The 288,358-nt window shown below is 41.4% G+C and overlaps 2 protein-coding genes across 36 annotated transcripts; both read left to right on the top strand.

The window, feature by feature from the left end:
• The first annotated feature begins 67,352 nt into the window (after positions 1–67,352).
• Positions 67,353–250,332, top strand: Sgip1 (SH3GL interacting endocytic adaptor 1). 34 transcript variants are annotated; one of them, XM_021228436.2, is made up of 28 exons: positions 67,353–67,676; positions 68,552–68,674; positions 154,235–154,298; positions 159,437–159,461; positions 160,517–160,600; positions 162,374–162,445; positions 166,114–166,170; positions 168,209–168,263; positions 169,117–169,292; positions 185,688–185,699; positions 190,325–190,336; positions 193,886–193,910; positions 194,823–194,874; positions 196,638–196,723; positions 200,231–200,323; positions 204,130–204,204; positions 206,200–206,697; positions 213,042–213,169; positions 214,203–214,329; positions 219,222–219,287; positions 220,204–220,263; positions 236,733–236,844; positions 241,560–241,715; positions 243,778–243,910; positions 244,792–244,994; positions 245,468–245,532; positions 246,060–246,224; positions 247,690–250,332. In XM_021228436.2, the coding sequence occupies exons 2-28, from the start codon at positions 68,665–68,667 to the stop codon at positions 247,710–247,712; spliced, it is 2,634 nt and encodes an 877-aa protein (XP_021084095.1). In that variant the 5' UTR covers positions 67,353–67,676; positions 68,552–68,664; the 3' UTR covers positions 247,713–250,332. The 34 variants fall into 34 exon arrangements, with proteins under 34 accessions (XP_021084095.1, XP_021084096.1, XP_040613017.1 ...); XM_021228437.2 differs by lacking the exon at positions 67,353–67,676 and adding an exon at positions 68,222–68,240; XM_040757083.1 differs by lacking the exon at positions 67,353–67,676 and having other exon boundaries at positions 68,318–68,674; positions 160,520–160,600.
• Positions 250,333–256,047: 5,715 nt separating this feature from the next.
• Dynlt5 (dynein light chain Tctex-type family member 5) lies at positions 256,048–280,116 on the top strand. Of its 2 annotated transcripts, none has more exons than XM_013114887.3 (5): positions 256,048–256,379; positions 257,742–257,865; positions 269,937–270,028; positions 276,957–277,081; positions 278,645–280,116. In XM_013114887.3, exons 2-5 carry the CDS (start codon positions 257,753–257,755, stop codon positions 278,846–278,848), a joined length of 534 nt encoding a protein of 177 aa, XP_012970341.2. In that variant the 5' UTR covers positions 256,048–256,379; positions 257,742–257,752; the 3' UTR covers positions 278,849–280,116. The 2 variants fall into 2 exon arrangements, with proteins under 2 accessions (XP_012970341.2, XP_040613015.1); XM_040757081.1 differs by lacking the exons at positions 256,048–256,379; positions 257,742–257,865 and adding exons at positions 263,505–263,728; positions 265,895–266,012.
• The last annotated feature ends 8,242 nt before the right edge of the window (positions 280,117–288,358 follow it).

Here is a 288,358-nt window from a genome sequence, read left to right as displayed (position 1 = left end):
TAGAAACAAAACCAGAAGGGTCAGAGCCACTCTGGCAACAAGTTTGGCTACCATAATAGTGTAATGGATTGAGACAAACACTAGGGATTAATAACCCTGTATGTGTGTTATTTACTCAAAAAAAATGAGTGGAGACACAGCAGCCCTAAAAAACAAAGGCAAATCCTATGTAGTGTAATTGTGTTTTCTAGACACTAAGGATCTTAGCTAGCCATTCATTCAAGGACAGCAGTTAATCAGCACCCAAGGGTATCTTCTTGTCTCCATGGTAACCCAATACCCTGTTCCTTTGTTGTTTTCAGTCCAGAGCCCTCACCTTTCCAACCTTCCTTTTTTCTCTCCATGAAACTGCTTCCACTGCTGGATCCAGCTTCTCCCGGCTCTGTCTTTGACGTAGGTTGTTCTTGCTTCCAAATTGCCCATCGCCCCTACTGCTCATGTTTCGATGCAGAGATTAGATATCATGTCCACTGGTAACCTGGGTATTTTCAATCATACCCTTCTTATAGCCAAATGCAACAAAGACCAGATAAAATTGCTTGACTCTTAAGGGGTCTCTGAGGGCCTGTGAAGGCAGGAACTAGAGCCCACTCATCATTACATCCACATCGCTAATTGCTTGCCGTGTCTTGAGTGGTGATCAAAACACTGTGAGAGAACGGGCAAATACCCTCCTTCATATGAAGGTTACACTTGGTAGTCGCTCCGATCAATGTTTCCCTTTCAGCAGAAATCATGGGGCAGACTGTAGTTGCAGAGTTGCTCAGAACTTTTTAGAGCCCTAAACACTGTGTCACCATGAACAAGTTACTTAACCTCTTTGGAAATGAGTTCTTTTGTGTAGACCAGTGGTTCTCAACCTTTCTAATGCTGCAACCCTTTAATACATGTTGTAGTGACCCTGAAGCATAAAGCTAGTTTTGTTGCTACTTCATAACTATAATTCAGATACTGTTATGGCCATATTGTAAATAGTTTTGTAGATAGAGGGTTGCCAAAGGGGTCACGATCCATAGGTTGAGAGCCACAGATATAAAAGATGATGACAATAACAGCTACATTTCATGTTAAGTATGTATAATGAGAAAACATGCTATTTGTATAAATCATTTGCTCTATATATAATGTAAAAAAATTCAACTAGAAAGTAAACAACTTAAACATTAAAAGAGTAAAAGAGAATGAGAGCATTTTAAGCGGTTTCTGTAAACAATAAATAGAAGTGGCTAAGACAAGAGTTGGAAAAGACACTTTAAAGGCTTCTCAATGTCAGGCAGTGGTGGTGCACACCTTTAATCTCAGATCTCAGAAGGCAGAGGCAGGTGGATCTGAGTTAGATGCCAGCCTGGTCTACAGAGCAAGTTCCAGGACAGCAAGGGCTACACAGAGAAACCCTGTCTTGAAAAGCCAAAATAAAATAAAATTAAAAAGACTTTCAGAAAAGAGCCAGCATCTTCCTCATGAATGAATTGAACAACTTGAATTACTGTTGAACATGCATCTTAATATAGAAGGATAATAGAACCTTTGTTACTCTGAGGTTACAAAGCACAATTCGTATTTGAAATTCAGTGTAGAATTTTCAAAGGCTCGTCCCTCTCATATCTCTCTCTTCCTTTGCTATCACTGAGTCATCTCTCCTTTCCAGTCTATTTCTCCCTGCCAGTTTTTCATGGGGGTAACACTGCTGTAGCAAACCCACTGATGTTTATAGCTCTCTAGCAAGTACCAGATGAAAATGATACTCAGAATGTGACAAGCAAACCAACTACTGACCTCATACCCAAGGAGCAAAAAAGGATCCCACAAATCCTTCAAAGCCTTATTTCCCATCACCTAAAATTCTCCCCCACAGGGCCTCCTAACAGTGCCACCCAGGGGAATGAGCCTAAAAGGACACAGGGTCTCAAAACTATATCAGAGGACACCTTCTCAGAGCACTATTAAAGCCAGCTACCATGTAGGTGTCAGAGGGCGACAGTACCACCAAGCACAGCCTTTTCCATTCTTTGAAGCCTGCCCCTGCTTTCTTCTAATTGCAAATGCGGCTGTGTTCTCTCTAAATAAAGAGGGCAATGGCTTGACTGTGTGTCATGGATCTGCTATTTGGGAAGCTGCACAGAAGATGGTGCTTGTAAGACAGAAGGGGAAGTCCTAAAAGCAGAGACACGGCCGCTACTGGATGGTTGCCACACACTTTGCTTGGGCTGCCAGACTGACATGACTGGGAGCTGGTGGAAGTTTTGAAAGGTAAAGACTTTGTGGGAGGTTCTGAGGTCGTTAGAGCCATGAGTCCAACATGACTGTAACGCCCAGTACTTCCCTTTTCCCTCTGGGGCTTCCTGGTAATGATGTAAAGTTCGCTTCACCAGCTTCCCCGGTCAATGCTCACCCACACCAATCACTTAAAAGCAAGTTTCTCTCAGACTTGGAGCTCAAATTGTGGCCTCAAACAAACTTTTTGTCTTGTAAACGAATTATTTGATATATATTTTGCCACAACAGATATCAAACATTCCCCATTCCCAGCAAGCAACAAGCAATTAATGCAGTTTATCTACAATATGGTCCTTCTGTTTCCTTCACAAGAAATCAGTTATTAGTGGTATGTTATGCAATTCTGGCCAGTGGACTGAGCAGCAGTTTGCTTCTCCACTTCCTGATTTGAATGGGGTAAGAGTCTTTGTTCCCTTTGCTTCTCTGTGAGGCTGTGTGAGACTTAAGGCTACTTCAAACAGGAGGAAGGATGCCTAAAGAAGAGGATCCCCGAGCCCTTTAGTAGGGCGGGATCTCACTGGTTGTCAAACCAGGCAAGCCCCTACCTTCACGTGCCTGGCTAAATAATGGACCCATTATTATTTAAGCTACATCTAACTGTTATTTTTCTTCCCTACGAAATATCTTGGAAATGACAGCAATCTGTTGATTAATGGAGTTATCTGAGAAACGAAAAATCTTCAAAACCACATCTTCCTCTTTAGCTTGAAAGAATACTGGCAATGACATTCCCCAAATTTTCATTGAAAAAAAAATTTGAGACAGAGATTCACTAGTGCTGGCTGGCATGGAGCTCACTATACAAGCCAGGCTGGCCCGGAAGGCGCATGGATCCACCTGCCTCTGCCTCCTGAGTGCTTGAACTAAAGGTGTGTGCCACTTTGCCAGGAGCCAGTAACATTTTGATAAACACAAGAATAGGTGCACACTTTAATATTATAAGGATCTATCAGACTTTCCAAAGAATTTCTAAAATATAGAGAAGACCTTAAAATATAAAAGATGATATGAATGCCCATAGGAAAATCTATTGACACCAAATGCAAGATTTTTTTATTTTTATTTTTATTTTTTGGTTTTTTGAGACAGGGTTTCTCTGTATTGTTTTGGAGGCTGTCCTGGAACTTGCTCTGTAGACCAGGCTGGCCTCGAACTCACAGAGATCTGCCTGCCTCTGCCTCCCGAGTGCTGGGATTAAAATCATGTGCCACCAAGCCCCAGCTCAAATGCAAGATTTTATAGACTTAGTCATGTAAAAATTTAAATTCCTAACCATGAAAAACAATTCCATAAACAAATAAAGTAACTAATTAAAAACACAAGCATTATGTGTGTGTATATATATGTAAGGTGTTATTTTAAATTTTATTTAACAAGACAGTATCTTATAAGCTGGTAAGAAAAACACACTACAAGTGACTGAGAGCATGTTTATCCAATAGGTATAAAATTTTAAATACTGTGTACAGTGGAAATAAAGAAACAAGAGACTTCTGTCTTAGTATGTCAATTTATCAAGATTTCTATTGTTGGTGGAAAAGTAGAGAAGATTGTCTTCTAAACTAATAGAATTGTGTAACTAAAATTTGGCAAACAATACCAGAACTCAGAATCTTTAACACCCTCTAACTTGATTATCTTGGTTTGCAGTATTTGTCTTTTAAAAGTTATTAGAACTGTATACAATAACATATCCATAAGAGCACTCATGTCTGATTGTACATACCCACACACTCTTTTACCACACAGTGTCAGTTTGATCACAAAAGCCTGATTATGATTCCAGTCCCTTAAGACCACAATGGAGCTGGGAAATTACACATCACCTAGTGACACTGTAGCCATGACAACATCATTGCCCAACATCTTATTCATATACTTATGATGATATTGCTGTAAACAAACCTCCTGCACCGTCCTTCAGAAAAAAGCATAGCACACACACCAATATGTAATACATAGTACTTGATAATGTTAATAATTGACTAAGTTCTTATCTTTTGCATTCATTATGCTATAATTTTGTTTATTAGCATTTACTTTTATTTATGAAAATGCTTACTATTCTTGATGTCAGTCAAAAGGCAGAGAAGCAGTGGGTAATGTTTAGCATAAAGATAGAAATCTGTGTTGCTCGGGCAGCAGCTTCTCCTATCTCCTGTTTATTTCATCCCTTGATTATGTCAAGACGACACCACATACATGATGAATCACACCTCAGTCTAGGATGTTCCTACAACCATGAAATCTAGGTTTGTATAAACACACTTTATGATGTTCACACAATGAAAAGTCACCAAAGAATTCACAATGTGCTCTGACCATAAATTGGGTGCATAGGTTAGCACAAACTAAGAAATTATTTAAAAATTAGTGCTTCCACCAAAAAAACTTCCTCAGCAACAATTTAAAACCATTCTCCATAAATGGCATGAAAAGTCTTATGATCTGAAAACAGCTAAAAGGTCTGTTTCCATATTCTATAAGGTAATATGATCTCAACGTTCAAATGTTCTTAACACACCTTATACCCAAGCCATTGCGAAAGGAAGTTTCTCTGATGAAGTCCATGAATGGCAATAATAAGTGGGTATAATGAACATATTTTGAATGTTTACAAGCCTTATTTAAGAAAAATACCTGGCAAATTAAAAAAAAGGTCTCCTGGTAATTTAGTTCTTAGTTTTGATAAACCTTCACACTGATTTCCATAGTAGCTGTACCAGTTTATACTCCCACCAGTAGTGAATAAGTGTGTCCACGTTTCCCCACATCCTCTCCAATATTAGTTGTAACTAGTTTTCTTCACAATAGCCATTCTGACTGAGGTGAGATAGGATCTCGAAGTAGTTTTAGTTTGCATTACCCTGATGACTAAGGATTTTGAACAATTTAAAAAATACTTATTACCTACTTGTCTTTCTTAAGGACACTACTCAATTCTCTAGCCCAGTATTAAGTATTAGATTCAATAAAAGATATTTGATCACTGGAGAAGCAAAACAAGTTCATAACCATCCAAAAGAAAATGAATTCTTCATATATATCTATTTATCAATAGATATTGGCCCTCAGTAACTAAATATTCATGTAAAAAGTTAAGAAAATGTAAAGTGACACTTGAAGGGGAAAGTTAAGCCATAATCAAAATTTTATTCTTAATTCATTCTTAGTTAACCTTAAGAGATGATATTATTGACATCATCACAAAATAATAACTATGCAATCATATTTTTAAAATACTGTTTCGCAGGTCTCATCAGTGGCCCAGTGATCTGATCAAAGAGGAAACAAGGTGATGGGAGACACACATGGGAGGGGCTGGACTAAGGAAGGTGACTGGAAGCTTAAGCCCGTAGAGCAGTGGTCACCTAACTCAGTCACACCAGTCCAGCCATTTAAAAAATTGAGTTGTTTGTTTTCTTGTTGCTTAGTTCTGTTGTTGTTTCTTGTGTTTTATTTCTTTGTGTGTTCCTGATATTAATTCTCAGTCAGATATAAAGCTAGGGAAGTTTTTCTCCTGTTCTATAAGCCAAATAGTGTTTTCTTCATTTGTTTTGGGCTCTGCCTTCAAACTCCTCCCTCTTCAGACTCTAGAACATAAATTATAGACATAGCTACTGAACCCAGTTTTACCAGAATTACTTTTACTTAAATAAACATATGTAGACATTTGTATTTTACCAGTATTTACTTCTGGAAAGATTGTAGAATTTTATTTCTTTTTATTGTATGTCTCATTTAAAATATTTCTACAATAAATATAAAATATTTAAAGTAACCAAAAACTTTGTATGGTGACACACATATACCTTTAGGTTGCAGCAAAGGCTGGTGTAATCTCTATGGGTTCAAGTCCAACCTGGTCTACATAGAGTTCCAGGCCAGACAAAGATATATATGTTTAAATACATATATACATATATATGTATATAGTGTGTGTGTGTATAATAACCAAGATATTTTTCTAATGATCTTCTTCTCCCTCTTCTTCTTGGTTTTTGGTTTTTCTAGACAAGGTTTCTCTGTGTAGCTTTGGTTGTACTGGCCCAAGCTTTGGTTGTACTGGCCCAGGCTGGTCTCAAAAACAGAGATCCGTCTGCCTCTGCTTCCTGAGTGCTGGGATTAAAGGCACATGCCCCCATTCCTGGCTTCTAATGATTTTCAATTCTTACTTTTAAAAGGCTGAACCACAAATGTAACTGACTATTTCATGAGTTCGTGAGTTAGAATCAATTGCTGCATATGTTGCAGTCATGATCAGTAGGAAAAGTTAACTTTTTATTGCAAAATACTGGAAATATGAAAGGAGATTGATTTTTAGATAATATCAAAGACTAGAAACTACCTCCTTGGGACCTGGGTTAAGAAAAAGTAGTATAAGAAATATTAGAATATTCCAAAGAGAAAAGGGGAAATAGCTTTAGGAACTCATGAGGGCTGTGAAAGAACACCTGGAAAGTGATAAGAAGGCAACCCTGGAAAACCATGGCTGAGCACAGCTCCAGCTGCTCAGCTCCCTTGGAGGCCAAGTAAAAGCCCCTTTCAAAACATAAGCTCATAAGCTGTGTGGCCCAAGAGAGATATCAGGACAATCCTTAAATCTACCCCCAGGTTTTCTTGAGACAGCATCCTTCCAGCAGATGGGCCAACATTTTGTCAGTTTGATTCTGGGGGCAGTGGCACTGTCTAGAGAGAGTCCTTTTTAAAACTCAGCCACCATGGGGACTTCTGGATAAGGAATAACCACAGTCTGGAAGTGTGACTTTAACCTGTGAGCTCCCCCATAACTAGACAGCAATGAGAGGCAGCTCTGGAGGAGATTGGGCATGCTGAGACACTGACAAGTGGAAAGTGCCAGTGCATGAGACTGACTTTACAGGGTGATGAACAAAACACTGCCCTCAGTGGTTGGGACCAGATCTCATCAACTGAAGGTTTGCATCTGCAGGGAGCCCAACCTTCAGAGCCCCCTGTCTACCACCCACTGTTGTACAGCCCCACATTGAGATACATGCTCCCAGCAGGTTGGTTAACACATAGATGTTGAAAGTGCAAAGAGAAGCAAAGACAAGTGTTCCACCTCTATTGATCTCAGTGCTGTGGTTGCTCCCTATGCCCCGCAACACACTTGAGAGATCCCCAGGTATAGCACTGACCATACCAGGAGCTCCATCATGGGAGTCTCAGGAGGGTGAGAAACCTGTGCAGATCATAGACTTCAAATTTAATAGTGGCTAACAATGGCCTCTGGTACATAAAGAAGTAAAGATAGCTGTGGTGGACATTAGACATTTGTCCAGTATCTGCCAAACACCAGCATAAATCATAAGACAGACAAGGGCCTTCAGACTAGCAGACCCTTCCTCCCTGAATATAACTGGAAGTTTCCAAGGTTTAAGAACCTGAAAAGAAACTGTTCTGATACTTCATCTTTTCCTCCATGTGTATGTGTGTGTGTGTGTGTGTGTGTGTGTGTGTATGTTTTTCTATGTGTGGACATGTAGACATATTGCATACAGGTATGTATGCACTTGTGTGTGTATATGTGCTAAGGCCAGAAGCCAATACACATAACTAAAAATAAAATAGATCTACTATATATAATGAAACAAAATATGTTATTATATAGAGAGGAGGAGATTGTAAAATTGGTTTACATGACAGGGACTGAGTCGTTCAATAATGCATGTCTGCAAGTAAGACATCCGACAACTGAGTAATTGTTCAATCCAAGAAGCTGGATGCCTGAGAGGTATTGATTTTCACTAAAGACCTGGAATTTCCTTGAGGACCATTGGCATTTGGACCATGTTGAAAGACCATGGAGGCTGGCACGGGCATCTAAGAACAATGGCAACAATGATGGGTATACTTGCTCAGGAAAGAGAAGGGACTTCCTTTTTAGTGAGTCCTTCCTCCTCCTTCAATCTCTTTCTACCCCAGTTCCCCTTCTTAGGTCAGATGTTCCCTATGCCAGTCTTCTCAGGGACATGATCTACAGACACACAGAACTGTTTTCACCAGTCCTAGGCATCTGTTAATCCAGTCTAGTAGACACCATGACCAGTCAATCATCATCCTTAGTGACCATGGCTACGTCACTAAAACTGAGCCTAAGATTCTTCACTATGAAATAGACACGCCTGCCCAGTGATGTTATTATGGGAATTAAAGGTAATTTATGTAAATAATTATAAGATATATGTGTATACTTCGTGACTCCAATATCAAACATGTCCCCCACTTTAAACTCTAATATAAATATTGAAGCAGATATTTAACATTGGACAAGTGACTTAACTTTTTTGTACTTCAGTTTTCTTATCTGTAAGAAAAATGCCATTTCTTACTTTCTTCCAAATTTCTCTGCAGAAGGGAAGTTTTGTCACCATCGTCGTCATCTACATTAAGTACTTTACCCTTCTTATGCTGTCTAGCCTACTTCCTGATTTGGGGTAGATAAAACACTGTTAAGTGTGACTGTCATTTGGCACTTCCTTGTGGATTCACATCATCTGGGAAGGCCCCTTTGAGCCCCTTGTGAATACTGTCAATCATTTCTGAGAATCTCACAGACTCACTGACAATCTGGGTCCAATCTTTCTCTGGGTCTGGGATTCTATGGTAATTGTTCAAGTCATCTCATTACTGAAACTCCTGAACACTTATGGCCCAAACTATTAAATTCCATCTATGCAAATGTGTGAATGTGAAGATGACACTGTTCCCTCATGAATGGGTGATGTGATGCTGTAAGGACTCAGTTTAGGCAAGGTTCAAGTAGCTCTCCAGGTAACAGTATTGGGACATCCAAATTGTCCTTGTTAATACTCAGCCCTTCAGTCCTGACTCAACAGCCATCTAATCATTCTATAGTTATTTTCTCTCTTCCAGTGAGGATATTTCTAAATTTCTATATTAAGGAAGGAAGCAAATATACCAGAGAAATATCCTCTGACAACTACATAAAATGATAGTGGCATATTTTAAGGGAAAAATGAATAAGCAGGGTGGTAACTCAAAAGGAAATAGGAGCCAGAGAATGATACCACAAAGGAGAATAATAAAAAGAGTGACCCAATTCTAATTCTGTGGGGAATAAAAGTCAATACCCCACTCCATCGAATTGTTGGCTACAAGGCTTTTATTTAAGACTTGGAATTGTACATAATTGTTCTAATCAAAGATTCAAGTCAGCTCACAATAGGTGGTATGGAAACAGCTGCTTAATGAAATGAGCCATAAAAATGATATAAATGCTTCTAACATCTACTCTAAAAGTAGCTGCTTCCTTGTTTTGCCTTTCTATACAGCAATGAGAACTGGAGAGTATGTGATAAATATAAATAAAATAGGAATGTAACTAGGGCAAAGTCCATAACATAACTGTAGGCCATGGAAGGGCAACGACATCATATGAGTGTACAATTCATAGATGACAGATGCAGTGTGAAGCCCACTTTCTTATTTCATGTATGAACACCAAAGATCTTAGTTATAGTGTATATACGTCCTAACTATTTAATAGCTTTGACGGTTTACTGAGGTTTATTTTCTTTTTCGCTTAAACAGAATACAGAAAAGGTAAAGAAAAATCCATTAAACAACAACAACAATCCAAGAACACTGTATTAACTACCACTGGCTTCTTTGTGTATTTAATTCTAAGGGTTTTGCTCTCTATATGTACAGCTATTGAATCTATTGTGAAATAGAAGAGAATCTCTTGGTCTTTACTGTTATTTTAAACGTAAGTTAACAACTTTGCTTGTCTAAAATACTCATGGCATTTTCCTAATGGAAAATTGGAAGAGAGACTTGAGGTCTGTTAAAAGAAAATGAGCTCTCAACTGTAAGATGAATATCTAAGTATAGTCAATTAAAAAAGATAGCTGGGCAAAGAAAATTTGAAAAATTTCATTAGTGCAATGATCCTCAACCATCCTAATGCTGCCACCCTTTAATACAATTACTCATGTTTGGTGACCACCCAACCATAAGATTATTTTTGTTACTATTAATTGTAATTTTGCTACTGTTATGAATCATAAAATAACTATTTTGGGAGATGGAGGTCTGCCAAAGAGGCCATGACCCACCGGCTAAGAACTCAACAATAACAACAAAAAGTACAATTCAACCTTTGTATAAAGTATTAAATCATTCTTAAGGGATTAAAAGAATCCCTTAAAGGCACCTCCAGTGGACCCTTTCTATTTTCAGGTGTGTTTGTATTTGTTAGGACAGCCAGTGTCCGTAACAGACAATTTGTTAATGTAAAATGTCCCGCATAGGCTAAGACATTCCAACACTTGGTCCTCAACTCAGAACAGAGTTTGGGAAAGTTCTAGAAGCATTAGGAAGTAAAGCTTCATTGGAAGAAACGGGTTGTCGGTGCAGGCCTGGTGGTTTTATAGCTTGCCTTCATTTCTTGCTTGCTTTCTACTTCCTGGTTGCAAATGCAGCTCATGGCCAGCTGGCCTTCTGTTCCTTCTGCCTTGCCATCCCCACCCGGATGGGATGCTTCAAGTTCTAAGCCAGAGGAAAACTCTTCTTTCTTTTGGAACTGGTTCCTGGGAGGAATGAAGAAATACTGTCATTGTAAGGTTTCTTTAGTTCTCAGCTGCAATTTTTTTTCACATTCCTCTCACAAATCAGTTCCGGAGGCCTATGAATGGTGGAGGTGGATCACTGATGGGCTACAGCTCAGCTCCATTTCCTGTTCACTCTCTGCTTCCCGACTGTGGATGACATGTGACCAGCCATCCCTTCTCCTTCTCCCATGTCTTGCCTGACCTGATGGAATGCATCCCCTTGAATAAAGCAGAGTAAACTCTTCCTTCCTTAGATGGCTTCTTGTTTAATATTTGGTCAGAGAATGAGAAAAACAACTAATTACTATCAAATAAATCTAGTCAGATAATGGTTCTCTGCTAAGTACTGAACGAGGACGTAAGCTATTTCTGTGTTTGGCAGGTAGCTTCCAAGGCTACCACTACCATCAGTACAATATGGAGAGAAAGGATTACAAACAAAATGGCGATGGCCCAGACCTAAAAGCAATAAATATCATACTCCATTACTCAGAACTCAATCATCCAGACTGCCTGGGAAAGAAGGCGATATTTTTAAACTATATGTCACTAATAAGGAGACATGAGCGTGGTAAATGGCAAACTAGTCTCTGGAACACTTCTACCCATCAGAGAGCTCATAATGAACTGGATCCGACAGAGATGGCTTCTGATCTGCTCCCAGAACAAAATAGGCTTCACCCTTCCTCTCAAGAAAACCCTTCAAATGTATAAAAAAGATCTTATTTTCCCCAAATGGCATATGTTCTTTAATCTCAATATCCAATTTGCTTTCATTTCTTCTTGTGATGTCATTGAAATGCAGTCACTTGAAAGCATTTGCTATTGAAATAAACAAATTCACACATTTTACTCTTCTCAAAAACATTAATTCACTAGGTATATCATATCTGATAAGCATAACAAAACTCTCAATGCATCTGTAAGTTATTTAAGCTAAGAACAATAAACTTAATACATATTTAAAATGCATGTCATACATGGTATGGTAGTTTGAATTTAATTGGCCCCATAATCTTACATGAAGTGGCACTATTACTAGGTGTAGCTTTTTCGAAATGGAGGTGTCTTTATTCGAGTAAGTGTGCCACTGTGGGGGTGGGCTTTGAGGTTTCCTCTGCTCAGGATACTGCCCAGTGTCAACTTCTTGTTGCCTGCAAGTTGAAGAACTCTCAGCTACTACTCCAGCACTATGTCTGCCTGCATGCTGCCATGCTCCCCTTCATGATAATGGACTGAAACTCTGAAACTGCAAGCAAGCCACCCAATTAAATGTGTACTTTATAAGTGTTGTCATGGACATAGTTTTCACAATAGCTAAAAACCTTAACTCAGACAAATGGGATATAAGAATGGGGATTGTTTGTCTTATCTTATATCAACTAAAATACCTATACTACATACATCAAGATACCAAACTGAGCCTGAGACAGTTTGACATCTTCTGGGGCTCCTACTGTACCAGTTTAATTTATTTTTTAACAGATGACCCTAAGAAACTAGTACAGACATCTTAAACCCTCAACCAGATTAATGACTTAAAACAAGATGAAGTAGAAAAATGGAGCAGGAAAGGTACTTGAGGGACACATTGTCTTCGTATAGGTCTATGCACCCACCCCAAATGTTGGAGCAAAGAAGAGTTATCTTCTCACTTCAAGTTTCTTGAGAAGATCTTCAAGAGCACCTCTCAGAGCAGATTTACGCATACTCTGAAGTAGGGCGTTGTCACAAAGGTTAGCATCTATGGAAGCCAAAGAGAAATGAGAGCTGAGGCCTCAGAACAGGAACAGAAAGAAGTCAGCTAATTAGAGGTCCAGAATCAGAAGAGTACTAGAGCACTGGGGTAGACCTCCATTCTAGAGAAACAAATGGTAGGAGATCTTTCCTACAGCCCATCTGTGGGTCACAGCGGAAGGCATCAGTATGGAGTTTTCTGAGTCCTACATGACAAAACCACTTGGTTGAACAAGAGAACATCTGGAAGCTAAAAATAAAAAAATTACAAATCTTACCACAATGAAAAAAGATGCATCTTCACTGGTCAGCAGAAATGGAAGAGAGTAAAGTTAGTACCTCTGGAGAGCCCACAAAAACATGCCAAGAAAGTGCTAGCTTTGATTATCTAATAAGTTCATCCAGCTGTGCCAATTACATCACTGACAGTATGCCTACAAGGCATAAAGCAACACAAACAAATAAACATTGCCATACCATTTCTCCGTCTCCCATACACACATACTTCATTCATACCAGGGTTAGAGTGCAAAGACTGAATGAGCAGGGATGGAGGAACACCAGTTAAAGCAGGATCCATGCCTTCTCAACACTGCCACCACCAAGAAGCATAGGAAACTAGAAGTGAGAATGAGCTGAGTTTAAAACTTTGGTTAAAGTCTTAGAGCAGGTAATCCATATGCTGAATAGAGATGTGTTTTCAAATTAATCACAATATTGTGCATTTCCAAGGCTGAGCAAACTTCCCAAGTGCCATCAGATTATAATGGAGGGGTGACCACAGGGATGCTTGTTCGATGGGGAAATTGAAAGTTCACTAGTGTGGGGTTCCTCCTTTCCAGATGATTCCAGGGAAAAAGAACTTAGTGTGGCCACAAGCTATGCACAAAATGAAATGGCCAAATAGAAACAGCCAGTATTAGAATGGGATTGGCTATGTTTTGGCAATGAATAGCCACAAAATCTTACAACATAAATTTATTTCTCATTCACTGAATCTCCTTTGGGCTAAACAGCTGTCCATTTTCTTCTATGGACTGAACATTTACCTGAATTCCTATGTTGACAGCCTACCCTCCGATGCAGGCATTTAGAAGTAGAATTGTGAGATAGTCAGGTGATGAAGGTAAGGCTCCCATGAATGAGATTACAAAAGACGTGAAAAAACAAGGAGTCAAAAGTCTGCAACCTTGAAGATGGTCTTCACTAGAACTTGGCTCTGGTGTTGCTTTAGTCTTGAACTGTGAACCCCAGAACTATGAAACACAAATATCTGTCTGTCATGAGCCACCCAGTCTATTAGTCTATTGTAGTAGCCTTACTGAACTAAGACTCCTCCCATGTGGGGATCCAGGTTCCTTCCACTTGAGGGCTATGCTCCAAGCAGATGGTTCCCAAACTCACTAAAGACGGATCCCGCAGAACTCACACCTACCCTAAATGCTGTTGCTGCTATGCAGAAATAGCCAGTGTTTAGTTTGCTACTCACTCACCAAACCTAAACATGTGTCTTCCCCAGATTTAGGGGATATACCCAGGACTGAAAAAAGAAACAAGTGTGTCCATCAAAGCCTCCTCAGATGCAACAACACGGGGAGGAGAAGGACTTTGGCCTCACAGACTAGGAAGCTGGTAATGCTCATGTCTTTCCCCAGCTGTGCATCCAAACCTCAGCTGATCACATCTAGACAAGAAGTCCCCAAAGCCAAGTTGCTACCACTTTTTGTAACCTTCCTCTAGACACAGAGCCACACTTGTGTTGCAGGCCACTATTGTATTCTGTGTCTATGCAAGCAATGTTTCCCCTGGACCTGGAGGCTACCATAGCCTCATTACATAGAGTTCAAAGGTGTCTTGGCTTCACCCAACTGTAGCCAAGGCTTTGAGGATCACTCTTCTTGCCAAAAATCCTTGCTGCAACTGAAAATAATTCCATAGCTCGAGTTACCCATTGAAAAAGGTGGCAAGTCTCTCATTCCATTAATCTGATTTTGATGGCACTCATACACTTCTCCAGAAAAAAAATGTTTGTGAATCTCCATAATCTGGGTTGCCTAAAAACATCAGGGATCTGAATATTATGGAGGATTAGGACAGACAACAAGACTTCTAGCAGCTGTGTTTTGTTTTCTCAGCCTTGCATATAACAGGGTAGGTAATTATTTAAATTGTGCTCTGTATGTTATCACTTAAACAGGACCTATCTTTCTGACTCCTTTTTCACCTTTGAATGTATAAAGAGGTGTTCAGTTTGCAGCCAAAGGTAAAGTTTGTAGAGTAATAATGCCGATACTCTATTTTCAATGAACCCAGAAAAAAGGAGAACCTTAAAATAGTCAAAAGTCTAAGCCACATCCCTGCATTCTCCTCATGTTTACCAGATAATTCCATGTTTGTTGACATGAGGAAAATATTATACATAAAGAACTTGGAGAAAAGACATCATCTCTTGATTATCAGAAAGACAGGAAAGACACCAAGAGATAACAGAATCTACATGAAAATGTTGACTGAGTTCACTGTGTGTGGTCCTGTATTGGATGCTTAGTGAAGAAGCCCGAGACTTAAGTTCCATCTTTGAAAAACTCTAACTTAAAACTCATAGGAGCTACCAGTAATAAACATTGGTGAAGCTAAATACTGAATGTACACAATGAATACCAATGTACAATTCCAAAAGAGGAGATGGTATCAATGTCAAGGTATAGGATAGAAGAAATGAACTGTAAACAAGTAAGTACAAAAGGGGGATGGCCAGAGGCTGATTTCATTTGAGGTTCCAGAAATCAGACAGATATGACTTTAAAAGGATCTGGTGTTTACATAAAGTGTGGTCTCAATATTTGCCATAGCCCAGTTAATCACAATGATTTGTATATAAGAGATGATTTATTTTACCTCTTTCAAAAACATACACTGCTCTAGAAAATAACAAATGCATCATGCTTTGACAGTTTCCATTTGAGTGGAGATTACTACAGATCTAAAACAGAAAAATCAGTAACAACAAAAAAAAACCTCTTGATGTAATTTCTCATATGCTACTTTTAGTTTTACACCTTGTAACAACATTGAGGTCAATGCCAGTGATTTAGAGATATTTTATCACCTGGCCATCTCATTTTATGTAAGCAAACTCTGTGATGTTCTCATGACAATGTCATTTAAGGACACGTTTCTCAGAATGTATCCCTGTTACTAAACAACGTGTGACTGTATCTTCCATCCATCATTCCCTGTGGTTCTTTTCATACAGGGCCTGGTATCTGAGCGAATCTAAAACACCAAGTAAGTACTCTGTGATAACCTGTGGTTCAGAGTCTCCACAACATTTAGAAGTGCTTCCCCACCCTGCTTCCTTCTGTGGTTCATACTTATTCTGTTGTGTTTCTTTAGTCTCTGGTGGCAATCCCTCCATTTTATATTCTGTCTATTGAGCATTGTCTTCTCCAATTAAATACCTTCCCCAAACTCTGATGTGAACAAACCACTGCTTTATTGTGTTTTCAGTGATTCCTCATTGTATATTGCATATAGCAACAGTATTGGAAGTATGTGCACCCCTGTATGTACACAACAAAAACTTTCTGAAGAACCTGGCTTGTGATGGAGCACACTTAATCCCAGCACTAGGGAGGCATAGGCAGGCAGATCTCTGTGAAGTCGCCATCAGCCTGGTCTACAGAAGGAGTTCCAGGTTATCCAGGGCTGTTATACAGAGAAACCGTGTCTGGAAAGAACAAAACCAAACAAAACTAAATTCTGAGGAGAACTCAAGCAATGGCCACTTTAAAACGAACTGATTTCCAGATACCCTACCTCTATTTGCACTTGTTCCTAAAGTCAGTGTCCTGAGAGGTTACACGTGCTCAAAGGAATTCCTGTAATTGCTCTTTGTCTGCTAAAAAACAAACAAGCAAAAAGTAAACATCACATTATTTCATATGGCCATGGGAAATATGGTCATGGGATGCCATAGAAGTCATTTTATCACTATAGGTGTGGCGAAAGGGAACACTTCCCACAAGGGCATGTGGCAAGAGTGATGGAGTCTGTGTGCCATGTTTTCACAGATTAAAGCAGACATTATGGAGCCTCTAGTGGTGGGTATCATATTAGTTACTTTACTTTTCCTGTGACTGAATGTAAAGCAATGTAAGGAAGGTTTACTTTAGCTGACAGTTTGAGGGCGCAGTCCATTGTGATAGACAGCATGTTGGCAGGACTGTGAAGCAGCTGGTCACATTGTGTCTGCAGTCAGGAAGCAGAAAAGAGGTTGGCGCTTGCTTTTCCCTTTCTGAGGTATCCGGACCCCAGCCTATGGAAATAGTACCACCCACATTAGGGTGAGTCTTCCTGTCTCAACTAACCACACCTAGAAAGTCTCTTACAGACTTACCCAGAGGCTTCTCTACTAGGTGATTCTAGGTCTTCTCAAGCTAGGAATCAATATAAACCATCACAGTCACTGAACAGTTTGATAATGGACCATACACCATCTAGGCTACAACTCACATACACAAGAACCACTGGATACTGGTACAACAGGATTCCTTCCATGTCCATCTAATTATTCACATGAAAGGCTTCTTAGAACCTTGTGGTAGTTTGAGTGAGAATCTCCCTTCTCTCCCCCATATGCTCATATGTTTGAATGCTTGGTCCCAAGTTATGAAGCTGTTTAGGAAGGATTAGGAGGTGTGGCCTTGGAGGAGGAGTGCCACTGGGAACAGGCTTTGAGGTTTCTCCATGCTATCCCCAGTTAGCTAGCTCTCTTCCTGCCTCACAGTGGTTGTTGTCTGAAGATATAAGCCCTCCACCAAGTGGTAGTGGTGTAGGCCTTTAATACTAGCAGTAGGGAGGCAGAGACAGGTGGATCTCTGTGAGTTCAAGGCCAACCTGGTCTACAGACTGAGTTTCAGGACACCCGGGGCCATACAAACAAAACTTAGTCTTAAAAAAAAAGATATAAGTCTCAGCTACTGCTCCAGCACAATGCCTCCCTACCTATAGCTTCACAAATTTTAAAATGGCATCAGGGCTTGGGGGAGGCTAGAGAGATGTCTCATTTGTTAAAGAGGACCTAGGTTTAAGTCCCAGCACCTACATGGTAGGTCACAAACATCTATAATTCCAGTTCTAGGGGAGCCAGTGCCGTCTTCTAGACTTTCCAAGCACTGCATGCATGTGATGCACCTACAAAAGCACATCAAATGAAATTTAATTTTAGACAGGCCCACCTGAGTGAGTAGGTACCACTGTGATAAACCGGTATGTGGTGGAGAAATGGGAGAAAAGGAGAAGCAGAGTGATTTGTGCACTGTGGAGAGAAACCGAATGGAAGGTGAAAAGGCCGTGAGGAACAGGTTTTTCTGAGTACTCTACCCTGCCACCTGGGCCGTGTGATAACCAGACCTGTGCTGTCACAGAGGGTCATGCTTGGGTTGGTGGCCCTACTGCAGCTGGGGATTCTGCTGATGTCAGTGACTCATGTTACCAGCTTAATCTGTTAAGGATGCCCAGGGTCTAGGCCACCACCTGAGTCCATGTTAGTGTCCACCGGCCACACTGCCACTGGGGCACACCGATCTGAGTGGCCTGTGCTGTCACCTAGGGCCATGGTGACCTCCAGGCCGAAGACTGTGTCTGGATCTGTGGTTCTATTGCAGCCAGGTTCCGTGTTGATGTCCATGACACAGGGGAGGGGAGGAGAGAGAGTGGGAGAACTGGCTCTAGTAGCCTGGGCACCAGAAAACTGATCTGACCCCTAGCTGGCCACCTCAGCAGGAAAACTGCCCCACCCCTACTCCTGGAGAACTGGTCCCAACAGCATGGGCATGGGAGAGCTGGCCTTGGGAGAACTACCCTACCCACTGGCTGTAGCAAAATGAGAACTGGCCCTGCACTAGGGAGAGTTAGTCCCACCCCTCACCACGTGTATATGAGAGCTGGCCCTTATGGTTTGGGCTTGGGAGATCTGGCCCTGACTCTTATCTGAGGGGTCAGTCCTGGTGGAGGTCCAGACTGACCGTCTCAGCGCCCAGGCCCACATCCAAGCCTTCTAGTTGGCCCATTCCAACATCTATCCTATCTATGACCTGATGGAGCCTGTGAATGGACTGGTCCCACAGAACCATAGCTACAGAACCATAATTCAAGCCAACAGTAGGATATAGGAAAGAAGTTTCCGTGATGGTCCAATATTGCTGATGTACCAAGAGTCAAAGGTCTCAAACCAGACCAACAACACATAACACAATGACATATGTCCATAACAGTTGTATGGGCAAAAGGGTTTACTGCTTGGCACACCGAAGCTCCCAAGGCCACTACAACAAATGAATATGTGATGGAGAAGTGGAAAAAATGGAGAAGCAAAATGTTCTTATTATTTTTAAATTTTCTTTTTGTGGGGAGGCTACAAGGTTGGAAAGCAAATGGAAGGGCTGAGAAATGAATGGAACTGGGTGGGATGCATGATGGGAAATTTCCAAAGAATCAATAAAAATACATTAAAGTAATTTTTTAAATTAAAAAATGTAATAGAATTGGTGCAGATGCTTGCATCATTTTAATGGGATTTAACATTCATCTGTGGATTTTTACATTAACTTTTGAAAAGAAAATAGGCTTCATTCTAAGAGATTCACTGGCAATACAATGTTAGTGTTTATATCTAACATTTATCAAAATGTATAACATATTTATGAGTTTTTCAGACTAGATGTGTTCTATATCAATCTGGACAGGTTTACCAGACAGCTATGTTAATAAATAATTCAGAAAACTGCTTTCATCTTTTAAGTTTTCCCATTTATTATTGAATTTCAGGTATATTGACAAGGAACTAAGAAATAACTCTATGCTGCTAATAAAATAACTGTAAACATAATGCCATCAAGAATACAATTAAAGAAAGACAAGTTTCCAGAAAATACTTGAGTGAAAGGTCAGAGGGTGGGGGATGGTGAGGGACGAGAGTAGTGGGGACTGAAAGAGATAGACCGTGCCTCAACAAACTAGATCATGCATGAAAATGCCATAGGGAAATCCATTGCTGTGTCTCCTACTATAAAATTGCGTTTTGGTAAGTGAAAGTAATTAAAAAGGTAAATTCCGTGTGAGAGAGTAGCTGTTTCTAGAATGACTTTCTGCAAGTCGCTGTCATCAGTTTGGTGGCAAGAACAAGGGTGACAGCCTTAGAACTGTTTGGAGAACATCTTTGTCTTGATGACTGAGATTTTTTTTAGTTCTGGCTGGCAGCTGCCTGGGACCTGAGACATGGGAAAGTTGAAGATAATGAGGGTATTTCTAATAGTTCTGGGATTGTCAGAGAGGACAGAACCGTTTATGGCCAGGAAGGAACAAATGTGGAACTGAGCAGGGACGCAGCTTAGAAAGAGAGCCCACCCTCAGATGTGTGACTGTAATCTGGAAGAGTAGCTATAGTTAGTGACAAACGTTGCTCTCCACTGTCACTCCTGTCAGCACTGACAGGCCACTCCTTTAGCATGTGTGACCTTGTAAAATAAGAGTTCAATGTCAAATAAGCAGATGACCAGAGAACCAGTGAGAGATGAGAGATGTCATACAGCAGCCATCTTTGTTTCAAAATACCCTTTCAATGGTTTTAAAGAACACCAGCACAACCTCCCCCAGATTCTAGTTCCTTCCAATACAAAAGCACAACTTGTAACTGCTTAAGTCTGCATAAAGGAAATGGTATCAGATATTCTAGACAAGCAGCTTCACCCCTTCCTGGGAGATGTGTCTTTTGGATTTTTATGTCTTCAGATGCAAAATACAGATAGTAGTGTCTCTTTCATAGGTTTTTTTGGTGGAAACTGAAAGGAGAAAAAATGTGTAAAATACCAAAAACAATACCTGGAGTCCTAGAATATAGTGAATGTTCGCTAGTCACCGAAATCACCATTTACTGTAGGATCAATGCCTCACAACTCACAGACTCCTGGCAGGAATCCTTTCCGAGCAGCTTCACAGTCCTCACGTGAGGAAATGTGAAGTCTTGCTGGAACATTGCTTTAGATATGGCAAGTGTGACTTAGAGAGCTGTGGGCTGCACAAGCTCCCTGGGCCACCAGCATTTGCCTCTTTCTCTGATACGGCTTTTATCCAGAGATAATTTTTATAGAGAATTGTATATTCCAAGATTTATGATTGCTTGTGAACGAAAAAGTTTACCTCACAAACCAAATCAGTAAATTTATGCATTGGGTTTAGAAGACAGCAGAAGCATTTTAAATGTACACTTCAGAAGCAACTGAGGTGTTAGCTCAGACACCTAAAATTACACTGAGATTTTTATAGCTGCACAGGGTGAGATGCTTACCCTGAGACGGGGAAAAAAATACATAGGTTCAGGAGTAGAGTGTACTGCATGCCCGCAAGCATATAGAGTGTACTTTACACCCATGCACATACATGCATACATACATACATACATACATACATACATACACACACTAAATTATGCATAAATGAGAAATGTATATGCATGTATTCCAAAAGTATTATTTGCATATAGACACATTAAAATAAACAAACTAAAAATGAAATCTATCCAGATACGTGCAAGATTTTTATGAGAAAATATGGACTTCAGTTGAAAGGCTTTAAAGATCTAAGTAAATGTTCACAGATTTCAAGGCAGGACAACAGATCCCTTTCAGTTCCTCTACTCAAATAAGATGAATAGTAAAATCCCACCCAAGGTTTCCACATAAATTGATGGGCTATGTCCTAGCTAGGGTTATCATTTCTGTGATGGAACACCATGACCAAAGCAGCTTGTGAGGGGAAACGGTTTGTTTGGCTTATGCTTCCATATCACTTTTTATCACTGTTGGAAGTCAGGGCAGAAACCCAAACAGGGAAGGAATCTGAAGACAGAAGCTGATGCAGAGGCTATGGAGGGGTGCTGCTTACTGGCTTGCTTATTATGGCTTGCTTAACCTGCTTATATATTTATATATATAACACATGGCCACCCGCCCAATGATAGTACCACCCACGAGGGGCTGGGCCCTACCCCCATCAATCATTAACTAGGAAAATGCCTTACAGGCATGCCTATAACCTGATCTTATAGAAACATTTTCTCAACTGAGCTTTCCTCTTCTCAGATGGCTTGTTCTGGTGTCCACTTGACACAAAACACTCCAGCACATGCTGTATTAGGCTATATGGTATTTCTCTTAAGATTCTACATTGAATTCTAACACCTGCACATTGGAATACTAGTGCTTTTGGAGAAAGGGTCAGTGGAGAGGTGAAATGAGATCATCTATGCAAGACCTGATCCAACATGACTAGTGTTTCTAGTAAGTGTGGATCAATGTCTTAAGTACCTCTGCAGAGATAGCTAGGTTCTTGTATCCTGGATCAATGAATTGGACCAGGGATACAGGGATGGTGATACTCTCAAGGGTAGATCTGAGCAGGAAACACAAACTCAAGAGCCCCAGATCACTTGGGTCCTGATCTATGTTTGCATATAACCACCTTCTCAAGGAGATCTCTTCTTGTGCTTGCTGATTGCTGCCTGTAGTTTTGGTGGAGAAGGAATTCTCATTTTACTGTCAACTTGATCCATTCGTAAGGTAATCGTGATTCCTCTATTCTCTGTGTCACTACTCTCCTACCAAAGTACCTTCATAACAAAGGACGGTTTGAAAATAAGGATAAAGAAAAGATGACATGAAGACACTTTGGGGAGAAGATGGTCATTTTTTTCCATTTTTAAATTTAAATTAGAAATAAGATGCCAATCCCAGTTCCCTCTCCCTCCTCTCCTCCCCTGCCCCCCACTGACTCCCTATCCCATCCCCTTTCTGCTCCCCAGGGAGGGTGAAGCTGCTTCGAATGATATGACAGACTTTAAAGATCCCCTCATGGAAGATGGTCATTTTTAAGCCAAGAGCATCTGAAGCAGATAGGTTCCTCATGGCATCAAAGGGGAACAAGCCTGCAAAATGCTTCATTCCGGACTTCCAGCCTCTGGAGCTGTGTGAACATAAATTTCTGTTGCTTGAGCCACTGAATATGCGGTGCTTGTTATCACTCTATATCAAAGAGCAAAGGATCGTGAACACACAAGACAACTTTTAAAAAAGAAACAAGAGAGGTGTTAGTCTATTATTTTAAGTTATGTTGACTGAAGCAGGATAGCTTGTGAGGGGATTGTGTTTAGTTTTGCATCACTGATACAAAATATCTGAACTAACTAATTTACATGAGTAAAAGGCTTACATAGTACACAAGTTTTGAGAGTCTAGTCTAGGACTGAGTGATTCCATGGTTTGGGACCTCTGCCAGGCATGTTGGATGTCAAAAGTAGATCATGTGACAGAGGAAAATGGCTGACATTGCAACCAGAAACCAGGGTCTCACAGCCTCCTTTGCTGGCATGCCCAGCAACCTCTGGACGTCTCCTTATGACTCACCTCCTAATGATTCCAATACCTCCATAGAACCACCCTGAAAGTCAAGAAGTTAGCATAGGAACATTTGAGAACATTTCTCCAAAGAATAGCAGCGATGTAGACTACTAGAATCAAATAGAAATGACAGAGACAGTGCCTTGTTTCAGTAAAGTTGAAAGATGACAGACAGAAAAGGACACTGTGAAGGTGTTGGGACAAGGTGAATTGCCTGGGAAAAGTGAAATGCAATTCTTACCTCTTATGAACATAAAACAGTCACTGCCAGTAGATGGCGCTTAATGCAGATTCCCACAGCCGGTTTAACAACACACTAAGAGACCATGGAGTGAGCTGTGTAAATTAGACATCTGTGGCACACACATCCTCCCTTCAAGGTTCAGGGACCATTGGGAAAGATGTGACTGGAAGATTATAAGAGTTGCTGGGGACTGCTGCAAGACAGTGCTTTCTGGACATGATAGTCCCATTGCACACATGAACTCACAGTGACTGTGGCTACATGTACAAGACCTACATCACATCAAGCCAGTAAAAATTCCAACATGGACTGGAACATTCACGAAGCTCCACCCCTAGCTGAGGAGCTGGTGGCAGTTGATGGTTGTCAAGGAAGGAGTGTTAATTTCCTTCTGGGATGCAGCTGGGTACTTGCCCGAGATACAATGAATGGTCTTATTCCGATGACACATACTCACAGCACCAATTGGACTTGGTGGTTAAAAAGAGAACATACACAAAGTTGGGAGGAAAGTTTCAGGGAGTATATTGGAGCAGCTGGAGGAAAGGGACTGATGGTGAATTAAATCAAAACACATTGTGAACATGTATGGCAGTCACAAAGAATAATTGTAATATTCTTAGTTGTAAATAAATCTCTACCAAATAGAACAAACCCTGAAACCTAGGAAGATCACATTTAGCCTCTAGAATATAGGATACTACCATGTGCTGGGGCAGGAGAGAGCCAATAAATGAGACACACACACACACACACACACACACACACACAAATCAGCGTAAAGGAAAGCATGGGAATAGCTCAACTACAATAAAATTGAACATGTATGTTCATGAAAGACAACAGGAAATATAGGTGAAAGACACATTTACACCAGTGCAAATATTTATAGCAAGTATAAGTGAAAATTCATTAATGAATATTACAGTTCAGTACGAAAAACAAAATAACTGTATTGACTAAAGGGCAAAATATACTCACAGCCCTTTGCAAAGTGAGAACACAAAGAGAGGCTCAATGCAAATTACATAGGCAAATGTTTAAAAAAAGTCTAATACTAATGAGTGCTAGGAAGAGAGTGGGCATGGAAGAGCATATATGTGCCTCTTATGGGAGAGGAAATGAATGGGACTGTTTCTGAGAACTGGTTAGCAATAGTTGATAAAGTTTAAAAGAAACATGCACTTAATTCACCAATTCAGCTCTTCACTCTCGTGTGTGTGTGTGTGTGTAAAAGAACATGTGTATGTTTACAAATGTACTTTCAATAGAAAATTATTGAAGAAGCCTTCTACAGGTGAATGGGCCCATGATTGCTTTTTAGCAGTGTAAGTTAATGAATATGAACACCACAATAAATATGCTTGATTTTCACAACCTAAATAATTACTTTTAAGTGGAAAAATGCACATTAGTATATATCAATGACTTATTTGCCTCTATATAACTATATGACTGTATAAACTTATCAATTGATATACCATTGGTATCAAGACTAAAATAAAACCATTGTTAATAGTACCATACACCTAGTTTTAAAAATATATTTCCTATATATTCCAATTCCTAAAAGAATTGGGTTCCCTGAGCATGGAAATGATTTAGTCAGTAAAGTGCCCACCAACCAACCAATCATGAGAATCTGAGTTCAGATCCCAGGATCCACATAAAAACTGGACTTGAATGGGCATCTCTGTAACCCTAGAACAGAGTGGCTGATGAGTTTTGGGTTCAATGAGAGGTTCTGTCTCAAAAGCTAAGGAGAAGAGTGATGAAGGAAAACAGCTGATGTCAACCTCTGGCCTAAGCATACATCCATCCATACATACATACATACATACATACATATACACATAAACACATAAACACACACACACACACACACAAACACACACTGGGGGGAAGAGGAAAAAAAACCTGGAACCACCAGTTCAAATTTGAGACATTCTTTTTATTAGGTAATAACAGTGTAGCACTGGGCCCACTGCATAGATGTCACCTATTTTAGTAAGGATTTGTTTCTTACACTTATTATACCAAATTTATGCCTGTTACAAGGATTAAAGCTTTAGTATATTAAGGGACAATATACAATAGTATATTAAGGGACAATTTATTGTAGGTTCTGTTACATTTCAGTTATTACAAGTAACATTCATTAGCAGTCATTATTTCCTCCTCAAACCATGATTTATCTTTTCCCATAATTACTATCATTATTTCTTAGAAGTATGATTTTCATTGATAAGAAATCAGAAACCAGCATAATCCATTAACCAGTCAAGACACGTTTGACGCTGAGCATGATGGCGGATGCTTAGAATCCCAGCACTTGGGCTGAAGTAGTAGAGTTGTGAGTTTTAGGCTAGCTTGGACTATGTGGTGAAATCCTGTCTCAAAACAAAACAAAATAATAAACCAACATTTGAGAGACAGAGACACAGCAAACAATCGTAAGCAATGAATGTGGAAGCTGATGCCTGAAGGACAACTTCTCTGAACAGCCTACATTTAGTTGCTCATATAACTAAAGGTGTACGTGAATCCGTTACTCGGGTGAGCTTTCTTCTTAACTCTCACAAGCCCTTGATTTGAAAAAAAAAAGGATTTATGTGCCCAGGTGACAGTTTTTCTTCCAGAGAGCTACTTCGCAGATGTTCATCTCTGACAGATATGTTGAGTAGCACAGAGGACAACTCCTAAAATATAGCACTAAAAATGGCTTGATAAAAATGTTTGCGAGGTAACTGAGTTTGAGCAAAATAAACCAGGAGAGAAGAGGGTATGGGTTTGATCCCAGCAAGAAATAGGAGCCCTTGATTAGAATGTGGGAGATGACTCGATCTGAAAGACCGGAAGCCATTCTTGGAATATGACTATAGAGGTATCTGGAAATGACATTTTAGATTTGGAATCCCAGACATATATCTATAGGGGATGCAAGTACCCTAGAGAGGAAGAAATAGAGGAATTTGCCTTTTCAAAACTGACCATGAGTGGAAAGATCAAAAGAGAGCAGATCTCAGAGCATTCTCAAACACAAGCCCAGGGCACATGACATAGGACAAGAAGTCACCCATTTAGCCAGTGAGCTTTAACGTAAATATATAAATGTGTCCTAAATATAACACTAGTAGCACAGACAATGAGAGCAACAATCAATAAATGGGACCTCCTGAAACTGAGAAGCTTCTGTAGGGGCAAAGGACACTGTCAATAAGACAAAGCAACAGCCTACAGAATGGGTAAAGATCTTCACCAACCACACATCTGACAGAGGGCTCAAGAAACTAGACATTAAAATACAAAATAACCCTATTGAAAAATGAGATACAGAGCTAAACAGAGAATTCTCAACAGAAGACTCTCAAATGTCCAAAAGACATTCAAAGAAGTCCTCAACAACCCTAATCATCAAGGAAATACAAATCAAAATCACTCTGAGATACTACTTTACACCTGTCAGAATGTCTAAGATGAAAAATACCGAGGACAGCTTATGCTGGAGAGGATGTGGAGTCAGGGAAACACTCCTCCACTGCTGTTGGAAGTGAAAACATGTACAGCCAATTTGGAAATCAGTATGGTGGTTTCTAATAAAATTAGGAATCAAGACCCAGTTATAGCACTCTTGGGCATATACCTAAAGAACACTCAATCATACCACAAGGACACTTGCTCAACAATGTTCATAGCAGCGTTGTTTGTCATAGCCAGAATCTGGTCCCTCAACTGAAGAATGGATACAGAAAATGTGGTAAGTTTACACTATGGAGTATGACTCAGCCTTAAAATAAAATGATGACCTTGTGAAATTTGCAGGCAAATGGATGGTTACCTGAGTGAGGTAACCCAGACTCAGAAAGACACAGTATGTATTCACTCATAAGTGGATATTAGATGTATGCAAAGGATAACCAGCCTACAATCCACAGCTCCAGAAAAGCTAGGTAACAAGGAGGACCAAAAGAGGGACACCTGGATCGCCCTAAGAAGGGAAATTAGATGAGATATACTGGGTAAACTGAGGATAGAGAGTGGTAAGGAAAAGGAGGGGGGGCATGAGAACATGAAGGAATAGGATGGCGGGGGGGGGGGTAGGGATGCAGTAGAAGAGCAATGAAAGGGTATCTTAATAGGGAAGCCACTAAGAGGTTAGGGAGAAACCTGGTGCTAGGGTAATTCCCAAGAATCCACAAGGATAACACCAGCTAAGACTCCTAGCAGTAGTGAAGAGGATGCCTAAACTGGCCTTCCCCTGTAATCAGATTGGTGAACACCCCAACTATCATCATAGAGCCTTCATCCAGTAAGCGATGGAACCAGATGAGAGATCCACAGCCAAGAATCAGGCCCATGTCTGGAAATCCAGTAGAGAGGGATGAAGGAATATATGAGCAAGGGCAGTCAAAATTATAATGGAGAAATGTACAGAGACAGCTACACCAAGCTCTCGGAAAATCATGACTCTAGACCAACCGTTGTGGAAACTCCAGGGGACTGAACTAGGCCCTCCATATGTGGGAAACAATTGTGGAGCTTGGACTATCTGAGGGGGTCCTGGCAGCAGGACCATGATACAAACCCGGTACATGAGCTAGCACGTTGGAGCCCATTCCCTATGGTGGGATGCCTTGCTCAGTCTTAATTCAGGGGGGAGGGGCTTGGCCCTGCCTCAACCTATTGTGCCAGACTTTGTTGACTTCTCATGGGAGCCTTTACCCATGAGGAGGAGTGGACTATGGGTGGTCTTCAGGGGTTATGAGGGGGAGGCGAGGAGGTGGGATGGAGGACTGTGATTGGAATGTAAAATGAAATTTAAAAGAATAAATTATAAAAAGATATAAATGTAGCCCCATATTGGTACTTTGACAGACAAAGAGAGAACAAATAGACCCCTTATGTAAGAAAACATGTTAGAATCAGTTTCCTAAAATACACATATGTTTCCAGCCAAATGAATTCAATCAGAAATCCTCAAGATCAAGACTGAGCAGAAATAATAATCTTCAATCTGAAGAGTTAAATAGAAATTAATTTGTAGGTTAAAATTAATTAATAATATAATTTTAAAATATTGTTTAGTATACTTTAAAAACCTATAAGAGCCCAGGATGAACTGGGCAGTGGTGGCACACGCCTTTAGTCCCACCTTTGGGAAGGAGATGCAGGAGGATCTCTGTGAGTTCCAGGTCAACCTGGTCTACAGAGAGAATTCTAGGACATCCAGGACTACACAGAGAAACCCTGTCTTGGAAAAAAAAAAGCCTAGGATGGGATTACAGGTCTATGGTCCCTCGCTTCTAAAAAGTGTTTTCTGAATGGGTGTCAGATTTCATAGGCTGCATTTTATACCAATGATAAATATTTAACTCTTCTACCAACAGTTGGATATACAAGGGTACTTCAGAGGCATGTGTGACTTAACACTCTCAAAATGCTGTCCATAAAGTTGTTTGCTCGCGATTCAAGTTGGAATATATCAGTTTAAATGTATATCTCCCTTTCAGTGACTGTGTTCTAAAATCCCAAAGTCAAAGCTCATTTGCATGAAATATGAAGTGCAAAAGAAAACATGAAAAGAAACTGGGACAGCATGCTGGAAATCTAGATGCTTCTGGAAAACTTGAGATGCTTGTTTATTGGAAATTGATAGCAATTCAGGGACCTTGCATCTGCTTGATAATGATGAGTTCACAAGGAACATGACAAACCTGCAATGTCTTCCTTGGGTCCATGGAGAGACATGACTTGACACATGGGCAGATACCTAAAATTCATTTTTACACAGTTGCTTTTTTGTGTGTGTGTGTGTGTGGTTACATTTATCTAAAAGCCAATGTTGCACAGCTCATTACCACAGTGTTTTGTTATGTGGGTTATATTAGCTTCAGTTAACAATTGTTGGAGAAGTTAACACCCAGGGTTATTAAAGCAATTCCTGTTATAGTACATGTGGCAAATTAACTTTCACTTCTTTTTTTTTTAATTTTATTTTCCAGTTTAAATTTAGATAAGAATCAAGGTTGCTTCACAAGTCAGTTCCAGGTCCCTCTCCCATTCCCTCCCTTCCTCCTGTGCCCTCCCCACCCCCGTTATCCCCTCATTTCTCCAGGGAGGGTGAGGCCCTCCATGGGGGTGTCCATAGTGTGTCATTTCATATAGGGCAGGGCCTAGACCCTTTCCCAAGAGTTCAGGGTGAGAGTGCACCTCACATTGTTCTATTGGAGTCCAAAGTCCGTGTGTATACTTGGGATAGGTACTGATCTGCTGCCCAAGGCTCAATAGAATCCCTAGGCCTCTTCACTGACACCCAGATTCAGGGGGTCTTGATCAGTCCCATGCTGGCTTCCCAGGCTAATGCCTGGGATTCAAGAGTTAACCTTTGTCTGGTCAGCTGTTTCTGGGGGTTAGACCAGCCCAGTCTTAATCCCTTTGATCATCAGGCCTCCCTCTCTGTTACTGGCTTTCTTGAGTTCAGCTCAGTACTTAACCAAGGGAGTCTGCCTCTTCTTCGATCAGCCACTAAATAAAGTTTCTGTTTCCCAGACTCTCTGGCCATAGGATTGTAGGCTGGCACTCCCCAGATCTATGTCTAAAACCCATATATGAGAGAGTACATGCCATGTTTCTCTTTTTGTGACTGGGTTACCTCACTCAGGATGGTTTCTTCTAGTGTCATCCATTTGCCTGCGAATCTCATGATTCCATTATTTTTTCTGCTGAATAGTACTCCATTGTGTAGATGTACCACATTTTCTCTAACCACTCTTCAGGTGAGGGACATCTAGGTTGCTTCCACGTTCTGGCAATTACAAATAAAGCTGCTATGAACATAGTGGAACAGACATCTTTGTTGTATGAATGGGCATCTTTTGGATATATGCCTAAGAGTGGAGTTGCTGGGTCTTGTGGTAGGTTTATTCCCATTTTTCTGAGGAATCTCCACACTGATTTCCAAAGTGGCTGAACCAGTTGGCACTCCCACCAGCAATGGAGGAGTGTCCCCCTTTCACCACATCCTCTCCAGCATAAATTGTCATTGGTGTTTTTGATTTTAGCCATTCTGACAGGGGTGAGATGGTATCTGAGAGTTGTTTTGATTTGCATTTCCCGGATGGCTAAGGATGTTGAGCACTTTCTCAAGTGCCTCTCAGCCATTTTAGACTCCTCTATTGAAAACTCTCTATTTAGTTCTGCAGCCCACTTTTTAATAGGGTCCTTTGGTGTTTTGGAGACTTGCTTCTTGAGTTCTTTGTAAATTTTGGAGATCAACCCTCTGTCAGATGTGGGATTAGTGAATATTTTTTCCCATTCTGTGGGCTGCCTTTTTGTCTTGCTGACTGTGTCCTTTGCCTTACAGAAGCTTCTCAGTTTCAGTAGGTCCCATTTATTAATTGTTGTTCTTACTGCCTGTGCTACTGGTGTTATGTTCAGGAAGCTGTCTCCTGTACCAATTCGTTCAAGGGTACCACCCACTTTCTCTTCTAAGAGGTTCAGTGTGGCTGGATTTATGTTGAGGTCTTTGATCCATTTGGACTTAAGATTTGTGCATGGCGATAGACATGGATCGATCTGCATTCTTCTACATGCCAGTCTCCAATTATGCCAGCACCATTTGTTGAAGATGCTTTCTTTATTCCATTGTATATTTTTAGCTTCTTTGTCAAAGATCAGATGTTCGTACGTGTGTGGGTTAATACCCGGGTTTTCAATTCAATTCCATTGGTCTACCTGTCTATTTTTGTGCCAATACCACGCTGTTTTCAGGACTATAGCTCTATAATAGAGCTTGAGGTCAGGGATGGTGATGCCTCCGGACGTTGCCTTGTTGAACAGGGTTGTTTTGGCTATCCTGGGTCTTTTGTTTTTCCATACAAAATTGATTATTGTTCTTTCAAGGTCTGTGAAGAACTGTGCTGGGATTTTAATGGGGATTGCATTGAATCTGTAGATTGCTTTTGGCAGGATTGCCATTTTTACTACATTGATCCTACCTATCCAAGAGCATGGGAGATCTTTCCATTTTCTGAGGGCTTCTTTAATAGCTTTCTTTAAAGATTCAAAGTTCTTATGATACAGGTCTTTCACTTGTTTGGTTAGCGTTACCCCAAGGTATTTTATGTTGTTGTGGCAATTGTAAAGGGTGATGTTTCTCTGATTTCTCTTTCAGCCCTTTTATCATCTGTATATAGTAGGGCTACTGATTTTCTTGAGTTGATCTTGTAGCCTGCCACTTTGCTGAAGGTGTTAATCAGCTGTAAGAGTTCCCTGGTAGAGTTCTTTGGGTCATTGATGTAAACTATCATATCGTCTGCAAACAGTGAAAGTTTGACCTCTTCCTTCCCAATTTGTATCCCCTTGATCCCCCTTTGTTGTCGTATGGCAATAGCTAGAACTTCAAGTACCATGTTGAAAAGGTATGGAGAGAGTGGACAGCCTTGTTTTGTTCCTGATTTTAGAGGAATTGCGTTGAGTTTCTGTCCATTTAGTTTGATGTTGGCTGTTGGTTTACTGTATATAGCTTTTATTATGTTTAAGTATGTCCCTGTTATCCCAGATCTCTCCAAGACCTTTATCATGAAGGGGTGTTGGATTTTGTCAAAGGCTTTTTCAGCATCTAGTGAGATGATCATGTGATTTTTGTTTTTCAGCTTGTTTATATGGTGGATTACGTTGATGGATTTTCGTATGTTGAACCATCCCTGCATTCCTGGGATGAAACCTACTTGATCGTGGTGAATGATTGTTTTGATGTGTTCTTGGATCCGATTTGCCAGTATTTTATTGAGTATTTTTGCATCAATGTTCATGAGGGATATTGGTCTGAAGTTCTCTTTCTTAGTTGTATCTTTGTGTGGCTTGGGGATCAAGGTTATTGAAGCCTCATAGAAAGAGTTTGGCAAAGACCCTTCTGCTTCTATTGTGTGGAACACTTTGAGAAGAATTGGTGTAAGCTGTTCTTTGAATTTCTGGTAGAATTCTGCACTGAGGCCATCTGGACCTGGGCTTTTTTTGGTTGGGAGACTTTTGATGACAGCTTCTATTTCCATAGGGGTTATAGGTCTATTTAAATTGCTTATCTGTTCTTGATTTAGTTTTGGCAATTGATAGCTGTCCAGGAAGTCATCCATTTCCTTTAAATTTTCGAATTTTGTGGAGTACAGGTTTTCAAAGTATGACCTAATGATTCTCTGGATTTCCTCAGAGTCTGTTGTTATGTCCCCCTTTTCATTTCTAATTTTGTTAATTTGCGTGTTCACTCTCTGCTGTTTGGTAAGTTTGGACAAAGGTTTGTCTATCTTGTTGATTTTCTCAAAGAACCAACTCTTCGTTGCGTTGATTCTTTGTATTGTTTTCCTGGTTTCTACTTTATTAATTTCAGCCCTCAATTTGATTATTTCCTGGCGTCTACTCCTCCTGGGGGAGTGTGCTTCTTTGTGTTCTAGAGCTTTCAGCTGTGATGTTAATTCTCTGGTATAACTGTTCTCCTGTTTCTTCATGTGAGCATTTAGCGCTATGAACTTCCCCGTAGCACTGCTTTCAAAGTGTCCCATAGGTTTGGGTATGTTGTGTCTTCATTCTCATTGAATTCGAGGAAGTCTTTAATTTCTTTTTTTATTTCCTCTTTGACCCAGGGATGGTGCAGTTGAGCATTATTCAATTTCCATGAGTTTGTAGGTTTTCTGCAATTTGTGTTGTTGTTGAATTCTAATTTTAAAGCATGGTGGTCTGATAAGATGCATGGAGTTATTCCAATTTTTTTGTAGCTGCTGAGGTTTGATATGTTGCCAAGTATGTGGTCGATTTTTGAGAAGGTTCCATGTGGTGGTGAGAAGAAGGTATATTCTTTTTTATGTGGATGAAATGTTCTATAGATATCTGTTAATCCCAGTTGGGTCATTACTTCTATTAGCCCTTTTGCTTCTTTGTTGAGTTTCTGTTTGGTATTCCTGTCTAGTGGTGAGAGTGGTGTGTTGAAATCTCCCACTATAACTGTGTGGGGCTTTAGATGAGATTTAAGTTCTAATAATGTTTCTTTAACGAATGTGGAAGCCTTTGTATTTGGGGCATAGATGTTCAGAATAGACACTTCCTCTTGGTGGGTTTCACCTGTGATGAGTATGTAATGACCTCCTTCATCTCTTTTGATTGATTTTATTTTAAAGTCTAGTTTGTTAGATATTAGGATTGCTACCCGGCTTGTTTCTTGGGTCCATTCGATTGAAAAATTTTTTCCCAACCTTTAATTCTCAGGTAATGTCTGTCTTTAAGGGTGAGGTGTGTTTCCTGTATGCAGCAGAAGGAAGGGTTCTGTCTTCGAATCCAATCTGCTAGTCTGTGTCTTTTTATGGGTGAGTTAAGGCCATTAATATTGAGGGACATTAATGACCAATGATTGCTCATCCTTCTTCGATTTGCGATGGTTGTTGTTGGTGGAATTATGTGTGGAATTTCACCCCTTTGTTCTTTTGGCTGTTGGTAGAGAGAGATTCTCTAATGCTTATGTTTTTCTGGTTGTAGTTAGCTTCCTTGGGTTGGAGTTTTCCTTCCAAAATTTTCTGTAGGGCTGGGTTAGTGGACACATATTGCTTGAATCTAGTTTTGTCATGGAATATCTTGTTTTCTCCGTCTATAGTGATTGAGAGCTTGCCGGGTACAGTAGTCTGGGCTGGCATCCGTGGTCTCTTAGTGTAGGTAGAATATCTATCCAGGACCTTCTGGCTTTCAGTGTTTCCATGGAGAAATCAGGTGTAATTCTGATAGGTCTGCCTTTATATGTTACTTGACCTTTTTCCTTAGCTGCTCTTAATATTCTTTCTTTATTCTGTATGTTTGGGGTCTTGATTATTATGTGGCGAGGGGATTTTTTTGTGGTCCACTCTATTTGGTGTTCTGTAGGCTTCTTGTACCTTCATTGGCATGTCTTTCTTAAGGTTGGGAAAGTTTTCTTCTATGATTTTGTTGAATATGCCTTCTGCCCCTTTGAGCTGGATTTCTTCTCCTTCTTCTATACCTATTATTCTTAGGTTTGGTCTTTTCATGGTGTCCCATATTTCCTGGATGTTTTGTGTTAAGGATTTGTTGGATTTAAGGTTTTCTTTGGTTGATAAATCCATTTCTCCTAGCGTATCTTCAACACTTGAGATTCTCTCTTCCATCTCTTCTATTCTGTTGGTAATGCTTGTATTGGTAGTGCCTGTCTGTTTGTCCAGCTTTTCTATTTTCTGCCTTTCTTCAGATTGTGGTTTTTTTAATGACTCTATTTCAGTTTTCAACCCTTGCAGTGTTTGCATTGCTTCTTGCAATTTTCTGTTTATCTGTTCGTCCGTTTGTTGCCTTTTATGAATTTTTTGGTTTGTTCTTTCTTCCATTTCTTGCATTTTTTGGTTTGTTTTTTGTTCCATTTCTCGCATTTTGTGCTTTGTTTCTTCTTCCATTTCCTGCCTTTTTTGGTTTGTTTCTTCTTCCATTTTTTTCATTTTTTGCTTTGTTTTTTCTACCATTTCTTGCATTTTTTGCTTTGTTTCTTCTTCCATTTCCTGCCTTTTTTGGTATGATTCTTCTTCCAATTCTTGCATTTTTTGCTTTGTTTTTTCTTCCATTTCTTGCATTTTTTGCTTCATTTCTTCTTCCATTTTCTGCCTTTTTTGGTTTGTTTTTTCTTCCAATTCTTGCATTTTTTGGTTTGTTTTTTCTTCCATTTCTTTGAGGGATTTTCCAATATCCTCTTTTAGGGCCTCTATCATTTTCATGAAAGTGCTTTTAAGGTCGTTCTCTTCTGCTTCGTCCGCATTGGAATGTTGGGGTCTTGCTGGTGTGGAGTCTCTAGAATCTGGCGGTGTCATATTTGTTTTTCTGTTGCTGACTGTGTTTTTGTATTGTCTCTTTCCCATCTCTTCTTCTAGTGGGTGCAGAAAGAGCCCCTTACTGGTCTGGGGACCAGAGTTCCCTTTGGTGGGTGCTAGCAAGTCCAATAATCTGGTGGTTCTTCTATTCCTTGTCCGAATGCTGGTCCCGTGGGTAGAGAAGAAGAACAGGAATCTGGGGCGCTTATCCTCTTACCTGGTCCCCTGGACCCTATGCTGGGTCCTGTTGTACTTGATCCAGAACAGCTACTCCCCTGGTCTCCCTGGGTCCTCTGGTTTCCTGGTCTCGTTGGTGGGAGAGAAGACCTGGGGTCTGGGTGCTTGGCTCCCGCCGGGATTGGGAGCTCTGTGCAGGTCCCAGGCGATCTGCAGTCAATGGAGCACAGGCCGGGAAGCCGGCCTGTTTACCTGATGCTGCTGGAAGACTACACAGTTGCTTTTGCACTGCTTTCTCTAGAACTTTTTTCTTAGATTCCAGACAAACTCCCATTTGTGGTCTCTGAAGACAAACACAATTTAGTTCAAATTCTAATTCAACCTCTTAGTAGTTGTTTCTCTTATAATTAAGCTTTAAGGTTCTCACTTTGCCTATAAAATGGGGATGACCCATGTCTGTGGTTAGGTATTTTATCTGTAAAAGAAATTCTGACACTCCTTAGCAGAGCACCTGTCAGTACTTCTATGTCCGTTTTCTTTTAGAAATAGCTAGCCTATAAAAAGCCTACTTTTTATCTCTGCATTGAGAAATACCTACTGACAATATTTATATTGAGTATTAAAAGCAGACAAGTGCCCCCCTCTGAGAACAAAGAATGTTTGACAGTCATTGTCTACTAAGGCTGCCACCTGCAGGCCAGAACCAGCTGCATTACTGGCAAGAGAAGAGCAGAATAAAGATGCATGCCCTTGTTCAGAATTCCAGCACACACATGCAGAGAATTTAACCAACCATGGGGGCACATGAGCTGTGTAGCTTAGTGTGACTGCAGGATCCCAGCACACAAAGCTAGTCCTACATAGAAGCACTTCTCTCCATTTTTACTCTTAGGAAAACATGATTCCGTTCTTACTGATGAAACCATTATCTTGACTCCGTTCAGCTTGGTTTCAGTGTGGGTGTCCACTGGAAAGAACACATTTAGGACATGTTCCTTTCTTCCCTGGGCAATTGGGGTCTGCAAATGAACTTTTTTTGCATTTAACTTTAAACATTAAAGGTCCACGTATGTTAATAAGAACCAAAACTCACCCAAAAAATGTAATTGTTTCACAATTCATTTCCTTTTAAACAGACTCCTACAGAAGTTCTTGAAAAAATACCAACTTGTCATGATAATTATCCCTAGGGAAGAGAGCAGTGGTGAAACTGGGGAGCATTCTGAGAAGAGGCATTTCAACTCTATAATATTCCATTCTCATCTCTAAATATGTACTTAAAGTCAACTCAACACATTAACATATTAAACTCTCTAAGATTCTCTATTTAAAATGTTTCCTAACAAAAGTACCCTGAAAGGTTTTTAACTAAGGCAACCATGGTCATTAAATTAGGTCTTGTTAGGAATTTGGCTCCCAGGCCAGGAGGTGGTGGTGCACACCTTTAATCCCAGTACTCAGGAGAAAGAGGCAAAAGGATCTTTGAGTTTGAGGCCAGCCTGACATAAAAAGTGAGTTCCAAGACAGCCATGGCTACACAGACAAACCCTGTCTCAAGTCCCCTCACCTCCAAAAATAAAATAAAATAAAAATAAATTTAAAAAGTTGCTGCTGAACATGGCAGCACACACCTTTAAGGGGTTGCTCAGTGGTAAAACACTTGCCTAAAAAGCCCAAGGCCCTGGGTTGGGTCCTCAGCTTGGGGGAGGAGTGGGGTGGACTGTACACAGAATAACAAAAAAGAATTGGGTTCCGCTCAACTCTGCTTCAGTACTGTTGTGAGCTCAGGGTAAGCTCACTTTCACTCTGTAACTCTTCTTGTACAAAGTGCAAGAGTGAATGTATGTTCACCAAGATCCTTCAGGGCGAATGTCCCACTTTTGGGAAATAATTTATATAGAATATAATTTGAGGTTCATTAACTACAGAATACTAATTCAGCGTATCTAACACTGGATAAAATTCCAGAGAAATGGGGCACAATGCTAATTATGCTAAAGGGCACCCAAGATGATGTGCAGGTACTTCTACAGACTTCACATGTTAGAGAAACCAGCTGCAAGAGTGAAACAAACAAGCCCATATTGCACATCTGCAATCTCGGCACTCCACAAACCAAAAGTCGAGAGCTCAAGGTTGGCATGGGCCAGCGCTTGACACATGTGACACTTCCCAAACCCAAACTAAAAGAAAGCAAAACGCCCCAAACTCCCTAAATCACCTTTAGACCTTATTAATTGCAGCCCAGCTATGATTACCAGTTATTCTCCATACCTTGTGTGTCAGTTTCGTTTGGAATTCGTTCTTCTTTCCTCACAGCACTTACAATCAGTGAGCCACTCCTGCCTTTTCACCACTTACGTTACTGAGTGTTTCTGCTGATGTGATGGGAGTCCCATGCCTAAGCCATCTTGGGAAGGGTTTGTTTCACCTGACACTTCCACATCACAGCTCATCAGCAAAGGAAGTCAGGGCAGCAACTAAAGCATGAGGCAGGACAGGAACCTGGAGCTAAAGCAGAAGCCATGGAGGGGCGCTGCTTACTGGCTTATTCCTCGTGGCTTGCTCAACCTGCTTTCTTATAGAACCCAGAACAACCAGGCCAGGTACCACCCACAATGTGATGAGCTCCTCCCCCTCCCAACATTTATTAATTAGGAAAATGCCTGGCCTCCAGGTCCATATTATGGAGATGTCTTCTCAATTGAGGTTCCCTCCTCTCAAATGACTCTAGATTGTGTCAAGTTGACATAAAATTAGCCACCACACTACCCTTCCATGCTACAATATCTTTTTTTTATTTCTTTTCTGCTTAAAAATCACAGTCAGTATTCATAACCCCTTGCGTGTACATACTTCATTCCTTGCCCATCTTTTTCTCTCCCTGTTTAAACTCATACACTCAGTATTCCATCTCAATGGAGAGTATTACCTTAAATTATTGAACAAGAACTCCAGACAGGAGCTGGAGAGACAGCCCTGTGGCTAAGAGCTCGGGCTGCTCTCTCAGAGGACCTGGACTCTGTTCCCAGTACCCACATGGTGGCTTAACACCTTTTGTAACTCCAAGCACTGGATATCCGATGCCCTTTTCTGGCCTTCATGAGCACCAAATGCTCATGGGGTACAGACATGCATGCAAACAAAAAATCCATACACATAAATTAAAAATAAGTAAATGAATGAGTGAAAATGCAAGAACTTCAAACATCTCTTTAGGGCTCCCAGAAGACCATGCTGTTTTCCTGGTTACCCAAGGCAGCACACACTGCTAAGAGTAAAAGATGACTGTGCAGTAGAGAAAGACATCATGTTAGACATCAGCCAGTGATGAGAGGACTGTCAACACTGCAAAGGATTCTGGGGTGTGGATGGGGGGGGGCTAAATTATGTCATACATAAGTGCACTGCCTCCACCAGATATGAGGACATGGATGAAGAAGATAGATAAGCTTCTGTATATGCAGACAGAAGCAATACAATACAAGCATAAGTACGCAGAGAGAAGGCAACTCTTATATACTGTTGACAGGAATGTAAATTAGTATAGCCAACATTGAAAAACTTACACATATTCAACAAAAAAAGCTACAGACTACCTACAATTCTGCTACAAGAGATGTATCTAAGGGAAATGAAATCACATTTATTATAGCGGTGTTCCTAGCTAAAATATGTGATCATCTAAGATGTCTTCCAGGAATGCGTGGATAGAGAGAATGGGTAAATTTATACAATGGAATATTGTTCAACCATGGAAAGAATGAAGACTTGTCATTTGCAGCCACATGGGTAGAAATGGGAGTCATTATGTTATGTGAAATAAGCCAGGCACACAAAGAAAAATACCATATGCTCTCACTTGTGTGTGTGGAAATAAGACTTGTAAAATAATGGAGTGGAATGCTGCTCACTAAAGACTAGCAAGGGCAGGGTTGAGGGACGGTAAGAAGTTTAATAAGGGAGCCAATGCATAAGAGGGAGTAATTACCTCCAGTTATTCTGTAACACAATAGGATAATTACTGTGGGATGTCTTTCTGTAATCTGTTAACATGTGTTGCTCTCATTGGTTGATAAATAAAGCTGTTTTGGCCTATGGCAAGGCAGGATAGAGCCAGGCAGGAAATTGAAGCAAAGATACAGGAGAAGGGTGGAGTCTGTGAGACACCATCCAGTCACGCAAGGAACAACATGCCAGCAGACCAGTAATGCCACGGCCACATGGCAATATTTAGATTAATTGAAATGGCTAATTTAAATGTAAGAGATAGTTAATAATAAGCCTGAGTCATTGGCCAAGCATTTGTAAGTAATAAAGGTGACTATTTGAAAACAGCTGCGGGATGGGACAGGCCAGAAAAGCCTCTGTTTACAGACAATTATTAGGTAAAATTATCTGATATGTTTCAAAATGCTTAAAAATTTCCTACATGCAAATCTAAATAATAGTTAAGGAGATAATAATGCTTACTGTTCACATGTGTGTAACATGAAAAATGTAAACTCAGAGACTGATATTGGGGGGTTCAAGCTTCAAGTTGAAGATCAGAAAAGCAAAGCAGTCACTAGCTCTACCTTTACCTCAGGCTGAAAGGAATGTCCTTTCCTCAGAGTGGCCAGAGAATAAATATCTTTTGGTTCTTCCTGTTATACCTCCCTGGTTCTGGGATTAAAGGCGTGTGATCCCAAATTCTGAGATTACCTTTGTGTGAGCTGTTTCTCTTTAGGAATGGATGAATTTCATGGAGCTCAGTTTGGCCTTGAACTAACAGATTCATCTGCTTGTCTCTTGAGTCCTGGGATTAAAGGTGTGTGCCACCATTGCCTGGCTCTATGGCTAGCTAGTATGGCTGCTGGGATTAAAGGTGTGTATCATCACTGGTGGGCTCTATGGGTTGTGGCTAGCTTTGCTTTCTGTACACTCAGGCAAGTTTTAATGAGTCATAAATATTATATCACCACACTCATGTGTGTTTTGAGTGACCATAATGGATCCCAAAACATGTACAAACATCACATTATACATAATATACAAATAACCAAAATACACTATTGATAGTGATATTACATGACATTGCTAGACCCTTGGGTACATATCAGAAAATACCCTAAAATATACATACTTCATAAATCACAGAAATCTTTAAAAGTTTTCCTTAAAATATTTTCAAGTTCATGTGTGTGGATTGAAAAATGGGGCTAGGAGTGTTTTGGGGAGGGTTATTTTGTTTTGTTTTTAGGTACTTAAGTTGTCTAGTTAACTGAAAACACCATTTCAATATATCTGATACTATAAAATGTTGTGAGTTGTAGTCAGTGCTTTCCAAGATGGAACACTATCCTCTACCCCCTACTCTTGAACTTAAAAATCTTTTAAAGAAATACCAAGAAAGATGCCCAGTGTCATTAACACCCCTGTTAGACTCTGTGAACTGGTTATGCCTCTGTGTGCCTACTGGATAATTGGCTCTCCTTAACTGGATGATCCTGTTTTATAATTTATCATTTACCCCTTTCTCAGGATAGACCTAGGTAAGATAAACCAAGGATCTACACAGAACGGAGAAGCAGGTGCTAAAACTGCATGAACTTCAGCAACTTTCTCTCTCTCTCTCTCTCTCTCTCTCTCTCTCTCTCTCTCTCTCTCTCTCTCTCACACACACACACACACACACACAATTTTCCTGTTGTCTCAGATTCTTCATTTTAAACCCAAATCAGTTTATTCTATCACTAAGAGTTTCAAATTTACATAGATAATCTAGTTTTATTCCTCACATAATCCTATAGGAAAATTATTTCCACTCCTGTCTTGTAGAAGAGGAATATGAAACTGACAAAGGTTATTTCATCAAGATCAAGTAACCAGCAAGCACAAACTCAGGATTAAAAATATAACTATATGTACAGAATTTCTGAACTGAGGCCTTTGGCACCATAGTAGCTTGGAGGGAGGAAAAATGGAGGCTAGTGCCTAAGACTGGCCACATGGATAAAATAATGAAGACTTTGCTAACCTTGAATTCAAAAAATTCCCACTCCACCCTATTGACTTTGGTTGCTATTGCTTAAATAAAAATGCCAGCCACCAAAGTTAAAGTCAAATGCACAATATTTAACCACACAGAGAAATCACACTAAGAACCTTGAAGGGCATTCTTTGGGGTACAACTGTTTCATGTGGCCTGCCTATGGTCATCTAGCAGGACCGTCTCTGGAGTGGCATTGGAACAGAACTGTCCTGCTGGTGTATGTCATGCTTTCCGGCGTATCCCGCTCTCTGCTCTGTTATCAAGTGACACCTGCATCAAATATTTACCGAGCACCTATTGTGTGTCAGATACTGTGATGTAACGATAAACAAAAGGATGTAGTGATAAACAAAAACAGCAGTCTCTCCTGAAGCTTACAGCTCAGCAGGATTTCGGGACTTGAAAGGATCAAGTAAATATATGATGATTCACCATAGCGGGCAGTATCAAAACTGCACAGTGTTGTTCTGAGAACATAGTCAAACCTAATTCAGTAGTGGATAGGCATTCCCCTTTTCCTTTGCCCTCACTGGTATTCATTCTCATTTGCTTCCTTAATGATAGCTGTCCCATTTGAGAGGAAATGGAATGTTTTAATTTGCATTTTCTTGATGGCTTGGAATGTTGAATTCATTTATTATTGTTTGCTATTTATGTCAATGGATGTGTATGAGGGGGGGGAGAGAGAGACAGAGACAGACAGAGAGCTAGAAATTCAGAAAAAAAACATCAGATCCACCAGACCTAAATTTTCTTTCCATTTTATTTATTTATTTATGTTCTCATATATAACACCCTGACCACAGTTTCCCCTCCCTCCTCTTATAGCCCCTCCTCTTACCCGTGCTTTCCCCCAAATCTACTCCTCCTCCATTTCCCTTCAGTAAAGAGCAGGCCTCCCAGGGATGTCAACCAAACACAGCACAACAAGATACAATAAGACTAGGCACCTACTCTCATATCAGGGCTGCAAGAGGCAACCAAGTAGGTAGAAAAGGGTCCCCAAATTAGAAAAGCATATTTGGAGACAGCCCCAACCCCCACTGTTAGGAGTCTGATAAAAACACCAACCTACACAGCCATAACATATACAGCAAGGTTTCCTGATTGTTTGGTTCAGTATCTGGGAGCACTTATGAGCCCTGCTTAGTTGATTCTGTGGGTGGTGTTCTTTTGGTATCCTTGATCCCGCTGGCTCTTACAGTCCTTCCTCTCCTTCTTCTCCAGGGTGCCCCAAACTCTGCCTAATCTTTGACTGTGGATCTCTGCTCCCATCAGTTGCTGGATGAAGCCTCTCTCGTGATGATTATGCTAGGCTTTGGCCCATGGGTATATCAGAATGTCATTAGGAATCATGTCACTTACTTTTTTGCCAGTCCTGTTTGGTTCTACTCTAGGTCTCTGAGTTATCCAGCCTCTGGTTTCTGAATGCCCAGGCCGTTTCAGGGGTAGACTCCTTCTCATGGCATGGGTCTCAAGTTGTTGGATCAGTTGATCACTCCCACAATTTCTGTGCCCCTTCACACCAGCACATCTTGTAGACAGGACAAATTATAGGTCAGAGGTCTGGTGGCTGGGTTGGTGTCTCAGTACCTCTGCTGGAAACCTTGCCTGGTTATAGACGATGGTGGTTCAAGCTCAGTATCCCTTATTACTTATAGTCTTTTGTAGGTTCCAGGAAGTTCTCATTGTATTAGGTTTGGGGTGAAATATCAACAGAGAATTCTCAACAGAGGAATCTCAAATGGCCAAGAAGCACTTAAAAAAATGCTCAACATCCTTATCCATCAGGGAAATGCAAATCTTTGAGATTCCATCTTACATCTTTTGGAATGGCTTAGATCAAAAACACAAGTGACAAAACATACTGGAGGTGATGTGGAACAAGAGGAACACTCCTACATTGCTGGTGGGAGTGCAAACTTGTGCAACCACTTTGGAAATCAGTATGGTTGTTTCTCAGAAAATTGGGAATCCATTTACCTCAAGATCCAGCTGCTATATACCGAACAGACACTCCATCTAACCACATGATACTTGCTCAAATATGTTCACAGCAGCTTTATTCATAACAGCCAGGAACTGAAAACAACCTAGATGTTCCTCAACTGAAGAATGGATAAAGAAAATATGAAATATGGTACACACACACCGTAGAGTACTACTCAGCTGGTTTTTTTTAAGTCATCATGAAATTTGCAAGTAAATGGATGAGTCAGGTAACCCAGACCCAGAAAGGTAAGCATGGTATGTACTCACTTATAAGTGAATATTAACTGTTAAAGTAAAGGATAATCATGCTACAATCCACAGACCCAGAGAAGCTGAGTAATGAGGGTACAGGGTGGGCAAGCACACCTGGATATCCCTGGGAAGGGGAAATGGAATAGATTTCTCAGGTAAATTGGGGAGGGTGGCATGGGAACAAGATGGATTAGGGGGCTAGGGAGGGAGGGAGGGAGATATTACTGGTAGAAACAGCCTGAATTTTCATTGGGTGGTTTGTTTTCTTAGCATCCAGTTTTAAAGTTCCTTGTATATTCCAGATATTAATCATTTGCCAAATATAGTTTGGCAAAGATTTTCTACATCATCTCTCTTCAGCTAAATAATTGCTTCGTTTGCTGTGTAGTTTTTTTGTTTCACAATGTCCCATTTGTCACTTGTTGGCACTATTTCTGAGCAAGAGAAGTCCTGTTCAGGACATCCTTACCTGGGGTCTTATCATGAAGTGATTTCCATAATTTTCCTCTAAAGGTTTAATAACTTCAGGTCTTGGTGTTGAGATCTTCAGTCCACTTGAGGTTGTGTTTTGCACACAGGAAGGCATAAGGATCTAGTTTCATTCTTCTACACATAAACATCCAATGTTTTTAGCACCCTTTATTGTAGAAGCAGTCTTCTCCATATGTTTTTTTGCCATTTTGGGGTTTGGAGGTTCTTTAAAGGGGGGTGAGTATAGCTGAAGTCTTATATCTCAGCCCTCTATTCTATTCCATTGATCTATGTGTTTGTCTTTATACCAGTGCCATTCTCTTTTTACTACTATGTCTCTGTGATATAACTTGTAATTAGGCATAGTGGTCCCTCCAGTGTTACTCGTTTTGCTCAAGACTGCTGTAGCTACTTAGGATCTTTTGTGTTTTCACATGAATTTGGGGATTTTTTTTCCTTGTGAAGAATTACATTGGAATTTTGATTGAGATTGCATTTAGTAGAAAAGTCATTTTCACAATATTAATACCTTAGTCCAAGAGCAAGGGTTGTCTTGTCATATTCTGGCATCTTTCTTTCTTACTTTCATATTTTAAAACATTTATTGTATAAGTCTTTCACTCACTCTGTTGGGTTTATTCCAAGGTACTTTATTGAGGCTACTGTGAACAGAATTGTACCCCTGACTTATTTCTTGGGTTACTAGTCGCTATCATACAAAACAGCTTCTGAATTATGTGTATTATTTTAGCATCTTGCCACTGTGCTGAAATTATCAATTCTAGAAGTTTTCTGATGCAATTGTTAGGCTTGTTTACATACAGGAAAATCTCATCATCTACAAATACAGATGCTTTTAACTTCCTCCTTTCCTATTTGTATCCCCCTTTCCTCTTTTTATTGCTCTAAATAAGATTTCAAGTGCTCTATTCAATAGAAGTAGAGAGAATGGATAGTTATTTTATCATTGTTGTTCTTGATCTTTGTGGAAATGCTTTATATTTTTCTCCACTTATCGTAATGTTGGCTATAGGTTTATAGTACATAGTCTTTGTTAAGTTAAAAGATGTTCCTTTCATTCCCAATCTCTTTGGAAATTTTATCATGAAGTTATGCTGTGTTTGTCAAAAGCCTTTTCTGCATCTATTGAAACAAAAAGGTAATTACGTGCTAGAATCCATTTATGTGATTATTATATTTCTTAACTCATCTGTGTCAATTATTGTATTTATTGATTTATCTGTGTCAAATCATCCTAAATATCAGAAATAAAGCCAACATGATCATGACAAATAATCTTTTTGGTGTGTCTTAAATGTGATTTGCAAGCATTTTATTGAGAATTTTTCTTTTTTATTTAAATTAGAAACAAGCTTGTTTTGCATGTCAATCCCAGGTCCCTCTTCCTCCCCTCCTCCTCTGCCCCCCACCAGCCTCCTATCCCATCCCCTTTCTGCTCCCCAGTTAGGGTGAGGCCTTCCATGGGAGATCTTCAAAGTCTGTCATATCATTTGGAGCAGAGCCTAGACCCTCCCCCGTGTGTCTAGGCTGAGAGAGTATCCCTCTATGTGGAGTGGGCTCCCAAAGTCCATTTGTGTACTTGTGATAAATACTGATCCACTACCAGAGGCCCCACAGGTTAACCAGACCTCCAAACTGACATCCTGGTTCAGGGGATCTGGAACAGTCCTATGCTAGTTTCCCCGCTATCAGTCTGGGATCCATGAGCTCACTCTTGTTCAGGTCAGCTGTTTCTGTGACTCTCTCCAATCTGGCATTGACCCCTTTGCTCATCACTCCTTCCTCTCTGCAACTAGATTCCAGAAGTTCAGCTCAGTGTTTAGCTGTGGGTATCTGCTTCTGCTTCTATCACCTACTGAATGAAGGCTCTAGGATGGCATATAAGGTAATCATCAATCTCATTATTGGAGAAGGGCATTTAAAGTAGCCTCTCCACTACTGCTTAGATTGCTAGTTGGGTCATCCTTGTAGCTCTCTGGACATTTCCTAAGTGCCATATTTCTCTTCAAATCTATAATGGCTCCAGCTATTATGGTATCTTTTTTCTTGCTTTCCTCTATTCTTCCCCTGACTCCGTCTTCCTGCTCCCACATGTCGTCCTCTTCCCTCTTCTTCTCCCCTTATCTGTCTCCTAACTGCCTCTCCCCTCCCCACATGTTCCCAATTAGCTCAGGAGACCTTGTCCCTTTCCCCTTCTCCGGGGGACCATGTATGTCTCTCTTAGGCTCCTCCTTAATTCCTAGCTTCTCTGGTGGTTGGATTGTAGGCTAGTAATCCTTTGCTCTATGTCTAAAATCCATATATGAGAGAGTACATACCATGTTTGTCATTTTGTTACTGGGTTACCTCACTCAAGATGGTTTCTTCTAGTTCCTTCCATTTGCCTGTGAATTTCAAGATTCTATTGTTTTTTTTTCAACTGAGTAGTACTCTATTGTGTAAATGTACCACATTTTCTTTATCCACTCTTCAGTTGAGGGACATCTAGGTTGCTTCCAGGTTCTGTCTAAGTGCATCAAAGTAATAGCCTGATCTTTTTCTATTCTTCCTCCCAGCCTGGTCCCAGAGCCATATCAGTTACAACTGATACACACAGGAGGCTATATTAATTATGAAGCTGTTGGCCATTTCCTTGGTTTCTTATTGGGTAGTTCTGACTTAATTATTAATCCATAACTGCTAATCTGAATATTTCCACATGGTCTTCTCTTTCCAGAGAAAGGGTCTGGACTTTTTACTCCTCTGGTGCCCTTCATTGTGACTGACTGTGTCTCAGTTTCCCAGAATCCTCCTCGACTCCTTACGGTGTGGGTATTGTTTTTCATTTATTGATACAAATTCAAGGTCAATTTTGTGATGGGTATATTTCTCCTCTTGATTAAGTATTGTGCTTATACTGATCTTTTAAAACATAATGCATAATTGAATACAGACTATAGATAGTTACTTATAATAGAATTTATAGTTAGGTAAGTTAGGTTTTCTAGATATACAGAAATATATTTGAGATAGATAAACAGTCTTCAAACCTCTCAAAGACCTTCAGAAAATGGCATTTAAAATGGTTTAGGGTTTTTCTTGACAATGAGAAATGTCTGCTCCTGGCAGCACCAATTATGTCTGAGAGGAAGATGGGCATCGAAGAAACTCGTTATGGAGTTTGCTTTCAACATGGCAAGATTAGCCATTTGGGCAAGAAACTGCTCTTGCCTAGACTGTTTAACTGTTGCTGTATAAAGTGGACATGCAGGACCCACAGGAAAGTGACTGCTGAACTCAGTCTTACAGGGTTCCTGCTTCATGGAAGAGTCTACGAGACTTTCTGCAGGACAAAGAAAAATGATTGATGGACTGCCAATGAAGATGGACAGTTTGAAATTTCCTGCTTTGCTGAGAAATCTTCTGGACACATTGTAGCCTATGGGCTGAAGATGGATGCCCCAACGTTATAGAGAAACTTCGGGTCACTGTCCAGGCAGTAAGATGTCTCTGTCAATCCTAGTGTTTATATATTATCCTTCTGTGGTCTTTGATGGAGTTAAAGACAGATAGTTATAATTATAGTTTTCCTTAGTTATGATAAAAGATAAGCTACATATAGGACTTTGGACTCACAAGAATGAGATAGATAATATTTTCTTTAACTCTTACTAAATGTTGATAGACAAAATATTGTAACTATGTTCTTACTTGATAACTGTTCTTTTATATACAATTTGACTATGTTAAAGTTAAGACCTTTCTTTTTGTTTAAACAGAAAGGAGGAGATGTTGAGGAAGTCCTGTATCAATAAAGCACTGCTGGCCAATAGGAATCTAGATAGGTGGGACTAGGAGTCCAGGAGGACTCTGGGAAGGAGAAACACAGAGAGTCAAGATATAATGCCATGGGGTAGGAAGCCCGGAAACTTCTCCGGTAAGAGATATACTTAGATTAACAATTATGGGGTAATTACTTAAGTCAGAGCTAGCCAGTAAGAAACAAGCAAGACCAACAGCTTCATAATTAATATAGCCTCCTGTGTGTTTATTTGGGACTGATGCGGCTCTAGAACCAGTCTGGTGGGAAGGCTTCTCTCAAGGAAAAGGCTTCTCTTTACAACTCCTAGTCCTACCTATCTTGCTTCCCTATTGGGCAACAGTGCTTTATTTATACAAATCAAACAAACATATTCGTTTTCCATGCTGTTGTTTCTTGATCTGGTTTTGGTATCAGGGCAGTACTAGATTCACACACACAGACACACACACACACACACACACACACACACACATACACACACAAAATAGTTTGGAAGCATTCATTTCTTTTCCTTTATATAGAATAATTTAAGGAGGATTTGACGTTAATTCCTCTTTTAAAAGTCTTATAGTGAATTCTTCAGTGAATCTGTCTGGACCTGGACTTTTCTTCTTCCTCTCTTTCTTTCCTTTTCTCTTTTATCAGATTTTATTGAAGGGAGCAAGAATGCCTTGAGTGAGAGAAGTTCTGGGGAATGTGCATTGTTTGACATGGGCGTGGCTGTGTCAGGGACTGAGACTCACCAAGAATGTAAAGCTCAGCAGGTGGCAAAGCTTTCCTGGGATATGTGTGTCCAAGCTGATGGTGTGTACAGAAAATGGACAAAAGCAAAGACAAATACTTATTTTTCCAGCATGGCAGTTTCCCAGGGAAGACCAACCAGTTGTGTGGGGGAGTCACGATTTGTTCTTATCAGAACAAACATTTATGAATATATATATATATTTTTTTATTTTCTATTTGAGTGGTTCTACTAGAACCATAATCTGCAGTCATAGAACTCCCCATATTCTCAGTGTGATTGTTCCACACAGATATTATCTTTAATCAAGAAAACAAATTTACCGTGCATCAATGTCATGCTCTCAGAGTTTACTTGGCTTGCCATAGTTCCCATCATCCTTAAGTAGCTGCCCTGCTATCACCTTGTATAACCTTTTGACAACACAACGTTTACAGAAAACATCAACATTAGGAGGACACATGTTCTCTGAATCATCAATTAGTCTATTGTTATTGAGACATTATTTCACCCATAAACAGATGCACGAATTTGGGAACCTCAGTGTGAAAATGAAATAGCTAAGAATCCATTAAATGAAATAGCTGAGATCCATTAAAAACATTTGTACTAGGAGAAGCAGCCTTCTCCAGGGAAGAGTCTCACAGTAGACTACACAATCCCAAGTAATCAGTCATAAGACATATACATATGAGCAATACTAAATGGATTCAGCAGGCTATACTTATAAAAATGTGTGTGATAACTGAGAATAAGAAGTCATGAGCTTGAGGAGTTGAAGGACATAGAGGAATTGGAAGGGGAGAGGAGGAGTTGAAGTGATTAAATACAGTACCCATATATGACAAAAAAATAAGAGAAATACATTCTTTGAAATGTAATTCTCATTCTTACTCCTTTTTGTTTGTTTGCTGAGTAATGGCTGGCTAGGCTTCTGGTTGCCTGACTGTCTTTCTTGCTTGAAACAGAATCTTGCTGTCTTCGAGACCAGCCTCCAAGTTTTATCTTCCGGCCTCCCAACTATTGTGATTACACCCATGTGCCACCAAGCCTCGTCACCCCCATGAATTAACAGTAATTACTATGAATAAAATACTACATTGCCAGTTGACTGCTATGGGCAGCTCATGTCACCTAAGCAATTGTAAAATAAGGGGAGTCATTATGACTGTAGAAGGAAATCAGTTCTCTACTGAAAATTGGAATTAAGGAGTTTAGACTAGAACTTTAAATACTCCACTGAGTACCTTTTAATTTTCTGAATGGCAAAAGATGAGGGAAAGCTATAGAAATCTAATACAGGTGGGATTGCTGAGGACCAGGGTCCTCCAGGAAAGATATTTTCTAGGCAAAGAGCTCAGGCAAATGAGTGACTTTCTGATAACAAGCAAGCAAGAAAAGTATAAGAAAGATACAAATTCTATAAGCAAATCATCAGGTGTCAAAATAATGATTGTGCTCGTTTTCTTTATTGTTTTAGTTTGTATTTCCATACATTAGTGGATTATTCTTTTCTATTTCCTACCCCCAAACTCATGTCATCTAATACATTATAATTATATGTCACTCATATTTGGTATTTGTAGCAAAAGATTTCACTGGTATAAAGTATAACATAGCTAAAGAAGGATAGAGATTATCTAGACACCCTCAAAAAAAAAGTGTGAGACTTAGAGTCCCTTCCTTGGGAAAGGGATGTTTAAATCTCTTGTTAAAAGTCAGCTGCATTGTGTGAAAGAGAAGCATAATGTTATTTCTTTAATTATTATTCCTGAGTTAAATAGTTTCACAAGGAAATGGAGTAAATGCAAAAATTCCAAAGAGAGCTGGATTGCTGCTAATTTGACAGCAGCTTGATATTCACTCTTGGGCCAGGGAAATGTGTTCCTAGAATCTCTTTTCCTGCATGACCCTGGGTTAGAGTTTTCCAATATGAATTTCTCAAGTGAGATTTCGAAGACAGGAGTTAAATAAATGAGGTTTTGAAATGCCATTGTTGTCTCTTATGCTAAGAGATCCCATACTGTTTTACAAGCTCTTACCTAGCAGCCCCACTGGTTTGAAAACTTTCCCTTTAATGCATCATTCTTTCCTTGGCCCTGGGTTCCCTCACTGCAACGGTTTCCCGATTCTCTGGTCTCAGTCATCCAATATATCATTCTCCAGCTCTCTCCATATTTGCATGAGCTCCATTTTCTTTATAAAATCAAGACATGCCCTCTAATATATGTGGAACTTCTATTATCTTGAGCCAGTTCAGACTAATACAGTGAGTGGTCATCTGCTGCTGCTTTATTTGAGTCCCCACAACCTCCGTGGAAGTTATATCCAGTGATCCAAACCTATACACAGAAAATGGATATGGGAAACTGGTGAAAGTGTCTGGAAAGCAGGCTATGTGAAGATGTCAGTGAGACAACCAATGGAAGATCAAGTGTAGAGACCAGGATAAACAGAAGGCAAAGCTCTGGAATCCAGAGGCTCCCCTTCTGGTGCTCACTACAAATTTAATAACTACAGCTTTACCTGCTATTTGGAATGCACACATTCCCTAACATTCTTTACAGCACTCCTCAAGTTAGGTTCACTATTGGCATAGCTGAGGCATAGTTGCAGATGAAAGAGATCACAACTGTGGATTTAAGTGGAGATGCAAAATACACTCCCACCTACTGTACTCCAAAACTACAATGAGGGCAAAACTTACCACCAACATGAAATTAACACACTGAATTATAACCAGTAAATGCTGCAATGAAATTAGTAGCCACTGTGTTACTTTAGATCACAAAAAGAAATATTCATTTCTAGTCCATTCCTCCAGTTCAATGAGTGCATCCAATTGGAAGTGCAAAATTTCCCACTTGATAGGATTTACATCCCTGTCACTATTTTTCAAGCAGCCTTGAAAGGGAATTCATTTCTTCAGCAAGACTCTTCTCTTACTCCTGTTTACAGATGCAACAATTTGGTTTGATTGTCATCTACAGAAGTGGTAAGATTATAGAGCTTTGTGTTGTGTCTGTTTTGTGGTAAATCATTTCGCTCTTTTTGTGTACAAGTTTTGAGCCCTCCCAAACTTTAATTTTCAGTGACTAAGTTGCATGATTACTATTATTACATCATGGTTATACATTGATCCACTTCACCAACAACTGTCAAAAAATATGGTTCACATATTAATGGAGGTAGGTTCTGTGGTGAGTTGGACTGGATATCCCTGTTCTTCTGAGCCATGATTACACAATTTCTGATAAGCAGTTTCAGGGTTAATGTTTTTTGCTGCTGTTGTTGTTTGTTTCTGCACTCTGTTGTTTGCAAGGCTGCTCAGTTTCAGCTGATCAATGCATCTGCATGTACATGCATCATCCACACACAGTACTTGAGCAAGTGCATATGTGTGTCAGACTTAATTATAGCACACACTCTCAAGGCTCTTCCCATCTCTCTAATCCCAGCAGTGTCCCCTCTAATGGGATCTGTCCACAAGGCCCCTTCTGGTTGCTTGCTGACAGGAACAAGGAGCTTATGGCTTTTAAATGGAAAGGATTTACTAACTAAAGCTTCAACCCCAAGCCTTCACCCCTCCTTTCCAGAGGTCGGAGCACTGAAGTCCTTGGTAGCTATGGCGATCACAAGGTGAACTGATGAAACATTGACACGCTAGAGCTGACTGCCTGACACTGATCTGGTTAAACCCAGTTAGGAAATTAAGCTTATAAAATTATATTTTCAAAATGAAAATGCAGAATGAGAAAGCTTTTGCTTTGTTTTTTTTCCACAGCTAAGTAATTAGATATGGTATGTGCCTCCTAGGTCTATCATCACAGACGGATTATCTCCTAACCTAAACCCCAGCACACCATCCCAGTGACACTAAATTTGTCAAAAGCCATGGAACTTTTTCTTCTGGGGTTACTTCTGTGCAGCCTAAGTTCCTCAGCCAATATGACCAGGTCTGTGTTCAGCTGTCTTTATCCTTTTGAAATTTGTATTTCTTTTGAATCTAGAATATAATTTAAGTTTTAATGGTTGTTATTTTTAAAAATATTTGTGAAAAATTTTAAGGTGGGGTGTGCCTTTTCAGACCCAATTGCAAGAGGAATGCTTTTGTCTAATAAAATCCTGACTGTTGTGTTACCACTCATATCTATATTTTTAGGGGAGTGTTATTGTTGGTTGGTGGGGGTTTTTTGTTTGTTTGTTTCTTGGATTTTGTTTTACAGTTGCTGGTTAACAGGCTCAGAGTCATTGGAGACATGCTAAGAACTGTTTACCACTGAGCTGCACTGTCAACTCCCACCAGTGTCACTGAACTAAAATGACCCTTGATTCTCATTTTTGTTAGCAATCTTCAAAAAAGAGAGAACTTCAGCTTTAGTAGAACTCTTTCAGAATAAGTCATCTGGAATGGCTTCTGTCCCATTCTCACCCCCTGACCCACCTCTGCTTCTGTCTGACTCACATCTTCCTATTTTTGTCTTTGTCTCAGGTACTGCATTTTATTTGTTTCTTGAGTATGTTTCTAGGTCCCAGAGTTACTGAATTTTAGATTCCAGAACTTCCAGGGGTGGTCTGATTTATTTAGTATTCCTTTGAAAGTGACAGATGAACAGACTAAGTTTACTTGAGGAACATGAGAGAACACATTGTCACTTGGTACAGTTTCAATGTATATAGGCCTTCCAAAATCCATGTTAAGATTCAATTTTCTAGAGCAGTAGTATTGAGAAAGATTGTATCTTAAGACTCCTCCCTCATAAATAAGATTAAGTCCTCTAAAAGGGCTTCACAAAGAATTTGAAACATTTACCTTTCATTCTCTTCCATCCTATAATGGCCCTTTCTAAAGAAGCAGCAACAAGAGAGGCCATCTTAAAAACACAGTAGCCCGTGGCAGACACTGAGCCTGCCATTGGTCCTGGACTCCTCAGACTCCAACTGTGAGAAATAGATTTCTATTGTTATAAATTATGCCTGTGATATTTCATCACAACAGCACAAGTGGACTCCATTCCTCTAACCAAGAGCAATAGGGGAAATGGGCACCTGTCAGTAAAGCTGGCTGCTTCTCTCAATGACAGTTTCATTATCTCCTGAACACAGGCTTTGCCAAGCAGAGGACATTTAAGGAAGCTTCTGCTTGATTTCCCCAGAAAATCCCAGTAGGAATATAAATAATCCCACAAAATTGCCCCTTTCATTGAGTCTCAAAAGCCAGACCAAAATGGATGGGGCTGTTGCAGGAGGAAAGCAAGAACAAAATTCATAGAGTACCATGATAAACATGATTTAAAAAAGAAACTTTTACTGGATTTATATAACAAAATAAAGCCCAGCCTATCTATTTATAAAATAATTATTGATCACATAAATGTATGTAATATCTAGCATTATGTTGTTTGTATAGGAAATAACTACAAAATGGAATGTATGGTCCTTTCTTGTAGATATTTGTAGGGTTAAAAAGGGTCAGGGAAAAAACACCATTCACCCTGTCTTGATCCCAGGACCAGGGATTGAAATCCCACCAATCCCTGAGCATGAAATCCCAACAATTCCTGTGCTTACCCCAGAATCATGCCACAAAATTCCACCAATCTCAAGCCACCCTAGAAAGCTCTACCTTCATCCCCCAAGAAACTCTATGTAAGCTCTGTACCCTGTTCAGTTTGCTGCTGCTTTCCACCCTAGAGGCAGCCACCCTTCTGAATTCTTCCTTCCCAACAAATCTATTGAGTGATGTTTGTTGTATGGTGTGACACTTTTGTCAGAGCAAAACCTAACTATGATAAATTTTGCAGAAGCCAAAGCATAGCAGAGCTGTAACACTTTCCTGGGGAAACTTTCCCCTAGAAGAGCAGAGCTGTAACACTTCTTCTCTGGGGAAACACTTCCCTACCCGAGTAGAGGTGTAGGAAACCTCTCCCTAAAGCAGAGATGTTAGCTGCTATGCACACAGTAACAGTAACTCTGTGGTATTCCTTTGGCTCCTAACTGCCAGGATATCTTTCCGTATGAGTTGCAAAGCTTACAGATTTCTTTTTCATTACATACCTTCATAGAGAAACGGTTTCTGTCATGAAAGAGGCCCCCAGACCTTAGCACAACTGATGCCATGATGGAAGTTCCATTCAGGTCTTGGAACGCAGTGTGTAGGCAGCACCACCTGGCAAAATGAGAGCAGAGAATGAATTTGTCAAAGTCCATAGTTCTGGGGAAGCCTCTAAATGTACGAAGCTTGTATTTTGACTTTTGTAGTTCTGCTTCTGGATAAGTGTTCTTGCTAACTGGGGTGTGTCATCTCAGGGTGTGGTTTTCCTGCTTGACAGCTCACCCTGAGAAAGACTCTGGACTTCACATTGGTCCTGAACACTCAGTGGAGTCACTAGCCTAATAATAAAGACTTTTTATTGGAGTTAACCATGTTAGAATGGCCTTCTCTGGTGAACACTTGACAACAATCCTCTATCAATGCTGACTGTACCACTTTAGTCACTGTGACAGACCAAGAGAGAGTCGCCTAACCAAGATACAGTAATCCTTTGTATCCTGTGCCATGACCCAACCTAGCCAGTAAAAGAATTCTTCTTTGGCAATCAAGAAATTCAAGCTGGGCATAAGGACCCTTTCCCCTAGGGTACTCAGGTAAACAATGACTAACAGGCATGGACTAATCAAAAGATGACTTAGGCTGCATAATGGTTGATTTTCTGGGTCAACTTAACTAGGTTAAATTACACTCAGACAGTTGGTGAAACATTATTTCTGGGTATGTTAATGGTAGGAATGTTTCTAGAGGACACTGGCATTTGAATCAGAGTAAAAACAGATACATCCTCACACTGTGGGAAGGTGGCATTAAATTCCCTGAGGGCCTAAAGGCAGAAAGAGGGTTCAATTTTTCTCTTTACTCAAGTGAAACTTAAATACTCTGCTGCCATTGGACACTGACCTTCTTGTCTTTGAGCCTTAGGGTTTATATCAAAACCACAACACCAGATTTTGGGTCCTCTAAATTACATGTTGTAGGTCATTGGATTCTCTACCTGCAGAGTCATGCCCCATGTTTTATCTCCCTACATACATCTCTGTAGATCTATGTACCTACATCTCAGCCTATTTGGTTCTTTTTCTCTAAAAGCCACTAATACAGGATGTATATTTCACAACAAAAACTGATACAGTCAGTCCAATAAAACTTAGGAAAAGGTACATGTGTTTCCAACCAGGTTAAGCGAATGTTATGAGAAAATGACTATCAAAAAGTCTATTGAGCTCTTGAGGGAAAGGTTAAAGATAATTATATAAGAGGGAAATGCTGCTCCCTCTTACCTTACCACACATTTGTAACGATCAGCTTCTAAGACTAGGAGAGGGGAACTATAGGGAAAAACCTATGAGACACAAAGAAAATGACTCAAGAATCAAAATCTGTAGAAAAATTCTAAAATATGTTAACACTCAAGCATGGCTTGTGTGGACCAGAGAAGGGTTGGTGAACAAACTAGGAAAATACGTGGTGTGCAATGTTAAATAGGAACAAAGACAAGGTTCAAAAAAGGTGTTTATCCACTTGGTAGCTTGTAAGGTCATTGGCACTGAGAAAGCCAAGGAGCTGTATGGTAGATGTCCTGATTACAGAAGAGATACCTCAGTCATTGGTGAAAGGGGAGGTGGGGCAGTGGAGAGGACTGTGAGCTAGCTGCTGAGGTCACAGAGGGAAGTCTGAGTGGAAATGGGGAGAGACAGGGGGAAAAAAACCAGCACAGGAAAGCAGAAGGGCGGGCCTCAGGAATACTTTTGATTGGCAGCGAATGAATGGCGTGGAAGCTAAGGTGGGAAATAAAATGGCATCTGTCCCCTTTATTTGGCCAGCTGAGGGGGGACCAAAAGGGAGAGTTCAAAAATGACAAGTAACTACCAGTGGGCTAGGGGAAGGGAGCAAATCAAAGGAAAACCAGCATTGACATTAGGCAAGTGTGTGACGATGGGTGTGTTTTTTTTTTTTCTACATTCCACTGAACAGGTGCTCAAAGGGGTTCTTAGAGAAAAACGAGAATGAGAAAGGGAGTAGAGCTTGAGTAAGGACAGACCTAAAAGAGTTGAGCACGGGGGGGGGGTGCTCCTGCAATCCCAGACTCTTGAGGCTGAGGCAGTGGGAGGACCGCAAGTTGGAGGTCAATTTAGGCAACAGTTATGCTGTATCCAAAAATAAAAATAAGCCACTGTAAGAATATTTAAAGAGTATATGCATCCCTTGTGCTAGAAAGGGCGGCTCAAGCTTTAGTTCTGCCAGGAAGGCTGCTGTGTGTCCCTCCTTCATCCACTGAGATGCCTTAGCTTGGAACATCTGCAGTCGGTCCACCCTGCCAGTATTCCTTGCTCATTTGCCTCCTTATGCTGCAAGCTTCCTGAAAGCCCCCTCCCTTTTTTCCATCCTTGTGTTCACAAAACTATAAGCCACAGGCTTGCTGAGGTCATTCTTGTTTGCTTTCTATATCTATACCGTAGTTCCTAGCATTTTACTGCATTTTCTCCCTGTCTTTACATATCATTCATCTAGTGTTCCTTATCCCACAGTTTTAACTGTCTATTCACTATACAAAGCAATGGGTTTCATAATGATATATTTGTTCAAATGTATTGTGTACTTTGATTGTATTCACCACCCATCACCCTCTCCTGACCCATTTCCCTACTCTCACACATGTGTACACATAATAATAATAAATTTTAAAATAAATTAATATACTTTACTTAACCAAATGTAGGGAAACATTGCTATTTCTACATATGATAAGCATAACGTAATAAGATATTTTATATCCTCTTTGCTTTGTACGCTCGTCAAACCCAGAGTGAATTTTATATTTGCATCTCCTTGCAGATTAGGCACTTTCCATGCAGCCTAGAGACTGCCACATTGTACAGGGAACTTCTAGTCTAGAGTGAAGTTAGTCCTTGCTTGTCAGTGGCTTCTCACAAGAAGGCTCCAGTTTGCAACAACTTCCTCTAGCTCTGCTTAGAACATACATTGAATACATTAATGTGCAAAGGGTATGCTCATACCATGCAATAAAGAGCTCATGATAAGGACTAGGACCTTTATATAAGGGACTTGGAGATACTCAGTCCCTCCACAATGTGAAGACATGTGAAATGACACTATGTATTTACTCAACCTGTCCATAATTTGAGAACACGTGGAATGGCGCTATCTATGAGTGAAACAGAAAGCTCTCTCCAGGCACACTCCTGGCACTTTGATTTTGAAATTCTAGCCTTTCAAGCTGTAAATAAATCGGTTTATAAACTACTCAACATGTGGCATTTGACAATACCAATGACATGGACTACACATCAGGTGTGTACATGTAACATGGTTGCTACAGACAGTTACAGTGAACTCATAGCTCGCTCATGTTTGTAACCTAATGAAGACCAGGCAGGGCACTGTCCAAAGGTATGAGTTAACCTCCTGTGATCAAGAACAGGACACCTTTGCAAGTGGGAGGAAAATATGGAGGTTTTACAGGATATTTGTGACAGCCATGTCTGGAAAATTCTGCTGTCTGTGACTTAGTCACATTACTCAGTACACAGGCAGACACAGCCTTCCAATGCTCTTAGACAGAGAAAACAGTGAGAGGAGCAAATGCTGTCTCTAACAATATTTTATTTCTTTTTCTTCCCAGTTTTGGGGCTGGTATCCATAGAAGGGTGTCACATTTTAATTAATAATGAGAAAGGATATTTAAGTCTTATTCATGGCTTCCGTTATTGACAATGAAAACTTATTTTGTCTCCACTTGACAGACATAAGACATTTTTGGTAGAGATTTGTGTATCCTGGCATCCTCAGAAAAGTTCTAAATTTTTGTTGTTAACATTTTAGCATCTTTAATAAGTGTCATAGTAAAAACTTAGGTAATACCTTTGCAAAATCAGTGGAGATAATAGCATATGACTTTCTTTTTGGTAGCTTGATGGTTAGTTTTGTCAACTTGACACAGCCTAAATCACATGGGGAGGTAGTCTAATACTGATTTGGCCTGTGGATGTGTCTGTGGGGATTGTATTGACTGTTATTTGATATAGGAATACCAAGCCCACTATGGGCTACACTATTCTTTGGTGTGTGTGTGTGTGTGTGTGTGTGTGTGTGTTTATGGTATGTGATATATATTGTCATGCTGAGGATTCAAAATCAATATTAAATTCATTTCACAATATGTAGAAGAGAAAAGAAGGATTCTGGGGACAAACAAGAAAGTATCCATGGGTTTATCCTCGCTCTGCTCTGGACTGTGACTGTGAGACTTTAAGCCCCTGTTGATGTCCCCACAATAATAGACCATCACCTTAAATTGAAAGCCCAATAAACCATTTCTTCCCTAAGTTGTTTTTCATAGGGTTTTTTTATGACAGCAGCCGTAATGAAACCAGGACAAGTGGTTTAATATTGTTAATTGCACTAGTAGATAACACTGAGTTAGTTTTATTACTCATAGAATGGAATAGGATACATTGTGATACATGATGTCATGTTTTATGGATTATGTTACTTGTTAACTTATTTTTATTTACTAAATTTATTAAAAATTTTGCATCAGTATTCCTAAGCAAGTAAGGTTATTGTCTACCTTTATCAATTTTGTCATGGTTCATAATTTACAAAGTAAGTTTCTGAGATTTTTCTGTCCTCTAAATTCTTGAACTGTTAAAGTCACATCTGAGTCCATCATTCAGGGCAGTGGCAACCCTGAGTGTCATGGGAACCATGCTGCTGTGGGCCTATGCTCTAAGTAAACTGCCACTGTTGGTGTTCAGTCCTGGCAGGATATGTCAAGTCATTAATTATAGCTACGGTATTTAAAAGTGTTTGATAAGTACAGCAAACCACTTACATCAGTTCTTTTTGGATCTTGTTATGCTCATCGCAACACTCTGCTTTTGCTGTTTGTTCAGTTTTTTTACTTTTTCTAATACATTTTTTTACTCAATACATTCTGGTCACAGTTTCCCATTCCTCAACTCCTCCCAGATCTTTCCCACTTCCCCACATCTCCGTATACCCAAACCCATGTCTAGAGGACAGAAAAACAAAAACAAAATTTTAAAAGGAAAATCACTAGAAACATACCCACAAAGACAGGAAAACACAAAATCGGAAATCATAAAAAATTATATATATGCCCAACCAAAGCAATATGAGACAAAAATAAATAAATAAAACAACTATCGTCTACCTGCTGAGCATGGGATCTGCCCTTAAGTGAAGTTTGTTACTCAGGAAGGTCTCATTGGGAAAAAAAAAAATCTAATTTTCCTTTTTCCTTTGCAAGCAGTTTTCAGTTATAGAAGCTTTTTGTTTGTTTAGGGATAAGAGCTCAAGTCCACTTCCGCCTTTCAGCTTTGGGATAATATCTGACTTGGACCTATGCAGACTCTGTGTATGCTGCCACAGTCTCTGTGAGTTCGAATGTGCAACAGCCCTGTTGTGTCTGTGTTTCTTTGGTTGCATCTGTCCCCTCTGGCTTTTCTTTCTGTCATCTCTTCTGCAGTTTTCTGAGACCCAAGGGAAGGAGTTTGATGAAAAAAATTCCAGTTAGGACTGAGTGTTCCAAAGTCCCTTACTCTCTGCATATTATCCAGGGGTGGGTCTTGGTATTACTTCCCAGACACTGCAGGAGGAACCTCAGACTTAGACCTACCAGTATAGCAGAATTCATTGGGAGTCCTTTTATTGCTATGTTCTTTTAATCGTAACAATAGTATTTGGTTTTCCCCTATTCCCATGGCCTACCTAGTCTCAGATTCTTGGCCACCCTAACAGTGTCAGGCATATGGGTTCCATCTCACGGGGCGGCCATAAGTCCAAGCAAATGGTGGTGGTTTACTCACACAACGTTTGCAACACTATGGCACCAGTGTATCATGGAGGCAAATCACCATTGTAGATCACAGGGTTTCTAGCCGGCTTGTGGCTACCTTCCTCCTCTGGTAGCGTGCAGAGTACTTTTCAGAATCATGAAGTAGAGGTAAAGACGCCAGCTTGACTTCTCCATGTTTAATAAGATGTGTTTCTTCAGCAATAGGAACTTACCATCCGTTAGTGGAGAGCAATAAACAGCCTTGGAAATCCTGAGTTGTTTGAGAGTTTCCATGGGGCCCCTTTGGCCAGCAACTCAATTAGATATAACCCATTTCAGACACTGGAAGTCACTTGATAGTGAAAGACATCCAGCTGGGGCTTTGTCTCCCCTCTTATTTGGTGACTCCATTTAGATTTCTTTCATATGTGTATGCATTTTAAAGAATTTTCTACTGTAGTAGGTTTCCAAATGGCCCCTTAAATGTCGGTTCATGTTAGCTATCTCTCTTGCTCTATTCCCTCATTTATCCTCTTCGCCCTCCCTCTCCCCATTTAATCCATTCCATTCTCTCCTCTGCATCTCATCTCTGTAACAACACTCTGTTTCCTCTTCCTTGATGTCCCTCCCTTCCTCCCTAGTCCCTAACTCTACATCTAATCTCTGTGGTTATAGGGATTTGTCACCTATTGAAGGCTTAAAAATTAACATTCACATATAAAAGAATACATACTATTATTTGTCTTTTGGGGTCTGGGTTACCTTACTCAAGATTATTTTTTCTAGATCCATCCATTTACCTATGAATTTTATGATTTCATTTTTAACAATTGAATAATATTCCATTGTGCAAATATATCACATTTTCCTTATCCATTCACCTGTAGATGGATATTTAAGTTCTTTCCAAAATCTAGCTACTGTAAATACAGCAGTTACTGTGTTCTTGGAACTATATCAAATTTTATTTTATTTTTGTCGGGGGGGGAAGATTATTATCTGTAATTTTTATTGAATAATTTTTATTTATTTTTAAATTTAAATTAGAAATAAGGTTGCTTCACAAGTCAGTTCCAGGTCCCTCTCCCTTTCCCTCCCCTCCTCCCGTGTCCTTCCCCCAACCCCCCTAATATCCCCTCATTTCCCCAGGGAGGGTGAGGCCCTCCTTGGGGATGTCCATAGTCTGTCATTTCATCCAGGGCAGGGCCTAGACCCTCCCCCAAGAGTTGAGGGTGAGAGTTTATCTCACAATGTTGGATGGGAGTCCAAAGACCATTTGTAAACTCGGGATAAATAGTGATCTACTGCCCAAGGCTCAATAGATTACCTAGGCCTCCTCACTGACACCCCCATTCAGGGGGGTCTTGATCAGTCCCATGCTGGATTCCCAGGCTGATGCCTGGGATTCAAGAGTTAACCCTTGTCAGGTCAGCTGTTTCTGGGGGTTAAACCAGCCCAGTCTTAATCCCTTTGGTCATCAGTCCTCCCTCTCTGTCACTGGCTTTCTTGAGTTCAGCTCAGTGCCTAGCCGTGGGAGTCAATTTTAAAAATTGATTTTTATGAAATACCTTTCCAGTTTCCTTTGCTGTCAGGTCATTTCCTTTACTTTGGTATACCATAGTTGTTTACTTTCCTCCATTGAAACTGCTCATACTCAATGTATATTCATGTCTTTTTTCAAGTGTTATGTCCTTATTAAGCTATACAAGTAAGTATAAATTTATTGAGCACTCATATAGGTATATATTCCTGGCTCTCTGGACGGGGATGTTCCATTGAGCATGCCATGTCTTTAGACTAGGTGGCCAGCAAGTAGGAAGTGTACCCCCATGAATAGTTCATCTTTCTCTCTGCATGCAGAGTGTCAGTGTGCACATAGTTTCTCAAATCTTCTGTATGGGGTCAGTATGACATTCTGTGTGGCTCTGTGGCTGAGTCCTTTTGTATTTGATACACTGAGCAATGCCTGTGGGACAGATTGCTTTGTTACATAGATTTTCATTCACATCTCTTCTGGAAATAATGTCCATCCTTCCTTTGATACCTTATTTGGCACCCCTGTAATATGAGGGTTTCATGTTGTTCAGGATTGCTTGTCATCTAAACTTGCCTTATTCCACCTTCCCCAAGTTTAGTCTCAATATCGGACATATGAATAAGCTAAAGGTGGTGCTTTTCTTCCATAAATTCACCATGAGGTTTCATCAACATGACCCCACGGATTGGTTCAGAGAGTGAATAATGATTCCAGTCAAGTCGATGAGAGTCCTTCCCTGGATGGAAATATTGGGAGGTCAATAGATCATAGTTAGGCCCCTGATCACAAGGAGAAAAAGTACTACGAACAGAGGATATACTGGAAAGAGAGAGATGAAAGAGATATAGAGATCTGAGTCATTCCTTTACTGCTTCTGTTGTCTGAAAACTGTCAAAATTTAAAAATAGATACTTTTTAAAGATAAATTTGGTCCTTTAGTACTTGATTCTGGTAACAGTCATGACATGTCCTGATTCTACCTTCCCCTCAGCTGTTCTTCCTGTAGTTTGTAAGGTAGGCAGATAAATTCCTTTTGTCTGCTTCATTAATATTTCAAGTTGTAATTGTTTTATTTTCAACCGAGCATAGTATATGCATACATGTCTGTACACATACACAAGGAGGTGTTTTAAATATTTGTATGTGAGTATGGATCTGTTAAAAACAAACAAAACCCAGCAGGCTCTCCACAAAATTGTATCCACTTTGACCTCAACGTAGACAATAAGAATCTCTCACTGTGGTGACTCATAGAACTCAGTTCCTTCAGGCAAGACTGGGGACTCTGGTGCTTGGGTAACATTTCCCTTTTACCATCATTGACTGGCTCCAAGGAGAATGTAAGATGGAAAGAGCCAACTGTTCTGCCATGATGGCTGCCTTGGAGATATGTACATGTAGATATATACACAATTTAAAACTTTCTCCTTGGGTTAACATTCCTTCCTCATTCATGACTCAATTCTCATTCTTTGTTTCCCTTTTAAAATACTTTTCAAAACTATTTATTTCATTTCATTGATCTTTTGCCTCTATGTTTGTCTGGGTGAGGGTGTTGGATCCAGGTTACAGAAAATTGTGAGCTGCCATGTGGGTGTTAGGAATATGAACCTGGGTCCTCTGGAAGAGCACTCAGTGCTCTTAACTACAGAGCTATCTCTCCAACCCTCTGTCTTTCTTTTTCGTTCTTCCTTCCGTCCTTTAAGTGGGAACAGATAATCTCCTAAAACACTAAAAATTAAAAAGGAATAAAGAAGCCCAACTTTTCAGAATGTGATAGGTATCTGACTTCTCTTCTTTCATTCATTCATTCATTCATTTTGAGACGGGATCTTACTGTGTACCCCTGGCTGGCCTTGAACTTGCTATGTAGACAAGGTTGTCCCTGAACTCACAACTCCACCTTCCTCTGCCTCTGGAGTACTAGAATCAAAGGCATGGCTATCACTCCACCTGGAATCTGATTCGAAATCACAGACAACTAATGAAGCACCACCACAAAACAAACCTTATTTCAGAAACATAATGCAATGCTAGTGACATCAGCACCTAGGTTATTGGTATTGACTAGCTAAAACATATTCTATGAGTCTAGTGTGACATGGGTCTGTCTTTGTCATCCTGGATAGGGCTCCCAGGCAGTATTTGCAATGTTTGAGCTCTGATGCCAGTCAGCAATTGAGCCTGTCTTTCCCAAGATCTTTTGGCTGCAATTTCAGGCTTGTAAGAAACATCCCACAATTTCAGCAACAAGAAATTCTTCTTTAGGTCTTGTCATCAAAGAGAGAACTCACCCCCAAAATGAGAAAATTTGGGCATAATCTAAGATGCTGATTATGTTCTTGAGCAAAACCATGTTTCCCTAAAAAAATATATGGAGAGATAAAATCAAGGTATTTGATCTTTTCTGACAATGTATGTATTTGAGTACATTTTTAATGTGAAGCACAACTTTGTTTCTTGGATGTTCCTCTAATTGATACGAGGATTATCTTTTTAAAGGGCAAAAGGCAAGTGGCTGAGAAAGCTGTGGATAAGTGTATCTGGGCTCAGGACTGACCTAACCACTTTTTGCCACACACCTTTCTGTTGGTCCTTCTGGGGCCATTGTAACTACAATTCTGCTTTTCCTGTGAGCTTAACAGCTATTGATCAAAAGTTCTGAATCAACATCTATTAAAAGAAGCTATACAAATAACCAGAAAATATATGAAAGATGCTCAGTGCCGGTAATTACCATGGAAATACAAAGCCACTTAAAACTGTTTGTTAATAATGAGACAAGAACATGGCAGATGTTGATGATGTGCAGAGGAAGGAGAATTCTTGCACACTGTTAGTAGAAATGCAATTATAAAAACAATAGAGAGCTTGCACAACTTGGTAGAGGATTGCTGCATGACCTGGTAGTCGTGCTTCTGGGTATACATTCAAAAAGAAGGAAAGCAGTATGTTAAGGAGACATCTGCAACTACCTGTGCATTGCACTATTGTTTACAATAGCCAACATATGGAATCAGCCTAAGAGTCCAATCAACAAAATGAACAGATAAGGAAAATGTCATACATATAAACACAATGGATTATTCAGTTACTTACTGTAACATGAATGAGCTTGTGGGACATTAGATTAAGGGATATAAGTCAGGCAAGTACAGAAAGATAAACACCACATATTCTCATAAAATGTGGAAGCTAAACGTTTGCTTTGACTGATGTAGAGAGTAGAACAGTATTATTGGCAGCTGGTAACTGTAAGGGAATAAATGGGTGAAGGAGAGATGGTTAACAGGTGTGTGTGGGAAACAGCTGGATAAGCGTAACTTCTAACAGTCTATTGTGCAGTGGAGTCACTATGTTTGATCATAATTGTTTACTTCTAAGCAGCTAGTAGGACAGACTTTTAATGTCACACACACACACACACACACACAGATTTCTGGAGGCAGCAGACGTGTGAATCACCTTGATCTAATCATTAAACATACTACATAGGCACTTGTCTATCACATTGTGCCTCATAAATATTTACATAAATATTTATGTGTTAAAACTTTCAAATAGATTCCGAACAAGAATATTTGAGCTCACTTTCTTTCTAGCTTATTAGGCTTGCTACAATCCTAAAATCAAACCGGTGTGAACTGCAGGGAACGTGAGGGGTCCGCTCAGTTCACTAGAGCCAGGGCTGGGAGCAAAGGCTGGCAAACGTCCTCCATTACCTGCAGCTTCTCGCCACCTCCTGTGTGTCCTGCTTCTGCTCGGCTCCAGACTCCACCTTCCCCATTCCGGAGCTCCTTATCTCTTTTATAACTTCCAAGTTCATTCCATTTCTTTTCATGAACTACCCTAGCATTCCATCATTTTATTAATATTGCTTGCCTCTACTTTCTCTTCAGCAGCTTTCAAGCATCTCCAGCACACTGGCCCTCTGTCTCACCTAGTCTTTCACTGCTGTTCTCAGTACACGTGGCTGCCTGTGCCTGCAGCTCTCTGGCTGCAACCTTCTCTGATTCACCTGCCAGCCCTTTAGTGTTAATGATACTAATTCTGCAAAGCTAACATGGAGAACTTAACAAGGCAAGGTCCCAGACATAACACTAAGTAACTTTCTGGTGACCCCTAACCATAAAATCATTTTCATTGTTACTTCATAATTGTAATTTTGCTATTGTTATGAATCATAAATGTGAATATCTGTGTTTTCCAATGGCCTTAGCCTACTCCTGTGAAGGGATGCTCACCTGCAAAGGGGTCTCAACCCACAGATTGAGAATAGCAGACTTATAGGCTTGAGAACTTGGTATTATTGTTATCTCCATTTTACAGGTAAAAAACCAAAGCCCAGGGTTTCAAGATCTCAATGACTGCCTTAGGGTTTCAGATCTCAATGAAAAAGAGACACAATTCCCTATCATTCTGTTTGACACATTTTTATCATAATTAAAATAATTTGCTAATCACACACACACACTCCCTTTATGCAATAACTCACAGCAGCTTTTAGAGCAGATCAAGCTGTCCTTAAGACATGTTTTATTTATTTTGTAATCTTTTCGTTTTAAAACTCTACTTCCTCGTAGACATAGAGGGAAAGCCTCAAGCAAGAATATCTCTCCAGAGACTTTAATTTTGAAATGAAGAGGCCACTGAAACGTGTATCCTTGAGGGGAAACGATGAGGCTTTCTTTAATTAAGAAAATCTTGTAAGTTGCTAAGGAACTGACTTGCTTTTCGATTTTGACTAATCTGCTTCTTCCTTGGCCTCCTTCGCTGTGTTCTTTATTATTTCATGACCACCAGTATCTCATATTGCCTCTGGAAGAATCCGGAAATGTTGAGATCTGGATAATATTAAGTGAGGGTGTTATAAACGATCAGCACTGTTGTTAGACACTCAGACCGGATCTTCAATAAGAAATTTTTCATAGCCCCGAATCTGCTATTCTTCTCCGCTTTAAAGAGATGTTTCTCTAGCCTCCCATCTATCTTCATCATTTTCTCTCTCCCTTCTCCTAACCCTCCCCTACTGGGTTCCATACATTTGTGCTTGAATGTCTGGCCCAGGGCTGCAGGACAACGGGCCTGGGAGTCCCTTTGAAGGATTCCTAGGTCTCTTGAGAGCACTTAGGTGTCAGACCCTCAACTCAACCAGACCCTGTATCCGAACCTTTCCAGGGCAAGCAGATCTCAACCCAGCAAGTTGCCAAGCCCGGGCTCCGCCCATTCCTCCAGCGCAACCGTTCCAGGTTGCCTCCCGCAGGATTTCCCCCGGGTAAACGACTGGGCTCCGAGGCGACTCAAGATCGTAGGAGGCTCCTCTCTCGTAAAACGTGCCCTGCTGCAGGGGCTGCAGTTGGCGGCTGTAGCCAAGGCTGCAAAAGAGGCTCTCCACCTGGGTCAGGCGACGGCCCAACTAGGTGGGAGGACGCGGGGGCAGCGGGGGTGGCGGTAGGACTCGCTGCCCGTGGTCGCGGCTGCAGAGCCCGTGTGTGGGAGGAGACAGCGCGCACACGCCAGTGGCGGCCAGGGCTTAGGCTTCTGCCTCTCCCGCCTCTCGCCCCAGAAATGAGCTGGAGCATCGCCGGTTTGATTCCAGAGCCCGGATCGGGTGGGTTCTTTTGTTTCTTTGTTTTAATGACAGTTCCCAGCCCTTAGGCATGTCATGCGCAATTAATTTCCTGCCTCTTTTCAAGGCAGCTGGGGTGAATTTTTTTTCTGCATCATCCTTTGGGGGATGGTTGTTTATGATGTGACGTCAGCGAATTGATTTTTCTCTCGTGAATGAGAGGGAGAGACACATAGAGAGACAGAGAGATAGACAGAGAGACAGAGGGGGGAAGGGGTGCGGAGAAGGAGCTAGCTGCAGATCCACAGATGACAGATGTGCGCAGAAGCCAGGTGCTGACATTTGAAATTCCATCAGGTCAAAATGAGGTTGGAATGGAAATATAAAAATGTGTTGCCAAAACCTGGAATTACTGAGAAGGTTGTTTTTTTTTTCTTTAAAAATAAATAAAAGAGAAAAACGAAAATTCCCCTGGGCAGCTCAGCTTCCTGGGCTACTTTCTCGCTAGCGTCCCCAGTCACGGTGGCAGCTCAGATCATCGGGTGCCCGGGAGCCGCAATAGGCTTGCGAGGACCACGAGGAGGGGCGGGGGAAGTGCGTCACCAGGTGGGGAAGGGGCTATGTTTTTGGAGGGGAGCGGGGGGGGGGGAGCGAAGGGGGTTGCAAGGAATGGGGACGGGAAATGGGTTCCGTGCGCTCTCCGGGGGTATTGTGTCAGGAGATGCAGGCTGGCTACCATGTGACGCGGTCCAGAGCTGAAGGGATTGGCCGAGGCAGTGCAGGCGGTGCAGCTCGCCGGCTTGCTGTTCCTCTGCCTTTCTCTCTCAGCATCTTCCTGGGAGCTTGTAGGTGAAGCAACACCAGCAGCATCCATGGCCTGTCTTTCGGGTTAACACTTGTCTCCTTTGGCTTGGCAGCAAGCAGAGCAGACCTCAGCAGCGGCATTGTGAGGACTTAGCTGAGACCTGGAAGTGTATCCTCCTGTGTTTTTTCTGACTCCTTGGAAATTAAGGAATGCAATTCTGCCACCATGATGGAAGGTAGGATTCCCTCTGTTGTGGTTGGCTGGCTCCAGGAAAGATTTGGGTAGACCACTATGGACGAATGCATGCAGCTAGTGTGTGTGTCTAGAACCTGGCTGTCAGGGTTTTTGCAAGCAGATAAGGCAGCTGGCTCGAAACCGGCCAGGGCTTAGACTAATGGAATCAAACCACAGGGTTTCTGCCTAGCTCAGAACCTCCACAGCTCCCAGCCCCTTTGAAAGAGAAAAGCCTAAGTGTTTGCAGGAAACCGAGACAGCTAGAAAGAAGCTCGCAGACCAAACAAGTTAGGAGAAAAAAAAAATAAGGTTTTGTGTGTGTGTGTGCGTGTGTGTGTTAGATTCCTGAAAGCCCGATGGTTAAATCTTTGCAATGGGAACTTGTTTTCAGAAATTGACATGAGATGGGAGAGGTCATCGGCAGAGTTCTTCACAAGCTGTCGTTTTCAGTGAACTGTTTAAGTATCTTAGAAGACATTATTTGTCACTGGGGTTTGCATTATAATATTGGAGTGAGGAGTGAAACAAATTTGATTCGTAAACTGGAGTTTTATGGGGGCTGTCATTGCAGCAGAATGAGAGCTCTAAGAAAAATGCCTGGGCCTCTTGGCCCCTTAATCGGGATCATACCGGTTTAGAAAGGAAATGGCTCTTAGCTAAACAACAAATGCCTATTTGCCGATTATCTTACTGCACTTAACATTAAGTGTGAGAAGGGACTTTCCCTGGAAGATGCTATTTAAACTACACATTTTTCTACTAACTTGCCCTTTCCAATCTGAGATAGCAAGGGTCAACATTGCCTCAGAAAATGCAACAAATTGGTCAGAGAAGAAGCAGGGAGCTCTATGCTGGCTTTGATTTTCTGTTTTCACATTGCAGGATGGTGCAAAACTCCTGGCCTTCCCTAAGATGACAGGCAGAAATGTAGTACCTAGGTGGGATTTTATAATAAAGAATTCAGTGCACAATGGGTTTCAAATCAGCCATTGAAATGGCAGAGAGGCCACCTTTTAAGCCAAGTCTGTCCTACCAGTTGTCCATGGTCAATGGGCCTTAGAAATGTACCAAACCAGAATAAAAGGAAGATGGTAGACGGTTTCAACAAAACCTGCAATGTAGCCTGTACTCACTTGCCAGACTGAATTCTCTCTCTCTCTCTCTCTCTCTCTCTCTCTCTCTCTCTCTCTCTCTCTCTCTCTCTCTCTCTCTCTCTCTCTCTCTCTCTCCATGTCAAATGTGATTTGAGGGAGTGAGGAATTCTGGGGTAGAAGCTCACAGTTTTGGGGAAGTATCCTTAAAAGGAGGTAGGATATCATTCTTTTTAGAGCCTGATCTTGTTTTCAGAGAGCTAAGTGATATTGTTAAGACTAAGATTAAATCAGTTTTAGCTAATTCAAAATGAATTTAATTTTTGTATAATAAGGCAAGCCAAACAGAAAGAGTATAACTTATGTAGTTTTCAGTTCAAAGCCCATATTACTTATCTTCATCAGAAAAATATCTTGTCTATAGAAGTACTGTTTTTTCAGCTAAATTTTGTGTAGAGTCTGGTAAAAATGCATCTGTACACATATGGATTCGTTTCTAGCCTTCCATGGGAAATTTGAGGGCCTGCCCTTTTACTTCTTGCCTTGAAACTATCCCGTGAGTTCTCTGGAGCTGGTGGCATTTCCTGATGCTCATTAGCAGTTCTCCTGGTAATAAGGTCTGCTGTGCCATCCAGAAGGCCAGCCCAAAGCTTCGAGATAAGCTTATCTGTGCTGCCGAAACTGAAATGGGAACTCTAACAAAGACTGGTGTTGGTGTTGGAGCTGAAGTAGCACCATGGCTAGCTTGCTAAATTTATCGCATGGAGGTTGTTATCTTCACACTGGTAGTCATCAGAGGTGACACTACAGGTACAGTTGTTTCTATTGAACCTTTGGGGGCACAATTAGACAGGTGTGCCTGCCCCCTGCTTTCAAATTTCATGTGAAACTAATAAATGCTTTCTATCTGTAATTCCTATTTAAATGGTCACCTGTTAATTGTTCAGTGACCTTGGAAAAGCAGGTAGAAGCCTTAACCAGAAATCTATTTGCCTGTTGGTGGCCTTCCAACTATATCGCCAGTCTTTTTAGCAATGCCTTGGTAGATTTCTGATGCTGCATCCCAGGATCCTGCCTCTAAATTGCTCTTACTCTGAAGATGTGATGTGGCACTTATGTCCACTGAACTCGCCTCTAGATGAAGTCAGGCTGTTGCACATACCACAGTAACCTTGGAAAATTAAGGACTCCCCACCCCCCCAAAAAAAGGTGCCCAAAAAGCTGCCATGGCAGCTGTCTGCTGAAATGCCAGTGTGCACGGTGAGATTGCACCAGCAAGCATCCACATGGTCTTTTCTCAGCCAGTTCCTGTGTGCCACATGGGCATGGGCATGGCCTCACATGCGTGTGCAGTCATGCACATAAACACAGTTCTAGAGAGGAGAGGCAGAGGTCCGTACTTCTGTGTGCGCGTGCGTGCACATTGCTATATTGCTGCAGTGTTTCTTGTCTGCTGCTTTGAGAAAGCATGGAAGGGCAACTTTTCAGTCCCTCCACTGTTTTGTGGGAAACAATAATAAATACATATTTAGCTGAATAGCTCATGCTTCAGATTCAAGTCTATGTTTGTTTGGAACAGGATATAGGCCTTTGGAAGGCCTGGTCTTAGATGAGGAATGGTACCACCTCCTTCTTGTTCTAATACTGTGAGAGACAACATTGTAATTGCAGGATCCTTACACCGCTCAGCAACAATGTGTGGCTCGTGCAAGTATTATCTTTTAAGAGGCTTGATTTATTGCTTCCTGAATTCTTTATTTTTTGACAGTGGTTGGTACTGAGTTGCTTCTTTGTTGAGGAAAACTACATAATGATGCTCAGACGTAGTATGGGAATGAAGGAAGAGGTGGTTAGCAGAGGGGGCTATAGCCATGGGTGCGTGCATTGGTGATGCTAAGATGCGGTCATGTGGTTAGGGCCGCCAGTCAAGGGCTATTCTTTGATATGTTATTACTTAAATGGTATTTCTTAAGATCACTGAAAGTAAGCTAAGGTCCTGTAAAATCTTTTCATTTCTGAGGCTGACTGTTAAGTACATTTCTTGTCCCAGGCAGAACTAATTGGTGCTCTTAGCTGCTGCTGTATTCAAAATATCACTTTCTTCATTTTTGAAAAGGAAAAAGAATGGTTTTAATGATTTAGTTGCAATTTGAGGTGACTAATAAATTTTAATTTATTTTCTACTCATAGGCATGTCTGCATAAGTGCATACTTGATAGAATATTTTATAATACTTCTTCCAGATTTAAAAAAATAAAAATAATACATTGTGGCAGAAAAAATACACATGGTATAATGGAATTTGAATTCAAATTCATTTAACAAAACTCATGATTTTCAGCCTCTAAGAACTTTTTCTTTTTTACTTTGTAGCAGAACAGACATCTTAGCCACACTGAAAAAACAAGCCTTTGTTTCTATAGTTGCATATTCCATTTCTTTCTACTTAAAATATGAGTGCTGGCAGAACCCTGGCTTTTCATTCCTTACTAGTGCTTTTTATGCCTCACATGATTACTTATATCCAATTTTTGTCCAATTTGAGATTAGCTGAACATCTGTTGCAGCAATAAACCTGTAAACTCTAGAAATGAAATTTTCTATTTGGAAAAGTCTTTGATGTGATTTAAAAAAAAAGGAACAAAGCCTTTTGAACAAGAGTGCTCATTTTATAGTTAGCTCAGAGGTTTTGGAGAGAGTGCCTCAAATGCTACCAATTCCCTTCCCTTAAATGGTGAAGTTACTTTAATAACTGTAAGGATGCATCTGAGATTCTAATACACACTCCATCATTTATGTAATTTCTCTCCATCTTCAGGTGTAAGTTGAGAAGACACTGTTAGATGCTTTAGTGCTTATCCAATCCCAGTGGGCAACTTCAAATCATATACTTGTCCATCAACAGTGATTAGCCCAGCTTCAGACTGAGTACTAAATACTTGCCTTGATCACAGCACCTTTAACAGTGATGCAGCAGAAGAGAGTGGTGGCATTCAGTGTGCTTCTAATTTCAAGTATCGCCTTTGAATATTGCTGCTAGTCTTCCCACGTGGCTTATCTAAGTCAATTATTAACAAAGAAAACTTGATCAGAAGAAGATGGGGAGCTAGAGACAAAATTTGAAGGCATCGCCAGAAATTATTTTATTTAAAAAGCTTTAGAGACTCGTGATAATACTGTAGTTTTTCAGTTATGTTCAGTTTCACTTTTCAGTTCCATTCTTGTGGCTTACCTTTTCTTTTTTTTTTCTTTTGGTTTTTCGAGACACGGTTTCTCTGTGGCTTTGGAGGCTGTCCTGGAAGTAGCTCTTGTAGACCCAGCAGGTCTTGAACTCACAAAGATCCATCTGCCTTTGCCGCCCGAGTGCTGGGATTAAAGGCATGTGCTACCACCACCCGGCTAGCTTACCTTTTCTTAATTCCATTTTACTTTAGAAACCATAATCCAGTTGAAAAGTCATTATGTAAACTTACAAGTGGAATGAAGAAAGGGAGAAATTTTATGGAAATGACTAGAAAGGTGTTGGAGATAAGATTTAATGGGTTATGGTGCATTTTAGCTTCTGTCTTAGAACCCTGAGAAGGAATTGGCTGTGTGAAGAGGTGGTCATAGATAGGAATGAACAGGAAGTACAGTGAGGACAGGGTTACCTGGGAAGAAAGCCAGTGTGCGCAAAGGTATTGGGATGAACCTGTCTGTGCCCTGGCCAGTGGGTGCAGCATAGCTTACTCACCAATGGAACAGCTACTAGAGAAGTATTATAGCTGTGGGAGGGATCAGGCTCCAGTCTTGGGATCTGAACATTATTAGTTCATTGCCCCTGCAGAATATTAGAATCGGATCTTTCTATATTTAAATATACTTTAAATACCTTTATTAAATACACACATATTTATGTAATATACAAAATAACATTTATATTTAAATACCTTATGTCATGCTACTTCCTTGTTTTAAATTTGCATTCTTTCCATCTCTGTTTCTCTTTAAATTCAGTCTACATGAGCCTGCATGCTCTAGGCTGCTGTCTTCTTCAGGTTCAGCTAATGCTTCACTAAAATTGATAATCATACTACATGCTTCCTAGTACTTAGGATAGACCTTCTCCTCTATCCAAGCTCTTGGTTTGAAAAATCACTTTTCATAGCATGTGGAATCATTCTCTTATGAGTCCTGCAAAACCTCTACTCTTCAGAAGGATTTCCCTTCTGTTCTTGTTATCCCCAAATCCCAAACTCACACCTTGGGCCACTGAGTCCTCAAAGCTGAAGTTAGGGCTTGAAGACAGGCATCTGTTAACCTATGTAGCTTTCATACACAGTGGAGGCCTAATACATTCATTCATTGACCACGTGAGCAAAACTAATATAAATAAATAGCTCTTATAACTATATGCTGTGCATGGTACATGTAAAAAAAACAATGTTCAAATTTGTGTTCTCACTAGAGACACAAAACTTACAAACACAACACAATTAGGAAATAAGTTACAATTGTTACAAAGTGCTAAACAAGACAGTTTATTTAAGAATATGCACTGAGCTTAAATTATTTCTGTGATTCTCTCCAAGTAAATGAGTTCATAATAGAAAGACACATGTTGTACTACACCTATGCAGAGAAATTCGAATCAGTTTTATTAATACACTGATATCTCCTTGATATTTGTGACTTCCCTTCTCCCATTTTCCCTCCATCATTCCCTTCCTGTGTTCTTTTTCATTTTCTCTTCTTTAAGGTCAAGTCTGGATATTATAGAAACTAGTTTAAAAATAGACAGATGAATATCAATGAGTATACATCTATACATTGAGCAATGTGCTGGTGACTACAAGGATACCATCATAGAACGTGAGATTTTTTTTTTTTGGATGCCAGATTATTTCTCAATAGAGAATTTGTTGATCTTAGGAATTCAGTGTGGTCACTGAACTTTCGTAGTTTGGGCTTTTGTATAGAAGTAATACGTGAGTGTGAATCTAAGTTCTGGGACTGCTTGGCTGGATGCCTTGAGGAAATTGCTTTACATTCCAGGCTGTGTTTCCTCATGACAGAATGAGATGATTGATCTGTCCTATATCTAGAACTCCCAGTTTCTAAGAACCCATTGCCACTGCTGAATGAGTGGATTCTCCCACATTTTCTTCCTCCAAGGTTGAACTCTGAGGCTAGATTCTTCTTTCTCCAACCTCAACATGTATGCCTAGCACATAATTAACTCAAATACATTGCTATTCTCCTTTGTTGTTTTATACACTTCTGTTCTGTATGCATGTCATGGATTAGTTTTGCATCTTTGCTGTACTAGAAGACAAAAGAATCCATGTACCTGTCACCTATAGAACCTACTATAGAACTGTTTCTTTATCCATTAAGATTATATATAGATTTAGTAAAATACTGAGAATAAGTGTCTGGAGGATGGAGCCATAAATGAGACACCAACATCGCACCCTTACTTTCAAGGTTCAAGGAATGTCACAGAAGAGGAGACAAAAAAATTTGTAACAGCCAGAGGTTAGGGAGTACCAGAACACAACTGAGTCTTCTGGACGTAACAAGAGCAATACACTAATGGATTCACAGCAGCTATGGTTGCCTGTTGTGGTTTAAATAAAAGTGGCCCTTTATAGGCTCATGTATTTGAATGCTCAGTCACTAGGGAGTGGAACTATTTGAAAGGAATAGAAAGATTAGGAGGTGTGTCCTTGTTGGAAGTGTGTTACTGGGAGTGGGGCTTTGAGGTTTCAAAACCATGGCAGGCCCAGTCTTTCTCTCTCTCTGCTGGTGGACGATGAAGTAGCTCTCAGGTACTGCTGTAGTGCATGTGTGCTGCATTGCCCCCACCATGATGATAATGGACCAACCCTCTGAAACTACAAGCAAGCCCCCAGTTAAATGTTTTCTTTTATAACAATTGCCATCATCATAGTGTCTCTTCACAGCAGTAGAACACTGACTGTGATACCTGTATAAGACCTGCACAAAATCAGGCCAGTCATCATGTCCATACTCATGACAGTTGGATTCTTAGGAGGCTGAGCTCATCTGGTCAACACTGAAATTCTTCCTAGCCTTTTAAGCAAATGGATGTATGTCATGTCTTTGTCTTAGCTCATCATTCCAAACCTACAGAGCTGAGCCTTCAGCTATAATGCTAAGCTTGAACACATCCAACAAAGAGAAGTTATACTTTGATAAGGTTCTTTCAGAACCAGGATCGCTTGCCAAGTGATGAGGTCCCAGCTGTGTCTCAGAGGCCTTCACATAAGCGAAGAAGGTGAGACCACTAACCCTATCTGAGGACCTATTGAGAGTTCATAACTGCTAGGGGAAAGGGAGTCAATTTTCTTCAGGGGTGTGGTTCTTGATAGTCTACCATACTCCAGGAGATGGCCCCCACATCTATGTGTACATGCACAGAACAATTTGGAATCACTGAGTTATAAAAAGCATCTTTGTTTTTGTTTAAGAGGACATGGTGTTGTGAGGGGGTGGAGGGTTTGAGAATGGATGTAAAAGGAGTTAGGAAGAGCAGAGAGTGAATATGATCAAAGTGCATTGGGTGTATGAATGAAATTCTTGAAGAATTAATAAAAAATTATTTTTAAAGCAATTAATTTAAATGAGCATATGGTCTAAAAATTATATATTGGATGCATACTAGTTGCCAGGCAACTTGTTCAAGGTATGGTGCATTCAATGGTGAATGATACAACCCAAAATTTCTCCAGGTCCACTTGGAGCATTTCCTTTAGTCTCAAGTATTATACTTACACTGAAAATGATAGGGGAGAGGAGCCAGATACAGTGACTGTCTTAAGAAACCTGGAATCTGGCATGGTGCCTAGTGAGATACTACCTTCTCACACATTGCAATCCCACAGCCTCTCTGTGCTGGAAAAAAGAATAAGTGTTAACACCCTTATTTCAAACAGAAACTGGGGCTCGGTGAGATGAAACAGCTTGCTAAGTAGAACAGCGACAAGCATCCTTAGCTGGACTTGGACTCGCAGTCATAAGCTCTTTCTGTGTCCGATGGTGTGATTAGAAAGTCTGGGTCTCTGACATGCAAGCAGCAGGCTGTTGAGACTCAGTGTGGTATTTCTTCACAACTAAGAAATTTGGTTTCATCACCTAGCTCTGGTCCTTGCCTTCAGCCATCAGCTTGAAGAAGGCCCCTAACTTAGCAGTGTGCTGTTCTTCTCCTTTCAGTAGCACTCATTGTCTTGCCTGGATTTTATGGTGACAAGGGTCACACTGTGGTGTCACTCTTCCCAGGGACTCTAAACTTTCACAGCTTACATTCTACAAAACATTTTATAGAAAACCTTCTTCTCACCATGAACAAAAGCCCCTTTCTCCCTTACTGGGACAGCTCAATTTTCACTGGCATCTTGTGAAAGCTTGGGCTATTATCATGAACACATGATAGTGCACACCATCATTTGAAGGTTAACCAAACTGGTCCAGGCTCGTTTTATAGTTGAGGAAACCAACGCCAAATGCAACAACTTATCCATGGGTCTTTATTCTCTCTGGAAGATAAATGAAAGTTCATTTTAGTCATGATTCCAAAAATGTGGATAGACAAAGACAGGGAACCCTTGGTGTCTTTCTCGTTCAAAGGTGCTGAGTCTGGTTGGGTGACTGCCAAAAGACACACAAATGAATGTGTCCCCAGGGTCATCGTTCTACTGAGTGCACATACAATGTGACCATTTATAGCTCTTTCCTCTGTGAGCCTATGCACCTGCTGTCAGTGAGTGTGAAAAGAAGGACAGGCCTTGAACCCCCCACCAGCTGTGTGACCTTGAGTGAGTGCTGGAACTGCCTGGCCTCAGCTTCCCCGTGTATGAGGTAGGAGCAGAGCTGGTCCCTAACTCCCAGGGTCATTTTGCAAACAGGGTGAGATAATGAATACGAAAATATCTGAGAGAGGCTAGTACGTATGCACTGTTTTCTCTGGGCTCTACCCCTGTGATTTCTAGTTCATTTTCAGGGCTTAATGTTGCTTCTTGCCACTGTCATGGAGAAGGTTGCTGCACTGCCTCTGCAGACAAGCCTTGCATATTTTCCCTACCCACTTTTAATTTATTAGCATTCTCTATCATCCTTTATTCTCCATGTCCACACGATAGGCTGCTCCGTGGTTTGACTATGGCCGACATCGTTAATCAATCTCCACTGTCTTTTTCTCTGGCTTCAGCGACTATCTTGACATCTTATTCCAGGGCACTTGTGTGAATTGGTTGGAGCTGGCACATGGCTTATCACTTTGTGTTTCCTCCCATGGACGGTTTCCCAGAGTAAAAATAGAATGAATAATACCAGAATGCGGGTGGTCTAGCTGCACATTCCCACATCACAAATGCTCTCAGTGAGTTACTGAAAAGGAGATGAAAGATTGCCCCTAGCACTACATAGAACTAACTGTGGCAACAATGGCAAGAAATGGTCTAATCCTTCCAAGCCGGGGTGGATCCTGCTTTTGTGCTGTGACTTTAACCATCACATCTCAGGTCCCTAATGTGGGTGGCGCAGGTCCATACCAGGTAACTAAACTCATGAGAGTGTCAGGAGTCCTTCCTGAAACCTGTCCCCACCCTCTCATTCCCAATGAATGCTCAGAGTTGTACATCACCCCTCCAAAATTCTGGTCTCCCCCACTAACTCATCTAACCAGACGTAGCCAAGTCACCCCAGTGTAGCCTGTCATAGATGGTTACCTTCCTTTATTATTTCCCTTGCTTGTGAGATAAAATTTGCTGTGTGAAGATGCCCCACACAGACTGTCTTTCTCCCTCCCTGCTCTGCCTGCACAGTGCAAAACTCTGTTATTTTCTTTCTTTACCTCCACTGTTCTCCCCTTCCCTTTAGAGTAACAAATCCAAGTCAGTGCTGATCAGTCAAGGTCATGCCAAAGTGTCTTCTTTATATACAAGAGTCCCCTACTCCTTGCTGATAGAGAGATTCCTTTTCAGCTACCAAGGCCACAGAGCATGCTGTAGACTGCTGACTTTGGTCGGACTGACCTCTGTTAAACCTCAAGTCCATGACCTTGGGAAGAGAGTGGATCTGTTTCCTTATTACGAATATGAAATTCGTGGGTATAGCCATTTAACATGAAAAGTTTTAAGAATTAAGTCAAAAAGTATACTTTACTTGGAAAGACAATACCAAACCAATGGAAGGAAGGAGAAATGGAAGGAAAGAGTCAGGGTTTGGTTTCAGAAATTGCCATATATGGCTTGCAGGGACTGGCATGACAATTCTGGGTCAGGCAGGAGTCAATGCTGCTGCAGCCTCAGTGCCCAGTGTTGAGAGCCCAGCAAGTTTTAGATGCTGTTCTCTGTGGGCACAGCCTTGTCTTTTATATCAGTCCTGTTCTTCATATAAAAAGCTACCTCACTCATTTTGAGTCCCAGTGTGGGGTCTAGGTCAGCACCTAGGTAGCGCCCAGTGAATGAATGAGCTCTGGGAAGGGATTGCAGACTTTAGCAGAAGCAGTACCTAGCACATGGTTATTCTCAAAGGACTTGGCTTGTGCAAGGCATTTAGAAGATCCCTGTGTTCATAGCAAAGGCTTGGTACCCAAGACTTCTGGGCCTTCAGAGGCTCCTGTAGTGTTTTGAGATGTCAAGTCATGTCCTGGAGTGTGTCCTCTCTGCAGCCCTAACATGCCCTCTGCCATGGAGGACTCTTCAGGCTGAGGACCACACTCTGTGGTCCTAGCAGCATACAGGACTGTCTCACCAATGTCTGCCCAATGCTTCAAATAGTCTTCCTCTGGTTTTGAGTAATAAATTTTCACTGTTTGTAAATTTGAGCAAAGACAACATTGAAATCACCAAGAAAAAATATCACTGTTATAAAAATACAGCTTACTGCATGTGGAACATAGGCTCTGGAGACACACAACCTGAAATTCCTCAACTCTCAATGAGTATATCTGCAAAATGATAAAAATGAACCAACTGCATAAAAGTTTCGGGAAAATTGAATGAGATGCTAAGTAATTTGCATTCAGCACAGTACCTAGCAAGCTATTTACAGGCACAATAAAGTATAACTCTTAATTGCTTTCTGGACAAACTATATTTTGTGTCAAATTCTAAATATACATGTATGTGCATACCTACACATATGTGCATGCATATGACTTTTTCTCTATTAATTTGATTATAACCACTATTCTAGGTAATATCTACCTTTGTGAAGACCATGAGTTCTAGAAGTGACTTCTCAAATTCAAATTCTCACTTATCCACATTTATGTGAACATTTTCAAGTTATTTTGTGTGTGTGTGGAGTTTTATTGGGGGAAGAGAAGAGAGTAAGGGAAGGAAGAGAGGGGAGAGTTAAAAACTACTTTATCTTAGCATTGTTACTCATTAGCTATGACATGAGGCTGAGTCTGTCGATGTACCCTCTGCTACCTGTGCATCTTGGACATGTTGTCACATCTCTGTGTTCTCTTCTGTATCATGATGAATATTCTTGGCATCCCTAACTTTGCCACCTGGTCATTCAGCGCAAAGCACCAAATATACAGGAAGTATTTTGAAACATGAAATTTTGTAGAGATAAAATACAACTTTGGGATATTATTTTCTACCTTATCTTGGAAGCTTTGTTTTCCATTAAGGGCTTGGGTTTGGCATTAATAACTCTTAAGATGTAACGGGTTTTAAGGTCTCTAATGAGCCCTCACTATTGTCAACCTTTCCCCACATCCCCTGCCTCTCTGACCTACAGACAGACTTCATTTGTGGATACCAGGGAGTGTGCACCTTCCTATTGTGTTGAATTATTTATTAGATTGAGGGAAGCTATATCTAACATTGCTAAGCAGGATAAAGCTATTATTACTAATAATGGCTGTTTAGTGAGACAGTTTCAAATACAGTTGAAAGTGTGCTCAAATAAAATGTTCCTTGGCCTGGTTACAAAGTCCAATATAGTTCTGAATCCAGCTTCAGATTACAGGTAGAGAGGATTCAGTCTAATCTACTCATTCAGAATGCCAGATCCAATTATTCAAACTGGATTTCTTCTCCTGACTGGGCTCTTGCCTTCTCCTTCATGGAAGCACAGTTCAGTGTGGCTCACCGAAGAATGGAGCTCAATGGGGCTGGTGTGATAGTTTAGTCAGGACAGTGCTCACCACACAAATATGAGGACCAGGGCTCAATCCCCAGGACTCAGATATAAAAGACTGTGCTTTCACTCCCAGTGTGTAACATGCAAATCCCTGGACTCCAGCTTAACAGAAGAGTTGAGCACCAGGGCAGTGTGAGCACCTGTTCTCATAAATCAATGTGAATGGGGTATGAGAAGTGATACACAGGGTTGATCTCTGGCCTCCACACACATGCACACATAATACAGCCACACACATGAACCTACACATGCACACATACAAAATGGACCATTTCACACTCCTGATCAGCTTTTGACTTGGGTACACTGGAAGTATCTTGGTGGCAACGGATTGCTGTGAGGTCTAGATGAGAGGTATCTAGGACACATGGACACGCAAGATTGACAGGGAGACAGCTTAGCAAAAACAAGTAAATGAAAACTTGGCTTCAGATGATGCAAACAAAAATCCATAACACCCAAGGCAGAATTACACACTGGATAGTTGGAGGGACTCCTGGGCAGATGTGCCCCATGAGATGCCTCCATGTCATGACCCATGAAGATCCAGGAAGAGACTATTTTGGAACTGAGAACAGCAGACACGAGGGACCGGGGACTCAGGAAATCAATGAGCAGAAAAGGAAGTCAGTCAGGACAAGGAGAGGCAGGCTGGAAGATTGAGGTCAGGCCAGACTTGGCGAGCAGTGGGGATGGATCTGGAATTTATTCTGAGGCAATGGAAAGCCACTGGCAGAGCTTAAGGAGAAGGTCATGATCTCATTTGCATCTTTAAACAATTACTTTTGATGTAGGATGGACTTTAGCAGCTGCAGATGGCATCACGGTGTTCTCTCTCTCTCCTTTCTTTCTAGAGGGTTCGTCTTCGATTTATACTTGATAATAGATACCCCCATTATATTTAAATTTTATGTCTGTTTGTGGGAAAGCTGGTAGGCATTGTAAAGGACTATGGTATCCCTTCCCCAGCCACTCATTGGCACCATCAATGGCAAGGTCTGCAGGATGAAGTGAAGATTTAGTTCAGCCGTTGAATAAACTTTTTCTAGCTCAAATGTTTCTGGCACTGGGCATTTTCAAAGTTGCACTCACAGGTGAGAAAGAGATGAAGATAAGAGAGATTTCATATGCCACGAACTTTTCTTGTGTGCTCATTTTTTAATGGCTTTGAAGTCCTTCAATCCTTTGGCAGTCATTTTAATGGCGAATTGGTTAGGTCATGGCTTTTATCACTGCACCTCCATCCCTTGACCAGATCAGATAGTTGCTTAAGATTTCTTGCTGTCAACAGGGGCTAACTCCCTCCCTCCCATATTTCATTTTTCTCCACAGATGTTTCCATCAAAACCCCATGTGTCCTCCCATGGGCTGAGATTCCCGCTGTACTTTTAGCTGCCCTGTTCTACACCTCCTGTCTCCCTAGCTGTGTGCTGACCCATGCTGTCAAATGCATTTATATCCCACAGGAAATCGCACCAGTCTTTCTGCAGGCAGGAGTTGCTCCTTTACCAGCCTCCTTTATACTAACTTCTCCAGTTCTCTTCTTTGATCACTCACATGGTACAGCAGCTAAGGGCACAGTCTTGGAAATTAGACAGACCCTGGCTCTGTGATTTGCTGGCTATATACCTCCAGGCAAGTGGAAACCTGTACACACACACACAACACACACACACACACACACACACACACACACACACTGCTTCTTTTCTTAGTTTGCTAATCTGTCCCAAGCTCACAAGATTGCCAGCAGGTGTCTACTACAGTTCTAAACAGGGCTAGGTACTAGATCCTAGGTGTGTCTGACGAACAAGCATCGTGAGGCACACCTCGGGAGTTTGGTGTTTTTGTGACATGGACACTAGATTAGTGCAGACAACTCAATGACTGTGAGTGAGAGCTGGGAAGTTAGTAGTGGACTGGGTCCTTAGAGTCTTCTGAAATCCAGGACGTAACCTGGGATGTTGAGGGTGAGACAAGTTACTAAATGTCATTGCATGGGTAGAGCCGAGCATACCTCCTGCTCCATTGTGTTCATCGAGTCAGCTGTGATCATGACTGCTGTCACTCGTACTGCATAGGTATGTCCCTGTTCTGATTCTGGCAGCTTTTACTGAGCTCTCTCCCAGGTGCTGCCAGAACATGTACTTAGTAAACTCTTTCTTACTAGCTTAGTCCCACTGTGCCCGAGCTCCTGCCTCCTGCCACCTAAATTGTTTCTGGCTGAGTGTTTAAGCAGGCTCTGGGGTTGAGTCCCACATACTTGCAGAACCTTTTAGTTCCCATCCATACCCTAATTCTCCATTAAAAAGCTCTTGCTTTGATGGCCTGTCTCTCTAAACAAATGTCATCAGAATCTCAATGGGACAACTACCATGGACCTTTCAGGAAAGTTTTCAGAAGGAAGGGAGTGTTTGCCCCTCGGTTGAAAGCCATTTGAGGAGACCCTCATAGCAGTCACCCTACACCACAGGTGCCTCTGTGGCTGAGTGATAGACTCAGGGTATACTTCTTCCCACTGAGAATACCATCCTTGGTCACTACTGGCCTAGGGATGTAGGCTATTAACCAGAATACTTTACAATTCCTCTGTGTTAGTGCCCAAAGACTGTTTTCTTATAATTCAACATCCTTAGTGCATTTGTGTCAATTATGTCTGTGCGTGGTAGAGTTGATTTTCCTGTAGGATTGGTGAGAGGAATGGCTCTTTGTAGCTATGAGTCCTGCCAGCCAGGGCTGCTCATAACCACTGTGGGTCTTCCTCTGTTTCCCTACATTTTCTCTTTAGGTTTTATAAAAAGACAGCTGCCCTTAGTGGTAGTAAGGGAACTATCACCCAGGCTGCCTCTGTTCTTCAAGTCAGCTGAGTTCACAGTCTCTCAGATTTTTACCTTATAGGTTGTTATGGCATTGTGTGCAAGCATAAACTTTAACAAAGCATGGGAAGGGCTTCAGATAAATTTTGTGGTGTCTTTCTCTTCTCAGTATTTTCCACAATTCTCTAGTCATGAATTTAACAATTATTAGGAACATCTTCTTGCTTTGGTTGTAATAGAACTTTTACTTTATAGCATTTCATAAGAAATATAGTCAATAGTTGACCTTTATATAACATGAAAAATAAAGTCATTTTTACTGTGTGTTTGAAAAGTCTTATAGTTCCTGATGATATATCAATAGTTCTATTGTAGTTAAGGCTTAACTCCACTTTTCTTTTAAGATTTCTTTTTATTTTGGGGGCATGTGTGTTTTTTCTACATGTATGTGTACCATGCACGTGTTCCCTGGGAACTGGAGTTGTGATCTGCCTAGTGAGTGCAGGAACTAAACCTGGGGTACTCTGGCAGAGCAGCAAGAGCTCTTAACCACTGAGTCATCTCTCCAGTGCCTTAACCCCACTCTTGATATTAATATTCTTAACAGATGCTCCTTTCTCCACAACTACAGTAGAATGCACATTTTAGGAATGTGTAAATATATGCAGCTCTCTCCAACTTTATTTATAACAGCATTTATGCTGTTTATTTAGCAGTAAGTAAAAACACACTCGGAGTATTCCCTTTTACCTGTGTGCTATGTTTCTGGCTTGCCTCATGAATTCATTAGCTGAGCAAGAAAAAATGCAGTAGCATTGAACTCCACCTATAATGCCCATGTCCTTGAAGGGGGCCAATAAGTAGCCTCTCTGAGAGTGAAATTGCCTCGTCCAGAGATTACGCCCCACTCAAGGCTGGTAGTAATAGCTTTTGTCAGTGCACCAGGCCCCTTGTGAACATCTGCGCCCATGTGATTTACCCATTTCTCATTGTAGTTCTGTGAGGACTGTTTTTCATCTGCTTTGATAACTAAGAAAGTGGAGGCTTAAGGTTCCTTGCACAGCTAGGGAGTGGGATGTGACTGAACCCTAGCTCCTGCGATCTCTGACTTGTGTATCTGCCCTCCCATGTCAGTCTTGCTGTGGCTGTTGTCCCTTGTCATGATCCCTTGCTCACCATTCTGTCATGATCCCTTGCTCATGGATGCCCTCTCACCATTCATCACCTGCCTGAGTGCTTGAGCTTGCCTGTTTTGCCGTCTGTTTGGAGAGCCTTTGAGATGACAGCAATCTTTGGCAGCACCTTTTCCGGGGCTGTGTTAGCCTTGCCGACTCTACCCCACCCCTTCTTCTCCACTATGCTAAGATCCCCGTCTTTTCTCTCTTCTGGCTTTTCCTCTGTCCTCTGACCTGGTTTGTGTTGTGCAGCCACTCCCTGCCTGTGCTGCTGTTCTGTGGTCTCCACCCTTGCTGCCCTGTTTGGAGCCAGGATGCTTGGCTTTCAGTCTGATCCCACTTAATGTACTACCCAACCAGCTTAACTGTCTCCAGTGCTGCTACATGTTTTCTTGGTTTCAAAAGTCAACCTGGCAATACTCATGTCAGCTCAGAGAGTGTTTGTGGGAAAACAATGACTCAACTTGTGTGAAGAGCTTAACTTAGATGTCTGGCCCACAGTGATGCCCACAGTGATGTCTTTGCTTTTATGTTTTGATGTCATTTGCTTGGTGGCTAGTAATTGATATCAGAAAAAAGTCCACCGTTAGGTTGAGGCAACAATCCAACCACTGCAAAAAAAAAAAAAAAAAAAAACCTGTCTCCCAAGAAGAAAACGTAAATCCCCCTTCAAGGTACTTTCCATTTCTTAGTTTCCCATCATCCCTTGGCCACAGTGAAGTGAGTTGGCTGGCTACCACTAGGATCTTGGAGGTCAGCACATCAGCCAAATTTTGCTTAGCTCAGGCCCACATTCACAACACAGAGGTGTCACCCATGTGCTTGGCTCTGGTTGGCCCAAGTCTGTGGTCCTAGGAAGCCAGGTAGAGCCTGGGGGCGGGAGGTGCCCTTCACATAGTCTTCTTCCCATTCCTCACAGGCTTACATCTCCACCTGTAAGATGACAAGACTGTCTCTGATGCTGTTGAAGTTCACAGTCCTGGAATTTGGCAACTGAGCTCAGCAGCACTGTTGTTGGTTAGCCCCTGAGCATCCATCTTGGGCAAGGACAGGCTTCATTTACTCACTGCTGCTTGGTTTATGCCACAGCTTCCTGCAGCTCTGGCACAGAGTCACACTGCAGCTTATATTATCGCACTTACTTGTACCAAGAAAACATATTTTGTTCCATTACAACAAAGAAAATTCCCCCAAGGAATCCCATGGTGCTCCAAGAATCCTCTTCTGGAAGCCACTTAATGTGTGTGACCTTGTTCTGCATGTTAGCAAGAGTTCAGAAGAAAAGATGTCCCATGGGGCCCAAATAAGGCATAGTCCAGTAGGAGAGAGAGGAAACCTAAAAGCTATTGAACTCTGTACAGTTAAAAGGCTCCGAATCAGACCCTATGGCTTTTGTGAAGAGTTAATGGCTGAGTGCGTGTGTATACCCTATGGTGACAGTTGCAAGCTTGCTACTCATCTTCAAGGTGGCATTTTAAATAAAACCTTCTTCATCTTTGCTTATCTTTAAACTGAGGAAACCTAGAGAGTCTAGAGCTTTAATTAACTCAGCTAGTTAGGACACTAAAGAACATTTTCTTCCTCTCCCTCTGTGTGAAAAGTCACCAAGTACTATCCGTTCTCTCCTAAAAATGCATCTTCTATTTCTGTCATCCACACCATAGAACTGGACCCGATGACATTCCTGGGATCCTGAAAAGGATTATAAGCTGTCAGCATTCCCAGGCTCCTGTGTGTGCATGTGTCTGTCTGTCTATCCCCTTGTGTATTACGCATTTCTCACTCTTGTCTGAATCCACAGTCATCTCTAGGCTTCTGTCAACAAAAACTGTCTAGAGCAGTGGTTCTCAACCTGTGGGTCTCAACCCTTTTGAAGGTTGAGCAACCTTTTCACAGAGGTCATATATGAGATATCCTGCATATCAGATATTTATATTGTAAATATTAACAGTAGCAAAATTACAGTTATGAAGTAGTAATGAAATAATTTTAGGGTTGTGGTCACCATAACATGAGGAACTGCATTAAAGGATCACAGCACTAGGAAAGTTGAGAGTCAACTGTTCTAGAGTCAACTTTGTGTCTTCCCATGAGTGCTACACTCATATTACCTCTTTATCAAGATGTATGTTTGTGCAATTGTCTTCATCTAATTTTCACACCCTTCAAGGCCCAGCTAAAATGCATAAAAGAGCCCTGTGCCTCTTGTTTGCTGAATGCCAAGGCCCTGCCACAGTGCCCAGCTCACAGGAGTGCTATGTAACTATCTGACTGTGATGATGTCTTTCCATCCCAGCCTACATTCAGTATAAGATTGTAAGTGCCAGCATCGGGGCTGAGGTGTGAGTAGTCAGATGGTGGCTTTGTTTTCATCTTCTGAAGAAGCACTGATATCAAGGACACAGAAGAAATGTTCACCGGGGATGGATGCTAGCTGTGGCCACTTTACTCAGAGACAGGGCGAAAGAGCAGATATCTCAGACCCTTATCTAAACATCTCTTCACTACTTTACTCATTGACCTAGTAATTATGAGGTAGATGATGCTTTATCCCATTTTATTGATGTGAAAACTGAGACCCAGAGATACTAAGTTATTTGTTCAAAATATTAACACTACAACACAGCTTAAAACAGAAAAGCCAAAGATTCTGGCTACAGTGTGAGCAGTCATCAGTACTATGCTATGCAGCCTTTTAGAACACCTTAAAGCATAGGCAATTATCAAATATCCCAAGTCTGACAGCTTCTGCGACTGATGGAGCACAGTTTCGCCTTGTTCTGAATTCACAGCCCTTTAGATTCGTCTCCTGTTTGCTCAGTTTCTGGTGGTTGCTTAGCTGTCTATAGAAGAACATTAAGTGATGAGAGCTGTACTGTAGCTAGAGCTCCTGTCTTTCCTCAGAAGGGAACTGTCGATTCATGAGAAGCCACACGGCTAGGAGCAGAACCAGCCTTCTCTCAGGAAGTTCTGCTTCTAGGAGCTTCTCTGGCATGCCATCCCACGAAGCTCTTCACTTTGAGCCTCTGGTCAGCTGAATAAAAATGAAGTGGCCATTTGTGTCTCCCCACTGATTGAGTTGGCTAGACCTGATGTAGGTTCAAATTCACAAAAGCTTGGCCAGGCTTGCTTCCAGGCTTGCAATGGAGCTAGAGGCGGCAGGCTGTGTGCCGAGCTTCTTGCAAAGCATGGCCTTGGATCTGTGTCACTGGTACCCTTTAAAATAGAGGTGTCAGAACCTCCCACCCCCATACCAAATTGTGGGGTGATTTGTGCAGATGCCCTGCTTCTGATGCCAATTGGATCTTGTCCAAAGGAGTGTGTGGATCAGGACACACTTTTCGAAGCCTGAGTGTATCCGTCGTGAGTAAAATGCTTTGTAAAACAAGATGCCTCAACTGTCCCCTTCTTGGTTATTCAAGGTTAACATTTTCGCCTCATGAAACTGCTTTCTCAGAAGAGCCTAGATCTTGAACATGTGAATGTCATGTATTTAAGGGAATGTCAGGTTAAAGTAAGTCTGTGCTCCACTATTGTGTGGTAAACACTAAGTGTACTCCTTTCTTGATATTGACCAGTCAATGTGCAGATTCCCAGGGCTCTTCTAGTTCATGTTAGGTTCACATATCTCTCAGCAACACAGGGGTTCAAATAGAAGCAGAGCGTAGTGACATGTTGTCTCCATCCCGTCATGCTCTGCTGCCCTCTGGGGTAGTAATGATAATTGAGATTTCTCCTCTGACTGTCGAGAGTAACAACTACTTCTTCATCAGTGGCAAAGCTTTTCCGTCTTCCAACAAATGGTAGTGACAGGGGGCTTTAGGAATTGTTGAACTCCACATTCAGGGAAGACCTAGATAATCAATCAACTGCACTGCTCAAATGTAGCCTCACCAGAATCTTCTGCAAAGACAGTGGCTCACTGTTGCTCTGAAATGAGCTGCCTCTTTTTCATTTGAGACTGATAGTGAATGCAGGTTTACCCGTTCCCTCCCATGTAAGCTGGGTCTCTTAGACAGTACTCCCTAAGTATCCCCTAAAAACACTGGGAGAGTGGGCTGCTATGTTTTGTCTGCTTGCCTTCGGCAATGGAATGGAATTGGGTATTTTGAGAAAATTGGATGTAGAAAAGGAAGAGTAAGGGTCAAAATTCATCCAGGAGAAAATAGCTACATGACAAACAAATGTCCACATGGACAAAATAATGTCCAACTAGAAACTAGCTATTGGCAGCATAAATCAGACTGTATCCAGTTTTCATTTCTAAATTAGTAAAACTAAGACTAATTAGAAAAAATTATTAATGACCTGTGAAAGACAGATTTTTGTATCTAATAAGTAACACATTTGGATCTGTCTACCACAATCTTTGTCGCCCTTACACACCTACAGTGTTTGTTTGCCTATTAGAGCATGTTGAGCTGAAGATTCCTTTTGTTCTAATTTGCATCTTTAAAACTGTCAATCAACCTCACCTGTGGTAGAATTTGAATGAAAAAGTAAATGAATATTCAGTGTGAGGGCTTCACCACTGACTTTGACCATGCATCAATCTAAGACTTGGATCAATGATGACTTCTTTTTTGTTCTCAATATATGTTTTTATTTAAATTAGAAACATGCATGCTTCCCATGTCAATCCTGCTCCCTCTCCCACCCCTCCTCCCTTGTCCCTCCACCAGTCTCCCTACCCCCTACCCTATCCTCACGCCATTCCCCATGGAGAGTGAGGCCCTCCATGGAGGAATCTCCGGAGTCTGTCATTTCATCCAGGGAAGGAACTAGGCCCTTACCCCATGTGTCCAGGCTGAGAGAGCATCCATCCATGTGGAATGGACTCCCAAGGTTCATTCGTACACCATAGTAAACACTGATCTACTACCCAAGGCCCCAGAGATTGCCGAGGCCTCTGCACTGACACTACATTCAAGGAGTCTGGATCAGTCCCATGCTGGCCTCTCAGCCATCAATGATGACTTCTTTTAATAAGAAAAAGTTTTCTAAAACTAGAGACAATTATTATCCTTTTCTCCATTCTACCCTTTTACTTTAAGAGATGAGCTGACTGGGGGTCACATGAGCCTGATAAGTTATGAAAAAGCCCACACTTAGAGGAGCCCCATGTGTGGTTTAATACTCTACAATTATCTTCTTAAAAGTCTAAGTCAGGGCTGAGGATATGGATTAGTGGATAAAGCATATGACATGCACGAATGAGGACTGGAGTTTACACCCTCAGAGCCCAAGTACAAACAGGATGTGGCGTGGCACGTCCTGCCATCCAGGCATGCTTATAGCAAAATGGGAGCTAGAGAGACAGTAAACGCCGGAAGTTTGCTGGCCAGATACCCTGCTGAACAAGAAGATACCTGTCTAAACAAGGTAGAAAATGAAGACGACTGAGGTTTTCCTCTGACCTACAAATGCCACATGGTGCATATGCATTCCTACTCAGAGGCATTCATGGGCATAAACATAGACATCTACACATACACACTAGGCCCAGCATAGCACGTTTTAAGTTCTGTTTTTATTTTGTGTTGTGTGTGTGTGCATGTGCAGAGGTTTGTGTGAAAGGAGGGAGTGCCTTTGTGTGGGTGAAGACTGGAGCGCAACCTCTAGTGCTCCTCAGGTGCTGTCTACCTTGTTTTTAGAAGCAAAATCTCCCATTTGTCCTGGTGCTTGCAAAGTAGGTTAGTCTGGCTGACCACAGAGTCCAAGACCCAAGTCTCTGCCTCCCACCCCAAACACTGGGATTCCAAATACTTAAAAAATATACGCGTACATAATTCATTTTAAGTGAAGACTTGCTTTTCATTTTGCACCAAGCCTTACAAATTATGCATCCATCCCTGAAAGCCTACTATACACACACTATGCTAGACTAGCAGCCATGAGTCATGCTGTGTCTCCAGTCTGGCTTTTCTTCCCACATGTTGAACTCACAAATAATGACTGGATTTAGGATGTGAGGTTGCCTCTGCTTAATTAAAGTCCTTCACAGCTCTGTCTCATCAAGCATGAGAACTGAAGTTTAGACCTCTAGAGTCCAAGTACAAACAGGATGTGGCATGGTACATCCTGTAATCCTGCTTATGGCAAAATGGGAGATAAACAATCCCAGAAGCTTGTGGCCAGATACCCTGTCTACACAAGGTGGAAAATGAAGACACTTGGGCTTTGGGTGACTATTCTCTGATTGATACATGGTGTTAGAGTCAAAAGGAAAACAGCCAGAGTGTGCCAAGGGCTTTTAAGGCCCTCACACAAGAACTGAGGATGGTGAGAAGCAATCTGAGCAAAGTGGATCGAGCCCCAGGAGGTACCTGGGAACTTAATTGCTGAGCCCCTTGTCCTCATTGCACTGCCAGGGTCTAATTGTGCTAGGAAAATGCTTCTTCACTGTGTGCAAGATATGCATGCCAGCACTGTTAAGATGCAGTCTCGTGCCTTCAGCTAGAGAGAAGCTTCCAATTCTGCTCTACTAATAAGCTCACACCCAAGGCTGATGATGCTGATGCTTCCTGGTTCATGCTTTGAGTACTAAAGCAATAGGCTTGCTATGTCTCTGATGCTGGAGCAGATCCTGAATTCCTGCTTCATTTTGGTTTATGGCAGCACCACTACCTTTCCTAGAAGCAATTTGACCTCTGCTGTTTGCCTCGCATTTATACTGATGGATGGCTGCAAATGAGCATGAATCCATGTGTGTTATAACTTTGGATGTTCAGAACTGGCTTCAATCTGCTTTGAATAATGAGATCTATTATATAACATATCCAAAGGAGCATAGGGAGTCAGATAGAGGCCTCAAGAGCTGTTAAATACATGGCTCTGCAATGTCATCAAAAACATTGCTTTCTTTTTCTTCCTTCTCTGCTGCCCTTGGCACTGTCAAATGTCCAAGATCATCCTAGCTGTCACCTTCATGTTAAACACTGTCAGAGACACAAAGAGCTGTGTCTCTGGCTCCTGTTTAGGATCTAGATGCTCATCTTCATAGTTCATCATTTCTCAGAGCTCCATGCAAACAGCACAGGTCTGTTCTAGCCCATTCACTTCATCAGGCAGATGAGATGGCTGTAATTATCTCAGTTTGAAGATAGTCAGGGTATGTTTGCTGGAGTCAGAGAGGAGGTCAGTATCCCTTGGAGCACACTGATCTGCAGTGGAGTGGTTGCCAGAAAAAAATAAAGAGAAGAAATATGGCATGATGAGGGAAGTAAGAACGAACATGGGGTTGGAGCCCAGTAAGCACCTCCTCACTTAGACTACCCAGTGAAAAGCCTTGACTTCAGGAAAGGCAACAAGCCATTTTCCTGACCTTCTCTTAGCTTTTCCTGGATTTACCCTCTCCTGAAACAACAACATTTGGTTTGACTCTTCCAAACTAGCCCCTGCCCCTGCTTCTTATGTCAGCCAGTCATCAGTGCTTGGTTATAATGCAGGTGAAGAAGCTGTGATGAGATGGTAAAGTACCTGGTTGCTGCTGCCATGTTGCCTTGACTACGCTGGATTACTACACATTCTCAGGTCCACCCTCACAAGGCATCAGCTCACACTTGTACTTCAGATCTAAACAAATGAAGAAGACTGAACTCTGAGCCTTACCCCACGATCTTGTTCAAACCTCTCAACTTCTACCAACTCCTTGGTGCAGACACTGAATGAATTTCGTATTGAGCTATTAAAATACAACCAGCCTAAGTGCAGACTCACAGCTGCCCCAAATCCAGAGGATAAGTGACTGGAGTGCTCAAGTCCAAGCAAGCCATCTTTGTGGCCCACCACTACCACACCACCTCTCCTCGGGTCTCAGGAAACATTGCAGTAGGAGGAGATGGGAAGAATGTCAGAGCCACAGGTGGGGGAGGACACAATGAAACTGTCTTCTGAACATGGCATGGCTGTTGCCCTCATCAACTCACTGCAGCTATGGTTATCTGCATAAGAGAGGCATAGATTGAGGTCATGAACACGTCATCACAGAAAAGGGAAAGGCTCATTGGCTCCACCCCTCCCTGAAGGACTATTGAGAGTTAGTGGTGGAAAGATATTTTCTTCAGTGGTGCAACCACTGTTACATTGTCCATGGTCCAGTAAGTAACCTCTCATCTATGCTCAGTTAAGCAACCCCAATTAAACTCAGTGGATCTAACACACACACACACACACACACACACACTAACACACACTCATGCAATGCATACAGACTCACAACACACTCTCTCTCTCACACACGCACTCATATACATGCATGCAGACTCACAATACACTCTCTCTCTCACACACACACATGTCACGTCTGCTTCTCGGCCTGTGTCCGAGAACGTGCGGAGGGTGTCGGGGATTGACAACACAGAGACTCATTCAACGATGTAAAGAAAACTTTAAACAGGCTCCAAAAAGGTTCAAGAAAACTTCCTAAGAAAGGCTCCCACCAGAGAAGCTTCTGCTCTCTCCTCTCCCCTGGCTGGTTCTGCTCTGACACCAGAGGTGGATGTGTGTGGGTTTTGAAGGTGCGGTTAGTCTTTGGACAAGGTCGAGGTCAGGGCGGTTTCCGTGGGAAGGCCTTTTCCAGGAACTTATTGTATCGTTTTTAGTAAACATGTTTTTACTAAACATTGTCTTACAGCTGCCTACTCCCAGGCAGAAGGGGAAGTGGGTCTCTGCTCAAGGTCTGGTGTTCCCACACACACACACACTCACATACATGCATGCAGACTCACAGCACACACACACACCATAAAAGTAGGAGGGGGTCTTGTTGGGAAGAAGAAAGAAGGGTTTAGTAGAAGGAGGGGATGAGATAGGGTAAAGGGGATGAAAAGGACTAAAGTTCTTTATAAACATGTATGATAACTGTCAAAGAATATAAAATAATTTTAGAACCAGCCTTCTTGATAACTTTCCTGGGAGACCCAATTATCTGTCAATCCCCTAGTCTAAAAGGATGCTAAGAGTGCAGTGGTAGCACATGCCTTTAATCTCAGCACTCGAGGCAGAGACAGGCAGATATCTAAGTTTGAGGCATCCTGGTCCACAGAGTGAGTTCCAGGAGAGCCAGAGCTATATAGAGAAACCCTGTCTCAAAAACAAAAACAAAAACAAAAACAAAACAAACAAACCCCACCCCCACACACACAACACTGTGTTCACAATCTGAATCCCTAACCTGCATTGAATGATACTTCTATACTTGGTTATGAATGTCACCAAACATAGTGTGACATACAATAAAATATTAGACTTTGAAACCAAATTGCTTTCAAACTCTGTTGTTCCACTAACTAGCTGTGCAGTCCTAGGCAAGTTACTTAGTCTCTTTAAACATTTTTATATTGAATTTGCTCTAAAGTTTTTCAGTTGAATTTGCTTTTAACTGATGCATTAAGACTTAAAAGGTATGCATTCCTGGAGTGCTATGTGGCTTTTCTGTGTATATGTATGTATTATGGGTCTTTAAATTAGGTTAAATATATTTGCTTCTCCAAATTATTATTTCTTTATGATTTTTTAATCAAAATGTGGGGCTGGAGAATAGCTAGTGGGTAAAGTGCTTGTCACAGGATCATGGGGGACCAGAGTTCAGATTCCTAGCATTCAGGGAAAGTCAGGCATGGTGACCTATGCCTTTAACCCTGAGCCTAAAGAGGGAAGTGAACAGGCCTATCATGGGAATTCTGTGTTTCATCATTCTAGCCACAACAATGAGCTATAAATTTAGTAAGAGGCCTTATGTGAGGGTCTCAAAGAACAAATGTAAAATCATATTTAAAAATAATGTTGCAAGGCAGGGCATTGGTGGTGATGTCTTTGATCCCAGCACTCGGGAGGCAGAGGCAGGTGAATCTCTGTGAGTTCGAGGCCAGCCTGGCCTATAGAGCGAGTGCCAGGATAGGCTCCAAAGCTACAGAGAGAAACCCTGTCTGGAAAAAAACAGTAATAATGATGATGATGATGATGATGATGATGATGATGATGATGATGATGATGCTGCAAGCAAAAAGAGATACCCAGAGTCAACCTCTGGCCTCCACATGTGCATGCATGATACATGGGTGATCAAGTCCTCTCTCTCTATATATATATGTGTGTGTGTGTGTGTGTGTGTGTGTGTGTGTGTGTGTGTGTGTGTGTGTGTTTATATATATATCCCTCTCCTTTGGAAACGCCTGGTTCATCATGATGTGTGGTCATTACTCTTGTCCACCTGTGATCTCCTGAACACTGTTGATCCTTTCCTTACATGCCCTCTGCCCAGCCTCTGGAAGTCACCATTCTCTCTCAACTTCTGCCCAAGTCACTTCCTTAGATTCCAGTGAATGAGGGCATCTAGCACTTGTCTTTCTGTATCCAAATCATATTATTTAAGAGATCATCTCCCATTCTATCTATGTTGAGACAAATGACGGGATTTAATTCTTCTTTATTTTTTACCTGAATAGTATCCCATGGTATATATGGACCATATAGTCTGTCCATTTCAGTGGATGGACACAAGTGGTACTCATTGCCTAGCTACTGTGAATACGTAGGCTTGCATATTTCACTTCCTTTAAATACATATCCTGTAATAGGATTGCTGAATCACGGGATAGATCTGTTTTTAATGTCTTTCTTTTGAGGGACCTCCATATTGTTTCCTGTGACTACTGTGGTACTTTTTATTACCACCGTCCACTTGCAAGGGCTCATTTTCTTCACATCCCTTAGAGCACTTGCTATCTTATGTCTTTTGGTCACACCTGTTCTAACTGGGGTGGCTTGCTGTCCCACTGTGGTTTTGTATTTCTCTGGTAATTATCCTCTTTGTGCTTTGGTTTCCTTATATGTGAAATGAATATACGGAGAGTGGTACCATTGTTTGCTGTTGTGAATGTTGAAATGTGTAGATAAACAGGAGAGTGCTTAGCATATAGTAAGTGCTCAATGTTAACCCTATGTTTGTTTTATGTATCCCATGATTCAGAGACAATAATTACACAAATTTCCTGTAGTCCTCAAAATAATCATGAAATATTACACAGTATTGTAAGCTAATGGTCAATAATAGCTAAGAGTAATTGAACACTATGTTCTAATCATTGTTTTGGCTGCCTACAGGGACCATCTCATAGGAGCCACCCAATCAATCACTTAAATATGGTTCTTTCACTTCTACAGGTGAGGAAATGAAAGCACACAGAAGTCAATTAATTTATAATAACTTGTCAATAAAATTCAGAGAGGGACAGTCAGCTTCAGCTCTTGTCTCTTGAGTCATAGACTCAATCTTATACTGCCTTCAGTAGGAGAGTAGGCAGACTACCCTGTTACTCATTGGTTTGCTCCTGTATTCTCAACCTCCAGCTTGACCAACAAGCATTGCATTAAAATTTTGCCAGCAGGGCTGGGGAGATGGATCCTTGGTTAGGAGCACTGGCTACTCTTCCATATGACCAAGTTTTAATTCCCAGTACTCCCATTGTGGCTCACACTTAATTCCTGGGAATCCAACACCTTCTTCTGGCCTCCATGGGCATTAGGCATGTATGTAGTGAATGCACATACATGCAGGCAAAATAATCATATACATTAAATAAAAAGTAGTAAGTCTCAAAGAAAATCTAAACAAAACCCTCTGTCAGAATAGACTTGAGAATGTAGGAGTAAATGACCACTAAAGCACAGCAGAACCTCAGACAATAGGAAATCTGCTTTAAAGGATATTAATAATTGCAAGTAGGATTTAGAGTCTCTAAAGCACTTTCATTTTTAATTGAACAAAATTGAGACATTAATTGTCCTGCAAACGCATTAACTTTGTAGATGCTGGGTGAAAGGCTAACACCCCAATAAGATGCAAAGTCAGTGTCTAGGCTCACAATGAGATGGAGGTACTTAGTCCCATGAATCACCTCATCTTGCCCTTCTGTCCTAGTCTTTTGACATGTTAAAGCTTGACATAGCAGCGTCATTTTATTCAAATGGAATATCCTGGGGAGCCCACTGAATGAAACAGATACATATGTTTTGATTGCTCAGTTCTGCCTCCAGATTTACAGAAAACCTACCATGAACAAGACTGGTTAAAGTGCTTGGACTGTCTGGATCCCTCACCAGGTGGAGGTGTTGTCATGAGCCTGGGGATCTGAGATGATTTCCAGAACCCAAGTAGTGGAAGGAGAGAGCTGATGGTCACAGGGGTTCTCTAAGGTACACACAGATGTGGCATGCATTCTCTCTCTCTCTCTCTCTCTCCTCCCTCCGTCCGTCTGTCACCCCTCCACACACACAAATAAACAAAACATAGTGATAAAATTCTAAAGTTTGCTTCCAGCTTTTCGTTTGCCTTTGGCTGTCTGCTCCTGATAAAACCTTGAGTGTCTTCAGTATCAATTTGAGTAAGTGTGAGAGTTGTTTATGACCCAAGAAGTTCAGTCCTTCACTAGTTGATGTAGTGTTAGCACCAGCCTGTCCATGCTAAGCACTTAGCAGTACTGGCAGACATGAGGGACAAGATAGATAGGGTGTGACCAGGGCAACTTCCCACTTAGACTGCGCAAGTAACAGTTTGGGATTATCCACTACATTTTGCCAAGTGCAGTAGATATTGCTAGAAGTTTTAAGCAAGTATGTTGGCTACACAGGTGTTTCACAGGTATAGGATTCCTCTCCCTGAAATGGAGAAAAATCTTGAATAGAATTTCAGAAGGGATGGACAGCATGGGGTCAGGCACCCCAGCAGAAGGAATGTCTGAATAGTCATCATTGGTGACCTGAAGCTACAGTGAGCGTTCTAACCTTGGCAATGAGGAGGCCTGGGTAGGTTCCTGTCCACTTGCAACAGCAAGCCCCAGCTTGACATTTGTTTTATTGTTTTCCTTTAATTTGATAAAAGATATTTTAGGTCTTTTTAGATGTGGAAAGGCAGTGAGAAAAAAATGATTTATTTGCTTTAGAAAATGAAGGATTTGGGAATGTAGGACGTGATAGAGAGGAAGGAGCTTTTAAAAGAGCAGGGATCTGGAAGAGGGCAAGAGGCTGAGGGGTGAGGGCTGGCCAGCCATGGCTGTCTGTGGTCACCTGCAGTTTTCTAGAGTACTGCAGTTCCAGATCCAATCTCAGATTCTCTGCAGCCATTCCTTCACTGCCAAATGTTGTTTCTCCGAGTTTTGCTTCCATGTTTGGCATTTGTGGGAAACTGAAAGAGGGGAGGAGCGTTCCCTCTGAAACATCAGCATAATGTGGAAAAAAGAAAGATAAAATATCAGGATTTAGTATAAATAGACAGTCTAAACCAGAAAAAAAAATACTGGAACAAGGGGAAGGCAGTGGGGGAGACGGGGAGTGTAGGTCATCAGGCTGGACTTCACAGATGTATTTCAGCACTTCCTGTCAGGTAAGGACAGTGCCTGTGCTGTCCCTGGGGTCATTTAGGGGAATATACCTTGTTGTAGCAGAAGGGAACTTTAGTGAATCATCTCAAACCTTCTTTAGCATGTTGGGCAGCAAACCAGAGAGGGTGGGCAGCTGAAAGAACAAGTTAGGTCTGGTAGAAAAAGCCCTCACAGGTCCCTCCCTGTTTCTCAGCTGCCCTGTCTTTACCAGGGAGGAGCTGGCCTGCAGGGTGTTTGGGAAAATCCTAGTGATTTAGCGGTCTCCAGTGGGCCCACTGGCTGAACAGCTGGGAAACTGTGAATCACATTGGATGGAATGCTCTGTTTACTTCCTCTCCACGGGGCTAAAGGAGAGCAAAGTTTGTTCTCCCCCTGCCCGCTGGAAATGGTAAATAATACCCTCTAGTTTCAGAGAAAGGAGAGCATTTGAAATAGTGGATTTCTTTTCAGAAAAGGTGAGGAGAAGAAAGGTCACCTTTTCTCTGACTCTGGTATTAATTAACGCTTGCTCTCACTACATTACCACATGAGGTCCTTCTGGGGCAGCCAGAAAAGGAAGTGCAAGCAGAGATTGGGAACACAGACTAGAAACTGGGAACTCTGGCAGGAAGCTAACTTCCTGGAGCAGAAGCCCTGATTTAAATAAAATTAAAGTCAAAACCCATAAACAAAAAACTGATAAACCTGGAATTGCTCAGATTGATAACATCTTCACTGTTTCTTGTGGTCATAGTCATGTAATAATCTTGAGACAGGTCCCTAAGGACACCATTGGGAAACAAAAGCATTACATCTGACTGGCTCTAACAATGGGAACATTCACTTGCTAATAGAGGCCTGTCTGGGCTTGAACACAGGTCCCTTGACCTTTCTGTAGCTCACTGCCATAGTTAAATGCCCTGGGGACTAAATGCTCACCTGGAACTAAGATCTGCCATGGTCACTGTGTTGGGTAAGTAGGGAGGTTATTGAGGCTGAAGCCTGGAAAGCTGTGTCTGACTTGACTTTATCTAAAGAAATGCACTAGGAATGCAAGACAGGAACCCAGGACATCCATCATTCCCTAAAGTGAACGCATCCTGGGAAATGCATGTGTGATGATTCCACTGCTGTGTATGATAGTGTCCTGCACAAACCTAGATGGCATAAGCTATTGCACATGAGGGCTGAATGGCCAAAATGACACAAGACTAAAACAAGCACAGGGAAAAGGATGAAATCAAGAGACTCAGTAAACACTAGAAGCATGATGCTGTTGCCAAGGGGACACTGCATCCTGCCTGATACTAAACAGCAAAGCAGTGGTATCAAATGTAGTATGGTAAATGCAAAACCTAGCAGCACAGATATTTCTCAAGTGTAGCATCCTGTATGTAACTGCGTATGCGACATGTACATACTATCGGTAATACAATAGGTTTGTTTACCCCAGCATATCACAAACACGAGTGATGTGCTGTGTTATGATATTATAATGGCATGAAGTCACCAGGCAACAGTAATTTTCTGACTTCCTTACCACCTAACAGAACCCCCACCATATACTAAGTGTATAATTGTCAAAGCCTCATTCTCTGACTTAAGAGTATAATTCTTGTAATTCTACAATATTAATTTATCATCTGCCACTTTTTCTTACACTGGTGGCAGATATGGCCTTGGAATCCTAAAAAGAAAAAAAGAAAGCAGTGCAAGTGGGAAATCATGCTGTACCCATTAATTTCTTTTCATGGAAGAAAGCATCGGGCCAGCCATAGTAAGGGAATTAGCTTTGAAGGACTGCATGTCAGGTGTCATAGAATCTACTAGCTGTGGGACAGTGGCCAGAACTGAAGCTCCTCCTATTATGAAATGTAAAGTTCCCCAGAGGACAACAAGAGCTAAGCATGAAAACGATGAAGCAGTCAACACGTTTCCAAATGAGAGGAAAGTCTGAGGCAGCTCTAAAAGATTATTCTGGGAAGAATGCGCTGAGATTTGGATTTAGAATTCTGAGAACTAAAATATGTCACAGTGTAACCCCAAAGGTTAAAGAACTCCTGCTCTTCTTAATTGAAGGAATCATTTGATTGATTCAACACACTGCTGTCCCTCCACCCCGGATTCCCTGTAGGCTCTGTGCGGGTACCAGGAGGTGGATCTAGTATGCTTTAGCTTTGTCCTCACAGAGTGTGAAGTCTAGTCTGCCAGGAAAATCATATTTACTAATCCTGTCATATTGAGTTGACAGGAGGAAGCCAAGACTGAGAGGTGCTGAATGGCATCAAGCAGAACTTTAAGTAGCACTCTAGTCCTGTTTGCCAGTCCATTTAAGTAAAGGCAAAATTTATTCCAGGTGATTTATTCTAGACTGTTATAGCTTCAGTTAGGTTAAACCCAGACAGAAGCATTTTCACTAAGACAGACTCATGTTAATGTCCTCATTATAAAAAGAAAGTATTCAGGGAAAAAAAAAGGAAAGGAAAGGATATAAAAGAAAAAAATCTTGGAACAAAAGCCAACCTGGTGCCTCTAATCCCAACACTTGACAGGCTGAAGCAGGCCAGCCTGAGCTACATAGTAAGTTCCAGGTCAGCCTGGACTACAGAGTGAGAACCCATCTTAACATATCAACAAATCAAAATCAAAATGGTGAGGAAGCGAGGGGGGGGGGACGTTGAAGCAACCAGAAACAGTCTAATTTTTAGGATGGCAGTGAGGGCTTGGTCTGGCTGTGAGGGGCCCACCTCAGCACACTCTTGCCAGCTCCCTTGCTGTTTGGATCTTGGGATCTTTTCAAAAATCAATGTGAATAATGAGAAATCATTGTCCCTTGGGAGCCATCAGCTTTCTTAGATGATTTTCGTTGCACTTGTCATTTTGAATTGAGAGTCATCTGGGGGTAGCAACTGACGTATAGAAAAACAAAATGTTATAGAAATCAATTCCCTTGTTTCTGAGACAAGAATTCTTTTAGTTTTTGGAGCAAGAAGTGTCTGTGCCAGTCTAGAGCACACTCTAGCTAAATGAAATGACACAATTTAAGAAAAATAACACCATTTGGTCTGTTGTAGCCTTAACCACACCTGTGGGTGCCTTGGTTTTCATCTGTGAGATTGTGATAATAATGACAATATGATAACTCTAAAAATACTGTCTAAAAAAAGGGAGTGCTTTTATTGGTGTTTTGCCTTCTCAAGATGCATTTACCCCTTTTAAAACTGGGTATTTGAAATTCCCCCACAGAAACTAGCTGTATGTATAGCACATAGCATGTTTAACAAAACTGGCTAAGTAGAACAGTAAATGGTGCCTATATGAATAAATAGCCATAGCAATTGGCTCAGAAAAGCATGTGTTACTCAAACTGGCCTAATAAGAATGAATTTCTGAAGTTGTTTGGGAGCTATAGGGATGAGGTACCTGTTATTTTCATGAATGTACACCTGAAGGGTGTGAGCCTGAGACTATAATCTTCCTATAGGAGGCTTGAGCATGAAGACACTCAGAAACAGGTGATTCGATTTTTTATTTGTATACCTTTTATATTATTTTCATGTCTTATTACATTAGCAAATACTTCTAGTACAAAGTTCAAAGGGAAGGTGAGCAGAACCATTCTAGCCTTGTACCGGATCTTAGTGGAAGACTTGGAGTTTGTTACCATTAAACAAGATGGCTTGCTGACTTTGAGGTTTGTATATGTCCTTTATTGAGATAAGGAGACATCCTTTTGGCCCTGGTTTCCTGGAGTTTGTTTTGGTTTTGATATATGCTCTTTTCAAATATGTTAATATGATCCTGTGTTTTTCTGTAGGGTATTAGTATAATGGATTGTATTATCTCAGTTTCTTGCATACTTGATATAAATTTCACATGGAATTCTTTTTTGTAAAGGATCTGATTTTATCTGTTATATCACTGAGGATTTTTTAAACCTGTATTTGTGAGAAATATTGGCTTGTGGAGGTCTTTATTATAAGATCGTTTTAGGGGATATTTGGTTAATTATGGCCTTATAAATTAATTGAGAATCATTCACCTACACTATTTTGTGAAATAGATTGTAAAAAATTGATATGATTTCTTTCTTCAATGTTCAGTAGGTTTCACTAGTGAGTCTGTCTGGGCAATGATGTATTCCTCTTTTGAAAGTTAATAAATTTGGTTTAGAGTCTAGTCTTTAAAGGCTGAGCCATCCCTCCAGCCCAAACTCACTCTCATGGACCCTAGACCAACATCTTGGGAGCCTGATTGGGACTAACCTAGGCACTCTGCATGTGGGTGGCAGTTGTGTAGCTTGGTCTGTTTGTGGGGCCCCTGGCAGTAGGACCAGGATGTATCCCTCTGGTGCATGAACTGGCTTTTTGGAACCTATTCCCTAGGGTGGGATGCCTTTCTCAGCCTTGATACAGTGGGGAGGAGGTTGGTCCTGCCTCAACTTGATATGCCATATTTTGTTGATTCCCATGAGAGGCCTTACCCTTTCTGAGGAGTAGAAGGAGGGGATGTAGAAAGGAGATGAGGTAAGGAATGGGAGAAAAAGAGGAAACAGAAATTGTGGTTGGTATGTAAAATATTTTTTAAAAAGGAAGTTAATAATTGCCAGTTCAATTTCTTTAAAATGTATATACCTGTCCAGATTATCTTTATCTTCTTATTTGAGTGTTGACAGGTTATACTTCTCACAGGATCCATTTCATCTTGGATATCAGAATTTGGAGCACAGTTATTCATGGTGTTCCTTTATTACCCTTAAGTCTGCCCAAGATGATGTTCTGTCTTAAACTATGACTTTAGCAATTTATGTCATCATTCTTTTTGTTTCTCTTATTCTGGTCATGGAATTACTGTTTTATTTTTATTTTTTTAAAACACTAGCATTGGTTTTGTTGGTAGACTGTTTTTAATGTTCCTGACCTCACCATATGAAATGCTGCCATTTTAGTCAAGCATAGCTTTCTCTTGGAGATCCCCCCCAAAAAAATCAACTGTTTTGCAAATTTGATTCTTATACCCCTATAATCATAGTGCATCTCCAAAGGAATAAAGTTGGATTCATTTGTTTTTTTACTAGCCATTTTAAGCTGCACTGTTTAAGAAATTTATTCTAATGTTAATCATGGCCTAAGGTATTCATTGTTGATTATCATTAGGGGCAAACCAAATTTGATGAAAGGTCTGTGTTGTCTCCCCAGCTATTTGATCTCTAGTAACAATATGAACGGGAACACACAACTGGTTCTCTACCTTAGAATTCCAGGTATACCCAACTACTCAATCAAAAGTTAATATGTATATTTAACAAATATCTACTGAGTATGTACTCTATGTTAAGCCTTCTCTTAGGTGTTGGGGACTCAGAATCAAGCAAAAATGCCTAATTATCTGCTGCTGTGGAGCATGCATTGTAGTGTCATGACATGCTTACTCACCTTGATTCTTAGCACCCATGAAAACTTCTGGAAAAATTGCAATCTTTCAATAATCTCATTCCATAATTATTCCTATCTCTTATGCCTTTTTATAGGCTATTACAGTTAAAGTTTACATAATTATCCATTCATTATTCATCCAATGCTGGTGACTAAACTTAGGGCTTCATACTAGGCAAACACTCCACCACTGATCAACAATCTTAGGCACTCAGTATCATTTTGGGATCTGAATCCTCCATTTCCCTCACTTCTTTCCCATCCATGTCATCCCTCTTGCAATTCTGCGACATCTCCTTCCACTTCTGCCTAGCATTGCCATGGTTAATCATCACCAGGTACTAATGAGTTGTCTTCATGAAAACATGTCAGTATGGCATCACCATGGACAAGTCAGACAGATCACTAGGAGTGAGTCAGCAAGACTGGTGAATCAACTAGTCAACATCTCTCAATGGAATGCCATATAAAATATGCCATTTGAGAAGCAGTCTTATCTTTAAAAAAATTAACCCAAGGGCTGGAGAAGATGACTAAAATTAAGAGTGTTTGTTGCTCTTGCAAAGGACCGAGGTTTAGTTTACAGGACCCACACTGGACAGGTCATGACCACCTGGTCCAGCTCTCAGTTATTTGATGTTTTCCAGCCTCCTCAGTCACTAGGAACATATGTGGTACACATGCATCATGTAGGAAAAGCACTCATAAAATAAATAGATATTTTAAAAAATTTTAACTGAATTTATACTCTTGTCTTTTAGAGTAAGCTACTCATTTAAAGGAAATAGAGAAATGGAAGAAAAAATTAAATGACACCAACAAGGAAGGAAGCAGACAGACAAATGCAGGGTCTTACATAGTCCCTGCGGAATAAACCAGATTTTCTCAGCAAATAGGATGATAAATGAAGGTAAAGAAAGGGTACCCTAAATTAGGATTTTCAGGACTTGTTACAACCTAATACAACATGGATTGTAATGAAGTCCTGAGTTCAACAAATATATGATAAACTAGGTGTTTGTGAAATTCAGCACAGTTGAGAGCAGGTCAGCCTGGCTACGTGATGCCAATAAAGCAGTGTTAATTTTGCTGTGAAAATAGGTCATCTTATGCAATTACTTGTCTGTATGTGGAGGTACAGGATCATGTGAGATGAGCTGAGAGATTCTCTGTGAGGTACATTCACGCATGAAATGTTCCATGAACCCTATTGCCTTGCACAGTTATATAATCTAGTGAAAGGTTCAAGAGAAAGACAAAACAAGCAATCAAAGTGGGGAAATCCAACTCTTGGGCAGTTGATAAGTTTCATGCCCATTTTCTATTATTCCCTTTCACGGTATGTATTTTCATAATTATATTTTAAAAGTTATCTATGTATGTAATATTGTTTAAATTTCTTTCTGGTTTATAAGTTTAAATTAATTCATGAGCTCACCACACTGGTTGCTTTATAGGCTGATTCAGACTGCTTTTTCACCCTCCTGCCTTATCCATTTTTCTTCCTTATAAGAAAAACACTTCTCTAGATATGACCCACTCTATAAACCCATCATGTCCTTTGAGACCTCCAGTCTCCAGTGACTACTATTTCCTTAGACACCCATATGCTAGAAAAGCAACAGCAACTTGACTATGTCATTGAGATTTAATAATTTTCAGAACAGCTTGCATTTATCTTTAGAACAATATTGAGGGGTGACTCCTTTAATGAACATTTTCCCCTGGCTCAGCAATATTTAATTCCTACTTAATTCCTTTGTGTTTATATGTTGATATTAGATTTAATTCCTTGACTTCCTCCCCAAATGTGTTTTTACAGGTTCCTCCCAGGCTATTTGGTTACAGTGAATTAGCTTTTCCTTTACTCATGAATTAAAGATTTGAAACCATGTGTGAGATTTCTTTCCCCACCCTCGACTCCTGGAGACTGTGTATAGATCATTCTGACAGTGGTTTCAAGTTTTCTCAGTATTTTCAGTGGGGATAACTCTGATAAGATCTGGATAGCTGAAACCCCCAAACCTGGAGTGTGATTAGACCAGTAGACATTTAGCATGAGTGGAAAATAACAGCTTGGGTAGATGATACTGGGAACTGATGGATGCCAGGTGGTGGTGGCACATGTCTTTAATCCCAGAACTCGGGGGACAGTGTGACTGTGTCAAAGTATAAGATAGTTTACAGAAACTGAAGCCGATCATGAAAGGTTATCCATGAAATATTAAGTTATTACTGGACCAGTACAATGTGACATATACATAAGTGGAATCTTGTTCCTAACCCAAATGAAGGAAACAGTGACGTAGGCTGCATAATAACTTGAAAACATGTCGAGTGAAGGAAGCACCTTACATGAGCCCACATACTACATCATTTCATTACAGAAAATGTCCAGAACAGGCAAATCTATAAAGACAGAAAATAAGTTAGAGGTTGCTGGGAGGATTTGGGGAACATGGAGAGAGACTGTTAATGGTTTTCTTAGAGTGATAAGAATGTTCTGGATTTACTTACATAGAGGTGGTGGTGGTGCAGCTTAGTTAATATACTGGGAACCATTGGTTTACAAGCACTAACACTATATTTCAACAAAACTGGTTTATTTCTAAGCTTAGGCATATGTTTTTTAGAATAATGCTAGCTAATGTAAAAACAAAGCCCTACATCTTTCGGTGACTTTACCCTTAATTTGGTTGTTTCTCCCTTCGCATCAGGGCTCAGTACAGGTGTTGCTAGAGTTATGAGCCCTGTAGAGAGTCATCTAGAGACTCAAACCATTTCTGCTTTCCTCTAAAATCTCAGAGTGCTCTGTGTTTAGGATTCCTATGAGGTCTCTGCCTTCACTTGGAAGGTAGAGAGAGGAATCAAAAGAGACATCTTCATTTCTCTGCCTTGCCCAACTTGGGAGCAACCTGAATCACTTCTGCACTCAAGTGCCACCGTGCCGCATGGCACTTCTAATTGAAAGACATTTGGAAACGGAACTGGGTTGTATCAGGAAGAAGAGACTGTTTTAGACAGTCTCTGCCAGTCCCTGTCATTGTGCCCCCACCCCCAGTCTCCCCGCGCCCCCTCTTCCTGCCTCCTTTGTAGATGCTTATCTCCAGTGGTTTGTCTTACTCATCACCCAGTGGAGTCCTAGATTTTGTAATATAACTCTTTATATACAGCACACACACATATACACACATACACACATAAAAATGTACAATGTGTATATGTGGTGTCTGATTGTCCATTCCTGTACTTTTTAGTGATTATATTTTTCTGTTCTTTGGGGATGTGGCATTTTATTTTCTTTCATAAGCCATGGTGCTGGTCGTTTAGTGTTGAACTTCCTTATACTGCAAAATAGATGTACCTCTATACTTCCAAGTGTGGGCAGCCGTGAACTCCTGAGAGGCAGGAAGCTTTTAAGATGTCTTTGAGGAAATGGTTTACAGCGTTGCTACCCACAGAGCATTTGGAAAGCATGTAATCTCCATATTCGGATCATATAGTAGATACTTCAGGTTTTATCATGTAGTAGGTGGGAATGAGAATAAAGGGTTTCCAGAAATTCAGAAAGAGTTGCAAAGATGACAACAGAACTCACCCTGGGCCACATGTGAATTCCCCATGAGACTGCTACTTAAAAAATTAATAATAACAATAATAATAATAATAATAATAATAATAATAAGCCACTTTTCATTTGGCCAAGGTTTTTACTTTTACAATTACTTAACTTGACATTTGTACCCAGTTGGATCTTGCATTTACTTATATATACACCCCAGTTCCAACGTGGCCTACTATTTAGTTGTATATGTGCTCCCAGAGCCTATCTACTGGTTGTGTCTAGAAATGAGCCACGTGGGATTAGTGGTTGCTGGGGAGGGAAAAGTATTCACTGATAAGTCCCCATGCTCTTGTAAGTAACCCTAATTACACTCATTGGTACTCCAGACAAACAACGAATTATTTAGAATTAACAGCCAGACCTGGGCATGATGACACATGCCTGTGATTACTCAGGAGGCTGAGACAGGAGGATTGTCCATTTCCAGACTTATTGCACTACATGGCATATGCTATTTCAAAGCAAAACAAAAATGAATAAAAAAATCTCATAACTTTTAAAATTAGACTCCAATATGCCTAGCATAAATCAAACAGTAGTAATGTAAATACTATCAAACCCACATGCCCTGACATCCTTAACGTGGCTGTGTATTCTCCCGCAAGTCAGGTGAGCCAATGGGCTCAGTTTTCACAAATCAGTAAGAAAGGTTGGATCTGAGTCCTAAGGCCCCTTCATTCTTCACTCTGTGTGCACTAGATAGCCAGTGTCTGATGCCTGTGTACTTTATGACAATATCACATCTTGGGCTTTATTCTCTACCCATAGCTAGGCTCTGAAAAATTTCAAAGTAAATGAAAAACGCATCTATGTATAATGTAGCCATAAACCTCAAGTCATTTGAGTGCCTGGAAAGACAGTTTTGCCTTCATTATCAGTGACTCAAACCACAAGACCCAGGCTTCAGGGTCAGTTCCAACACTGACACTGCAAAGGAGCAATGTGCGTCTTGTTTAGTTTGCATGGCATTTCTTCCTAAGATCATGTCAGGTGTGGAGCTTGGAATGAAGGTACAGAGAGGCTACAGGGCCAATATTTCCTTACATTTTATATCAAAAGGTCTGAAAGTAAACATTTACAGTAACAATATGGAGATGGCACTTGGGATAGTCCTTCTAGAGCCATGAAGATGACATTGTTAACAATGACAATGTACTGTTTTCTTCTTGTAAAACCGATGCTAATACAGTAGTCATCAGGTTATAATCAGTGATGATGAGGAAGAATGGAAAAAACTTTCTCTATTGGGTGAAATGAAAGGATAACTGAGGCATTTCCTACTACTGAGCCCAGACAATTTTAATTCCAATATAATGTGGTTCTTCTGGTGTCATCACCCCAAGTTTAAAATCTGACTCCCCATTTAAAGGCTGTTAGGAAACTATTTTGTCTATGTCAACAAAGCCTCGGTGTCCTTTTCTGTAAAATAGAAATGATAGTGTGAGACTATAGTAAGAATTTAAAGAGAGAATCCAGTGGACAGCGTAAGCAACCCAGAATTGTAAGCATTCCGGAATTGATATTTATCCTCACTAGCCTGTAATATACAATCCTAGATATCCCTGCCTAACCTCTTCCACATTTACTGTTTTTGTCCCTAAAATCCCACTATGAAATAATTTTCAGTTGTGTTTCCTCCCCACTGGTTTTCTGGTCCTCTGTGTCACCATAGGTAAAGTGGCATGATGACCAAGGACACATTCTAGGAGTGCGCCTTCAGATTAACCATTTGGCATGTGAAGCTCAGGATCCACAGACCATTCCCCACTGATTGCAGAACAGACAAGGAGGGGATTGTCTTGCTCTGCCTCCCACCTCCTCCCCTGGCAGAACCGCTGCCTGCTGAGGGCTGCCTTGTCAGCTGTGTTGTGCCTGCTGCTGGAGAGTCCAGCTGTGGCGAGGAGAGCAGAACGATGCAGCTCCAAGTTTGTTGTTCGAGAAGCTTAGCTGCCAGTGGGCTAGGGCATGCTCTGGTATCTTGAAAGTACGAGCTACCTGTTACAGGCTGGGGTAGCTTTTCCCCAGATAAAGCTCAAGTTGCTACCCAGACCATATCCTCTTCCCATCTCCACTGATTAAATGATTTGCCTGTTCTTCAAGGTCTGTTTCAGCTATCAGTTCCTCACGCAGGCTTTCTTAGTCCCTCTTGGTCTCCCTCCCGCTCTAGGTTTATGGCATGTGCTAATAGGGGAAACATGTATCTTTGAGCCTCCATGAGTAATCTGGTGAAGTACCCAGGGCCTACTGTTTAGCTGAATCCAGGGCTTTGCCCATATCAGAGAGCACCTTGAGAACGCTGGTAGCCCCTCGTCTGAGCTCAAATAGTGTCTTCTGAACTACTGGTTTCTAGAGGTAATGACCATTCTCTGGTTTTAATTCAATATAATCTGATGCTTACATTGACCGATAATTTCATCCACCCGGCCTCTGATTCTGACCATAACCACATAGATCATGCATAAATGAAATACACAGAGGAAAGAAGCTGTAGGGCTATTTCAGCTGATGCTTATTACTTTCATTGATGTGTACTATTGTGAAAAACTGCTAATTCTTTGCCCTAAGTGAGAGTTCAGTGCCTTGTTTTGCCATGTGATCAGAGGATTAATAATTTGAATTTCATGAGCAAATTCACTTGGCAGTGTGGGAAAATAATACCAGTGCAGGTGTGTGTGTGTGTGTGTGTGTGTGTGTGTGTGTGTGTGTGTGTGTGTGTGTAATTGCATGCAGGCACACACATACACTCATGCATCCTCTGCATGTGTACCCCTAAGGGAAAAAAGGAGGAATAAGAGATGTAATGAAAACTGGCTCGTTCTTAGGTTATACTGTGAAACTTGCTTTATTTTTTTACTTTTTCTTTGTGGTGGTTTGAATTGCAATGGCCCCCCATAGACTCTTATATTTGAATGCTTGGTCTATAAGGAGTAGCACTATTAGAAGGTGTGTTCTTGCTGGAGTAGGTGTGGCCTTGTTGGAGGAAGTGTGTCACTGTGGGTATGGGCTTAGAGATTCCATATATATGCTCAAGCTAGGGCCAGTGGGACCCACAGTGGCTGCTGCTACCTGTGGGTCAAGATGTAGAACTCTTAGCTCCTTCTCCAGCACCATGTCTGTCTGCATGCCCACCGTGAATGTAATAAACTAAACCTCTGAAACTGTAAGCCAGCCCCAATTAAATGTTTTTCTTTGTAAGAGTTGCCCTGGTCATGGTGTCTCTTCACAGCAATAGAAACCCTAAGACACCCTTAATGAAGTCAGTATTCCAGTTGTTCATTTTAACTTTGAGATTGGGTTCTATGACTTATTACCCTTCTCAGACCCACTCTAACATGGCATACTGTCTGACATCTGTAATCCCAGCACTCAGTAGACTGAAGCAGGAGGATTACCATGAGTCACTCACTGCTTCAGAGTGAGACTGTCACCAGAAGAAAAGTAAGATAGAAGGCCTTGTCACCGTTTGGAAACCAGTGTGCCAGGTCTTGAGGCAGCCTTGGTTGTTTTACCACTGTTTGGTTATCACACACAAATTCCTTCCATCTATGGGTACCGAGATGGGGGAAATCCAGTGTGTGCGTGACTTGGCTGATCTCCCCAGTCACTCAGGAGCTAAGACCCCTGAAGCCAGCTTTAGAAGATTTTGAGTCTGGATAATCAGGATGTATTCCTTTAAAAAGCTTCTTCAGCAAGGCCAGTGTTCAACTGATGCAGAAACCAATGGGCTAAAAAGCTTTAGGGCTTTCCTGGTAGTAGTGGGCTAACTGCTCAGGAAAACCAGACTCTTCATCCTCAAGCTGTAGACTCTGAGATACCCGAATTCAGTTCTGTACCGGTTTTAAACCGTCTCCTAGCGTGCTCACATGCAGATTCCTCCCACAGGTAATGCACTGTTCTGCATTTTCCCCCTTCTTAAATTGGTACTGATGCAAAAGGCACACTTGCTTAGAAACTTCAAAGTCCTGAATGAGTCCAGCTACAAACCCTGAGCTCCACGCCATTAACTGTATAAAACAACTGAGTTAGTGTCCCCAGGTATTATGGTGAGGCATACCTTGAGCAGCAAGCAGAGACAACCAGGAGGGGATTTTGGGGGGAAGGATGAAGCCAATGGGTGAACACATCCGAGACAGGTGTTTCCTGTTTGTCTGGAGAAAAATCTAATGAATGAAAAAATGCAGGGAGCATGACTTCACTCATTTCTTTGTAGATTTAAGTTGTATGTTTCTTCTGACAGGATCAGCCAAGTTTTGTTGTTTAAGGTGTTTCTTTTCTTTAAGAAACAAAGTAAAAGGAAGGAACTGTTCTGTGCTCCATCCCAGTCCCCACAGTACTCCCCCCCAAGACACACAGTGCTCAGCATCACCCACTTTCCTCGGGGTACTGACATTAGTGCCTGGAGCACCAGGTACAGAGTGGCAGGCATTAGATGGTGAAAAAAGGGGTGCCTCAAACCGGGAGTTTCTAAGGTCACATAAGAGGATAGAAATAAGCATTTCACAGGACAGAAAGTGACATTTACGTCGGATTATAAAAGGAGATGCCTCCTATGAGCCTCGCCCAGACCATCCTTCCGGAAGTCTGTGTATGTGGCCAGGCTCTTGTAAATACCAAACTCTTTTGTACACATGAAAAGCTGTTCGGAACCACAACTCTGCTGAAGTCCAGAGCCACCATTGTTCTGACCTAGCTGGTCACTGGTGGTTCTCACATCATTCTTTCTTTTTAATCTGCCCCTGCCTTGGTTTACAGTACCCAAGCAGATGGAAATATTTTTAAAATCCTTATTACTTCCCCTAAATAAAGTTTTACTGACTCCTATGAATTTTTTCTATACTCTTCCCAAATGCAATTGTCCATTCTGTGCTTGTCCTCACTATATGAGGGTTTTGTTCCTGTAGTTTCTTTTTATTTGAGACATCTCAGAGTTCTCCAAGGCTCTTGTACTGCATCCAGTCAATCAACTATTCTATGACCTTGTGCGTCAGAGTATATCCCAAAGCACATACACACACACACACACACACACACACACACACACACACTCCCAAAGCTTCATCCTTTAAAAGCACAATCTTCTCCCTGCTGGTTTGCTAGCTTCTGAGTTTTCTTCTCGGTTCCCATTTGTAGCTCCACTCCTTACACTGGGGACAAATATGTGACCTTTGCTAGACGGATCAGCTTAAAACACAGGGCAGCCCATGTCCAGCTCACTAGCACATAGCTTTCCAGCTCACTGAAGAGGAGCTTCTGTGGCTTATACATCATGACCTGAAAACTACTGTCGCTGACTCCTTTTCAACCTGCTTAGAGGTCCAGGAAGCATCAGCAGCCCTTGTGTTCCTGCCCGGGATGGTCATAATTCTTGCTCATATTATGTGTGTGTGTCACCTCTCTTCTCATATACAGCAAAAAGTCAGCTTGCTACTATGTCTTTCATATTCAGTATAGCGCTGGCATAATTGGCTGGTGGAATAAAAATAACCAATGTTGCTATATACTCTAGTCACTTCTTTATATTCTTGTTTGTACTTAATTATATAGAGGTTCCATCTAGTCATTTTATTCCCAGTGCCTGGCATCAATTATGCACTCAGTAAATATTTAGATCATGTCTTAGTTAGGGATTCTATTGCTAAGATAAAACACCATGACCAAAAGCAACCTGGGGAGGAGAGGGTTCATTTCCACAGTTCCACATACAGTCAATTGATGAAGGAAGTCAGAGCAGGAACCTGGGTCCAGGAACTGAAGGAATGCCGTTTATTGACATGTCCCCCCCTGGCTGGCTCAGCCTGCCTTATCACATAGCCAGGACCACCAGTCCTGGGATGGCCCCACTGACAGCTAGCTGCCCTTCACCCACTGCCAATCATCAATGAAGAAAATGCCCTACAATACTTGCCCACAGGCCAGTCTGGTAGGGGCATTTTCTCAATTGGGTTCTCTTTTCCCAGATAATTCTGGTTTGTTTCAAATTGACATAAAACTACTCCTAACATATTGGTAGAAAACTACATGGTACAAAATGTTTGAAAATCTTTAGAAAATCATGTCTTTATGCATACAGGTTAAAATCACAGTGACAAGCAAATTCATAAAAAACGAATAACTAATGGTTGACTGTTTCTAAGTTTTACTTTACAATGTGGCTATTTCCTCATTTGTGAGGTTCTGTGAGTTCTGATCTGAGCTTTTAAATGGCAATATAAATATAAAAAGCACAAGAAAATGCATATGAAACTTGGTTTTCTATTTTAAAAAAACCTCACAAAGGGCTGTGTGTTCTCTCAAGCATAAAATGCTTTACCTGTCTTACCATCAGCACTGCCCAAGATGAGTTATTATGTATTCCTCATAAAAAAGTTCAAATTATAGGAATTATATTTTGTATTTCTTGAAAATTAATGAATGTCGTAGTGATGCATAATGTTAAATGTACATTTGGTATTGACTTACTTAACACTTGAAAAATACTGGAGATGTTTTATTTCTCGAAAAAGTGACTTAGGCTATCACTTGGAATTTACTTCACAAAGGATCACATGAACTGGGAACTGGCAAGTGAGCAGTATTGAAGCATTGCCTACAGTGTGTGTGTGTGTGTGTGTGTGTGTGTGTGTGTGTGTGTGTGTGTGCAGGAGGGTGGAAGGCCACAGCAGAAACACAGCAGGTGACTCACTGCTCTAGTACTCACTACTCTGGAGGAACACTGAACTGTGTCCCAGAGAGTATCATGACATTCTAAATCTCTTACATCACAAGAAGAAGGGATCACTAGCAGCTTAGTGTTGGCAACAGGGTCAGAATCCAGGTCTCCCAACCTCCACTGAATGCTCCTTCCAGTCTGCAGCTCCTTTAGCTGGTAAAGAGGTTGTGAGTTATGTGGAAACCTAGGTAAAGGTCATCTTGATTTTTAGAGGGGTTCATAAATGCTTAATGAGGACAGGCAGACTAGTCGAGGGATGGGGGTAATATGAAACACGTATTGTATAATGTTGTCTTTGGAAACGAACAGCTTTGCTGAAAGGTACTTTTGCTTGGGGGAATTTCCCAGATGAACATTTGAATGAAGATGGGACCGGACTGTTCTGCCTCCTTCCCAGGACACTTGGGATGAAAGGGTCAGGTCCCAGGCTGTGATATGAATGGAGAGCCATTGTTCTCTGGTGATCTGAAGAAAGGTATTCAGCTTCAAGTTTTTGATTAAGTTAAGGGAAGTACACTCCATAGGCCAGAGATGTAAAAGGTTTTGGCAGTTTATGTCTCTGTAAAAGCAATTAACTCTTTCCAGTCAAAGACTGGAAGGGATTAGAGACATCAGTTCATAGGTTTAACTTAAAATAACACCCATCTTCCATAATCTAAGTTTATGTTAATCAAATTTTAGTCACAAAATCACGTTCTTAAATCTTTTGATCCCTCTTAACTTTAACAGTGTTAGCAGTTGTACTGTGCTGGTAAAACCACATATATATATATTCTGTTTTCATGTCCAACAGGTCACACTCAACCACATGTAGCAGAGGACAGCCATGGAGACCAAAGGGCAACCTTGAGTGTCATTCCTCCTCATTGACTGTGTACCTTGTTTTTTGAAACAGTCTGAGGCTAAGGTGATTAGACTAGGCTAGCTGGCCAGCAAGCAGTGATCTGCCTGTGTCTGCTTCCCTGGTGCTGTAGTTTGCTCAGTACTACACCTGGCTTCTTAATGTTGGTTCTGGGCATTGAACTTGTGTCCTCATGCTTGTACAGCAAGCATTTTACCAAGTGGGCCATCTCCTCCAGCCTGCATCATGATTTGTGTAACTTAGTGCATTTTTCTCTATCATAAGATTGTAGATGATTGGACATACAAGAAAATATGATTTCAATTTTGATTTGTGAAAAATATAAATTGCATGATATTAGTTAATATTAACCATCAACATGATACAGCCTAGAATCACCTGAAAAAAAGGAGTCTTAACTGACATACTTTATTTATCAGGTTGGTCCATGGACATTCTATGATGGACTGTCTTGATTGCCCACTGTGGGCAGCACTGTACCTAGGCGGGTGGTTAGTCCTGGACTGTATAAGAAGGCTAGCTAAGCATGATTATATGTGTAAGCCATAGAGTGAGACAGTCAGAAGGCAGCATCCTCTATGGCTCCAGTTACACTTCTTCAGCTTCAGTGAGTTCCTTTGTCAGAAGTAATGCTGTGCAGGATAGCAAGCAATCCTGCCTTTAGGCTCCTGCTTGAGTTGCTGCTGTGTGACTCCTTCAGTGATGCACTGTGATCTGAAAGTATAAGATGGAATGAACCGTTTCCCTTAAGTTTCCTCTTACTGCTCTGGTCAGAGTGTCTTACCACAGCAACAGAAAGGAAACTAGACAACCACAATAATTTTATCTTACATATATTTGCACGTATCTTTAATACATCAAGTGTCTGATGCATTTGACTCCCAAACACCTGAATTACGCGTGCCCTCTTAGACCCTGCCTCAAAGTTGTTTATCAAAGACACAAGACTTCAGGATGCATGGCCCCTTAAAGAATGTAGCCAGCTGTGATCACATGCCAGAAAAAGTCCAAATGCTCTTGATAAAAATCAGAAGATGAATTTGCAAGTGATGAGCCACAGCTCTTTTTATAGTACAGAAAAGAAAGGCAGATGTGTCCAGAATCATCAGTCAAATTGTGATCCATTAACAGTTTGCACCAGGATTCTATAAAGAGATTATTTACACATTTAGACTAAGTCCTTCTTGCTGAGTCTTGGGGAAGAGGCCTCAGCAATCCCATGACATGGAGTTCCTTTAGTCTGTGGCTATGCCCACTCAGGTTTCTCAAACACTGTGGCTATTTGTTTCATTACTGACCTTTACTGTAAAGAAATTAACATTCCCGGGCTTTTTTTTCGTAAATGAAGACCAAAGTTTTTCAGTTCATATCTAACTATATTTAACCATAATTCTCTGAGCTCAAATAGATGAATTAAAGAAACTCCCTTGTGCTATGTCAACTGTGTTCCATGTTCTATCCTGCTTAAGCCAGTGGTTCTTAGCCTTCCTAATGCCGTGACCCTTTAATATAGTTCCTCATGTTGTGGTGACCCCAACCATAAAATTATTTTGTTGCTACTTTGTAATTATAATTTTGCTACTGTTATAAATCATAATGTAAATATCTTATATGAAGGCTATCTGATATGTGGACCCTGTGAAAGGGTCATTTGATTTAGGCCTTTTCCTTCCTGCTCTGTTCAATGTCTGCTAAATATTTCTCTGTTACACGTACTTACATTTATTTATATGACAGGTTTATATTGGGATATTATCAGTAAGAAGAGAAGAGATTTTCTTCAATTCTAAACCCCCTACTATGCTGATGAATAAATCTCCATCACGTGCCTTATCTCTAGTTAGAAATCTATTTTGGAAAAAAATGATTTGAAAGACCGAGTGGAGCCTTTTGTGGAAGAGGGGTCTAGGCCTTAGAGGGATCCAGAGAACTATATTTGATATAAACCAGTAAGTCGAATGGGTAGGGTCTAGTTTAGTTGTTGTTAGAGGATTTTCAGATTAAAGTGAAACTGTTAATTTGGCATCTGCTTCTACTTAGACTATAAGATTTCTGAATTTCTGAATTAGATGTATTTCCATTTCTTCAATGCCTAATATTTAGAGCAGATAATAAAAGGGAAGAAAGTTTGTTAGTATCAAACATCACCTTTGGAGCTAACATATGCTGAGCAGATTTGTTTGGCCCTCCCACTGCCCAGACAAATCAATTTAAGTGCCTTAAAGAAATGCACATCTCTGGATATCTGAGGTGGAAATGTTTCAGAAGGTAGCCACCATCTTCTAAGCATGCAACAATTTCTTCTGCAACCTCTGTTAAAATTATTTTAGCCCGTTATCTACCCAGACCCTATTAAACTCCCACAGTCCTAGGCAGCTTAGTGGCTTTAAAGGCAAAACAAGTATCTTTAAACTGCTCTACTGTCCACAAAATCCTTTTCAATGAGACAGAACCACTCAAGTCAATGCATTACCATGTAGCCTTCCCTGACCAGGTTGTTCTACAGGGTTTCCATACTGGAACATATCTAGCAATATCTGAAATGTGACAGTAAATTTTCAACAAGATATGGTATTAGATTTAACAGACAATAGTATCAGGACAGTGGAAAGGGATTGGTAATTATTTGACTTCCCAGAAGATGTGAACACTCTACAACACACCCCAGATACAATACAGGTAGCTTGGTGAACCAGTGAGTTTATTGGACTTACTTACAGGGTCATAGGATAGGACTCACTTCCAGGAACATTAGTGACTCATAAGCAGCTGCTTCACAATTGCCCACACAAGAGTGGGTAATGACTCAGAAGTCACATACCTAGACATCCCAACCAATTAGTAGCTCTGTGGCAAGGCTCTCCTCAAGCAATTGATGAATCGTGGGGAGGGGCCTCTTGATCTATGTGGGTTTCTTGAGCTTTCTAAGTCTCATGAGGTTCTCTTCCCTTTAGGATGGAATTGTTTAATGTGGAGAAAACAGTGATAAGAAATGAGGGTGTAGCTCGGTGGTAGAGCACTGGTCTACCATCCAGTAGGGCTCTGGATTCTATCCCCACAGACACACACACACACACAGACACACACACACACAGTCTTGAAAATAGGAGAGAGACTAGACTAGTTGGAATGACAGGATTCATTAGAAGGGGGGAGCAGGAGAAAGTAATAAAGAGTAATATGATCAAAATACATTGCATACATTTATGAAGTTTTACAAAGCATGCATGCATGTATGACACTATAAAAGTAACACAAAAACAAACAATAGCAGTAGGAAGGGACTTTCCTCCCTGAAGCCCAGTCTCCGTGCTCATGAGTATTTGAGAAAATCTGACAGATGATGGTATAGACTGGTGTCCTCCCTATGAAGTGGTTAGCCTTATTTTGTGCTCGTCTCCAATGTTTCACCTTACTGTTAGCTGATGAACAGACTTATTACTCTCCCATACAGGAATAACAAGTGCTGTGAATCCTTCCTCATCAGGCAGTATTATCAGGGAGCCTTCCCTGAACTACTTCAGTCACACCTGTGTTTTCTTCTATTCCCACAATTATTCACCTTTTCTGGACCCTGATTCTGGCCTTGAACTCTGATCACAGGATGATTGTATATTGTGCCTGCTAGCCTTTCCTCATCAATCATGCCATGTAAGTCTTGTCCTCTGTTGCTTCTTGCATTCTTGGCAGTGATTTTTTCCTTCTGCCTTGGTTCCCTTGACTGTCTACTGGAACCTTCCAGTAATTTCCAGGTGAACTCTGCATGAGTGAGACTCTGATGACCTAACTACCCCCAGCACAGCATCTTTTAGACTTTCCCTTGTGGAGCCTGAGACTTTACCTTTGTGATGTGAGTGGTCATAGCACTTCTGTTGTGTGGAATGGAACTAGAAAGTAATGTTATGTTGATTTGGACCTCTGGCCCAAATGTCCATCTGTTTCTACTTAAAGATTTTTGAATTTATGAATCAGATATTAGTATCTCCATTTCTTCATTACTTAACATTTAGTGCAGATAGTAAGAGGAAGTAAATACCCTTGTGTGTGATGCTGTTTCCAGAATAATTAGAAGGATCTTGAAGTTTCACATGGTTATCCAGGGAGTGCATATGCTGGAGAACTCTCAAACCTAGTAATGTACTGCAGAGTTCGACCAAGAAATATTGCTATTGTTGAGAGATGGCTTGTCCCTTCCTGTTTCTCAGTTTCATCAACATTTGCTTCACATATTTTGCAACTCTCCTGTGTATACACATTCTGGGTTGCTATTGCCCCTTTTTGATAGTAGTTTTCTCTGTACCCATAGTAATCACTTCTGCAGGTGCCAATGTTATCTCATAGCCACACAGTCACTCCTGTTCTCCTCTGCTTCACATTTGCATAATGTATTTTCCCATCTTTTCAGTTTAAGCCTGCACAATTATATCTGAAGTCCGTTTCTTATATGAAACATGCAAATTGGTGATATCTTTAACCACTTGGCCAATTTTCATTTTTATTACACATAGGTAGTCCACTTACAATTAATGAAGCTCTTGATGTGTTACAGTGTAATTATGGTGATTTTGGTTGATTTCTGTTTTCTTCTTCTCACCTTCCTGAGGGCTGTTTCTTGAATGTTTCTTACAATTCTATGTCATTAGGTATATCTCTTTATATAATTTTTCCAGGGGGTTCTTTAGCTATTATACTTTATTTTTATAACTTGCTATAGTATGCAGGTGCCATCATTTCACCACTTTGAAGGAAATGTGGAAAGTTTTCTTATATATTGCTTTATAACTGCATAAGACAGTGTTATAAGTTTGTTTATTATAAGCTTTATTAGTATATTTATATGTCATAATGTGCTATTATAAGCTGTATTGCTATATTATAAGAAGTAATTTATGAAACTTGTGAGAAGATGGAAAGCCTAGTGTATGTCTTAATATTTTTGCTTGTTGTGATTTTTATTCCCTCCTGAAGTTCCTTTTTTTCTCTTCTAGTATTCATGGGAAATGATTAGTTTTTCTTTGGGAAGTAAAGTGTTAAAGTCTCTGACTAGTAGCTTTCTTTCATCATGTAACAATTTAGTTCTCCTTTATGTCTGCGTGCCAGCCCTACATTCTGGGATGACAAGAGAGCTTTATTGTTGGTTATTTGGTTTCACCACTTAAAACATATTTTTGCCACTTTCCTCTGGTTTCCACAATGTCTGATGAGAGATGTGTGTAATGAGAACTGTTTTCCCACAAAAGCAAGATGTCATATGCCTCTAGCTTTATGGATTTACTTTTATATGCTCTTATAATTAGCTTTAGGAAATTCAGATATGACGTGTGGGTATTGTGGATTTGGCTTTGTAATTCTCTTGGCTTCTTGAATTGGTAGTTTAGTTCTCATCAGAGTTAGGAAATTACAATTATTTCTCTGGGTATTTTTCAAGCATACCTTCTATGTCTCCTCTTCTGAGACCCCAGTTACACCACGCTGGAGAGCTCTTTGGTTATAGCTGCACGAGTCCTTTACAGTTGTGTACATGTTTCTCCTCTGTCTCTTGGCTCTTTTGGAGATCCGGTTGTTTCTGTTCTTCCATTGCTTGGTTCACTGCTGCTTTGCTGCTGTGGAGCCGTCACTGAACTTTTTATTGGAGCTACTGTATCTTTAGATGAGAGCAGTCACACTCTTACCCATCCCCTGCCTTTTCTGTATCACTTCCTTTGCAGCTCTAGATAAGTTGAAAACTTCCACCCAAAACAGATCAGAATTAGCCCAACTGCCTCATTCTTGACTAGCTGGGTTCCTGCATTCCTTGTACTTATATGTATGTTCCAGAACACTCCTAACTCCAGTTGGATTTCATCTTCTCAGAGAGCCTCCTTCTGACAGTGAGACAACCACCCTGTGTAATTAACCACATTACATCTGCCTGAATAAGCCCGGTTCTTCCTCCTTTGTTTTTCCTCTTCAAAAAGTAAGGGAGGGAATAGTTAGGAGAGGGACGTGGAGGGAGAAAGCCCTGTATAATACTCATCCCTGAGTTTTCTCTCAATAAGGGTAAATAATTTACTTAACCTTTACCAAGAATCCCCAAAGCTCATACTTCTTAATTTTCAATCTGTTTTCTTAAAACAATTAACAACAAAACATTGAGACATCATTTCATCTGAATTATATATTAGCCTTGAACTCACAAATTAAATCTGCTGAAGTGTTTGTGGCAGTGTCATTCTCTATTTGTTATTTAGATCCTTTCTACTATGTTTACTTCCAAAAACCCTCATTTATTTTTTATTATAAAGTATGTTAGTTATTGTCAGTGAAAAACAGAAATACAGAGAGACATAGCTCTGTATCTTGTCTTCACTCTCCTCCATCATTTGTGGTTGCACAATGAGACCCTCTCTATCTCTGAACTGTTAAGGAAAGCTCCAAAAAGGGACAGGTAATAAACAATAGTTGTCAATATTTGAGTAATATTTGAGTATACATCCTCTAAGGTAGAGGTGTGTTCAGTCACCAGAGGAAAGTGGCAAAAAATATGTTTTAAGTGGTGAAACCAAATAACCAACAATAAAACTCTCTTGTCAGCCCAGAATGTAGGGCTGGCACGCAGACGTAAAGGAGAACTAAATTGTTGCATGATGAAAGTAGTTTGTTGTGATTTAATTTTTAGAGTAGAAGAACTAGTTAAGAGAGACAGTTTGTTTGTTTTTTTTGCTTTACATGGTAATCAGGTCTATGAGTCTGAACCCCCAAGTGCAGTTTATCTCCACAAGTTTTCATGTTTTTCTTTACTTTGACTACCACTAAAAATTTTCTATTCTTGCATAATTGTATACATGCATATGATGCATTTAGACTGTATTCACCTCCCATTTCCATTCTCCTTCCAACTGCCCCAGAGTTCCACATACATCTTTCTTCCAATTTTGTCTTCTAACACTTTCTTTTTTTTTTTTTTTTGGTTTTTATGAGACAGGGTTTCTCTGTATTGTTTTGGAGGCTGTCGGTCCAGCCTGGCCTCGAACTCACAGAGATCCACCTGCCTCTGCCTCCTGAGTGCTGGGATTAAAGGTGTGTGCCACCAACGCCCGGCTTCTGACACTTTCTTATAGCCCACTGAGTACCTACTATACACCATGCAGCTGAAGAAAATGGACACCCTTCCCCCAGCAGTCATGACCACCTGCCAAAAGTTTCATGGTTAGAAGTGGTATCTCATTGAATCTTCTCCTATCCGCATTAGAGTGTTAGCAGGCTTGATTTTTGTGTAGGTTTTATGTAGGCAACCATAGCTGCTGTGAGTTCATGGCTGTAATGGCCCTGTCATGTCCAGAAGACACATTTTCTGCTTCTTTGATTTCACATTTAGTTTGTACCTGATTCTTTGCAGACTTTGCATCAGATTCTTAGTTGAGTATTTTCAAAAATTGAACAAACATTTATTATAATTCCATGGGGATTTTAAATACAGGGGACATGCTGTCTTTTAGTTCTAGAATTCTATGAGTACAATTTGGTAGAGAAGGTATGGTAGTTTGAAAGAAAATGACCCCCAAAGAGAATGACATATTAGAGGTGTGACTTTGTTGGAGTATGGGACTGTGGAAGGAAGTATGTCATTGTGGAGGTAGGTTTTAAGGTTTCATGTATGCTCAAGCCATGCCCAGTATCTCAGTTCACTTCCTGTTGCTTGCTGATCAAGATGTAGGACTCTCAGCTCCAGCTGCCTGTATGCTGCCATGTCCCATCATGATGTTAATGAACTAAACCACTGAAACTGTAAGCCACGCCATTAAATGTTTTCCTTTATATGAGTTGCCATGGTCATGATGTTTCTTCACAGCAATTGAAGCCCTAACTAAGACAAAAGGTGATGGAAAGAGAGGGGAGGGATGAAGAGAAGAAAGGAAGGAAGGAAGGAGGCAAAGAAAGGAAAGAGAGAAAGAGAAAGAGAATCTTATGTCCAAACACAAGCAGCAGAAGTGGACCTACCTTCCTAACATCAAGTTTCTTCCACAGTGAAGCAGACTCCCTTGAGTGAACCTTGAATTATCTCTCATGCTCTCTCTACATGGAAGCATGCAGACATGCATTTTCTTCAGAGTCCTTGTAACTAGATGAGATCTTCTTGTTCAGAATCTGAGGCTCAAAGGATGTGAAGGGTTCAGGAATTTCTCATGACTGGAAGGAAGTGGGATGAATTAAGTTGAATGTTTGCTGCAGAGGTTAGGACCTGCCTATTTTAGACTTGTTTTTTTTTATTTTTATTTTTCTTATACCATTTGGGCACAGGCATCTCCTCTGTTCTTAACCCCAATTTCTCTTCTTTTCCTAAAGCCAAGAAAAACAAAGTATTTAAACCCTAGACAAGAATAGGCAAGAGTCCTTAATCAAATCCAAACTTTGAACCATTCTAAGTCATGAATTCTCAAAAGTTGGGGGTTCCTGCACTGGTGATGGGATTCTCCACTTTCTCAGCATCTAGATTCAGTACATACCTACGCAGAAACCCAAATCCCATGGCAAACACTCCCCTGACAAATGCTGCATCCATGTATGATGGCCGTCATTTCCCTGGGGCTCAGTAAACAACATTTGATGATATTCTTCAGTCATAATGTATAAACTAAGAGGTTTTTATTCACGTCTATGTGTCTATGTCTGTGTCTATATGATGTGTGTGCCAATGCCTAAGGAGGCCAAGGCTTTCAAGTCCCCTGGAGATAGAGTTACAAGATGCCTAAGTGAATGCTGGGAACAAAACTCAGGTTCTCTGGAGGAGCAGCAGGTGTTCTTATTAGAAAACTGTATCTCCAGCCCCAGCAAAGACTTTCTAACTGAATTGTCTTTGGAGGTCTGGCTACTTAAACCATGCCTGGATATAAATTCCCACTTCTCCCTCTGCATATCTATGTGATACTCAATCCTCTAGACTTGGCTTGAGCCTCCTAAACTAGACTAAGCTATCATCCAACATCTTATATAATTTCTACAGCATTTATAGACTGTGATGATGTGGATGTCCTTCTGTATGCTGTGAATATTTCTTGCTTTTATTGGCTGATGGATAAAGCAGATTTGGCCAATAACCAGGCATAATAGAGCCAGGATGAAAATCCAAACAGAGTTGAGAGAAAGAAGGTAGAGTCAAGGAGATGACACATAGTACCCAGTGAAGCAAGATGTGAGGTAACAAGCCACGAGCCTTGTGGAGATATACAGATTAGTAGATATGAGCTAATTTAATTTTGAGAGCTAGTCAGTAATAAGCCTGAGCCATTGGCCAAACAATTGGACTCCCATAGAACAATGTGAGGTGCACTCTCACCCTGAACTCTTGGGGAAGGGTCTAGGCCCTGCCCTATATGAAATGACAGACTATGGATACCCCCATGGAGGGCCTCACCCTCCCTGGGGGAATGAGGGGATAACGGGGGGGGGGGTTGGGGGAGGGCACGGGAGGAGGGGAGGGAAAGGGAGAGGGACTTGGAACTGACTTGTGAAGCAACCTTGTTTCTTATCTAAATTTAAACTGGAAAATAAAAAAAACAATTATACATAATATTAAGCCTCTGAGTGGTTATTGGAGAACTAGTGGGCAGGATGAGAAACCTCCATTTACACTATGATGTGCTGTTTACCATATGGCAGGATGCTCTGCATTCCATCTTTTATTCATCTGAGTGCATGTCACCTCCTCATCAAGATTTTGAGTTCCTTATGGGTGTGACTAGATTAAAACCTCAAGGGATCTTAAGCACCAAAAAGATCTTGGCATTCCCTGCCCCTGGAACATCTAATTTAGAATCTAGTACTGTTGTTGAGCCCAATAAGGATAAGAAATTCCAGCAAGATTTAAATTTTTCCATACTTGAAGCATCTTTATTTCTTTTTTAAAAATCTAACTTTAGGTACGGCAAGCAAGTGCTGAGATGGCTTACTAATAAACCCAAATGTGTTTTAAAGTAAAACTAAGCATCCATTCAAAGGGCCTGGTTTGGTGTCAGCTAGGAGCACTGGGCAGTCTATGGGGCCTCTGGCAGTGGAACCCAGGATGTATCCCTAGTGCACGAACAGAATTTGGGGGCCCATTTCCCATGGAGGGATACTCTCTTAGCCTAAATACACAGGGGAGGGCCTAGGCCCTGCCCCAAACGACTTGACAGATTTTTATGATTCCTCATGGAAGGCCTCACCCTCCCTGGGAAGTTGATGGGGGTTAGGGGAGTCAGTGGGGGGCTTGGGAGGATGGGAGGGAGAGGGAACTGGGATTGATAGATAAAATAAGATTTTTCTAATTAAAATAAAACATAAAATGAAGTATGAAATAAGTTTCATTGAACTTAAAATGAATCCCAGCTTCAATTAAAAAAAGGCATCCATATACATTCCAGGGGACAATTAGAATGTGCCCACATTTTTCTGATTGGTTAAAGGAATTCTATAGTCAATTTCTATAAGATTTGAGGACACATTGGAAATGACTCCATCTGAATTATTGGCTTTATAATGTGGGTGCTATATATCAGAACTCCTTGCAATTTGAAGTCTATTCTGTTTCTACAGTCAAAATGGCAGTAATCCAATTGTCTTGTTTTTGCAAATGCCACTACACAATGCTTCTAAATTAGGGAGACAGAGAAAAATAATGGTAAATGTTTTGGGAGGAAATTTTATGTATATTCATAGTAAAATCAAAATCTTATATATCTAATGACTTTCTCCCTAAAGTGGAGCTCAGATTCTACATTTCCAGGAGGGAGAAGATGGCCCTCCCCTCCATTCTGGAAGCTTCCTGTGTTCTAGACTCAGTGGGGTCCCTCCTCTCCATCCCAGAGCCTCCCTATGTTCTGGACTCAGTGAGGTTCCTCCCCTCCATCCTGGAGCCTCCCTGTGTTCTGGACTTGGTACCAGAGCCCTGAAGCATCTTACCAAGATCCTTTCCCAAGTATGTTAACTTTTTCCTTACAAGAAATCTTGGTTCAACTTGTTAACAAAATTTTCTCAGACAATTACACATTTAGGCTAAAAATACATATGACTCTTCAGGTCCAGATAAGCCTGCTAAAATGATAGGTAGTGGGCACAGATTACCTTCCATCTCATTCTAACAGTCACCACCTTTTGCTGTCTCTTTTTTTTTCTTTTTAATAGATTCTATATTCTAGAGTTTTGTTTCAGGGCAAAGTTAGTCAAAAAAGATACCTGTCTCTTGCCTCCTCTTCCTTTGCCCTTGAAACTTCTCCTATATCAAAGCCCTGAACGAGAGAGTAAGATTTGCTAGCTGGGATGAGCCTGTCTGACTTGTCATTACATCTGGCAGTCGATAATTTCCACTATGAGTTGCCAGTATCATGCGTTCTGTGGGTTTTGACAAATGTATGATGTTTGTCCATATTATGTCCATAGAATCATCTTTCTACCTGAAAATTGTAGCTTGTGCCCCTACCCGACCCCTTTATTCCTGGCAGTCATAATCCTTACACCTTCTCCATGGTTGGCCATTTCCAGGATGTTCTAAGACTGTAGTTGTGTGTAATGTAACCCTCTCAAACTGGCTTCCTTCACTTAGTTATGTGCACTGATGTTTATCTTTTCATGGCTTAATATCTCATTTGTTTTCTTTAACATTGTCTGATGTACCATGGTCTTGATCTGTTTACCTACATAAGAACATGGTTGTATTGTGACGACAGTTTGGGACAATATGAATAAAGCTGCTGTAACTATCCATGTGCATGTTGTATATGGATATAACGTTCAATTCAATGTGTAACATTATAATGTTAATAATATAGTATGTAAAATAATACCTTGCATCAAAGAATAGAACAGATACTCTGGTTTATATTATGGGATTCTTATTGCATCACTATGACATGAAATAGAATCATCTTATTTAATATGATTTTCTGGTCACAGGAATGTGTCTTTCTTTCCTCCGAGTGCAATGTGAATTCTTAAGTATGAAGTTGTTTTTTTAACCATAATATCTAGAAGTGAAGATTATCTGTGGGATTATTTAATGGAACAAACATCTGCGGGGAGGAGAATGGAAATTACACCCTTCTAGAACTCCTAAATCTTACTCCTTAGAATTATTTCCTTTTAGTCTTCACAGGCCCCGTGGGGAAACTTGTTCCAACCCATTAGACCTGTTGTGAATGTGGCTGCATTTCCTCACCTTGTTCATGTAGTAACACAGTGCAGGACTTCTTTCTCCGTATTTCTGGCTGGGGATGAGCCTGTGCGGTAGTTTCTTAGTGTAGCTGAGGAAAGTCAGATCACAGTTCAGAGGTGGCTTCAGAAAGCTCTCTGGGTCTCCACCTCCCAGTTCTAGCATTGAACCTTTAGGTTCTTGTCACTACCCAGAGATGAGTGGTATCTGGGAACAGGGAGCAACTGTGTACCCCAACTAGTCAGCTCGTGTGTAAGGCACTGTTGCTGCTTATCCCCTTGCAGTGAGAAAGGGAGATTCAGGGAGGAAAAAAAGATTATAGAGACAGTCAACAGGGATTTCCATTTACTAGCTTGGTGGGCTCCTGGATCTGTCTTAGGCCTCCGTTGTCATTTATAAACAGGCATAGAATGGGACCCTGCCTCAGAGGCAGCTGCAGAGGGTCGCATGAGCATCCATGAAGTGGTGTGTAAAGAAGCAGTAACACTGTTTCTTGCTCACTGAGCACTTGACTATTGAGGGTGGCGTTTGTCTCCTTCACCAGGACATTCTGAGTTCAGAAAACTAATATATGTCTATTCAGAATAGGAGTCCTTGGCTTGGGTCCTCCTGTCCCACGACCCAGATAATTTGAGTCCATGATTTTTCTGCTGGTTTACTGGAAGTTTCTTGCCTGAATAGAACTCAGGTACATCAGTCAGCCTGATTTTTTTTCTATATACCTTATTTTACTTTTGATTTGGCTTTTTCCCCACTCCATGCTAATCCTTAACTTTGCCCCTTGATATGGCCTTTCCTTAGCCCCGTCAACCCCACTAATGACAAACACCTGGCATGGATACTTGTGCGGGATCAACTAGTTTCTGATGCTGCTGGTCCTGAACTCACCCTCTGAATTCTCTCCATCACTGCCCTTGGGGCAGCCGCTGCCAGTCACTCTTAATCGGTACTGGAAGCAAGATGTATTTGCCATCCTGGGAACAGGCCAAGATGACATCATCATCCCCTACTTTTAGCTAAAAGCACATTATTTCTCATCATGCCGTGCTGCTTCACCAGCCTAAGGTATTTTAAGGATACCTTTCAAACCCTCCAGAGCATCACAGAATAGGAATGTCTAATGAGGAACATTCTATTTGCAAACTCCTGAATTCTGCATTCAGGGTTTGCGTGTATGGAGCTTGCGCATTGAGCGTTTCCACTTACTGACTTCCTTAACCTCCTCAGATGCTTTACAATAAGTATGACTGGATAAACAAGCACCATGCGGGAGAGTGCACAGTGATGGGGAGAGGGCTATGGGTCCAACCACCCTACACAGATCTCAGGGGAATGACACTGTGTTTTAAAAAGCCAATCTTGGGGTTACAGAGATGACCCTCTGAGTAAGAGCACTTGTTCTGTAAACATGAGGATGTCAGTTCAAATCCCAGCATCCTGATAAAGAAACTATGCACAAATAAGTGACCCCAGTGTTGTGGGGGTAGAGACTGGCAAATTCCCCAGGACCAAGCCTACCCAATCAAGAAGAGGCCCTGTCTCAAGGCAATGTGGAGATCAATAGAGGAAGACACTTGAAATTCTGCTCTGCCTCAAAGGCCAGTCTTAAAAGGTTAATAGTGAGTGGTTCTATTTGTGTATTTCTGAAATGCCAACACTTAGAGGTGGGAGGGGGATTAGTGGCTCCGAGGCCTTGGCATATGGGAAGCAGAAAGGTGCATGCAGTCATTGAAGAGTGCCCAAGAGGTTTTACAATGGAACTCTTGTATGACTTCATTCTTGGTGTTCATGAACAGTTGTCCAACTGTATTTTAAAAAGACAATCAGGCTGGAGGAATGACTGAGCAGTAAGGAGCAATTGCTGCTTTCGCAGAGCACTTGGGTCCACTTCACAGCTGTCTGTAACTCCAGTTCCGGGGATCTCATGTCCTCTTCTGGCTTCTGAGGGTAACAGATAACACCATATACAATTAAGAAAATCATCTCGGGCTGGAGAGATGGCTCAGCGGTTAAGAGCTCTGACTGTTCTTCCAAAGGTCCTGAGTTCAATTCCCGGCAACCACATGGTGGCCCACAACCACCTTGAACGAGCTCTGATGCCCTCTGCTGGCATGCAGGTGTAAGATTGTATACATAATAAATAGTGAAAATGAAAAAAAGAAAGAAAATCATCTCTACACAGAAAATTAAAGTTTTAAAATGATTTTTATCAAGCAAAAAATACAAGCATGTATTAAAATATGCAAAATGTGACTAGATGGGTAGATTGTGATGATGCCAAGATTTTGATTATGATTCTGTGTTACATCTATAATAAGTCACTATCACTGGATGTTACATCTACAGTAAGACAGTACCACTAGAATGGAGTTGGAAGGGTGGATAAGGTCCCTGATACTTTATTTTCTTTCTTTTTCCATGACATTTGTTTGTTAGACAGTTTCATGCATTTATATAATGAATTGAAGCATTTTATCCCGTTCTCTTTCCTCCCATCCCTCTCCCTCTCTACCAAGTCTCCCTCCTCCATTCATGCCTTCCATTTGTGTGAGGCCACTGGGTTTATTTATTGGAGTATTGGCAACTTTTCGGTGACTACACCACTATAGAGAAGGAACTCTCCCTTCCCCAAACATCAGCAACTGAAAATGGCCCTCGAGGAAGGGTAGAGCCTCATGGCCTCTTCTGCCATCCATGATGAAATACCCACAGGACCAATCCTGTGATCTTGTGTAGACAGCCACTGTTGGTGTTTAGCCATTTGTGCTGGCCTGCCGTTGGAGTTCTGACAGGATACACCCTCAGCTGCTGCCACTAAGAAGAGCACCACCTGTACCGGTTTACTATGATCCCCTTTAAAAGGGCCCTGTGCTCCTCCCACTCCCCCTTCTTCTACTGTGTGTTCCTCTCTCTGTGTCTCTGTCTCTCTGTCTCTGTCACCCTCTCCTCTCTGCCTCTCTCTTCTCTCTCCCACTGCTCCTATCCCCAGAGGCCATTCTCTCCCTTCCCTTTTCCACTATTTACCATCCCTTTCCCCTAATAAAAAAACCCTCTCCACTTGAACTCTGTCTTGAATGGTGCCTTTCACTCTCGAGCTGCTTTTCTAAAATTAAAACAGCCACAGTGAAGTTATGAGTGCATTAGCAGTGTCGTGTTCAGAGGATGTCTCATTGTCTTACACCTCAGAATCTTTGAATCTTCCATTCTTCCCGCCTCTGAGGTGTCCCTGAGCCTTGGAGGGGTGGTATGAACGTCTCATTAGGGATGAACACTCTACCATCACAAATTCTTGGCACTTTAGTTAGGTTATAGGTTTCTGTGTTAACTCTGACCCACTGAAATGACTAGCTCCTCTGGTGACTTTCGGACTGAGCACCAATCTAAGGGTACATACGTGAGTATTTAGAAGGCAGTTTGACAAGGTCTCTATGACTTCTAGCAACTATTCTAAATAATTATGAAAACTCTTCAGTGAGTGCCAAGAACCACAGCTGTACTTTACAGAAGTTGTGTCTCAAAGTTCCTTTAGGATACTTTGAGTTGTCACTCAGATCTTTTCTGCTTTGAAGTGGCTGTGTTCTTAAAGTTACCTGCATTTTTCTTTTATTCCCCAAAGACATATTTACCCCCCAATTGGCCCATGCCATCTATATACTTTAGCAAAATTCTGTTTTTCCAACATTCTGTTAGCCCAAGAACCTTATTTAAAGCATGAAAGAAAATCAGTTTCTAGTTGTTTCTTTTTCTATTTTTAAGATGAAATAAGTCAGTAACAACATGAGCTTTGGCTCTTTATTTTCCCTTTGGAGATTGGAAGAGAGGGTGTTGAGGAAATGCAGCAACCATGGGGCAACGGTACTGCCCATCAGTGTCCAGCCCCGTGCAGATGTCAGCTGTTGATCGTGGCATATGGTTTTCTGGAGAGCCTGGATGTTCCCTCAGAATATTTCTTACCACCCTCTGCAGGTCTGCAAGGTACCATTACCAGTAAGTTGCCACTGACACAGAATGGAGCCCTGAGCTCAGCATTTGTGTTGTGATTCTCCAGCCCCTCGTGTAGGGTTTTCTAGCATATTCCATCAGCTTCCCTTGACACAGAATTCTCATTCTTATTTTGCTTTTTCCTCCCCTGACCATGAACTCCAAGCTTGCGGAAATGCTTTTATCTTTCATAAACAAATAATCCCCAGTGTGGGATTGTTTTTCATTTAATTATATCATTCCTTAAAAGGGAAAAAGGAGTTCCAGATGTAGCTGGCAAATTGTGATGGAGTTTAAATTATATATAGATTGAGAAGCAAAAAAAAAAAAAGACTAGATCTGTAGCTTTGCAGCAGAGCACGTATCTAGCATGGATTAGGCCTAGGTGCAATGTCCAATACTACAAAAAAAAAAAAAAAAAGAAAAAGAAAAGGAGGAAGAAAGCAATACAAGGAAAGAAAGGGGAAAGCAGTTAGAAAAGAAACAAGAATAGCTCGTGTGGAGGAAAGCAAGCCCAGGCAAACTTCAGTTTACAGCTTTCTGATTTTCTCGAAGAGCCAGCATACACTGGCAACCTAAGAACAGAAGCCCAGCAGTTCCTTCCGACTCTGGTGGCTTTCAACTTGGGAGAAAAGATGGGTATTTGGTTTTTGGAGAAAAGGTCTCTCTGTATAGCTCTGGCTGTCCTGGAGCTTACTCTGTAGACCACGCTAGCCTCAAACTCACAAAGTTCCGCCTGCCTCTGCCTCCCGAGTGCTGGCATTAAAGGCGTGTGCCATCAAACCTGGCCAAGCATTATGTTTTTAGAACTGTTTTTCTTTGCTTGTACATCCAAAGAACTGTGAGAAAAAGTGGTAATAACTAGAAAAATAGAATGATTTATTTCCCTGAAAATAAGGACCTATTTCCTATTTCCTATCCTGACTATGGGCTGATCAAAAGCCAGACTTTCCAAACTATGGACAAGTTTAGATGACTGTGCTTGAAGTACCTATACTTTTAATCGTAGACCGTGCCATATTCCCTTAAATTATTTCATATCCTAGCAATCTGGGCTTTGAGTGGTCACTGAAATGAGAAGTACAAATACCACAGAAATCAACATGGAAGGGAAAATGCAGGAGGCAGAGTTCAGCAAGCAAGCGTGTCCTTCATTAAGTGTGCTTAGTCACAATTACAAAGGGTTATTTTCTTTCAGCTTAAGTGTGTCACTTTTTTTCAATCAATTACTCAGTTGTTAGGATTCTGAATATTCAAGTCACTTGGGCCTCAGTGTTCAGTAAACAGAAGGGGACAGTTAGACATTTCCATCTCCTGTAAATATCTCTTAGACCCAGGGCTATGAGGTAGCTAAGTCACCCAGGTTACCACCTGCATTTCTTAAGAAAAGCCCATAAGATGGGAATGAGCAATGTGCATGTGTGTTCATGTTGGCGTGCATGTGTGTGTACATGTGTATGGGAGCCAGAGGTCAATCTCAGGTGTTGCCCTCAGGAACCACCCACACTTTTTTATTTTTTTATAAACATGGGTATTTTGCCTGCAGGTATGCCATTGCACCATGTGCATGTACCATGATGGCCTCAGATCCTCTAGGACTGCAGTTACAGTTGCGAGCTGTCTTGTGGGTGCTGGGAATTGAACCCAGGAAGAGCAGTCAGTGCTCTTAACTGCTAAGGCATCTCTATACAGTATTTATTATTATTATTAGAGACAGTCTCCATAGGAAGCCTTGGCTGGCCTAGAACTTGATATGCTAACCAGGCTGACCTTGATCCCACAGAGATCCACTTGCCTCACATCCCAGGTGCTGAGGATTAAAGGCATGAGCCACCAGGTGCTGAGGATTAAAGGCATGAGCCACCACCACCTAGTTCTACCCTTTTTTTGAAGCAAGGTCTCTTGCCGGAACTTTGGGCTCTCAGGTAAGGCTCAGGGATCCTCTAGTGTCCCTTTCCCAGACATAGGCACAGTCTGCCATCCCTGACTTTTTGTGGGTGCTGGAGACTGTATTCATATCCTCATGCTTGCAAGCAAGCACTCTCGCTACTGAGTCATCCCAATCAGCCTAATTTTCCTCTTGCAGAGACAAGCTTAGGGGGTTTGGGTGACTAATCCAAGTCTCCACCCCAGGCATGTGACTGAGAATGCAGCAACTTGGCTGCAGGCTGCCTAGGAACTCACAGAGCACATGGAGTCTCTGCCTCTTGATGCCTCTCCCAGCACTCCTCCTGTGAAGCCATGTTTTCTCCAAATCATTTGTTTCCTTTCTGTCTGAATTCACAACAGGAAGAGGTAGGCTTCACTCTGCTCTGCATTCAGCCACAGGAGTATGCGGCTGGCTTCCGATCTGGCCCTCCAGATGCTGAGAATGTGAGTGTGAGGAGAAGGCACGGGGTGATATGGTGACAATGTGTGTTAGGCCTGAGTGGAACCAAAACCAGTATTAAGACACCTTCAGGCCCATAAGCAAGGAGATCCCAAGGCCTCACAGAAAACCTCTCCTCCAGTTTCCTGCAGCTAAATGGCTGAGCCTGCCTCTCGGGGAACTGGACACTTGGGATCTATTTTCAACCTAGAGCAAGCTCCAATTTAACACTGCAGAGTATGGACTTTCCCTTCAGCCCTCACAGAAACCATCATCCTTGTACTATCTTCTTACCCTTCTGGGACACAGGTGCTGTTAAAACCTGCATGTTAAAATCTGAAGTCCAAACAAAAACGCAACACTGATAGAAGCTTTCCAAGACTTCTTGGCCTCCATCTGAAGGAGTGTTTAAAGCACAGCTTCCCCCAGGTGTGGGGGATTTTCCTCTGTGTTCTTTCAGTGGCATTTAGCACATACCCTCACGAGAAGCGAGTTAAACAGTTGGTCTTCATGCCTTTAGTCTCATCTTAATTTAACTTTTAGGAAGGTTCATTATGAAACTGCCCCTGTGGCTCACATCTAAACTAAGAATGTATCTCAGATTGATACTTTGTGTGATTTTAACCAGTTCTCCCAGTATTTGTGGAATATGCATTGTCAGTCACTCTGCTGGAAACTGGAGAGGCAGAGAGCGGCAAGCAAAGAGGGCCTCTCCTCCATTCTCACGGAAGAAGCTATCCTCTTCTGTTCTCTCACTAATTGGCCATTCGCAAGCTCCTGGGAGCCTCAGCGGGAAGGCTGATGACTAACCTTCACCCTGCAGGAGGATGTTTTCCAGAGGAAATTGTTAAGATCGAAGCAGAGTGAAGCAGAGATTGGAAAGGCATGCTGGGAGGGATGGGGGGCAGCAGTTGCTGGTGTAACCATGTGACCTGAGGAGAGCAGCAGAAGCAGCCAGTGGTTAGAAGAAGGTATGGTGGGAAGTGCTTTCCAGGCCAGCAAAGGTGACACATTTTACAGAGGCAGAACCTGCCAATCTTAGGCAGAGGCATGACATTATCAGATTTGCACAGTTGGAAAAATAATCTTTTGGCTTGGAACTGCTACAAAGCTCACACCAGGAAAGACCCCAGTGGAGAATACCATTGTTACCTTATCACTGAGGAGGGTGGAACAACTAAGCTGGATACATAGCAGATTCTTATTAGAAACTGTATATCAGAGTAAATCTGTGCAAATCATTTCAGTGTCACTAAAGCATCCCTTAAAGCACCTTCTGGACCAGATCACTAAAGACTGCTATAACTGCTGCCCCTTTTAATGTGTGTCTGATAGAGGGAAGTGCACAGGAGAATAGGGGGTAAGGAGCTGTGTTTGAACTGAATGAACATTTAACAGTATTAAATGCACCTTTGGGCTCAGCCCCCCACAGATGTCTCACCCTGAGGTTCCCACAAGCATTAGATTTAGAATCTGGATTCTCAGAGACCCTCCCCCCCACCCACCTTTTTTATGATGAGCCATTGAAAACCTCTAATCTTTTGTTGCCTCATCTGTAAAATGTCAGTAATAATCGTATTTCATAGAATGGTGAAAGTCAGTACCTGATAATATTTCACCTTAATTTAATGTATAGCTATTTAATGTGTTTAATGTATAGCTAATGTTATTCACATCATAATGGCTTCTCGGTGCCGTTAGTTCTTACTCTTACTAGGAGGAAATCCAGGAGCACTCCTACTTGTGCAATCTTTGCCATCTTCTCATCTGCAGGGCTTTCAGGAAGACGACAGGCTCCCAGTGTGACCAAGCAAATGGCTCTCCCTCTTACGCTTCCCCTGAAATTGCTGCCATCCTCCAGGGTTGGTCTCCTCTTAACTCTCAAGAGGAACATAGTGCTGAGGAAAGTAGTTTTACTTCCTCCTGTTGAAACCTGATCAGGTTATAAACCTCTTAGGGTTTCAGTTTCTGTATTAAAAGGGGGAATATGTGACTTATCCCTCATGGTTACTGACTAATAAAGTAAAGCAGCACTTCTAAATTAGTACACATACCACTTTCCTTGTAAATGCCACCTTTGTGAGAGTGTGTCCAGCACATCTGAATAATTTTTATGTTGACAAATGTGCCCCAGGTACCATGAGACTAGCAAGACTGTCCCTAGGTGAGATTCAGCAGTGTGCAGAAGCAAACTAGGACTTTGCTCTGGTGCTTTTATACCTACAGGATCTCTGGCAGCAGCCATGTTGTCAGGGGGGACTTAGCAATCCTAATGGCTCTTTCAACAAGTGAAAGCATGGGTGCTAAAAGGAAACCAGGCCCTAGACATGACTCGTGTGACCTCAGCTTCCAACGCACTGTGTTATGGATTGAGTCTGAAATACGCTCCGTAGGCTTGTATGTTTGAACACTAGGTCCCCAGGTAATGGTACGTTTTGGGTGGTAATGGAACCTCTGAAACATGGTGCCTGGCTGGCAGAGGTGAGTCACCCAAGATGAATCTTTGATAGTATATACTAATGATTCTGGTTGAACAGCCTCTACTACTTCTGCTGCTGCTGCTACTACTACTACTTTCTTCTTCATTTTTTGTTGTTGTATGTTTTTTTTTCAAGACAGAGTTTTTGTTTTTCATTCTGTAGACCAGGCTGACTTGGAACTCACATAGATCTCCCTGTCTCTGCCTCCCGAGTGCTGAGATTAGAGGCATGTGCCACCACGACCCAGAAATTTTTTGTGTGGCAGGGTGGGACTGTTTCTACTTCTTAGTCAGCCAAGATGTTCACAGCCACCTCAGTATACACTCCTGCCAAATCAGACTGAGCTGCTCCTTCTCTCATGTCTTCTCCAACTTAATGGACTGATGAAAGTCCCCTGAAACCGTGAGCCAAAGTAAACACCTCTTGCTTCCATCAAGCATTCTTTTCATGATATTGAGCCATGGAGCAACTCTATCAGAATCATTTAGGGAACTTTCTGATATGAAACGCCTTGCTCTCACACCCAGAGCTATGAGCGTTTAGAGGTGAGACCTTGGAACACAGAAACTCCAAGAGTTCCATGCATAGGACATACAGCATACAGCATATAACAGAAGGTAGTGGTCAGCTCCCATTTGGTATGCTCTCCTCGCTGGCATGAAAATTTAATAATTTAATAATAATAATAATAATAAATAATGACAATAGTGGGAATTTCCTAGAACCTAGACATAGGAGAGTTTGTATGAAGTTTTGGAAGAATGACCACAGGAAGCCTGCCATGAGCTACTGATCTCTCTGAAATAACATGCTGAGTTCTAGTTATTGCCTGCAAGAAATAGTGGGCTCTGTGTATACATTGCCAATTCCCCTTTTACAAATGTATGTCAGAAAGAGGCATGAGCAAGCTCACCCCACAGTTTATGAAGTAGGTGAAGGCTAAATAGATCAGCCTTCTGTGGTGAAAAATGAGAAGCTGATGCATTTGGACAAGAGTTTATCTCTGAAGGAGAGAAGTAAACAGAATGCTGTATCTTTCAAGGCAGGATCACAGGATTTACAGGTTGGTTATGAAATAAAAGCATTTTGCCCTTTTGTATTACTTATCAAGATTTTTATTCAATAAAGTAAGCTACATATGTTTTAATATGGTAAGTCACAATCTTTTCAGGATGTGTATATAAAATTCCATACTTTGTGTGAGAAGAAGTTTGGACACTGTAGTTAGTGATATATGAGTTGGATTTCTATCTTAAGAATAAGCAGTACTATTGCTAAATGGCTTAAGGTGTTCCAAGGGAAATTTAAAACTGAAACAATAACATTCCCTTACATGATTTGTACTAGAACTTTTGGATATCTATAATCCATATGTAATATAGAGAAACTGGTCATTCAGATTGCACTGTGCTCAAGCTGCTATAGCTATTGAAAGGAACCTGTATCATGAGCTTCAAGTAGGGCTGAGTAGGTAGCCCAGTGGGAAAGCACTTGCCTAACTAGCATATTTGAGGCTGTGGGTTCAATCCCCAGCACAAGGGTACATGGAAAAAGAAACATTAAAAAAACAAACTTTATGTAGATTTTTTTTACAGCAGAAGAGCCTAATCTTTTTTGGCAAAATATATCTGTGAAAACATTTAGAAATGAAGACCAAATTAAATAGTAAGTAGATCAATAAGGATCATTAAGGTTATATTTGATAGACCTGTAAACCCGAATCAGTTTTGGAACACGATGATATGGGGTATTGGAGTCTAGAGGACATTTGCAAGTTTTCCTCATCTCCCTTTTATTCTATACTGAACATAGTCAACAATTCTATAACATGAGTGAGATACACTGTATAATAGCTTACGAATCTGCTTCGTAAGTGCTGTCTTATTTGACCTTCCTCTTAGTACCCTGGTAAGGTAGGTAGAGTCTGTGTCTAGAGAATAATTTTAAGCTATACCCGAGCTGTTGGAAAAGACACAGCGCTGAGGAAAAAGGGACACTTGCTGCTGATCAAAGTTGCTAAGGCCATCATCCACCTTGTTCCTGGGCTCTGTTCCCAGCATTGTGACCCGTATCTCATAATGTAACATATTATTCTATGTAAGAAGCCACCAGGCTCCAGAAGCCGACTGAGTCTGAAATAATTAATGAAGGAGCAGCCTGCCTTTCCATCCTGAGCACCCTAGACAACGAGACTCCTCTGGTGGAGAACAAGGTAGACTGCGTGGGTTATAAATTATTTGAACTTCCCAAAATACCCAAAGTGAACTACTTTATATGGATACGGTGAAAGAAAATTCCTAGATTTAGGTGCCTAATCCTATACCTGAGCCCTCACTCTACAGCTGCCTGTTTCGTGACCTTGATCAAAGCCATGAATCCAAATCCTTATCCATGAAATGAACGAAATAATGGTGTTGCATAGAATGATTGAAAGGACAAAATAAGTGATGGGATAAATAACCAATGCATACATCATTAGCGCTGTGTCACTGGGTGATCTACTTCAAGGGCAGAAGTGGGTACACCATTTGTATGATTTGAAACAGTTCTGCCATGTGTGGCCAGCTCAGCCCTTTACTTCTGACCGTGAGTGGTTCTGAGTTCTCCCTACTCCATCAGCTCAATAGAGTCATCTTTCTGCTGTGTCTCCTATGCGATTACTTAACCCCCTTGTTTTCTGTCCATTTTTATAGCACAGTCTTATTTCAGGGAACCCATAAGAATTATTGATTTGATAACTTCAAGGATGTCAAAACCTAATCTTCATCCTTTAACCCGTCTTCCCTGATAATTACAAATCTAACTGGAGAAATGTTTCTCTAAAAGCTTGTGTTTGCTTCCCAGTAACCTACAGGCTGAAGTCTACATCACTACAATGGTATAAAGAGTCCCACTACTTCTAATCTTTACCAAACTGTCTCCTTGTTGTATCTTAGTAAGAAATAGCAAAGCGCTTTTCATTTCCCACATACATCATCCAGTGTGTGACTTTGGAAGCCATCATCTGGGAAGACTATAAAAGCATTCTCCTCTAATAGCCTGTAGCTCTGTATTCATGGTTTCCCAGCAGGAGCCCCATGTTCAGGGTCCATAAGCTTAGGGCCTTGAGGCTGGCAGGTGCCTTGCCCACAGGGAAGAAAGAGGATGTAGATGGAGAGTTGCCAGAGAAAACCAAAGAGCTATAACATTACCCAAGCATCTCCATAAATAATTGTAATGTGGCATTGTTTTGACTCAAGTACTTGCATTTGAGGAAACAGATCAGAGCCATCATACCAGGCTGGCTCTGAAAGGATAGGACTGTGTGAGGAGGCAACCAGTATAGGTATAGGTGGCAAAAAGGTGCTGTGACCTGGCATATCCCAGAACACTTAGAAAGTATAGCCTAAAAACAAGCCCCAACCCCTTTATATCTAAACACAAGCTGATATTCTTGTCAAGGTAGTTTATAATGATTACTATTTTTACCTAAAAGGAAGCACAGGTGAAGGCTAATTTGGTGGCCGAGGGTAAACAGAAAGAGGATATGAAATTTTGCTGCCTGTCTCTGTGGTTCATTTAGCTTTGTCTTAACAGAGGACAACATGCGTCAGAGAATGTCTGGATGCTTTCAATGGCTTTGTGCCACAAGCCCATGTGACTCCAGTGTTGGAATCCACCTGAATATTCTAGATGGCATGAGTCACCTTTTTCCTTCCTCCATGCAGATCTCTTCAGCTATGCTTTGAGACCTCAGATATAATTAATTTTGAGATACAGGAACTATGGAGTTAGAGGCCAGCCTTTACTAAAAAATGCACCTTCAAAAGTATTATCTGACTAGGTGTTGGTGGCACACTCCTTTAATCCCAGCACTCAGGAGGCAGAGGCAGGTGGATCTCTGTGAGTTTGAGACCAGCCTGGTCTACAGAGAGAGTTCCAGGACAGCCTCCAAAACCATACAGAGAAACAATGTCTCAAAAAAAAAGTATTATATGACATGGTGGTATACACCTATAAACCCAGCACTTGGGAAGCTGAGGCAGGATTGTCATGTGTAAAATCTACCCACCCTAACACACAAGTCATTACATAGCAGGAAAAAAATATTCAACTGGAGACAGACAGGCTCATATTAAATCTTGGGGACATTTTAAACCCTAGGTTTTATATGAATCCCGTGTTCTCTCAGATCCTGTGGCTGCCCACATCTAAAATACAGATGGGTAATCCTCTCCCACAGGACTGACTCAAGGGTTGAACAGATAAGGCCTGTGAGGCAGCCTAGCACTAAAACAGCCCACTGTAGGAACTGTAGGGTTTTTTTTCCTTCATCATCATTACTAATGGCCAAGCTCTTTATCTCCATTACTGCAATAATTGAATTTTTATCTTTTTTTCTCCTCCTACTCCAGTTTGAAAGCTTCAAGTCCAGCAAGATCATTGTGGCTATTTGTAACAGAAAAAGAAATTTGAATGACTAGACCAGCAAGGGGAAAATTAGAAAGGTTGCCTAGGGAGACATGACAGGTGGGCTTGGATGATTGCCTCTAATTTAGAGCATACACCATTGTGGGCCCAGGGACCAATGCTGTGTGTGTTACACCTAACTCAGACTCTGCTTCCTTCAAGGTGTGAAGTCACTCATTGAATACATGACAGAAAGTCACCAGATGCTTAGTGCATATGTGTCATCTCTACCATGATGGTCTATTATGTGTCATTATATAGTATGCAAAAGATGTATTACTATAGAACAAGGGACTTGGCATGACACTCACAGATGCATTTAAGTAAGGCTGGAAACTCCCTGAACTTAATATGCACAAGCTCAAGCTGGCAAATATCTACCCATGCCTGTATTTCCTGAGTACAGAATTATTATTAAATCCCGAAGGGAGTGTGTGACCAAAAAGAGAATAAGAGCCACTACTCCACAGAGAAAGACCTTGTTTGCTGCGGTTTAGAGAGACCACTTTCATGAGCATGTCTTTCCTGCACTTTCAAGAAGGGTACCATCAAAAAGACAGGACTAGAGTCCTGCATTGTATCTCGGAACTATAATATGCCGTGCTGGGACCTTTTCTTGGCTGAAGAGATGGAGTAATAAATAAGAACACCTATAAAAAGGTTCCATTTCTTGGAAGACCCCAAGAAAACAGGTTCTCAATGCAACTTTATGGGCTTATGGCAACTGACAGGGGTAGTTTCCTGACAGTTGTCACTGGACACTGTTCCTGGGGAGATGTGAATGTCTATTCACTCCACATAGGCAACTGACTGAAGTAAAGATATCACCATCGTCCCACTTGGTGAACCAGTGAGTTTTATTGGGTTTAGCTTTCTGAATATGAGTGAGGGCTTACTTAGAGGAGCAGAAATGACTCAGACAGCCACATCACTAAAGCCCACCCCAGTGTGGGTGACTGTTTACAAAAGCTGGAGACCAGAAGCACGCTGTGTAGCCTGCAGGCATTCCACATGCTAGAACCAACATGCAGTGGCTTTATTAGTCTGAGCCATTTCCAGGTCACTCATCCATTGTCTGCTTCTTCTGGACTGCTAACCTGACCTGTGTGTGTTTCTTCTGCACATCTGAGCTTGTCTGAGAGTGACTCTCAGACATTGTTACTGCTTATATGTTCTTGGGAAAGGAGGAGCCTAGATAATCTGGTCAGTTTCAGGGATTTCCTGAAGCTAGTTTGAGTTACTTCCTGTCTCATTCCTTAGCTTTATGCTCCCTTAGAACATGCTGTTGGTTCTCCCCTTGTAAACATCCTGTCCTAAAATATCCTGTTGCTTCAGTTCTCTTTTATATCCTTTCAGAAGTTTCAGAACTTTCCCTCCAAAGGAAAGGCTTTAACCTCAGAGGAAACTGCTGCACAACAACAGTGGGGAACTTTTGTATGCATGGGATTTGCTACCAAAGGAGGCGGGGGTGGAGGAAAATGATATTTTAATTATAAGTCTTTAAACAGGATCAGTACACAGGCAGCCTGGAAACCTTTAAGGCCTTCCAAGAGAGCTTAGAGCTAAACTGTGTGTGTGTGTATGTGTGTGTGTGTGTGTGTGTATGCACACACATGCACAAGTGCACATGTATGTGTGTGCATGTGCACTTGAAAACAGATAGTGCCGTTCCTACTCTGTTTGGGGGGGGTTGTTTGTTTTTGAGATATGTCTCACCTCGAGCCCGCTGTTTGTGCCAGAACAACTAACCATCTACCTGTGTCTGCCTCACCGGAACTGCCTCACAGGCTACCACCTTGATGTTTTACACAGTGCTGGGGGTTGAACGAGTGTCCTCACATTTATACAGCAAACACTCAGCCACCTCTCTCCCCAGCCCTGTTTAATTCCTTTTCAAGTGTTTTTGTTTGTTTTTTAACTCCTGTGTGTATTTATCTGGTAGTTGATCTTGTTTAAGACTTTTTAAGATTTGTAAGCTAATCCCATTTCTTTTCCTAAGTTAGCTTCACACATCTTTGGCCTAAGTAACTCTGGCCAGTAGCCTGTGATGTTTGGAATGTGGTAGTGTCTCATACCTCACCTTGCCCTTTGCTGTCAGCATCTATCTGGGTAAGGTAATCGACATTCTGACAATTTATTTCCAAGTATAAAGTGGTAAACATGGCAACTAATCTTAGATTTCCCAAAGGACCTCTTCCACCGAAGGTTACAGCTTACAAAATCCATTTTCATTAGTATCCAGTATGCGTTATTTTTACTTGAAAAGGTTTCTTTTTTTTTCAAAATGAAATATTTGATGAGCTATAATTCAACTGAGTTTTTCTGTTCATGCCTCAAACCAGAATTAATCTGCTCAAGGCCTTAAAAGTCAGTGCTGTCCATATGTCACATGTCAGGGGTAGGCAGGTTGGGGAGGGTTTGCAGGTGCCAAGGAGAATCGACGAATGTGAAGGGAGAGAGAGACAGACAAAAGAAACTGTTTTATGCATCAAGGTTCTAGGGGGATACATCATATAAATTTGAGTATCTGTAGTGTTGCCCTCCAAGCAAAAGCCTGTGCCCGATGAAAAGCTGGAAGCAGGAAATGCCATATTCCACGCACAGTGCCTCTTGCTCTATGGGAGTAATTCTGGCTGGCTTGTAAGTCACAATGGGAAGACTGACTGATGACTACAAGTTGTAATCAACACTAAAGACTTTATCTATGATATTTCTAGCTCTTTCAGAAACACACATTCCTTATTGTGAGTCTTTCTCACTAATTGTTTATGGTGACTGTTAATTGTCTGTGTCTCTTGAGAGTAACTTTTGATTTGTCATGATGGTTGTAACCAAGGCAAGGTGGAGATTTTGAAATTTAGGTTATTTTCAAATTGTGCTAGTTTTTTTTTTATATTTCTTCTGGCAATGGTAAAGTTGGGTATTTAGTTGCGCTTGTGTCATCACTTAGAATACCTGAGTTGTTTCCCAACTATTGACATGCCAACATAGGCAAGAGAAATCTGCCTAAAGTGATGCCCAGTATACTTCCAGTCCCATACAGATTTCTTATAGCACTGAACACTTACAAAACACTTTACAATTCTTAGCTTAGAAAATAGAGACTTGGAGAGATGGAGAAGCCTGCCCCTGAAGGCAGTAAGAGTAAGCACTGAACCCAAGGGGAGACTCAAAGTTCCCACTCTCTTCCCAGATAAGCATGCTGCTGGAGGGTCTCGGTATTGTGCTGACAGCTTATCAGAAGTTGTCCACCTGCTTCAAGTCCTGATCACCCGTCTCCCCAATTCCATTAACGCTGGCACAGCAAATGTGGCCTTTAGTATCAAATGTATTCCAAGACTATCTTCTCTAACATTTCCTGCTGTCACTAAAAGGTCAAATATTTCTCTCTGGAAAAAAAAAAGAAGCCATGTTTAGCTACTTGAAGTTCTTCGTTGCCTTTGGGATTCTCCATTTCAGTGTCTCAACATGAATTTCCAGATACCGAACTTGCACTTGATGTTTGTTCCATGTCAGACTTTTGTGGTCCACTGCTGTTGGACAGTCATCACAGTTTTCCCACTGGGCTTAGCTGAGAATGTCATGTAAACAGGCTGGGTGATTACCAAGTACAAAGGTCCCTGGAACTCCCTCTGATCACTGAAATGTCAAACTAGAGCAATCAGACCAAAGAAGACATGCCTACAAACTTCAAATTTTTCCTTTGGTTAAAACTGCAAATATATACAGCAGCTGGTAAACATGTAACTGACTGCTCTAACATGTAACATGTTTATAAAAGCTGGTATACTCCTAAACACTAGCCTCAACTCTTCCTGCTTCCTGATATTTGCTTTTAATAAACATCTCCCACATTCTAGGCAGCAGTATAAACCCTGGTAATCAGAAATACCAAAACTCAAGGGAGGGACTATCTTAAATGACCTGGATAATTGAGGTAATATTTTTCTCTTGGAGTACTCTGAATTGAAAAACAGTGCTTGCACTTAAAACAGATGAATTTAACTTCCCTAGCCTGCCTGAGGATCTAAGTGCAATTCCCAACTTTAGAGCTGAAGTGCAAGGTCCTGCATCTTTGTTGAGATACAGTAGCCATCCTAATGAATAAACATTGCCATGCTGAATTTGTCATCTGCATGAGGCACCATGCCCAGGGCAATTAAATTTGTCTGCTTTTTTGTTACTGAGACTAAATGCTTGGCCTGGGTTCATGCAGAAAATAAGTAATTCCATTACATGTGATTCACCTTAAAGTAACCCTTGACATTGATAAAGACTTTGGCCAAAAATTCCTGTTCGTTACAGAAACAGTCTATTTATCCAGCTTTTATTAACTTCCCTCTGTTTACTGGGAACCACACAAAGATTTCAACATGCAAAACATAGTCTTATGTTTAATTAATAATGCAGCTCAATTTTCCTAGTAATGTCTTTCCATTGGAGAGGACATTATTTTGTAAGAAGGCAAAAATATTTTTAAAGGCTACAAGAAAGATATTCCAAGGACAAGAGGAGCCAGGACTCAGTATTTGGAATTCTGCCTCTCTGCTGCTGCTTGGTGACCTGCCTCTGGTTTCTTCTCACATCCCAGGGTGTGTGATGGGCATGACTGTGATTGCTGCCTTTTAGCATTTGGACCAAGGCAAAAAAGTTCCTTCCTGTAGGATTACTCTCAGTGCCTCCCACCCAGAGTGGAGAAAAGCAAACAAGACAGTTCTTACATTCTTTCTCAAGCAGGCCCCATGATTCACCCATCCTTACCTCCTGGACTAGGGTCTCAAATGCCTGGCTGTCTTGTTTTGTTTTTCTTGTTATTTGTTTTTGTTTTGGGTTTTTTTTCCTATGGGTTCTGGAGAATGAACTCAGGTCCTCACCTTACTAGCTCCCCCAATGTATACACTTAAAGCCTGAAGGTTCTTGTATGTTTTGTGTTGTTAAGATTGGGGTTTTTTTAATGAGAGAACGCTTCAGAGAAAACATCAATCAGCACAATAATTTGTTTCAAATTCAGTTTTTACACAGTACTTAAAGGACTCATTTGCTTTTACTCGTAACCTATCATAAGGAATGTGTTTTAGGATGAAGGAGGGAACTTGACCTCTGATTGTTCTGGGTGGCCTGGGGAAGAATGGGGGAGATGGTTCCTGGCACCTGATATGTGGAGGGTGCAAATGCTGATCCACATTGCAGTGAACCCCACCTCAAGACACACAGCATCCTCCCTTCCACCCGGGCTGGGCAAAGGAAGTTCCACAGTGACTTCTGCCTGCACCTGTTGTTGAACATGAAGAAAAGGACCTTCCAGCTGCAAGATCCATCCCTCTGAAGAGCCACTACCTAGGAAGAGACCTACACAAAGACTAAACCTTCAGGCAATCTTAAAGAACCTTCAGTATAATCTTTAGAATTACACTGGAGAATATATGTTACCTGCTTAGATGATGCTAAGTTAGCAGGTACAGATCCTCACAGAGGAAGGGCTTTGACGAGAAATCATTCAGGGCATTGGGACTGAACAAGAACAAATGGGGAGCAAAAATCACAAGGTGTCTCTAATGTGGAGAACATCTGTTATGTATCAAAAAGGTTCGTAGAAGCAACTTATACAGGATTCCAAAGACACAGAAACATACCAGCACTGAACATCATGCAGATACCAATAGACAATGTAGCTCAGTATGTCATGTAACTATGACAGATCAGCAGATGGCTGGCACAAGAGCTACATGGACTCGTGCAAGATAAGGCACGGCTAGAATGTCTGCTCGCTTTATGGTGTCTCATCTTAATGGTGAGTCCTGTAGTGGGGTGTCTCTGTGTGACTGTGAATATGGGCAAGAGAGACTCGCTACCTGCGGATCACACATCTTTTTGATCACCACCTCTCAAAACTCTGCAAAGGAGAAACAAAAACAAAAACTGTTTGAGACTTCATCGCGGTTGTTCGGAGACTGATCCAAGAGCACTGCCTGGCAGTGAACAGGCATGAGCTGGAGAGCCAAGTCCCAGTGGGTCTTCAATGTGGAAAAACGGGGTGAGGAAAGCAAGTGTGGCTGCACAAAGAAGTAGAGGACATGCAAGATCCTGACCCAAAGGTAGAACAAATAATTCTGTTTCAACGGTAATGATAAGATGGGGGCCCAAACCGGGGGAAGCAGGTTAAGTTTGCACTGAACAGAGGGAAGACCCTCATGCACAATGAGACTGATGTTTACACATATGAATTGAGCTGAACAGCCTGAAGTTCTAGAGGAAAAGGAGCTTGAAAATCTGAGCATTGGGAGGAAGGTCTGGTGTCACACAGATCAGTACCGCAGACAGAAGGAGCCACTAAGACAAGAGCTCCCGAAGAACCATCCAAGGATGCGACAAAATATCAGGAAGGGATGCCTGTAAAATTCCCAGTGCAGAGTAATACAGACACACCACAGACAGATGGCTACATGGTAGAGTTGTTGAATTCCACCTCAGGAGAAAGGGCTAACAGCAGTCTTAATAGCACTGGAGAGTGGAACAGCCAGCCTTGTCTGCGAAGGCAAGGGACCAAGAGCTTGGGATCAAATTTGCAGTGAGACTGCTGTAAATATAAAAAAACACCAAGGCTACACCCCCATCCCAAATGGAAGACAGCTGGCCTTTACCTCAGCAGGAACCATCAGCCAGAGACTCTGTTTGCCAGGACACAGATGACAGGAAGAAGGACCCAGGCCATATGTATCCCAGGTACAGAATGTTGGGCACGAACTGTGCTGGTGATGGTTGCTTTGTTATCATCGCATTCCAAATTCCACTGTGGGTATAAAAGAAATGAATGGAATGGTTGGATCCTTTAACCATTTAAAAGGCTCCATGACCCCACAGCTTCAATGGATTCTCCTGTCTCCACCACCCTACTGCATCTGGCTTTACTTTATCCACCAAGCACTGTCCACAAACCATATGTAATATTTTGAAACTTTTGTCATGTATGGAGTACTACAAAATGCCAAGTAATTTTTCCCAAACATTCAGATGTGGGAATTTGCATCAGTACTTAAATTTTTTTTCTATTATAGTGAAAATGTTGATTCAGATCTGTTTCTAGCTTGTCACAAAACAGTGCCCATCACCACCACACAGGTCACAGGTACTATACAGAAGTGAAGGCAGGGCTCTTTGCAGATAGTATTAATCCTTTCCGTACATGGCTCATTGCTCCCTTCCTTGCAGTTTGAAATGCCTCTTCCTTAACACAGTTGAGCAAATGGCTTTAAGCCTGTTCTGTCCTTCACCAAGGTGAATCTACACCCCCACACTGAGTGCTAATGCTGTGATATTTACCTTCTGAGCTTCTGAGACCAGATCAAAGGAGCAAAGAACAGGATAAAGTATTTCTGGAAGCTTCATATACACCTGATGAAGGAAAGTGCATGTTTTCAGCAAATTTTCATGGAAACACCTTTCTTCATAGTGGAGGTCACAAATTTGTAACCACTTCCAGATATGTTCCTTTTGACATAACAACATTGTTATCTACAGGGAGAAATAACAACTGAGATTTTCTTAATTACCAAAAACTGTCTCAAAACATTTAAATAAATATATGGTTTTGTGTTGATTGGCATATGTAGCTATTCAGGCCTCAAAGTTTTGAGACAATCTACCTTGTTTCTTTCACTTTTTTTCCTCTCTCATTGCAAAGTAGCCTGGCTTGGCCTCTTTCATTTCTTTTCTGTTGAGCTAAAATGAATATAATGTACAGTTTTCCTCTTGGGTCATTTTGGCATACATAACTCATTACATTTCATATATTTTCAGTCTCTCAGAACAAACACTACTATCTAGATTCAGAATTTTTCCATCATCTAAAAAAGGGTCTCTGTCATTCAACTGTCCCTGTTCCTCCTTCCACCTAGCCCCATCAACATCTGATTCTATGTTGATGAATTTGCCTTTTCTGATATTTGCTATAAGGTTGCGCAATAGATGACATTCTATTTTATCTGCCCTCAGTTAGCACAATGTTTTCAAGGTTATTTATGTTATATCAGGTATCAGTATTTAATTCCAAGGCTGAATAATATTCTATTGTGTGGTTATACCACATTTGTACCTGTTAATATTTAATCTCCATTTTACTTACAGAATAATATAAACTAAATAATGGGATATATCTTTAAAGGTTAAAGGCTTTTATAGAAATGCAGTGTCTCTGGGCAAACCTAGGTGAGAGAAATGATGTTCATTCAGAGCCCGTAAGTTAGTGGTATACTTTCATCTGTAGAGTCGGGATTTATCTCCTGCAACATTACTTAAGCCAACAGTCAGACTCATTGCCTTTGAAAATGCCAACTACATTTTCACAAAGTTTGTAAGACAGGCTAGTGAAATGGCTCAGTGCTAAAAAATGTTTACTAATTAAGCAAGAGAACCTAAATCGAATCCCCAGCACCCATGTAAAAAGCCAGCATGCCTATTAGGAGGTGAAGACAAGCAGATGACTGGGAGGTTTGTGGCCAGCTATCCTTGCCAAAATGGCAAGCTTCCAGTTCAGTGAGAGACTCTGTCTCAAGACAATGAAGTAGAAGGCCATAGAAGGAGACACCTGATATCCTCCTCTGGCCTCTGCGGGTACACTCATGGCACATGTGCCCATACATTCACGTGACAGTGTCTGCTTAGTGTTTTCAATGATGTAATTGCTTCTTGCCCTGGACTTTAGTGCCAACACCATCAAATTCTGTATCCACTCAGGGCAGGGGCCAGGCACTCTCCTAAGAGTCCAGCTGCGAGAGCATCCCTTTTTGTGTTATGGACACAAGAAGTCCATTTGTATGCCAGGGATGGACCCTCCCTGAGTGAAATGACAGACTCTGGATATCCCCTATGTGGAAGGAAGTGGGGATATGGTAGGAGGCTGGGGGGATGTTGGGGGAGTGTGGGAGGAGGGGAGGGAGAGGGAACTGGGATTGACATGTGAAGCAAGCTATTTAAAATTAAAGTAATTTAAAAAATTCTGTATCTATTGCTCTGCTCAGTTGTTCAATAGCATCACACTCAGAATTGGCTAAATTGAGATAAGCTTTCTAACCTCTTTCTAAAAGTCTATTTTTAGCCAGACCCGGTGTCATACTCTTTTAATTCCCGAACTCAGGAGGCAGAGGCAGGTATATCTCTGTGATTCTGAGGCCAGCCTGATCTACAAATTGAGTTTCAAGACAGCCAGGGCTGTTACAAGGAGAACCCCTGTCTTGGGGGAAGTGAGGGGGTCTTTTTTTAAATATCATTCCTTCAAAACTTGACTGGCTTATCTCAAGACACCAAAGGAAGCTAATGGGGCATAAGTTAGACGGAGGGGCACAGGCCAACTCACCACAGTTCAGTCAAGACAACAGTTCTGGAGCTGCCCATAAAGGTGGCCTCCATTCCACAGCTCACCCTGAGTCTTCACAGCAGGAAATCCTCTTGCTGTGGACCTCAGCATTTGGAGAGGAGCATTTCTTTCTTTCCCTTTTCTTTTTTCAATTTATTTTACATACTCATCAGTTTCCCCTCCCTTCTCTCCTCCCATTCTCTCCCCCCCCTCTTCTAACCACCCTCCCCCAATCCACTCCTCTTCCATCTCCATTCAGAAGCTGTAAGGCCATGGAGTCATGAGTCAACAAATCATGGCATATCAAGCTGAGGCAGCACCAAGTTCCTCCCCCCTGCATCAAGGCTGAGCAAGGCACCCCACCTTAGGGAATGGGTTCCAAAGAGCCAGCTCATGCACCAGGGGCAGACACAGGTCCTGGTTCTACTGTTAGGGGTACCACAAAAGACCAAGATACCCAACTGTCACTCAGATGCAGAGGACCTAGGTGTGTTCCATGCTGGCTCCCTAGCTGTCTGTCCAGTGTCTGTCTGCTCCCACAAGCTCAGGTCAGCTATCTGTGTAGATTTGCCATTCAGGGATCTTGACACCCACCCACCCCTGCTCATATAATCCCTCCGCCCTCTTTTCAACTGGGCTCCCAGAGCGTGGCCCAGTGCTTGTTTGTGGATCTCTGAATCTGCTTCTAGCAGGCACTGGATGAAGTCTCCATGATGACAATTAGGGTAGTTACCAATCTGATTACAGGGGAAGGCCAGTTCAGGCACCTGGAGAGGGGCATTTCTTTAAAATAGAAGTTTTGTGCTCTCCTTTCCTTAATAAAGGATAATTGACCCAAATCCATGCCCTATACCCAAAACAATCCTATTTGGAAATTAGCTTTAAGACTGTTTTGGTATTATGAAGTCAGAATTGGAACATCATTAGTTTCTTGTAATATTCTTTCACATTTATTCATTCGTTTTTATGGGAATGGGTAGGAGTGCATGCATTCCAAAAGTACATGTGTTAGAATGAGAGGACAGCTTGTGGGAGCTACGATTTTCCTTCTGCCACGTGGGTTCCAGGGATCAAACTCAGGTTGTGAGAATTGGCAGCAAGCTCCTTTACCCTCTGAGCCATCTTGCTAGCCCCTGTGTTTCTTGAGCACACACAAAATGTCTTTACCTTGATATTCCGATAATATCCTGGAGAATGATTTCTCCCTTCTGTTACGATGGGGCTGGGTCGGGGTAGAAGACTGTGTGTAGTCAGTTCTCTTCTACCTCAACATGGGTTCTGTGCATGGAACTCAGGGTGCAAGGCAAAAGTCTCTACATGCTGAGCCGTCTCATTTCTCCTAGAAGACTTTTCCAAAATATCTTTTGGTAAGTTCTCAAAAGGCATGACCGACTGCACCTCGTGTTTAGCAGGGGTAGTATTATTTCTGATTGGATCTTTAAAAACAATTCATTAAGATATAAATAACTTACACTTCATATTTTTGTTGCTTTAATCTTTGCACATTCCCCGTCTTCTCAAGTCTTTACACTTGTCACAGACAGGCCCTCGTTTTAATGTTCATTTGACAATATGACCTGTTTTCGAAATGTCACCTGTTTATGTGTTCCTTTTTATAATCCATGTGCACATGCATTCTGTGTGTTAGAAACATGACTCTCAGTCACACTAAAGTTCCAGGTTGGCATAGGATTTATGAGTGTGCAATTCCTTCAGCTTTTATTGTTGCTTGTTATAAACTGAAGACTGAAACCCAAAGAGAACAGAAGCAACAGCAAGCTGTGCAGCCAGAAACGATGCTGGGATGGCCTATATGTTTCCCAACTCTGGGCCTGTGCACTTTTTCCTGGAAAATAGAGAACTCAGGACATTCATGACCTTGTTCACATTGGCTGTTGTCCAAAAGTGTTAGTCCAGGGTGTGACAGTGTGGAATCTGAAAGTTGTGGATACTTCCTGATCTGTTTGAGAGGATGTGCTGTCTCTTTTAAGTAAAGTTACCAGAATAAAGAACTTGAAAATACAAGTTAGTAATGGTTTTGTGATGTGTTTCTAAAGTCATCAGTAGTGATTCATGAGTACAGCAATCATTGTGAACCTAAAGCTAAATTGGAAGCAGCAAGAAGCTGAAACCTGGGGTAAATGGTAAGAAGAAAATGATGATTATGTAACTATGGTATTTGTCCCTATGGGGGAATAAGACAGAATAGAGAAGAAAGAAATTTTAACAAAGAGAATTGAAAATGGAAAGGGATGGGGGCAAGCATTCCTAAATATTATGAATAGCTTGAAATGTCAGCCAGTTTCCCTATAAACTCATTATGTGGAGACTAATGGAGAATAGTTTCGTGTGGGAAATGGTTTTTAAAAAGAGCATTGACATTTTAAAGATCTAAACATCTTAAACAGAATGAATATTAAACACAAAATCGAGCTGCACTGAGACACTTTGGAAACTATATTTGAATAGTATCCTTAGAGACAACTAATGAGTGACTCAGAGCCTCAGCTGACTCATGGGCCTTGAGAAAGATGATAGCAAATGCCCGATTCTGTCTATTCTTCTGCTTGTACTTCCTGCCAAACAAATCCTGCAGCATCAGTGACCATATATTGTTTGTGTGATTGGTTTGGGTTTTTTTTGTTTTGTTTTGTTTTTGAGAAAGGGTCTCACTCTGTAGTCCAGGCTGGCTTCAAACTTTCAGCAATCCCCCTGTCTCAGCCTCACAGCTGCTGAGAGAATAGGGATAAACCACCCTTACCAGCAATATCAGATTTGTTTTTAGTTCCCATCTCTCAATACAACTTTACCTACAGTTCTGATTACACAAGCGTATGCTATGGGAAAACAGCACTTGCTAACTAACATAAGGAAGCCCAGCCACGTGCACACCTGTGGAACATGCCAGCGGTCTCAACAGGCCCTTGATGGAGTGAGACCAGAAGACTAAAGTTGGCTTGGTTCCTAAGCATGGAAGAAAGAAGTCTTCTTGCCCCACTTCTGCCTTGATGGTGTATTCTTGGAACTCTAATCAGTAAATGTCATCTGGTACCTCTGCAAAATGGGCAGGCAGAGGGGAGGGGGCACACATGCAAACTGGGAGACCCTGGCATCTAGGCTAAGAAAGCTCACAGCCATCAGAGAATCTGAAATAGCTGCTGAGTGGCACCTCTAATATATTAATATATACAAAAGCATCAAAAGTAAGACTGATAGGTCTTGTTGGGCAGTGGTGGGACACACCTTAATCCCAACACTCCGGAGGTAGAGGCAGGTGGATCTCTGTGAATTCGAGGCCAGCCTGGTCAACTGAGAAAGTTCCAGGACAAGCTTCAAAGCTACACAGAGAAACCCTGTCTTGAAAATAACAAACAAAACACCAACAAAGATTGATAGGTCTTATCAGCCTGTAGCATTGGAACCCTACCTTCAAGGATGAATTGAAATTTTGAGTGTTGACAAAACAAGCAGTGAATTTCAACCAGAGATGAAAGTCCTATGGAGAGATGCTGGAGAACCAGTGTTGGGGTGTGCTTAGAGAATAGCTAATAATACAGCCGAGCCATGATGCTAAAGATGAAATGGGAATGCAGGACGAGAGATGGGGAGAGGCCTGTGCACAGCTTCTCCTAGTATGGCTCATCTCTGCATTTTAGAATTAGCCAGTCTCAAGTACTGATCCACCCTGGAAATGGCTATTCTAAATCTGTGATTCAGTTTCTTGGCAAAGTCTTGATCTTACTGATGAATAACTGTAATCTAAGAAAAGCCTGTGATCTTTCCCAGTTTACAGCATCCTTATGCTGCTTATGAGTCTAAGAACTCCTCCTGCTGAGGCCCTCATAAACACCTGTTGAAACTTCAATAATGAATCATATTCACATATTCACATGCATATACATATGCTGACACTGCTTTCTGAATATGCAAATTTAACAGCTATGCAACAACTTTCCCTTTTCTTTTCAGGACTGGTGATTGAACCCCTGTGGGTTTCAACTCCTTGGGGGGTGGGAGGGTCAAATGACCCTTCACAGGAGTTACCTAAGACCATCAGAAAACACAGATATTTATATTACAATTCGTAACAGTAGCAAAATGACAGGCATGAGGTAACAATGAGATATGTTATGGTTGGGGTCACTACAACATGAGGAACTGTGTTAAAGGGCCGCAGCATTAGGAAGGTTGACAAGCCCTGATCTAGAGCCTGGTCTGGGCTAGGCAGGTGTTCAACCACTGCACCGTATCCTGAAAATCCATAATCCTTTCCTTTTCCTTTTTCTTTTTCTTTACCTTTTTAGAAGAAAAAATCTTTAAGACAGGGTCCCAGAAAGTTGCCCAGACTGATCTTGAATTCACCCTGTAGCAAAGAAGGGGAACTGGATTTGAAGTCGCCCAACCTCTGTCTCTGGAGTAGTGTGCACGGTAGTGTTGATGATAGAGTCTACCGGGTCTGGCTGCACCTTCCAGGATTCATTCCCCTGTGCTGCTGACTGCTTCCTGACCCTTTCCCATTTTTCCACAGGACTGAAAAAACGCACAAGGAAGGCCTTTGGAATACGGAAGAAAGAGAAAGACACTGACTCTACGTACGTACTTCAGAGTTTGCCTCTCTGGGCGAGCTTCTGTCTAAGACACTGCTGTGGTTGATGCTGAAAGAGCGCCCCAAAGTGTCTCTGGATAGCATGGGTTTGTTTTCCTGTGCTTTCCCCATTTCCGGGTCAACTGTCACTGTTCAGCACAAATTATTCTTGGATTCGTGTTCTTGGAGGGTAGAGACTTTTCATCATGGGTTCAGTTTTTTAGCATGAACTTTTTACTGCCTCATATCTAATATGTTACTTCCTCTGAGAGAGGCAAAAAATGTGGTTATTCCATTTGTAGAGGTTAAAAACACGCAGGTACACTTCTGGAGTTATCTGCATAATGTGACCCAAGGGAATAATTTAATATCTGTGCAGGTAGATTCACCCTAGCCCAACCCACAAACATGCCCTAGATGACAACCAAAGATCTTACTTGAGGTTCCAGGATTGGGCAGGTAGAACTGTAAAACCAATGGAATGGACAGGAACCTCAGTAAGAAACCAATGCCCAAAACAACTATGGGGATGCTTTGATGCAGATGAATTCCCTGTGTGCCGCAGTAGACCCTGGAGAGTGTTAGTAATGCACCATGTTCATTCCACTGTGTTCTTATTTAACCATATTGAATGTTCATTCAGAAGCTGGCCCTGACACAAAATCTTAGATGTGTTTTCAAACTGTACAAGTAACATCACACATGAAGTTCACTGGTCAATGATTAAGTTAGGAATATTTTTTTCTGAGCATCAAATAATTTAACATTGCTTCTTGATAAATTCGCCATTTTCTAAATATTAACCACCAAAATGAATGCCTAACTCTCTTATGAATACCTGTATTCTTGCCTCAGTTCAGCCATGAGTCTTAAGACCTTGGAAATTACGCAGGCATTTCCTTGGCCTCAGCTTCCTCGACTGTGACACTGAGCTTTCCACTAGGTGAAATCCACACTCCCTAGAAGGTCAAACCCTGAACTGGTGAGGCTGTCAGCCACATCTGGCAACTCTGACATTGTGCCATGTGTCACGTGGGACATTGCTGGAAGCATCTCAGAAGAACAGCACAGCAGAAGCCAAGTGTGTTGCTGTGAAGTCCTCTCCATATCCGTACCAGGGATCTGAGGTGTCTGAAAAAGGCTAAAAAGATTTTTTCGCCTTAGGCAGTAGATCAGTATTTATTCCGAGTATACAAATGGACTTTGGACTCCCATCCAACAATGTGAGATGCACTCTCACCCTGAACTCATGGGGGAGGGTCTAGGCCCTGCCCTGGATGAAACGACAGACTATGGACACCCCCAAGGAGGGCTTCACCCTCTCTGGGGAAATGAGGGGGTATTGGAGGGGCTGGGGGAAGGGCACGGGAGGAGGGGAGGGAAAGGGAGAGGGACCTGGAACTGACTTGTGAAGCAACCTTGTTTCTAATTTAAATTTAAAAATAAATAACAAAAACAAGAAAAAAAGTTTAAGACAATGAATTCAGTAATTACTAGTTTATCAAGTATCTACGAACCAAAGTATCAGTTATACCTCAGACATATGTACAAATAATATGTCAACAAATTAAACAATAAATTGTAAATTTAGGTTCTCTACTGTTAATTGGAATAATTGATCTTGAAACTAAGTAAAGGACTTTCAGGTAGTGTCTATGACAATATATTGTTTGTCACCACTGAAGGGAAGTCCTTTCATCTTTAACGTGAAAAATGTTACCATAATTCTGAAATAAATTTTATAACTGTTCTGTCTCATAAAAAAACCTCTCTCATGCATAGACATGGGGGGGCTGGGGGGATGCTAAATGAGCCTCAGGGCAAGCTAGGCTAATTTGCATGTAGCCAAAGCACTTCTTTTCCATTGAGAAGAAGTCTATGAAAGTAAGTTATTCCTCATGGCTTGGCCTCAGATGCCCAGTGTCTCTCTGCGGTCTTCTAATGAGCCATTACTTCATAGAATCCCAAGCGCCTTTCCTTAACTTCTCATCTGATTGCCAAATTACTTAAGTATAAACTGGTTCCCCCAACAGTGATGGTTAAAGGACACATTGTCTTGGGAAAGCTTTTCTTTCTTATGAGCCCCTGCTCTCTAATTGGATCACGTATCATTCTTGGAAAAGGAATCATAAACACAAAGGGGTTAGCAGAGCACTCTGGCGGTTTGTTTCAGCTAATGCCTATGTCAGTCTGCAGTCAGTGAGACCTTGTTGATGCCAACCTTTTCCAGGATTGCTGCAACTGGTGCAGGGTTGCTAAGCAACCTGCTAGCTTAGCAGCCATCATCAACTTCAGCTGATTGAACCTCCTCAGAGAGAGTGGGTTTAAGATCCAGAGCTTCCTGATTTGATCATCCTTACAGTGGCTGATAGAGAGAGGAAGGGCAGAATATTGGACTGCGCTGGCATCCCTCTTCATTTTCACATAATTCAATAAGGTTAGTAGCAGCATCTCACTTCTAGAGAAGAAAAGCCAGTGCCAGGTGAGGTTAGTCACTTGCTGAAGGCCATGAAGAAACAAACAAGGCTGGGAACAGAACCCTGCTATAGAAAAGGCAGAGATGGGAAAGATTGTCACCCAGATAAAGAGTCAAAGAAGAATGGCAGTAGTTACATGAAACAAACCTTTAAAACTAGAGGTCACACTTCCATGATGAATGACAAGGTTTAAAATAGAACACATCCAACACAATGGATCTGTCACTTAAAGAAGGAAAAACTTATTAAAATGGAATACAGGTCCAAGGCGTTGGTTCTCTTGCAGAATTCTCTATAAATCTGGCATTGTGCAAAAACAAACAAACAAAAAACGGCGAATTAAAAGCTACCTCTGTGTGGCCCCGTGAAGGAGAAGAGTCCGTCTGTTCCTGAGAAAGAACAGAGTAACATGAGAAACTCACAGAAGGAGTAGGAGGACGGCTGCAGAGTGTGAACTGAAGAAGAGCAAAGCCTGGAAAGATCCACACAGTCCTCCAATAGGGAAGCAGCCTGGAGCAGCCACCAACCAGCGCCCAGACACACAGAACCGCCGCCGCAACTGCCCTGGGGTCAGTAACACATCAAATGCATGCGCTGCTTGGCACAGCCACCTGAGACCAGCAAGTTGAAGATAGAATAGATGGGAAGCAAAGTCATGGCGGAAAACTAAGTACACTGTGGCTGAAGACAGCCCAGGACAGTGCTGACTGTGGGAGCTCCATCAGAAGTGTGAAACAACGGGAGCCTAAGGATGAAACCTCCCACAAGCACCACAGGTGACCGGCCTGCGGAACGTATGGAAGGCAGCACCCCACCTCTGCCAAGATGAGCAACAGCATGGCAAACACAAAAACTGTGCTGAACCAGGTAGTCTTGCCCAGTTCCTGCATGTATTCTCGCGTATTACGGGTCATTGACCAGGGAAAAGGTCTGGATCCTCCATGGAAGAGAATGCCCAGCAGCGGCGGTAAACACAAGCCTAGGCATGCACCCCATGTCCCCTACTAAACACTGAATGCCCTGAATGGAAAGTAGGCTCCCCAGCAGGCCAGACAGGGCTGTAATTGGATAGCTGGTGTCTCCCATTAGGAAATTCCAACGGGAAACTGTGTCCAGTACAGAAGCCACCTCAGCGAGGGAGCACATGGAGCATGTTTGCATCGCTGAGAGCATCAGCTACAAGGAAGAACAGTCTGTCGAGGGGTGGGGGCAGCCACAGCATCCCACCTGGGTACGAGCTGGTTGGTGATAGATTTCCTGCATCGTTTTATTTTTCTTTGGTATTTTATTTTAATTCACATTTATCACCACTCATTAGTTCCTGTTAGTCTAAATCCTACCTGGACAGGCTTTCCCGTCTGTTCTCCTTCCTGGGACTCTTCTTTAGTATTTCCTGTATTACTCCCCACACTTGTAGCCCACACAACATTGGTTTCTTTCGTACATCACTCCCTCCACATCTTTGCTTTTACGGCTTAACTATGAATTCCTGTAGCCCTAAAACTATAAGCTACGATATCTCTGAAAGTGTCCTCCTGTCCCTGTCTCGGAACCTTATTGGGGACAGGAGTGTTCCGGGTTTTTGTTTGTTTGTTTGTTTGTTTGTTTTATTTTTTTGCTCTGTATGAATACCAAGATTGCTGTAAATCATCATTTCAGTACATGCAGTTTGCTTCCCCCCAAAATAGTAATGAGGGAGAATCCAAGCAGGAACAGCTCAGAAGACGCCCATAAAGTACAACAAAAAACAAAGTGAAAAAGAACAAAATAAAAGGTGGGGTACACAAAGATCCCAACAAATGTATGAAACAGACCAAAGAAACAGGAAGCACGTGAGAAATCAGGCCACTCTAACACACCTCCTCAGAGACAGAAAACCGAAGACCCAGGCTCTGAAGCCCTTGAGCATCACAGCTTGGCACCACCCTGAAAACGCTACCCTAGGATTCAGCAGCAGAGGGCGCCACTTAGCACAATTCCAACTTCCATCACAAATACAGAAATGCGGAAGAAGGTACAGATTCTCAAACTGGTTGAAAACTACCAGAAAAAAAAAATCTTTACCTCACATAAGACAATTCAGGATCACTCACAGGGGATATCTAAAGGAGTATACATGTGTCTGTGTACTTGCTTTATGACTGACCCTTTAAGTAGAGTTTGCAAGAGTGGGCCAAGGGGACTGGAGAGCTGGCTCAGAAGCTGAGACAGTATACCCTTGCAGAGGACTCAAATTCAGTTCCAGCTCTAATGTCAGGGAGCTCACAACTGTCTGTGACTGCAGCCCCAGGGGATCTGACACTCTCTGCCTCTACCGGCAGGCACCTGCATTCACACGTGCAACTGTGCACACACAGTCATGCATGTAAACACATAATTAAAATAAAACAAATCCTTAAGAAGGACGGGCCAGACTCCTATGAACTATGTGGAGCGTGGTCCAGCACTGCTGGTTTGTGCCTTTGGACTTCAGTTCTTGGTGACAGTTTCCCTGCCTGACAAACATGTGCCCGCCCCACCCTCAGATGTCACTCAGGGTGGTAGGTTTTGTTTCCTTTGCAGGGTCACTGTAGTGAGAATGCAGGGTAACTGAAGACAACAGTTCTTTAATCACTGGGGCAGGAATGACTCCTTTTCATAATGGCTATCAATTTCTTTTCTGTTACAGAGGCTCTCCAGATCGAGATGGGATGGTAAGTATTTAAATGACCATTTTTAGTGGGTTTGCACCTCAATGTATGCTATACTTAAATTTCCTAAAGGCTAGTTTCTCCCTCCTCCTCCCCCTTCCTCCCTCCTTCCCTCTCCCCTTGTAGGACTTTTCAAAACCCCAATTATTTTAATTCTCTCTAGTAAACGTGCATGAGATATAAATGTGGTCATCGTCAAGTTAGACTTTATAAAGTGTGTTCACCTAAAACCCAGCCCCAGAGCAAGTGAGATTTAATATATTTGCACTAACCTAAAACCCAGCTCCAGAGCACATAAGCAAACTAGCCACAGAGATGGCAGATCAAAAGCCAGACAGTTTACACAGGGACTGCTCCCGTCGACTCCTAGTTCATCTCTAGTTTGGTGGCATAAAACTCATTATTGGGGAAATCTTCTCCAGCGGCACTACAGTTGTGGAGGAAGGAGCAGCTTCCCAATAAAACTGAAGGAAACTTCCCCCTTGAGTAGCTGGGCTGCAAATAAGTTTTCTCTATTAAATTCGGAAATAGGGAGCGGTGTTGAAACTATTTATGCCTGAATTTACAGCCTGCAGGAGAAAAATGCATCCACCGGGTTTCAGTTTAGCAGGAAGTGACTCCTAGCTGGCTGCCAGATTTCTTGGTTTTTAAAGTGGTCTGGGGTATGCCAGCTTGGACTGATCCACGCTAGAGTCTACCCTGGCTTCTGAAATGACTTCCTTCCCATCTAATCAGCTGCCCTATTCAGAAGGTTCAAAAGAACAGCTGTTATTGAGGGGAAAATGGACACACATTATGCTCCCAGGGCCAGAGTGAGAACTAAAATAAATCCAGCGGTTAAAAATATATACATTGAAAAACTACTCCTTATACTATTCTACCTAATAGGGTGCTGATCGCAGCCATAGCAGGAGTTTTCCTCCTGCATTTGACTTAAGAGTTTTCAGCTTTGGGGGGCCTTTTGAATTCATGTGATTCTTGCTGTGAAATGTTTCTTTAAAAAAAAAGAATGAAATTGATCAGACTTTGGGGACCTCTATAATCAAGGCTCTATTCAGCAGGGGAAAAAAAAGGCCCAGAAGACTCAGCTTCTCCTCACCTCTTGCTTCTGGCTCAGAGCCCTCTCCTTAACTCTGTCTCAGGTACTCTCGGCTTTCTGTGTCCTCTCTTTGCTTCCGGCTTGGTCCTTTCCCTGGGTCCTTCGGTCTTTCTGTCCATGCTTTCGCCAGGCTCTGTCATCTCCTCTGCCCTCACTGGATTGCTACTCCTGGCTTTTCTTGCTTGCCCACTCTCTCAGTCTTGTCTTTTTTTCCCTTTCTCTAAGCCCCTGCTCATTGTCTCTGAAGCCCTGTTGCTACCTCTCTGGTCTCTGCTCTTCTGAGGAGCCCCAATTTCAACATCTGCTGGATTATGTGTCATGGTGTCTGATGTTGAAGATGACCATAGACATGTGCTGCAGGCTTGGGCCCAATGCCTTTCAGGTCTCCCTGAGCCTTCCTTGCACCATCCCAAGTCCTGTAAAATCACTTACTAGCAGTTAGGTACTCTCCATTATTAGTTAGAAATGCTATAAGGATGTGTTCATAAGAAAGATGAGTTATTTAATTTCATTTCTTCCAGAAATAACCAAGACCTATTCTGGAAAAGACCACATTCAAAATAAGTGTGTTTTCTCAAGAGAGAGAGAGAGAGAGAGAGAGAGAGAGAGAGAGAGAGAGAGAGAGAGAAGAGAGAGAGAGAGAGATCCAATAATGGATAATTGGAAATTATAAGTCAGTTACAAGTTCTATTGGAAAATGTTCAAATTTCTCCCAAATACTTTGCCACCAAATTCTGAGACCCAACACTGTGGACTAGAGTGAATATCTCTATTATTGGTCTGTAGAAATCGCAGCCTGAATTTCTTCTAAACTCAAATGAGTTTTTTAAGACCTTGGATCTATGGACTGTAACCACTTTGATATGGTTGAGATAGCTTCCAGATTGCTGGCTGCCTTTTCAAGGTCTGGGATTGGTGTTTGCACTTTCACTAATATGATTCTGCCAGCTACCGGTGTTCTTAGCTAGTGCTTCTAAAGAAATTGGTACCCAAAGAGCCTGTGCCAAACTGAAACTTAATTTCAGTTTCTCAGTGCCTGATGGAGCCCATCACTGATGAGGCTGCATGACAAGGCTGCATGGTGTGAAGGTGGGTGTGTCTTGCTGCTCACCGGCTGAGTGTATACCAATCCATCATGGGCAGAGCTGTTTGTCACAATGTCTAGACCTCAGATAGCTGTGTGTAACTATGCATTCTAACCCAGAGACAAACTCTAATTGGTGCAGGGTAGCCCAGAACTTTCCCTAAGCAGTTCCAATCCTCCTCCACAAATACGCTGGGGTACCAGGGTCAGAGTCCTGGCTGTGAGAGCTCTTCTGCTTGTCCCTAAACATGCAGCCAGGAAAGGGCACAGGTCAGGAACTGTCCTCTGTGTGCTCTATAGGTCTCTGTTGGCCTTTTGGAAGGCTCCAATAAGAGGAAAAGAGAGGAGCTACGGTTTTCATCCATAGAGTAGAAATGCAGTCAGGAATCGTCCAGTCCCTTTCCGTACTGTCTTTGTGTCTGTTCTTTATTTATAGGCCAAGTGCCACCTGAAGGGGGATCCAAATGGCCCCTGGTGCCCCAGCCCATCTTCCGCCTTCTCCCTTCCTCTCTTGGCTTAGCCAACCTGGCCTGCTGAATAGAGCCTCATTATGGGCCCGAAGTCTGCTCTTTGCTTACAGAACCCTGCCATGATTGGCAGGCCGCACAATTTGGTCTAGAGGTTGTCTCTACTGTGATATGTTTGCTGACTCCCTGTGATTCTTTATATGTGTCTTGAAGAACAAACAGATCCTTTAACAACTTTTTTCTACATGAACACAATCAATTCCAGCAGCCCAGCCCACACGAGCCACCCTACCATAGCAAAGCAGAGTGTGCGCGTGAAGGAGGCAAGAAGGCTTCGGTAAGGACACAGACTTTAGTTTCAAATTTCCGAGGGGTTGTAGAAACAGTGAGTAAAATCCCCACCTCAAATCTGGGAAGCACAATAGCACTAATTATTTAACAAGGTAACTACAAATTACATCTTGATTACCCTGGTCCAGGTTTTAAATCAACCACACAGGCTGAAATTTAGCTATTCTTTTAAAGCTTGCATTGTCTTTAGTCTGAGACAAAGGACAGGGATTTCAGCTTTTCAGGTTTTTAAAAGAATCTGTTGTCTGTAAAGATGATGTACTATAATATGTCAATGTGCAAATTAAGTTGGATTGCTCTTGGTAAAGTAAGTGCCATCTATAGCAATAATATCTGGAGTTTGGCAGGACCCTGCCTTGTGGAAACCAGTGACCTGAACCAAGAAATCTAGAGTTAAGGATGCTGATCTTGGGCCAGACTGTGCATTAACTACAATTGTATCACTCTAGAAAGCTGTTTAATTAAAATTCAGCCCCTTAGTTGTACTTGCTTTCAAGTACTGTATAGCCATTCCTATTCAGTGGCTATGTACAGTACAACACAGAGAGTATTTTCATGTTTACAGGGAGTTCCAATGATCACTGCTGTCTTGTAAGATTGTTTACAAAATGATTTAAGTCTACTTAGCAGAAGAGAATATTTTGACAGTACATCACATACTTTTAAGATGATTGTGTAGTTGTAAGCTGACCTCACCAAAAATGTGGGCATTCACAGTGGAAACATATAACTTTGTTGAATGTGCAATTGAGAAAAATAATTACTACAGTCACTGATTTAACTCAGTGATTCTCAGTCTTCCTAATGGTGCACCTTTTTAAATACACTTCCTCATGTTGTACTAACCTCAAACATAAAATTATTTTGTTGCCACTTCATAACTGTAAATCTGCTCCTGTTATGAATCATAATATAAACGTCTGATATGCAGGATATCTGATATTGGACCCCATGCAAAAGGGTCCTTCATCCCCCAAATGGGTCTCAACCTTCAGGTTGAAAACCGCTGATCTAGCTCATCACATTATCTGAAAACAGATGATAAGATAACCAAAGTAAAATGCCTATTAAATCAAGGTGAATATCCCCATGAGTATCAGTCATCTCCAAAAACAGTCAAATCCACAGGTTATTAAAGTTGTACTAGATAGATGTTGAATTTTAGAAAAGAAAAACAGGAAAACAAAAGTGTATTACTCAGATTCCAAGAGAAAAAAAAAAACACTATTTAGATGTCGGCGAAAAGCTGGTGCTCCCTTCAGCCTTAGGTCCAACTGTCCAGTGGTGTTTCTTTACCACATCTCTCCCTGCTTTGAAGTCCTTTATGGAAAACTGGGACAGCCACTAGTTATGAGTTGTGCCTTGTTCAGTATTTAAAGACGAGAATTACTTTCCCTTGTGCTTAACAGAAGAATCCCAGTTAAACCCTGCCTTACCTTTAACTTGGTCTCTTGTGAAACAAAAGTATTTGTTAGAGTAAATGAGCATGGATGAGAACAAATTGCCAATTCCTCTAATAAAGTCGCTCGCATGCATGCGTGTAGGGGTGTGTGTGTGTGTGTGTGTGTGTGTGTGTGTGTGTGTGTGTAGAGCTGTATATCTGACAAAAAGAATGTATTGTTACAATCTGTTATTTGAATTAAGTATTTGTTTGTAAAATGCTTGTCATAAACAAACAATATTCCCTTAGAGTTTTCTTTTTCTTTGTTTCAGTCTTCCATCGGTTGCCATAGTAACAAGGAAACGTTTACTAGGCCCAAATCTAGAAATTTAGTAAATTCTTTACACAGGTGTTGGATATATGTTGTCAAGAAAAAAAATGCATCTATACTAACCATATACATATATATAATTTATCTAAACATGTAGAATATATTGAATTTGAGGGGTTTTAATCACAGAGAGTATTAGCAGAGAAGAAAGCTGTAGAACCAGACAAACTGTGAACTCATTAACTTACCTAATTTCATTTATAACAGCAATCCTTTGTACAAAGGAATCGTTTAGAAGCTAGAAAGCAAACTGATGGCAGTGTTATACTGATAACAATATCCATGAGTTTGTGTCTCTAGAATCCATTTAGTTTATTTGATTCCCTATTATTGTGACAAATTTTCTGTTGAACTTGGCTGTTATATATGCTTCTAAGGAGTTGAAGCATCTTGCATTAAAAACATAAACAGACAGGTTGGTAAAGCAGGAACTATACATACGTATAAATAGGAGGCAGGCCTGTTTCCAGGAGACAGTACTGACACATTAAGCTGACTGTGTTCTCAACAGGAGCATTGTAATGCACACAGGCAGAACTAAAGTGGCAGGTTTTAAAGACCTTTGACAGATTGGGCAAACTGCCATTGAGGAAATGATGCCCTCATATAAGTAATATCGTAAAGAATGGGGAAAAGAGAGGGGTCAGCGTAGGCCCCAGGTTCCTGGGTATGAGGCCTGGTGAACTCTCATGCAATGATAGTCTATCAGGAGAGAAAAGCACATGACTTAGGCCCCATGAGCTATATCCCTCACTGAGCCGCAGCTTGTTCTTAGACTGCCCATGCAACATTCAGTACACGTTAATGGATGTTGATGGTTCTCCTGGGTTTTCTAGAAACCCTCTGTGCATATGCAAAAGCTCCCTCCTGTTTGTCGACGTGGATGGTTGCCAGCCACACTGTAATGCCAGTGGCCTTACTTGTGATTGAAAAATCAAAGGCCCTATCCTCAAGCCCCATGTATCACCACATGCATTGTTCTGAAGTCTGCTGTTGCTCAATGACTTGGCTTCACTTTGTGTGCTAAATGCAAGGATGTTTTTGAATGGACTTTTCATCACTAACCTTTTTTGTGCTTTTGTCCAAAAAAATAAGGAAGCTTATTAATTTTACCCTGGAGGGTGCCACATCCCTGGTCAAGTACCTGTGTTCATTTGTCACAATTCTACCGTGAGCCAAAATAAAACTTAGATAAGCAGGAAACAGAGCCATGCTGATTTCCTCTCTTCCTGCAGTAGCGTGTGCTAGTAGAGGCACAGAACACATGGAAAGAGAGACCTACCTTTAGTCTTCAGATTCTGTTTCACTAATTTGGTAAGAAGAGCCACTTGGAAAGAACAGCAACATGATTTCTAGTGACTAGGAGCTGAATGAACTAATGTAAAGCTGATTCCATTTATATGTTATCAATTGAGACAGTGGCATAAATAATGCAAGCAATTAATGACTCAGCTGAAATATCTTGGGTATATCAGAATTATTTGTATGTCAGCAGCACAGTAGTCAAAGGTTTCCATTTAAAATCCATATGTATGGTTTTAATCCTCAGGATATAGAGAAGTAAACCACAGTGTAAACTGGACAGGTTCATCAGTAATTGAGTAAATTTGAACAGTTAACGGTGAATACCCCTCTGCCTGCTTTGCAGTCTTGTGAAATATGTACCTAGGCTTCTCATTCATTGCCATGGCAACTGCATTTACCTCTCCGTTACACCAATGTGCTTTTTACCGTAGGATGCTCTAATCTGTCTTTCCAGCGCTGGGTTTCGATAGCTCATGCTAAATACAAATTAGACTTAAGTGGTTTTTGTCCCATTGTGGTCTTTTCCCCCTTGCATTCAAATGTTTCCCTTCTAAATTTCTTTTCAAATTTATTACAGAAAAAAAGCAATGGGGCACCAAATGGATTTTATGCAGAAATTGATTGGGAAAGATATGTAAGTATAAGAACTTTTTTTTAATGTACAACTTTAAAATTAATTGAGGCACTTAGATACTTAAGAGGACATAGAAATAAGTGGAAAAACTACATTTCATTTGGAAATGTCTGCTGTGTTTAGAATGTAGTGAGGCTCACAACACTAAAGTCTATCAAACTGGGCTTTAAGACCTGACACCTCCAAGCACTAGCTTATGTGGCCCATAGTAATCAGTCAGTACAGCGCTTACCTGGTTCCATCGTTGTAAGGACTCTGGGATAATTGCTTGCACATTCCAGGAACGTACCAAGCCCACAGCTGTATCCAAAAATACTTATTCTTTTGTTAAATCTAGGTGATTATCTTTCTAAGTAGCTTTGAATGTGGAGGCAAATAAATTAACTGCTGAGACTGAGTTACATGAAGACAGCTACATGGTATGAACTTTTCCCAAGTCAAGTGACAGCCGATTCTCATGGAGTAAAGATACATCCCAGCTAAGATCTCAACCCGCCCCCCATAATTCTTAGCACCGTTACCATATGCTTTACTGTCCACGGTAGAGCAGCCTGTTCACCCACCTGCGCTGCCCTCAGATTTCTAATCATACACAATTTTTATCTACATAATTTTTTCATCAGAGATCTCTCACTGCTGCCCCTCCAATGCCAATTTTAGCAGGGCAATGCACACAGTCCTTCCTTCATCTTGGCCGAGGATACAGTCCCAGAAAACACAGGGAGTCAAGGACCAAGGCAGGCTGATGCTGACTTGCTATCTGGTTGTGCTTAGTTTCCCTTTTAGTTATTGAGCTCATTATTGCCAAATGGGGTTTTCATGTCATTCAATGACACTGTGTGATACATTTATAATAGGAACTAAGATGTGAAATATGAACCCCAACATGCACACTGTCACTTATCTTCCTCAGCTGTTCCCTAAAAGTGTTAGCTCTCTGCCATTAGCTTCACCTAACAGTTGATCTCCTAGGACTGGAGGGTAGAAACCTTCAACTCTTCTTGAAACTTCCCTCTTCCTTTCCCTCCTAACACCAAGAATTGACAGTCAATCTCTCCAAATGTCCTTGGTTCATCCTATCCCATCACCAAAACTTGAGTCACACACGGTCTTAGCAATGGAGACTGAGTTGATACACATATTTTAAGTGAGTCATCCTTTCTCCTGCCTTCAGTCACCTTAGCCTCCATCCCCAACGTGTCTTACAGTGACTAAGAAATTTCAGCAGCCCTAGCAAGACAAAACCCCAACCCTAGCACACAGTCATCTGTAATCGGTTGCCCAATCTCCAGCCCCCACCCCCACTGTACAGCTTATTTCCCAATCCTGTCATCCTTGTTACTCTGGCCTTCACCACCTGAGTCACAGGGTCTATTCCTGCCATGGCTTCTCACCCCACACTCTTTCCACCACTGTTGGGTTACCCCACCCCCACCCTCTTTATCTGCACTGAAAGTCTCCAGCAGCCCCCCCTTATTCTTACAAACTAAGCCGATGCCTCCTCATTTTTAATAACTAACAATGATATCTTGTGCTATTTTCCTTTATAATTTTGTCCTCAGAGAACATGTTTTAATTTCCCTGCGGGCAAATAGTTTGCATTTCAATTGCCCATATTGCTTTGCACAATCTGTGGCTTAGGAAAGGCTGATATGTTCTCTTGGAATACTTTCTTTGGAGACAGCATTGGGGTCCCTCAAATACCTTGAACAAAATTTTAAACAGAGACTGCTTAGCATTCGCTCCCCCAAAACTAAATCCTCAGTCCCTTAAAATAAGAGACTTGTCTGTATTCTTAAGTAGAAGATTCTAGAAGGAAAACAATTTCTCTGTCATTTTGGGGAAATAACATGCATTTTTATCCTTTTTTTTTGAGAATTTGAAACAGGAATACTGTATTTGCATCATGTTCACCTTTCCCTCTCCAGTCTCCAGCTTCTCATGTGCCCCCAACTACCCCTCAATTATTCTTTAAGCATTACTGTTACATATATGCAAGTGTACATGTGTATACATGATGTGCATTTGTGTTTTATAGAACTCACCTGAACTGGATGAAGAAGGTTACAGCATCAGACCTGAAGAGCCAGGCTATATCCTTTCTTTTTAAACTTTAAAATTTGTATATTGTCTCAAGGACTGAAATAACCAAAGCTACTCTTAGCCTCAGAGGTGAATAACTAGCCCAGAAGACAGTGGCTAATGAGCATGTGCATGCCTTGATCTAGTCGAGAGAGAGAGAGAGATAGCGACAGGGTAGAGGAAAATGTACACTAAAACAGCCTGCACATTTGCGACCCTGGCTTACCCGCTGAACCCTGATATGGCAGTGTCATTTACAGTGAGTGGCAAAGAGCATTACTATCCTCTCTGTCCAACTCCCCCGGTAAAGACTCAAGCAGCCTTGCCTTACTGTGCCAACTCATAATCACTCAAGACTCTATACAGTCCCCTTAAAGTAGCCTTCCAGTGTGTGGAGACATATGTTTGACTGTGTGTGATACACAAAGTTCACCTGTCACAAAGGAAGGAAGGAAGGAAAAGGAAGAAAGGAAGGAAAACGAAGGAAGGAGAAAGAAAGAAGGAAAAGGGGGAAGGAAGGAAAGAAGAAAGGATGGATAAATAGAGGGAAAGGGGGAAGGCAGGAAAGAAAAGAAAGGAAGGAAGGATAGAGAGAGGAAGCGAGAGAGAGAGAGAGAGAGAGAGAGAGAGAGAGAGAGAGAGAGAGAGAGAGAGAGAGAGAGAGAGAGAAGAAAGAAATGTAGGTCTGTGACCAGTGCTCCTCAGAGTTCATAACCCTAACCTTTTCCTCCTTGGGTTCTATTTTGCTTTGGTGTCCTGCCATCTAAGGTGACTTTGCTGTGTCTACCTGTAGTAACTCTTGTCTCGTCCTCACTGATACCTCTCAGCAGAAGAAAGAGCTAAGTGTCCTTAACTGTGTTCTACCTACCAAAGGAAAGCACTTTTATTCTTCAAGTGAATCCGAAGAGGAAGAAGAGTCACACAAGAAATTCAACATCAAGATTAAACCATTGCAATCAAAGGACATCCTTAAGAATGCTGCAACTGTAGATGAGCTGAAGGCTTCAATAGGCAACATTGCACTTTCCCCGTCTCCTGTGGTGAGTGGAGTCCTTATGTTATTAAGCTTTGGTGAGGTTGGGTGGAGAGCCGTGTTCTGCCACGTGTGCTAAAAGCCACATGTTTCCAATCTGGTGAGCTCTGAAACCCCTGAATAACTCTCTCTTACCCTCTTTCATTGCAGTTCCTTGTACCTTCCAAATGAGTAAAAGCTCATGAAATTGTGTTTTCTTTTGTAATAATCATCAGACAAAAAAAAAATAAGAAAAAGATGTTTCAAACGTACTTCTAAGAAAGACTTAATTTTAAAAGAATATGAACTTCACAGGTTAACCAACGAGTTTTAAAAACACATCTTAGTTTTCTGTTTTCATGAAAATACACAAAAGCCAAGAAAATTGTTTTTAAAAATACCTCCCCTTGTGATGCTCCAAAATCATAGAATATAAGTATAATCTCAGTAGATTTCTAAAACTCAGGTTCTTCATTATTTTTTATCCTCAATTTTTTTAAATACTCTGGGAATTTAGAATCATTTATTTATATTATTGTTTATATTATTCTAATTGGTCTTCTCCCATGATCCAGGCTTCCATTCCCCATTCCTAGCTACTAGATTGCTTCAGTTGCTGACTTCTGAGTGCTGATATTTTCTCTGTGGGGTTTGAAAAATGCCAGCATTGTCTTCTAAGAATAGCTGTGAATACAGATGCAAGCTCCCTAATGAGATTCTCTTGGCTTCTCCAGGGACCATCCCCCTCAACAGGGTAGTTAGTAAATGCCGAACCACTTTCTAGGAGCTTCTAGAAATATCTCAACTAACCTTTTTTAAAGAGTTGTAATTGTTTATTTCTTGAGAATAAAATTTTGCCTTCCTGGGATAAAACTGTTTTTTTAAAAAAAGCAAATCTTAGTGCTTACAGTGGGAATTATCCCAATGTTGGTGACAATTAAAATGATTGCTAGTAGTCATCCACACATTGAAAATGGACTTCCCCATCATTATTCCTCATATGTCCACCTGCTACTTTAACAAAAGCATGAAATACTGTTTCTTTCTCCTCTACAATGGAAGGTAGAGATTTTAAACACACATTCTGGGCTAAGGTTTGTAGTCATGGAAGAAGTAGGCAAAACACCCCCTTTCACTTCCCTGTCACTTTTCAGCTGACATCTTGCTCATCTCCTTTCACTAACTGAGTCACTGTTTGTTCATTTTTAATTGTAAGAAAATATACTCAAATGCCAGGGACAAGTTTATATCCCCTTCTCTGGAGGGCATGATAAATTGAGTGGGTATTTGGAAGTTGCACGGGGAGATGGAAGAAGGCAAGTCCCCCTGATTAAATGGATGACTGGATAGGAAAGTGTGCTTTCTTTACAGCTCCCAGAGACTTAGCTAAAAGCACACTAAATCTAGGCAAGGCAGGATCCACTGTGTTACAATGAATGTGTGCCCAAGTCATTTGGTGCATCTTCCTCCAACCTGATACGCTGCTGTGGCACATTGAGGAAAGTGGCTGGAAGCCGGAAGCTTCCTCAGAAGCCATCTTTAAGGTAAGCAATTGCCATCAGGTGGCTAAGACTCAGATGAAAGACCGTTCATGGAAACAGAGCAGAAAGCAGATGAATGCACACTGAGACTACAATTTGGAGTTTGGCTGCCACTCACAGCAGGTTGGGTGGGGTTGCTTCCCTGACCCTAGTCCACAGCCCACTTTGTTCCCTTTGTCATGAAATTTTCTTTCATAAAAGTCACTCCAATATATTTGTAATTTTGATATTTAGACTAGAAATGAGCTCTTGCCACCCTTTAGTCAGACTTTCTATTCCACTGCCAGCCCCGAAAAACAACATAGAGACTTATGAACAGTGAAAGCTCAGCCTTAGTTTAGGCTTGTCCCACTAGCTCTTAAAACTTAAATTAACCCATTTATGTTAATCTATGTTTTGCCTAGTGGCTTTTTACCTCTCTTTCATTCTGTGTATCTGACTCCCTCTGTGTCTCATTGGCATCTCTCTTGCACATGCCTAGAATCATCCCAAGTTCCTCTCCCCACCCCTGAAAATTCCTCTATCCCTCCTGCCTAGCTATTGGCCATTCAGCTTTTTATTACACTAATCACAGCAACACATCTTCACACCGTGTACAAATAGTCCACACACACACCCTTTTGTCTAAATAAAAAGGAAAGGACTTAACCCTAGCATAGTAAAACTATGTACAGTAAGAACAATTTTCAGGTAAAAATTACATTTATGTTGTCCAGTCCATATGTATTTAGCATATTTGGAGAAAATACTCTATTATCTATCCTATCTTGGTAAATCCAAAGTTTTAGATCATTTTAGATCTCAAACCATTTTCATAGATAAATAATTTAATATCTGTTGATGAAAGTTTTTGTCCTGCCCCATCCTGTAGCCATTCGGTCCCAAACAAACACACAGAGTCTTATACCAATTATAAACTGTTTGACCTATTGCTCAGGCATATTACTAACAAGCTCTTACAACTTAAATTAACTCATAATTTCTTATCTATGTTTAGCCATGAGGCTTGGTACCTTTTCTCAGTGAGGCATTCTCATCTTGCTTCCTCTGCATTTGACTGGCAACCGTCTCTCTGCCTTTCCTCTTCTCAGAATTCTCCTAGTTTGGTCATCCCACCTATACTTTCTGCCTAAATACTGGCCAATCAGAGCTTTATTAAGCCAATATGAGTGACAAATCTTTACAGTGAACAAGAACATTATCCCACCTCAAATGTATCTCAATCTTATGCACTTTACACCATTTAAAAAAAATTGGTAGCAAGGAAAAATGTGTAACTATCTAGTCTTCAATCCCATCAGAGACCCAAAAAGAATATAATATTACAGGAAGTTCAGAGCAAACAACTTCCAGAACAATAAATGAGAGATAGTTGGCTGCCTAGACAGTCACCCCAAGGTTCCTCTGCAATTTTGGGGCATCCATTTTTGGCCTACAAGCCCAGACTATCTGAAAGACTTCTATGAAGCCACAATTTTTGAAGGACTGACTTACCTAGTCTTGGCAAGGTTTGGCAGTCAATTTCTTTTCTGTACTGCTTTTTCAATTTGGACAGCATACTGTCAGTAGTTGAGGCAAGGGCAGTTTCTTGCTCAGTGGCTAGCTTTACCACAACAAAAGCAAATTCCACGTGGAGGTTCTTTGATGTCCAACATCTTTTTTATGTACATTGATGCTGCCAGGAGCAGACATTTCTTATTGTCATGGGAAAGCCATGTTACTAAAACATTTTAAATTCCATATTCTGTAGTTTTTAAAGATATCTATCTATTTAAAATATATCTCTGTTTGACCTTGAAAATATACCTAACATCACTACAAGTTTGATTATTATAGATGACTACTAACCGGAATTGCTTATTATCCTAAATAGTTTTCAAGGACTAGAACTTGCCATTACATTTTTAATTGATCTGCATAGACACAATGCCTTAAAAAGAGTAGAAACGTATATACAGTATATTACAACAAAAATAACCTTAAATTTGTATCAGTATACAAAAAATCTATACCAATGTAAAATATTTGAGACTAGTGGTTGCTTTCTAGTCTAAGAGTAGATTCAATAATCTACCCTTTTATCCCATCATTCCCAGATTCCCCACTTTCTATTCAGATAAAGATCTTTGAATCCAATCTCCTTTGCTTCATTTTCCCCTGACCTTGACCACTGACAGTTTGTAACCAAACCTCTGAATAATAACAAGCATTCATAATCCATTGAACAACCAAAAAACCACCCTTCCCATCTCTTAGGAATGCGAGTGTCATATTTTTTACAAATACTTCCATTCCAAAGCATATACTTACAATTAGTGCCTGTCTGTGGGCAATGGTGTCTTTAGGGAACCCTGAGAAAATTGGAATAATGGTCAAGTCCTGGAAAAACTAAGTGTAAGATTTGTTGTTCAGTCTTTTTGTAATGGGAAAGCGCAGGGCTTATCTGAAATCTTGGCAGGAGTAGTTTATGAGGCTGGACCATCATAGCTAGCAGCTTTGAAGTTGTTCTAGATGCATGTTTTTTTTGGAAACTGCAACAGAGGCATTCTGAGAGGCTGTATAACCTGAGTTAATTGTATTTATTGGTGTCTGGTTTTTTTTCTGAAAACACACTATTTTTATTAATTTATTTTTTACATTCCAATCCCAGTTCCCCCTCCCTCCTCCCATTCCCCCCACTTCACTCTCCTCCCATGTGCTCCACAGAGAGGTTAAAGACTCCCCTAGGAAATCTACTAAGTATGTCCCATCATCTAGTTGAGGCAGGACCAAGATACCTCTCCACTCCCACACTCCTCTGTCTAGGCTGGACAAGGTATCTCTTCATATACAATGTGCTCCACTAAGTCTGTTTGTGCATTAGTGTTAGATCTTGGACCCATTACCAGTGGTCTCATATATTGTCCCTGTTACACCATTGTCACATATATTAAGGGAGTCTAGTTTGATCTTATACAGGTTCCCCATTTGTCAAACCTGAGTCAGTGATCTCTCACTAGCTGGGGTCAGCTGATTCTGTGGGTTTCCCCATCATGGTCTTAACTTCTTTGTTCATATTATCACACATTTCTCACTTTGATGGGACAGGCACTTGGCCCATTGGTTAGTTGTATATTTCTGCATCTGCTTCCATCTGTTTCTGGAAGAGGGTTCAAGCTTCTTTGGGGTTGTGGATTGTAGGCTGGGTATCTTTTGCTTTATGTCTGGTATCCACTTACAAGAAACACACAAACTTTTAAAGTAACATATATATCTGTATTAACACATGTATGGAATGTGCCATGTGCACAAGTCAGTTAAAGATGATATTTTTGTTCTATATTGGAGCAGGAAAAAGGCATCTGTCAAATTTATAAATCCTTTTAGACTGTATAACCAAACTATAGATCTTCTTCCATGTCATATGTAAAGATGGCATATAATAATAAGTCATGAGGACTTTGTAGCCAACAAGATTTATCATGTCTCATTCAGTCTCAGAGCTGCTCGAATAGTAGAGGAATCAGCAAATACATTACCTGTCCTATAGCCTTTCTTGGTTTCTTTTTTCATGTCTGTAGCCAAGATTTTCATGAGGTCTCCCCCTATCAAATCTGATCTTTATTAATTTTGAAGAGAACCATAATTTTTTGTTTCCTGTGGAAGCAAAGGCATAATTTCTCCCTAAACACAACATAATTTTTACTTCCATTTTGAAGTTAAGACATTCTTAAACTACATAGGTTGGTTTAATTTAGCATTATCCATAATCCAATGTCTCTCAGCAGCTGTTGTTTTTAATACATTAGTATTACAAAATTCAAAGTTAACAAGACAAGATACAGGATCCAGACACCCTGTGTATTTCCCATCTTTATGTGGCTTTTTCATTTTATATTACTTTTCTCTTTCTTTAAAAGCTTTACTTTATTATTTTTCAACTATTTATTTTCTATGACTGTCTATACCCATTTTCCTTCTTTAGCATCGAAGCACATTTTTAAACACACTGTACCTTTTAGATATTTTCTGTGTCTGAACCTGGCTTTACCAAGTGCCTGCAGTGTTCTCTGACCACTTGAGACAAATCTTAAAGTGCCATGTAAGCCACCCCACAGCTCAGCTTTGCACATGGTGCTGACTCATGTACCGGCATCTGGCTCTAGCCCTGAGGCAGCAGCTGGGAACCTTGCCTCTGCAAGCCAAGCACCAGCCCACCTGAGAGACTGCAGGACTAGGAAGCCACATCTGGCTCCATGTTTGTGTGTTTGGAACTTTTTTAAAAAAGATTTTTCAAGTCCTATGTGGAAATGTGTTCCCTCATATTGCATGCCATATGTAGTCAGACTTTATTTTCCAAATAATGACACGGGGACTTATTATTAATTATAAAATCTCAGCCTTAGCTTTAGACTTGTCCCACCAGTTTTTATACCTTGAATTAGCCCAAGTATATTCATCTATGTTTTGCCTTGTGACTTTCTACCTTTCTTTCATTCTTTATGCCCTACTCCCTCCATGTCTCACTGGTGTCTCTCTCACACACACCTAGAATCATCCTGAGTTCCCCTCCTTTTCACCCCAAAAGCCCTACCTATCTCACCTGCCTAACTACCCACCATTCAGCTTCTTATTATACCAATAACAGCAATTTGTCTTCACACAGTATACAAATATCCCATAGCACAGTTCTGAATGTGCATGTATTACTATAAAGAGAGACAGGACTCCACACCATTGTACTCTGACTTCCATATGCATGCCACAGCATGTGTGCACACACATCCACAAAAATTAACAATAGCAACAAAACCGAAAGTACTTGAAAGACAGGGAGATGTTTAATGGGCAAGAAACAGAGGAATGAGATGCTGAACCCTTAGAACTTTGAAACTGTTGTATGCTAGGGATGTGTGCTTCGTTTGAAGTCATGGCCCGGTGACTTTCCTATACTTCACAGTGATACTAAGCCTGTACTGGACAAGTGTTTGGTGTCCGCAGATCAGCTTCCTCCTTTACACACCAGGGTCCTTTGCTAGCCACCCTTAGTTTTGCAGTCTGTGAAATGGTCACTTTCTCCCATAATTCAGAGACTCCCCAGATTAAATACAGGTTCCCTGACTTGTGATTGGTCCTTTTCTTGGACTCACAGGGTAAAATGTGCATAAACAGTAGGGTCCTTCTCTAGATGGTACCCTGCCACCACTGAGTCATATGGAGTGATGATGGGCTTCCTCGCCACTGCTGACCTTTGTTTTGGAATCCCTGCTTCAATTAAACCTGCAAGTAGATATGAGACTTGTCCTGGGGGGTAGACCTGCCAACCTCTTCCTCAGGGCCTCCTGGGTTAGCTTTTAGATGAGCCTTCTGCTTCCTTTCCTCTGGGGAGTACAGCAACTGAAGCTGCCCTGAGCTTAGCTTCTACTCCATGCGTACCTGCTTCTCACAATCTTCACCTCTTCTCACATTGCCTTTGTGAATTTCCAAGTCCTCTTTTCTTTGGAGCATAGTCTATTCTTTCCTTCACCAACTCTTCTCAAGTAGGTTACAAGGGAAGCGGCTTCTCACATTCTGCCTTGCCTGGAAATCTGTTGAAACTAGAGTTTTAGTGAGTAGCAAAATTCTTCTGTATCATTAAACAGGTACTGTATTTTTAATCCAGATCTCAACTTGACTCTTGAGTTTTATGTAAAATAGAACATGTAATGCAGGGACGATACAGGGATTAACTCCAAGGTGAGGGGTATTGGTTTCGGTTCTGTTCCTGATGTAGTCTCCTGGAGATACAGTAACAGAATCAGGCAGACAATGAGAATCACCCATGCTTATTTTGTATCTCACATGTGTATAAGGGAGAGCACTGGGGCTGAGTGACCTCACCAGAGATAAAAGGCTTTACCAATACAAAGATTTTGTCTCTCTTCCACATTAAGGTCAAAACTGCTAGACATCCCAGAAAGCTAGAGAGCTCTACTCCCAAGTGTCACTCAAAATTCCAGAAACTTTCTGCTCTGCCTTCCTGGGTCATTACTGCCTTACGTCATCAAACATCCCCCTATTTAGACTTTTGAGATGGAGGAGAAAGAAAATGGAAAGCATGTATTTCCCTTTAAAGGGTTAACTTAGATGGTGTACACAGCACTACCACTGAGATCCTAACAATAATTCACTCCCTCACTCCCATACACAGATTTGCTGCAAGGAAGTCTGAGAGAAATGTAGTCTTCCCCTGGAAAGACACGTGGCAGACTAAAACCCTGGTTGTTACTAAAAGACAGATTAACAAATGATAACTATTGTATCACAAATGATCCTAGATTATTTGGGGGAGTCCATTAGGAACCAAGTAAAAGGTGTAGGAAGTTCTCTTTCAAAAAATGTCTAATCAATTTTTTAAAAATCTTATTTTACATAACAATCCCAGTTCCCTCTCCCTCCTGTCCTTCTATTCCCCCCCCCAACCAATTCCCCAATCACTCCCCAGGGAGGGTAAGGTCCCATGAGGGATCATCAAAGTCTGATATAACATTTGGAGCAGGATCTAGGCTCTCCCCTGTGTATCTAGGCTGAGAGAGTATCCTTCCATAGGGATAAATCTAATCAATTTTTAAGGACAGGTGATGCTGTGCTACATGTTAGCTACCATCAAAGTGAATGGAAACAATGTTCAGCTCAGGCATCTTGTGTGGTCAGTGCATACCCCTCCAGCAACAGGGTTGATTCCTCTGTCTTTGTTGCTTTTTGGTCATCTTATTTTAGATAAAGCCTCACTGTGTATCACTAACTGGCCTGTAATGCACCGCACTGTGTAGACCAGCTAGCCTCAAGCTCACAAATACCTGCCCACTTCTGCCTCCTGAATGCTGGGATTAGAAGTGTGCACCACTATTCCTGGCCAAAAGAATACTCACTGCTTCTTAGAGCAGGGTATTTCATTGTTGAACATGTTACTATTTTTATCCTTGACTATGGCTGTCCAAATCTAATGTTCCCCCTTTTCCTAACTGACCTTGATTCTAACACCTGTGGAGTGCTGTGGACACCAAGTGATGAACAATTTCATACGGCCAGTAGCAGTCTGTGATAAACTATGGATGCTGGGTGATGCTTCTGTGTTATGTATTTGGCCAAAAAGAAACTGCTATACTACAATATCTTCAGTACTCTTAAGAGCCATGGTAAGACAGGACCTCGAACAACCCAGCTCTGTGCAACTGAGGCAGATGTTGAGGTATGCACTGTTGAAGACTGCTCACCTCGAAATTGGTGCAAGCAGCCCTTCTTCAGGGGAGTGCATGACACATTTTGGTGTCCACCCTAAATCTCCTGCATTTGAGACGGAGATTTATGAATCACTGTCATTCATTAAATACTTGTGAGTCAAGGAAAGTCAATGGGATTAGGCCAAGGACAGAGCAGTTGGGATGTCGCTGCCCTCTGCTTCTACACTCATCCTCACCGCCTCCTCTTTTGTCGAACCAATGATGATTTACCCAACGATGCCCTCACACTGGCCTTCTCGAACTTCCTTTACTTCCTTTGTATTCAAACTAGTTACAAAGTCAGAAGTCATAAAATACAGAGCTATATTTGAGACACATTAAGTGTCCAAAAGACAGGTGGGAGTAGTTATCAGGGCACCTAAGGCTACTGCCTTCATTTCCATGTGGCTTCTAGAAATTCTTCTGTTTAAATACTTGGCTTGAGAATGTGGGTCACTGGCAGGCAGCTGCAATGTAACAAGAAGAAGGCATGGATTTGAGCTGGCCTGGCTACTGTGTTCTTCCTATGTCTCTTTAGATGAGCCCTGGGACTGTTATGGAGAGCATATATCCTTGCCTATACAGTCAAGATCATACTTAGGCCCGGGGTGATTTGGATGCTGACACAGGCCTATGTCAGGGCCAAATTTCATTTGGCATTCTATTGTTCATCCTTAGTGAGATTGGGACCTGTTTAATAACAGCTAAAGGACGGGCACACACAGAGTCCTGGTGGCTGCTGCTTTGCAACCATTGGTTTGTTTACCCATCACTATTCTGTTTGGTTTTTTGTGGGGGTTTTCTCCTTTTTGGGAGATGATCTGTGCTTTCATGTTTCTAGGCGTGCTCTAAGAGCGTGCTGTGTCTTCATGCACTGACAAGTCTATGAGGCACTTAAAGCTCAAGGCTGGAGTTGGGGGCTCAGCCACTCCTGCCTACCTTGGACTTTCTTTCTTCAACAAACCTGACTTGGCATCTAGAATAACTTTCAAGTCCAATTTCTCTATTCTAGATAGATGAGATTGATTTTTCTGTCTACAGGCACAGCCACCATGCTTGTCACTGAGAGACCTGGGGTGTAATGAGAAAGATGACTCCCCCACCCCTGCCACCGCCGCCACCCCTGAGCTCAGCTTGCTAGCTCTGTTGTTCAGGCATGGTGTTTAAACCTGTATGAAACCCCAGTCTCTGGGCTCTGGAATTGGGATAGCACACACACTGTGCAGTGTCATTTCTACTCCTCCCAGAAACAGACACATGAGACAGCGCCTTTGCAAACTTGGAGCAGATGAACACCTCCTTTACACTACATTATCAGGAGACAGCTTTGTTCTCTTTTTTAAGGATTTGTTTATTTTTATTTTATGTGCATAGGTGTTTTGCCTGCACATATATCTGTGTGAGGGCGTTGGGTCCCCTGGGACTGGAGTTACAGACAGTTGTGAGCTGCCACGTAAGTACTGGGAATTGAACCTAGGTCCTCTGGAAGAGCAGCCAGTGCTCTCAACCACTGAGCCATCTCTCCAGGCCCATACTTTGTTCACTGAACTTTAAGGTCCCTTTTTATACCATGGCAAAAGCAGAATTCAATATATAATTGAATTTTACTGGATGTAGTTTTCTTTAAGGTAACTAGAGGAAAATGACTGCACACTTCTTGCAATAGCATCACAGTTCTTCAAATGAGTCACCCCTCAGCTAGTGATCTTGGCAGGCTCCAAAATCTGCCTTTGGTTTCTTCATCTGTAAGCACTGACAATTCTCACACTACCTCATGGGTCTGCTCAGAGAGATGCATGAGTTGACGGCTAATGAACACTCAGACTACACATGACATTCAGAGACAATCTCAATGTCATTAGAATTGTCTGTAGAGCCTAGAGTACATTTTTAAAAATATCATTAATGCTCATATTTAGGTGGCCCAAACACTCAAAAGTCATTTAGACCCAAGATCAAGAATTAACTAGCCTAAGCATCAAGGCTGGGGAAACATGTTCATAACGTTCCCTTACAGTAATTTTAGAAGTCTTATTCAATCATTTCATGTGTGATTCCTCATCAAGAAGATGCTCTGAAGGCTAGAGCCTCCATGGAAAATCAACTTTCTTACTCTTCAAGTTATTTCACCAGATAGTACAGCCCATGCTGCTTGTAGCAGACACACACTGATGTTCCCCTATTCCCCAAACACCCTTTCCTCCCCTTGGTTTTCTGAAGTTGTGGTTTGTCTCTCTACCTCCTCCCTCCCTCCTCCCAGGGTCTCTGGTGTGGGAATTAGGAGACAGGTGACTTCCATGGGACATAAGAGACAGGTGACTTCCATGGGACATAAGAGCTTTTCATTTCTCAAATATTTACCTCTGGTCTTCAGGGAGCCAGGACTCATTGCCGGCCTGCCACCAGGAGATTTGTTTTTATACACATTAGTTCTGCAGCAATTCAGGGATTTGCCCCCCTCTGGATTGAATCAAAGCTAAATTCATATTCTGAATCACACATGCCTTGCTCACCCATGTGATCTTGGCCTCGTCATTATGGGAAACACTCTGCTACAGGAGCAGATTAGATGTATAGCTCTGCTCACAAACTACATCTCCAGCTCATCCTTGGAAGGCCAAGAACAAGTAGAAAGAGCACAGGCCATACGTCTGTGTGTCCTGTCCAAGTTATTTAACTCTAAGCCTCAGTTCTCCAGTCTGTAAAATTGGAACAGTAGTACTGGCTTTCTTAGGGTTGAAGTCAGAGTTGATGGGAGGAGATGAGAAATGTCTAGCCAGCCCAGCCAGGGCACCTTGATAATTGATTCTCTTCAGCGGCACTTCCCTTTTCCTTTAGTTGAGAGACTTGTGGGAGGCAGAAGGAAATAAAAATAGCAAGGAAGGATCTGTGTGAAGTCAAGAAGAGGGCTCGCAGAATAGTTGGGAATAGGAGGCGGTTAAGTATAGGTTTGTACCTTCTCCCCCAACCCTGCAAATTCGGTGGCATGAGGAGTTAATGCATTACCAAGTATGATATGCTTTTTGAATTTGATCTTCTTCTTGGACATGTGCAATCCGTAGTGGAGTTACTTATCCAAAAATTATGAGTTGGGGGAGATAGCTTTGAACTGTAGACAGACTGGTGCTGATTGCTGATTCCAGGTGGCCCACCCACCTTCCACCCCCAAATTACCCTGCTAGAGAGCAAACTCCACAAGTTTGCTGCTGCTTGGTAACACCACCCCCTTTCCTGTCCTCACTTTGGCAGTACCCCCATTGAGCTTAGTGGAGAACACAGAGTCATGGGGGCAGGGCACGCTCCAGGCTCCTGCACACCAGGAGAGACTAACTACCACATGATTCTAGGCACTGTACAGACCTTGTGCGCTCAGGAAGCTGGAGAGCGAATGCTCGACTTGTATTTTGCTCACAAGTCAGCTTTAGCTCTACTCCATTTGTATTTGTTTAGACAAAGGCTAGCAAAAACAGGGTACTAAAAGCTTCCACTCCCGGCTTCCAAACCTCTGCTGACATTGCAGAGGTAGTTTGAGAATCTCCCTCTAGATGGGGTTCCAAGAGCAACCTGACCCCTCAGTCCAAGTTATACCTTGGTTTTTTGTTTCAGGGCCCTAAAGAGAAAGACAGAAAACATGCTAGAAACTTCTCTTTCAAGATATGTCATTCCCTTCTCCACATTTTAGTAAATCACCAATTTATCCACAGAAGACAAGTCTATGTCTAAATGTGTTGGTTCTTTCCTTCACTGCTATTTTTTCCTTCTGGAGCATTCTGTTGCTTCTATTTCTTGATCTTTGTCACAATATCATTTTCCAAAGCACCCATGCCTGCCTTATTTTTTTTAAGGAGAAACCCTTGCAATGTTTTGTGTTTTGGTCTCAAACATGAGTCAGATGTTCGGTCCTCATCCTTGCACTCCTTGGACATGACATCCCCAGAGAACTCTGGCTGCACTGAGTCAAGATCTCGTTGCCCGACATGAGATCTAACAGACTTTCCTTGTATAACTCCAGATTCTTCCACTTCATTCCACTTAGGCAAGCTGACCTGTTTTAGGGGTTTGATCACGAAGAAGATCACCGCAGATGCATTATGACATATAAACATCTTAGACTAGCCACATCAGAATTAGGAATGACATGCTTTTAATTGTGTTAATTGCAATTTTCTAAAAGGCTGAATTTTCTACCTTTCAAGTTCTCCTTGACTATGTTAGTCCTCTCACTGTGGGGCCATGAATCACAGTTCTTTTTAGTAGTTAATGGCCATAATCAGAGCACAATGAACTCCAAAGAAGCCATCAATTTGTAAAATAACTTCTAGAGGGATGCATCATTTGCTAGCAGTTCGGGCAACTGCCCCTGAACTCAGAGGAGGTAGGTTTAAGTCTTCCCCTAAGGAGCCATTCCACCAGAGCATGCAGCGTTGACTGACACACAGTACATGAGCTGGGCTCTCTAGAGAAACAGAAGTGGTAGAATGGATGTATATTGCAAAGGCAATTAACTTACATTATGGGGAGGTTTTCTGTTTATGATCCTAAACACCAAGGCTTCAAGCATCTGGAATGTTATCATTATCATCATCATTACCATCATTACCGTCACCACCATCACTATTGTTATTATTTAGTTTTTCCAGACATGGCTTCTCTTTGTAGCCTTAGCTGCCCTGGAGCTTGCTTTGTCCTCAAACTCACAGAGATTTACCTGCCTCTACCTCTTGAGTACTAGAATTAAAGGCATGTGTCACCACCTCCAGCTTTGGAATTTACTTTCTTAAACCACAACAGTTAGCTTTATTCAAAGTTTCTATAACATATGAAAAATTCAACATTCAGATAATAGTGAAAAAATAAGTGTCCATTTGTCCTCTGGGAGATATATGTTAGTGCCAGAAATCAATAACCTCAAATATGATGGGTGGGTTGTTTTTTGAAACAGGATTTTGCTATGTAGCCCAAACTGACCTGGAGCTCTCTAAGTCAAGATGGCCTCAAATCCACAGTCCTGCATTTGCTCACTGAGTACTAGGATTATAGACGTGTCATCACAGCCAGCAGGAAGTGTAATTTTCCATTGCTTTAGAAAAAACGAGTATAACTCACTCAAATTGTACAAAAAATAGGGCCATGTGTGTAGGTCCACACTACATGTCCCACTGTGGACAGCACAGACAGAAGGCAAGATGCACTGGCCTCCTTTGTTTTGTCTGTTTAAAGTTTCTTACCCCTCCTTATCCTACTTGGATCCTACTCTTGTGTTTTCTAACCTGGAGAACCAAAACAGACTTCCCAAGATCAATACCAGATAGTAGCTTGTGTCATAGCTACATATTGTTTTCTGGCATTATTTTCTGTGTTAGTCTCTGTACCTAGGGCAATAATAACTAATCATTCACCCTTGAGAGTCCATAGTAACAACTATAAGTCACACTGGAAGAGAGTGAATAGTCCTAACAACAACCTGGTGACCCTCAGAGACAGAACACCCTTGCCCCCTCCACATAGCCCCACAGGTTACCAGCTTCCATTCCTCCCTCCTGTCCCACTTTTCCCTGTCGCCCTGTGACCTCTTCCCCAGATAGCTCTGCTGTGTCTTTACCAGCTTCAGGTGTCACCTCGAGTCACCCCAGCCACACTATTGAAATCACAAGCACCATAACTTCGTATTTCTAAACTCCTTTATTTTTTAAAAAAATGTGTTTATCATCTTCTAAATACTAATACCCTGCTTATTAATGGCCAAGCCAACCATTTTGCTCCTTATGGATACCCAACTAGTCATAAATGATAAGAAACTTTTGGTTTAAGCCAGGGAATGGAGGCGCACACCTTTAATCCCAGCACTTGAGAAGTAGAAGCAATTGCATCTTGGTGAGTTTGAAGCCACTGCAGTTCCAAAGCAAGTTCCATGACAGCCAAGACTGTTATACAAAGAAACCCTGTCTTGAAAAACTGCATGCCCCACTGTGGCTATTAGGAAGCATTTGTGTTTGCTATACAAGAAATCCCACCCACGTTATGTAGTCCTATAATTCTCCATTAATGTGATAGAGCCATGCCACTGAGCCTGGAGTTTGTAACTTGTGTTAGCACCCAAGGTCACTAATGGCAGAGAAATATACATTCAAGGAGGAACTAAGTGTAATACTGATAAAAGCTAGCAAAGGAACTGCTTTAAATAAGGCCACATATCTTAGCTACTCGCAATTCTGCCTTACTTAAAGAACAATTCATAGTTCCACATTTCAGGCAACACTGTGCCTCAAACATTTGCATAATGTTTTAATGGACGCAAAGATGGAATTCAAAAACATGAGGGCAAACTATCCACAGCAATGTTTGGGGCTGGAGGAGGTTCAGTTGTTGCCCCTGCTGTAGAGTTCATTGAGGAGAGATGGCAGAGAATACAGAGCGAAACAGGGGCTGCAGAGCTTGCTACCACGATCTTGTCTACCTGAGGCTAATAAATCCCAAGCAGATAGAAAGGTGGTTGATAGTTATTATTTAAAAAAAAAACAAGGAATGTGCTGTGATCAAACAGGATAAGGGAATTCTCTCTCTCTCCCTCTCTCTCTTTCTCTCTCTCTCTCTCTCTCTCTCTCTCTGTGTGTGTGTGTGTGTGTGTGTGTGTGTGTGTGTGTGTGTGTGTGTGTGTGTCAGGGGAGAGACGGAGACACTTGGAAAAGGTCTCGTGAGAAAAAAAAAATTCTTCTAGCCTAGAAGAATGCAGAAGGGTTTTGACTAGCTGAGTGGGGAGAAACCGTTGAGGCTGATGACAGTAGCGAGAAGACAGAAAAGCCCTGAGTGTATGCCACACTTTGAGATGTCTAGAAAGGTATGCTGCTAAGTTCAGAACTCTCAGAAAAACAACAGAGAAGGGGCAGGGGCCTGAGTGCATCTGCAGGCCGTCAGGGGGGCAGCATGCTAGAGTGGGGCTCTCGTTCTGTTCTCTAAAAAGCCAGGGGGGCTGAAGGACTTTTTTTCTTGGAAGGTGATTCTGGGGACACACACACCTGGAAATAGACCCACAAGTCAGAGTAACAGGGAGTAAGCTCAGGGAGTCCTACTGTCCGTGACAGACGATTGGTCCTTGCTAAGATACTGTTGAGGAAATGCATGTACTGAGGACCAGGCATCACTCATTAGGGAGAGATGATGTCACTGTCCACAGAGAGAAGAAGGAAATAAAAGACAGGATCAGATACAAGCTTGCCTGTAGTCAGGATAAATTGAGAAGAGACACTGTCAGGTTCCATAGTGAGATTAGTTTCTGAAACGTTTTCCAGTTGTCATGTAATGGCCCTGCCTAGCTGTAATGAATTAATGTCATTTTCCAGTTACTTCCAACGTTCTGTTCTAAGACATGAATCTGTTTGGTCATTGTGAGCCATTGAGAAGAAACTTTAAAATGTGTTTGCATGGAGCCATGGTGCCAACCCTCTGCCCTCAGAATCCTGAATGGAAGACAGTAACCCAGGAGTGACCATGTCAGACATGAACAGAAAGTGTGTGCAGAAACATTGCCTTGGAGGGCTGCTTTAAATGGGGTCCCTCAGAGTCTCCAATACCTCTTCTTGAAGCTGTGTGTCACCTCTCACATTGTCTCTTTATTTTTCTTCCCCATGCCTTCACTTTTAGAGGAAAAGTCCGGTAAGAGAAAACATATCCTTCCTGTGTTTTGACCAAATTATTATGTATCCTATTCATTCTCAGCATCTGTATATCTAACATTTGTTTAACACCAAAACAAAGTTTCAAATATTAAAACCAACTGTCGTGAGCCAGAACAAGGTCAAAATGTGCCACTGGGAACAAGGAAGTCGATTGCTAAGAGATTTCATGCCCATTGTCACGGGCTACAAGGTAGTTTTGCTAAGAGATTTCATGCCCATTGTCACGGGCTACAAGGTAGTTTTGTAGAGGATCACAGGCATACAGCCCAATACTTTCTATCCAATGTTTCGTTTCTTACAGCTTCCACTTTAACTGGTCAAGCTACCTCCTCATACCATGAACATTTCATTTTTTTTTAATGAACAACCTGCTAGAATCCTGAGTGTTTGTGGAACTGGCCTGAGAACGGGCGGGGAGGTAGAGGATTTCGGATTGGTCTGTTTTTATTCATTTTTGTTTTAGTAAATCAAAATACCCCCTCCTGGGACTGCTGGAGATTGGAAAGAGGCATCTTTTTTATAAAGTAGAAATCTCAAGCAGAAGCATAGTTCTGTGGCTCACAAAGTGCTTGTTGCAAGTCCAATGACCTGAGTTTGAATCTTGGGAACCTCATGGCCAAAGGAGAAAACTGACTCCCGTGCACATGTCCTGTGATCTCCATGCACACCATGGCATGCTTGTACCTGCAAGCACACACAAAATGAGTACAATAAAATATAAATCACTTTCTGGGTGCTACTTGCTAGTGCTGTGGGAGATTCTGATACAATGTAATTACATCTTTATCTTAGAGCAACATAAATGTTAAAACAAAGCAAATTATAAAAGAAAAGGAAAAGAAGAAAGAAAAGTTTGTTTTCCTGTTTCCATGATTGCCTGGGGTACTGAGAACATATTCTTAGCACACCTGTCCAAGGCTGATGTGGATAATACTAGTGGAAAATACAAACACGATTTGTTGTTGTTTTGTTTTACATCAGCCCACACTAAGAGGTGGTTGGTTTATTCCACTGAGCTCAGCTAGGGGGGATGCGCGGAGCATGTGCTTGCTTACCTTGTACACTGGCTCCATCTAATCCTCATGAGGAAAACTGCACTCAAAATTCATATCAGGGAGGATGAATGGGAGACACAAAATGAGTCCAAATAATAAAATTTTCCAAAATATAATCCAAGTCTCTATGTTTCCAAAACTACAATCAGCCAGTGCAGTCATAAGTACGTGCTCCACTGTTACCAAGCTGAGCCTCTGTGGATGTACATGAGGCGAGGATCATGTGGTGCGCTCACATCACATGCCTAGTGTTCTCAGTAGCCTTTTCTTAACACGTGGCCAATTTCATATATTCTCCTTGACCCTGGATTGTCCTCTGAGTTAAGCAGAGTTGTCCAATTCTCATTAAAATTTGCAGTGGCGCTTTGAAAACTCTCTTTTCCTCATCGGTTTTCCTCCTAGGAGGAAATGTTGCTGTGCTTATAGCAAGGATAACCTTGTTTTCACTTTCACTGTGTTTTTTGAGACATGTGTAAACTCACTTACGTTTTGAAATGTCCATCATGCTGATTCCTTAGCCAGCTCTCTTGTGAGTGAAACATTGATTACTAGCAGGATCTTTGTCTCCTCTCCCAAGTGGGGTTGCAGAAGAATGTCTAAGTCTCGCTGAATACTATAGACGAGGGGTGTCACTGACCTTGTGATTCACAAGAGCAAGTTTGAGTATTGCCACCTACGGTCGTGAGGAAAACAGAGGCCTGCCACGTGCTTCATCCCGATCCTAAGGCATTCAAGAGCAAGTCAGTCTGTTGGCCATGGTCACTGTGCCAACTCACTGTTGATGCACTATAATTCTTTCGTAGAAAAATCTGTAACGCATGAGGACCTAGGAGATGGCTCAGTTGGTCAAGTGCTTGCTTAACAACATGAGGACCATAACTCACATAAAAAAATTAAAAATCCAGGAGTAGTTGAATTCCCATAAAGTCACAGTGCTGATGAAGTAGAGACAGGAGGGCCACAAATCAGTGCCTACCTCAGAAATGTCCTCAAAATCCAAAGTAAGGGTTATCTCAAAGAGAAAAGAAAACTGATCTTCAGAGCCTTCTCCAGGGTACATCAGATGATCAAGGGATTTAAGTGATTAATGATTAATTACTAAGGCAGGAAATTTGTCCAGAACACAAGCAGGCGGGTCACAAGGCCTCTACCAGAATAATCAGGTGTAGCGGATATTATAAGAGCTCACTCTGTATGATACAAAGGCCTGCAATCAGGGACAGAGCAGCCACCTGCGGGCTCTACACAGCTGAATGCGTGCTTTGTTTCTGTTTTTTTTCTTGCTTATGCAGTTATGATTTGGACCCACATTTAAAAACCAGACCAATTGACTTTTGTTTTTTAATCGAGTTACTCATTCCTCTTTAAAGAGGGAGTAACCCTGATCCCATCTTCTCGCATTATGGGTCCAGTAGTCAATGAAGCAGAGTTTGGTGATGGACAGTTTCCTGACCTCTTCCTACCCTGCAAGCCTCTAGACAGGTATCTCTACTTCTAGAAAAGACTAGCTCCAGATCCTAAATTCATTTTCATCTACCTTTGATGAAAATTCTATAATTCATAAAATAAAAAGATGGTTTTTGAAACTTGAGAGAAATGACAGAGAAGGGAATAAAATAATTTTCATTTTAAAATACATGGCTTGAACCGAGGACTTCACACATAAAATTGACAGCCGAAGATCCCACCCCCACCTCAGCTGATAGACTTTGTTGGCCTTCCTGTCCTGAAGGGACTAATGGCGGTGATTCTAGGAAGCTCTTGGTTCTAAAGGGTTCAGGAGCTCTTACTCACAGACTTTGAAACCCTCGGCATCTGTACTTGGCACAGATTCCTATCTTTCGGGTTCTTGTTTATCAGCCTGCAACTGTGTGAATTTGAATAGCTAGTCCTTGATGAAAAAAAATTGCAAATGAACTTTCTAAAATGTTACCACAGGAGCTTGCCCTTTACTAGAAAAATATAAGCATGAACTAATCACTAAAAATCACTCATAGAAAATTAAGATATGGCTTATTTGAGTGATTTAATACATTTGGTAATATTTTGAAAGTGTTTTAATTTTAAGTGGAGAAAGTCTTAAGGTTAAGGGTCTTCTGCTTAGCTGCAGTCTGCATTTTATTTTGCACCATTTATCAGAAGCTCATATTGGGCGAATATGTCACATAGTGCCTCATTTACAGCATTTCTAATTTTTGTCATACAGCCTCCATATTCCCTTATTTAAAGAACTTTTATCTGATTACTAAACAATAGTGTAGCCCAAATACTGATATAAAGGGTTTTGTTTTTCCTCAAAACACTTTGATAATCTCAGCCCAAAGATACATACCGATTAGTGTCCTTTTGTTCTAATACTGCTTAAGTTGTATCCACACAGAGACAGATTTGTAAGAAAGTGGGGTAAACATGTAGCAGTGCCCACAATTAATAAAGTCTAAACTACTAGGAGTCATGTTGGCTAGTATATGTCTAATGACCATCTTTACAAACCTGGACCCGGAAATGACCATGCCTGGACAACAGTCCATGCCTCAGCATCAGCCACGACTCTCCTCAAGAGTGCTCCCACAATGTCAATCAGAGATCTAAAGCCCGTTCCCAGTTCTGCTGATTCTAACTGGGTCTCAGCCTCACTTTGAACTAAATGTCTATGGAGGCCTCCCAAGTATAAAGTCTACAAGATTTTGTTCCCAAGATCAGTTTATCTTCATTTGAGCTCCTGCCTGTCCCTGTGTTTGAGACCCTGGCCTCTACTGAGGCAGCTCCTACCCTCTCATGAGTCTTAAAAGCAAACATAGCTCCTTCACCTCCCATATCCGTGTCCCTCCTGGTACAGCTGAAAGATCCCAAAGGAGACTGTTGGGACACACTGATGGCAGCTGTCATCAAGATTGGGGGAGTAAAGAAAGAAGTTGTGTCTGCATGGTGTATTCCCAGATATCATCCGGTCCACAAGTGTTTATTGTTGCCAGGCAGTTTTCATAGTTGCCATGTGTGTTCATTGGGGGTTATCCACAAGAAGAAAATTGCCAAAATCACTAAGCAAAAGTCAGGTTCAAAAAACAGCAACAGTACTACCCTCTGAAATGTGCATTCTAAGAACAATGAAAAGAAAAATCCAAAGAGTGGGTTCTCCTTGTGGTAATACAGGGCATCAGTGGTGCTGGTGCATGGTGATGCCTGTGGAAACAGACTTGTCCAGATGATCTGGATAGCCTGAAATATTCTAGGGAAAAACTTTTTGACAAGGCGTTATAATAAATCACCTATAAGGATTATGTACATTCCTGTCTTGTTCTTGTGGGCAGATACATAAAACCCCATCACATTAGCAGAGCTGTATACAGAAGTTTCTCTTTGGGCTTCTCCCAAATCTTCTGGGGCTTGATGAGCCCTAATCAACATGCCTGCCTGTCTTGCTCTGACCTGGTGATTTGGTGTGTATGGTTGGTAGCTATTTTGAAACCCCGTTACCCACGCCTCTTGACTGATCCATCGTTCTCTGACTAGGTGTCTGTTCTCTCTTCCTTTTTGCTGACCACAGAGGCGCAGCCCGGTAAGAGTTCTCAACCTTTTAAACCTTAAACATGTAGAGAAAGTTTCTGCCAAAGGGAGGTGGCAAGGTTGCTTTCCCAGTACCGTTATGGTCACCCAGTGGCCAAGAAGCAGATGGAATGGGTTCACTGGTTGGAAGCGTCTGGATGTCTAAAAGTGAAGGCATAGTTTAGAATTATCAGAGCATTTGTCTATAACTGAATTAATTCTGCCTGGCATGTGATATAGGGGGTTTTGTTTGTTTGTGTGTGTGTGTGTGTGTGTGTGTGTGTGTGTGTGTGTGTGTCCAAGAACCAAAGTACAGTTAGAACAAAAGTTAATGGCAAAGTGATGATGATGATGATGATGATGAAGAGAAGAAATTTCTTCAGAAATAATAATAACTAACAATAACAGCAATGTGGAGCTGGAGAGATGGCTCAGTGGTTAAGAGTGTGTAAAGAACTTGAATTAGGTTACCAAAACACACATTGGGCAGCTCAGAGCTGCCTGTAACTCTAGCCCCAGGGAATCTGTCCTTTTCTTGACTCCGTAGGTGCCTGCACTCACATACACATAGCCACACAGACACACACATACATAATTTTAAAATAATAAAAATCTCCTATGAATATTAATGAAACTGAAGAAAGGAATTTTTAAACATCACTTTTAAGCCCGTTTTCAAAATATGCCCTCATACCATAACTTACATTGGTCTGTATGCACTAATGCATATTCCAAATTCACCCTGAGAAAGGGAGGCATATTCCTAGGCTGTCATATCATTCTAGACAGCTTTGACAAGATATTCATCCTGGTAGTTCACATTTTTCAGAGGGAAATCAGTTTTCCTCAGGTCAAAGGATCTCAAGCATTCAGAGCAATGCAGAAGCTGTTTAAATAACAGCTTCCATCTGTTCAGTCCCTTAGAGGTGTGGCTGTAGTGGCCATGCACATCTATAATCCCAGGGAGCGTTTAAGGCAGGAAAATCATTGCAAGTGCAGAGCCATTCTGGGCTACATATTGAGTGCAAGTCCACTTGGGGATGCAGAGACAGAGGGAGAGAGAGAGAGAGAGAGAGAGAGAGAGAGAGAGAGAGAGAGAGAGAGAGAGAGAGAGAGAGAGAGAGAGGGAGGGAGGGAGGGAGGGAGGGAGGGAGGGAGGGAGAGGAGGGAGGGAGGGAGGGAGGGAGAGAGGAGGGAGAGAGAGGAGAAAGAGCACAAAGCTCTCTGAAAATTAGTCATTACTATTTGAGGCAAATGCCACCCTACCCAATAACAAACTGCTGGTTTTCGATTTAAACCATGAGATGGAAACTTCAGAGACAAATATCCAGCCCTTAGGTGATTTCTCAGATTGTGACAACTCATAAGGAATGAATTCATTAATTCAAAATGACAAGTAATTCACTATTTTATAAATGCACATGTCTACATATGTATGTCTATATGTATGTATACACAAATGTATATATGTATATGTATGCATGCATATATATATATATGTGTGTGTGTGTGTGTGTGTGTGTGTGTGTGTGTGCACGCACACTTGCGGACGTGTGTGTATCTATATATCCCACAGTAGTCAATGGAATGGAAACGAGGTCACTTGAGGCTTCAGTCAACGGGCTTCCTTCTTGGGTGTGGCCTCTGTGGTGACAGCACCTTGACCTCACTTGTCATGCTGCAGCCTTGGATCCTCAAGGGCTATGCTGCACACTCAGCTGACAATGAGACCCTCTGACCCTCTTTCCTGTTGAGCTGGCTTGTTGCTGTTGGCCATTTGAATCCCGTCCTTTGCAATTGCTCTATTCTTTCTCATTTCAAAACAAACCAAGCTTTTCTGTGTATTTCTTCCATGTCTGACTTGCATGTAGCTCACTCCTTCCTGGGTGCATGTGATACTATTGCAGGAGCTCCCTTGCTGCCTTCCAATGATAAATGCATGTGAAAGGAAGGGACACATGTGGTATTCGGTGAATACTAAGGAAGTTCCCTTCCTGCTTCCTTGGACATTGCAACTTTAATAAAGTGAGCAGTGTAGATAGATCCAAAGGGCTTCCATTGAGGCTTTGGTATCTTCTATCTGCTAGACTGCAGTTCTCACAGTACAAAGTAGTACCCTCTCCTCTCAACCAGCTCATTAATCTTGGAGTTCAGTGCTTGAACCTCTGTGTCTCTTCCTTCAGACGTTAAAATAGTTCTCATATCTGGGGGTCTGTAGCCCAGAAAAACATTTCAACTCTGCTTTAACAATTCATTCTTCAGTCATCTGTCTATATGTCTCTTCTATCCAAATTCCCATGAGGTAGGTTGGAATCGGTGTATTTATTTCATTACTAGTAATGTGATCATTTTCTATCTGGCACACAGGGTAAGACCAGACAAATTGCCTTTTTCAGGCAAAACAAGCTAGAAGATGTAATATGTGTGATTAAGCCACCCACCAAGAAACATCTAATGGGTTTGTTCTAACTCAAACTGTTCCTCTGTCATAAATGGATTCAAACTAGGACAGAAAAAAATCTAATTTGCAAGCTCTAGGAAAGATGGACTACAGCCCATTGGTCTGCTGTAAAGTATTAAACCATGCCCTGCACTGTTAATGTTATTATCTAAGAGAATGCAACACGGCAGCTACCCTTCCCCACAGTGAGAAGGGGTGGGAATGGGTGCCTCTTGAACCACTTCCTTGCACTAACCACCTTCCCCCTTTCTCCTAAAGCAAGCCTCATGATGTCACCATCCTGGTGTCTTACATTTCTAGAAGAATCCATGCTAAGAACCTGTCACAACTTCTGATTTCAGTCGAAATGTTTCATTGAGTTGCTTTTCCTATTATCTAAGTGAGTTTGTGTCGAGACTCCTGGTCCTAGAGGTGACTTGCCTGGATGATCTCTGCCAGCTCTGTTTGCATTCTGCCAGAGGCCTTGCACTGAAGAGATGGCTCCTGGCTGACAGACTGGTGTCAGGAAGCGGGGAGAAGCTAACGGAGAAGATGGGTAGGGAGGATGGAACTTTTGGGATCCCTCTATAAATCACTCTTGTCAGTGGGGCATGAGTAAACGTCAGTCAGCAGTCACCACTTTTATCCTTCAAGTTCTGCCCATTCTGATGACTATCTCTGCTAACTGCTTCAGGGTCCCATCCGACCAGAAGAAGCCAGTACTCATACATTCTAGAATTTTCAAATACTAAACATTTAATAACTTTGGATGCTTATGTGCTAGAGTCCGAGGGACCTAGTTGTAAGAGACCAATTTGTGTCCTTACTAAATCCACCAAGGTAAGGGTCTTACTCATTCTGGTGACATATAGATGACTCTCCTTCTTCTCTGTCACTGTAGAGTAACATGAAAAGCTGGTGTGTGTGTGTGTGTGTGTGTGTGTGTGTGTGTGTGTGTGTGTGTGTCTACCCACAGATTCTTCAGTCTAGTTCTGGGTCAGATTTCCTTTTCCCAATCTGGAGTATCTTAGAGTTCAGTTTAATTGAAATGAAAGAAATAATACATATTGTACATAACATATATGTGGTCGTAAGCCTTATAGTGTTTATTTCTAATTCTAGGGTGCAATTAAAAGGAACTTATCCAGTAAGTATATCTTAGCTCCCAGAAATAGAGTATGGTGTGACAGAGGAATAGTTCCTTGTATCTTGGAGCATATTTGCATTCGAATTGCATAGTTTGGGGATTTATTTTTAAGGCTTTCATAACAAAACGTTTACAGCAAAGATTTCTTGTTATGATGGAGGGTATCTGGGTTCTGAATGATTAATGCTTAAATTCTCCAAACAAATATATTTTTGGACAAACACCAGTGCTGTCTTCCTGTATTTGTCAGCTCTTGTTGTATCTTTAAACCTAGAAGTTAATTTAATCAAATGTGTTTGATTAGACACACTGTAGCTAGAGGTGGGGAGAGAGGAGGAATGTCCAGAAGGAACTAAAGGCGGATACAATTTATCCATTCTTACATTATTGAATATGAAATGTTCAGTTCACCAAAGTGATATGGCATAGGTTATCACATATAGGATATGATACACCTCCTACAATATATCCTAGGAAAATCTAAATTCATTCTTAAAGTTTTCTTGCCATTTCAAAAAAAGAGCAGTTGACAACTGGATCTGTATACTATGGGCATGTGTCCTGGATTATTTTCCTGGTAACTGAGAGCCAGAACCCATTCAGGCAACAGGAATTTGAAGAACGGTAGTAGGCTGTTCCTCTGCGCTCTACAGTATATAAATCTTCAAACGTTGGCTTGTTTATGGTTTTTCTTTGGTTAATGAGGTTTTACAAATGCCAGAAAAATCCTACCACATATGGCAGGTATATGGCTGTCGCATCGCCAGGAGAGAGGGTTTGTTTTGCAGTTTTCATGTTAAGTTGCTTATTGAAAAGGCTTAAATCTTGAAGTGTTTTCAAATATAGCTCATATATCACATCAGAAGTGACTGCTAAAGATATGCCTTAAAAGGTCTTTGTCCTGTGTGTCAGGTGAAGAAGTCGCAAGGCCCAGGCGTTCCACCCCAACTCCAGAGCTTACAAGGTGAGCATGTAAGATCCTGGTTGTGTTTTACTCATCATGAACTTTTAACTATTCAGCAAATATCCTCCAGGCATCATGAATGAAGGCCCGAATGTGTGTATGAGTTTATATATCTACAGCATGGGCCAAATTTGCTGTCATTGCTTTGGGTAAATGCCTGCATTTGTCTATGGCAGAATGTATGATCTATTCACTGGGGAGAAAAACTAAAGTTCAGTATAAAGTAATTTTGGATTTCTGGAATGTTCATCTGAAATACATTATATTGCCTTAAAAAAAGAGAAGTTGGATAGTTGGATATACTTTCATGATATATTCCAACTTCCCAACCAAAAGAACCTTCTATTTTGCTCTCCCAGTGCCCCATCACTACACACACACACACACACACACACACACACACACACACACACACACACACACACACACAAATCATTGTATTTCACAGTGGATTATTTGAGTGAAGTATTATACAAATAGTTAATGTTTCCCACAATGATAGTTATATTTCAGTTATATTTCTTTAAAACTTGGATTATTTGCCTTCTCATCGTCCACCTACTTCTCCTCTTTCCCCTCCAACCTTCACCTGCATGACATGCTCACAGAGATCATTAGGCTCCCTGATAGAAATCAGGTCCAGGGAAAGAATGGAAACAATAAAATCATACAATAACCCATCTAGATAAGTAGTCAGGAGGAAAATGAAATTCCTCAGTACTCTTATGATGTATTGGGTTGGGTCATCACTAGTTTATTAAGTAGGAGGGGTGAGATGAAATTAGAAACTGAGTGTCCCAGTTTTTTCATTCCAACACAAACTTTCTGGGCACCGCATATATAGCTCTGTGCTTGACTTTATCATTAAACTGCATTAAGTGCAGAAAGAAATAAGGTGATGGCTTGGTTAGGGTTTCTATTTCTGTGATAAAATACTTTGACCAAAGGTTTATGGGTCTCAGGTCACAGTCCATCATCAACGGAAGTCAGAGGAGAAGTCTGGAGGCATGAGCTGATGAGGAGACAGTGAAGAGAGCTACTTACTATCTTTCTCCTTGTGGCTTGCTAAGCCTGCCTTCTTACAGGACTCAAGATCACCAGCCTAAGGGTGGAACTACCCACAATGGGCTGGGCCTTCCTCATCTATCATCAATCAAGAAAATGCTCCCACAGACTTGCCTTCAGACCCACCTTAATAGGGACATTTTCCCAACTAAGATTCTTGCTTCCCAGATAACCCCAGCTTACATCAAGTTGACACAAAAACTAATCAGCACAGACAATGACAAGTACATATTTTTAGGCCAGTCATGTTGACACACATCTGTAGCTCAGAACGTGGGGCAAAGGCATAAGGATCATGAACTTTAAGACAGCCCAGGCTTTATAAGAAGCTGTCTAAAAACCATATAAAGCAAACGTGTACAGTTTTTTAGTTCATGAGACAGAAAAGTTGTCTTGTAATAAACTGGCATCTCTAATATGTCTCTTCTATGTGTAGAGACTTACCATTGTATTTCTGTTGGAACTGACCCTAGGCCTCTATTCAACTTCAGGGTCTTATCTCTCGCCATGACCTTTTCCCATATGGCATCTGCATGTGATGCTTTCTAAGTCCAACAGAAGCTTTGTACATACCTGTGAGTGCCTGAGTACACAAGTACTTGTTTAACTGAGGAAAGTATTTGAAAGTTTGTGTATGGTTTTGGGCATTAATTTTTGGTTCTTCTCTCTGTATATTCTGCCTAAAATGCATGCTTTAGCAAGAAGCCTCCAGATGACACGCTGGCCCTTGCTCCTCTCTTTGGCCCACCATTAGAATCAGCTTTTGATGAACAGAAGACAGAAGGTAGGGAATGGTGTATCTTCTACAGCACTGCTGTGAAGTGACTTCTCTGAAGTAAATGTATGTGATTGTGTATTGTGAATGCACCATCAAACCCTCATGGTGGGAAAAACGCTCCAAGTGAAGTGTGCTGTCATTTTAGCTGAAAAACATCTATTAGTTTAGGATTTAAACGTTTATCCCCAGGCCAAATGAATGCCAATCTACACCAATCCTGATGAGGGTGAATGAACTCTAAGCCCGAGAGCTGCTGTGAGAGGTGTGGGCAGGGGTATAAATGCAGAGTGCTCTTCTCACACTCAACAGTGAGGCCACTCTGAAGGCATTGGTTCTTTCCCAGCTCATCAGGGTAGTGTCAGTGGCATGGTTTGCAGGTCTGCTAGCCCAAGACCCAGAAGCATTGCCAATCATTTAGCAGTGCTAGAAGAGAAACACCTTCATTTCTGTCATTAGTATTAGGTTGCCTACTAAATATTTATTCTACAACTAAATATTTACGTGTTTGAAATTCATTTATAAATCATGTATGTCTTGTTGATACAAAGCACCCCTTTAAAACAGGGATCTAGTCTACACTTGAGTTGTATTTATACCCAATGCATATATTTCCAATAAGTGTGTTTGATATTATTGAATGTCATTATAAAAATTGTTTGACTAAGCTGGGTGGTGGCAGCACACACCTTTAATCCCATCACTTCAGGGTCAGAGGAAGATGGATCTCTGTGAGTTCGAGGCCACCCTGGTCTACAAAGCTACATAGAGAAACCCTGTCTCCAAACCCTCCCTCCCCCAAAGTATTTTACTTACAAACTCTAAATTGGGACTGGACATATGGCCCCACTTTTATGGAAATATAGTTAAGAGCATGCACTGATGTTGCAGAGGGCCCACCCAAGTTCAATTTTGAGTTCCCACGTTGAAAAGTTCACCATTGCCTGTAACTCTAGCTCCAGGGGATCCATCCCTCTCTTCTGAACTCCAATGGCACCTGCACTCACTCGCCCATAGACAGACACACATACATACACATAATTAAAAAATACTATCTTTAAAAAGAAAGAACTCTAAACTATATGTGTAATAAGATGGTAACTTTCTAGGCCCCCAATAGAGAACTATCCTTAGTACTTACATAATAAGCTGGGCATAGTAGTACACACCTTTAATCCTAGCACTTGGGAGGCAGAGGCATGCAGATCTATGTGAGTTCAAGGCTATCCTGGTCTACAGAGTGAGTTCCAGGACAAGTGGAGCTACATACTGAAAATCTGCCTTGAAAACAAAGACTTATATAATAACTAGACAAGAAGACTAAGCTAAAGTAACAGAGATTTCAAAGTACAGTAACTAAGACAGAATTTTATTTATTGGTAACAATATAGTGGTAAACCTATATTGTGGGGATACTCTTTAGTCCTCACTGGTTACCCTCATCTCGGAATGCAAGGACTTGCTCCAAGTCTTATCCTTTCTAGAAGAAAAGCAGTGGATGAAGCCAAAGAACTCACTGATACCTGTTACAAGTGCAAACTCTAAAAAATGCACACATCACTTTTAACCGAAGTGCACTGCAGAGAATTTGGTAGGATGTGACCAACGGAAACTTCTTTTCTATGAAGAATGGCTCAGTAGCAGCCAGCTGCACCTGGATGCTCTGAATGATGTAGTTAACAATTTATAAAACCCATTCTTCAATACCTTCTCAGTGTCATTATCCTTTTAACCTAGAGCTATATAAAATGTAGCCTCAGGGAAAGGCTGTCACTTGTATTATTAAGCCATCTGTAATCAGTTTCATCATTTATGACATAATTTGTGAGGTGACTAGTGTTGAGAGCTGGTGTGTCCCATCTGAACCTGTGCATTTAAAGGATTCATTCCATAAGTACACAGAAGAATCTCCCATGAGAATAGAAGTTGTTTTTGTTGATTTTTTTGAGCCCGGGTGTTCCCCTTGTTCAACCCATGGAAGTAATGCGGGTTCCAGCACAGTGCTTAGGCTTGCATGGAGGAATGTAACAGAGGAAGACATACATCTAGATGCACTGATGAGCCTTATTTGTCTGGCTTTAACCACTGAAGTTTGGCAAAGTTCCGACATTTGCTCCAACCACACCAGCCCTTCCCATGGCCACACCTCTCTTTCCTATTTGCTCACTCTTCTTTCTTTAGGTTGATGTTCTGTGGTTGGTTGCTTGGAAGACCCTAGGAGGGAAAGGTGTGTGGCTTGGAAAGAGCTGTGCTTGCATCCAGTCTCAGCTGCTCTACTCTTTCTGTAAACAAGTGTTTGCTTTTTCTCTCCCCAAAATGGTACTGACTTTTACCACATGGTGGTGCTGTGAGAATGAAATACAAAATAACAGCTATTGGCCTTATATGCGTGCTTGATGTACTTACTTTGTGTACACATGTATTTGCAAGCCCACTACCACCTTCATCCCCCTCAGTTACTCCTGGAGTTATTATTGTCTCCCTTTTCTGCTGCAGGGGAAGCTCAGAGAGGTTAAATGGCTTGCCCGAGATTCTACAGTAAGCTAGAAGCTACAATGAACTCCTCATCCAACTTAAGTTCCAGCCTGCACATTGAATAGCAATACATTTACTGAAAAGGACTAGTTATTTACACATGAACGATAACAACCTAAACATCAAAACAAAAAGAAAATAATGTTAAATTCAGTGCTCTCAGACCAATACTTCATTGCCTTGATTTGCTTCATATATCTAAAGAAATATTCAATTTCTGGTTCCTGGACTGGAGAAATGGCTCAATATCTAAGAGCACTGGCTATCTTTCCATGGGACCTGGGTTCAATTCCCAGAACTGACAAGGCAGCTCACAGTCATCTATAACTTCAGTTCCCGAGTATCCAACTCCCTCTTCTGGCTTTCTTGGATATCAGGCATGTACGTGGTAAACAGGCATACATGAAGGCAAAACATCCATGCACATAGAATAGAATTATAATTTATTTTAATTTTCTGGTTCTCTTAAAATGTTCAACAAGCGTCTTGAGAATAACCATTCTTCTTTAAGATGCTATAAAGGGTTAAGAGACTGAACCATCCTTAAAAACAGGAACCGATGCACAGAATCCAGACATGTTCAACACTGAAGCATATTCATAGAAGTCTTTAGATATACCGACTAACAACAAAATAAATGTTCTCAAATTAGCTCCTAAAATGCTTGAATGGTACAGAAATGGGGGCAGTATGTGTAGCAGCATCCAGGATGTCCTTAGGTGACCAGCCAGGAAGAAAGCATGGTTTAGAATTGGATTCTCCTTTAATTTAGCTCCATGTCCACACACAGCCACCCCCTTGCCCCCCACGCATCATGTTTCTAGGTCTGTCCTCTGCCTGAAGAGTGTGTGGCTCAGCACACTCCTAAATTAAACATCTAGGACAACGCAGGGTGTGGGCTCATGTTGTGAAGCTCCACTTCAATCGACGTTCTGCATTCTTGTTTGAACTTACCCTGAGATTTTGTTTTTACGTTTCCAGTTCTTTTGGATCAGCCTGAGATATGGGGTTCAGGACAACCAATTAACCCAAGCATGGAGTCACCGAAGCTAGCAAGACCTTTTCCCACTGGAAGTAAGTTATGTGTCTGACTCATTTTACTGTCTGTCTGCATAGTAAAATTTTAGGCCACTGTTAGAAGACTTGGGTAGATAATATTTGAATTTAAAAAGAGATTATTCACTAATAGTCTAGGTCAGGTTACCTAAGCTGGAGTGAAATAACAAAATGAAGCAGTGTTGTCAGCCTTGAGGCCACCCCTCTTCTGACATCTTACATGATCTTTTGTCCATTCATCCCTCTCACATGACTATGTGCTGGACAACCACACAACACAGCACTGAGCAAGTCCAGCTGGGTCTCTGCTGGTCCCAGTGAAAAAGTGGGAATGCACAGGACAGAAAGAACCCATAGACGGGAAAGACAACCTGGAAGGCAAGACAGACAGGCTCTCTAGCAGAAAGACACTGCAATGAAACCAAGACAAATGTGTGGCAGTGCTGCTGGTTTCAACCCGGGTGATGGAGCAGGGTCCTGAAAGGCCTTGTAAATTCCAAACCTCTGGTGAGTTGGACTAGTTTGGCTGATTGGGTTAGTCACTAGGTCAAGTCAGTCACCCACAGATTTACAAAGTCTCCATCAGCAAACACCTATAGCAGGAGGTATGTAGAAGGTGCTGCTTGGAATCCTCATTGGAAGAATGGATTTTAGGAGAAGATATACGGGAAATGAAGGAGCATGGAGGGAGGGCCTTTTTTCTTTTAATGCATCAAGACTCACCAGTAAATACTTTCTCCAGTCCAGCATCCCTGGGGCTTTGCTTTTGGCATCTAAAACTGATGACAGGAATTAACCAAAGGGATTCAGAATTAAAGGCTAAAAGGTTATGTGTGGGGAATGTTGTCACTCTAAGGTCATATGATCCAGCCTTTGTAAAAATATTTTTCTCAAAAACAGGGTGGAAAAGTAAGAGTCAGCAGCTTTTCCTAAAGCTCTGAACTTTGAATGGTGTTACCAGAGCTGGTTTGAACCACAGAAGCAGGATTCTGAGTGCATCCCTGGGAATGTGATGCAAAGCCAGTGAAAAGGCCTCTGTTTGGACCCTTTCTTTACAGATCTAAGCTATCCAAATTATTCCTAGAAAATAAACGACAGTCATGTCGGAACTTGAGAGCTAACTGTAGACACTGCATGTCCATGCAGCACAGCTGAGGCTGCTGTTTAAATGATGCACAGCCTACAGTTCTGCTTGCTTTGTGGTTGCAGTGCAAGTTCACCTCTTTAGTGCTAGGTCTTATGGTACTTTATTTATATTATGGTATCTAGTGATTATCTTCTTGGCTTTTTATAGAGGTGATGAGTGAAAAACAAAACTTCTGGTTGGCTCCTAACTTCTGAGGGGAAGAGTCCACTTGGGAATAGATTTCAATAGCTCATAACTAAGATTAACACCGCTCATGAGGCTGGAGACATGGTTTGATAGTTTAGAGCACTGGCTGCTCTTGTAGAGAGCCGGGGTTTGGTTTCCAGCACCCATGTGGCTGCTCACAACCATCTGTAACTCCAACTCCATAGGATTAGGAGACACTGTCCTGTGGATGCCATGGGCACATACATGCAGGCAAACACAAAATTAAATTATTTAAAAATTACGTATCCATGAGCTTTAAGATAGATAGGAGTGTGTGTGTGTGTGTGTGTATGTGTGCGCGCGCGCGCGCGCGCATGCGCATGCACTCGTTGCTGGTGGAGATGGGAGGAATGTCGGGAAGACACTCTTCCTGAGGTGTCCAGGGTAAAGAGGACTAGTCAAGGGCTCTCTAGCTTTGGACCCACTTGGCTCATCTGATCTTAGGATATGAAATACGGGCCCATACTCAGGTTCCTAATGAGAGAGGGCTTATGACAACCTTGTGAATTCTTGAATCTATCAGACATGACAAGTAGAAAAAATAACATACATTTAAAGAAAAAAGAAAATTTATGTAGGGGCCAAAATGCTATACTTTTTATCTTAGCATCTTATTTCCTAAGAGTGTTCATTGGGAATGTTATTCTTTGGCCCATTACTTCATTCCTGATTTCCTAAGACAGTCTTAGGGTTTCTATTGCTGTGAAGGGGCATCTTGACCACAGCAACTCTTATAAAGGAAAACACTTAATTGAGGTGGTAGCTTACAGTTTCCGAGGTTTAGTCCATTATTATTATGACAGGAAGCATGGCAGCTTGGAGTATGGTGGCATGAAGGCAAATATGGTACTGATGAACTCTACATCTTGATCCAAAATCAACAGAGACACTGGGCCACTAAGCATATCTTGAGCACAAGAGACCTCAAAGCCCATCCCCACAGTGACACACTTCTTCAAAAAAGGCCACTCCTACTCCAACAAAGCCACACCTTCCAATAACACTATTCCCTATGAGCTTATGGGGGCCTATTATACTTGAACTACCACACCCCCTAAGTGTTTAAAAGCATAGTATTGCAAAATCTTTCCAGATACAATCAATATAGGCAGCAAGATACCCACAGCTAAACACTGAACTGAACTCCTGGACCCCAGTTGCAGAGAGGGAGGAGTGATGAGCAAAGAGGTCAAGACCTGGCTGGTGAAGCCCACAGAGGCAGCTGACCTGAACAAGGGGGAGCTCATGGACACCAGACTGATGGTTGAGATGCCAGCATGGGACTGATCCATACCCTCAGAATGTGGGTGTCGGTGAGGAGGTCTCAGCAATATATGGGGCCTCGGTAGTGAATCAGTATTTATCCCTGGTGCTCGAATGGACTTTGGGAGCCCATTCCACATGGAGGGATGTGCTCTCAGCCTGGACACATGGGGGAGGGCCTGGGCCCTGCCTGGGATGATATGACAGACTTTGGCCATGGAGTGCCTCACCCTCCCTGGGGATTGGAGGGAAGATGGGATGGGGAGCTGGTGGGGGGGAGGGAGAGGAGGGGAGAGAGAGGGAGCTGGGATTGACATATGAAACAGGTTTTCTAATTTAAATTTAAAAACAATATAGGCAACATTATCTGACTAGATTGAAAAGCTTTCCCTGGTGCCCCCTCAGGACTATGGCTGTTTCTGTGGTCACACCCTGGACTGGAGCTATGTGTTACCAGGATTCATAATCAATCACCAGTCCTCCAGAACACAGCCAGTGTTTATTCAACGCAGTGCCCCTTGCTCCTAGTAAAGGAATTGAACTTAACTGTGGCTTGATGTTTGTTGAATGAATAAAATGTTGATATTTAGTTATCTGACCTTTTGCAAAACTCCTATGGTCACAAGATGGAGGAATCCGAATGCTTCTGTCTCTTGGAGACCTAGTTATGGTTATCATTGCTGTGATCAAACACTATAACCAAAGACAACTTGGGGATAAAAGGGTTTATTTGGCTTACATATCACAGTCCATTGAGGAAAACCAAGAAAAGAACTCAAGCAAGGCAGGAACCTGGAGGCAGGAGCTGATGCAGAGGCCATGAAGGATGCTGCTTACTAACTTGCTTCCCATGGGTTGCTCAGCCTGATTTCCTATAGGACCCAGGACCTGAGCTCAGGGGTGGCCCCGCCCACAATGTGCTGGGCCCTCCTACATCAATCACTAATTTTGAAAATGCTCCCCAGGCTTGCCTGCCATCCTGTATTATGGAAGCGTTTTCTCAATCAGGGTTCCCTCCACTTCAGTGACTCTAGCTTGTGTCAAAGGTGACATAAAATTAGCCAGCACACTTGACGCTGCAATTTTTAAAATGTAGACCGTTCCCAAGACTAGATGCATGAATAGAAGCCCAGATCATGCTTCTCCTCCCTTTTCATACAATCCAGGAAGACATGGGATCGCTGACACTCTGCTTCTCTCTTTGCAGCACCTCCACCTCTGCCTCCAAAAACTGTGCCAGCCACCCCACCACGAACAGGCTCCCCCTTAACAGTTGCAACAGGTAAAAGAGGTTTTTATACTTCTGAGATGATGTGGCAAACAGATCCATGACCTTGGACGACAACATGCCCTTGAAGCTTTGGGAAGCAGAGGCTGTGCTGACATGCACAGTGCTCGTATTGGGTTTCAATGTCACTGCAGCTTACTGTGCTGACTTACTGTAAGGTACACTCCCAGGTTTCACACAGGCATCCACAGGGTTTTTTAAGCGTAATTTTATATTATGGGGGCTGCATTGGTTATAAAGTAGAATAAAGTAGCCATAACATGAAAAGTTAACTATTTACTCCCCCTCTCACTTGGTTGGCTCTCATTTGAATGACTTGAATAGTCTCACGGTGCAATTTGTGAGAGTAACCTGTTGGGGGGATTATTTTCCTCAGTGGTCATTTAAATATTTAATCATTTCACTGCAAGGGCTGTAGTAATAATTATAAAATATGGCAAGGAATTGCTGCAAACTATTTTATATGTATCATTTCTGGGACACAGCTTTTCCTTTCTATTAAAATCAATACTGTACATTCATGCAATTTATAATCTGCCAGGTCTTACTGGACAAGCAATTCAGAAGTGGTAATGGTGGTTTTATTTACCTGAGCTTTAGAGTGTGGCTCTTTATCACCTCTGGAGTCCTGTATCAGCTTTATGCCTGGTTGTCCCTGCAGCCTGCTAAGTTTGATAGAGACAGAATAAAGTATTTATCAGAAAAATAGAAATTTAGGTGCAGTCACTTGTGAAATTTATAATGACTCAATAAAGAGTCACCAAAAGCATCATAAGTAAGCTATTTGCAACTTCAGTTGTTAGGAGACCCTGCGTCTCCATAAATTGTATTAGCTGCAAATAAATCTATAAGCCACAAAATCATAAATTATTGTCAGTCATGTAAAAGGCTACATTTATCTGTGACTTTTCTGCCTTGGAAATTAACTCTTTTCCGATCATAAATAAGGAAATACCAAGCCAGTTTTTATAGCCTATGAATCATCCACAAGTAAGGTGAGGTATGGCTGTGCCTTTGAGACATTTAAGCAGCAATTTCTAATTTGAATAATCTTATTGTTGCTTTGAAAGAAAAAATAACTATTTTCCAATTTGTAGCCATCCAATATTTTATACTTCGCTGAAGGATTAAGTTTTTAATTTTCCCTCTTATTGATATGTGTAGAAAAGAACACACTGCTGATATTTAAGCAAAATGAAGTATATCATACTTCAAAAAGAAATATATTGCCTACGGTATATTAACAAGCTCTGCTTCATGGGAAATGAAATGCTAAAGATGTTTCATGATTTCCTCCTGTTACACAGGGCGTTTCTAATCAGTAACAAATGCCTTGCTGTGTCCCCTGTGTGTTTTGTGTATGCAGTATGTTGTATGTGTTTGTACACATTTATGTGGGGTTATTTCTTAATAATCTTGTTGTGTTTCTGGTGTACTTAAAGAAAATCTATAGCTAAATGTGATGTCCTATTTTTTTCAATTATCAGAAGTTGTCATTAGTTTTCCCAAACATCCTGTTTAACAGCCTGGACAGGAGAAGCTCTGTAAAGATGAGGCTGGTACTCAGGGCTCAAATCTTGTGCTGTGTTCTGTGTATTCAGCAGGCTAAGTTTTCAAGAATGCCCTCCCCTTGGATAGTTGCCCTTCCAGAGCTCTTGACCCTGCTACTGTCTTTTCACCGCTGCTCCACTGGAGGACAGTACTGTGCTCAGCATTTTAAATAATAGAGAGGTGCTCCACCACAGTCACCTTACATAGGAGTAAACGCTAGCATAGAAATATGCATCACGTATTGAAGTGAGTGCCTTACCTCTCCTTTCAGTACTTAATCTAGTAAAGGTATTTCCACATCATGAAGAATGCCCATTGAGGCATCATGCATGGTACAATATGCGTGCTAAACTTTGCCTTTACCCTCCTTCTAGCCCCTATCTAGACAAGTAATAGTAAGAGTTAATAAAAATTTAAAATCAACTACTTTAACCACAGGAAATGACCAGGCAGCCACAGAGGCCAAAATTGAGAAACTGCCATCCATCAGTGACCTGGACAGCATTTTTGGCCCAGTGTTGTCCCCCAAGTCTGTTGCTGTTAACACTGAAGAGAAGTGGGTCCATTTCTCTGATGCATCCCCGGAACATGTTACTCCAGAGTTGACTCCAAGGGAAAAGGTGGTGACCCCACCAGCTGCATCAGACATCCCAGCTGACTCCCCAGCTCCAGGCCCAGCTGGCCCCCCAGGCTCTGCAGGTCCCCCAGGGCTACCTGGTCCTCGCAGTGTACCATCTCCGCTCAATTTAGAAGAAGTGCAGAAGAAAGTCGCTGAGCAGACCTTCATTAAAGATGATTACTTAGAAACGCTCTCCTCTCCTAAAGAGTGTGGGTTGGGACAGAGAGCAACTCCACCTCCCCCACCACCACCCACCTACAGGACTGTGGTTTCGTCCCCCGGACCTGGCTCGGGCAGTGGTACGGGGACCACCAGTGGTATGTCTTACTGTTTGAGTGTGCTTCGTGTGCTGGGGAATGGCTGTGGCTGCCGCCATGTGAGCAACACCCTCCTCCTGCCTGGCAACTGGCTGTAGGGCTTCCGCCATTCCTCCTCTGGTCTGGTGTCCTGTGGCCCTGTGGCATGTTCTAGTCCATTGAATGCTCCAGTCATAGTCCAAGTCTGTGGATGTGTCTTGTCCTGCACTCCCAGCCCTAGGAGTGCCCTGACTTCTACCCTACACTTAGAAGGTATGGGCAGTGGGGCGCTATTTGCTTCTTACAAAGAAAACTGTGATGTCATTATTTAGAATTCTGGAAAGTTCTAGAAGGAGAAATGTCACAGCAAGTAGATTACAAGGTAAATGTCTGATTTATTTCCTTTTTCTTTTTTTTTCTTCCACCCCCACCCTGTAAGTACCCGTCAGGGGTCCTACAGTTTACAAGTCAAAGTGTGGGGGAGGATCCTGAGGTTCGAAAAGGAGATACTTGAGGACCTGAGCCACCTGATCAGGTCTCTGATAATCAGTGTTCGACATTCCTCAGGCCACTGTGCCACCTCTAGGTAGAGTGACAGGCAGTGGGAATTAGGATGCAAGCTCTCCTGTTGAAGTTTTTTTCACCTTCATTTGAAGGTGCATTTTGTGTTTTCTAATTATAAACGATAGGAACACTTGCCATGCACGCCAAGGAAATACCAAGGTTTTCCCATACCACTCACTCCACTGTGGCTCAGTCCACCTGTTCAGAGGCTCAGTGTTTCTTTCCTCTGGATGCAGCTTCGGTCTCAATGTCTTTCAGGACTTTGATATATGCCTGGAAAGAGGCCACCAGGTTTGAGGGACTTAAATCTAGAAAGTCACAGGGGGGAAAGGCATTTGCCTCCATCCTAATCCCCTCACTGGGACCTCTTTAGAGAGTGTCTTCCAAAGCCTGAATGCACCTGTGCTTTGTAAAGCAAAAGATCCTGGGTACGTCAGAGTTGGCTGGGTTAACTGTGTGCTAAGCCCAGCTTCCCTACAAAGGAACACAATCAAGACTTAAGTTTGGGGAGCAAAGCAGTGAACAAAACCAACTAGCATCTTCTCCGTAAGAACTTTGAGAGCTTTTGTTTTCCAGTAATAAGAACAACTAAATATATTACTTCAACCTTGCAACAACCACCTGACTTTAGTATTTAAATGCCCCCATTTTACATAGTCAGAAACAAATACTGTTGAGGGGTTTCAGACATGAACACTAAGACAGCATCCAGCCATGTGTTGTGCTCCTGACCACTGTGTGTGTTCTTTGGGTACTTCTGAAAAGTTTGGCCACAAAACAGGCTGAACTCACTTTACTGCTAACACCCACCTCTTCCTTACAGTGCTGTGCACTCTCCGGGGTGCTCTTTAAAGACCCGACTCTGTGCTTCTCTCTCTAGTCCTAGAATGCTGGGGCAGCTGCTCCCTACAGTGTTACCTTGCAAGGTCTTGTCTGAGATACAAAGCTATGTGCTTACCTGTAAAGAGAGTAAAGAGCCCCTTGAACAGCAACCCTGAAGAAGCTGATGTGCTCTTATTCCTGGGCTAGGCTCTTAGGGTTATGAAAGGGCATTTCAAAAAGTAGTAACCAACAGTTCATGATGGGCCATCATGCACTCATTAAAGCGAATACCTACAGTCAGGGAAGTCAGGGTGAGTTTGATCTTCCTGTGTTCTCCAGTGCCTGTCATATTTACATTACCTGGCCACTGAGTTTGTGTGGAAGAGTGGCTCTTCTTTCTGTTCTTGGAGCTCTGAGAGTCTGGTTACTATGTCAGTGTTTAGCTCTTGTTTGAACTTATTTTCCAAATGTTACCAATAGATTCTGTTAATTCTTACTAATAGAGCTAGAGAAAGCTATGTTCACTTGCATTAAGGGGTTGGATTTATAAGTAGAAGACTGAACTCAGCTAATGAAACCCATGAATAAATAAAACTTTATACCATTATGTCCTTAATTAAGTCCCAGTTAATGTGTGACTTCATCTAGTATTGATGAAACAGAGACAAACTGCCAGAAATGAAAATTTAGGATCTCAATCTTAGGATGTTTGAATTCTGATCTTCATGACTCTTAGCCTGGCATGGCCAACTCTTCCTAGATATCTCAAAGTAAGCATGAACATACCCAGTATATTCCCAGTACAGGTGACTGCTGCTATGACAAGTGACCCTACCCACAGCATGACTCAGAAGAGGTACTTGCTGCTAAAACAGCTGGAGACTAAGCAAAAAGTTCCTAAGCCTCAGCTAAGCATGATTTCATTGAAATGGAGGTGCCAGTTCTTGGTGTCTATGTGGTGTGGGTGTCCAGGCACTGGAGAAACATGCTGCTAGCCTGCAGCAAGTGTAGAAGTCAGGGAAAGAGAAGAGTTAGGCTCCCAGTGATATGTTCCAGCTCAGGAAACTAATACAGCACTCAACTATATTATTCAAAATCACACACACACACACACACACACACACACACACACACACACACACAATGACTTTGAGCAACCTGGGGTTATCTCTTGGTTAGAGCTACTACTGTGATGAAATACCATTACTAAAAGCAACTTGAGAGAAAAAGGTTTATTTGGCTTAAATGTCCTGAGGGAAGTCAAGTCAAGAACTTAAACAGGCCAGGAACCTAGAGTCAGGAACTTGCTCAACCTGCTTTCTTATAGAACATTGACCACCAGCACAGCGTGGTACCACCCACAATGGGCTGGGCCATCCCACGTTACTTACAAATTAAGAAAATGCTTTCCAGGCCTCCCTACAGCCCAATTTCATGGAGGCATTTTCTCAATTGAAGTTCCCTCCTCTCAGATGACTAAATCTTGTGTCAAGTTGACATAAAAGTAACCAGAAGAGGTTGAAATGGCAAAATTAATTGATGATCTTGGAGAAAGGGTGATTAGCTTCATCTGACAGACCAAAGAACAAAACTCGAAGAGGTAATCTGACCCTGGTCACAAACCTTATGAGTAGTAGAGCATGGATCTGCCAAAGTGCTGTTGGATTCCACGTCCTGCATCTCTGCCATTTCCACTCAGCCGCCTCCACTGGCCCCAGCCCCTCCCATAAACAGACACATAGGAAAGGACGTACAGATACATATGTGGTCTTCAAACACTGACTAGAGTGAAGGTTGAGAGCAGCAAATGGGTCAAGAGCAAGTGAAGGTTGTCAACACTTGCAGCTCATAATTTAAGAATTAAACAATGGATTTCCCAATGTATTTCACATCGTCCTTCTCGACAATAAGCACTGCATGGAGGTAAAATGGAAAGATGCTTGAAAACCAGAGAGGATAGAGATGTCCCTAGCACCTGAAACCAGTGAGCAATATGGAGCATTGGTTTGCTTGTTAGATGCGCATCGGGCCCTGCACACCCCCTGCTAGAACTTGTGGTTCTGCCCAGTAGGGATAAATCAACGTGTCTTTTAGTTTCTATACATTCCTTGACCATCTTTCTGAATAATCTATCAATTCTATTACTTTGACAAGACTAATGTGACATAAGTAAGGAGTCTATAAAGGAAAAGAAAAATAATTAACTTTTCAACTAGTAACATTTTTCTTTTGTTTTTAACCTATACCTGCATCAAAAGACAGTCCTTCAGTATCAATTGCCTTGCATTATACAGTATCTTAGCGCTAAGCAAATCCAGAAGTGCTTTCAGTTTGGGTTTTTATCAGTATCTGTAGTAGCCCCATATTGTGGTGCTAATCTGTATTAACCAGGGTTCATGCCTGAGAGGGTGAGTGTGGTTTGAGAAATGGCAGGTACAGATACTAAGGATGAGAAAGACACAGAATAAAGTCAGGAGGGCACTCCAGTGAATACTGAACACACCAAGTTTATGCCTTAGTATTCTTATGTACCCCAACCAAAAAGGGGAAAATGGCAAAAGACTTCTTTATCTTGTACAAGGAACAAACAGACTTTCTTCCTTAATTCTCCAAACATGCCTTAGACTAAATCTCTCATTATCTGACCTTGAGGGTTAAGAGTAACCACACCTCAGACCAAGTCTCTTGTTATTTAGATAAGACATCAACAACCAAAGCCAAGCATCCTACAGTAGCACCTTAGACCTTTAGGTCTTATGACACTAATCTTGGAAGAGTAAGGATGTTTTGAGTTCTCTGACCTTAAGGCAAGATGAAGACAAGCCATTTTTATGGGCCCCAACAAGTACCTTTGTAAGGTAGAACATTTCTAACATTTTGAGACACAAAAGCTGAGTTTCAGAGAGGTAAAGATCCCACTCAAAGCTGAGAAAGGGACACTGGGTCCAAAACTCAGCTTTTCACCCAATCATATTGCCCTGGAGACAGTCCTCAGCCCAAGCATTACTGGAAGGGGTCTTGAATTTCTCTTCTGAAGCTGGTGTTTGACTGAGCTCGATTCAGAAGACTGTGGGCCCATGAGCAAACATTTTGGACCTAAAGTTGAATAAGATAGTCCTAAAGTTGAATAAAACACTCCTTTGTCCCCCCAAAAAATTCCATGAGAACTTCTGACAAAGCTCCACTGTTGAAGAATATATTTCCCATCTCTATACTGTCACATCTATGTTCTAAAAATATACTGAGCATAACATGTACTTAATACTCAAAAGAAACTTTGTAGTGGGCCTGTCAATCATACTTTGTTTTTAAAAAGAATGTGAGACAAATTTTAAGGACATTTAGGCTACAAAAAGATGTGTGCAAACTGTCAAGGTGGAGTCAAAAAGACTGTATGCAAATTGTGGCAGTTTATAGTCTATCTGAAACTTCAAGAGACAGACATGCTTTGGAGTCTAACAAACCATTTGTGCTTTGTCGTCATGGATGTGCCACTAAAAGACCTTCAGTCTTCACTGAGCTGCACACTGAGCTACTCTCAAGACTAAGCAGGAGGATGACATCACACGTGTAAAGTACTAGCACAGATCCTGGCCCAGTAAAACAAAGTAAGGGTAGAATGAAAGAAGACAGTTAGTGGTACTAGCAGAGGCATGGGGGAGGGGGCAGTAGCAGTGTCTACACACTTAGGACGTGCAAAAGAGACCACTCAAGATTTCACTCTTTAAACAAGAGAAGCAAAGCTCACCCCTCAGAGACTCTCTTAAGATGAGAAATGATTCTGAGATGGGTTTTGCTTCTCAGATTCAGAGCTCTTTGAGAATCTCAAAATCTGGACGGAGGTGCTGGTCTAGGACTCCAGTGGTCCTGGTTTTGTGTTTTACTGTGTAAAGGAAATAGCTGAAGGGCTTGGAGATGTGGTGGTAGGGATGGGTGGATATGGAGGCAGCTGGCAAAATGGGGGATGTGGGGTGGCAGTGTGTGGAGGCAACTGGGGGAGTGGGAAGTGTGGGAGCAGGGACATGTGGGGATAGCGAGAAGGCTGGGGAAGGCTGGTGGAGGCAGGAGAGTATGCTGAAGCATGATTTTACAGCCTGCTTTTTCTAACCAAGTGAAGAAGAACTGTCTGGGCCTCAATTTCGCCTCCTAAGGTTTGGGGCCAGGTAGTTCTCCATGCATCCCGGACTTATGACTGAAGACAGACGGGTCCCTGAGCACCGAGCTCAGTGTGCATGCCAGCCTCTGTGTACCATCTGTGTTTCATATGCTTGTCATGGACAGCCAAAAAAGTAAATCCAAGAGGCTTTTGCAAAACCACCAAAGAGAGCATCAGTAATAAACCCTACTTTTGTCGGCTCCCAAGGACACTCCTTTCGAAGCCCTCACTGTGCTTCTGTTATAGTCAATACACAAAGGACTAGTGACCTGTAGTTCCATGTCCTTTGCTCACACTATGTATCTGAGATAGGGATGCAGTTAGCACTCGTGGGTTGACGTACAGTCAACAGCATAATCCTCTTACCTGTGTTTAAAAAGGAAAAATCTAATGTGGAAAAAAATTCATCTTCCTTCAAGTTTTAACTTCCAGTTTTATCTTGGGCATAAATTCTGAACGTAAATTTACAAAAAAAAAAGAAAACAAGAAAATGTATCATAAGGCCCATGTGTACATGGTCAAAATGAACCACCACTACTGCCCTGCCAAGAGTCACCCGAATTCACCTTCCGTCAAGGATTTACCTTTCATTGGATGTCACATGGCAGCAAGGTGATGAGCTTCAGCTTTTGCCATCAGCCATAGTTCAACTGAGAACCTTTTTTCTTTACTGAAAGAAAAAGAAAAATGTGCTGTGCAAAAGATTTAGTATAGCAAGTGCAAAGAAAAAGAAAAACACGCATCTGTGCCAGGCATTGCTCCGCGCTGACGCATCCTGGTCAGCTGTGTTTCCTGCCGTCTCTAACACCAGCCTGTTTTCCAGGTGCATCATCTCCTGCGAGGCCAGCTACTCCCTTAGTTCCTTGTAGCAGCACCACTCCGCCTCCGCCTCCTCCCCGGCCTCCGTCCCGGCCAAAGCTACCCCCAGGGAAGCCTGGAGTTGGAGATGTGGTATGTTTCTCCCTGCCTTAGCATGCTCAGAACAAGATCCCCAAGTCCCCTAACATGGACATTTCAACTTCAAGTCTAAGCATGACAGCACAAGTGACCATCACAGGGGCCAGCTGAAAAACAGGCCCTGCCATGTGAGGATATCTTTTAAGCCTCCTCAGATTTCTCCCAGCTTCCAAGCAAAGGCCTAGAATGGTGGGAATCCGGTGCCTAAGGCCTTCAGCTCCGGGCAAGCAGTTGGAGGCAAATGCAGTAGTGATGGTCCATCATGTGAATCCTCAGAAAGGGGGGAGGGTATTCTTTTATAATATTTGTCTCAGTTACTGGAAATCTCTGAGAGAAGAAAAATTCTACTTTCTGACTCCAGAAACCTGATAAATCAGCAGCAGAAATTCAGCAATACAAATATAGAGTGGTGGTCCCTAAGTGTACTACCAACACTTCCTTGAATTTTATTCTAAGACTGAAGTGTGGGAATGGGCTTCTCATTGGTCCAATTGAGAAGCCTGTGGCAGAAGTAAATCTCATTGGCCCCTGTACAACAGCCACTGAATAAATGGCATCATAACACTTAGATTCTGTCTTGAAACCTCTTTATGGAAGAGTGTACCAGTGTAGTTCCTGGGAGACAAGTTAATGGCTCGTCTAAGCTGAAGTGCCTACTGAGCTCACAGGCTCTTGTTTACGACTGCTCTAGCTCCAGAACACTGGTTTTGCATTAAGTTCAGTCCAGTTCAATGAAAATGGTGCCATGCCCATCAAGAACCTGAGTTTTCATATCCAGAGCTGAGAGTCAAGACAGGTACAGAAACCAGAGATGGCAAGATGACTCAACAGTGTAGGAACTTTCTGCCAAAACCTGATTTCAATCTCTCTGGCCCACATAGTAGAAGGTTGACATTTGACCCTCGTGTGTACTCCATGACATGTACACACATATGAGCACAAACTAAATAAGATGTAATAAATGTTTGAAAATGCTGAGCCAAAGTATTATGGCTGTGTCTAACTTTCGTCTTTCTTCTCTCTGCAGTCCAGACCTTTTAGCCCACCCATTCACTCTTCCAGCCCTCCTCCGATAGCACCCTTAGCACGGGCTGAAAGCACTTCCTCAATATCGTCGACTAACTCCTTGAGTGCAGCTACCACTCCCACCGTTGGTAAACTGACCTCTCTTTTCATGTGTCTGTGGCTGTTGATTGGCTATCCTTTATGAGCTGAGCTCCCTGGGCCCTGTTTCTAGTCACATCTTTTTTGTTGTGTGTTTGCTACAATCACCTGTTTCTTCTCTTGAAAGCACTTTCTCGGTTAAGGAGGCCAGTGCTTTAGCAGCACAAATTAACAATCGACGAGTGTGGAAGTACACATGTTTTGTAGGGATCTTCTTACATTGTCCCATGCAGCATGATTTACAAAAGAAGTCACCAAGGGAGGTACTAATACTTGGATATTTCTTGTAACAAAAAGCATTCTCCTTTGAAACAAGATGTTTAGATCAGAAATATTTTTTTTAAGTCTTGGAATGTTCGTTGTCTTGAAACTTTCGATTCTTCGTCATTTTTGGTTGTTTGAGGCTGACGAATATAGGCATTGGCATTGAGATACTTGGGACATTTTTTTGAACACTTTTCCCTAGCGGTCTGTTTTCCCTGGAGGAGAAAAAGCAATCATTTTCAGCAGATGTCCCTGTACTGTCCATATACACTGTGATGAAAGTGAAGGGTTGAGAATGACCATTCAGAGGTGGCTCGCCACCATCACCATGCTCAACCCCTGCCTCTCTCCTTTCCTGCATGCTGCCTGACCTGCAGCCTTCCCATCACACTTTCCCTGTCTGACCCCCCCCTTCTCTGCACTGCTCTCCTGTTCTTCCATGCTGTAAACCAGCCCACCCATTCCACACTGCTTGGGAGAATTGTTCATCCAGCTCAGTTTATTTCTGCTGTTGTTTATAGAGGAGCACACCACAGAATCACCCATTTGAGAAGTAGCTAGAAAAAGACAAAGGCTCTCCTAGAGAACAGCTGCCCATTTTCTCCAGAACAAGTGAAGGTGTGCCTCTCAGAACGACAAAGGGAATTCCAACTCTATCCTATATTCTTTACTTTAAACCATCCCCACACACACACACCCACACACATATAGGTTCAAATTTGGATTAAATGTAGCCACTTTTCTTATTTCATGTGAATTCCTTCCTTTTGGGTTTTAAGACAGTCACATGTACCTCCAGCTAAGTAATTTCATAACAGACAGATCTTTAACATTATTTTTATATTCTTTTTCTGTATCAATTAGAATAATTTGGGACTTCCTGATTTCCAGTGAATATTAGTATTAACTCATTCCTCTCTCATTCTTTGTTTTCATTACTGTTTTGTGATTTCTAGCCTTTTCTTTTCATCTTCTATCTCTCTTAATCTCCTTGATTTTTGTAGTCAGTTGCCCAAGTCCTTTCCTACTGTTAGGCTTTCCCAAGATCATTCATTCATTCCACACCTCCATTTGATGTGCTTTGTTGGGTGAAAAAGGAGGTAAGAATGAGTTGTCACTCAAAAGTGACCACACTCTACCTCAGATGGGCCACCCAGTGTGTTCTTTCAGCTCAAAAGCTGTGATTCACGCAGAAAACTGAACACACAGGGAATCTGAACTGTGTCCATGCTTTTGGACAGCATTTTCTATACTTTCTGCAGCAGAAATCTCCAATTACAACCAGCAACATTGATCCTCATTGGTCCTAGTGTGTGTTCTTTCAAGACAAACCACAGAGGGCTTGAAAAATGGAGCCATGTGGGAAGCTGGTCACAGTACTTCCTGCCCAGGAGCACCCTCACTGCTCAGTTAGGTTCCCTTGTTGTGGTTTGGGTTCATCTGCCCACTGAAGTCCTCACCACATGGTCTTTATTCTGGTCTGCTTCTGGTCACATGACAGCCACTTCTCAGCTGATGAATGACCAATGACCGGCCAGCCTCATGTGTTGCTTGTTGTCTCTAGTTTCCTCCAAACCTCTGCCTTGACTAAAGTGGCAACTCACTGTTAACAAGTGGATTGGGAGAGGTTGAAACTCACAGCAAGTTCCTAAAATTGGCGGCTGAAGAATCCCTTCCCACCGCCACAGTTTCCTGCCATTCCCTGTGTCCTTTGTGTTGTTCTTGGAGCAATTACATGAGAACTGATGAGCCAATGTCAAAGTCATACATGAACTAAGATCTTTAAAGCAAGCCTGTGCTACTTGTGGTAATGCACCCCACGAGGCTGAGGCAGAGTAAATCACAAGCCCTTGGGCTACATAGACCCTATCTCCAAAAATAAAATAGCAGCAAATAAAAAAAACCTCTCTACACAATAGTTCATATAAGGAACCACCCATAAAGAACTTTAAGTGTGACTATTTATATAAGAGTTGTGATTATAGAGTAGCAGTAGAAGTTTCCGTATGCTGTTACCCTCAAATAATGAAGACTTCTTACATAGCTGTATTTTTTAACTTAAGAATTCCTCGATTTTTAAAAATACCATTATTTTATCTATGACAAAAGGCTTCCAGATGTGTCAGGATACAGCTTTTTTTTAACTGTACTAACTATGATGCACCCCATTCTAGAAAACTGATAATATGAGAAGATGCACATCTAGAATGAAGGGAACACAGTGATGACTTTTGTGCTAGAGAATGCCCATAGGACCTGCACTATGTAATTCAGGGGAGGGAGAAATCTACTGATATTAATGGACTAAGGAAAGTGTTTGAAGTTATAAGAATCAGATGAGAGGTAGCGGAAGAGATAACGAAGCCTTATCTCTCCTTGAAAATCCCCCACTTTATTACTCGCTTATTATTTCAGTGACTGTGAGAAGTCTTGTGTTTGTTTGTTTGTTTGTTTGTTTAGATGATGACAAGACAGGCAGTTCTGCTTCCCTGTTAGTTATAATCCTTCCTGGTATTGTGCATTCTTATTTGCATCGTTAATGTGGCAGGAATCTGTAACAAGTGAAAAGTAACCATCTATCCATGACAACTTGTCAGATCGACTCTGATGTTTCCTTTGGTCCATAACTTGCTCCAATGTGAGGAGCAATCCAAATTCTATAAATTTTCTGGGGGAAATTATATTCATACCTACTTACTCTGCATAGAACCAAAGGATGTTATATTTTGTAAAACATCTGTATCTATTATGCCCATTCAATGAAACAGGATTTCCACTAAATCATTCCACTTCCAAGGAAACTGTAAGTGCCATTAAATATTGACAAATAACACCCTAGAACCTGGGGCTGGAGAGATGGATAAGTAGTTAAGAGCACTGACTAGATTTGATTTCCAGTATCTGCATGGCAGTTCATAACCATTTATAAATCTAGTTCCAGAGAATCCAATGCCCTCTTCTAGCCTTTGAGCTCACCAGAATATATGTGCACAGACATACAGGCAAGCAAAACACCATACATATAAAATATATTAATTAACTAGTTGGTTTATTTATTTAAAAAGTACTTGCTGCTCTTTCAGAGAGCACAAGTTTAGTTCTAAGCAAACCTAATTCATCAGATGGTACACAACTTTAATATCAACTCCAGGAAAACTAGTGCCCTCTTCCAGCCTCCTTGGGCACAGATGTGCACCCCACACACACACACATACACACGCAGAGTCACACACTGATGGGGGATAGCCTTCATGTCCAGTTTATACAGCATACAGTCAAACAGTTCAGGCAAGCGCAGTTTCTTGCCCAAATGACTAGTCTCACCAGGTCGAAGGCAAGCTCCATAACGAGTTTCTTCGATGTCCATCTTGAGGTAGAGAGCCTGCCAGAAGGAGACACCATGTAGCTGCCAAAGGAGTAACAGGTTCAGACATTCTCCAGTAAGGCAAGACCATGTGGAAATACATAAATGTATAGGTTAATAGCATTAATAATTAAGACAGAGCTATCCAATAGGAATCCCTAGCCCGTGTGTTTACTTGGGGCTAAAGTGGCAGAGGGACCTGGCAGGTAAGAAAACTCCAGCAACAACACACAAACAAGCACATACATGCACACACACACACACACACACACACACACACACACACTCATATACATACTCACATATGCACACACTTTTTTCTCCATAAATCTTAGAACCAAAGAATTGAAACAGAAAAATTTCATTGTCGTATACCCTAAGTCTAGGCATCAAGTTATTAGAATGAGTTCCAAAAGCATCAGTGTTTTTTATCCTAATTTCTGTCCTTAACATCTCTACAGCAAAGACAGGTTTCTCTATTACTGATTTTATTTGATTATCTATTAAGATTGTAATAACACCTTTGAAACCTATAGCATTGTTTTTTAATCACATAGAGTAAAAACACAGTTCCTTGTATTTGTTGTTTGGTGAGGATAGTGGGTAAATATCTGAAATAGTTGAGGTTCAGTGTCTCAGCTCATAAAACTGTGGCCAGTTTCCAAAAATAAACATCTAGCCACAGTAGAACCATGGTCAAAGATACCAGTATGATAACATTGTTCACAACCAGTAATCTTTAACTATCAAGTTAATTAAAAGATCACAACACATGCAAGAACCCTAGATTTATACTGCTGTTTGTGGTCACATTAAAAGCTAATTCCTTTCTTCCTGGGGGAATATATGTGCTAGGTGATCTTGCTGAGTTGTCAGGGCTATGCTGGGGTTCTTGTGCTGGTCCCTTGAGAACTGCATTGGAGTGAAGTATTCTCGAATGAGAAAAGCTGTGCCTTTCATGGCTCCCTGAGATGGTGGGAACTAACTCCTTTCCTGAAGTCGACTCCCACCACATTGACAGATGCTACACCCTGACTTTTGTTTTTTAGTTCAGTTAGTCTAGATCCTCATAGAATCATCTCAGTTATGTTCATCACTTTTCATACCTTCATCTTAATCCCAATGTCTCAAATCCTTTTCTTTTTTCCATGAAAATCATTCCTGCCTCAACCGGTAAACTGTGCTTCTTGGTTTCATTTGGAATTTGTATTTGTGTTTTTGTTTTCCATTCGTTTATGTTTCTTTGGTTTGTAGTGTCAGAAGATGATGTTTTTTATGACAAACTGCCCTCGTTTGAAAGGCGCTGTGACACGCCTGCAGGTATGGTGCTAGCTGAGTGATACATAGATACTTAGACTTTCCAAATCCAAACCATTTTCCATCTGAATGCTAGAAGCTTCGTGGACATGCTCCCCACCTCATGAGTCCCAGTGCCTCTCAGATGCGCCCTGTCCATGTACTGTCCATCGTGGAACTCGTGCCACTGAACCAATTTTAAGTGGACATATTGTAAAACAGCAGGTTGCATGACAGTTTCTCAGAGAAAAGGTTCAAACCAGGTGAGATGCCATTGTTGATTGACTTGCAGAGGAAGAAATAATTTATGTACTCAGTCTGTTGACTTTTTTCCAATTTACACCTTGTTGAAGCACCATTGGAAATCTCTCTTCTCTTTAGTACTGAAGTAAAGGGTGTGTTGTGACTGGATGCCTAAGGTGATTCCAGCAGAGGGATGGGAGATCTTTGACATCGTCTGTGAACTTTAAATTGATATGCAATGCTGTTGTCATTGAAAAGCTAAGTGGATGTTGCATAGAAACCTCAACCCCAGGTTGTACCAACAAGCAAGGGGATGACATTGATGACAAAAAGGATGCAGCAGTTGCTGAATGGCAGTATTGCCCAAATTAATGCAGTTGAAATGTGCTAACACCCCTGCATGGCCAGGAAGACATCTGCTCTATGCATACAAGTGCCTAGCCTCAAGCTACCTACACGCGTGTCCATCCCTTCAGTCTCCATAGCTTTGATTCTGCCTTGTTTGCTCAATTAAAACAAAAACAAAACAAAAAATCTCTCAACTACCAGCCTTCCCTCCCTCCTGCACGCTCACGGCATGCAGTGCCTCCACCCTTCCCCGTAGTGAGATTAATTACCTGCTCTGTAACTCACATCGTGTCCTTCTCTCTCCCTCTCCTTAACCTTCCCCATCCCGCTTCACCTCCTGGCCAAACAGAGAATGAACAGCCTTCCCTCGTTTGGTTTGACAGAGGAAAGTTTTACTTGACTTTTGAAGGTAAGTAGAGCATAGCCTACCAGATTCTAATTTCTAGTCTCCTCTTCCTGTGTTGTTTTTATTCCCATTGAAAAATTCCCAGCTTCCTCAAAATTTCTGGTCTTGCTTTCTCCATTAAAAATGCTATGGCTACTTGGAAAGTATCAAGTACTAAAGAAAGCATTTCCTGAATTTGGTTGGTATGCGTTCTTCAATTTTTCATATTGAACAAACTAAAGCTGATTTGCAGTTAACATTGGTTACTTAATTAACAGTGGCCAATTAAAAGCAGAACCAAATGGAACCTTCTTTGGCTAAGGAACTTGACTCTGTCAACCAGGCTCTTGCCTAATCCTTTTGCAAGTGTGTATGTGGCAAATTTGAGTGTGTTTGAGGTTGGGATTACATTTAGCCTAATTTAGAAAACCTGACATTCCACATAAAGAATCCAGTGGCGTAAACTGTAAATGTGTGTGCCTGCATGTGTGAATGGTCCATGGCGGATCAGAAAAACAGGAGTTGGGACAAGGAGCATTAAAGGAAGGTTTGGTCCTCATCCCTGGAAACTGCAACTGTAACGACTGCAGTAAGGTGGGCAAAGACTGTTGAGCGTGCCATTCACGAAGGTTACACTCTCTATTAAGGCTTAGCACTCTCCTGTTCTGTGTTTAACATCTATCTCATCTTCACAGGCCACACAATTAAATGGCACACTTAAACTACCAAGTGGGCGGGGGGGGGGGACATTGAATACTTTACCTAATTATTCAGCCATTTTATGCATAGAGATTTATCATATAAGGTCCTACATTGTAAAAATTTAAATAGTCAAATTTATTCCAGGGTCAAAAGCTGGTAAAATATATTTTTTCTCCCTAGAATTAAATATCAGTGTTGAACTTGTCTTTGTGTCTCATAACAACAGGAACTTGAATGTGTGTTTTAAAAATCAGAATGGCTAAAATATATGAACAGTATGAAATACACCAGCAAAATTCACCCAATAATGAGTTAGCCTTATAAGATGGAAGTCCTTAACACTTGTACAGGTGCCAGAAACATGGTCTGACCTCAAACCTTTCAGATGTCCTGAAGTCTTCTCCCAGTGTGACCCCAAAACAGGTGCTAGGTGATTTTCCTGGAAGGATGCCTTTTTTCCATGTGACTTTATCTCCTGGGGGCATCGGTTTTGTAATAAGAAAGATGCTAGGCCCACAGGCTTTTGACCACCAAAATTTTCTCTTCGATCAGCTGAAATGAAAGGGCCCAGGTGATACCGCTGGGCCACTGCACTCCTGTAACCCCAGCATGCCGAGCCTGATGCACCTGAAGCCAGTCAGGGCTAGTAGCAAACTCCATGCTGGAGAGAACCTGTCCAAAATCATCCAAACGAAAATCATCCAGACATCTTCTTACTGATGGGTCCATCAGTAAAGCAACAGACACAGCTGCTTCGGGATGGTTGGAAGTCCTAAAGCACAGCAGGAACCTGTATCTGCCAAGGCTTGAACTCTGGTCCAACTCAGCCGAGTAGCAAAGTCTACTATATAAGCCAGGAAATTAACTAATGTAATAGAGCATCATATGTATGGTTGGTGTGAGGTGTTTTCGCCTAGGGAAACCTGAAAAGATTGCAAAAGCTGTTTTCCATGGTCATGATAGAATGATGCAGAAATGACTGCATTGTATAGTACCTTGAGAATATGGCCTCACCTGAATGTTTATGCTCCAAAAGGACAGCCAAGCAACACATCCTGTTGAATAGCATTTTAACGGATTCTCTAGGACACTCATGTTTATCCACATTTATCCTTACTAATTGCAATTTTCTTCAATGCTTCATCCAGAGATCTGAAGAACATGAAAGTTCTCATGTCAAAATTGTCACTTGTTCTAAGTAGCTTTTTATTTGTTTACTGACTTCTGAATAATGTTTTTGTAGTGTTTAAAACTTCATTGTTCATTATTCATTCTTAATAACAATTAGGACCCTATAGTCAGTCAGTCAGCATTTGAGTCATTGACCAGTTCATCAAGTAACTAATGAACAAATGAACATCCACATGTACATGAGTACACACACACACACACACACACAGAGTATGCCTGCCTTCAGCCATGACTATCCTCAAATAGAAGGGAATGATATTTCCATGACAAATCACTGTACCTAATAGATATTTTAATTCTGTAGTGCCTATAATGTCAAGATGTTTCCAAAACTGTACTGCCTCTCTCCTTGGGTGACTTTTTAAACTATAAAATCATCTTTGCATCTGGTGGTGAAAATCAAACAACATGCTCCCTTGCTACCACGAGTTTCCTTGTGTCTCACATCATCCTGGTCACCTATGTCACACTATCCTCTGTGACCCTGCACACTGCTCTTCCTCCTGTTGGCATGTCACTGTTAGCACCCCTTCCCTACATTTTCAGCCTCTCTGCTGAACTCACACTCGTTTCCCTAACTGAACCCCAGCTCTCTCCAAGGACCAGCATTTCTCGGAAGCAGTCCCCACAGAATATTCTTCCCTTTCCTGTGGCCATGTGCTGTGAGAATGGGAGCCAGTTTTAAATTCTCACAGTTCGGCTTTGTCAAAGCCTCCTGGCTGTAGACAGCGGTCATTGATCGTCTAGCTCAGTGCTCCACTGGATTCCATCCTTACCGCTACTGACCACTGACCTCCAGCCTCCCTCTGCATTTGTCTGTAGACTTGAAGCACCATTCTCAAGCATCATGTCTAACAGGTTCTATGGAGATGGCCCATCCAACACATGGTCTCCAGGGCCTCTCCAGCTGCCTCAGCCCCAACTTGATTCCTCTGCTCTACTCAGCAGCAGTACCTTGGAAACGGTGCCTACAGACAGGGTTCCATTTAGCTATTTCATAACTAAAACTTGTCATGTATCTTATATACTAGAAACAATGTTACATGATGAATCTCTCATTCAAGAACATCTATTGGATACTTGCTGACCACTCCACACTCACAAAGGAAACAAAATTATCCCTGTTGCCACAGAGTTTACATTCTAGTATTCAGGGTTAAAAACAGGGAAATAAGTAACATATATAATATGGAGGGGGAAATGAGTTCTATAAGTATAATAGAACATAGTGGAGGCTGAAACGTATTGGAGAAGAGAGGCAATAAATAGCAAATACAGTAACACATGAGCACTCATTGTGCATAAGTAAACCAGTTGTCTGTCTTCTCATTTCAACTACACAAGTCACTGTGGAGAAAATGAGATTTGGAAACAGCTTTGCAGAGCCTCACGGCCGGGCAGAGTAGGGGTTAAAACCATGTGGGAGACACCCTGCCCGACATCCTCAGCCTATTCTACACAGAGTCTCATCTTTAGGACAGAGTTTTCTCTCACCCCCAGCCCTCCAACTCTGTCATCCCCAGACACAGCTTGTCTATGCCTCACTGAAACCTCCTCTCCCACCATCCCACTCTGACTGCATGCGACAGCCTGGTCCTCCATTCAGGTTCCTTTCTGTCTCCTGATTAGACCCCAGAGAGTAAAAATGTTTCTGAAAAGATCTTGATCATCTCTGGGATAAAAGACTTCCTCTTCTCTCTAGACTTATATTGACTCTATGAAAAAGGACTCTTAAGTGTCTGAACAATGTAAGCAAGCTTTTTCATGTCCCTAATTGAACACTAGTAAGTCAAAATTACATATAGAAACACTCACCCCTCCTTCCATCCCTCCCTCCCTCCCTTTCTGTCTCCTGTTTGTCTGTCTTGCCTCTCTCTCTGTGTATGTTTTTCTGTTTCTCGGTCTTTGTCTCTTTCTTTCTCTCTCTGTCTCTGTCTTTCTTTGTCTCTCTCTTTCTCATGTCTGTCTCTCTCTCTCTTTGTCTGTTTATCTCTCTCCCCTCTCTGTATCTGTCTCTCTGTATCTGTTTCTCTGTATCTGTCTCTCTGTATCTGTCTCTGTCTCTCTCTGTCTCTCTGTCTCTGTCTCTCTGTCTCTCTCTCTCTCTCTGTGTGTGTGTGTGTGTGTGTGTGTGTGTGATCTGTCACTGAGCAACACCCCAACTTCATTCACTTTTATTTACCCTGGTTTGTAATAAAAACCTGTAAGAGTTTGGAAAGGCTAATTAACTCACTTGGAAGTCATTAAAGAAAGGAAAATAGAAAGGTATGGACAGTTTTCTGGGAAGCAATTGCCTTGCTTAATTCCTAGTGTTCTCCAATGGGAGGGAGGGCCTCTGATTGTAACACTTAACTCAGGTCCTTTTCCATCAATAACGAATTAAGATTAATGAGGACTTACTCTGAAAAACTCACAGTGTTAAACTATCCAGGACAGCAAACAATGCAGGATCATAAAAAGTAGCAATTCAAGTCAGTCTTAATTCAACATAAAAGCGTAATCCTTGCCCTTCTGAGATTGTATGTGTTGACTGTGATGTGCATATGAATTATGCAACCCTTTCGATTAATAATGGAAGCTCACAATGCTTTTTTTCTTTGTTTTAAAAGATTAAAGTGCAATTAAAATCTTTAAAATGTGCTACTGGGGAAATATGCAGAGAATTTAGTTCCCATTTTTTCTTCATAGTAAACCAGTTACCTGGCTCTGGCCCCTCAGAATGAGTGTTTGGAAATTTGCTTGGTTTCCTGCTCTTTGAAGATATCACCCTACCCCACTCACGTTTACTGTAACACACACATGCTGCAGACAGAATGGGTGGTCAGCAGAGTGTGTCCTAGTCATCCCAAATGTATATGAGGGCTCCTAGGCAGGACATGAATGTCCAGAACTCAGATGAGAATCTCTCTGATTAAATAGCTGTGAAAAAGCTTAGTGAATGGTGGCTTCTGTACCAGGCAGGGCATATCTGGATAGTGAAGTAGTAAATTGTTTATTAACAATTGTTATTATTATTATTATTATTACCATTATAATCCTCCTCATCATCATCATCATATCTAGGTACTAACTATCTTTCCCAGCAATGGGGCTGCAAGATTTCATGGATAACTCCATATCACAGTTGACTTCTGAGCTAACACTCCAATACCAAGGCTCAGGTTGTTCACGACACCACCCACAGTGGTAGGTACTCTTACTAGTCACATCTCTGACAGTGATCAGAGGTACAGAAATTTGGGTAACTTCCTCAAGATAATACAAAGCCAGGAATTAAATCCTTTCTAAGGGAATTATTGTAAAGTCATAAAAATGATATTTCCAATCACTACAGTATTCAAATCTGTTGTGCCCTGCAAGACCTCCTGATCTTGAGAATCTAATGTCACATAGTCTTTGTTTTATAAACTTCAGAATGCAAAGGATGACAGTTACCAGGATGATAATTAAGAAAACCAGACATAATCAACTTTCTTTTGTTAAAGCACGATATCACCTGAAAATTTTCATTATTGAGACTATGAGATAACATTCAAACTGGATAAGAAGAATTAAGAGAAGTGATTGTATTCTGGTATTTTTCTTCCCTCTAATGTGATCTGTGAATTCTTTGGTGGTGACTAAGCCAGGATCTCCTTGTGTCTCCACCAGATTTTGTCCATGTGTATTTTCCTCCTTTTAGGACCATGATGGTCCCAAGTATAGGTCCCAGAACTGTGTCGCACTCAAAAGAAATTGGGCAAACTGGAAATGTGCCAAAAGCAAAGAGGACCCCTGCTTCACTAAAGATTGAATCTTTTATTCCTCAGAGAGGAGATGAACCCTGATTGTGCATCATACTTGTCTGGGTGCAGAAGCAAACTGTAGAACAGGAAGAGCATGAATCCATAAGCCCCAGAAGAAGGATCACTTCATGGAGACAACTTTGAAAACTGAAACTTGAGTTAAACACATCCCTAGAACAGAAAGAAGGAAACAGCCTATGATTAATAGATCAAAAAAGCTAGAGATTCACTAACTTGCTCCTTCCCTTGGTGGGTACAACTCTTCCGTGACTCCTCTTGGATATAAGTTCCTGTTTTGGAATTATGACAATCAAGAAAAATGGTGTCTGCTTTCTAGAAATGCACAAACAACAGGAATGCAACACTTCCCATAAGCCATGCTTGTAGAAAATACATGCGGCAACTGCAAAACTCCAGAAAAGAACAGGGGTTAGCTGAGAAGAATCTAGACATCTTGAGGGGAAAAAGGGGGGACTTGCCCCAGATGACATTAAAGAACCAGGATTCAGAAAGCTAAGTGTTCTAGTTTGAAAGAGTAACTTGAACAGAGGCAGGATGAGGAACATCTTGCATGTACTCAGTGATGATAAACCCTGGGCAAACAAGGAATGTTAAAGGAGATGGGCAAATAAATCAAGACCATATTCTAAAGTGCTTTACATGCTTGGAGGAGGAATTTGAAGTATGATCCCTGTGCACAGTGAATTTTAAGAACTTTTTGAGGGAAGAGGTGGTCTGAGCATCTTTGATATTTAGAGTTAGAATTAGGGAGAAGCTAGGTAGACAGTCCAGGAAACAGGAATGAACTGGCCTGATACTACTGTCAAGATCTCGAAAACACCTTTAAGCAGGAACGTTCTGTACCTAATAGGATGGGGCAAGGAGAGAAGTCTACCTCCACCTTCAAGCATAAGGAGCCACTGACAGCCACACCCCTGGCCCTGCACAGTCTCATTTGTTCTCAGAAGCTAAGCAGGGTCTGTCCCATTTAGTACTTGGATGGGAGATCCAGGGAGAAGTTGGTTGTTAATCAGAAGGAAGAAAAAGACTGAGGTTCCTGTGCAGCATCCAAGAGGAAATGGATTGTGAAACTGGGGGCAAGACGGCGGGCAGTGGTGGCACACACCTTTCTTTAATCTCAGCACGAGGGGGGGCCAGAAGCAGACGGATCTCTGGGTGTTCAAGGCTAGCCTGGTCTACAGAGCAAGCTCCAGGATAGGCTCCAAAGCTTCACAGAGAAAACCTGTCTCAGCCACCCACCCCCAAAAATAAACCCACCTGGACAGTCTGCTAAGAGTGAAGGGCTCAGCATCCATAGACAGAAAGGTTTGGCCTTGGGGATTGCCTGCACTCGGCAGCCAAATGGAAGTTGCTCTGTTGCATTTTTATTTATTTTTTAAATCAGTGATTAATTTTGAATGGGTCATCCAACAGTTATGTTTTTGTAGAAACTATTAAATGTCCTAGATGCCTTGCTGTTGTCTCTGCTGTTTGACGTTCATACCTGTGGCAACATCTGTCAGATGAATGCAATGAAGTTCATACCTGTGGCAGTGCCAGTCGGATGAACACAGTGACGTTTACACCTGTGGCAGTGTCAGTCGGATGAACAGTGACGTTCATACCTGTGGTGATGTCTGTCAGAGGAATGCAGTGAAATTCTAAATGCAACAGCCTGACCACTAGAAAGGAAAACTGCAGGAAATGAACACCAGCTTCTCCATGGCTGTTACTGCAAATACAAGTTAACGGTTATTATGGGCTGTTTCTTTCTCTTCCTGCCTGCTGTCCATTAACACCTTTAGCACTCTCTTGAGTGTGTATCATTTTCTATTATATAATCTTACTTTATTTCTGCTCTTTCTCCCTTCTGACTCTCACACACAGAAACTCCAAGTCACGCATGAGACCAAAGTAATGTTTATATTTGTTTGCCCACATCAAATAAAAATGAACTGACTCACAGAAACTTTAAAAATAATTGAGTATTAAATTGTGTATTTCTTTTAGTGTAAAGAGTTCAGTTTTATATGATACTTCATTTTTCTTTTCCATGTAGCAGGAACTCTTGAGAAAAAAATAAGTTCCCTACATACCCAATAATAATCTTAAGAATATATGTCATGTAGAAGGACTTGGCTGTCCTAATAGGTTGTCCATATTACAGAGTTTGACTAACATACTCCTTAAGCTAGATTCAGCATGTAAATGTCTCCAGCTTGTTCACAATTATATCTGCAGGAGGAGTCAGGATTCTCTTAAATGTTTTGTGTGGGATCTCAAAATTGATTATACTGGATGCATATAGCTAAGATTTATCATGTTTTATAAATGGAATAGGGAGGTATCTAGTATGGAAAACAATGATCATATTTGTAGAACGTGGCTTCTGTCCTTTGCATTTGTTGTCAACATGATTACATCCGTGCTCATTCAGTCAGTGATTATTTCCTGAGTGCCTGCTATATGTACAGGTACTGTGAAAGCTATTGGGACACAGCAGTTATGAGAAAAGCATGTCCCTGCCATTGGAGCACACAGAAGTCAGACATCAAATGGACAGTGACACTAACATGTAGAAAATATTGTTATTAAGGAGATAGAGTGTTTGGAGGTGTCTGTCAGTATCCTAGCCTATTTCCTCCACTAACTTAAGAGGACAGTGGAGGAAATAGGAAGGACTTAAATCTAGGTAGTCATCTTTGCATACTATTAATTGTTGCTGAGTTAGCATTCTGATATGAGGTCATATGCCATATGTAGATGTTACTGTTACTGTAAGTTGGCTTTATCCTAGTTAGAAAGGAAAACCCCATTAATTTCTATCAGTGTACTCAGTGTGTGTGTGTGTGTGTGTGTGTGTATGTGTGCATGTGTGTATGTGTGTGTATACTATGTGTTAGGATCTGTAATAACCCTTCAGGGTTGGAGCCACGGCCTCAGCACTATGTGATATAACCTAAGCCTTGCATTCCTGAAAACTAAATAATAATGGCACCTTTCTTATGACACTGTGGTCAGGATGAAAGTCCAGCCATGGGTTGACTGTGATTGCAAAGCATTCAGTAAATACTGGCGTTTGCTATCATTGTCCAACCTTGCTTGGCCTCAGGAAGTTCCTAGCATTTCAGTCTTCTACATAAATCACCCCACAACACATTCTGTTCTGAGTTGCTACCTGGCTTCCCTTCCCATGAACAACATGCATTTTTTCCTTTGTTGCCTGTAGAGCAAGAAAGTGATTGGGCATATAATGTCACCTCCCTCAGCAGCCACCTCTACCAGAACCAGTTCTTAAAGTTGACTTGAGACTAATCGTCTCAAGATGGTGGTGTGCTCCTGTGTTAAAGCTACTGGGAGACATGCAAGAAAACTGCTTGCATCTTGCTAATTTGTAAATCAGGGCGTTTAGCAGATTTGACAAATAATTACCAACCTCTCCAAAAGAAAATGGAGGGTGAGAAATCAGAGGAAACCATTTGACTTTTCAATGGACCTGAACCTGCTTCAGAAAATAGTGGGCCAATAATAGATTTTATTTTTTTTTTTAGGAAGACTGACCACAGTTTAAGTTTTCGTATTTCCATAACAAAATAGTCTTTACAGAGGGGGCAGGGTATGCCTCGGCAAGCCTAGCATGTATGAGGCACAACACTACAAAACAAAGAGGGAGAAAAACCTTTTTTATGAACCTCTAGATACCCTAGAAAGGAGAAGTGACATAAATAATTGGAGAAGGTATAGTAGTATTATAAAGAGACATAGATACAGGAGAACCTCCCCTTTCAAATCCTGTCATGTATGTGGGCTTTAGATATAATTAATTAGCATTACCTTCAGACTAACTTCAGACTGTTGGTTATGAAAGGTCCTTACAGAAAGTAAAGTAAAACACGCATGTAATTATCCCATACATTAATTATTAACATTAACATTTTAAAATGTGGGAAAGACAATGATACCCCCAGGTATTGCACTAATTTCTTCATCAAGTCTGAGATATCTGTGACATGAGGCATTTTAAGTCAATGCTGTTAGCATCTCATCAACGAGGTTGCCATCATGCATATGGTAGTCACTTCTGCACTGACTGTCAGCAGCAGAGACACAGAGCAGAATTGTTTTCCTCTTCTGCTGTTCTGCTTAGGAGTCACCAGGACACAGGACACGTAGAAAGACCGGGACTGCTTTTCTTGTTGCCAGGCTATAGTTATAAAGACACTGTGCATCTTCACAGTTACGTTTCTTCATCTGCTGTTCAGCATGATGACAACAAGCTTTTGTTTTCCTTGAGGGCTGAGGAAGAAGCTTGAAAAATGCCTCTGATAACACACAAAGGTTACTCTGAGGAAGTCTGGCAGGGAGCAGGGCAGGGGGCATCTTTGAAGGATGTTCTGGTGAAGCTGTGTTTGTTGAGGGGCCAAGAAAAATATCTACTAGCAATGGTTCCTCCTATGCCTAGACTTTGCTTTTCTTGAATTGACTTACAACTTATTGCCAATGAAACTGGCCATTCAAACAGACTTTCAGGAAGTCCATCAGTTACAGGCAGCTCTCTTCCTCTTTCTCCTTTCACATGTGTCAGCCCCAATAGGAAAATAACTTTCAATAGTGCTCAGAACTGTCAGCATCCATTTTTGAACTGTAAGGAACCATGCAAGAAATAAGAATTAGAAATATAGAAACCTCAGTGTAAAATTCCCAAATAATTCCCATTGTGTTTATACTATGTCTCATGGATGCTCTAGAAAACTTAGAGAAGCAAACACGTGAAAAGTAAGATAATCTGTAATCTGATAACCACAGTCACCATTATCATTTTGCTACACTTCAGTTCTGATCCATGTGAGTGCATATCTGTGCATCCATGGCTTGCTTATGTTGTCAAATACTGTATAACTCTTGGCCCTCTCTTTCTAACATATCCTCTGGGCCATTACAAAGCACTTGAAAATAACTCACAGTTTGCTTTTTTGTGATCATTGTATTGATTTAAACACTTTACTTCTAAAATTAAAAGATAGCAAAAAGCACATACTAAAAATTTTACCCAAAAATCACACTTTTCAGAGATTAATACAGATAATATTTTAAAACTTTTGTTGGAAACTCTTGAAGAGAAACACCTTTCTGTACACAATCACACACACACACGTGCACCAGTGCTGCATCTACTTGACCCCACAAAGCCATCTAATGGAACATGCTCCACTGGTTCAACAGATTGTGAGATGCAAAATAAGCTTCCATATAGGCACGTATTTGTTTATTAACCAATGATAGCAGACAGTATCCAGGCCACTGTCTTCCACATACCCATTGGAAATCAAACCTAAGCTTCAGATGTCAGAATCGTGACTGGCATCTGCAATTTATTATTAATGCAGTGATTTGGTTTTGTTAAGTATACTTATCCTCTTGACTTTGTGTGGTTTTTTTAAACATAGTTTGCTTAATTTTACTATACATAAAAACTCCAAGGTTTTGTCTGCATTCATTTTTACAAGTTTATTTCTAAGATTCTGCAAAGAAAACAGCTTCCCTGAAAACCAGCCAGAAGTTTGTGAAAGTTAGTATTGTAATACCTGAGTATTATTCCATAACATGTATCAGTCAGCCTATTTGTCTCAGCTTTCAAAGTTATGGGATTTAAATTCCAAAGAAGGTGAACGGCCACATAATGAACTTGTCTTCTGCATAAATTAATTTTTCACATCCTTATTACATCAAAGTAGAACATTTTTTTCTTCTGCAAGCATTTTCAAGGGAAATAAAGCCCCAGTGTAGTAAAATTCAGTCAGACACATGAAGGGAAATTAATTTTAGTAACTCAACTGAAGAGACTATGAGAGAGGCTGGTAACTTCCATCTGTGGTCACACACCCACTTACAGGCAAAACTAGTGGGGACAAGTGTTCCGTGGGAGGCTCCGGCTTTTCTTTGGCTATCCATTACAAGATGTATTTTGTTAAAATGTTTCCAGAGTTATGGTTTTGATATTGAGGCAAATATTATGTAGATTTTAACCAAGTTGAATATACAATAAATAGCTCTGTAAACCTCATAGTAGCCTTTAAAGTGGCTACATTTAGTGACTACATCCACATCCACATCCATATAAGTCTAAGCCCCCCTACCCCTGCAAATGATAATACCCCCCGGCCCTCTTCACAATTAAAAATCATCTTTGTTTAGTTTGGTTGTTTAACTCTATAAGAATATTTTTTAATCTTCAGGAAATAGTGCGAAAGGAAAAGATCAATTAATCAATTAATATACAGTTAAATTTAGATTACCACCTAGAAATGCCCTAATGTTTGGAAAAGGGTTGTATGGTACTAAATGGCTGTTAGAAATGATATATGGGCCAGATTGTGATGACAAAAAAATATGTAAAATATAAAGTAAAATACGAATCATCATTTGTTGCAAAGTACAAGTCTCTGAGGGAATTAGAATTGTAAATTGTACATCTTTTAAGGTAAAAGGGTTCTCTGTAAATATTTATCCTATGTATCTCTTGTGTTTTCATGACCTTATTGATCAAATTCACAGGGATGATTGCAGCCTTCAAGATGTGGACACAGCAAGGTCAGAAAAGGGTAGTGGACGGTGGGAGGAGTCGGGGGACAGAAAGAGAGAGCTAAATTAGAGTCTTCCAGAGTTTGGCCTAACTGCTGAAGTGTTCGTGCTCTCTCATGAGCTATACCACAAGGCACACACTAGACAAAAGACAGTAAAGCCTCCATTTCTATCGCTATGCCATGATATAGCCCAACTCCCTGAGATCTCAGAACCCAACCACAGAAATGATTATAGCCCCCAGTTGGTTTTATTTTTACACATATTCATCTACTGAGTTAGTTTTTTCCCCCAAAACAACGATTGTTTGACTAGTTTATTTCACTGTTTTGGTTTGTTTTGTTTTGAATTTTGAGACAGGCTCAGTACGTAGCCAGGTTGTCCACAACTTGTCATCCTTTGGTGTCAGCCCCCTGAATGCTAGTGTTATAGGCACACGCCACCATGTCCAGATTGTCTGGTCATTTTTCAATCTTAATATATAGTAATCTCATATTTATTTTTGCTGTTTTTCCTCAGAAGTTCTAACTCAGTATCCCAAACTCTAAAAAATTCTTGAGCACATCAAAAAGCCTGTCTTATTCAGATTACCTCCATATTGTCTTAATTGCAATAATCATAAAAATAGCTAATTTGATGCTATTATGGACCACATACTACTCTCTACAAGATATAGCTTTTTTAATCCTCAGACTAGGCCTATGAAATGGTTATGATTGGATCATTACTGCCAAAAATAGTTTAGACAAGTATCAGAGAAAGAAACAATCCCAGTCTGGATGCCAACCCCCATTCATGCAGTGTCAACCCTCATTCTCCCAGTCACTACCCAGCATCATGGCTGAATGCCTGTCCTAATCGCTGTTCTAATCTACCCCCTTCATCACTGCCACCACCCCTAATAATTCTGATGATAAAAGCCTAGTCTGTATGCAGAGCTCTGGACCCCTCAGTAGAGAGTTCTTCCTCAGTAAACATTAACTGCTGATTCATGCTCAGGCATAGTGTGACTCATGTAATTGTCAGTTCATCTTCATTAGTTGCCTAAATCACACCACTTTATTCACACCAAAAAAAATCATGTCTATTAAAATGTCTTGCAGTTTTGAAAAATAAAGTGCCCATAATAATCTCTTTGTCTGCAAACATCTGCATTTCTCATCAATTTTATTTTCTTTTTAAGGCGTGTCCTGGGACTGGAGAGAGCTCAGTGGGTAAAGTGCTTGGTTACTTATGCTTATGAACCTGAGTTTGGTCTCAGTGCCCAGGTAAAAGCCAGGCAAGGCTGTGTATGCCTCTGTAACTCCAATACAGATGGTGGAGGCAGGTAGATCCCAGGTGCTTGGTGCCAGATAATTCAGTCAAAGCAGTGAACTCCAGGTTGAGTGAAGAAACCCTGTCTCAGAAAACGAGGCAGAAAAGCGACTAAAGAAAACATTTTTATATCAATCTCTGATGTCAACATCCACAAACAAGACAAGCACACACACACACACACACACACACACACACACACTTGAATGCACAGATACATCACACACGTTTAAGACAAATTTCCTCCTACACATTATTGTCTCCCTCATTAAATTATACACTACATATAGTTAACATGACCTAAATGTGGAAACCCCCCATATCAGCTAGCTCATGAAACTCTCGTTTTTGGGGGAACTGTTATAATCTCAGTTCCATCAACCCCAAAAATCTCAATAAATCTTACTCCTACTTCAGATTATATAAATATTGCATATGTGCATTTTGCTCTGAAACGTATCTAAAGTTTTCATATAGAGTCTCAAAAGAATTATTTTAGTGCCCATTTTCATGTATAAAATTTCCCAAAATATTTGTTAAAATTCTTCATCACTTAATTCCTAACCATCCATTCAGTTTTGTTGAAGTATTGTAAATATTTTTCTTACTACCTCACCAAACTCCCAAGTTCCAGTAGCATGGAAACCATGATCTTGCTGTAATGGTAACAGCCCAGCCACCTCTCCTCTCTGATCCACTTGTTATCATCAGCTAGGGAAGCATTGTCCTCCAGGATCTACTAATTACTCTATAAATGTTTGAACTAATGAGAAAACAGTATTATAAAATCATTTCTTCTGCTTATTCCTATTGCATTATTTGTAAATGTGTGCAAACATCATCTTTCTTGGGCCTGACAGTGGGTGATGGCACATCTTCTTAAGGATGAGCTACTATAATCTTGGTACTGTTTGTGGAAGTATGGGCTGCACAAGTAGCTTATCTCTAATTCCTTTCTTTAAAACTTGGCAACTGCATGGTCTAAGATGTGCACACTACAATTGACAACAATTGTTCTCTTGCCCCAAATGACCAAATAACTACCCACTCAGGAAACAAAATAATATAGTCCTCAGAACCTAACTTTTGAATTCACACACACTTCAACATCAATCTTAAAATGTCTGCATATCAGCTAAGCAAGACTGAACAAGTTGTAGAGATTCTTTGAATATTCATCCTATGTTAATTGGTTTACTGATATTTCGACAAAATGTTTTAGAAATTCAACATGGGGCTGGAGAGATGGCTCAGTGGTTAAAAACCACTGATTGCTCTTCCAGAAGACCCAGGTTCAATTTCCAGCACCCACATGGCAACTCACAAATGCCAACTCACAAATGTCTGTAACTCCATTTCCAGGGATCTAACACCTTCATACAGATATACATGCAGGCAAAATACTAATGCAGCTGATATAAATAAACACATAACGCACATAGTAAATGGGAAGTAAATAGTAGTGACAGAGGTCCATACTAGTGTGAATGATGATGGTGATGCTGTTGAGTATGAGAATATCGATAGCTGCACACTGAACTCCAGAGAACAAAGACCATGTTTAACAATATCTACACTAGGGCATGATACATGATACTGACAAATAGTTGTTAAATTGGTGATCTACGGGGGACTAGAGAAATGGCTCAGTGGTTAAGAACACTATCTGCTCTTCCAGGGGTCCTGAGTTCAATTCCCAGCAATCACATGGTGACTCACAATCATCTGTAACAGGATCTGATGCCCTCTTCCGGCATACAGGTGTATATGTAGAACATTCATACATAAAATATAAATAAAATTGATGACCTACTACCAACTGTAAGATATTAAGAGCTAGGTGAAGATAGAGCGCACTGAAGGTGGGGGAGTGTCATGAACTAGAAAGAGCAGGAAAGGTTATGTTGAGGAGGAAAACATATAAAAGATGGGATTACATCAATGCATGTAGCATATGCCAGAAGAGAAAAGGAATAAACATCTTTGGTAGAAAGGTGGAGCATCGAGCATGTAACATAGATACCATGTTCAGTACCATGCGTAGGAACAAAGGCAGCAAACTAAACTTTATGCTTTTGAAGTTACATGTTTCAGCAAATCATTGTAGTTAAATGTTTCTTGTAGACCATCCACACAGCGTGATAATAAAAATATCAGCTTTTCAAGAAAGCAAATCTAGATTTGGATTCTTGTTTTACTGCTCAAATAACTGTGTTATCTTGGAAAAGGCCCTTTAAACGTTAGTTTCCTCTTCTGTAAAATGTGCCTCTCCCTGCCTATCTCACAGGCTAAGGGAAGGCGGGGTGAAGGACCTCGAGGGAAGGAGGCATGTGTTTCCTCTCCTGGCACACAGCAAGTGTTCAATGAACACAAAGATACTGAGAGAGTCAATGGTGTGAGCAGTGCTTGCTTTTGTCTGTGCCAAGTCAACATGAATATTTTGGTAGCATTTGTTTTAGGGAAGGATCTTGACCTTATTGAATCTAAGAGCAACATGACTATCTCTTCCAAATGAAGGAATGTGGGCTTTCAAGCTGAACACTTGGTGGGTGGAATGCTCCAGTGGGAAACAGCAAAGTGACACTTCTCTCTGCTAACCACCTGCTGCACAAACTGTCATGCAAATGCTGCCTCATGCCTGATGCAGAACGTTTATGAACCCCCGTGACTTTGTCCTTTGCTTGGATTTTCTTCCGTAGTCAATGAATCAAAGTCAAGTGTGTTTGTCTATAAACCAGCCAAATATTTTCTTTAAATACTTGTGCTTTCATTAAACACACAGCTACTGTGTAATCACATGGTTTTTTATAAAAAGATGCCCCCCCCCGCCGTTCCCCAGTCCTTTAGTGAGCGCTAGTTCCATGTATTCGTGCCTTTTACCTAAGCCCCAAATAAATGGAAGCATTTCATCTCCTGCAGGTTCTTCCAGGGGACCCAGTCCTCTAACTATGGGGGCCCAGGACACGCTCCCAGTTGCAGCAGCATTCACAGAAACTGTCAACGCCTACTTCAAAGGAGCAGACCCAAGCAAGTAAGCCTGGGATGAGGCCCCTGTACCCTTGAAGCCCTGTCCTATGTAGTTGCGGGGGAGGAGGGTGGACACTAAATGTAACTATCCTACCTTCTGAGAAAGAGTTTTATGGAGAAGTGGCTCAGATCCATAAATTCTACAAATTCTCTGAAATTACGTTACATGTTCTTTTCTTTTCTTTCCTTTTCTTTTCTTTCTTAAGACAGTCACTATGTAACTCTTGCTGTCAGGAGCTGGCTATGTAGAGCAGGCTGGCTTTGAACTCATAGAGATCTGCCTGACTCTACCTCCCATGTGGTGACTTTAAAGACACGAACCACATCTTATGTGTGCATTTTTTTCACAGAGAGATATACAGCTTTCAACACTCAGTAACAAAGGGAATCCTGACTCCAAACCACTGGCAGGAACTGTTAATCCATCCTGTACACCAGACACCCGCAGTACACTATTGCCAAGTGTATTGTTGGTTTAATTCTAGGCCTGTGTTCCATCAGTAAATGAAAGGAAACCTAAGTGAGGGATGGACTGCTCTTAGTTCTTTTGTTCACTCATAAGAACAGGACTTAGAAACCTTACAATCTAGGACAAGAGGAATGGGAAGTAACAGGTGTCCTTATGTATTACAGATCCTACTAAGCAGTGAGAACTAAACATAATTAGAGTAACACACTTTAGGTGGGAATTCACATGAGGAAGTATGAGTCCTCTTTCACCTTCAGAAACATTGTTTCAGACAGTCTTTCTCTACTAATACTACCCTGGAGAACCAATAGAATTAGTAACCCCAGCACAAAGCATCCTACCCAGTCACCGGGTCTTCCATTCCTGCTTGCTGGCATGGTTCTTTCAACAAGAACTAGGTTTTATTCCAGGTACATAATAATAATATAGGGAAACAAAAACTGTAGCCTGGGGTTGATCCAAAGAGGCAGTACATGAGAGAAAGAGAGGGAATGGAGGAGAAAGGCTCATATGGAACACATAAACATTGAAACTTAAGCTAATAAACACTTACTACATACATGTTAGCCCTGTAGACTTGTTGGAACAAAGAATGTGTACAGCTGCCTGCTATGTGAGTTAGAAGAACCACTCACCACTGACTGATCAATGCCTTAAACACTGAGGGTAACACTCATCACTGACTGATCAATGCCTTAAACACTGAGGCTGATAAGAACTGAGAAAAGCAGAAGCATATTTACTTAAAAATTAATGGGAATGTGGCAGGAACACATACACTATGGTGGGAAATCACTGGAGACTCACACAATCCATCCTCTTCTGCTTGCTCCCTCACTGGCTTGCATTCATTCACTCACTAATGTAGTTGGTCTTCCCAGCTTCCACTTTGGCCCCTCTGAAGTCCACTGATTCCCATGCTCCAAAGTCTCATCTGTTCACAGAAGAGACACTCCCCGGGGATCTGTGGGGTTCTAGGTGCTCTGTGCTCTGTTGGTGGAGGGCTTCCAGTCACACCCGGTTGCCCCCTCTCTGATCTGATCTGGCTGACTCTCTCCCTTGTCTACACCCCTCTCTCTTCAGTTCTCTCCACTTAAGCCATGTAAGCCTATAGCTGTTTCTCTTCTATGCCCAATCCCACCTCCCACTCAGTCTCCCTCTCTTTAGTGAAGCTTTCAGCCATGTATCTGAGCGGCTTGTCCCTCACTTTGCTTCTTCAACAAACTTATCAAACAGAACTTCTCATCCAGCCTGTAGAAAGTAGCACCCCTCCCCCACCCCTCACTACCTCACTTCCCCCTCCCCCACTGCCCTCTCCAACACCTCACACATACTTTTTTTTCCCTGTTGTCCATTGTCTACTCTCCCTGTCCACTGGAATGAATGTTCCAACAGCTGGATTTTGACTCTTTTTTTCTCCGTTGTTGCGCCTTCAGCACCAAAACAAGGCTCAAGGTGCTCAAGTTGTAGTTGCTAAATGACTCAAGCTGACTCCCTCATCTAAGTTCTACAGAATGGTTACTCCACATCGCCCATTGGACTAGGTAGGAGGTACACAGGCAAAGACATCTAGGATGGGAACTAATACTTGTATGTGAAAGTAATCCAGTGTCTGATGGGAAAGGGTCAAATGGGACACAGTGAAAGACGAGACATCTTTAATATTTTGATCACACAATTTTCTGAAAAAAAAATGTCCCTATGCCCAACCTAGAAAAGGGTGAAGTAAAGATACTGAATGATGAGAACAGTAAAGAAGTCTTCTTAAAGCGTCATTTGAACTGAGCGTTGTGATAGGGAAAGATTTTTCATGGCTAATTAAGCAACGGGAACTCCTGCACACGGAGCATGCTCATGGAAAGGCTGTGTGCTCAGTATCAACAGAGCAGTACAGTCCCATGGAAGTGACACCCTTCTTGTGCCCTGCCCTAATTCAGGGTCACTAGAACTGGCTGCAGATGCCCAGCTAGAGAATGCCCAGCTAGAGAATTCACTGCTGCCTGTGACAAGAGGGCAGTCCCAACGTTTAAGTCACATGCCACTCGACCTGGAAATTTCTTCATTCTTTGTAAATGCTTCATTTGTGAGGATTTACATGGCCCCAGGCTTTATTCGGAAAATCGATTTCTAATTCCAGTTCACATTATTATAAGTTTTCATAATCTGAATTCACATCACACATTGACATCCACATCAAATGGCTGATAGGAATAGTCATTCAGGTCAAAATAGTTTCCTAAAGAAACAGGCACGGAACTTAACAATCTAAAATTACAATAATTTCAAATTTTAGTTGAGTGGGTGTGGAGACTATTAAGCAAACTCCTTACACTGTCTCTTCAGCGCCCTCTACTGACAAAACATCACCTTGTGCTGTAAGCAAAGAAAGAAAATATTTTTAATTCAAAGTCTCCCAGATAGGTAGAAGAGAGTGGTTTGGCATTGAAAGTTTGTAAATTGAGTTTATGTTGAAGTTGATGCTGTGATTCTATATTCTGTTTGGACCCATTCCTGAAAAAAAATCTTTGAAAAAGAACAAAGTTGGGGGGCTAGAGGGAAGGCTCACAGCAGTAAAGGCACTTTTGTCAAATCTGATCATGTGAGCTCCATGGTGAAAGGAGACAACCAACTCTGCAAGTTGTCCTCTGACTTCATGTGCGCTTGCTCCATGGTATGAGCACTCAAAGGTAAACACACACACACACACACACACACACACACACACACTATTAATAATTGATTAATTAAATCTTCCCCATGGTATGAGCACTCAAAGGTAAACACACACAGTATTAATAATTGATTAATTAAATCTTGTGAAAGATCTTCCGATTCTTTTTTTTTTTTTTTTTTTGGTTTTACGAGACAGGGTTTCTCTGTATTGTTTTGGAGGCTATCGGTCCAGCCCGGCCTCGAACTCACAGAGATCCGCCTGCCTCTGCCTCCCGAGTGCTGGGATTAAAGGCGTGCGCCACCACCGCCTGGCAAGATCTTACGATTCTTAGACATTCTGCAAAGTCAAGTTAAAATGAGATCTCACGACTCAGCAAATAGTTGAAGACAGATTCTGCACAGTGTTAGTAATTGTCACACACCGCTGTATTCTCCATTTTAGAAAACACTTGGGGAGAAAAGAAGAAAGGAAAGGGGGGAAGGAGGCAAAGAAAGAACAAAACACACAGAAAGAGTGGTGGGGCAAAGAAAGAAACAAAGGTAGTTGGCTACTTCATTAAAAGTTAAAGGTATCCCCAACACAGGGTCCAGTGATCCCTCGGACCTAGCAAGAAACTTAGAGCCACGCCCACTCAGGAAAGATCTCTGCCTACATTGACCACACCTTTGTAACAGATGAAGATGGGAAAGAACTCTAATATTCTTTAATTGGTGAATTGACTTATTATTTTTAAAATATGCTATGTCCATTCAGCAAAAGAAAGATAAATGAACTACTGATGCACAGAACTACGTGGACAAATCTGAAGATAATTCCTCTAGTGAACAAAGTCTCACCCAACCCCCAAACATATATCTATTAGATTATATTATAGAAAGTGCAAAACAATGAAGAATGATAAAAGCACATAGCAGGAACCTAGGATCAAGGGCCGTAAAACTGACCAAAGGGATTACAGAGGGGCAGGAACACATGTTTGGGGACAATGGAAACAAAAATCTTGGTTATGTATTGATTTTATATCATTCAAATGTATGGAATTTTACATCATAAGTGACTACATCATTTTCATAGCTCCATGAGGCCTTTTAAAATGATTCTTCTTCCTTCTGAACTATCGTCTTACCGTGCTTTAATTTCTGTGGCTAATTTAATTGTGACAAAATAGGCAAAATAATGGATTAAATCACTAATAAAGTAGGACATGAGAACTTCACCTTGGAATACATAAAAAACACTGATCACACTAGATTTTCATGCCACTTTTTTCTAGTAGAGAGGTATGTTACTCCCCAAAGCAGATAGTCAAAAGATAAATTCAAACTTCTAGTTCTTGAAATTGCCACCCGTTACAGAAACATATTTTTTTTACAACAAAGGTTCTTTTTTAAAATAATCAGCCCTCAAATTCTCAGGTAAACTAGAAATGACTCGGTGGTTGGGAGCATAATTGCAGCTGCTTGCCTTTAACTCCAGGTGTTTCTCATCATTCAAACCCTTCCTATTCTACCACTGCTTAGCATCCCAGCTTACTGACCTGTTTCTGCTCTTTCCTCTCATGTGTTTGGTATTCCAGATGCATTGTTAAGATTACAGGAGAAATGGTATTGTCCTTCCCCGCTGGCATCACCAGACACTTTGCCAACAACCCATCCCCAGCTGCTCTGACTTTTCGGGTGATAAATTCCAGCAGGTTAGAGCACGTCCTGCCGAACCCCCAACTTCTTTGCTGGTAAATATGATTCTACATACAATCTTAAAGAGATGGTTGTCTTGGCACCCTGTGTGTGGGTAAGGAGTACTCCATTGCAAGAATTGCTCTGTGGCTGATTCATCACAACGCAGATGTGCACGTAGTAGATTTGACACCCAGACACCGGGGTGTGTGCTTGCTATCAAGTTTTCTGTGTGTGGCGCTGTGTGAATGTGTAGCTGTGTGTGCATTTGTGTGTTCTTGTGGCCAGCTTCTAACAGGGCTAAAGAGGCATTTAAGAAAAGTCTGTATCACTGACAATGTACAGTGCCTGTTTCACTTGCTACTAATAAACAGTTGATAAGAACAGTAGGCAATGAACCCAATAATAGAAAACCTTATTGTATGAACATCATTTTAAATGAAATAATATTGGAACTGTGAGCTATTCTCCCACGTAAATGTGAAAACCTTTCCGGTGAAGCATGATTTTACTATAATGGTTATTGTTGACAGGTATCACACCAGGGAGGATCATGTGGATTTGTTCCTGCATATGCACACTGCCTCATTTCAAAACTGAAATAATGCCTTTACTAGGCATGTGCATGTGTGTACTGGTTTGTAGTGGATGTGACAAAAGGAATCATTCTTGACAACTTCCTCCCCATCATAAAGTGTGGATACTCTATCTAAAGTCTCTGTAAAGTGCCCACACTCTTCCTTTTTCAGCATTTTTCCTTGAGTTAGTACCAACATCATGTCCCAGGACTGTAGTACAGGCAATTGCTTCCTTCCCTGACTCCAATCTGGCCCTGCTCCAATACATTTTTACAACCAGTGACCTTTATGAGATTGCTCTTTGCTCACAGCTGATCAGTGGCCTCACATGACACATGTTACAGAATCTCAACTTGTTGCAATTGGCTATGAGCATCTACTAAAATCTATGTGTCTGTTGTCCTCATTAGTTCCCCCCCCCCATCAATAATGAGTGAAGTCCTGCCCCACACCATGGCTTGGTGCATTGACTTCCCCATCTTCTAACACTGCCCTGCCATTCTTCCTATGGCTCCTACTTCCTCTTAACTCCTCTGTCTCCCTGTTCGTCCCCTGCCACCTTCAGCCCCATCAACCATCCCCAAAGCAAATTATGTTCCCTTGCCATTCTCCTGGAAAGTCTCCATTCTTTCCATTAAAGATCTCCAATCTATTTGTCCATTCGCCATCCTGTCCCCATGAGATAGCACCATCCAGCACCATGGGATCCAGCTGGTCCTTCATCACGGATGAAGAAGCAGCTGCAGTGTAGATAAGGCAAGTGGTCATTAAACAGGCTGCTGAGCCCCAGCTGTCAGGAATGCTAAGGTTTTTAGAGAGCCAAGACTCTACTGTCCTACCGTAAGTAACTGTGACTATCACCATAAACTCCAAGGCTCTCTTTTTGTGAATCCAGGTTTTTATTTAGATGCTCTTGGACAAAACCCTGAGAACTGACAAAGGAGCATGATGGTGTAGCTACATTCCTCTCAGTTAGGTCAGGTCTTTACGTTTTTTGTTTTGTTTTGTTTTCATTTCAATATAAACTCTCACTGTGTAGGAGAGGCTGGCCTTGAACTTGTGATCCTCTTTCCTCCACCTACTCAAAGTCAGGGTTACAAGTGTGCACCCCCCAAGTCTTTTAACTTTAACTGGTTAATTTCTGAAAATTACTATGTTAAGTCAGTTCAAAGGGAATTCAAATCTCTCCCCCTTAATTGCATTGGCTGATTAAGCAGAACTGAGATAGAGTAAGAGACCTATTGAGTATGGATGAGGAGATAGTTACCCCTTCAAAACTCCCAGTGGTCATTCTGCTGGGTTAATAGACAGGAGCTCACAGGAATGTTCGGCAGCACAGCAGAGCCTCCTTGTGGGAACTGGGTGGCTTACAGGACACCACGCCAAACTGCACTGTGCTAAAACCACCTTGGGGATGCTCTCGTGTTCTGATTATCATAGGCAATGGAGGAATCAGAGACCATCTGCTGAGACACTTCTTGTGCAGATGAGGTGTCAATGAGATGCTGTTCAATCACTGATTTTCTTTCGATCTTAATAGTGATAATACACAAAATGATGCCAATACCAAGGAATTCTGGGTAAACATGCCAAATTTGATGACTCACCTAAAGAAAGTCTCTGAACAAAAACCCCAAGCTACATATTATAATGTGGACATGCTCAAATATCAGGTAAGCCTATTGTGTGGTCAGGATTATCTTGTTTCACATTACAAATTTACATTCTAAAGAGACTACTGTTAAATAAAAGTAACATTTCTTTTAATATTATGGAAGTACTGTGGTAATAAAAAAAACTGAAGCCTTAAAGGATCATGTGGGGACTAGTGAGGAGATTATTAATCATACACCCATAAATACAAAGTGAGGTGTTTTATTTTTAAATAATAGAAACATGCCCCCAAAATGAAGTTGAAAACACACATGCATACTTAATTATGATTATAAGAGTTGAGGCTAGTTAAAAGCTGTTGAAAGCACTTACTGCTCTCGAAGAAGGCGTGGCTTCAGTTCCCAGGCCCCACAATGAGCTCACAACTCCATGGTGGCCCATAAACCCAGTTCAGAGGCCATCTTCTGGCTCCTGCTGGCTCCTGCACACAGGCACAGGCACAGGCACACAGGCACAGGCATATGCACATAGATAAATCTATTTTTAAATATCATAGATTATTAATAAGTTAGATCAGCATAATCATGGTAAGAGCACAAGTGTTCTAATACTTTTAAGTGATTGGGTATAAATAACCTGGATTTTTTTTCCTAGTGTAATAGCCTCATTAAATACTTCTAAAGAAACTTTTGCTAAGAAATAATACAATGATTATGCTAATGAAACTTTTTGTTGTTTTTTGTTACTTATTTACAGTTATTTGCTTTTTGCAAATTTATTTTTTACATTCCAATCTCAGTCCCCCTCCCTCCTGTTCCCCCCACACTCCCCCGACTCCCCCTCTCCCTCCTATCTGTTCCTCAAAGAGACAATCACAGCCTCTGGCTTGGTTTTATATTAACAGCTGAGACTTATACCTTCTCTCTCCTGTCCTTTCAAGGTGTCAGCCCAGGGCATTCAGTCCACACCTCTGAACTTGGCAGTGAACTGGCGATGTGAGCCTGCAAGCACTGACCTGCGCATAGATTATAAGTACAACACAGATGCCATGACCACCGCAGTGGCCCTTAACAATGTGCAGTTCCTGGTCCCCATAGATGGAGGAGTGACCAAGCTCCAGGCTGTGCTTCCTCCAGCAGTTTGGTAAAACAACTTCTTGTTCCCTCTCTGCTCCATGAAAGGGCCCCTTCTGGTTAAGGGACTGCAGACTTTTAGCACCAAGGTTTACAGTGGGAAGAGACCTCAGCAGTCCTGCTGGGGGTAGAGGGGTGGGGGACAGGAATCAGTTTTTCCACTAGTAACTGCAAAATAAAGAATACTTCTTTAAAATTAATGTGAGGTAGCCAGTGACTGCCATGGAAATTACTTAAACTAAGTGATGAACAAATACTTTGCATCTATTTTCTGGATAGATGTGTTTAAAACACTGTATCACACTCTGTTTATCTCACATTGCTGTGACTGGTTAGAATAAGGAAAAGGGAGCACATTTGTGCACGTAGTTAGGAAGAGTTAAACGTTTTGAGACCCACTTTATTTTAATTAACACTATCTGGAAATGTGGCATCTATTAGACAAATCCTCAGTATGTGAAAGGCCCTTTGTTTTACTTTTAGGAATGCTGAGCAGCAAAGAATATTATGGAAAATTCCTGATATCTCCCAGAAGTCAGAAAACGGAGGTAATGTAATCACAGACTTAAATCTAAGATAACCTACTTGGTAACCTATACAGCCAACTATGAACCCAAATCCATGTAGCCTGAGAAACAAGGAGAACATTTGTTTAGTTATTAATGTCCATAAAAGCAAGTGACTTTTAGTGGACCTTCCTCTTTGGTGTCCCACCAAGACCTCACCATACATAGACTGTCCTTGTGGCAGGGAAGAGTCCTTCAGGAGGCATGTGTCCATCCAGCATCAGAGCCCATATAGATGTCTTTTTTTCCTCTAATGTTGATCACCAGATGAGAAGCATGTAGCCCTCCTCAGGGCATGTGCAAATTTTAAAGTACCACTCTCCTGACATATTTCAACCAGTTACTCATAGTATTCAAGGATGTTTTTACTCACCATCATTTTGTAACTGAAGAATATGCTGCTCTCTAGGCTGTCCAGCTTTGCACAGTTAATCTCAAATGCAATTTCAAATTTATGTGCAAAATGACACTGACGACTGCCATCTTGCAATAACGCTCTTCTTTTAAAGGCGTAGGTTCTTTACTGGCAAGATTTCAGTTATCTGATGGCCCAAGCAAACCCTCCCCGTTGGTTGTGCAGTTCACGAGCGAAGGAAGCACACTATCCGGCTGTGACATTGAGCTAGTGGGAGCAGGGTACCGGTTTTCACTCATCAAGAAGAGGTTTGCTGCAGGTAAATGGGTAGCTTTGGTTTCACTGGCAGAAATAATGTTGCTACCCCTTCTCATTCAGGAACCAAGTGTGATTCCTCACCTTCTGCTTCCTCATTCCTATCCCCATGTCCCATTAGAAAGCAAACCGAGATTTGAATGAAGCAAAAAAGATCTGGCAAACCCAGGTGGGAAGGCTCTGACTGCATATGCTGGGTCTGTTTCTTATGTTGGGCTGAGCCACCATCCCAGTATGGTTGATCTGTGTATTAAAGCCAGTGGGATAAGTCCTGATGCCTCCTAAAAATACAAACTTGGGTTTGACTTTCTTTCCTTCCTGAAAATGTATTTTTTTAAAGCAGGAGAAAGAGCATAAAAATGCATGACATGCCTAAGGCATGGTAATGGTAGCATTAGATTCCTTGGAAGGTTTTTGTTCAACAACAGGACTTTCTGAATTTTAGAATTGTCAGGCTAAGCTGAGATCTAGGAAGATCTGCCCTTGAACTTTAAAAGCGATCTTTAACCTATCTGTGGCCAGATGACTCAACAAATCAAAGGTACCTGCCACACAAGCCTGGCAACCTTGATTAGGTCCCGAAAACCCACTTAGAGGTGAAAGCAAAGAACTTGGAACACTGTTGTCCTCTGACCTCCACACACATGCTACATCATACACACACACACACACACACACACACACACACACACACACACACACACCATGTATACACATACAATGATTTTAAAAAGTAAGAATATGTGTAGTTTTGAACTGGTGAGCTGGATCAATGAATGGAGGTACTTGCCACCAAGCCTGAGAACCTGAATTGGATTCCTTGGAACCAGATGATGGAAGAAGAGAACAATTCCTACAAGTTGTCTCTAATTCCCACATCTGCCAAGGTACAGGTACTCACTCTCACTCAATGGAAGAAAGAATAAGAGAGAAAGGGGGAGAAAATAAAAGATCTAGTCTTCAGATATACACTGTTTGCCCAGGAATTGAGTGTGGCACAACTAAGAGCCTGGCCTCCCTGATAATAAGGTGATCACCCTTGTCAGTGGCTTGCTGCAGTAAACCCGGAGCCTTCCACATATGATGCAAACATGTTACCGCTCCCTCCTTCTTCTTCTTCTGAGTTCTGGTTTTTACACTTGCTATTCTGATGCAATTATTAATTATATCCCTTTCTCTCTCAAACAAACTAAGTCAGAAATAAATATGAACAACTTCTCATATTGAGGGACAAATCCCTGACCCACCTGGGCAGGATCCAGAAAATTGTCAGCAAATTGTCTACAAAAGCAGAAATGGTGACTATGGATGTAGAGCACTAAGAAACCTGAAAACCTCACCACTTTATAGGAGTATAGCACCCCAAACATGTAGTGTTTGATACTGAGGTGTAGGCCAGGAGGGATAGAATAGATTATCGTACCATGATGATTATGGATAACATTTTGACCTGTGATTTTGTTTTTCAGGAAAATACTTGGCAGATAACTAATAAAATCTCATGCAAGGATTTGGAAGATCCATGTCCTGGAGAACTATTGTATGAGAGATGGGTTTCAATCTGGTTTGATGAAAACAAACCTCTATCTATACTTGGGGTTGTTCTACCTACTGGAAAGTCCTGGCTTTCAGCAGTGATTTCCCACACACAGTACTATGATGATCAGTTCTACAGTATTTACTTCTAGGTGTAATATTGCTAATGGTTTTAAAATGTAATTATTGTATTTGTAAACTGTACCTTCATTCCAGTATAGGCACTTAGACACTTGAGTTTTAGTATTTTCCATTCCTGAAACGGATGTAATTTAAATTGTGGTATGTAAATTTAATAGTAGTACTGTTGAATGGCACAATGCTTACAGAGATAGAGTGAATTTTGTCAATATATAAAATTTAAATATAATGTTGATAGTTATCATAAAGGGGGTGTCACACATCAAGAACCTTAAATGGAACCAGAAGGAAAAAAAAACTTAACTCTCCTCTAGTGCTAATGAAAACTTCTAGCTTCAGTTTAGTGGGTTAAATTCAGAAACTATTTCAGAAAAAAAAAAGATTCTAAAGTTACAGCATATTCAAAGAGAAGCATTAATTACCACTTTTTAAAAAGCTTTTTTTTCAAATTGCAAATTTCATAAAAATGAAAACTGTGTAAACAGGGCCTCTTATTTTTATAACTTGTGTAAAAAGGGAAAAGCAATTCATATTTAAAGTTTAAGTATATTAAATTATATCCAAGAGTGCAGAGGACGTTGACATTTTAGCTGACCCCACTCCCCTTCTCTGCAGTTTAGCAAACTCGGAGATTGTTAACCCATCAGATTAAAGGCAACATGATTTTTAAAGTTTCAAGACTTTCTGTAGCTGAACTGGTTAATACTTTTGCACAGTTGCTCAGAGCAGAGGGGCCACTCTCATCCAGCAGCCAGGAGTACCCCATTTCCTCTTTACTCACAAGAATCAAAACACTAAGAGTAAGGACCTTAGAGGAAAAAAGATACTTCCCTATTTAGATTCAAAAGGAGAATTTTAAGCTTCTCATTTCCATCTCTGGAGAGGGAAGAAATAAGCTTTATAAAAGAAATTCTATTCACCTTGTTGTCCTATGAATATTTTCTGAATGATTTTAAGATTCATCGTATAAAACTATGAATCTTTGCCGTTCTTGGGGAATGGAAAGCAGAGTCATGGCAGTGGCCTTGCAGCTCGATAAATGCCACCATTCTGGGGCAGGGCAGGGGGGAGGGTTGCCCCACAGGACAGGAATCTGGTCATTGTCCTGTGAGGTCTAAAGATGAAGTCTTCCAGTAAGTCACAAGTTATTTTCAACAGTTCAACACAACTGCAATTGTGTTGGGGTGTGTAGCTTTCACTGTTGTATTTCATTTTGTATTCACTCAAACTTGACAAAGATCTGAATTCAGCTCCTTTCAATTCTGGAATCAAACTAAATGTTTTTAAGTCTTACTTCAACAATGAGATTTCAATTGGCAGCTGTCTCCAGCAAGCTTTGCAAATTAATCTATGTTCTCTTCAATCAATGCTTGCTACCAAAAGAATGTCCAAGATGATCCATTTTACCTGGGAATAATTCCTCCTGTTTAAAATAGGCTCTCGCCTAGTTCCCCAAAGCAGCCTGGCTTTGAAGGTTGTTTTTTTGAACAAATTAATTTGTTCATAATAAGTTTGGTTTTGAAACTGAAATAGAGAAATAAAATGTAAAACTTAAATCTCATGGAACACGGGGAAATGAAAACTTAAGCCAATGGAGAATAAGAATCAGGAAGATGAAACTTATCTAGAATGTGATTATAAAATGTTTTTAAGTAGTCAATTCATGGAAAAATATTGAATATTAATACAAAAGCATATTAAAATGTGTAAATATTACTGTTTCTCATGTTTTTCTCTTTATATCTTATTTTATATAGCTTTAGAATGAATTAGTCCTTACATACATGGTGTTTCTTTCCAAAGAATAATTTTATTGATATTGTAAAAATGTAATTAAAGATAGAGATTTGAACAGTCTCTAACATTACTCAAATGTTTCCAGGAATCAAATTCAAAATTGTAAAGAAATCCTGTAGTCCCTTAATTGACTTTTGGGAGATGGAATGGCAGTTAGTGATCTCAAAACTAAGACTTGAATAATGAGAACTTCAGTGGAGAAGTGGGTGGTTCCTTCTGGTTCAGAAAACAGCATATGCCCATACTGGGGATGGAGACCCCAGTACTCTGATTGGTTTTAATTCTGTAGATTTTCATCTCCTGTCAGAGCTGTATCTGCACACTGTGGGATAGGGATTCATTCATGTTCTGAGATGTGGTCCTAATCGAGGCAAGGTTTCAGTCATCAATGTCTATTGAGTCAGGTTCCCTTTTGTCTAAACAAAATGGGTTAACTCATAGCCAGATGGTTTGCAGGACAGTGAGCAAAGTAAGACCAAGTTCTGGTTATCTAGAGAGCTGTTTCCTAAACACTCTGATTTTTAAAGCTTGTAGAAAGTGTGAATGTTTTATTTTGGTGACATAGAAAGTAATGTTTTCCTCTTCAAATAAATCCCATATTTTTATGAAATTAAAAAAATAAATTATTGTTTAAATTAGTCTGAATCTTATCATAATTGAGCCTTGCAACTACTAATTTACTACTCTATGTGATATACCTGCTAAAATGACAATTCCCTGTATAATATTTGGGACACAGTTTATCCATAAAGGAAGACTGTCCATGTGCAAAGGGTTTTGAGTGACTGGAAAAGGGCAGACAACAGTGCTTTTTTATTGTTTTATAGACTTCTTCTCACTCCCAGCCTACACGGCATCAGACCCACAGTTATGCACATTTCCACCTTTAATTATCCTTTTGGAGGAAGCCAACCTACCTTTGTTCTGCCAATGATGCCTGCTGTGTGAACACAGATGAGTCTGGCCTCTTCTCACCTTTAGGGTGCAAGTGGATCCATTCATAGTTTTCAAGCTTATCTTAATAGGACTTTTATTTTTCTAATAAAATTGTGCCGGGAATCCTTTAAAGCAAAGTGTTGCCCAGCACGGAGGGGCTCCTCATGATACATAAAGGACTCCAAAGTACCTTTTGACTCTGGAGACTGACAGTTCTACTTTACCCAAATAAGACACCTTTCAAGGCTGTAAGAACATGTGTATTCACGGTGGTAGTTTCCACACAATAAACATAGCTGTACAGCAAGTGCTCCCCAGCTGTCAGTCACTGCAGATACAGCTTCATCCAGCCTCTGTTTTTAAAAAAAAAAATGCTTTTCAGTCCTTGTTTTCCCAATGATGGTATTGAGGCTTAGGTTGATTATTTTCCCCAAAGTGACACCCCAGGACTCAAAGGACCCCAATTAACCTGACAACAGAACGAGTATCTTGTTATTTCATTTGGTTCATTTGGGGGAAATTATCAAGTTGAATGTCAAGATAAAAGGCACTGTGAAAAGTTTGCATTAAAAGGACTACAGATGAGCCGGGTGGTGGTGGCGCACGCCTTTAATCCCAGCACTCGGGAGGCAGAGGCAGGCGGATCTTTGTGCGTTCGAGGCCAGGCTAGACCGATACCCTCCGAAACAATGCAGAGAAACCCTGTCTCGTAAAAACCAAAAAAAAAAAAAAAAAAAAAAGGACTACAGATGTGTCTGATAGGATGCTATTAAAAAAAAAAACTGAGGTCTCTCAAAGGATGGCATGTGAGATCCCTTGTTTCCAAACAATAGTAGAGTAGTTATTTAAATTGGGGCCCTGTTACAGTCTCAGAACCTAGACAGACTGCAATGGGTACCAACAAGTCTTTATAAATCTCTAGGGATAGATTTTGAAGATATGTTTATTGATAAGCATCCAAAATCTGAGCATCATGGCCCTGATAGATCACTAGGGCCTTTTTTACTATTCACATAACAGCAGACTTAAGTACTGATTTCAAAGGTAAATGCCATTTTTCTAGTGTTTTCCCCCAAATTCAGTCTAATAATAACTTTAAGGGACAGTCAGACCACTGGCCTGGAAACTGGACTTCGTTTCAAAGACTCTCATTCCAAAAAGAATTTTATCAGTTTTTTGCCTTTTCTCAAAGCAATCACAGGATGTAAATGAATATTTATTGACAGTAAAATATGCAAATATCCACTAGAGAGATAGGGGTGGTGTGTGTGTGTGTGTGTGTGTGTGTGAGACAGCTTTTTCTTTCCCCAAAATCATAGTCAGTGAAAATGTATACATTTTGTCATGTGACTTTTTTTCTGTTTGGCAGCTCCTAAAAACTGAAAGCCAGATTTTCAGTAATATCAAAGAGGGCTCAGAATATAGCTTAGAAACTCAACATAAGAAAATGTGACGTTCTTGTGAAGCCCCCGGGATGTTCTCATCAACCAATGAGTCAAGTTGTTCCTATAAGTAAACAAATCAGACCAAGTGACACCAATTAAGGAGACCCTTCTGATGAACCTCTCTACCATGCTCACTATTACTAATTTCTATCTTGAGCTTTGTTTAGGACTTTCCCTACTCCTTTAGTTTTATGTTGTGTTGGCTTCGTTTATTCATTTGGCAAGCAATGGAGAAAGTCATTCTCTCACTTATGAATTAAATATGGCTTCTCTCATGTTTCATGTTAAAGCACAGAGGATGAGAAGTGAGACAGCAGTGCATCTTTTACATCTCCAAATATTAAAAAAAAGCACTGGGCTTTCTCATCTATCACTGCTCTGGGGCTGTGATGTCTTCAGCAAGGCAGAATTACATTGTTAGGATCCAACTGAAGGACTGTCAGGTTTTAGGATCAGTTGAGATGATGAGTAAGCCTAGCCTTTTTGATTGGTTGTATGTTTATTTTCTGCTCTTTCTCTCTTAAGCAGGCAGTGCAACACAAAAAAGCTTGTTGACATGTGTCATGGGTATAATAATTTATTCTCTTGACATCTGATTTCCTTCCTTTATTCCTGGAGTACATTGCCTCTGCTAAATACATCTTTAACCTCATAAGCAAAAACAAGAGGTTTTAGTGTAGAATCAATACAAATTAAAGTGACCATTAATACTGTTTTAAAGAAAGAAAAGTACAGCATATTTGAACTACATTCACTAGTGTTTTCCAAATCATGTTTTGTTTACCAGCACAAGCAAACATTAATTGTGTTCCGAAATATGTGGTCCTATGGCACAACTGTCACTCTTCAGATACGGGCAATAACTGTCATGGTTTTCATGAGACTTAGAATGTCACCAAACTGGGAAAAGGGTATTTTTATTTATAAGAATACCTTGAAAAAGCATTAGGAAACTTTCCTTTTAATTCCAGTTTGCAGCTCCATTGAAGGATGTGTAAATCAAAACATTTAAGAAGGAAGGGTAAGCTAAGATTGTAGTTTTAAGGGAATTTTGGCCATTGGAAGTGAATTGTCATCTGTGCTCACTAGTGTCTTTAAGTAAATTTTAACTTTGTTGCCTAAAGAACTCTTATCCCAACATGGAAATGTGTTAATTTTTAAAGATCTGAACCTATGATCAACAGTATCAAGACCCTGCTTGTTGAAGAGGTTCCAAATTCTTGGACTAATTAACGCTAGTGATGGGTCTTCAGTTATATTTGACTAAACAACTTCAAGAAACAAAATCATTTTTCAGTGATGCTGATGGTATTTTAACATAAATTTTGGAGTTCTATGAAAACATTTCCGTTAAGGCCAAGAGCAGTGCTCTCTTTTCTCGGCATAGTCAGAGGACTAACCCTGAGTATTGGGGGTTTTGTTTGTCTTTGCTTTTTTTTGAAAATAATTTTCTTACTTAAAATCAAATATAAAATGTTCCTTTATTTAAGACTGTTTGTACCAGACAAATGACATTCTGTCATTTTCTGAATGTACTTCGAGCTTTAGTCCATTCGGATTCTGTGAATCATTGGCTGATAGACACAGCTCTCCATAAGTTTCCTGCTTCATAGACTGAGTATATTGTACATAGATTAATGTCATCTGACTCATTGAACTTCCATTACCTTGTTGATATCTTTTCTGGCAAAATGAATGTTGAATGTCAGTTATTCTTCATCACCTTAAGCTATTTAAAATAATATACCAAATGATTATCGCAGAAGATCCAAAACCTGGTATTTTTCTTAAGAGTTCCTAGAGCCGGGTGTTGGTGGCGCACGCCTTTAATCCCAGCACTTGGGAGGCAGAGGCAGGCAGATCTCTGTGAGTTCAAGGCCGGGCTGGACCGATAGCCTCCAAAACAATACAGAGAAACCCTGTCTCGTAACACCAAAAAAAAAAAGAAAAAGAAAAAGAGTTCCTAGAATGACAGTTCTTATAACCTCATGGATTCCAAGGGTTGGTGTTTGATTACTGCTTTTTTTTAAGGAATTTGCATGAAAGAAATCAGTGTCTCTCCCTCTATCTCTCTTCCCCTCCTATCCCCCTGCATCCTTTTCCCACCCACCCTACCCCACCCCACCCTGCCTCTTAGCTCAGTCAAAGGGAATTGGAAAATTGATGTTGAATACTTATTTTTGGAAACCAACAAGAGCTGTGATGGTGACCCTCTAGTCTCACCTACCAGCAGAGCTACCCTGCATGCCAGTCAGGGCTTCCTGATTTTAGGTTGCTTGAACACTATTGTGTTTCAAGTGAGAAGATTTCTCATCAGTTTTTCACTTGTATAGGGCAAAACCTGTCTGAATGGAATGGTCAGTTTGAATCATCATCCCTACTAAGTGGCAGTGTAAGCCATTGGTGTTTTACTCTTCTTTAACAATAAGAAACTAGGAAAGGCATCACAGAGAATTTTTGCTGTTTCTAACTACAATGCAATCCATCCAGTCAGTGAAGAACATGTTTATCAGTGTGTATTTGACTTGGTAGTGGCCTTTATTTCAAATTATCTGTGATCCATGTAGCAAAAGTACACTGACTCTCTTTATAATCCTGTACTGAGTATATCATCACACAAAACTTCTCTGGCATAAAATATTTACAGAAGAAACTGTGCATTCAAATACTCAAGGTATATTTTAAATTTAGTCGACAAGTCAATGTCTCGTCTGTTCCCCTACCTGTTCATTTCAACCATGTTTTCTGACCCTTACTGCCTAATCTGCTGTACAGCTTTATGCTTCCTGTTGCCCAGCCCAGCAAAGCAGCAGAGGCTTGCTCCCTCCGAGAACAACTGAGCTCTCTACTGGGTAAGGGTGACAGGAACATAGCTGGACAGATTGAAAATAATCATGAGACCATCTTCACATCCCTCGCCTTATGAGTTAGTAACAGTGTGGACAACACTTTTTGTAACTGGTGATTTTTATAAATGTTCTTCATAATTCTTCCAGTCATCCATCTCACAAAATCTTGAATATGCAATTACTCATCATGATGCATTACTGCAAATAGGTTTCCCATTTCAAAATGCAGTTTAATGTGAGTTGTTACTGAAATGTGATTTTTTTCTGGAAAATAAATGAAAAATATGAAAATAAACTGACCTGTGGACCTGTTATTTCCTGCATCTTAAAAGTACAGCTACATTTTTGGAAGCCATAACTACATAATTAAGGGAGAGGATGATGGACCCACTGTCTGGCAAAGTCAAGGGCTTTCTAGTGGGACAAATTCAGTTCCATGATTTGACTAAAGACCTGAGCAGGCTACATCATAGTTCTCAATATACTCATAAAAATAAAATAAAACGGAATAATGGGGCCTTTGCAACCTCGGGTCTTTAAGCAGATTAAATGAGGTAGCGGCTACTGAACACTGAATCGATCTACCTAGTTGATAGTCAAGAGCAGTTCATTCCTGCTCTTAGCTTTGTGTAAATAGGATTGGGAGGGGCTTGAGGGCTCTTTGAACGCTCTGCGGGAATCCGGATGCTCACTTACCACCCCGGTTTCCTACAGGGCCCGTAGTAGGCTGTGCGCTGTGGGTGGCACCTACTTCATTCAGTGGGTGTCCACTATGGCAGGGAGGAAATAAGGTGGGCCCTCGACCCCAAACAGCCAGCTGCACTCCAAACTTCTTAAGTTTCAGCAGTCTGGGAAGAGTTCCTACAGGAAGTGAAGGAGCACAGTCTGCACCTGTAACAGCAGACTTTAAAGCCCCTGTACTCCGTGCGCCCCAGGCCCTTCGTTTAACATCCCAGGTTTCAGTTCGCTACTTCTGTAAAGATAAAGCAGCCATTTCGTTGCATAGTTGTTGGAGCAAAGGAGTTCAGCAAAGCGCTGAACAGCATCTGTCAGCAGCCCGGGGGCGGGGGCGGGAGGGAGTGGGCAGCTTCTATGTTTTCATGTCTCAGAGGTGATGTCCTGGAAAACTTCCGTATTTCCCACTGGTGCACCTGACATCCCCAGAGAGAGAAAGACGATGAGGGGCTCTGGGCACGCATCTTCACAGTCAAATTCTGGCAACCCCCCAGGGCCGCGGGGCTGGGAAGGCTTCGGGAGACAGTACCGATGAGATGTCTAAGTCTAGAGCTACTCCAAGGCCCACCGAGCCGGAGAGGGGCGGCCTGGGCAATGTTTGAGGAGGTCACCCTGGAGACGGCCTGGGTGTCCACCGGAACTGCAAGATCAAGCCAGGACGAAGGCAACTGACCGTCTTTAGCAGCTCCAATGAGGACGATCCCAGGTCCAGCACAGCAGGTCAGTGCAGGTGCTTGGGAACAGAGGATCCAGGAAAGGAGACTTGGGAGGGAGCAGCTTAAGTGGGGGAAATGGCCATCTTTGCACCCAGCTAAACAAAACCAGAAAAAGTGGCCCCAAGTTTGGCCTTCAGAGGGTGATGCTCAACTCATCTAGTAAGCGCTGGTCGCCAGAGGTCTCCCCTACGCTGCACCTCTGGGACTTCTCAATTCTATCTGGGGTCTCTCTAGGAAGGGCGGCAGGACTGCAATCAGAGTTGGGAGCAGCTAATTCTCCGGAACTAGCAAACGTGGAGGCACCCTCAAGTTAGGAGTGCAGTTCTTAGTTCTTCTGGAAGCGAAAGATCAGTGGAGTCACGCTTTAAACAGACATCTATCGGCTAGAGCAAAGCAAATACTCCAGAGATACTGGGACAGAATATCAGGGAGGTAGAAGCAGCTCAGCGAGCTATTCGTAGTGGAATTTATGGTTTATGAATATTTATGAGATGGATAGCATATTCATGAAGTAGGGTGACCGCTTTTTCTCTCCAAAATTACAGTAAACCTGACCTTTTTTTTTTTAAATGAATTTCTTCCTATGATTTCTAGAAAAGCCCCCAAAGAGTGTCAAAACAACAAGGCTGGGGTCAGACACCGTGGTTTTGGCTTTTTGAGGGGGAAATAAGGAGAGTTCTGACCCTCAGGAGACACAGCTACAAAAACGCAGTGCTATCTCTTCTCTGGTTCCTTTTTGCGACTGCGTTAGGCTCATGGTTGATCTCATAGCTCTGTTAAGACTTTTTTTTTAAACCGGAGGTTTTACATTGAAGAATGGGGCCGGATTTTACAGCAGACTGGCAGCATCCACAAATGGGATTCAGGACTCAGCTCTCTGTGGAACTGTGTTCTCCCAGTGAAACCTCTCCAGTCTGTCTAGTCTTCCAAGCACACACCCTCACACCACAGTTCCCTCCACAGCTGTAACAGCAAAAATTAACTCGGAAACTTATATCAAGATTAGATGCAGAGCAATAATAAAAACAGTGACTCCCAATGCAGGACAGCATCTCTCTACAGACGCCCATCTTTCCATGTTGGCTTTCTCCCTATCCATCAGTTAAGCATTTTGACCTCAGAGTAATGTCTGTTTGTGTGAATTAGGTATACTATTGCGTGTTTTTTAAAAGTCCTATTCCTAGCTGTATTGGCACGACAAAATAGCTACTTACTCTATATATTACTGCTCTCAGAAAATATCAGTCCCCATTCAAAAGGGTCACACAAGCAGCTGGGTCCTCCACTGGGGAGGTGGTGTAACTACAAAACCTAAAATGTTTTCATGTTTCTCTTTTCTTTTTTCTAAAAATTGTTGTTTTCTTAGGGTGTGATATAATGTCAGCCTTGGCTAAAGATAAACTGTTTCCTGCACTGAAGAAAAGAGGGAGTGTGTGTTCCCCAGGTAACCATGAGTTCCGACAGAAGGAAGGTCATTGGCGCTCCAAACAGTGAGTACCTGGATATCTAGTACCTCCAGCTATGAGTAATGTTTACCAAGAGCCAAAACATTTTCCTAGGGATGGAAGGGGGTTAGAGGAAGGCAAGCACAATGCTATCTTGGTCTTTGGGGACATATTTAAGATGGGAGAGGAGGCTGACATTGATCCTAGCGGTATGTTTACTGCTTTGAAACCACTGGCAAAGCAAAAACAAAACCACCTGTACTACAGACCAGCTGCCTTACAAGTCTCTTAAATTCTCCTCACTATTACAAAACTTCACAGTTTGCACATTTTGTAATCAGTATGTACATAAACATGGCAACTATTTAATACGAATTTTGTACTGTTTTTATTCTTTGTCCGTATGCTCTTAAATGGCTATGTAATATTTTATGAAATTGTAATCGGAATCAGTTAATCATTCTCAAACTATTGGACATTTTCCAATTGTTTTCTTTCTTTTGTCACTGTATAATAATTTTCTACTTGATTCTCAACAGTAGAGTTAGTGAACTAACAGTCTTCATATTCTTTGGACACTTTGTGGCATTTGGATGCCTAAAAAGATGAGTTCATCTTTAATATTCCCATGGCATTCCATTTTGACCACTATTGGCAAGAAGATGAAACAAATTAGTTGACATATCGGTCAATCAACATATGCAATAGACAGCGTTGAGGACACCCCGTGTTAATGCCATGGTTGGGAAGCAGGAGCTAGTGTGATTTGCAGAAGAGACAATACTTAATTAGGGTTGTGGAAACTGAAACTTTTTATTGCCAGAGTGATTCAGCAATTCCACTTTCAGGTCTACAAGTCTGTAGACTGCAAACACAGCCTCCCTCTTTTACTTAGGGAAAGCCGAGTATAACAGAACACCAACTGCACCCTGAGTAGGAAGAATGCTACTGTGACTAATTCCTGCCTCTGATCTGCAGCTATACTGGCTGCTAGTTCTAGACTATTGCACGTGTTCTCTCATGCATACTCTCTGTGGCATGGGTGATTGACCCAGAGTCTCTTTATACTAGGTAAGCATTCTACCACTGAGCTACACACCAGCCCTCCTTTTATGTTTTAGCTTGAGACAGGATTGCTAAGTTGCCCAGAATGGCCTTGGATTCTCTCTGTTCCCACAGCAGGATTTAAAATTTTCATTCTCTACTTTGTCACCCAAGTTGCTGGTGCTTCAGGCCCAAGTCACCAAGCATGTCCTTTTCAAAATATCTTTTAAAATAATTATCCACCTAAATGCAGCTTACTTGTTTATCAAGACCACTTAAGTAAGAATTTGATAGGATGTCCCCATGGCTTTGAAAAAGTTCCCTCATTCAAAGACCAAAGTAACACCCCCACTTCCATTGATCTTTTCCAAAACCAAGTAGAAAGCCATCTAAAAAGACTTATTTATATTTATTTATTTGGGGGCAGGAAACTGGCATACCATGGCATGTATCTGGCAGTCAAGGAACAGCATTCAGTTGGTAGTTCTCTCCTTCCACCGTGAGTGTTTTGGGATCCCACTCAGGTTATCAGACTGTCACTAAGGACCTTTAGCCTCTGAGCTATCTCATAGTCCCTCTTTGCAAACTACAATTCTTAGGATATTGGTCATTCTCTTTCACATGAGTCTTCAACTGGTAGAAAGGTTATGAAATCTTAGTGGCTATCACATGGAGACATGATTTGATATTAACACTGTGTCTGAAATGATGCATTTTTCAAAACAATTTTTTTCAAAATCTAAATGTCAATAATATAAATCATCTCCTGGAGGGCATTTAGGACCTGACCATTATCTCACTTAACTCCCTACACTGACCCTGATAAGCCATCCTCACTCTTGCTATTTTGCTGTGAAATAGCTGAGACTTTCAGGCCAAGTAACTTGTTGCAATGGCAAGAATAAAGTCCCAAATTCAGAGTACAGTTCAAGGGGCCACAGATGCCTGCCAGTTCCCACAGCACCATCCTCCCCATTTCTGTTGGCATTCTGCCCTCTAGCCACACCCTACTCTCCCTCAGTGTTCTATCTGGCCCCAACCACTATTGGCTAGAACCCCACTCCTTGTATGAAATGTTCTTCTTTCTTCTGCTTTCTTCTTTCTGGACCCTTTAGGAAGCTCACTTAATACCCAACCTTGACCGCAGCCCTCTTCAAACTAAGACAGAGGTTCTTTCTGTCTCTCATGATGCTTTCTCCTTTCTTCACAGGCCTGTATGTGGTGATATTTTTTTAATATAGCTCCCCTTGATATACTACAAATTTACTTGTCTTTGTAGCAGTACACACCAAGAAGGAAGGCAAAAATAGAGTTCTGGTAGACCTATTTGGGGATATGGTATAAGATCAGCATGGACTTGCCCTTTCACCTTAAATTTTATGTCTTCAGTCCTCTACATTGTGACTGATGCTTAACTGTCATTCTGGGAATAATGAATATTTAAGTGCCTCCTGTGTTGTGTAATCATTGTCATCTGTTTTCAGAATTGGATCTTTTTGTTCAAGCTATATCTTATAATATATTTTTATGTTTCATTAAAGAAAAATGAAGCATCATTTAAGGTGGTGTCTTGGCTGCCCAGGCTGGTAATAAAGTCATTAATTATCTGAGTAGCTTGTATCATAAAGGACCCCAGTGCACCCAGCAGCAAGATGAAGCCTCTTAAGCTGGGCTCCCTTACCCTACCCCCCTATAACACATTTTGGCATGTGACTTTCACACCCCATTGGGAAATCTGAACTTGGCTTCTCATGCAGACAATTTATAAGAAGAGAAGTAGTAGCAGTGAACCCTTATAGCATCCTTATCATCAGGCCCAGTTCTGCTTCCAAGAAACTTTGTAACAGGGACTGGCAAGCAATGGCCGAGGGTCAAATACAATCTGAAACATGGCTGGATATGGTTTCCTATCTTGGAGTGCTTATACGATAGCTGAAATAAAAATGTAAATGAGCACAGCCTTGTGGCATGCAAATATTGGTAGAAATCCAGAGTCTGCTGTACATGAATAAAGTTTTTAGAGCATGGCTTGCCTGCTCAGGGCAGTGTTTCCAGTGGTTTTGGGATCACAGCAGCAGAGACAAGCCACAGCAATGGAAAGCTTAAGGGCCACAAACTCCAAAGTTCCCACTATTTGACTTCTTCCAGAAATGATTGTCAATGTCTCCTCTACTGAACAGGTGTAGCCATCACCCCCATTTTCATATAAAGAAATGGCAGCCCAAGGAGAATGAGACTCTAAAACCACAGAGTTAATAAATAGAAAAAAGACTCCACTAGCCAAATATTTTTTCATTACACAGAAAGTGGCAATCTCTGTGTAACTTGCATAAATGCCCCTGTCCCCTCTGGTCACTGGAACCTTGTGTTTCCCACTCATGAGTCCAGGTAGGCATTCACGGTGTTGTTTTCCTTGCTGGAGACTCACCCTCTGGCAGACACTGGACAGCATTTGAACAAATGTTCTCGTCTCCTGTCCTTAAAATGGAAACAGAAGCCACCAGGTCAAGTTACTTCCTGTGGCTAATGTGGCATGCTATCCAAGCATGTTAGTTCAGAGACCAGCAGTTCCATTGTGAGTTTGTGTGAAGGTTGGAGACTGCAGAGTCTTTCTTTTGCCTCAAACCTAAGTTCGCATGATTCATGGAACAAAAACTATGTGAACCTACCATTCTCCACCTGTGTATTGAAGTTACCTAGCATAGCAGGTCAGCAACACTGTATTGACTTCCTTCAATTATTTACCCAAGATATAGTGAGCCTTTTGTACATGTAAGCTATTGTATCACACATTAGGCATAGAAAAGTACCAAAGGGGTAGAGAATAGAGAACTTCATCATTCCAGCAAACTGAGAGCTACTTGGGAACTCCTTCATAGCCAGCTAGGTTTTTCAGTGAATGATCAAATTGGAAAGCACTGCCCCCATGGACTTTGTAGGAACCTAAACAGTGGACAAGTAATTTTACATGAAATGAGTTTATTCTAGGATTCCAACCCATAAGCCCTCACATCAGAAGGGAGGTCAATCTATCCTTTCTTTTGATCCCTGAGGGCAAACACTAGAAGATAGAAGGCCAAGTGGGGAGCATGCATAATAGTACCATTTGCATCAAGCTAAGGCACAACTTAGCCCCAAAGAGACCTGGAAAAGCTGAAATGTCATGTTTCCAAGTGAAATACAATGGCCTCCTTGTGTTTCTTTGGGAAACTATGGATTAAACAGAGGAGATTCTATCCTACCCCAATTTATTTCTATAAATGTAAAAATGATACATTTTTAAGGCAGGTTAGCCTGTCACTCACTATGACTCAAGGCTGACCCAAATTTGCAGTGATCCTCACACCTCTGCCTCTTTATCTCTGAGAGGGGAGGCATGCATCACCATGGCCTTGGACATTTGAAGGTTTCGGTTCTCGTGTCTGACATTGTTTTGGGAGAAGACCCCCTCACTGTCAGGAGGAAGATGAAGCTGCTCTGGTACCTGGTATCATCACTTACACGGATGTACTCCAGATGGAAGGCAGAGAATGAAAAAAAACATAAAGCACGTAGAAGAAAGCACAGGAGAGCCTGACTGTTCCAGAAGTAAGGATGCCTACCCCACACACCACCACCACCACCACCACACCTTGCGCTTCCTTGAATTCACAGTCCTTTACAGCCTCCCTAGCATTTGGGTTAAAGTTATCCACCACCATGCCCAGTGGAAAGTCATCTTAAATGAGATCCCAACATAAAAACCTAAACCAGAGGAAAACTAAAATGTTCTTGATAAATAGGACTTCAACATGTAATATTCCAACACACTATATAACAATACAGTTGGTAGACTGCTAGAATATATATGTTTATATAGAGAGAGTTGCATGTTAATAAAAAAGGAAGCCAGCTTTAAACAGAGTCAAAGGATGTGGCATCTCCAGAGGAACACGCAAAGGGCACAAGCAGAGTAGGAAGAGATGTCCAAGCACACTGGATACCAGACATGTGTAACTTAGAACAAGGCACCCTTCTGTACCAGTCCTGATAGCAAAACACTGAGAGAGACAGAATACCAAACACTGCCGAGGCAAATAAGGATAAAAATGGATCTGGCTATTCAGTACACATATCCTATGGACAATAATAATAAATAAATTTCAAAATAATAAAATATACATTCTGTAAAGTCAAGGAGCTTAATTGCCTTTTGTATCTCCTGGTATGGTATCTCAAAGACATAAAATAGTACCTGGGCACAAAACTGTCCCTTAGTAAATATTTTGATCAGTGAGTGAGTATTATTGTTGCGTTATGTGAATTCTTGAACAAGTATGTATGTCCTTTTGTTTTTGTGCAAATTAGACTCACAAGTTCTTGTGTATTTTAAGTTCAAAGTGACTTGGAAAATGAGTTTACAGCTTCTAGAAAGGGTACCTCTGAGTGCTTAGAACAAAGCAAGCTTTATTTGAGCCTCCTTATTGAAAGTCCACTTGCATCTATTCCAAAGACAAAAAGGAAAGGAGAGGAAAAAAAGAAGAGAAGAGGAGGAGAATAACTGTTTCCTTTGCATTGGAAATTTGTTATGGCTGGCCACACCCCTCACTGATGACTTCACAGTGAGGTGAGGTAGCCCGGGTTCAGATACGCCCAGATCACCTCTCATGATTGCAGTGTGGCTTTGAAACTATGCCCCATCCAGGCCTGTAGGGGAATTCTATCATCTGGCCTTGACCATCACCTCCCTTCCTCTCAGATGAGCACTGGCCCACAGCTTCAGGAACTGGTCCTAATCTTTCCCCCACACTCATGGTTATTCTGTTCTGTCAACCACCACTCTAGATTTCCTTCAATCAGGCCAGCGCCAGAATTTTCACAGGAGGTAGGTGTATTCTTTGTCCTTCGAAAACCACTCCTGTTCTTGAAAAATACATCCCTTGAGACCATACCTGCTACTGTTCTATCATTTCTTTAACTTGTGAAAAATGTCAACTTCTGTTTCCACTATAACCTTCCTCTTTCTAGAAATATGGACCAATGAGGTAAAATGTCATAAAACTGCGTAATCTCCACAGAATTAATATTTCTGAACAAGAAACACCATCTACTGCTATGAAAAGATCTGGCATGGTTTTGGTCTTAAACATATTCAGAAAAAATTCATAGATATTTTTAGTTCCCAGTTAAGTAGTTTCTGTGAATATTTTATTGTATGCTCTACATCATGTTTCTAGAGCATAGGAGTCTGATTTCCTTTTGTATTATCATCACTCTCAACTCTGACACATTGTAACAATAAATACTTGTTAAAGGCTTTAAAAAGAAATACATAGAACCGCTAGCCTTCTTTTCTCTGTGCACTGTGAAGTCTATCCACTGGGAGGCAGCATGTGACTTTAATGACAAGCTCCCACACTTACTGAAGACGCAGTTGTGAGGGGTTCCTACTAGTAATAGCCCAGGGGCTTATGCTTGTCCTCAATACTAACTCTTAGTTCAAGAAACCTGATTACAATTCTGCCCTCAAAGGTAGCACCTGCACTTCGAAGTACTGATGGGATTTTTACATGTCATTTACACATTTTGATTAAAAAATACCTTTGTATAAAAGGTATAATTCTTTCTCTTTTCCTGGAAGAAATTAGTTTGTTGAACGCTTGCAGCAGTTTTTAGATCAGATTCCCAGCACATGCCTGATGCCCGTACTTAAGGAACAAAGGTGAGAGGATTTCAGAGAATTGGAGGCCAGGCCAGTCTACCTAGCAAATCCTTTGCCAGTCAATACTACACAGCAAGAGCCGGGCTCAATTAATTAATTATTAATTAAGATAAATTGATTGTACCATTCTCTTGGCAATGAGACTGTGTCAGGAAGGATCATCATTGGCAAGTGGGATCCCAGAACTGGACCTCATCCACTTGTAGTGTTGGGACATGTAGTCGATATGTTTACTGTATCTACACCTTCAGTTGGAAGCTTGAATGCACTTAATGAGTATCTCATGTAGCTTGAGTGGAGCTGCTCATCACCACACAATGTATCGACTTTTGTACAAGCCAGTGCTCTGGACTGACATTGATAGCTCCTTGCTTTTAAAATGTAGGAGCTCTTTGATTTCTAAAAACTTAACGCGGGGCTGGAGGGATGACTTGGAACTTAAGAACCACTGGCTGCTCTTCCAAAGGACCAGGTTTGAGTCCTGGCACCCATATGGTGACTCACAACAGTCTGTAACTCTGGTCCCAAGTGATCCAACACTCTCTTCCAGCAATAAGAATGTGCATGGTTGCCGGGCGTTGGTGGCGCACGCCTTTAATCCCAGCACTCGGGAGGCAGAGGCAGGCGGATCTCTGTGAGTTCGAGGCCAGCCTGGTCTACAAAGTGAGTTCCAGGACAGCCTCCAAAGCCACAGAGAAACCCTGTCTCGAAAAACCAAAAAAAAAAGAATGTGCATGGTTCAGAGGCATACATGCAGACAAAACACCCATCTGTACAAAAATAAAAACAAAGAAAATAAAAAATATATCTAGCTCACATTCTAGTTTAATGTTTCTTCCTTTAATACTTTATGTTTATTTTATTTGCTTTAGTGTTTTGCCTGCACACATGTCTGTGTGAGGATGTGAGATCTTGGAGTTACAGATAGTTGTGAGTTACCATGTGGGTGCTGGGAATTGAATCTGGGTCCTCTGAAACAGCAGTCAGGGCTCTTAACCACTGAGTCATCTCTCCAGTCCCTAGTCTAATGTTTCTTGCTCATACTACAAGCATTGATGATATGTTAATCTCCTTCTTCAGTCTTCACTAAAGTGCTGAATACATCATTTTAATATTTTCCTTATTCTCGTTTCTTTCTCCATTTCCAATCCCTCACACACTAATGTACAAATTAACAGACCTTGGTTCTTTATGATGAGTAAAGTGCTAACAGCTTCAAGGAGGCCCTGTCTCCTACCCTTGTGTTAGTTGCTTTTCTCTTACTGTGATAAAATGTGATGGTCAAGGCATCTCATAGAAGGAAGGGTTTATTTGAGCCTATGGTTCCAGAGGAATAAGTGTCCATCATGGCAGAGAGGCACAACAGCAAGCAGCTGGCATGGCGGCTAGAGCAGAGTGCAGAGAACTCACACAGTGAGCCAGAAGGACAGAGCAGAGAGAATGAAGTGTGAGTATCTGCGACCTTAAGCTCACAAAGTCCATCACAGTGACATACTTTCTCCACCAAGGCTGTACCTCCTAAACCTCCCCCAAACAATGCCACCAACTGGGACCAAGTGTTCAAATGCCCAAGACTACGAGGGACATTTTCATTCGAACCACTACAGTCTTCACACTGGAAAAGAAGCAAACATAAATATAGTGTTCAAAAGTCAGGCTGGAGAAGTAGTTCAGTGGTTAAGAACATATACTGGTCTGCCAGTAGAGCCAGCATCACTTCCCAGCACCTACAACAGATCCCAAGCACCTTTGCCTGCAGTGGAATCCAATGCATCTGGCCTCAGTGGGCACAGGCACACTTGTAGGCACACAGAGAGAGAGAGAGAGAGAGAGAGAGAGACAGACAGACAGACAGACAGACAGACAGACAGAGACAGAGACAGAGACAGAGACAGAGAGAGACAGACAGACAGACAGACAGATAGACAGACACGCACACACACACTTTAAAATAATAAAGTTTCTTAAAATGTTTCATGAGCCGGGCGTTGGTGGCGCAAGCCTTTAATCCCTGCACTCGGGAGGCAGAGGCAGGCAGATCTCTGTGAGTTCGAGGCCGGGCTGTACCGACAGCCTCCGAAACAATACAGAGAGACCCTGTCTTGTAAAACCAAAAAAAAAAAAAAAAAGGTTCATGAAGTTATAGTCCACTGGAGACATGGTTATCCTGAAGATGCAGAAAGCAATAGGTTCCCTAAACATTTTCCTCAGTGTGGTCAAGGTATCCAGGCTTCTAGTAAAACACCTATGATCTTCTCAAGGCCTCGTGGCCCCAGCAAAACTAACTACAAGTTCCCTTTCATACTGCTTACTGCGTTGTGCTTCCAGTGGGCTCTATTTCCACAAGAGTCTGTATCAGTCAGTCCCATCTAATGTTTCTGGTAATCCATTTTAAAACAAAACCAAATACAAAGGACCCGAACAAAATAGAAATATGCGTTTTTCCTATAGAAAAGAAGCCCAGTGGGAAAGTTTAGAGGTCTAGACTAATGGTTAAGTAAAATGAAAAAAATGTTTGTATACTAAGCTGACACTTAAAATATGAATGTATATTTGCTACCAAAATGGAAATGTTCTAGGATACAGTTCCAAGCAGAAAAAAATAGGGTTGCATATGTAACATCATGAATTCAAAAACATTCTTTTTAACATTAACAGTATTTATCCAAGCACTGGGATTGTAATGGGCAATTTTACTCTCCACTTTCCCATGTGTTTTGCATGTTTTACAACAAGCATACAGTTTTTATATGATTATTGTGCAAAGAAAAAGACTTTGGAGGCTTGGGAGAAACTCAGCAGATAGAGCCTTCGCCACAAAAGCATGAGTTTGGATTCCCAGAACACATGAAAGCTAGGTAAATATGAGGTCTAGCTTGTAATACCAGGGGACTTGCACGAAGGATAAAGACAGGAGACACCCACAGTGAGATGCCTAGCCAAGCTAGGTGAATCAGGGAGCTCAGGGTTCAGCAAGAGACCCCGCCTCAATAGGCAAGGTGGAGAGGATCGAGGAAGACACCAGAGACACCAACCTCAGGCTTCTACGGGCATCGGTGTGCACATGGACACCCTCACACATAGATATCCAAAGAAAATTGAAAAAGACCCTGAGAAACCATCTTCAATAATTCAAAAGAAGACCAATCCTGTAAAACTTCCAGTCAGACTTCAACCCTTGGGTTTTGTAAGTTGCCCAGTAGACATCATCTCCATAGCAATAATAACATGAAGTGCCGTGATTACTAGTCTCCAGTAACACTGAGCAAAACAGTAATGAAGACAGTGGTTCCTTTCGGATTTTAAACCCAGCCAATTTGAGTTGTGCATCAGCTCTGTTGTCTGGGAATTTTTTTTTTTTTTGGTTTTTCGAGACAGGGTTTCTCTGTGGCTTTGGAGGCTGTCCTGGAACTAGCTCTTGTAGACCAGGCTGGCTTCGAACTCACAGAGATCCGCCTGCCTCTGCCTCCCAAGTGCTGGGATTAAAGGCGTGAGCCACCAACGCCCGGCTTTGTCTGGGAATTTTTAATGTGACACCTGTAGGAAACAGAGCAGGCCTCACTGAAGGCCTCCTGCATGCTATGCACACACATATATCTGAATTGCAGCCATTGATTAGTGCAAGTAGTCCTTGTCCTGTTTTTGTTCTGTCTGGTGTAATCACACTCCAGACTTTTCTGCTGGAAGATAAATAGAATGTTTGAACTCAAAGTCTGCCTTTCCCACCTGTGTGACAGGAAGTCCTTGGCCTCATTGCTTTTCTCTCTAAAATGGACAGAATAATGACTACAGTGTCAAAGGACACTGAAAAGAAAATGAAATCACTGATAGAAGTCATGTTGCCAGGTTGAAAGCAGCATGCATGATACAGGGCACACAGACTTATCTCCAAATCACAAGCCTATGCAGCTGGGGTGTGTTTCCCAGGCAGACGCTGTCTATCATCTTTGGTCCTGCCCACAACACCTGTAGCCACAATGACCTAACATGTTGGTTGCTACTTCAAACGGCAGCAGAGAAAAGCAGGTGTTAGAAGGAAGAATAAGGAATTGCCACCACAAAGATGCATTGCGACAAAGGCAGCCAGAATGTTATCATGTTCTTGGACGCTGTGAGTGAGCTTTAATTTGTCCCATAAACTTAGTATACTGGAGGACTTTTCAAAATAGACTGTGATTTTCTTGAAATGTTAGTTTATAGATTCCACTAATTCCAAACATCTATAAACTAGCTATTTTAAACTTTTCACAGACAGGGGGAAAACCACAATAAGTAAAAACAAATGAGCTGGGCATGGAGTTTGCATGCTTTTAATTCCAGCACTCAGAAGGCAGAGGCAAGTGGATCTCTGTGAGTTCAAGATCAGCCTAGTCTGCATAGTTCGAGGCCAGCCAGGGCTACTTAGTGAGACCCTATCTCAAGAAGAAAAAAACAAAAAAACCTGAATAACTCTTATTCAATTAGAGCAAAAAGATAGCCTTTGCTTGGAGAAATGGTCACTCTGAACACACATTCACACACACAGATGCAAACACACACACACACACACACACACACACACACAGAGAAAGAGAGAGAGAGAGTAGGGGGAGGACAAGGCAGCGGCGGGGGAGGAGGGTTATATCGTTCCCTTTGAAATGGCATCTGTCTTAACCTCTGTCTTCACAGGTGGAGGGAATTTGGGGTAGAATGCTGTAGGTTCATTAGTCCCACTCATTTTTTCTGAACTAGCTTGAATTACACTGTGCCAGAGGCCCACTGGGGACTCCTCCTTGCTTGGGTTTCTGGCCAGCACCTGGATCAGCTCGGATTGCCTTGGAGACCGGCCCTTCACACTGAAAAGGCGGCTGACATTGATTGACTCTTACAGTTTGTGTGACTTGTGGTTTCTCTCACCATGTAGATAGATGAGTTTCCCATTTCTGTTTCATTCTGAAGGGATTTGGTGGAACTTACCACAATAAGCTTTGTATAATACCCTTTGTCTGTGCGGATTTGTTTCCCAACACTTTAAGCTTCTTTAAACACCCCCAAGTGCCATTTGTGAGATTTGTTTACTGTGGGATATGCTTTTGTGTCTTTGTTAGGGACTCCATTGGCAATGGCTTTTGGAACACTCACTCCACTACCCCCAGGAAGCACCTGCTCTGGGCTTCCACCATGACCCTGAGACTACCTCCCATCTCTGCATCTCAATATTCCCATCTCTAAAGTATTTCAGACTTTAAATATGCCATTGGGCTATCGATATCCAGTTTACTGAAAACTTTCAGTGAATTTTGTATACATAAACATACATGCTTAAAGCAGCATTTTGCTTGGTTAACATTGTGATGATACTAATCATTAATGGTTTCCTTTTTGCTTTTAGTTCTGTCAGTACTGTGTCCCACTCGGATGAGCCCAGCCAGCGTGATGAGACCTCTCGCCTTACAGTTCGCGTGGAAAACACCTACCAGTTAGGTGTGCTACCAATAAGCAAAACTTCTAATTCGATGACCTGTGCTGATTTAACTATAGCCTGATATTGTCCTCAGTCTTAGATAGGTGACATTAATTTCAGAGAGTTGGTGGTAAGTTAGAGTTATGGTCTTGCTTTGCAAAACTGAAGCAACACTTATTTCCCTTTTAAAAAAAAAGAATCAAAAACAAAGCAAAACAAAAAAAAACAGGGTTTCCTAAATCTCAAATGAATCTCTGAATGCCACAAATGTGTACGATATAAGAATATATGATAGCATTCAGAGTCACTGGGTATTTCTGCATGAATATACATATGTGTGAAAGATTTTTATTGATTTTTAATCCTTCAAACCCAACCAATGTTGTTGATGGGGGGAGGAATGCCTCAGTGCAGAGGCAGGTGACTGTGGTCCCCTGTTGACAGAGATGTTTATCTATTGCCATTGAGGTTTTGGGTCTTTGAAAACAAAATTTTCACACCTGCCCTTATGCTCCCAGGTGGAGTCCAGAGACAAATACCTTTTCCCATCCTCATTTCTTCACAGACCTACTTGTTTTCCTTAAGTGCGTGCCTGCCTATGATTATCTGAATTCATATATAATTGCTGCCCTACACAAATTCCATAGAGACTTACCAAAGAGCAAAGAAGGACTCTGTGGGCCAGGGTAATTCCACCTGTGGCCTGTTAGCCCCAGGAAAATTATAATCCATCACCCTACCCTGCTAGGCCTTATAGCCAGTTTTCTCCAATAATTCCAATACTATTGGCGTAAGAAACACGACTTCCCCTTCCATCCCTCTCATGGGCCACATTCTCAGTTCATTTGGAAGAGCTGTAATGACTTAACTAAAAGGAGGACTACACACTGTAACCTTAGACATATTTACACAGTGTGAATATTATGCCCTACTCTAATATCACAGGCTCCAGCATTCGTCTTGTAGCATTTTACACTGCTAGTGGTAGACAGTGAATATTCCTACCATCCAGCTTGCTTTAGTGGTGTACCTAAGTCCAGGTGCTGGTCCTTATCCCTTTCAGTCAGCAAGCTGAGTTTGGGTCAAGTTTTCTCCAACTTGCAACCAAGGTTCTTATCTTTTTTGTTTTGGTTGGGGGAGTTGTCTATTTTTCAAGACAGGTTTTCTCTGTGTAGCCCTGGATGTCATGGAACTTGCTCTATAGACCAGGCTGGCCTTGAACTCAGAGATCCACATCTTAGCCTCTTGAGTGTTGGGATGAATGTTGTGGGCCACCACTGCCTAGCTTATCAACCAAAGGTTCTTTCTTCATTGGCAAGCTATGACTTTCAGTCAAGTGTGCTGAAGAAAGGTCTGGAATCCCATTGCACGAAGATAAAGCAATTTAAATGCAAATGCATATGTTTCTTAGATTTTTTTAAACAGTTTTTTCAAGCAAACAAAAGTTTCAGAAGCGCTGACCAACCTTCTGATAAAGGTGACTGACTGTTACCCTCATCCCCCACTCTCCTGGCCAGAACTACATCAAGTTGACATATGAAAATCTTTACCAGAGGCCCATGAACACCTTTCACAGGCAAATAAACCCAAAAGCAAGTAGAATTGGAAATACATTTTAGTTGTTAGTAGAGCTGACTGACTGCCTGGCAAAGCAGGCTTAATCTAGCACAAAAGACTTTCATCATTGAGGCTAGAGGGATGGTTCAGTGGCTAAGAGCTCACCACCACCACAATCAGCACATCATAAGTTACAGTGTGTTTGTCCTCCTATCAAAATGATTACAGCTACCATAAATAAAGCGAAACATGAATATAGTTCATGAGGGGAAAAAAAGAGTAGGAAAGGGAAACGGTGTTTCTAAGACAAAGCACCACTTACGTTGGTTCACTAACCACAGAGAGGAGAGAGTGGAAGAAAATAGCAGGCTGTGGCACCCCATCTGAGCGTGAATGCTACCTTCAATGGTACCCAGGAAGGTGATATTTAAGCAAAGCATCCTGGAACCTTGGCTTCTTTGTGTGTAAATAACATGATGGACTGCAGATTGTAGGCATGCTGTGAGAATCAGTGCAGTGCTGTATGTACATTGCTTCCCATTCACTGTAACTGCTGCTAAACTGAACAGGCTAAGACCTTCCCAGCAATCACTAAACATGAGGGCTTCTTGTCTTAATTCAATATGACTTTCATAAATTATGGACTAGGTTTTGCACCCAGATTTTTCTGGAGCTCAGGTTAAAATTAGGTAGCAATTTTTTTAAGATGGTGAGTATGAACAACACATGGAAGAAAACAATATAAGGAAGAAAAGATTTGTTTTGGTTCATGGTTTAAGGATCCAGTTCTTGATGAGGAAGGCATGGCTGTAGGGGGCTGCTTGCTCACATCTGGTCAGATCAGGTAGAAAAGGAGATAAATACGTGTACCTTGGTGGCTTTTTACTTTTCCCCTCTTTATTAAGTTTGGGACAGTAGCCAGTGGGATGGTGTCATCCATTCAGATTAAGTCTTCTTTCCTCTGGTCAACTTCTCTGGAAATGCCTAGAGATGTGCTTACCAGGTGAGCCCAAACCCAGGAAAGTTGGCAATGAAGAATACCCACCATAGTAGCCAACTTTGCCACCGCACAGACAGACAGTAAATGAAGCCAATATGATGGAAAATATTGATTAGTAAGGGAAGGAGGAAGATGGTGAGAATGAGGGACAAAGGGAGGAAAGAAGGAAGGAAGAGAAGGAGGGAGACAGAGAGAGGGAAAGAAACACTCTTGGGCTCAGTTTCTGTGAGGTTCTCAAGCTCTGTCTCTGGCATGAAGTTTTCTTTTCTGGAACTCATTGGTCCCTCAGGGTCCTTCCTGTGCAGGGCCACTGAGTGTCCTACTTAGATCCTCTGCCATCTTGCAGCCTTCACACCCTGGCAAATCCTCTTCTACCCCTTCCTTTGGGAGACAACAACCTGAACCACTACCTAAGGAGTGCTTTATGACTTGGCTCTAATTATTCATTATATGTTTCATCTCCTTAAATGCTAGCACAAAGTAATGTAAAGTTACTCTTTCTTGCTTTTGCCTTGGCCTCAGAGAGCTCCAGCTGTCCTCAAAGGCACTACATTGCCAAATACAGCTCGGAGACCTGATCTTCTAGCCTGCACCTCCCAAGTACGGGATGACAGGCTTATGCCACCAGGCCAGACTTCGAGTAATTCTTGTTATCCCACTTGGGGGAAGTTGTGGCACATTTTGTTGCTTTCACTATTCTCTCTTTAATCTAGTTTTTGGTTTGTTTGGGTTTTTTTAAGTTTTGTTCTCATTTTTCAGATCTTTTGAATTCTGAAACGTTTTCTTCCTTAGGGGGAAAATGTCTCAAAATGAAGAGGAACGGGTTTGTTGATTGCATTCATTGTCGCTGGAAGTAGCTTCAGGAGCCTGCCTAGCCTGTATCCATCTCTTTGGATGTCAGTGGCTCAATTTGAGTTCGGCGACAGGTGGTTCTGGATGTGTAGGGGAAAGACCACTAGGATACAAAGAATGAGTTTTCATTACTATAGTGAAAAATAGTTTTAAAGATAGAATCGTGTTTGTGAGCTAAAAGGATATGCAGTGTTCAGAAAGACTTGGTAGAGCAGGCCCTGGGAGCTACTAGGAACCGAGGCCCAAGCATCCCAGATGCTCTTGCTTTGGCTGATGTAGGCGACTTCCTTCTCCCACCGGTGGCCTTCCTTCCAACCTGGAGGAAACGTGGCCATGGGCAGTTCCTAAGGGTTATAAATCATAGCTTTTGCTACAAGCAAGAGGCTGGTTTGTTTTTACACCTCCTTCTACTTTGAAATAAAGTAACCAAGTGTTGTTTTCGCTGGGCCTAGAACTGTATAATCCCTGATCCAATCACCTGTGCTCTGTCCCGGGTCTCATGGGTAGCAATGATAGAGTCTCCAATTCCATGACTACAAGAGTGAGAGAGGATCTCATTTTAGAGGGGTAGATGCTGCTCCCCTGGGTGGGAGAAGGTAGGGGAGTATTGTGCCAACCAATATATCTGAACTGGAAGAATTATCCATTTTCTGAATGCAACAAGAAGGACAGGTAGGTTAATGCAGGGCAGAACGGGTTCCCTGAAAATAATCCCTGTCAAGTAAGATCATGTCAAGATAGGAGTGCTTGGTGGGAGAAGTGGGAATGAAAAAGGCTGGGGTATCTTTCTGACTGACATAATTAATTTCATTTAGTGCAGACTAATGGTACAACTTTTTAAAAATGTTTTCCATACAGAGGGGAAAGCCACCTTTAAATTTGACTTTACTCAAGTATACAGGGAGAAATCTTTTTAAAGATACTGTGTTAATTCTTTGAGAATGTCATCAGTCGTTGTATTTTTATCAGCTTAACTGCCAACTCCTTCCCCTAACCTCCTCCCAGATCCACCCCATCCCAAACCCCAATAACCCATTGACTCCCAATATGTGCTGTCCATGTATTCCTATGTGGGGGACCATCTTGTGGACTACGGTGAAATGCCCTTAAGAAAACAGACTATCCCTCCCCCAGAAGACATTAGCTATCCTAGCCCCTCAGTTAAAGGTAGGAGCACAATGAAAATCTTACACAAAACCGCAGGAAGGAGATACAGATATGTGCAAGCACCTGGGAGCTTGCCATAGGGGAATTTGTCTATGATACTCATTCTCTGGCCCCTGGGATCAGGATTGGGATCAGTCATTCACATGTTGGTAACTGCTTGAGATTTCTGCTGAACAGATGTTTTAACTGTTAGAATCATTGTATCACGTTTCCTCTTCCTTTATTCCTTCCCAACCTGATTTCCCTCTCTTTTTCTTTTTCTTTCTTTCTTTTTTTTTTTGACAGAGTCTCACACAGCCCAGGCTGGTCTCACACTCATTATGTATCTAAGACTGCTCTTGAAATCCGGATCCTCCTGCCTCTACCTCCTCAGTGCTTAGATTATATGCATGTACCACCATGTCTGGCTCTCCTATCCTGATTTAAACTGAACTAAACAATTCTTAGATCATCAAAGTCAAAATTCTCTTTAATGAGCCTCAGGAGGCCAACCTCTCTGGACTATAGACATGGCTGTAAACTTCTCTTGAGTAAAGCCAACAAAATACCAGCAGGAATGAAAGGGTATGAGGTCTGGGGATTTTCCTCCCTGGCACATGCCATGGCTCATCTCGGACTGGTTACCCTCTCTCAGTCAAGGGACATAGCACTCTTAAGGAGGCCATCTCCATGCAGCCCTGCCGGGATCTAATCTGAGCTCCCTGCTGGATTTCTCAGGCCTGAAGTGTCATACTTCCACTGGTAGAAGAGAACAACCCTATCCCTTGTGATTTCCCTTTCTCTCTCAGACATCCCAGAAGGGGACTTTCATGAAATCCTCTTAGAATTGTCCTAACCCTAATGTGCCTTTTGTCCCTTAGCCCCTACCTGACATAAGCACTGTGAATAAACTCGAATAGATAACATTAGCTACTAAAGGAGAATTGGAGAGCATTCTTGACTCAAACTCCTCCTCTTTATTAATTTAACAATAACGCAGGCCTTACATACGAAGCTGTGCCACCTTGTATATGCCATGTAGTTGCCTAGGCAGATAACAGAAGGATAATGCAGATAACTCCAGGGATAACAGGGTGAAGCCCACTCATCTGAAGCTTTGGTCCGAATTCGGATGAAATGTGGTTGAGAATATAAACTTTAAAGCCAGATGAATCTGGGCATCCATTCCTAGTTCTGTTACTTCTGGGCTTCCACCTCTGTTTTCCCATCTGTGGGACAGACATAACTGTGAGAGTCCCCTCAAAGATCTACTGAAAGATGCTGTGAGGTAAATACATGCTTGTCACAGTCCCTGACACAGATTATGGTCAGCAAAAAGCAACTATTATTTGGGCAATGATTATTATCTATGTTTAAGTCCACTGAAACCAGAAATTATAACTAAGCATTTTAGACCGTCATGGGGATAAAACCCTGTCTTGCTTCCGTTTCTGTTAAATTTTTGAAGTTTATTATTTTTACTACATCGATTCCAGTGTATACATTTGTGCACACAAACATGCAAGTGTGTGCCACAGCACTCACATGGAGGCAGAGGAAGTTTGGAAACTGGTTCTTTCCTTCCTTGGGGGTCTCAGGGGTGAACTCAACTCACTGGACCTGTCAGCAAGCACCAGTACCTTCTAAACTCTCTGGCTGGCCCCAGTCTTGCTTCTATGTCACTGGAGAGAGTTGCAGGTATGCCTTACCTGTTTTCCAGTGGATTAGAATCCAGGGGACCCATGTGTCTGGAACAAATGAGAGGTGTCTTGTACCGCGGGTGAGAGAGGGGGAAGAGAACCTGGAAAATACATTTGAGCCAGAATTGAAACTTGAGTAGACATTTCTTAACTGAACAGATGGGGAATGGTTCTCCACATGAAAGAGTGGACAAGGCTCAAGGCACATAAACATCTTTACATGACAGACGGAGCCCGTGTGACTGGAGCAGCATGCTCGCAGGGAGCTATGATGGCTGGACCGAGGCCACAGGACCGGTAGACGTACAACTACAGACCCCATACGGGAAATACCGTTTTAAGATCTGGATTTTTCCTAGCAAGTTCTCTGGCTGCAGTATGGTGGACCAGAGCGGCGTTGGAGTGGTGTAAACACTGAGGAGCAGCCACCAGCACTAACGACTGATGAGGAAGAGCTTGTGGTGGGAACCTCAGCAGAACTCACTGACTCGCTAGGCAGCCTGGGAAATTCAGAGCTTATTATCCCTTCGTCCTCTCAGAAAAGCCTGGCATGAATGCGGACTTCTATGTTCCTTAGCTGTAGTTCACCCTGATTACTAAGGGGTTAACGCTTCAGTATTATTTTTATGAACCTATAAGGTAGTTGGACTTGGTTAGAAATGACTTCTAAAGAAATTCCATGTGTATTTCCAGGTCCCACTAAACATTTTCCTGTGGCCACTGTTAATCACATTTTGAAAGATGTGCTAACTGCCTATCTACAAGAAGCAGAATATGACCCGGAGTTCTGCAGACAGATGACTAAAACAATTTCTGAGGTACAGTGCAATTTGCCCAGTGTCAGCTATAACCACAATATTTTCTGAAAGACAGCCCACTTTCTTCTTTGTGATGAAGGAATACATTTTTGAGATCAGTTAAATGGTATACATATGTTTTATGAGAATAGGTATTAGATCAGATTAGGTCATAGGTACATGTGTAGATGAGCTTTTGTCTAAAACCATCATTATGTATGTAATTTGTAACCAATTTGCTGCTTTACAAAACTGTTCCATTTCTATAAAAAAGATTTATATTTTTATCTATTTATTTATTTGTGTTTGTGTGTGCATGCGTGTGCGAGCCTGCATGTGTGTGCATGTGCATATGACATGTGTGCAAAGTCTGGAGGAGGCGAGAAGAGGGCCTCAGATCTCCTAGAGTTGAAGTTACAAGCAGTTATGACCAGCCTGATGCGAGTGCTGGGAACCCAACTGCAGGAGCAGAAACGGCTTGTTACTGCTGAGCCGTCTCTCCAGTTTCATGCCACTTAGAAATAAAAGTCTGCATATTTGTTTAATGTGTATTGTGGTAAGTGTGCATGTTTGTGTGTGTGACCTTAGGCATGGACACGACCCACTGCACATGTAGAGGTCAGAGGTAAACCTTGGGTGACAGTCTTCACTGTCCACCCTGTTTGTTGTTTACTACAGCATAAGCCAAGTTAGCTGGGATGGGCCTGCCTCTACCCCCCATCTCCCTGTGGCTATGCTGTAATCATAAATGCCCAGTATCATCACTGACTTTCACTTGGGTGTTGGGGTCTTGAACTCAGGTCTTTACACTTGTACAAGTGCTTTACCATGAGCCATCACCTCAACCAAAATCTGATTCACCTTTAGAACTTATTTTTGGAAAATATGCATTTTAAAGACTGTTTTCTCCTTGCTACAGTGACTTCTTTGAGTGCTATCAATTATACATATGATGGCCTTTAAATACATTTCTATTTTTATCAACTACAATGAATTTTATGATAGCGTCTTCTGCTCTGGTTTTTATAACAAACTCTGGGATGAATATTCAATTCTATTATGCTGCAAGAGATTTCAGAATATGTTTCCCTCATTAGATATGAAAACACAAAATAACCCTGGTTGCAACAGTCTTTAAAGTGTGTCCATCTTTGAATATAGATTTTCATAGGGTATAATAGTCCCTTCAATTCTGTTCTGCAGATGACTAGTTTTCTGTATAATTTAGAAAATATCAGCTTATTGCTAATGTTGTTATTTTGCTCCTGGATTCCTGTCCCCATGAGGATAGTACTTGAAAAAAGGTTTACGTGTGGGTTTGTTTGATGCTGAAAATATCAATAATGCACCACACTATTTTTTAAAACTCTTAAATATATTTTGAAGTTAGCCTACAAAGTGATGAGTTTCATTATGGCTTTTTCACACACATATGTCACTACACTCCCCTCTCCCATTGTGCTCCCAATCCTCTCTGCTTTCCTCCTCTTGGTCCCCTCCATCATTCCCAAATTATCCTTTCATGTTTAACAATTTTGAGATTTTATGTGACTAAAAATCTCCCCTTTTTTGTACAATTTCTAGGTTATTAAAGCCCAGGTCAAAGAATTAATGATTCCCCGGTACAAACTAATTGTGACCGTTTACATCGGACAACGAGATTGTCAGAGCATACTTATTGGCAGCAGATGCCTCTGGAATCCTAAAAGTGACACCGTCTCATCCTATGTTTTCAGAAATTCTACTCTCTTTGCGCTTGCAAATGTCTATGCAGTTTACTTCGAATGACTGAAAACGAGAAGTTACAGTCTTGGCATTTTAAAATCATGAAACAGGCTGTGTCTGTGTGTCCACTAACATTTTACTGGAAAAACCTGTGAGAAAGAAACAAGATGAACAACTGGAAGTTTCCATCACTCTTGTGAGGACTGGTGGAGGGGAGGGGAGCCCAAGAGAGAACCTTATTTCTCCAAAACAGAAGAGGACCATGGTTCACATAAACATGGATGCTGACTAAATATTACTTTGGGTATTAATTATTTTGATTTCTCTTTTAGTCAGAGAGATAGAATTCCCTGGACTGATTTTTGATAAAATTCTAGAAATATTTGGTAACATAATATGGACATATATCATATAGGACAGGATAATTCAACATGGCACACCAAAATGATGAATGTAATATACTTCAGTACTGCATATAAAATAATACTGGTTTTCATTTTACATTTAATAAACTGAGCAGCATTTACTAACTGCAATTACTGTTACATGTACTTGACAGCTGAAAGTGCTGAGGTAGAATTAATGATTTCATAATAATTACCATAGTCCCATGGGGCCACCAACTAAATCTAGACACTCCTGTGGGTTGCCTGCACTTTGCAAAATTACAGGAGAACTGAACATTGGCTCTTCAATAATGGAAACTATAAAGTGAATACAGGCTTTTAAGCACACTAAAGTAGACATTATGCTATTAAATATACATGATGCTTAATAGTAAATGTGTCTGTAGCACCTAAGATCTTGCATTGGAAAGAGACACTACCTTTAAGTACACACTGCCCATGTGACTTTGAGTAGCTTTAGCTGGCCTAACTTTTACCCAGAATTCGAAGCTGGCAGCTTAACAAATAAAACGTGTGTTTGCCATTTTGTTCCTGTGACTTTAGCACTAAAGTGGCCCAGTGAGGTTTCTGGATGTATGGACATTGAAGTTTACAGGGCTAAGATAGCTCTTCTGCTGGTTAATGCCTCTTGTAGCACAGATCGTTTATTTTTATGGAGCTTTCAAGTCTTTGTGTGCATGTTAAATGACGCTGTGGCATTGCTCTAGGATGGTAAGTCATCTGCCTAGAGGACATTTGTTAAAGGTCAAACACAAATTGCTCACATATGGAGAGAATTAGCAGTGTTACACTCTTAAGGGGGAAATTATGTATAATTCGTATCAGAAAGTTTTTAGTGAATGGAAAACCCAGTCAATGCTTCATGATTTGAAAATGTTTTGACGTCTTACTTTTCCCTAAAACCAAATGTAATTTTAAAACGCGTTCCTAGGTTTTTTTCTGATAGTGTTTTAGGGGGCCTATGAAGAATAATGACCCCCAGGACTTGCCTGTCTGCAAACACCAGTCTAGAATCTGGATTTGATTATCAGAAGAATCAGGGAATGTCACAGTATGCTTTTGTCAACTGTTTCTTTCTCAGACAAAGGCCGTGAAATCACACAGCAGCTTGGTACGAATGATTCAGATGAAGAAAGAGCTTTGCCATATAGAAAGTCTGCAGCCAAATTCTGGGGTTCTAATTTCTAGTCAGTAGAATAATTTCTCACCATCCATCCCAGGTTGTATGGGCAACTAAAACCTTAAAATACAAAGGCTGTTAAAAAAAGAAACAATGGAAAGGTAGTTTTCAGGCCTATGCCATGTGCTGTAATCCACATCAGTTCAGCGATGAGCTCTAGCAGGCACAGCAGCATAGAAATACAGGGTAAGGATTCACTCAGAATAATGGATTTTTCAGGAGAGTGTCAGTCAACACACAAAGCCTCGAGATGGGAAATTTTTAAAGAAACACTACTTTAAGTCTGAAGAAGTCACATTATTTTGCAAGCTTCCCCTCCCCAAATGTTGGCCTTCTTCAGTCCACTGTAGAACATACTGTCTCTGTCTTCTTTTCAGCAAGTCTCACCTTCCCCTCAGGTCCTTCTCTATCCATCTCCTGCCTCCCACTCGGATCACTTTCAGTCAATCCTGCCACTATTCTCCAGATTCTATGTTTTTTTCCCTCCCCTTACCTGCTTGAAGATACTGAGGGCGCAGACCACCTAACAAGGAAATCTAATTCTTACAAGCAAGACTCTTGTGCACTGTGCTAAACTCCCACTGTCCAGAAAATGGCAATACACATCTCAACCCCTGAGAACTAGCATCCTATCAAAATGACATCAGGACACATCTGTGACCCCAGAACTCCAGAAGTGGTGATAGGTAGATCACTATATGATTGCAACACAGATTAGAACATGTTATTACAAGAAAATTCCAGAACATCTTTATCCAATGAAGGAACTTGTGGAAGGCTTTGTGAAAGGAAACAACAACTTCCTACAGACTGCGATGGAGAATTTCAAAAGATGGAAGGCTAGAGGAAGAAATTGACAAGGGATAAGAGGTCACACAAAGATTGGAGGGTGCGTGATAGCTATCTGCTAAGGAAGTGCGCTCAGACCACGAGGATCCATTAAAAGTTTTTATCTAAGTGAATAGCATGAAGTGAAGTGACTCTAAGAAGCTATGTCATATGGGACATTGCAGGAACAAGGTCTACAGGATTAGGCAAAAGGAGGCTAAAGCAATACACAGAATGGTTGAAGTTTCAAGTCCTGGGTGCCTGGATGCCATCGTCACAGTCACCTTAAAAACATTACTGATTTTACAAAGTAGCAGCATTGCCTTGATGCGGTAATGAAATGCTGGTGCCATGGCACAGGGTTTTGTAGGGTTACCTGATGCTTGCTGACCGTTATCAGCTTAATGTCTAAGAGAAGTGCTTGTGGTATGCAGCCCAAAGTCTGAGCGCCTGCAGCAAAATGCATGATCCTGTCCGAAGGAATGAGACATCAGTGAAAAGAGTTTGAGGAATAAAAAATTGAGTTTGAGTCTGCACCCTAGGTTAAGTTGATCATGGGACATTTGGGCCACAGGCAGCTGAAAGCTGAGCCATGACGTCAAGGGAAGAAATTTAGACTTGGCAGCTATCCAAAATGAGACCTCACTTCTTCTCCCTTCTGCCTTATAAAATATACATCAGCCAGTAAGTATAATCAGTACAAAACAGCCAATAACCGGCTCTAGGAACCCAGCCAGAAACCACCTCCCCAAACCAATGGGGCTCTATCGGTTATATGCTGCCTTTTTTCTTTTTTTTTCTATTTTCTTCATTAAAACAATTTCCTGTATTGTCCCTTTCTGTTGTCAGACACAAGAAATGTAGTTTCTTTCAAAAATGTGAGCTAGCACCCCAGTGCGTGTTATCAACTGAAGTCATTGTTAATTGGGTGATTCCAGAAAGCACATAGTAGGAGGTCAGAGTGGAACAGATGGTGGGTTCAGAATTGAAGCACTAAATGAAAAAGTTTCATTTTCACTGAAAAGGGATTCATTTAGGTGTGGAGAATTAGTGTATGGGAGTGTTTTTTTTAATGTCAACAAATCAGACATTTATAACTTAACAACCTTAAAGAATGAGCATTCTCCTTCTTGGGAGCATCATCTGACCTGTCTTTCTGGCTGCTATAAAAAAAATAGATAAGAAAACTCAAAGTCAGTTACTTAGTTTTCTTCCCTAGTCTCTCTGATGCTTTCACAGTCAGAGATCTGGTTCTCACCCACCGATCTGGGGCTTTCATGAGCTCTGCAAGTGCTCTCTCAAGCCAAATGTGCAGACCACGCCACCGGCATGGCATCTCAGCACTTCTAAAATCCTTTCTTCTGAGGAGTCTTGTAATGTAGTTTAGGGGAAGAGGTGGTGCTTCTTTCCCTCCCTCCCTCCATCCCTCCCTACCTCCCTCCCTCCTCTCTCCCTCTCTCCCTCTCCCTCTCCCTCTCCCTCTCCCTCTCTCTCAGCATAGGTTTGAAGACAAACCTCTTCTAAGGCTTCTAACCCTTAACAGTTATGTGAGTGTGGCAAGCACCTAACACCTTCAGCCGGTTTCCTGAAAAGTAAACTGGACCGTGAGTGTGTTCTCATGAAGACTGGACAGACAGTGTACACAAAATAGCCAAACCAGAGCTGAAGAGATAGCTCAGTGGTTAGGAGCACTACAGATGACCTGAGTTTTATCCCCCACACCCCTATAGCAGGTAATAGTTGTCTATAACCACAGTTCTCGGAGATTCAGCGCCCTCTTCTGGCACCCTTGGGCACCAGGTACCCATGGTGCACAGACACACATACAGACAAAATATCAATGCACATAAAACATTTTTTTTTAATTTTTGGGAAAGATAGTTGCGGCAAGCAGGGAGTGATAGGGTACACCTGTAATCCAAACATTTGGGAGGTAAAGGCAGAAGGGTTGGGAGTTCAAGACCAGCCTCAGTTATACCAGAAGAGGAAGTCAACCCAAGCCACATGAGACCCTGTCTCAAATAGTAGTAGGAGTAGTAATACAGTAATAATAGTAATAATTGAGCAAATAAATAAAAATTTACCTTATTAAAGAAATTTCCTCTCAACCTCTAATTTTCACAACATGCATTTGCTAAAGCATATCTAGGTGTGCTGGAGCAAGTCTGTAATCCCAATACTCTAAGGGCTGAGGCTGGGGAATCTGGAGTACCAGGCTAGCTTCGCTGCATAATTAGGTCCTGTCTCAAAACACCAAGGGCTGGGGATATAGTTCAGTCACTGTGGATCACTTGTTTATAATCCCAAGGCCCTGAATTTAATACTTGCACTGTGAAAAGGAAAAAGAAAGGTGGAATTGAACAGATATTTTTGCAATTACTTATCATTGTAACATACCTGTGGTTATTTTCCTAAAATTTTCGAACCACCATCTTTAAATAACAGTTTTCTTTCAAATCCATGATTTTCTCAGCATTACCTGTTCCCAACTTCTGCCTCTATTGCTGATTTCTCTCTGTGCTATGCAGTGGGCTGGAGCCTGCATCAGGATTTTTCCTGGTTCTCGGCAGTGATGTGGCTTAGCCCTGCCCATTCCTTGCTGCCTTCAATCCCATTTGGATTTGTCAGCTCATTCATAAATGAACACAAACTTACAGAGAGTGAACTGAAACCTAAGTATGTTGAAAATCTCTCGAGTTTGTGGTAGCTTTCAGCTTCTTTCCACGACTTCTCAACTGTGCTATATATATTTTTTCTTTTAAATGCAGGCTCTAACTTGAAACCTGTGGTTCTCCATCCATCACCAAGCCATTTCCCTACCTACCAAGTGAAGAAACCAGTATAACCAGTATGGGGAGACCCAGGTTTTCCTTCGAACGCACTTGAGATAATAACCAACAGATGATGTTTCCAACAAATGACAATGGCGGATCATCCAACTACCAAACACACCATATAATTAGTCCCATTTTGCTTAATGGATGCTGAGAAATCACTTTATAAATTAATCTGAGATAAATCATTTTGAAAGTAAAGAAAAATATAAGGTGTACTTCTTAACTAATTATACAAATATATTCTCTTTAGTTCAGTTTAGTTCGATAGTATCGATTTAAAATTGCTTTGAAACATAGCTAAAGTACTTGCTTGCATCTCCGTTTACAAGCACAAGTGAAAGACATGTAAGGATCCACTCATTTAATGAAGTAGAGGTCGGTATTTAAGATGAAACGTTACCTCATGACTCAGCCTGAGAGCAGATTCATCTAAGGATATTATTAGGAAGTAATGACAAGTGTTTAAAAAAAATGATTGGTAACAGGCACCAGAAATTTCATTCGCAAAAAGCTCTGACTCTTTAGTTGGACCTAGTGATGCCAAGTGGGTGATAAAGCAAGAGAAAACTCTCTTTGGTTTAAAATTTGGAGTCAGACTCATGCCCATTCTCCACCTAGGCACGTTAATCATTCAGTGAGCACCTCAAAGCCAGTGACCTATATTTGCCTGTTTCATTCTCCTTCAAGACTAAAGGCACAGAGGTAAGAGTAGGACATGGGAGGGGACTATCAGATGGCCGGTTTCCAAGGTCCTGCCCAAGACCAATTGAGCTGAACCCCGGCCCAGTTGCAACTCTTAGTCACGGTTGTCCTATTGCTTCAGAAGCAAAGGGAGGAAAGTCAAGTGTGTCGTTTCTGTCTCCTTTGAACTATTTGCAGTTCCTAATCTTATACACATCCTATCTTTTTTTTCCCCTAAAAGTAGCATCCACAGGATTTAAGAGACTAGGCCCCAATTTTCTTCTTTTTGTTTCTATATTCTTAAAAAATATGTATTTATAAAAAAGGAATAAAAAGAACAAAAAGAAAAATATTATGTATTTATAATACCTAAGTTATAAAGTTTGTGATAAATATTTATTATATGATAAATGGTAACTAGTAAGTATATACTAGAAAATATACATATAGGCCATCAAGATGGCTGAGTATGCAAAGGCCCACCCTGACACCCTGAGTTTCACTCACATAGGGTGAAGGGAGAGAATTGACTCCTGTAAGTTGTCCTCTGGCCTTTTCGTGTGTGCCATGGCAGAAGCACATCCATTATACATATGCACACACACATAGACACACGCATACAGACATACACACAATAAGTAAGTAAATGCAATTAAAAATTTAAAGCACTGATATGTTTTCCTCTAGAACAAGGTAAGGAAACCTTTAGAAATGAGTTCGTTTATAGGAATATATAAGGTTGTCTATTGCATCCTTTCATTGCAAATACTGCAAACAGTCCGAACTAGCTAAACTTTGGCAACTTATGTTCTTTGCATGTTTAGAAATTGCCAAGAATCTCAAAGAGCTTTTGATTTTATGGAGAAAAACTATTAACATTTTAAAACAGAATTTTAAAAATAGTAACATTTGAGAATAGCAAAGTCACTACATGTTATCACAAATAACGTATTTTATGAAAGCTATTTTTACATAACAAAAAATTAGTAGGCAGAGTGGTGTTGCTTTGTATTTTTACAGGTGTTGTATGACTCTTCCTAAGGAGACTGAACAAGTGCTTCTTCAAACCTAAATAGAGAGCTAACAATAGCCCCCCAAAAAAATCACCATCCAGCTGGTGAACACAAGAGATTATTGTTGACTACAACAGCAAAAGGGAAGTTATTTACCAACAGCTTCATCACTATGACAACCCACCAGAGCTGAGTTACTAGCATTCCTACACAGCTTTGCATCCTCTGAAGTGCTTCTCCTCTCCCCAGCATTTATTTGCCTTCAGGAAGGGCTTTCACGAACCTTGTAAACTGTCACCTACTGTGAGTCCCCTGTCCCTCCTCTCTCCTACTGTGAGTCCCCTGTCCCTCCTCTCTCCTCCCAAGAGGGGCTGTTTCTATCCTGAGCAACTAGCTGCACAGCTGCAACCCCACCATGTCTGGCTCAATAAAATCCACCATGTCTGGCTCAATAAAATCCGGCTCATTTGTTACCTGGTCTTCTGCTGCTGTGGGTTTCACTGGTTGACATATAAACACCAGCTTTTCTCAAATATCAAGTTGGAAAAGGAAGACTATTTTCATAACCTTTTAAGATAACTTTGATGTTTTGTTTTTTTAAGATTAATTTTTTGTGTGTGTCTGTGTGTGTGTCTCTATGTGTGTGTGTGTATGTGTCTGTGTGTGTGTATCTGTGTGTGTGTCTCTGTGTGTGTCTCTGTGTGTGTGTCTGTGTCTCTATGTGTGTGTGTGTGTGTATGTGTCTGTATGTGCGTGTGTCTGTGTGTGTGTATCTGTGTGTGTGTCTGTGTGTGTGTGTCTCTGTGAGTGTCTCTGTGTGTTTGTGTCTCTGTGTGTATGTGTCTGTGTCTCTGTGTATCTCTGTGTGTGTGTCTCTGTGTGTGTCTGTGTCTCTTTGTGTGTGTGTATGTGTGTGCTGACTCCTAATAACTTAGTCCCTTTACCCATAGATACATCGGTGCATCTCTCAGTGCCCCAGAGAAGCTGTTTTTTTTTTCAGTAGGCAGAAATTAATAGAGACCCATAGCTGGTCAAGTTGGGATGAATGAGAGACTTCTAAATGCTCAGCCACTAATGGGGCATCCTATATCCTATCATCTCCTTCCAAGGCTCAGTGATCACTATAGAAAAAGCAGTGGAAAGAGTGTCTGAGGCAGAGCAGGTAGATAGATGACTGTACGTGCTCTCAGGACACAGTAAGGCAGTTGCATGTATGAACTCACAGCACTTGACATAGCATGAACAAGGCCTTCAAAAGCTCAAACCAAGCAAAATGCCAGCATGCCATGGTATGTGGGCAGGAATTTCTACCCTTAACTAAGTAAGTATTGGCAGTTAATAGCTTCCAGGAGAAGGAGAGTCATTCTTTGTAAATGTGTGACCCCTGGTGGGTTGACTACACACCAGTAGAAGGTCACCCATGCAAGAATATATGGGGTATGTGAGCAGAAAAACTGTATTTGATGGGGATATATATATATCCAATATATTATCATATTACATTATATGTTATTAAATTATGTTATATATTATATTAATAATATAAATATAGATTTGATATATATGCAAATATATATCTAAAAGGGCACAAAGTTGGGTGGACAGAAGATAGATCTGTGAGGAATTAGGGGAAGTAGATAAATATGATCAAATACATTGTACAAAATTCTCAACTAAGAAGAAAGAAGAAAGACACAAACAAAGCACATTGAGCATCATGAAGAAAATGCACAGTTTACTAGAGATGAAAGTATAGTATCAAGGGGTGAGGCCAGAAGTACCGCTGTGTTACAAGAGTGATTGAGGTCCAAGCATGTGCTCAGGCAGCCCCCATGAGCGAGGCTCAACTTCCCCCTCTATGCCCGATATGCCAACTAAAGAGACAAGTAACAGGAAAGCAGAGAAACGAGAATGTTCAGTGTGGCAACATTGAGAGGAGAACAAATAAAGGAGTCCAGTGACCCCAAGTTCATCTTGGGGATATTTGAGGCTTAGTTGTAAATGGGAGAGCTAATCAGCTGATACTTGATCTACTGTCAAAACTATGAAACCTTCTTTGGAGGACAGTGTCCCCTCTAACAGCAGGGCTTCAGACAATCCCTTCCTTTAGTAAACCCTTCCTAGGGAAATGTTCATTCTTTGGGATCCATTTTTTTCAAGACTACAAAAGCTAGTGGGAGGAAAGCAAGTATTTCTCTTTAAAACATCTTTTCTTCAGCCAGGATACAACTATACTGACCTATATGTAGTTGGAATTTTATTTTGGCCGTCAACTAGCTCCCAAATAAAGACATGGAGACTTATGAATGTTTGGCCTTAGATTAGGCTTGTCACATTAGCTCTTTTGACTTATGTAACCTGTTTTTATTCATCTATGTTTTGCCTCACGGCTTTTTACCTTTCATTCTGTGTGCTCTACTTTCCTGTTTCCTCCATGTCTGGCTTGATGGCCCCTGTCATCTCCCTGTCATCATTGTTGTCTTTGTCTCCTTTTCTTTCTCTCTTTCTCTCTTTCTTTCTTTCTTTCTTTCTTTCTTTCTTCCTTTCTTCCTTCCTTCCTTCCTTTCTTCTTTTCAAGCCTAAGTTCTTCCTTCTATTTACTCTGTCAATCTGGAATTTCCACCTAT

The sequence above is a fragment of the Mesocricetus auratus genome, unplaced genomic scaffold (assembly GCF_017639785.1).
Source record: "Mesocricetus auratus isolate SY011 unplaced genomic scaffold, BCM_Maur_2.0 Super-Scaffold_100014, whole genome shotgun sequence".
In the NCBI taxonomy this organism is placed as follows: Eukaryota; Metazoa; Chordata; class Mammalia; order Rodentia; family Cricetidae; genus Mesocricetus; species Mesocricetus auratus.
Note: the sequence above shows the minus strand (reverse complement) of the source record. Positions and strands in the feature narration are given on the sequence as shown.

Bases quoted from the DNA above. Each gene is read 5' to 3' on its own strand.
- Sgip1 (XM_021228436.2), top strand. The intron at 154,299-159,436 runs GTACGTACTTCA...TTTCTGTTACAG, and splicing joins GAGAAAGACACTGACTCTAC to AGGCTCTCCAGATCGAGATG. The intron at 160,601-162,373 runs GTACTCTCGGCT...AATCAATTCCAG, and splicing joins TCTCCTTAACTCTGTCTCAG to CAGCCCAGCCCACACGAGCC.
- Dynlt5 (XM_013114887.3), top strand. From the start codon at position 257,753: ATGTCAGCCTTGGCTAAAGATAAACTGTTTCCTGCACTGAAGAAAAGA. The intron at 257,866-269,936 runs GTGAGTACCTGG...TTTTGCTTTTAG, and splicing joins GGTCATTGGCGCTCCAAACA to TTCTGTCAGTACTGTGTCCC. The intron at 277,082-278,644 runs GTACAGTGCAAT...TACAATTTCTAG, and splicing joins TGACTAAAACAATTTCTGAG to GTTATTAAAGCCCAGGTCAA.